This window comes from Chiloscyllium plagiosum, unplaced genomic scaffold (genome assembly GCF_037043375.1).
Source record: "Chiloscyllium plagiosum isolate Xiang-an unplaced genomic scaffold, Cpla_swu_hap1 HiC_scaffold_7, whole genome shotgun sequence".
In the NCBI taxonomy this organism is placed as follows: Eukaryota; Metazoa; Chordata; class Chondrichthyes; order Orectolobiformes; family Hemiscylliidae; genus Chiloscyllium; species Chiloscyllium plagiosum.
This window is the reverse complement of record NW_028270145.1, coordinates 18,814,869-19,103,226: the sequence shown is the minus strand read 5'-3', so window position 1 is coordinate 19,103,226 and position 288,358 is coordinate 18,814,869.

The following is a 288,358-nucleotide window of genomic DNA, read 5'->3' as shown; positions in this document are numbered from 1 at the left end:
AGTAATGAGAAAAAGAACAAAGTCAAGTCAAACGACATAACAGACAGATAGCCAATACGGGACAAGACTATTGCAATTGGGAAGTGAATCTGAGACAGATCACCCTTTAAGAAAAATGAAAAAACATGATGATAGAGTTCCAGCCTTGTACAGCAAGTTTAATCTATTTGGCGAAGGGAGATGCACATGAAGCTGCGAGGTGCATGGTTAGGTTGGCTGGCTATGGAGATGTAGTTGGTGGTGATTCCCTATCCGACGGCCCTGACAGCTGGAGAAGGTGATAGAGCCGATTCCTCAGCAGGCAGAATAATGTCTCCCTTGTGATATTCAAATACTAATGATCATTCCTCATTGATTATCAAGTAGATTGTTTAGGTCATCTTGCTCAAATTAGAAAGTAGGGTGCTCCTGTTTTATTAATGGCAGTAGATTCTTTGATCCCTCACATGCATGCTGTACCTGACCATGGGTCTGGTAGATTCATACATCTATCTCATTACACTAGTATTCAGGGGCCAGATGATGCTGCTATTAAAATATTATGAGCCAGGACTGAGAGGTAGCCATGGTTTCCCAACAATGTATGTGTGCAGGTCTAATGACAGGCTTCTAATACAATGGTTTAAAATGAAGTCATCATGATTTTCAACAGAAGTATGTATTTACTTGTATGCTCTTGTGCATATTGTCACAAGCTACCTTCACATTGGTAGAATAATAGACTACCTTGTTAATCAACATTCCACTACATGTATAGCAGCATGAATTCTTTTTGTACTTTTTAATATGTTTCAGGAATTTTAGCAGTGAAATCTTATACCATACACTGAATATTGGTTATAACACATCTTATGTGTCACCACTGGCTTTAAACCAGAATTCGATTTACCTAAGATAAATAAATAGTACACAGATTTAAGAATGAGATCTATTTCCCTACCTTATTATGTATACAGAATAACAGACTTTCTTTTCACTTTCTCTCCAAAATATAATCCTTAACCAGGCTTTTATTTACCATAACTTTCAGACTGGATTTGTTTAACTTGAACTACATAGTTTATCACTGGTGACTATGCGGTGCAAACTTGCTGCTCATGTGGATATTCTCTCTAAGAATTCTCACTTGTGGCTGTCAATCACAGTGAGCTGCAACTAACCAAAAATTTAGTCTTGGAGGATCTATCAATGAATGTCCCTGCCTCTGGGTTGACATTTAACCTGGAGACTATTCCAGGAGACAGCGTGACTTCCTGAATGACATCTTAAACAATTGGGTATCATCTGGGACAATGGATCCATTTTTAACCACCTCACAAGATGTTTAGGAGTGTAAATAATGGCCATCTGGGACGATTAATTAATTATTGCTTCACACCACTGTTGTGCAGATCAAAAATAAACCAACGCCTTGAGACAGATCTAGTGGATAAACAAGCCATTTCAAGTTGACAGTTTTCTGTTACAGGGAACATAGTGTACTGCCTTGGGAGTTAACACATTATATGCTGAATATAGATTATAAGAATAACATTTTAAAAATTCAGTGCAGACAAAATCCAATTAGCCACACTAGAAAGTGGTGCTGTACCAGTTGTACACGTTGTTACCATGTTATTATATGAAGTATATAGTCATCTTTAGATAGAACATTCCACTCTTGTCCTCAGTTCCACTGGACGCAAGTATTTAACAGAAAGAAGCCGCATCTTGCTATTAGATGTCACCACTTCTTTTTTTGGAGTCCCATTCCCATTGTTACTGTGACAGGGTAATGGTCAGCACCTCCTATGTGTTGCAAGAACAGTGCTTACTGCTGGAGGTTGTTCATTGCCAGCAAGCTAGAACCTAAGTAACTTTGACTCCCATCTTGCCAAACTTAATATACTCAAGAGATCGAAGTTACACTTAACAAAATCTTAAGACTTAAACAGACACAATAAACAGACCTACTTTCTGTGAAATATAAAGTATTTCTAAACATATGGGCACACTGACCTCTACACCGCTGAAGCCAAATGTCAACTCGAGGACACCTCTTCCTACCGCCTCCTCGACCATGACCCCCCCCCCCCCCACCCCCCCCATCACCAAACCATCATCTCCCAGACCATGCAGAACCTCATCACCTCAGGAGATCTCCCACCCACAGCTTCCAACCTCATAATCCGGGAACCCCGCACTGCCCGGTTCTACCTCCTTCCCAAGATCCACAAGCCTGACCACCCTGGCCGACCCATTGTCTCAGCATGCTCCTGCCCCACTGAACTCATCTCTACCTACCTCGACACTGTCCTATCACCCCTAGTCCAGGAACTCCCCACATACGTTGGAGACACCACTCACGCCCTCCACCTCCTCCAATACTTCCATTTCCCCGGCCCCCAACGCCTCATCTTCACCATGGATATCTAATCCCTCTACACCTCCATCCGCCATGAGCAGGGCCTCCAAGCCCTCCGTTTCTTCCTCTCCCGATATCCCCAACAGTACTCTTCCACCGACACTCTCATTCGCCTGGCCGAACTGGTCCTCACCCTTCAAAATTTCTCCTTCGAATCCTCCCACTTCCTCCAGACCAAGGGGTAGCCATGGGCACCCATATGGGCTCCAGCTATGCCTGTCTCTTTGTTGGCTACATAGAACAGTCCATCTTCCGTAATTACACCGGCACCACTCCCCACCTCTTCCTCCGCTACATTGATGACTGCATTGGCGCCACCTCGTGCTCCCGTGAGGAGGTTGAGCAATTCATCAACTTCACCAACACATTCCACCCTGACCTTAAATTTACCTGGACTATCTCTGAAACCTCCCTCCCCTTCCTGGACCTGTCCATCTCCATTAATGACAACCGACATTTTTTACAAACCCACCGACTCCCACAGCTACCTGGATTACACCTCTTCCCACCCTACCTCCTGCAAAAATGCCATCCCATATTCCCAATTCCTCCGCCTCCGCGGTATCTGCTCCCAGGAGGACCAGTTCCACCACAGAACACACCAGATGGCCTCCTTTAGAGACTGCAATTTCCCTTCCCACATGGTTAAAGATGCCCTCCAATGCATCTGGTCCACATCCCACACCTCCGCCCTCAGACCCCACCCCTCCAACCGTAACAAGGACAGAACGCCCCTGGTGCTCACCTTCCACCCTACCAACCTTCACATAAACCAAATCATCCGCCGACATTTCCGCCGCCTCCAAACGGACCCCACCACCAGGGATATATTTCCCTCCCCACCCCTTTCTGCCTTCCGCAAAGACCGTTCCCTCCGTGACTACCTGGTCAGGTCCACGCCCCCCCCAACAACCCACCCTCCTGTCCTGGCACCTTCCCCTGCCACCGCAGGAATTGCAAAACCTGCGCCCACACCTCCTCTCTCACCTCCAACCAGGGCCCGAAAGGAGCCTTCCACATCCATCAAAGTTTTACCTGCACATCCACCAATGTCATTTATTGTATCCATTGCTCCCGATGCGGTCTCCTCTACATTGGGAAGACTGGGCGCCTCCTAGCAGAGTGCTTTAGGGAACATCTCCAGGACACCCACACCAATCAACTACACCGGCCTGTGGCCCAACATTTCAACTCCCCCTCCCACTCTGCCGAGGACATGGAGGTCCTGGGCTTCCTTTTCCGCTGCTCCCTCACCACCAGACGCCTGGAGGAGGAATGCCTCATCTTCTGCCTCGGAACACTTCAACCCCAGGGCATCAATGTAGACTTCAACAGTTTCCTCATTTCCCCTTCCCCTACCTCACCCCAGTTCCAAACGTCCAGCTCAGCACTGTCCCCATGACTTGTCCTACCTGCCTATCTTCTTTTCCACATATCCACTCCACCCTCTCCCCGCCCCGACCTATCACCTTCATCCCCTCCCCCACTCACCTATTGTGCTCTATGCTACTTTCTCCCCACCCCCACCTTCCTCTCACATATCTCTCCACCCTTCAGGCACTCTGCCTGTATTCCTGATGAAGGGCTTTTGCCCGAAACGTCGATTTTACTGTTCCTCGGATGCTGCAAAAACTGCTGTGCTTTTCCAGCACCACTCTAATCTAGACACTAGATTAATTTCGGATATCTGGTAGGCATGAACGAGTTGTACTGAAGGGTCTATTTCCACGATGTACATCTCTATGACTCTATATGAGAATGCTGAAATTTCATTTGTGTGTTTCAATATGGTCCTATAGTCATTGAGCATATTCAAGGCAAGAGGGCTATAGATTTCTGCATATCAGGGGAATTTAGGAAAATGGAACCGAGGCGAGAAGGAGAGTTGATATTAACAATAAGTCACAATGTTGCAGAATGGCGAGGCTGTTGAAAAGTTCTTCTTCTGCTCCTGTTTCATGTGTTCCTCGATTATTACTTCCCAACAGAACATATGAACAGCGTTAGTCCTGACTTAAGGTCTCCTTTAAATGGTATGTCAGAGCTGTGAACCAGGTGTGGGAGGTTTGTGCACCTTGGGTTGTTGTTCCTGTCTACTGTCTGCTAAATTAGTTAAAAATACTTAAAGGTGTTGGCTTAGCAGAGAGATAAACCACAGAACATAAAACCATTGTGACAAATCCTGGGCAAAGTGCATTTCAACATAAACTCTCGCGTTCGTGTGAAAGTCACAGTCTCCAGGACTTTCATCAGCATACAACCTGTACTTTACCAGTCAGAGCTCACAGGAGCTAGACATGCATCCCCCCCCAGGCATCCTGAGACTTGTTCTAACATACCTATGGGATAATAGACACCCTTCCCTGAATTCCCTTCTACAGATTTGCTACTGCTTTCAATTGCTACTTAAACAGGAAACTGAAGTCACTCAACACCTGCATTCTGCAATACACGTCACCATGTTTAAAAAGATCTCATAATAAAGGAGAAGCTCCTACAGAGATGAAATAGTTTGGAGCTCTAAACCCAGTTTGTAAAAATGTAAACGCGAACAATCAGAGTAGGGTGTCTGTAACACACACTGTGAACCAGGCATATTGTCACAGGGAATGCTACCATTCTTCCACATGTTGTCTGAGTGCTATGACTGAGATTATAAAATATGGAAGGCATCTACTTGTACACCAGGCCAGATAGCAAGCTCTACAATCTTATCAAGATGGGGTGGCACAGTGATGTAGTGGTTAGCACTGCTGCCTCAGAGCACCAGGGACCCAGGTTTGATTCCAGCCTTGAGGAGAAAGTGAGGACTGCAGATGCTGGAGATCAGAGCTGAAAATGTGTTGCTGGAAAAGCGCAGCAGGTCAGGCAGCATCCAAGGTGCAGGAGAATCGAAGTTTCGGGCATGAGCCCTTCTTCAGGAATGAGGAAAGTGTGTCCAGATAAAAGGTAGGGAGGAGGGACTTGGGGGAAGGGCGTTGGAAATGCGATAGGTGGAAGGAGGTCAAGGTGAGGGTGATAGGCCGGAGTGGGGGTGGGGGCGGAGAGGTCAGGAAGAAGGTTGCAGGTTAGGAAGGCGGTGCTGAGTTTGAGTGTTGGGACTGAGACAAGGTGGGGGGGGAGGGGAAATGAGGAAACTGGAGAAATCTGAGTTCATCCCTTGTGGTTGGAGGGTTCCTAGGCAGAAGATGAAGTGCTCTTCCTCCAGCTGTCATGTTGCTATGGTCTGGCGATGGAGGAGTCCAAGGACCTGCATGTGCTTGGTGGAGTGAGAGGGGGAGTTGAAGTGTTGAGCCACGGGGTGGTTGGGTTGGTTGGTCCGGGTGTCCCAGAGGTGTTCTCTGAAACGTTCTGCAAGTAGCCTTGATTCCAGCTTGGGTGACTATCTGTGTGGAGTTTGCACATTCGCCCCATTTATGCGTGGGTTTCCTCCTACAATCCTAAGATGTGCAGGTTAGGTGAATTGACTGTGCTAAATTGCCCATAGTGTTTAGGGATGTGTAGTTTAGATGCATTAGTAAGAGGTAAATATAGAGTAATAAGGTAGGGGAATGGGTCTGGGTGAGTTAATCTTCAGAGGATCAGTGTGGACTGTTTCCACCCTGTAGGGATTCTATGAAAGACTGAAAGCAAAGATCATCATGCCCTGGTCAGAGAACACTTCCACACTGACAATGTTACATTTGTCACCCACATGCAAACACAACTACAAAGCCACATGGAATGTTTCTAGCATGCCTGCAACTTGTTCTCCCTGCTAAGTAAAGAAAACTGTGGTCATGGGTCAAGGTGTTGCATCTCTGTCCCTGACTACACTGAATAACACTAGTTTGGAGGAGATTTGAAAATTCTTTGGTCCACTGTGACAGACAGCCTTCCCCCGATGCAGAACTTGAAATACTCAAAGGGACTGCAGTTATTTTGAGTCATTAAACATGCACTGAATAGCATCAAGATAACCCTTAGGACCAAGCCAATGGTCTACAAGGCCTATGTTCTCAGCACCTTACAGATGTAAACAAGGCTGAATTACAGCTATTAAGAAAAGAAGCTCAACAATTTTCATCTTTGTTGTTAGCAGTGCATGATGGTTACATCCTACCAGGAGAAAATCATCAATATGGCAATTCTTACAGAGGCACAGCTTCAAGATTTGTTGATAATTATCAATCAGAGACAGCTTCACAATCTTGGGCCCCTTTGCAGGTGGAAGGCTTTCAACTGAGATCATCATTGACAAACCTTAGTCTGATCCCTCTCTGAACAACCTTCTCTCATGTTACAGGCTTCCTTTGGCAATGAAAACTGATTTCCAACTGCAAACTTGGATGCATGTTTCCAACAGAGGACAATTCCTGAGAAATCTGTGGCCATCTGTCTCTGAAATCATATGGGCCTCCTTCTGGTTAGCGGCGAGGATGCCCTCTGATGGTACTTTGACTAAACTGCAGCATGTGCTGCATGATGTAGTTCTGGGAGTTCCTGGGCCTGGTCTCAGCTGTGAGCTGACAGTGCAGACACTGCCATGAGGTTCAGTGACTCTAAGTAATGGAGAGAGGATATCAGCCACAGGTTCCATGCCTCCTGGACATCTACACTTGGAAGATGTGTACTTGCCGACATTGGGTTGAGAACAGGATCAGGTTGTGCAATAGTTTCTGCCCAGGCAAGAGACTCTTTAATCCAATTTCCTACCTATTGGCTATAGACCCAGTCCCATTACTGCCCAGGCTGACCCTTGAGCAAGGGCTGTTTGGGTGAAGACTCACAGTTGTGCTGACAGCACAGGGTCAGCATCTTCAGGAGATGGCAGCCTTGGTGACCAATTCGGCACAAAGGCTCACAGAATAACACAACATCCATTGCACTGGGGTGTACTGTTGCTGTGATGCAGCCTCGATGGAAATAACCACTCACTAGATACGGCAGTGGGACTTTACAGGTGGAGTTCCTGGCACATACAGAATGATGGAGAAGTATGTAAGAGGCTGAAAGCATCTACTTAACTATAATAACTACAGGATGATAGGAACAGCTTCCACAATGTAATTTGTATTCAGTGAGCTTGAGCTTGCCACGTAAAGTATCATCAGTCAAGGCATGCCCCATATCCCATTATTTTTGCACTGTGAATAATTGATGATGGTGCATACTTGATCCAACCAGATTGAATCAGCCTGGTGTTGCACTCCCTCTGCACTTAGTGGAATGTCATTCGAGTATTTTATTCGTGCTGTGTTGAAGTCTTGCAGCATTCCAGAACACGTATTTGTAGTTTCCTTTAGCTCTCATGTGCTCACAGTAATGTAAGCCAGAATTATTTCTTTCAGCTTTCTTAATAAGACATGATCTATCAAACATTAAAAAGGTGTTTGTGAAAAATGTAATGTTCGCACTCCTATGTAACCCCAGGGCTACATTTTTTTCACTGTACAACTTTGTCCCCATTATTTGTGCTGTGTTATAGTAACAAACAGAGCATTTACAATTTGGTTATCAAGCAATTGGGTATCACAATATCAGTAAGTATGGTCTATACATTAGCCACATGAAGGCCCTTGTATTCTAATAGATCAGGATTCTTAAAGCTTTATTCATCACTGAATGTTTATTTCTAAATGACATCCAATAGTGGAGCTGTATCGGCTGCATCAGCGCCACCTCGTGCTCCCAAGAGGAGGTTGAACAGTATAACAAATTCACGAATACCTTCCGCCCTGACCTCAAGTTCACCTGGACCATCTCAGGCACCTCCCTCCCTTTCTCCATCTCCATCTCCAGTTTCAGACTCAACATGGACATCTACTTCAAACCCACTGGCTCCCACAGCTACCTGGAGTACACCTCCTCCCAACCTGCCTCCTGTAAAAATGCTATTATCATTCCCAATTTCTCCGCCTCCACTGCATCTGCTCCCAGGAAGAGCAATTCCACTCCAGGACATCCCATATGGTCTCCTATTTCAAGGACCCCTATCACATGGTCGACGATGCCCTCCAGCACATCTCCTCCACTTCCCGCACCTCCGTCCTTGGTACCCCACCTCTCCAACTGAACCAAGAAAAGAACCCCCAAGTCCTCACCTCCCACCCCACTAATCTCCACATACAATGCATTATCCTCCTCCATTCCTCCATTTCCATCATCTACAATCAGATCCCACCACCAGAGATATATTTCCCTCTCCATCCTTACCTGCGTTCTGGAGAGACCATTCCCTCTGTGAATCCCTTGTTAGGACCAAACTCCCCACCAACTGGCCCTCCAATCCACTTCCCAGCAACCTTACCCCAGTCCCATCCCCACCCTACTATTTATCTCTCAGCCCCCTTTGCCCACCTCATTCCTGATGAAGGGCTTAAGCCTGAAACTTCAATTCTCCTGCTCCTCAGATGCTGCCTGACCAACTGTGCTTTTCCAATGCCACACCTTTCAGCAATAGTGGAGCTGCCTAATCTCCAGCTTCACAAGCTGTCCATCTTCATTCTTTTTGCTGAACACCCTAGCTAATGATATAGCAATTGCGTTTAATTGTATGCAAGTAGTCATCTTCAACTGGGGATCCACTTGTGCCCCGATATATAGAATGAAGCTGAAACAGTGGGGGACTAGGTTCGGTTAGGAGGTCCATGTTTAATATGTACCTCAGGAAGTAAAAGCTAATAAACGTGTAAGAATTGGCTTCAGTTCTATTCCTTCAGCTCTCGACTTTCTTGAATATAATACCCATTGTGTTCTTGCTCCTCCTTGTCTTGCCATTCAAGATTTCTGCACTAATCTAACTCTGGCCTTTTGTTCATCTCACATTTTTAATCGGTTCACCATTGTTGGCTAGGCCTTCAGCTGCCTGGGCTTTTCCTCAACAATGCTGGAATTAATTGAATTCAAATTCCATCATCTGCTGTGATGGGATTTTAGCCAAGGTCCCCCTTAACATTACATGCGTTCTGGAAGAATAGACTAGTGATCGCGTCACAAGGCTGTCACATCCCACCTTTAAGGGCAGTGGTGTCTAATTTTGCTTCGTAACGTTTACCTAATCATTTAGAGTTGTTTTATTACATTAAAGGTGCTGTACAAACATAGGTTGTTGTTGTGGAGTTAAGAATGTACTGAATGCACAACCCTTCTCTATTAAACTGTTTAAAAAGCAATTCTAAAAATCCTTTATTGACTGGATTAGATGATTTACAGTGTGGAAACAGGCCCTTTGGCCCAACAAGTCCACACCGATCCTCCGAAGAGCAACCCATCCCCCTACATTTATCCCTTCACCTAACACTACGGGCAGTTTAGCATGGCTAATTCACCTAACCTGCACATCTTTGGACTGTGGGAGGAAACCCACGCAGACACAGGGAGAATGTGCAAACTCCACACAGACAGTTGCCCGAGTCAGGAATTGAACATGGGTCTCTGATGCTGTGAGGCAGCAGTGTTGACCACTGTGCCACCATGCCACCCCAGTGTGCACAACATGTGTTATTTTCTTTTAAATTTCTTCCTTCCAATTTTCAACCTCCTTCCCAGAAGGCAATGAGATTCCACAGCTATCAATCTTTTGGCCAACTGTCCACTTCCAGGCTTAACCTGTGAGGCTCAAGTCTGTTAATGGACAACTCGAATAGAAGAATATGGTGGATTTTCGGGGGTTGGGGAAAGGAGGAGTGAAATCTAAATTTAATGATGTCTTCACAGACAGGCAATAATGCAGGAGTCACCGCAGAGGCCAGGAAAGGGAATCCCGGTGGTTTTTCTGCTCCTCAGCCTAAAGTTTCTTTGGGGTTTAGCAGTCTCCCCACTTCTGTTGATTGCCAGCTGATTGGAGTTATCTCTGCACAGGCTGCTTGCATCCAACTCAAGTTTAGTTATGTAAAAATAACTAAGGTCTTTTACCAACTTTATTTAATAAGAATTCCGCCACTCAAAGCTGTTTTGCTGAGTCTAAGGAAATTCTCAAGGCTAATATGAGTCGATTTTAATTGAGTAAGGTTACCAAGGGATATAGAACTGAGATATACATCAGTCATGATTTAATGCTGTCTGTTGGCCACAGTTTAAAAGCCCAATGCTCCTGAATCACAAGCTTCTGGGATGTAGAGTCTGTCGGGGCTGGAGCACAACAACAGACAGCACATAGACTGCCACGGTTCAAGAAGGTAGCTCAAAGGCAGCTAGAGATGGGCAATAAATGCTGGCCCAACCAGAGAAAACAACTATAAGCAGATGTCATTTCAGTGGTCCATTTGTGGAATGAACTTTCAGAGGAAGTTGTGGATGTGGTTACAGTTACAACATTTAAAAGACATTTGGATAAGTACATGATATGGGCCAAATGCAGGCAGGTGGGACTAGTTGAGTTTGAGACTATGGCCAGCATGGACTGGTTGGACTGAAGGGTCTGTTTCCGTGCTGTATATCATATCATATATCATCCCACAAGTGAGTTTAAAAAAAATCAAGAATGATACTCCAGTACAGTATTGCAGGACTGCTGCATTGGCAGAGGTGCTGCCTTCTAGATGAAGCCCCACCTACCTGCTCAGATAGAAGTACTGAACCATAAATTTGTTACAGTACAAAGGAGGCCATTTGGCCCAAAGTGCCTGTGCTGGGTCAAGTCCCCCAGTGCCACTCCCCTGTTTTTGCCCGTAGCCCTGCCATTCTGTCCCTTATCAGGTAATGGTGCAATTTTCTTTTGAACGCCTGAATTGAATCACCCTGTGAATACATTCAGGCAACAAATTTAGATCTCAAACTCTTGTCACGATAGAAAGTGTTACCTCATAGTGCCATTACCAAAGATCCTATGATGTTATTTTGAAGACCATCAAGGGAGATATCCTTGGTTTCTAGGCCAATACTTATCCCTCAGTTGACATTACAAAGGTCAGATGATCCGATCATTGTTACCTTGCTGACGCAGCAGCGTGCTGTGTGCAAATTGGCTGCTCAGTTTCCTACATAACAGCAGCGATTATACTTCAAAGTGTTCTTCATTGAATGCAAAGTGCCTTGAGATATCAGCTAGCCATGAAAACCTATATAAATGAAAGCATTTATTTTAATTGATGTGACATTCTAAATGACAGAATTGTGTCACCTCCAGAAAGCGTGGTGCAGTGGTGACATTACTGGGTTCAGGCTAATGTTGTGGAAGCATGGGTTCAAATAGCAGCTGGTGGAATTTATATTCAATCACTGATGTGTCTAGAAATAACAAAAAAATGCTAATCTTGGTACTTACAGTAAAACCCATCTGATTCAATCAGGGAAGACAATCTGTTGGCCCCTATGTGACTCCAGATCCATAGGAATGTGATTAAATCTTCACTGCCTTAAACATTAGGTTTGTGTGCCCCTCAGTTTGAGGTCAATTCGGGGCACAAATGCTGCTGTAGCCAGGGGTTCCCACATCCCACAAACACACAAAGTGAGTAAAAAGAGGAGCAATCCAGCTGAAAAGATGGATCTGTTGAAGATATCCAAAGGAAGAATCAATAAAATATGAATGTTTCTCAAATAGACGTTATCTCTGACTGAATGAACTAGGGAGGGAGATGACCCAAACACAGTATACATATGGGTTTAGGATGTGGAGGAGCCAGTGTTGGACTGGGGTGGACAAAGTTAAAAATCACTCGACACCAGGTTATAGTCCATCAGGTTTATTTGAAAGTGCAAGCTTTCAGAACGCTGCTCTAGCTACCTGACAAAGGATTAGCCTTTAGACCAGGTGGAATGTTTCTGTGCATTAAATTCAGTGTGATTTTCCCAGGCCACAGTTAAGCTGAGCAACAGACCTATACTGTGTTCTCAGACTGCAAATACCTTCAGTAATTACGATGGAAGGCTGCCAGAAAGGAAGTCACAGGCGTGGCCTTCAACCACCTTGATGTGTATGAGCTTGCCTGTTGCTCTCGTGTTGTGAAACTCCAACTCTGATGCAAGAAGTTTGCCGAGACCCTGAAGATATTTACAGGGAATCACAAACAGTTTCAGATGATCCTGAGAAGTTTAACACCGTGATAGTCTTGTGTTCCTTCTCCAAACAGACTGTCGGTTCCACAACAAAGCTATACGTATTGAAGTGAAAAATCACACAACACCAGGTTATACTCCGACAGGTTTATTTGGAAGCACTAGCTTTCGGAGCGCTGCTCCTTCATCAGGTGGTTGTGGAGTATAAGATTGTAAGACACAGAATTTATAGCAAAAGTTTACATTATGATGCAACTGAAATTATATTTGTTAAGTCTCTCAACTTTTAGAATGACCATGTTGGTTTCAGTTCTCTCATATGTAAATCCCAGAACATGTTTTAAAGTTACATTCTTTAACATTAGGTGCTATATCAGCTCAGATAATGCATTGAAGATGTGAGGTTAAAGTCTGTCAGTCTGTGTCCCAATGTTCAGACTGATTCTACTTTTAAAAAAGGAATATACAGAATCTTACATGGATTCATGCAGTTTTTGAGCAAAATAAAATGTAATTCTGCAAGTACAAATTCACCCCACAAACATATACATGTGTGTGTGCATGTGGGTGTGTGTGTGTCGGAGGGTGTGAGTGTCTGTGAGAGTGTGTGTATGTGTATGTCTGTGAGTGTAAAGGGGTTATGTCTGTGAGATGATGTGTGTGTGGGTATGAGTGTGGGGTGTGTGTATGTTTGAGCGTATGAGAGACAGCTTGTGTATAAGAGAGGGTCTGCGTGAGTGTATGGGTCAGTAGGAGTGTGTGTGTGAGTAACTGCTGTCCAGGACATTCAGCCTCGGACCTTCGGGTGACCATCCTTCAAGGCAGACTTTGGGACAAGCAACAGCACAAAGTGGCCGAGCAGAGGCTGATCGCCAAGTTCGGTACCCATGGGAATGGCCTCAACCGGGACCTTGGGTTCATGTCACACTACAGGTGACACCACTGCACCACACACAAACACACATCCCAGATTCACACCCACACACACATCCTCTCACAGACTTATATCTCTTTACACTTATACACACACTCTCACAGATGCTCACAACCATTTTTTTAAGATTAGAATCATTCTGAACATTGGGACACAGACAGACTTTAACTTCACACCTTCAATGCATTATCCGAGCTGACATGGCACCTGTTGTTAAAGTTCGCTTGGGAATGTATCTTCAAAAAACTGTTCTGTGATTTACATATGAAAAGACTGAAATCAACATGGTCATTCTAAAAGATGAGAGACTTAACAAACAATCCAGATCTTTTTCAATGTATAATTTCAGTTGCATCACACTGTAAACTTTTGCTATAAATTCTGTGTCATACGATCTTATACACCATAACCACCTGATGAAGGAGCAGCGCTTCGAAAACTAATGCTTCCAAATAAACCTGTTGGACTATAACCTGGTGTTGTGTGATTTTTAACTTTGTATACTCCAGTCAAACACTGGCATCTCCAAATCATACATATTGAAATTACATTACCAAGTCACATATCTCAGACATCACTCATCCCATGTGAATGTTTTAGAAAATATTGATTTCCAGGAATATCTTTGTTTTACCTCAATTGATCTATTCAAATGAATTTATAAACGCAAACATAATCCAACCTTAGAGTATGTTTGGCAAGTATGAACCATTTCAAGTTATTAGATATGAAAAGATGAAGTGATTTGTGTAGATATAATAGGCACAGTCTTCCCAGTCCTGAATGACGAGTACAATAGTGAGAAAATGGAAAGAATTGCGTAAGATCAGCATTGATGCATCACTGTATGGTATGGCAACTGCTTTCTCTAAGATCACAAGAAAATACCAAGAGTCGTGAACACAGCCCAGTCCATCACACAAACCAGCCTTCCATCCATTGACACTGTCTACATTTCCCGCTGCCTCGGAAAAGGAACCCACATCATCAAAGACCACTCCCACCTTGGTTATACTCTCTTCCACCCTCTTCCGTTGGGCAGAATATAAAAACATTTGAATACACGTAGGAACAAAATCAGGAATAGCTTCGTCCCTGCTGTGATCAGACTTTTGAATGGATCTCTTTAGTATTAATGTTGATCTCTCTCTGCTCCTTCCTGGCAGCTATAACACTAGATCCTGCACTGTGTTCTGTTACCCTGATGCACTTGTACAGTACGATCTGCTTGCAAAACATGTAAGATAACACTTTTCACAGTACCTCGGTACACGTGATAGCGATAAATCAAATCCAATCAAATCATCAGCATGTATTAACTTCTCATTATTATTTAATCTTGCCTTATTAAGATGTATTTTTCCATTTTCCTACTTGCTGGATAGAAACTAGATGGTGACAATTCCTAATGTGAATGTCAGAATAATCGGAAGGTTGATTGAACTGGACATCTTAACACTGCTTAGTCTCCACAGATACTAGCCATGATTTGGAAGTGCCAGTGTTGGACTGGGGTGGATAAAGTTAAAAATCACACAACACCAGGTAGCTGATGAAGGAGCAGCGCTCCAAAAGCTAGTGCTTCCAAATAAACCTGTTGGACTATAATCTGGTGTTGTGTGATTTTTAACTTTCTCCGTAGATACTGTTAGACCTGCTGAGTTTCTCCAGCACTTGCTGCTTTTGTCCCAGCTCACTGCTTGCTCCTCTGGCCCTCCATTAGTCACCAAAGTCTCAGCATACTACACAGGCAATAATAGTATGTACCCCCTTTCCCCTGTCCAGCAGGACCTCCAGGTCCCTGTTGGCAATGTGGGGTGCCAATTACCCCTGTCCAACATGCCCAAGAAAATGAAACAAATTATTCAAGGCAGTTGGTCATTGCCAGCCCTTGACTGGGTGAACAGCTGAGCTTAAAAGATGTTGCTGGCCCCAGGAGTCTCAGAAGGTTCTGAGTGGTGACCTGTTCTTCAGCCTATAGTGAGTGAGGGAATACAATGGGGGAGGGGGGGGGTGGAACATAGCAGTGTGGTACAGAGGTTATGAGGTGTGTTTGGGAAGAGAGCATGAGAAACCTCGTTTGAGCATGTGCGGTGTAACATTCCATGAAATGACGCTGAGCCAATTTCAGGTAAGATTCAATCCTATGCCTTTTTTAATGTATGAGTCATTTGAAAGCACCTCAGAAAAATACTTTATCAAATGTAGTCATTGACGTGGAAAGAGAACCATTCTCTGTTCCTGTTGCAACATTGTATGCTGAGATGAGTAGGATTCATTTGTTCACTATGTAGGGTAATAAACTCATACTTTTCTCCAACTGTTGTTCCTTGTCCCCACATCAGCTGATATTGTTAACATCTCTCTCTTATGTATTTGTCCTTCCCTCCTTTCATAGAATCATACAATAGAGAAGCAGACCACTCCACCCATCAAGTCCACACTGACCCTTCAAAGAGCATCCTACCCAGTCTCACCCTCTACCTTATCCCTGTAACCTTGCATTTCCCATGGTTTATCCACCTAGCCTCTAAATCCCTGGACACAATGGGCAATTTAGCAGGCTAATCCACCCACATTCCAAAGATGTGGAGTGTAGGTAGATTAGCCTTTTAAATTGCCCATTGCATCCAGGGATGTGGAGGCTAGGTAGATTAGCCCCTCCACATCTTTGGAGTGTGGGAGGAAACTCATGCAGGCACAGGGAGAATGTACAAACTCCACATAGATAGTCACCTGAGGCTGGAATTGAACCCAGGTCCCTGGTGCTATGAGGTAGCAGTGCTAACCACTGAGCCACCATGTTACTCATGTTTTGACCCTCTCAAGACACCCAAGTCTATTTGCACTCTACCATCTCATCTCCAGCTCCCCTTTGTCCTCCCAAGTCTTTGAAGATGTTGTCATCTCCCAATCTATTCCTTCCAATGATTCCATGTTTGAATCCCTCCAGTCAGGTTTCTGCCCCTATTGCAGTACGGGGCAGCTCTTATCAAAGTTATAAATGACTCCATATGTGACTGTGATAAAGGTAAGTTTTCCCTCCTCATCCTTCTTGAATTATCTGCAGTCTTTGACAGAGCTGGGCACACTATCCCTCTCCAATATCGCTCCACTGTTGTATTATTGCATTGATCCCAGAAAAGCAGTGTGGCGATCTAGTTTAAATCTCCGCGTTTAACCTTCAAAAGGACATAGTGCAATGGAAGAAGTGCAGTTAGCTTCATGTACTGTTATAGTCTGTATTTTGGCTGTAACATTAGTCAGCATAAACCCTAGACCATGTGTAAATCTGTGATCTTATAATAGTGTAAATAGTTGGAGTTGTTAATGAACTTCATGATATCTGTCTTGTTGAGAATCCAATCTTTGTGCTTTACATTACATGGGTTACATCGAGAAACACTCAACCCGCTTCATGCTGGCAATTTGTTTGACTCAAGAAATGCCATCAGTCCTAGAAGGTGGGAGTGCTGCTTCCTAGTTCCATTTTCAGCTCTCTGACAGTGGCCAGACTATCACTTGCAATGGCTCCTCTTCCTGCTTCCACATCATGACCTCTTGTGTCTGCCAAGCATCTGTCCTTCTGTTTCTCACTTGTGTGCTGCCCCTTACGCTGCAACATCGTCCAAGAACACAGCATTAGTTTTCACCTGTTCCTTGATAACAGCTAGCTCTGCCTTGCCATCACCTCTCTTGACTTCTCCACAGTTCCAAATGATCAGATTGCGCATCCGACATCCAAGTACTGGCTAAGCAAAAAATATCCTCCAACTGACTAGTTAGTTTTAGTGGGAAGCACTAGCTTTCGGAGCGCTGCTCCTTCATCAGGTAGCATTGTGTGATTTTTTAACTTTGTCTACCCTAGTCCAACTCTGGCATCTCCACATCAAGTTTTAGTAATCACTGATTGCCTAGATTTAAGTTCCATTCCTCTCCTTGGCAACAGTCTGAGATTAAACAAATGTGTTTGTAACCTTAAGGTTTCATTTGGCTTATTTGAGATGAACTCCTGACCTGATATTCGTGCCATCACTAAGGGTGACTTTTTCCAACTCTGTAATGTCAGCCAATTTTGCCCCACCTCAGCTCATCTGCTGTTGAAAACTCTTACTCATGCCTTTATTCCCTCTGGAATTGACAACTCCAATGCACTACTGGCTAATCTCCCACATTCTGTCCTCCATAAAATTAAACTCATCCAAAACTGCTGCCTGGATCTTGAATAACAGCAAAACTCAATAACTCTATCACTCTTTGTTTGCCATTGGTTCCTGGTCAAGCAACGTTTTGATTTTTAAGTTCGCATCCTTATTTTCAAATCCTTCCACAACCTCACACCAGTATTAGGAGAAAGTGAGCACTGCAGATGCTGGAGATCAGAGTCGAGAGTGTGGTGCTGCAAAAGCACAGCAGGTCAGGCAGCATCCAACGAGCAGGAGAATTGACGTTTCGGGCATATGAAGGGTTTATGCCCTAAACGCCGATTCTCCTTCTCCTCGGATGCTGCCTGACCTGCTGGGATTTTTCCAGCAACACACTCTTGACTCACATCACTATCATCTCCTTTGGCTCCATAACCCACCAAATTATCTGCACTCAGGTAATTGTACCTTTTTGCGTATTCTCAATTTGAACCACTCTAATGTTGGTGGCAATGCCTTCAGTATCCTGCCCCCCCAAACTCTGGAACTCCCTCCTTGCACCTCTTGGACTCTCTAACTCACTCTCCTTTTTTAAGAGACTCCTTAAAACTTGCCTCTTTGATCAGACTTTGAGTCATCTGAACTAATATCTCCGTCCGTGTCGCTGTGTCATATTTTCTTCCTAATGCTCCTGTGAAGCTCCATACATTAAAAGCATTAAACAAATTGAAATTGTGCTATTGCAGTAAAGCAGTGTGTACAGATTTGCTGGAAATACTGAGCAAAGGGGAAATCTGCAAGACAAATTGCTACTGCCTTCAAAAGGCCATTGTTGCTGCTGGCAGCAGCTTGGGAGAGATACAGGGACATTTACAGTTTGGAAGGAACCAGTCCTAAGGGCAGAGAAGGATTCTATGAGCTTCACGTCTCATAGAAAGGAACAGATGGCTGGACTGGCTTCCAAGCTGTAACACAATCAGTGGATTTTGAGCTGAGCTCGAGTGTTTAAGTGTTACTCTTTTGATTTATGATGACTTTGGAAGCCCCTCGAATGTGTTGTTTCCTTATTCCCATCTGTTTGGTTTTCCATACATTTCACTGAGAAATTTGCGTTTTTTTCACATTGTTAAAATCAGCACAGCAGACTTGCACATCAGTGCCAGCATGGGGAAGTAAAAACTTTGACTCTCTTTGCTTTGTCCGAATGACCATGAATGTAATCCCGTGGGGTTCACCGGACAACCACTCAGCAACACTCTTCCAAAGCCAGTAACTGATTGAAAACTCCAGCAGGGCCCCTGGATGATCTCTTTCTCTGTCTCTAGCCCACAGCACTGCAGCTGACTCTGTGTCAACTGGTGACTCAGTGGGTAGGGTTTTTACCACTGAGTCAACAGGTTCTGGTTTCACTCCCCGTCCAGAGGTTTGAGTTCAGAAATCTAGGCCAACATTCCATTGCAGTACTCAGGGAATGCTACACTGTCGGCTGGTCAAGAAGTTAAACCGAGACCCCCTCTCTTCTCTTGGGTGGAATTTGAAAGATGTGCCATTATCTCTGAGAAAATGTGAAGGATTTCTCACTGGTGTCTTGTTCAATGTTTATCCCTCAATCAACATTACACACACAAAAAAAGACACATAACCCAGTCGTTATCACATTGCTAGCTGTGGGAGGAAGGTCTGAACCAGAAGTTCTCAGTTCGATTTCCCTTCAGAGCTTGGAAGGCCAAGGACAGCGTGTTCATACAGCAGTCAGGTAGGTTGAGAATTGTACGGTAAAGCCTATTCCAAGATATGTCATTGTTGTCACAGAAAACTGAATCCTTCAAGGTGCTGGTTAGCTTAAAAAAAACCAAAAGAGAAAATGCTGGAAAATCTCAGCAGGTCTGGCAGCATCTGTAAGGAGAGAAAAGAGCTGACATTTCGAGTCTAACTGACTCTTTGTCAAAGCTGGTTGGCTTAGCTGGCTAGGTGCTGGTAAGGTTCAGACTATTTGGATTTAGGATCCAAGAAGAGGTTTAAGTGCCTCATGGGTTGCAAGATACTTTGAAAGGCACTGTAGAAATGCAAAGTCTTTCACTTTTGTTCATCCTCAATATTGATCCGTCTGAGGTTAGTTACCTTGGTCCAGGCCATGGATTGAGTGGACATGTTTGAGTGTGTGTGGCAGGCAAACTGGCAGACATGCTTCTCCAGGGTACAACAGGAGAAACCCAACAGATTGCATATTAATAACTGTAACACCATTTAGTTCTGAAAGACCAACATCATTCCGCAAGGGATGAAAACAAGAAGAGTTCGCCTGTTAATGCCGCTAACAGTTAAACACCAGTGTAAGTACATCCGATCCCACTTTTAGGATATGTCAAAGGTGAATAATGATATGGCCCATGTGAAATGTTTTCGACGGCTCACTGTCGCTTTTGACCACTTGATGTGAGGCTGTTTACAGATGTGGGAACTGGGTCAGGGTTAACGCAATTCATGAGGCTGTGCACAGCACATCGCAGCAAACCCATGGGAAGCGGATGAGTTGACAGGAGTGGAACAGGCTCAGTTGTCTCAGATTGCAAAGAAGCTTTTCAAATGCTTTCAATAGCACTGGCACGCAAAGCTGAGAAAAATGATACTCTGTCTTCATTTGCGTGTTCAATAGCTAAAATACCAAAGAATCCAGTTACAGGGATACTGTAATCTACAGCTTTAACTCTTGTGGAGAATTGACACTCTCTTGGCCATTACTAGATTTCACTTGTATTTATTTTAGTGTAGTTATAATGCTCCCCAACTCCCCGTCCAACAAAGTAAATATTAATCTTTATTCATCAATTAAGAAGAACAAAATTGGGTAGGAAAATGTACAGTGGGAGGTTTGTAACATCTGTTGAAATCATAGAAAAACAGAATCGTTGCAACATAAAGGAGGCCATCCAACCTGCCATGACTGTATTGGCTGTCTGCAAGGTTAGTATATTTAGTTCCATTATTCCATCTTTACTCCGTAGCACTGCACATTCTTTTCTATACTCATCCAATTCCCTCTTGAAAGCCTCCCTTGACCCTGCCTACACTTTGCTCTCAGGAAGTGCCTTCAAGAGACCTAACCATGCACAGGCCAAAAAAAGATTTGCCTCACATTGCCTTTGATCCATTTGCAAACCACCTCAATCAGTATGCCCTGGTTCTCAACTCTGCCACCAGTGTGCAAAGCATCTCTCTACTGGCTTGATGCAAAGCCCTTGTGACTTTGAAATCAAATCAATGAGATGCGTAAACATTGTCCGACCACTGGAATGCCGCTCCTGTACTTTAATAATAATTGAAATAGACCTTCCTGATCTTATGACTGTTGGTTTACTTTCCCTCAAATCAAAATGGACAGCACATCAAAATGGCGGCTCCATTCAGCAGGGTTGAAGAGCAGGGGCAGGAGAGCTTGTTGGAGGAGAAAATTTGAGCTGCCCAAATTTGTTTTGAAAAGAAAAGCGTCATTTCTTCACTTGATGTCTGGTGAACAGATTGAAGTGAACTGCCGATTTGGCAGTGAAATTAGCTGAACACTGAGTTCTCAATGCAAAGAAAGGAAAGCTGATTATGCCTGCAGAGGATAGACAGATCAGCCCAAGGTGGGGCTCACCAGCTAGAGAAAGGTATAAAGTAACACCATTGTATCATTGCTTTGAAGCTGAATTCCTACAGCTGCCTTATTCACTCAATGTATGGAAATGCAACTTATCAGCAATGGATCCCAAAAGTTCCTCCTTTTACCATGGTGATCATCTCACACCTGCTGAAGTTGTTGCCTCCTGACAGGATTTACAAACAAACATACAAATAACAGTAGGCCACTCAGCCCTCCAAGCTTACTCTGCCATTTAATAAATAGGGTCAGCACGGTGGCTCACAACACGGGGGATCCAGGTTCAATCCCAGCCTCGGGTGACTGTGTGGAGTTTGTACCTTCTCCCTGTGCCTGTGTGGGTTTTCTCCAGGTGCTCTGGTTTCCTCCCACAGTCCAAAGATGTGCAGGTCAGGTGAATTGGCTGTGCTAAATCGCCCATAGTGCATCATTCAGAGGGAAATGGGCCTGGATGGGTTCCTCTCTGGAGGGTCAGTGTGGACTTGTTGGGCCAAAGGGCCTGTTTCCAAACTGTAGGGAATCTAAAATCATAGCTGATCCAATTTTAGCCTCAACTCTACATTCCTGCAAACCCTCGATTGTCTTTCATCCTCTTGGTAATCAAAAATCTATTTACCTCTGCCTTAAAAATATATAAAGATTCTTACCCACTGTCTTTAGAGGAAAGGAATGCCAAAGACTCATGGCCCTCTGAGAGAAAGGAATATTTCCTCATCCCTGTCTTAAATGGATGATGCTTTATTTTTAAACTATGACCCAGAGTTGGAGATGCTGGAGGAAACAAGAAGAAAAATCCTTTTGACATTCATCTGGTCAAGTCCCATCAGGATCTTATATTTTTCAATTAAGTCACCTCTGACTCTTCTAAACTTGAGGTGATATAGGTCCAGCCTGTCTACTTCCAAAAGCCTCTTGCACCTTCTCCATTTTTTGAACGACACACCCAATAATGACTGTTGTCAGGTTATTTGATTGGAGTGGGCAGTGGGAAGTGGTGAGAGTCGTTTACAAATGATCACGATTCCATTCTGATCCTCTGGCCAAACACACATGCTCTTCTAACAGTTCATTGGATGGTAATCTTACAATCATAGAATCCCTACATATGAAAACAGGTCATTTGGCCCAACTAGCCCACACCGACTCTCCAAAGAGTAACCCACCCAGGCCCATTCTTACATTTCCCCTGAACACTATGGGCAATTTAGTAAGGCCAATTTTTTTTTTCCCAAAGTTCCAAAACAATGCAACAGGTCTCCTTCCTTATGGAAAGATGTTGTGAAACTTGAAAGGGTTCAGAAAAGATTTACAAGGATGTTGCCAGGGTTGGAGCATCTGAGCTACAGGGAGAGGCTGAACAGGCTAGAGCTGTTTTCCCTGGAGTGTCGGAGGCTGAGGGGTGACCTTATAGAGGTTTACAAAATTATGAGGGGCATAGATAGGATAAATAGACAAAGTCTTTTCCCTGAGGTCAGGGAGTCCAGAACTAGAGGGCATAGGTTTAGGGTGAGAGGGGAAAGATATAAAAGAGACCTCAGGGGCAACTTTTTCACGCAGAGGGTGGTACGTGTACGGAATGAGCTGCCAGAGGATGTGGTGGAGGCTGGTACAATTGCAACATTTTAGAGGCATTTGGATGGGTATATGAATAGGAAGGGTTTGGAGGGATATGGGCCGGGTGCTGGCAGGAGGGACTAGATTGGGTTGGGATATCTGGTCGGCATGGACGGGTTGGACTGAAGGGTCTGTTTCCATGCTGTACATCTCTATGACTCTAATTCACCTAACTTGTACATCTTTGGACAATGGGAGGGAACCTAAACAGACACAAGGAGAATGTGTAAACTCTACATAGACAGTCGTCCGAGGCTGGAATTGAACTCAAGTCACTGGCACTGTGAGGCAGTAGTGTTAACCACTGTGCCACCATGCCACCCCAAACCCGATGTGGAAATATTTGTCAGTCATCTCCTCCCTAGCCTAATGGGTTGAATCCACTTGTAGAGCCCTTCATCCATGATGTGTTTTACACCTCTTGTGTCATAGGGAATTTTCCACTCTTTCATAGACCATTTTTATACCTTGTTGAATATTAGCACACACTGTGGAGGTGGTGGCACTGGACTAATGATTCAGAGATCATGCTACCACTACAAGGACATGAATTCAAATCCCACAAGGCAGCTAATTGATCTTTCCAGCTCCACTTTCTCATTTCAATCTTCCACTTGCTGCTTCACTCAGTGCCCTGCTCCCAACCTGCCACCTTGCTTTTTACATCCTTGATAGCCCCACTCCTGATCCCTCACTCCCTCCTTCTGCTCACTGCCTTACTCCCAGCAACAGTGACGGTGAACAATTTGCCAACTGAAAAGGCTTTCACTCAAAAGTGTGAGCCGCCATCACCTTTTCATAGTAGAGGACTCCAGGTCTTTTCTCCATCTGAGGGCCTTGCACCATACGGGGGACACGGTGACTCAGTGGTTAGCACTGCTGCCTCACAGCACCATGGACCCTGGTTTGATCCCAGCCTCGGGTAACTGTCCATGTGGAGTTTGCACATTCTCCTCGAAAATGCATGGGATTCCTTTGGGTGCACTGGTTTCCTGTAGTGTTTAGGGGTGTGTAGGTGAGGGGTAAATGTAGAGTAATAGGGTGTGACAAAGGGTCTGGGTGGGTTACTCTTCGGAGTGTCGGTGTGGAACTTTTTGGGCCAAATGGCCTGTTTCCACACTGTAAGAATTCTATGATCTATGAAACAAGAGTTGCTGCTGGAAGACAAGGTCTACCCCTTTCAAACATGTTTCGTGACATTTTTATGCAATCCTCAGACTGATGCAGAATAAAGATACAACACTGTCTAGAGTCCTGCAGGCGCTATAGTTGAACAGACTTGATGATGAGGATCAGATCATTGATCAGGAGGCCCATTCAAGAGAGCATGAGTAAACATAGGAATATATGAACATAGTAACACAAGAACTTAGTAACAGAGGAACAGGAGTAATCCTTCAGCCCATTGAGCTTATTCCACTTTCCACATTCATTATTGATTGAAATCTTCAGAGAATTTTACCAAGCATACCCCATACCTCATATACCATTAAAAATCAAAATGTTGCAACCACTACTTTAAATATATTCAAAGACTGAGCTTCCGTAGCCTGCTGGATTAGACAATACCAAAGTTCACCAGCCTCTGAGTAAACATAGTTCTCCTTATCTCAGTCCTAAATGGCACCCCTGTTATTTTTAAATAGTGCCCCTTGATTCTAGATTAACCAACCAGGACAAACACCTTACCTGTATCTACTCTGTCTATCCTTTACGGTGCTTAAAAATGTGTTGCTGGAAAAGCGCAGCAGGTCAGGCAGCATCAAAGGAGAAGGAGAATCGACGTTTTGGGCATAAGCCCTTCTTCAGGAATGACTCACTGAGATCCTTGTAGAGGGAGGAGGAGAGCTTCTTCAAGGAAGGCATCCTTGCAAGAGAATTCGCAATAGGTTAAAATCAACTAGGAGAAAGTGAGGACTGCAGATGCTGTTTGTAATGTTCAATGAGATCATCATTGAACTCTGAATTTGAGACGTAAAGGCTAGTACTCAATGTTGGTCAATGAGCACAAAGTAAAATGGGGCTTGCAGGTCAGGATGGGCCATAAAACATGGCCATATCAATACCACCACCGTTACAAGACTATTTGTTCAACTATATGGCAAACATCAAAAATGGTGTGTAATCTTTGGCCTAGTTGAAAACATCCACCTGTCTAAGTCATAAAGTCAGGACTCACTCTAGGGGAGTGTGACACCAACAATCCAGACTGATCCTCCAGTGTAGCATTGAGGGAGTACAGCACTGCTTGAGATACTGGTCATCTGTTATAATGCATGTTTTGTCAACGCGAATTTGCTGTAACGCGATTGACGAATTGGGGACGCTGTTTCTACAGCGCAAACTTTTAAAACGTGTTGGCTGTATCGCGATTACAGCACCAACACTTTAAGAGCTGTTTCTAAGTGCCATTTTCCTATAATGCGGGGTTGCACAAGAACTCAACCATTGCATTATAGAAGAACTGACTGTACTGTCTTTTACCCTTAAGTGAGGCATGACCTGCTCCCTCAGGGATCTATAAAAGATTCCATGGCACAGTTTTGAAGAGTTAAGGAGTCTGTTTTGGCCAATATTAAGTTCTCAATTGACATACCAAAAAGAGTATCTGGTTGTTCGCACATTGACGTTTGTGAGAATTTGCTGCCAGCAATTACTACAATATTTTCCATTTGACTGCAGTGACAGCTCTTCAGAAGTATTCCACTGAGTGCATCATTTCAGGGCACCCTGTAATTCTGAGTGGTGCTATATAAATGCAAATTTTTTTCTAATGGAAATTTTTAAATGGAACTGTTTTAATGCATTGACCTCAGGTTTTAGAAAGCCCAAAACAAACCCATATCATCTTAATGCTCAGCCCTTAATTATTTACCTGAAATAACAAGAGTGCAGGGGCTATAATTAACCGGAACAGTCTGTAACCAAAAAAACTCCCTGCATTTTATGAGAAAAGCTAATAATATTTCTTTCCAATTCCAGTAACCCACACATCATTATTTTATTCTTTATACATTCAACCCTAATGCATTACCTAAGAACAGACCTCAATATTTCCACACTGCAAAAGCTCCACTAATCACCATCATCTCCCATAAACAACTTGCTTTCTCACCAGTACACTGTACTGCAATATCCCGTTAAATTATATTAAAATTATTCATAATTTACACTTTTTGGATGATTGCTTTCCATTTCTATTCATTGATTTCCAATTCTATTCATTGATTTTCTTGCAAATCATACAAGTAATTTTTTTGCCCTTTTCTCATTCCTGCTGAAGTTTATTTCCTCAAATGTTTACATTTCCTCATTTTGGCTTTGTGTGCTATCTGTCTCTCTTCCATACTTCACTGCAATGATATCTGCTCTGAATTTTACTCCAGTCATATCTCATTCTGTCCCATTGTTCTTCCACATTTTGTGGACATTGCTGGCTAGATCAGCATTTTTGCCTGTTTGTGAGAGCATTGCTCAGAGGGTATTGCTGTGGGTGTGGAGTAACATGTAGGTTCCTTGCCTGAAGGGAATCAGATGGATTTTTACAACAATGGCTACATGGTCACCAATAGACCATAGTTTTCTCCCTACGCCCCAATTCAAATTTCACCATAGGCCCTGATAGGATTCAAGCCAATGTCCCTAGAACATCAGCCTAGGGTTTTAGATTACTAGTCCAAGTGACATTACCACTACATCACCTTGACTGCTCTATACTCTACTCCAATTATATAAAAATTTTACTCTATTTTACTTCAGTGGTATCAACTTTGTATTTTGTCCAAGAGCTTTTGGCTTTCTACCCTGCATTTTCTGAACATGCTGAATCATGCTGCTTATTATTTTTTCTCACAGGATTCTCACAGTCTTGGTACTGCCCAAGTTCCCATCTGACATGTTGCTTCCAAAATGAACACAGGGAAATGCACTGTTTGACTTCCTCTGATGACCTTGACCATTTGTTTATTGACCACAACACCAGCTTGACTACTCTATACTCTACTCCAATCATATCAAATTTTCAACACTCCATTTTAGTTCCTGATGAAGAGCTTATTCTCAAATCATTGACTCTCCTGCTCCTCGGATGCTGCCTGACCTGCTGTGCTTTTCCAGTGCCACACTCCTCGACTCTGATCTCCAGCATCTGCAGTCCTCATTTTCTCCCATTTTTGTGTATTTATCTTGATTTGAATACATTATACTTCACATCAGAGGGTAGATTTCAGCTAAAGACATTCAAACTCACTTACAATATGCAGCACAACTGGGAATATGTAAGTCCACTAGTATAAGGACAATTTGAGCCGATCCAGGGGAGCTGTAGACATTTTCATGTCTTGATCTAAATCCCATTTATATACTCAAATTCATTCCTGGAACACTTATTAACTGGATATGTTTATGAATTTGGATTAGAGTCAAAGCCAATTCCAAAGTTAAGTGCAGGGTCAAATGCAGCACTTTCTGTGCTGTGGCCTTTCCTTCGATGCACCAGGTTGTCTTAGCTACATGTCAAGCAAGTGATGAGACGGTGACATAATGGCAACATCCAGAGGTGTGGCTAACGCTTCTGGGACATGGGTTCAAATCCCAGCATGGGAGCTCGTGAAATTCCCATACAGTGATTGTTGCAGAAACTCATTTGGTTTGCTTATGCTCTTTAGGGAAGGAGCTCTGCCATCTTACTTGGTCTGGGCTGTCATGAGACTCCAGACACATGGCAATGTGGTTAACCCCGAACTTCTGTCTGAAATGGCCTGTGAAGCCACTCAGTTCAAGAGCAGTTAGGGAATGGGCAACAAATGCTGGCCTTGCCATTGACAGACACATTCTACAAATAATAAAACAATTCTGGAATGGAATCCATTGGCTCTGAATACAGTGCTAAGCAGAGAGGCCGTACAGGGACAGGCACATTGCAGTTTATACACAGGGCAAAGTAAGGCTGTATTTTATGGCCCCACTGCCATTGGATGTCAAAATGGAGGTGACGGGAAGCTTGTAAAATTATGTGACAATTCCTTTTCACTGCCTTCCAGCACACCCACAACATATACCTAAGTCTAATTATAGGTCTCCTTCTGCCTCTGCTACTATTTTACATGTGGCTGGAGGCCCGGAAGGTAGTTCAGCAGTTTTCATTGCACGGATTGCTGCTGATCAGAAAGGGGTGCCTTCTTTTGTGGCCCACCAAAGAACCCTCAACCAAGATCACACCATCTTATAACCCCCACCCCAACCGCTCAAACCCTGATCCCTTCCCCTACTGTCACTGCACTCACTCCTCATTGGGGTCCACCAACCATCCAAAACTCCAGACTCACGTTCAAGTTTGGGCTCTACCAGATTTCTTCCTAAGTGACTGCCTGTAATTCCAGCAATGACCACCGGTCAATGCTAGCGCTACAGATTGACTGGTACCACTTTAGTGAGACTTTGAAACAATGAAGGCTGCTCCCAGTGAGGTATAGCTGCAGGGTGACTGAGTTTCACATGGATGGTCTGAGGACTGTCAAGGCAAATGGCAAATATGTGTCCCATAAGACCCAGCCTAAGGTTTGAATGTGCAAGGGAAGGGCAGTGTTCCACCAAACAGGGAACTAAAGAGTCACTGACAAAGAGTCACCATACCCCTTTCCTGTACCTTTGCAAAACTGGTCAGACACAGTAGCATTGGTGTGCCTGGAATATGAGATAATTTGAATGCAACATTGAACCTTTCAGAAACTAAATAAACAACGAATAAACTCAGTTCCTGTTGAAGCTATTTTGGAAAGAGAAGAAAGTAGGAACAGGATTCAGCCTCGCATGTCTGACACCACAACTGGATAATTTAGAGTATTAGAACAATGGAACCAGGCAAAGGCGACCATCCCAGTGAGCATGCCCACTGCAATCTTTAACTTTTCCACTTCCTCAGCAAAGCCAGACCACATAAATCCACAGATGGGCCCAGTTAACTGACAACTATTTGTAATAAAAATAGTCCTCGCCTGAGCCGGGGACATTTTGTTTAATCCATAAAATTAACAATGATATTTATCTCCAGTCCAAACATTACATTTCAAAGCTCTGCACTGAATCCCAAGGGTGTAACTGATGGACTTACAGGCAGATGTGTACATTTGGGTTATTTGATCTTCCTTGTTATAATTGTACTTTACAAATAGAGCATGTGAATCAGATTCCACTGCAGCAATGCAGTGATGTAGAGGCATTTGGAAATGTTTACAAAGTACCAATTAAGCCACTTATGCAAAAATGGACAAACACTTCTCAAAAATCTCCCCAGCAAACTGAGATTTCGACCACTGTCTATTTTAAGAGTTCAGCACTTGCAGTTATTCCTGCTTTGTGTTACCATGTCCCTCTTGATAGTACAGAGCTTAAAGTTTGCTGAAAAGTGATCTGGAGGTGAAGTTTTCCAATTTGCACTGATCAGGACTCAAACACAAGAAAACCGACCAAAAAAAAGCAACAATTTACACTGAGCAAAATGATGCTTGTGTTTAGTTGGTCAATGGTTGGTATAGAGATGTCGGATAAAGAAACAGTCTTGGATTCATGACAGGAATCATAATGCCCAATTGATTATGGCTATAGAGTCACAGACTCATAGAGATGTACAGCATGGAAACAGACCCTTCGGTCCAACCTATCCATGCTGACCAGATATCCCAACCCAATCTAGTCCCACCTGCTAGCGCCCGGCCCATATCCCTCCAAACCCTTCCTATTCATATACCCATCCAAATGCCTCTTAAATGTTGCAATTGTACCAACCTCCACCACATCCTCTGGCAGCGCATTCCATACATGTACCACCCTCTGCGTGAAAAAGTTGCCCCTGATGTCTCTTTTATATCTTTCCCCTCTCACCCTAAACCTATGCCCTCTAGTTCTGGACTCCCCCATCCCAGGGAAAAGACTTTGTCTATTTATCCTAACCATGCCCCTCATAATTTTGTAAACCTCTATAAGGTCACCCCTCAGCCTCCAACGCTCCAGGGAAAACAGCCCCAGTCTGTTCAGCCACTCCCTGTAGCTCAAATCCTCCAACCCTGGCAACATCCTTGTAAATCTTTTCTGAACCCTTTCAAGTTTCACAACGTCTTTCCGGTAGGAAGGAGACCAGAATTGCACGCAATATTCCAACAGTGGCCTAACCAATGACCTGTAGAACCGCAACATGACGTCCCAACTCCTGTACTCAATACTCTGACCAATAAAGGAAAGCATACCAAATGCCTTCTTCACTATCCTATCTACCTGCAACTCCACTTTCAAGGAGCTATGAACCTGCACTCCAAGGTCTGTTTGTTCAGCAACACTCCCTCGGACCTTACCATTAAGTGTATAAGTCCTGCTAAGATTTGCTTTCTCAAAATGCAGCTCCTCGCATTTATCTGAATTAAACTCTATCTGCCACTTCTCAGCCCTTTGGCCCATCTAGTCCAGATCCTGTTGTAATTTGCGGTAACCCTCTTCGCTGTCCACTACACCTTCAATTTTGGTGTCACCTCTTATGCTCACCTTCAAATCATTTATGTAAATGACAAAAAGTAGAGGGCCCAGCACCGATCCTTGTGGCACTCCACTGGTCACAGGCCTCCAGTCTGAAAAACAACCTCCACTCCCACCGTCTGTCTTCTACCTTTGAGCCTGTTCTGTATCTACCCTATTATTCTTACAAATAGCTGAGATCTCCTTTTCAGTTTGTTTCTCAATTTCCCTCTGACTATTGGGGGTCTATAATACAGTCCCAATAAGGTGATCATCCCTTTCTTATTTCTCTGTTCCACCCAAATAACTTGGCTAGATGTATTTCCGGGAATATCCTCCCTCAGCACAGCTGTAATGCTATCCCTTATCAAAAATGCCACTCCCCCTCCACTCTTGCCTCCCTTTCTATCCTTCCTGTAGCATTTGTATCCTGGAACATTAAGCTGCCAGTCCTGCCCATCCCTGAGCCATATTTCTGTCATTGCTATGATATCCCAGTTCCATGTTCCTAACCATGCCCTCAGTTCATCTGCCTTCCCTGTTAGGCCCCTTGCATTGAAATAAATGCAGTTTAATTTATTCGTCCTACCTTGTCCATATGTTAACCTTCTAAGTACAATGTGTTCTTTTTAAGATGAAGACATACAATCCAAAAGATGGTGAGAATGCAAAGACAATGCAAGACTCTCTAAAATCCCTGTATGGATGACAGTGATTCCTGAGAGGAATCAGGGAAGGTTGTACACGAAGAGTGCAAAGGAAACATCAGACAATACCACTTCAAGGGGAGAAATGCAATTTAAAAACTGAGGTGTGATCCCCTGTGGGTTCTGTCTCAGACTTCAGAAGTGATATGCATTGAAATAAAGGCAGTTCTGGCTATAAGACACATTGGTATGTTTTACCTTCCAGGAATATGCAAAAACCATTAAAAAACATGCAATTCTTGGTCTCTGTTTGCCAGCATGGTGGCTTGTGATTGAAATTTTACTCTGTGAAAATGTGCTGTGAAGGGGCACAGCTGAGACCTTCCTTTGTACACACCTGCATGTACAGGTTAAAAAAAAAATCTCTCTCCGACACTGAAACCAAGTCATAAGCAAAGCTATTGTTGAAGGAAACTGGGCAAACTCCTTTCAGCTAACTGCAAAATAAAGAATTTCTAAACATCGAACTCAAATGCCAATGTCAATGTTTGCAGAACCATCCACCTTAAAGGCCATGATCTTTCACAATCTATTCATCATCAGCAAGCCAAAGACTGATTCTTAGTATTTTTTCAGGAAACCTGGTTGAACTGGCTTTTTCCAAAATATAAATATATTAAAGCTGGAAAAAGGGATTTACCTTATTGCAACCATCTGTGGGAGTACTTGAATGAAGAAGAGGACTCGATTCATCCTTTCTTACGTGGAGCGAGGCGGGAGGAGTGTCTCATTTGGGATAGTAATGAATGGGAGATCCTCACTTGGTTGTGAAAATAGTTAACTGATTAAATTGCCTGGTTTGAATCAGTCCCTCACACGTCTCCATGCCAACTATAGTCCAACCAATCAGCAAACTACATAAATATTGTTTCCTTTTTCAGTCAGTTTTCTTTTGTTTCAATCCTGATGAGTGCAAGATGTAGACCTTTGATTTCAGGGTTTTTTGGCAATGATTTCTTCATCATATCGTGAAGGGAGAAAACACACTCCCAGTATTATTGGATAGATAATCCTCAGCCAGAAACTCAAGCAGGAACCAAGCATGAATATGTGACATCCAGCTGGACAAAGTCCTTTGGTCCTCAACTAAAAAAAAATTTGGATGAGTACTTCAAATACCATAACATCCAGGGATCTGGGACAAGTGCAGGAAATTGCGATTGGTGTGCTTTTAGTGGTAGTTATGTCCGTGAAGACACATTGGGCCAAAGGGCCATTTCTGCGCTATATGACTCTATGAATGTATGAAACTGGACAAGGTGATTCACTGCATGCTATTCAGTTTTTTAAAAACTTAATCCTTGGGAATTTGGAGTTTCTAGATAGGCCTGTATTTATTGGCCATCTGATAATAATACTTGGGAAGGTGGTGGTGAGCTACCTTTCCTCATAATCCTTATATCTGTGTTCCCTAGTCTTTGTCCCATCAGCCAAAAGGAACAACATTTCTTTGTCTATCTTGTTTCAACCTATCATGACCTTCGACACCTCTCTCTAAATCTCTGCTCGATCTCTTTTGCTCCAAAGAAAACTTAGTAACTGGGGTTGCAAGGATCTGAAAAGAGTTAATATTTGATTGTGTAATAATGTGATGATGCCATTAAGACTCAGAGTAAAGAACGGGATTATAGGAAACAGAACAGGCATTAGTATGGCCCTAACAATCTCTGTTGATGTAGGTCATTTTAGTATAATCTTTAAATAATTGCAATAATGCAATAGCCTCCATATTGTTTACCAAACAAGACTCTTATAGTTGGACCTAAAAGGTAGCTCTCTTCATCCATGCTCAACCACTTTGGGCTGATAGGAGCCCACATAAGACAATATTAATTGCAAGGAGAAAGTGAGGTCTGCAGATGCTGGAGATCAGAGCTGAAAATGTGTTGCTGGAAAAGCGCAGCAGGTCAGGCAGCATCCAGGGAACAGGAGAATCGATGTTTCGAGCATAAGCCTGAAGTCTCACACTGCATCCAGCAACACATTTTCAGCAATATTAATTGCAACTTGGCCAACCTCACCTTGAGGCTAAAATTCACCCCCCAATACCATTTTAATAACTCTCTCTGCACCCTTTCAATATGGTAACCAGAATGCTAGCAATACTTTATGTTTGGCTTATCCAGAGCTTTATAAATGTTTAACATCACTTCCATGTTTTCTATTAAATGTTCCTATTTATGAAGCTTAAGATGTGTTGTGCAGTCTTTAATTGTTTTGATTTTGGATCTGGAAACTGGTCTATGCTGTCTGTGTTTGACTTCTCTAGACTAGGTGTGGACTCAGAGCTTGAGTAAACAGAAAAGCTATTAGATGCTGAGTTTTAAGCATGACGGCAAACATATCTGTTTGTGAAAATATTTTAAAACTCTTGTAAATTAACTGGTTGCACACTTAGAAATGTGTCATCCCTGAATTGCTCCAAGATATATCAAATATACAGCACATTACTAATTGCGTTTAACATGTCTCTTATTAAATTCCATCTGCTACTTGTCTGCCAATTCTGCTGCATGTGGTTCTGTGTAAGACAAGAGTCTAAATGCGAGCTCCAGTTCAATTCTTGTATCTCTCTGAATTTAAAGAGAGACCAAAGGCATTCTTGTGAAACCCAAAGGAGTGCTCCTGGTTTTATGTTATGTTTCAGGATCAGTATGTCAGTTTAACTAAAAAAGACATGCTTATAATATTGTCACTGCATCATGTATTGTGACCTGTTGGATAAAGGTCTCACACTGCATCCTGTCTCAGTACCACTTGAAGCATGACAGGCTAATGCAAGCATGCTGCTCTCTTGTACCTTAGTTAGCCCCAGGCACTTAAGTGCTTGGTAAATGTAAAGTTTGTACATAATTGTTAACTCAAATAAATGTCTGCTAAACTATTCAATACTATGATATCCGTACCCAGCACTGATGCATTTTTTAAAACCCCCTTAGAACATAGAACATAGAACAATACAGCGCAGTACAGGCCCTTTGGCCCTCGATGTTGCGCCGATCCAAGCCCACCTAACCTATACTAACCCACTATCCTCCATATACCTATCCAATGCCCGCTTAAATGCCCATAAAGAGGGAGAGTCCACCACTGCTACTGGCAGGGCATTCCATGAACTTACAACTCGCTGAGTGAAGAACCTACCCCTAACTTCAGTCCTATATCTATCCCCCCTTAATTTAAAGCTATGCCCCCTTGTAATACCCGACTCCATACGCGGGAAAAGGTTCACACTGTCAACCCTATCTAACCCCCTAATCATCTTGTACACCTCAATCAAGTCACCCCAAACCTTCTTTTCTCTAATGAAAACAGCCCCAAGTGTCTCAGTCTTTCCTCATACGATCTTCCTTCCATACCAGGCAACATCCTGGTAAACCTCCTCTGCACCCGTTCCAGTGCCTCCACATCCTTCCTATAGTATGGCGACCAAAACTGCACACAATATTCCAGATGCGGCCGCACCAGAGTCTTATACAACTGCATCATGACCTCAGGACTCCGGAACTCAATTCCTCTACCAATAAAAGCCAGTACGCCATATGCCTTCCTCACCGCACTATTTACCTGGGTGGCAACTTTCAGAGGTCTGTGTACATGGACACCAAGATCCCTCTGCTCATCCACACTACCAAGTATCCGACCATTAGCCCAGTACCCCATCTTTTTGTTATTCTTCCCAAAGTGAATCACCTCACACTTAGCTACATTGAATTTCATTTGCCACCTTTCTGCCCAGCTCTGCAGCTTCTCTATATCCTGCTGTAACCTGCCACATCCTTCCTCACTGTCAACAACTCCTCCGACTTTCGTATCCTTCTGGAGGCAAAATAATATCATGGTATGAGGCTTGGCCACCTAAAAAGGACTTTGAGATCTTGAAATGATATACTTGGAAGACAAACTATAGATCAACCAAACAACATGTTCGGACAACAGACAATTTAGACAATCAATATAAGAAATTTCTCTGGAAGAAGACTGCTGCGTAGTGCTGTAGATAAGGCAAGGATGAGCAAGAAGACAGAGCTAATTTATTTTTGACTCTTTTCAAGATACAAGCAATTTTGAAGAATGCCTTACTGAAAAATAATAAAGCTGAAGGTACAAATACAACCAAAACTATAGGCTACTGACCTGAACTGAAGTACAATTAGTGCTTTATCTCTCTCTCTTAAAATAAAGCAAGAGGTTGATCATCCAATTTAAAAATCAGACAGCTTTAATTGTCCTGAAAGAACAGTTCCAAAGCGCTATAAAAATATGAGAAAATACAATGGTCATATTTGAGAAGATTACTTGTGTCCAGATGTTGGCTAATTAGCCAAATGCTTTCTTGGGATTGGCGCAAAAGTTAAAAAAATGCCTGTGTGATATTGTCATTCCATTTTTAATGCAAATACCACCTACAGACATATCTATTACTACAAATCTGCAATTTTAAACTACAAGCCTGCAATTCTTAAAAGAGCTGTTATAAAAGGACAAAGGCCAGTTGAGTAGCATGTTTAAATGGGCCAAGTTCAGTGATCTCTAAAGGGACAAAAAACAGTGGACAGCTGTATTACTCTATACTGACACAAAGGCAGAGATACACAATTTAAGATGAACTGTGTAAGATTTATTATGAATTATAGATTGCAGACATAACATTATGAATTTGGAATCCAGTGACACATAAAAGATCTGAAAAGTTCTTGAAGACCAGCTCAAGGATTAAATTTCAGAATAATAGTCTTCAGCTCATGTCATCCAGACAACAACTACAATTGCCCATTAACCAGTCTGTTGGAAGATGCTACAACAAAGGATAATAAGTGTGACCTTTCCAAAGAGGACCTATCACAGATGCTGTTGATGTTCATCATCACCTCTACACCAACTACAGCCTTTTGGAAGGACCTTTGTGGCAATAAAGAAGGCTGCACCCATTGAGGAAGGAATCATTTATAGTGGTGGTCAACAATAATTACATGCTTTAGGTGCAGCCAACATTATTTCTACAGCCAACAATGTGCATTAAACCATTAAATCTTTAACAGCTCCCATTTGTGCTCCTACCTGAAGCTTGTCTAGTTTTTCTTGTTATCTGGAAAGCCTGTGGAGGCATTAATGTACAAGAAATCTAGTTCCAAAGGCCAAGTCAGATCCTAGAGCAGGATGTAGATTGACCAGCAAAATAATATAATACCATAACACTAGCAACAAGAAAATAATATTATGAAGATTCATAAACACAAGCATATCAATGAAGTTCACTATCAACCAAATGTTGGGCAAATTTCAGAAGTGGACTAAGGTTTCCATGTTGTTAACCTTACACATCACGTCAAGTATATAAAGAGATCAGAAGCTTATACAACATTAATATCATGTGTCCTGAAAGATTGGATGACACAAACTAAAAGCTAAAATTGACAAAGGCGCTAGTGCTAAAATGTTGCCACTACGTATTCCGAGAAACATATACCTAAGAAAAGGGTATTCTCTAGTCGAGTCTATGAAAGGCCATCTCACAGATCACCAGTTCAGTGCCAATAATACAAGGTCATTTTGTTTCCTGAAATATTCTACCGAGTAGATATCAACAGTCCAGCAGTGTAAAGCACTACCTCAAAGACTACATATAATTTGTTTGGAAATATAAACTGGGGAAGTGGAAATTTGGATGCTATTGTGTTGCACAAAATGTTTTATAACAACTCGAAGGAAAGGTGGAACTGTGTAGTATTGACTTATTAGTTACACAAGTGTGAAAGTTATGACTTCATCACAACTTTTGCTGAAGCTGGATTTCATAGCTTTGCGAGACAAGTTAGCACCAGGTATCCTTGGGGTTAAGAAGCTCCTCAGGGGGGATCCAAGATGGCGGCGACCCAGCAAGACTGAGTCTATAGTGCTCCTCCCAAGACTTGGATACAGTGGGTCACCCACCCCCTACCACGCTCACCAAATCATTTATAATAGTTGTGTAATTTAATTAGTTGTGTAATATTACATTTAAACAATTTAATCCTAAGTAAAAATGACTAAAGGGAAGGGAGCCCGCAGCTCTCAGCAGGCAGGAACCCCTCTCCCACCCTCTCCAGCTGCAGCAGAGGCGTCCACAGCTGCCCCGGGGGACTTACTTACAGTGACAAGTCTTGCAGAAATGATTTCCAAGCTGGATTCGAAGATCGATGCCTTTATTGCAGAATCCAGAAATCGTTGGGACTCGCTCTCGGCCGCACTGCAGAAGCACGACCGAGAAATCCAAGAAATTGAACGCCGAGTCGGAGGGGCCGAGTTAAAGGCCGCGACCTCCGAAAATACCGCTCAATTGGCCGTGGATCAGGTCGTTGATAATCGAGGTCGTCGAAAAAATATTCGTTTGCTGGGCCTTCCCGAATGGGAAGAGGAAGGCCAGCTTACAGCATTCCTGGAGCAGTGGCTGCCACAGCTTTTAAATCTGGAGGCTGGATCAGGCCAGGTAAGGGTGGAATGGGCCTACCGGGTCACAATACGCGGGCCCGACTCGAACCAGCGCCCACGCCTGGTCCTGTTCTGGCTGCAGAGCTACAAGGAGAGGCAGATACTCCTAGAAGCCTCTAGAAATCTCGGAAAAGACCCCCAAGCTATGATCTATAAAGGATCCAAGATCATGCTATTTCAGGACTTTTCTCCGGCTCTGGTTCGAAAGAGGAAGGCATTTGACGAGGCGAAGAAGCGTTTAAGGGACTTAAATATTCAGTACTCCTTACGCTACCCAGCGACGTTATGCTTTAACCATGAAGGATCTGTATATAACTTTGGATCACCAGAAAAGGCTAAGGAATTTTTGGACTCTCTTAGATAAACTGTAAGACATAATGGATGTTGGTCTGCCTTTCCCCCCACTTTGGTTTATATCCCCCCCTTTTTTTTCTCTTACCTTACTGTTTAATATTATTAAGGGGGGTGGGGAGAGGGATTTGATTTTCTCCCCCTCTTGGGGTTGTTTTCTGTTATTATTTTATATATATATGAGGGATGTATGTATATGTGTGTATATATATATATATATAAAAGCTGGGGGATTTGGTTAATGTTGGTGGGGGGAGGTGGTTACCTTATTCAATTTTACCTCTGTCTCTAGGAGTAGGGTTGTTTTCCCCTTGTTATTTTGTATTATTATATTTAATTATTATTAGTTGAGGTGGTAATTTTATAGTTATATGTTTATGTATGGTATTAACATTACCAAATATACCCAGGTGTTGGTAGGGGTGGGGGTGGGGTGCTCACTGTTAACTCTAGCTTTGTATTATATCTGAATCTTCCTCATTTTATTGAGGAGTGCCTGGGTCAAGGGTGGGGCATTGGTTGGGAGAGGATATGATGGACTTTTGGAGAGGAAGTGACACCCCCTGGGAACAAGGGGGAAAGTCTCCACTTAGATACGTTTTATATTTTTTTTATTTAGAAATAGTTTTTTATTGTATTGTTGTGGGTGTATTAAAGAGGTTTTATTTTGTAAATTTTATATGTTCTACGCTCGGGATGTTCTGGATAGGGTTCCCCCTCCCGAGGGGTCTCGGATTGGCCCAGAGGATTATGGTGGATCAGTCGGTTAAGTGGTGCACCTGGAATGTCAAGGGGAGTAATTCGCCAGTCAAAAGGAAGAAAATATTATCAAATCTTAAGAAGGAAAGAGTTGATATAGCTCTCCTACAGGAGACACACCTGTCAGATAAAGAACACCTGAAATTACGACAGGGCGGATTTGATCAGGCCTTTTTTTCTTCTTTTAGCTCAAAAAGCAGGGGAGTTGTTATTCTTGTTCGGAAGAATTTCCCTTTCAAAATCCTAAAGCAGATAAAAGACGAATCTGGACGATATATCTTGATTAAAGCCCTCATAAATGGAGAAGAATATGGGATTTTAAATTTGTACTGCCCCCCAGCACACCCCTTTAAATTTATAACGGAAGCCTTTTCAAAATTGATGGCTTTTGATGCCTGTCATATAATTATAGGGGGAGACTTTAATTGTATTATGGATCCGGAAATAGATAGGATTCCCAAGAGTACTGCAGGAGTATCTCCCAGATCTAGACAATTGATGGATCTGAACAAAGAATTAGGATTAGTAGATGTATGGAGATGTCTTCATCCACAGGGCAGAGATTTTTCTTTCTACTCTAATCCACATAAATGTCATACCAGAATTGATACGTTTTTTGCCCCCTCGATTTTTTTAAATTCCATATCATCCTGTAAAATAGGTAGTATAGCAATTTCTGACCACGCTGCTGTATATATATAGAAACTAAGGCGAGGAACAATGGGACATCCCCTCGGCATTGGCGTATGGACCCCTTCCTAATGAAAGATAGTAAATTTGTAAAGTACTTCTCTCAAGAATTTAAAACTTTTTTAGAAATTAATTCAGGTACAGCTAGCAACCCATCAATGATGTGGGAGACCATCAAAGCTTACACGCGAGGCTTGATCATCTCCTACTCAGCGACCCAGAAGAAATTAAAGGGAGAACAACAGCGTCTGCTTGAAGCCCGCTTAAAAGCAGCTGAAACAGCATACACTGATAGACCTTCTATTATTAAATTGCAAAGGATTACAGCTCTTAGGACAGCTCTAAACACTACGCTTACTCAAACGGCTAAGAGGGAAATATTATTTGCAAACCAAAGGTTATATAATATGGCGACAAACCGGGTAGATACTTAGCATTTCTTGCAAAGAAAAAAAAGGCCCTTCAGACTATTACATCTATCAAGGAAAGTATGGGTATTTTGACTCATGATCACAAAAAGATTAATGCGATCTTTAGAGAATTTTATTCTGAGTTATATAAATCACAGGATTGTGAAGATAGGACGAAGAGGATGCAGTCATTTTTTAAAAATTTGACTTTTCCAGGCCTAACTCCGGAACAAGTATTGGTCCTAAATGCTCCTCTTGCACTCCAAGAAATACTTGATGCAATTAGGCAACTTCAGAATGGTAAGGCGCCGGGCCCAGATGGTTTTCAAGCTGAATTCTATAAAGAATTTACAGAAATACTGGCTGGTCTACTTATGGACATGTATAACTATGCATATAGTCAGGGCTGTCTCCCGCCTTCGCTGAAAGAGGCAAATATCTCTCTTATCCTTAAAAAAGGAAAGGATCCAGAAGATTGTACATCATACAGACCAATATCCTTGCTAAATGTAGATTTTAAAATCCTCTCTAAAACGTTAGCACTGAGACTAGAAAGGATACTGCCACATATTATAAAGGAGGATCAGATCGGGTTTATTAAGGGCCGTAGATCATCCAATAATGTTAGAAGGGCTCTGAATATGATTCAAGCTTGTCATCAGGGAAAGATACCAGGAGTAGTGGTTTCATTAGACGCGGAAAAGGCATTTGATAGGGTCGAATGGTCATATTTGTTTTACACATTGGAGAGGTTTGGCGTTGGACAGGTGTTTACCAAATGGGTCTCAACATTGTATAGTGATCCCAAAGCAGTTGTGGTTACCAATGGATTAGGTTCGGATAGCTTCAGTGTGGGTAGGGGCTGCCGTCAGGGATGTCCCCTCTCGCCATTGTTATTTACGCTAATAATTGAACCACTAGCAGAAGCTATACGAGCTGATCCTAATATAGTGGCCCCAAGGATTGGTACAGGTAAACATAAAATTACCCTTTATGCAGATGATGTTCTTCTATTCCTCAGTAACCCTCTGATGTCCATACCTCGCCTAATCCAAGTTATCAATACATTTAGTGCATTCTCAGGCTATAAAATTAATTTCTCAAAATCGGAGGCTATGCCAATGGGTGGCCTTGCTATGATACCCCGCTTAGCGGACGGATCCCTTTTTCCCTTTCGCTGGTCCCTGGAGGGCTTCTTATATTTAGGCATTTTTATTACTCCAGTATTTGGTCAGTTGTATAAGGCTAATTTTGTGTATTTATTGGAAAGGATAAGGCAGGACCTCCAGCGATGGGGAGACCTACCAGTTTCCTGGTTGGGTAGAATAGCACTAATCAAAATGAATGTCCTGCCCCGTCTCCTATACCCTATGAGAATGCTTCCGGTGATGCTGCCGAGGATGGCTTTATGTAAATTATATGGCTGGCTGGGTTCCTTTATCTGGAATCATAAGCGGCCCCTCATTAAGCTGAAGAAGCTACAGCTTCCACAGGCAAGGGGTGGATTGGACTTCCCAGACTTTAGGAAATATCAGTTAAGTTCCCTATTAAGTTACATAGCTGATTGGGTCTTGTCTGATCCACAATCAATCTGGTTGGACATCGAGGCCTCTCAAGTAAAATACCCACTTATTAACCTTTTAGTCTCAGACAAGAGGAAAATCACTACAGATCACTGTAAAAACCCTGTAATACTAAATACAATCAAGGCTTGGAATATAATGCGGCAAAATGAGGGCAGTTCACATAAAACATCCCCCTATGCACCGATAGTGGGAGCATGGGGATTCCAACCGGGGTTAACAGATGCCACTTTTAAACTCTGGAGATCCAGGGGTATCTCATGTCTAGGGGATCTATTTAAAGATGGGGTCCTGATGTCTTTCGAACAGCTGCGTCAGAAATTCGGATTACCCAATGGAGACCTCTTTCGATACTTCCAAATTCGAGATTATATACAGAAGAAGACTACGTTATTAGATAATCTTTATAAATCCGATAGAGAATGTAGTGTCCTATGACCAGTGGGGGTATCTTCCGTCAGTAATATTTATCATTTACTACATGATGAAGTATCGGGAGATATGGATAATCTGCTTAAAACATGGGATCAGGATTTGGGACTAGAAATCTCTACAGAAATGTGGAATGATATTTGGGAAAATGCTAGAAGAATTACTATTTGTAACAGAACCCAGGCTATCCAGCTGAAGATACTTCATAGGGCCCATATAGCATCTCCAATGTGTCCTAAATGCAAAATAGAGGTGGGCACTCTTGTACATTGTTTATGGACCTGTCATAAGATCCGTAGATATTGGACTAAAGTAGCAAGTACCCTGACAGAAATTTTAGGAACGGAAATTAAAGTGGACCCATTATCTTGGGCTTTTCGAACTTTCCCTCCCTGGACACGTACGGGAAGAGACTATTTTCTATTCTTTCTTTCTGTGCAAGGAAAAATATTTTGGTGAACTGGGCGGCTGAGGGCCCCCCTGGACTTTCAAATTGGCACAGACTAATTATGGAATGTATTCCCCTTTTATTCCTTACAAATTTGGTGCACCGAAAGACCGAATTATTTTATAAAATATGGCAGCCCATCTTGAATTACATAAATACAGATATTTCGGCTATCCTAACAAGGGCTTTTATTTAATTGAGATTACAAACCGGGCTGGTCCGGGGCCCCTCGGGGGAGGAATTCCACACGAATACGGGTTTTATTACATCTGATGTTAACACATTCTGAACATGTAAGAGACTTAAATATACACTCTGGTTAGTTGTAGGTTAGATTAGTAGATAGTTGAGTTTTGTTTGTTTTTTTTCTTTCTTTCGGTTTTTTTTGTTTTGTTTGTTTTTGTTAAATTTTAGCTATTGTATATTTGAGCTAATTGTATATCAATGTTTATATCTGAGAGTTTTGTTTATTTTTGTCCACTTGTAAAAATGTTAAATTTCTAATAAAAATATCTATATAAAAAAAAGAAGCTCCTCAGCTTTTATATTTTAGTTGCAGGTTAGAACAGAACCAAGAGAAGGGGCAGTGGCACTCAGAATTCCAAAAGGCCTGCAAGTCAAGATGCACCACTAACTCTCTCTCTCTCTCTCTCTCTCTGTCTCGCCCCCTCTGTAAGTGGGATGAAAAGCCAAAAGACTCTAGAATGTGGAAAATATAAGTCAAGACTTAGATCCATCTGACCTACTACTGAATTGTCTTGATCAACAACAATATGATATCATCACCAAACTCTAAATGAACTGTCAGAAAGTCACTTCATTCCACTCCTGTTGTGGTTTGGACTCTTCATCGACACAATTTACTCCTTTTAGCCGATATATTCTGCCCACAATATTTCTGCAGAACTGAAAGTAACAAATTCTGGAGATCACAGCGGGTCAGGCAGCGTCCACAGAGACAGAGAAAACTAACAGAGCTGAAGCTCTGATGAAGAGTCATCTCGATTCGAAACGTTGGCTTGCTCTCTCTCCACGGATGCTGCCTGACCCACTCTGATCTCCAGCATTTATTATTTCCAGTGGAGATTCCAGCCTCTGCAGTAATTTGTTCCTCCATTTCTGCCGAACTCTCTGTTCTTTCTTTTTGAATGGACGCGTGTGTGTTTGAATTTAAAGGGGTATCATTTAAATTTGCATTGCAGTAATTTTTCCACTTGTTTAATGATAACATTTGGTTATAATAAACAACTTTTCTTTTTTTTGTTTACTGACTAAGCCTGGTGTGAGTTTCTTTTGTCTTATATAGTGGTCGAAGTCAAGCCAATCAGCCAGCTGAATTAGTAATTTATACATTTGGGTTGGCTTGTGTAAAAATGGGTCTTGATTTCCAGTGCACTCTCCCCGGAAGGACTGTGACACCACCAGGTGTGCCACATATAGTCATGATTTGGGAGATTCCAACCACAACCACTATGGCACGTGTAACACAATCAACTTTAGCCAATGAACTGCAAAAATGTGACTTTAACATGAGAGACCAGGATGACTATGTCTGGCACTTACCTAACTCACAGCAAGACCAAGATGTTCCTCTTGATCTCTATGTTGATGCTGTAGTCCATAAGTTTGAAGATTTTCTCAAGATCGACCTGTTACACTTTGGCCAGAGCCAGTGGAAACAGCTACAGTCAGCAACTGCTGACAATGACCATCTGTAAAAGTTGCAAAAGACTGTTATCCAGGGATGACCTGATGGAGTACTCCAGAAGACCCGTTCTTTTTGGACCTACAGAGATGAGTGTAGGATATCACATCAAGTCATTTTCAATGGTAAACTACTTCTAATACCAAAAGTGTCACAAATAAGGGGCAGCACGGTGGCTCAGCAGTTAGCACTGCTGCCTCACAGCGCCAGGGATCAGGGTTCAATTCCCGCCTCAGGCAACTGTCTGTGTGGAGTTTGCACATTCTCCCTGTGTCTGAGTGGGTTTCCTCCAGGTGCTCCGGTTTCCTCCCACTAAAGTCTAAAGATGTGCAGGTCAGGTGAATTGGCGATGCTAAATTGCCGGTAGTGTTAGGTGGATTGGTGAGGGGTAAATGTAGTGGAATGGATCTGGATGGGTTGCTCTTCAGAGGGTCGGTGTGGACTTGTTTCCACACTATAGGGAATCTAATCTAATCTGAAAAAAAGGGTCATAGGGTATTTAACGCACAAGATGGCTAGTATGTGAATCTGTTTACTGGCCAGGCTTGAATCAGGATGTTCAATGATTCACGAATGCATGTAAGGCTTTCCAAAGCGATCATCCCAGCAATGGGGGGCAGCAGGCTGCTCTGTAAATTGATGGTTTAATGTTATCCCAGATGCTTATGTGGCTGAAGAATATAATCTTATTTGGGAGGCTTATGCTGGATGGGAGCCAATACTTCCCCATTCTACTTCACTGTTTTTTTGACTGAAGAGGAAAGTGGGATTGATGGGACTGACTCCATTAATTTTACTCTTCCACTCCATGAAGCCTTTTGAAACCAGGCCCAAGATATTGAAATATAAAGATGTTATGCCTAGCTTTTTGTGCCATATGTGAATGCGCTATCCTTAAATGACCAGAAAATCTTGACTGAAAATGTATGGATAGATTTAACAAAGGAATGCTTTGCAGTTCCCTTCAGATGCATCATTCACTAGGAGTTACTAGACAGTGATCGGAAACAGTGAATTCAGTAACTGTTCCGGTATCAGATTCAGGAGATGAGGGCACTTGCAAATTCCACAGAACTTGCCTCTGTTGACTCATAGCATCAGCATGAAGGAGGTTATTCAACTAGGGAGACTTGTTGAACACTAGAGATTAAAGACTCCAGGCATACACCTTTCTAGTCAGAATTTTAATTCCACTCACACTCCACAAAACTCCAATACAGTGATTACACATTCTGTATATTTATACATAGAAGATCTTGAGGGGTCCTGACAGAGTAGACAAGGAGAAGACAATTTCTCTTAAGTATCCTTTAATCACAGAATCTAGAAGTTGGGGTCAATGTTTGAAAATAAGGGGTCACACTTTAAAAACGGAGATGCAATTTTTTTTCTCTTGGGGGTCAAGACTCTTTGGAACTCTCTTCCAGATTAAAATGTTGGAGGCAGACTCCTTGAATTATTTTTAAGGCAAAGATGAATAGATTCTTTGGTCAGCAGGAATGCAGATTTGAGGTTACAATCAGTTCAGCCAAGATCGTTTTGAATGGCAGTGCAGGTTCGAGAGGCTGAATGGCCTACTTCTGCTTCTTGCTCATATGGTTGTGTATCTTCAGCGTCCGTGCCAGGCTCTACAGGATAATGACATGACTCAATCAGCCGCACTCCCCTGCCCTTTCCCCGCAACTCAGCAACATATCTTCTGATCAGTGTTAATCCAATTCCTTTTTGAAAGCCAGAATTGAATCTGCCTTCACCACACTCTGAGACGGGCATTCCAGATCCTAACCACTCACTGCATAGAACATCTTTCCTCATGTTGCTGTTGCTACCAAGTATCTTAAAGCCGTGTCCTCTACTATTTGAACCTTTGTCTAATGAGAACAATTTCTCCCTGTTGATTCTGTCCAGACTCCTTATGGTTTTAAACAGTCAAACAGTATTTCACAGAATATTTGGGTGAGTGAACATTCACAGAGCCAATGAGAGGTCATCGACCTGAAATGATATGCCTGTTTCTCCCTGTACAGAGTGTTTCTGGAATTTTCTGTTTTGATTTCAGACTTTGAGCATCTGCAAGTTTTGTTTCCATTAGTCCCATAGCGAGCAACGTCTCAGATTGCAAAGCCTTTGAAATTATGTGCAGCAAATGCAAATTTGCTTCAAAAAGAACATGTATTACCCAGTGACATTGCATTGAACATTCTTCCAACCTCGGGTGCCTTTATTTTTTTTTCAGCTCTGAGCCAGTCAGGTCTGACAGCATTGAACAAATATAACTGTAATTAACGTTAAATGGAACATTCATTGCCTCCAGCTAGTAATTACATTCGACTTTTGATACAAGATTTCATGTTTTGGGGAAGAAACCAGACAGGATTGTGAAAGACCAATCCTGAAATCTAATGCAAGTGACTCTGCTCTATCTCCAGTCAATTCAGCCTGTCAACCACTCCAGGATAGCCTGTCTGCAGCTCAGAGATGTTAAGCCATTGAATTCTGTGTCAGTGCTTTTGTTTCCCATTTTGCTGCAAATCATTTTCTGAATATTTGCAAAACACCCTCTACCAGCCTGGTTCTCAAACTGGAGGAAGTGCTATTCTTGATTGTAGCTGGCTGCCTGGATTTGCTTTGTATTGCTGTTGAGCTGTTAGCTCAGGGTGAAAGTGTTGACAATGACTAGTGCATCTGGCAGTGCCCAGGGAGACATCAAAGTTGCACCTGCCAGTTCAGGTTGCCACTGTCGATAACCGGATTGCCCTCTTTGACTTCGTAATGGCCAGATTCAGCACAGGAGAAAGTGAGGTCTGCAGATGCTGGAGATCAAAGTTGAAACTTTATTGCTGGAACAGCACAGCAGGTCAGAATCCTCTTCGTAGGGTATGTGGAACAATCCATCTTCCGCCCTCTTCGTAGGGTATGTGGAACAATCCATCTTCCGCAACTACACTGGCCCCACCCCCCATCTTTTCCTTCGCTACATTGATGACTGTATCGGCGCTACCTCGTGCTCCCACAAGGAGATTGAACAGTTCATCCACTACACTAACACCTTCCACCCCAACCTCAAATTCACCTGGACAGTCTCGGACTCCTCCCTCCCCTTCCTAGACCTTTCTGTTTCTATCTCAGGCGACCGAATCAACACGGACATCTACTACAAACCAACCGACTCCCACAGCTACCTGGACTACACCTCCTCCCATCCTGCCCCCTGTAAAAACGCCATCCCATTCTCCCAATTCGTTCGTCTCTGCCGCATCTGCTCCCAGGAGGACCAGTTCAAAATACGTACAACACAGATGGCCTCCTTCTTCAAGGACCGCAATTTCCCCCCCGACGTGGTCGACGGTGCCCTCCACCGCATCTCCTCCACTTCCCGCTCCTCCGCCCTTGAGCCCCGCCCCTCCAACCGCCACCAGGACAGAACCCCACTGGTCCTCACCTACCACCCCACCAATCTCCATGTACAGCGCATCATCCGCCGTCACTTCCGCCACCTCCAAACAGACCCCAGCACCAAGGATATATTTCCCTCCCCTCCCCTATCAGCTTTCCGTAGAGACCACTCCCTCCACGACTCCCTTGTCAGATCCACACCCCCCACCGACCCAACCTCCACTCCCGGCACCTTCCCTTGCAACCGCAGGAGGTGCAACACTTGCGCCCACACCTCCCCCCTCACTTCTCTCCAAGGCCCCAAAGGAAACTTCCATATCCGCCACAGATTCACCTGCACCTCCACCCACATCATCTACTGCATCCGCTGCAGCCGGTGTGGCCTCCTCTATATTGGGGAGACAGGCCGCCTACTTGCGGAGCGATTCAGAGAGCACCTCTGGGCCACCCGGACGAACCAACCCAACCACCCTGTAGCACAGCATTTCAACTCCCCCTCCCACTCCACCGAGGATATGCAGGTCATTGGACTCATCCACCGCCAAACCACAACAACCCGACGGTCGGAGGAGGAGCGTCTTATCTTCCGACTGGGAACCCTCCAACCGCAGGGGATGAACTTGGACTTCACCAGTTTCTTCATCCCCCCTCCCCCCACCTTGTCTCAGCCGGATCCCTCCAGCCCGGCACCGCCTTCCTGACCTGCAGTCTTCTTCTTGACCTCTCCGCCTCCATCCTACTCCGACCTATCACCCTCACCTTGACCTCTTTCCACCTATCACATTTCCAACGCCCCTCCTCCAAGTCCCTCCTCCCTACCTTTTATCTTCTCCTGCTGAACACTCTCTGCTCATTCCTGAAGTAGGGCCTGTGCCCGAAATGTCGAATCTCCTGTTCCCTGGATGCTGCCTGACCTGCTGTGCTGTTCCAGCAATAAAGTTTCAACCCAGATTCAGCACAGTGATGCCCGGGAGCAACTCACCCTCCTTGGACAAAGCAAGGGCTTTGTTTTTGTTTAATGGATAATGACAGTTACATTCAAACATATAAATTAGGTGAATTGGGAACAAATGCAGGCCATTCTGCCCCTCTAATCTGTTCCACAATTCAGTAAGATGGCTGATCTGATTGTGGTCTTGATTCCATATCCTCACCCATCCCTGACAACATAAGACTCCCTTGTTAGTTAACAATATGTCTACTCCTGCCTTGAAAGTATTCAATGAATTTTTCTTCATGGATGCTTCTTCAGTTTGGACAGTCTTGTGCAAGAGCTTTCCATAGTCAGTGAGGCTGTTGCATCTTTCCAGAGAAGCTTTGAATATGTCCTTTGATGTGTTTCCTCTACCCTCCTACTAACTGTTTGCCTTGACAGAGCTTGGAACAGAGAGCTTGCTTAGGAAGTCTTGAGTCAGGCATGTGGATTATGTGGCTAACCCAATGCAGCTAATTGTTCATGACCAGTGGCCTGAACAATGGAAATATTGAGCTGAGAGGCACCACTGATACTGAAGCACCATTCTGCATTAAATTTGCAGGTTTTTGCAGAAGCATCATTGGTGATATTTCTCCTTGCATTTGAGGTGTCCTCTGTACATTGCTTCTGACACTGTGGAAACAATGGTGTAGTGGACTAGCAATCCAGAGCCTCAAGCTAATATTCTTGGAACATGGGTTTGAATCCCACTACAGCAAATGGTGAAATTTAATAAAACCTGGAATTGTCTAATGGCAACTATGTAACAAGTATTGTAAAAAATCTTATCTGCTTCACTAATGTCCCTTAGGGAAGGAAATGTGCCATCCTTACCAGATCTATACAACATATGACTCCAGCCCCACAGCATTGTGGTTGACTTTCTACTGCTTTCTGAAATAGCCCAGAGAGTCAATCAATTCAAGGGGAATAAGGAATGGGCAACAAATGCCAGCCTTACCAGTAATGTCCACATCCCATGAAAGAGTACACTTTTTATAAACCACAGGGGCACATGAAACTGCTGCCCTGCAGACCATGAGCTTGCTGTCGCGTGTGATGTCTTTGCCATCAGATACCAACGGTCAAAGGCTGTACTAACATACGGGGCAACATTAAATTTCATTGTCAATGTCTGCCCGTGGTGACAGATGGCTCGCAGTTAAGAACTGATCCACATTGTCCAATGGGTCATCATGGAGCAGGCTGGACTGTGGTCTTCATTATTCGAAACATTTAACCTAAGTCTCATTTTCTCACATGCCTTTGTGAGTGCTTCAATAAAGATTTGAAGCTCAACCTCTAATTATGTGTATATGCTAGCATTGTCTAAATACTGCAGCTTGATGGCAGAAGTTGGATTGGCCTTGGTTCTGGACTGGAGGCAATGCTGGTTGAATAATTTCCCCCTCTTCCATAGATTATCACCACATCGAAAGGAACCATGATGGATATGGGGAGGAGTGTTGGTGTGATGACATGGCCTTGCATGCGGAATACCTCATCTGCAAGGGGAATGGCATACCAGTGGATTCTGAGATACCATAATTGTGGCCATCTTCAAGGAAGGGGATAAGATTGATTGCAGGGATCTCCCTAATGCCCACCACAAAAATTCTTCTCAATTCCCTCCATCCAGCAGCTAAAGAGCTCCTTCTGGAGTCACAATGTGGATTCATTCCATCAAAAGGTATTGAGGATATGACCTTCACAGAAAGGCAAGGACAAACAAGTGCAGTGAGTAGAAACCTTGATTCATGGTCTCTTCCCACCTCACAAAGACCTTTGGCTCTGTCAAATGGAAAGGACTATGGAGCACTGTCCACAAATCTAACAGTCCAAACCAAAGCTCATCACCATCTTCAGCGTGCTGCACAATGCCATGCCATGCCATGCAAACCATGATCCTCACCCACCAATCCACCACAGACACAATTAAATTACCCCCACTTCACCACTTTCTGAAGAAGTGAGTTCCAGAATCTCATGATCGTCAGAGAAAAGAATTCCTCCTCATTACCATTTTAATTTGGAGATCCATTTTTAAACTGTATCCCTAAATTCAAGTCTCTCCACACGAGGAAACATCCCTTCAATGTCCACCTAGTTAAGTCTCCTCAGGTGATTACATGTTTCGGTTACAGCACTTCTTATTCTTCTAATTTCCAATAGGTACAGGCCCAGACCGGCCACAATTTTCACATCATATCACACCCAACCATCTCTGATGTCAGTCAACTAAACCTTATCTGATCTACTTCAAATACACTTGCATCCTTTCTTATATAAGGAGACCAAAACTGTACAGAGTATTCCAAACGTGGCCTCACCAATACTCTATACAACCACAGCAAAACATCTATACTTTTATATTCCATTCCTTTGTAGGAAACAATGATCCATTTGCCCTCATAATTATTTGCCGTACCTGCATGCTTTTTTGTGATTCATGTTTGGCATACTTGCCTTCATTGCTCGGTCCTTTGAGTATAGGAGTTGGGATGTTATGTTGCGGTTGTACAGAGTTAAAAATCACACAACATCAGGTTATAGTCCAACAGATTTTTTTGAAAGAACAAGCTTTCGGAGCGCTGCTCCTTTGTCAGGACTATAACCTGATGTTGTATGATTTTTAACTTTGACCATCCGAGTCCAACACCGGCACCTCCACATAAATGAAGCCCCTTCTGGAATATCATGTCCAGTTCTGTTCGTCCAGTTTTAGGAAGGATATTATCCAGCTGGAGAGGGTTCAGAAGAGAGTTACCAGGATGTTGCTGTGTATGGAAGGTTTGAGTTGTAAAGAAAGGCTGGGTAAGCTGGGACTTTTCTCGCTGGAGCGTCGGAGGTTTAGAGGTGGCCTGATAGAAGTTTATAAAATAGTGAGAGGTATAGGTAGAGTTAATGGCAGTTGTCTTTTTCCTTGGATGGGGGATTTCAAGACTAAGTAGCACATTTTTAAAGTGAGTGGTGAGAGATTTAAAAAAGACATAAGAGGCAACCTTTTACACAGAGAATGGATTGCATGTGGAATGAACTTCCAGAGAAAGTGGTGGATACAAGTACAATTACAATGTTTAAAAGATATTTGGATAGATATATGAATAGGAAAAGTTTGGAGGGATATGGGTCAGGAGCAGGCAGATGGAAATGGTTTAGTTTGGGTCTATGCTCAGCATGGACTGGCTAGACCGAAGGGTCTGTTTCCGTGCTGTGTGACTCTATGACTCCATGTATCAGGACACCCAGATCCCTCTGTACCTCAGAGTTCTGTAAATCTCTCTCAGGAATGGTTTCTTTAAAAGAGGTCATTGAAAGGCTGCTGGGGACACTGTAATTTTTTTTAGCAAGGCTTTCCAGAAATCACATGGGCAGTGATAACCATTTATATTGTCATAGGGCCCATCTATGACCATGTGAACAGTCACTGGCTTGAACGGTTTCTGTTCTTTATCTAGTCTTCATTTGGGAACAAGAAACCCGTGAGAAAGAGCTGTCCAGCCAAACTTACCTTCTTCAGAAAAGAAAACTCATTCGTTGAATTCAGGGTGAAACCTATTTGTTCTTCTGGATGAATAACTGTAGGAACATCTCAATGTTGTATTTTGTAAGCAAATTATCCATGCAGAGATTCTGGGACAACCGTGCAGAGTTAATGACATGCCCACACAAACCAGAAAATCTGGAACATTCTACACTTTATTTCTTTTCCATCAAGAATAACCTGTTTTCCAAATTGTTTTATTTTATTTTCAGAAAGTCAATCGCGAATGAGAAATCTGTCTTTTCCCTGAAGTCATCCTATCCCTGTAACCCTGCATTTTCCATGGGTAATCCACCTAGCTTGCATATCCCTGAACACTATAGGCAATTAAGCAGGGACAACAGAAGTTGTTCCAGCCCAACTATTCCATGCATCGCAACATAGAATAAAATAGTTTTACTGGCTATAGACATGACTAATGAAATACCTTTTCAATATTAAATGCCACCATTGCATGTACCTTCCTAACTACTGACTCAACCTGCAAGTTTATCTTGAGAGGATCCTGGACGAGAACTCCCAAATCTTTTTGCACTTCAGACTTCTGAATTTTCTCCCCATTTAGAAAACAGTCTTTTTTTTATCTCTCCACCCTTGAGGCTCCCTATCTCAATTCCTGATGACGGGCTTTTGCCCGAAACGTCGATTTTCCTGCTCCTCGGATGCTGCCTCACCTGCTGTGCTTTTCCAGCACCACTCTAACCTCGACTCTGGTTTCCACCATCTGCAGTCCTCACTTTTGCCTATGCCTTTTTTCTTCCTATCAAAGTGCATGACCTCACACTTCCCCATGTTGTACTCCATTTGCCACTTCTTCGTCCCCTCTCCTAAATGGTCCAAATTCTTCTGTAGCCTCTGCACCTCCTCCATCCTACCTGTCCCTCAGTCTTTGTATTGTGTGGAAATTTAGCCAGAATGCCCTCGATTCCTTCATCTAGATCGTTAATGTATAAAGTGAAATATTGCGGTCCCAAAACTGACCCTTGCAGAACACCATTTGTCACTGGCTGGTCGGAGAAGGACCCTTTTATCCCCGCTCTTTGCTTCTATCCATGCTAGCACCTTGTCTCTAACATTATGGGCCCTTTTCATACTCAAAAGCCTTTTTGAAATCCAGGTAGATAACATTTATTGGCTCTCTTTGGTCTAACTTGCTTATTACTTCCTCAAGGAATTCTAACAGATTTATCAGGTATGGCCTCCCCTTGATGAAACCATGCTGACTTTGTCCTAGTTTACCATACACTTCCAAGTATTCACAAATCTCATTCTTCACAATGGATTCCAGGATCTTACTCACGATCAAGGTTAGGCTAATCGTGCTGTAATTTTCCAACTTCTGCCTTACTCCTTTTTTAAACATAGGTGTCACGTTAGTGATTTTCCAGCCCTCTAGGACCCTCCCTGATTCTAGTAATTCCTGAAAGATCATTAACACCCCCACTATCTCTTCAACTATCTCCTTCAGACCTCTGGGATGGAGTCCATCTGCTCCAGGTAATTTATCCACCTTTAGGCCATTCGGTTTTTCTAGAACCTTCTCCTTGGTGATGGTCACCATACTCAGCTCTGAACCCTCACTCCCTTGAATTTTTGGGATATTACTCATGTCTTTCACCATGAAGACCGACACAAAGTAATAATTCAGTTCCTCAGCTATTTCCTTGTTCCCCACTACTACCTCTCCAGCATCATTTTCCAGCGGCCCAAAGTCCACTTTTGCTTCTCTTTTGCCCTTTATATATCTAAAGAAGCTCTTACAGTCTTCCTTTATATTACTGGCTAGCTAACCCTCACATTTAATCTTCTCCCTCCTTATTTCATTTTTTGTTGTACTCTGTTGGTTTCCCACTGCCCTTTGCCACATTATATGCTTTTTCCTTTGCTTTTATGCTGTCCCTGACTTCCCTAGTCAGCCATAGTTACCTCATCCTCCTTGCTTGTACCATGCTTATTTTGTCTTGGGATGAATCTCGGCTGTGTCTCCTATATTTTTCTTCAATGACTCTGGGAGAGCAGTGAATACTTGACAATTAATCTCACTTGGTGCCTAAGTTAGAGGTCTCAGTATTACCACCTGCGCTTCGGTGGGTCGGTGTGTACTTGTTGGGCCGAAGGGCCTGTTTCCACACTGTAATGTAATCTAATCTAAAAAAAGGAGGGAGTGAAAGACACAAAAGTGACTGGCAGAGTTGTTAATGCTGGTACAGGTTGGGGGAAAGTTGGTGAATGAGTAGTCAGTGCTGTAGACTTGCAGAGTCACTCTCTAGAGCAGTGATTCTCAACTGTTTCTTGACCACGGTCCCCTCAGGAGCTCTTCTCAGGTTCCAGGGACCCCTTTCAAACAGGGATACAGCACAAACAGATAGACAGGAAATCATTTATTATTGAACACCAAGAAAACTTGACCATTCTGACATAATGGACAAAACTTAAAAAAAGACTGAATGAAATTTTAAAATCTATCAGGCCTAATGTTGGTGCTTTTCTGCAAGTTTCATGATATCGGGCTCCAAATTAGACAATGACTGTTGGAGGTCACCTCTTGTTGCAATTTCAGGTTTTTTTCCCTGGATTTTGTCATGGAAACCAGCTTGCAGAATCCACTCTCACCCAAATAAGTTGAGGAAAAGGCAATAAACCCATAAACCCTTGGTGCCCCCTTTGTCACAGTATTCAGTCTGTGGCCCCTTTCAAATGTGCCAGGGCTTCTAAAGGGGCCATATGGCTGTTGAAAATGGCTGCTCTAGAGGTTGGGATGGATGAGAGCAGTTGAGGGAAGGTACTGTTTGTAATTGTCAGAGTGGCAGGCCATGGGCTTTGGTGGGAGGTGGGTGCAATATGGAGTGTGAGGTCAGACAGAGAAAATGACGGTATTCGCTGTCGTGGAGCATAGAAGGTCATTAACCTTCTTCCTGCACTGTTGGGCATTTGCCCAGAACTGTGGATACAGCGATTTCAAAGCAGCCTGGCAGGGTTCTGGTAATGTGACAGTCCTGAGAAAAGAGGGCTCCCCCTCCTCCCCTATTCTACCATCCCACCTACCAGGACCTCGAGGTCCCTACCAATGCAGCTGGCTGCCAACCTGTTTCTGTTGCCCATCTCCGGCACAATTCTTCCTACACTGTAAATGTGAATGGCAGTTTCTGGCTTGCAGCAAACTGACCTGGTACACAACTAAGGTTTAAACATGGTGCCAGAGATAGCCGGAATGTTCGAAGGTCCTGGCGACAGTGGGTGTGTCTGTCGCTGGAGAATATGAGACTGGTAACATAGAGACGCGGTGTTGACATAATGAGGTGAGCAGTGGAGAATTGTGGGAGCTCATGGAGAGAACCCCTCCACAAAACCGCCCAAAACTGACGTCCAATGTGTTCATTCTGTTCAGGACTGAAAACAGGAGAGTTAAGTGAACATTACATTGATTCTTCAGTAGATGGAACACAAGAATACTTTGGGGGTAAGAACAATACTGGAGTGAAAGTAAACAAGCTCTTCATGTAAGGCCGAATCAAACAAAATATCCCTGGCTTGCAGCTGCTGAGTGTCAGATTACTGCTTGGTATATTTCTGGCTGGAAAGGACAGTGACAATATGGCCAGATTTAGTTTACTAAACAAGGCCTAAGTTACACAACTCTTGAGAGTTTCCTGCATGGGTTTCAGATGAGCTCCGGGGAGCAGAGATTGGCACTCAGTAGATGGAGGGCACATTTTGTCTCCTGTTTGTATAGGAGCCCTGGGCTAATTATTTCTGGTAGCATAGCATACCAAAATAACGTAGGACTGAGGGTAGGCAGGTAAAGGCTGCAAAATGCCAAACACCAGCAAATCCTTGACTAAAAAGCTGAGATTGTTCACACTTCTGCATATTCTCATTTTCCCAGAGGATACATGCGTTCCAATGAGCGTATTTTCTGTCCTCAGATTTCCCTTCAAGATACACCGAATAGATCTTCTGATGTGTCAGGTTAACTTGTTCCCAGGTCACCTTCTTGCTTTTTCTAGACAATTGGAAGAAATCCAAGTGGAAACTAACCCATTGGATAACATCTATCTGAATTTTCCTGTTCTTTTCCTCCAATAATCCCCCACATGCCCTGCCTTCTCCCCAAAGCCATTGTCATTCTTGCCGGAAGGATATGGTTTTGTCCTGGTGTTTTTCAAGAGTCTTTGTTCCTTATGCTTTATCTGAGGGTGAAGATTTGAAGTGATTCAGAGCTATAATCCTTTTAAAAACTCTGGTGTGTCATAGCCCTAAACAGTTCAAGACCAACTTGAGACCTTATCTTCATGTGGCTTAGAACAGACATTTTAAGAACGCCACTGCATCTATATTTACAAAGCATAAAATTATTTACAATGATGTGTTAGCTGTGCCACCTATGTGCCCTCAGTAGGTTTTTCCTTTCTCTCCCTCCCACTAAATCCAACTACAGTCTTGATGTCTGCACCTGGGGTATAGGGAGCATGCTCTGGAGTCAGCCATCTTGGCCTAGAAGGTGTAAACAGTTTTCTCTGGAGGCATTTGGGCCTAGAGGTACCAGGCCAATTGAGGAAGTCCTACTCAGATGAAGGCTTTCCTCGCACCCCCCCCCCCTTACTGGAACTTCTGCAGGCGTTGGGGAAGAGATGGACTGAGAGGTAGCACCTGGGGGTCCTGTATGTGGCTCCTCCTTCTTTTTAGTCCCTGCAAAAAGCACCCTCTCCTTGAGAGGAGGGGAGAGCAATCTGTTGAGTGGACAGATGCCTGCAGTCCTGAGAGTTGCAGTTCATGGGCCTTGATGAGAGGAATGTGCAGTGACAGGATCAGAGTGAGTGGTGGCCCTTTCTGTGTGAGGCAGCAGAGTGAAGATGGTGACACTTGTCCTTGTAGAGTCAGAGAGTTCACCCATCTTTTCATCTTGTACTGCTGAACATTGTGTTTCACCCCCAATGGCCTGCTTCAGCCTCTACGTCTCATGGACTTTGGCAGTCAGCAGGATTGAACATTACCCTCCACCAACCCCCAATCTCCCATCCTCCCATCTGTCAGCACCTTCAGTGTTTCCCTGTCAGTGAGGTGGAGAACCAACCTGCCTTTCTGGGCCATGTCCCTCACTATAATGAGGCAGCCCCAGAGAGTGAGAGTCACTTCCTGGCTTACAGAGTCTGGCTTTGGTGTCTCCAGCATGCCCCTGGGCTTTACTTATGGCTCAAGCGAAGTGAATGCTGGCTGGTCCCAGCAGCGGCAGGTACTTCTGCCTTGGCTGTCCCCCACAATTCCACAAGAAAGGCACTGAAGAGGTCAGTGTTGACGAACGAGTGCAGAGGGGAAGGTAATGTGATAAAAGTCACTCTGTGCCCCGATGGACCATGCACTATGACGATCACTCATACATCAGGAGGGGAAAATTCAGCCCTGGTCTCGGTCATCCAAACATACGTGTTAAGAGCACAAGCAAGTCATTTGGCCCCTCAATGTGTTGGCATGGCAGCTCAGTGGTTAGCACTTATGCCTCACAGTGCCAGCAACCTTGGTTCAACTCCCCCCTTTGCCGACTGTCTCCCCATATCTGCGTGGGTTTCCTCCAGGTGCTCCGGTTTCCCCCCACAGTCCAAAGATGTGCAGGTCAGATTAATTGGTCATACTAAATTGTCCCATAGTGTTAGGTGCATTAGTCAGGGGTGAATAAAGGGTAGGGGAATGGATCTGGGTGGGTTACTCTTTGGAGGATCGGTGTGGACTTGTTGGGCCGAAGGGCCTGTTTCCATGCTGTAGGGAATCTAATCTAATCAAGCCTGCTCTGCCATTTAAGGATATCATGTCTGATCTGATTGCCGCATCTATTCTACATTTTGATCCTACCACACATTCCATTCAAACACTTAGTTAACCTATCCCTCTCGGTACTTTAAAAATATTCAAAGAATATGGCAGAATTTTCTCATTTTGCCCTTTTCACAAATTGAATGTTCTTCTGCAACCTCCTCCATTGTTTTGACATGGCAAACAGCCCTGACAAATGGTTACAGGAACTATGTTGTCACATTTTTAAAAGTATGCGAGTCCCAGTTGAAGGGAACCACTTGCAGTTAACAACAGTGTACTGTTTGGAATTGGTCAGATGTCAAGCCAGAAATAGCACTGTGCTTAGAAATCCTGGAGTGTTCTCACATTCTGAATTTCACATGTAACGTATCTGTCAGTGAATCTTATCCTTCCGGATAGTTGAACCTGCTGTTTTCAAATACTTGCTTTGTAGGCCTAGAGAAACATAACCCTAATATGCAAAGGAATCTCAGTTTAGACACTCACTTCATGCCATTGCCATTTAAACAGGTTCAAAGCATCTGGCTTGCCCGACAGTCTGGAGACGTGTGACTGAGATCCTTTGCGAGGATTGTTGACAATTATTTTGGAGAGTCACTACTATTAGAAACGTATGTGCTCCAAGTGGGCTGTGTTGGGCAAGAAAGGGCAACTATTACCTCCTGGCCCTAACATCAATTTCAATGTGATCACTTGCAATGGACCGCGACATCGACTGCTACCTGGAGGACCGTCAACTCGGTGAAAGACGCTCTTTGGTCTGCCCAAGACTTGTAGGTCTTCCAGGGCAAGGAGTTGACCTTCACTGAGTGTTGCAGAGTTCCAGACTGCAAGGTCCAGGACTATGTGCTGAGGGGTGCACTAAAGGTCAGGGAAGCTGCTGCCAAAGCACAGGTTGGCCAAAGTTCAAAGGGGGTACATTCAGTTATCAGACGCTCCTCATGCTGCAAACGTATGTAAATATAATCTTGTATTAGTAAGAAATGCCTTGGGTTTGTTTGTTCTTCATATGTTAAGACTGTACAGAATCAAACTGATCTCACTATGTGTGGATATTACAATTTTTTATGAATAAAATACATCTTTGAAATAAAAACCAGTCACTTGCAATGGAGTGCAGGTTGTTTAACCAGGGAGCATTTGGCAGGGACAAGTCACTGCTGCTAAATTGAGCTAAACTAGAACAGAAGGATTTGCTGTTCTGTGATTGAGGGAGTGAATGAATTAATCTGTATGTAAGTGATTGAGCTTCATTCGCAGACCCCATTTGCAAGTGATGTTGAAGTGATTGGAAAGCAGATGTGAACTATGGAGATTCCAACCATTCTGACTTCAAAGTTTAATGGGAATGCTGTACATGGTGAGGCTATTTCCACTGCCAACACTTAAGACACTGCACAGTGAAAGTAATGGTGATTACTTAGAAGGAGATAGAGCGTCCAGCCTAGAGCAACCATTTGACCCACCAGCCTTCGGCGCATTGATGCTTCAATGGAGTTCCTCCTCCCATCCTCTTTGATTTAATTCTTTTAGCAAAAGCCTCAAAACGCTCCTCCCTCCTCCCCTTAAGTGCACTGCTAGTATTCACCTCAGGTCAACTATCTCCTGTGGCAGTGTGTTCCAATACTGATGCCGTTCTCTGGGCGAACATTTCTTCTGAGTTCCAAAGTGGGACTTGGTGACTTCCTCACTTTCGTGGCCTTTAGTTGAGCTCATCCCCACTACTGTGACCGGACTTTCCAAGGAATGATCATCAAATTCGGATTGCTACTCTGTTCCTTCATTTTTATGTCGTAACAGGCTTTGCATTTCTGTCAAAGGATGGTGGTCAGTGCTCTTTCAGAAATGCAGGGCCTGCTTTAAATTTGACAGGTCCCTTGTTGTGTAGCTTAATAACAGGAAGGTAAACCATTAACCTTTCTTCACATCAGTAGTTGTTTTATTCTGTGATCCAATGCCAGCATCACAGGCAGCCACATAAACTGCTCCTGTGAAAGAATAAGTACATTAAATAAGTGCAAGATTAGGGTGGGTAGTGTGTGCTGAGTGGATAGAGTGCTACATGGATAGTAGGAGGGTGTCCAAGTGCCAGGTACATTTGGTGCTAAGTAGGTAGGGACTAGGATGTCCAGGTGTCTAGTAAGTAGGGTGCCAGGTGGATAGGATGCCAGGGAAGTGATGCAGTGTTTAGATCAGGGTGGTTGGCATCAGGTTCTATTGGCATAGGGGGGGCATGTTGGGTCTGTTAGTGGAGAATGGATTGTGTCAGGTCTGTTGGCGAGGGAGGGGAGTTGAGCGTCAGGCAAACAGGTTTTCAGGTCCTGGGTGGGGGGAGAGGTGGAAGGTGTTGGGTCCTGGGTGGAAGGGAGTTGTCGGATCCCATGAGAGGTGGAGTTCCAGTCCTGAGGGTAGAGGGGTGTCCTGGGTCTCGGGGGGAATGTCAGAACAAAGGCGGAAGTGGGTACTACAGATGCTGGAGATCAGAGTCTAGATTAGAGTGGTGCTGGAAAAGCACAGCAAGTCAGGCAGCATCCAAGTAGCAGGAAAATCAATGTTTCGGGCAAAAGCCCTTCATCTGAATTCCTGATGAAGGGTTTTAGCCCGAAACGTCGATTTTCCTGCTACTTGGATGCTGCCTGACTTGCTGTGCTTTTCCAGCACCACTCTAATCTAGACTCTAAATGTCAGAACAAAGTCTGGGGGATGTATGTGGTCTGGGGAAGATGTAGTTGAGGGTTTGTGAGGTAAATATGGAGTAAGTTGAAAAACTTGGGAGTTAGATTGTCTAAACAGTCTAACTTGTCTTGAGTAATTATTTACTTATGTGCTGCAGAATGGTGTGAATTCTCTGATTTAAATGGAGACTTTTAGAAGGCTCCAGGTGTTGGGGAATTGCCCAGAGGACAGTTCCAATTCCAAGGCGATTCCTTTGGTGTCTGCTATGATGGGGATTCTGCTGGGTCCAATCGGCACTGCAGCAGTGATTATCCAACCCTTGAAAATCCCAGCCCTTCTCTTTCAGTCCTGTCTATTGATATTCTTCAAACTTCTTAGATATCTCCATCAGTTTCCCATTCTCCATTGTTCAAGAGAAACAAATCTCAGCCAGATTATCCTTTCTTGATTGAAGTAACTGCAAAAGGTCTGGTCTGATCTTTGTAAAAAACTTTTTCACATTTTTTATGATGTTCTTATAACACAAGGGTCTTGCTGTCCAAGGTTTGTTATAAGTTAAGCATAATGTCTTTACTTCACAAATCTACCCATTTAGAAATAACCCTTAGTGTTTCGTTTGATAAGCAGTGTCAGTAACTTTAGTGATTGGTATATTTGTTGGCCAGCCACTTCCTGGCCCCACAAATACTGGACCCAACTGCAATGTGTGAAGGGTGAATGTCACTACATACAGCGCCACTTCATATGGAAGAGACATGTAGAGACAACAGCGAGTCAGAAGTGAGAAGAAAATATGAACACCAACTTCTGCTTCCTGTGATATGAAAACATTTCAAATCCAATATGACCTTTCTTCAGAATTCAGTTCCAACTCAGTCATTGGACTCAAAATATTCACACGGTTTCTCGTTCCACAAATGCCAGAGCTGCAGAATTTCTCCAATATTTTCTGTTTGTATTCCTGATACCTGTGTCCCCGGTTGGCTTGAGGCTGTTGCAGACAGATTTTGAGACACGAGCACAGACTTCTAAGGTCAGTGTACGACGACTCAAATGACTGGATATTATGTCATTTGGTGCTGGACAGTGGACAGATCTAGTTGAAAACTGGATAAACCTGTACAAATCAGGACTTGATGTGTTTATGCTTGCAGGTACCTTGTGTATGGGAACCAATTGGTCACCCTCTTACTTCGCAGTTACAAGTCTCACTGCAGTACTTCTGCACAAAAGTCAAGCCTGGAGACATTTCAGTGCGGTACTGACAACGGAAAACTGAGGCCCCATATAACTTAGATATAAAAAATCCGATTGCACTGTTATGAAGGGCAGCAGGGTGGATCTTCCTAGTGTCTTTACCAATCAATAGAACAAGTGTGGACTGAGGATACTGGAGAGTCAAGAGTGTGGTGCTGGAAAAGCACAGCAGACTGGCAGCATCCAAAGAGCAGGAGAATCGATGTTTCGGGCATAAGCCTTTCATCAGGAAGGGCTTATGCCTTCATTCCTGATGAAGGGCTTATGCCTGAAATGTTGACTCTCCTGCTCTGCGGATGCTGCCTGACCTGCTGTGCTTTTCCAGCACCACACTCTCGACATCCTTACCAATCAGTCAAAAACACAGATTACCCGGTCAATGTCACATTGCTAATTGTGGGAGCTTGCTGTGTAAGTGTTATAAGAATGAAGACAGTTTAAAAATACTTCTTTGGCTATGAGGTTTTTAAGACATTCACTCATCATGAGATGCAAATGCAAATTGTTCTTTTTGCTCTTCTGCCCTGTCTAGATTCTTACCTTCAGTCTCATCTTCCTAATTTATATTCAGCATCTTCAAAGTAAGATTTTGTATTAAACCAAGCTGCTCAGATAAGTTATTACATACCCCTGGAGCAGTGGAACTTGAACAGAGGCCTCCTGGTTAAGAAGGAGGGACATTACCATTGGACTAAAATTCTTGTCATTAGACTAGACACAGCAAAGGTTAAATGTGCAATAATAACTCGTCGCAATGGGCTCCACTGTTCGATATTACCTCCAACATTCAGTGGAGTCCCTCCCTTCTGCACTGAAGGCAACCTTTCCACTCCACACCAGTTATGTTATTTTCGAGGTTGCCAATCTCCCACCTTGCACCACTGGATGGGAAGTGGCATTGTCACTAGCTTCACAGAGTACTGGGAGTAAGGCGGAACTGGATAGTGATTGGATGATCAGCCATGACGTGATGGATGGTGGAGCAGGCCTCAAGGCCCAAATGGCCCACTCCTGCTCCTTTTTCCTACGTTTCTATGACCTCAGCTTCTGAATACCTGGCCGCACCACCCACCTTGACATTAAGAGTGTGGGAGTTGCTGACACTGGGAGTGGTTGCAATGAATAGTAATGAGGCATCTGAAGGGAAGCGAGCTGAATATTTGACGGAGCGGATTATGAAATGGTTTAGATGAGAAAAGATGGGAGGAGGCTTGAGTGGAGCGCAGCCACAGTAAGGACTGATTGGGCCAAATGGCCTAATTCGGTGCCATATATTCTGGGAAATATTATGTAAAATGGCTCATATATTTCCAAAACAAACAAATTTGAAAATGCCACTTCATTTCCTTATGAATTGAAGCTTGATTATTGGTTCTTCATGTGAAATATTTTTATTGGTGGGGGGCGTGCTGATTGGTGTTTTTGTTTGAAGCAAACAGTGATGTGGAATGACACATTTGGGAATAAGTGATTGTCATAGGGATGCACAGCATGGAAGCAGGCCCAACTTGTCCATGCCGACCAGATATCCTAAACTAAGCTAGTCCCATTTGCCAGCACTTGGCCCATATCCCTCTAAACTCCTTCTATTAATGTACCCATCCAGATGCCTTTTAAATGTTGTAATTGTACCAGCCTCCACCACCTCCTCTGGCAGCTCATTCCCTACATGCACCACCATCTGTGTGAAAAAGTTGCCCTTTAGGTCCCTTGCTTTTCTGAACACTTTCAAGTTTCACAACATCCTTCCGATAGGAAGGAGACCAGAATTGCACGCATTATCCCAACAGTGATCTAACCAATGCCCTGTACAGCCGCAACATGACCTCCCAACTCCTGTACTCAATACTCTGACCGATAATGGAAAGCATACCAAACACCTTCTTCTCTATCCTATCTACCTGCGACTCTACTTTAAAGGAACTATGAACTTGCACTCCAAGGTCTAATTGTTCAGCAACACTCCACAGGACCTTACCATTAAGTGTATAAGTCCTGCCCTGATTTGCCTTTCCAAAATGCAGCACCTCACATTTATGTACATTAAACTCTATCTGCCACTCTTCGGCCCTTTGGCCCATCTGATCAAGATCCTGTTGCACTCTGAGGTAACCTTCTTCACTGTCCATTACACCTCCAATGTTGGTGTCATCTGCAAACTTAATAAGAATGACAATCTCTCTTTCTTTCTCATCGTCTCTTTCTCTCTCTCTCTCTCTCTAACCCTCTCATATTCCTGAATATTTCAATGGAACTCCCTTCAAACCCTCTCTGTCTCACTTTCTTCTTTTAAGGTGCTTCTTAAAAATCTACTTTTGACCAGACTTTTTGTCGTTAAGTTAGTATCTCTTCATAAGTTTCGGTGTCAAATTTGGCCTCCATTGAAGCACTTTAGGATGCTTTTCTTTGTGGACGGTGCTGTTTAAATGCAAAATGTGGTTGTTGAAGGTGCGAGAGGAAGGAGAAAAACTGGAACGACCTGTGGGTAGGTGAGGGGAGTAGTGATTTTATTAGCGCCAGTCCTCAGACCTTGATGTATGTACCTAGTACTTGCTTCAGTAGATCCAATCAGTCTCCTGTGGATGGGAAAGCAGTAAGCGCTGCAGTTTGCAGACGCTGTCTAGAAAAACAAGCTTCCCCGGTTTATTTTTAGACTGCCTGACCTTTTAAGTGAGTGTTTTTCATTACTGCATTCCTCCTGTCTGGGAGCAAGGCTCTCCTGTTACACTGGCTGTCAGCACTGATTCATACTGGAGGCCAACAGATGTGAATTGCTTTTTACAGCCTGTTCAGGAGGATGTTTATTGTGTGAAAAAAACCCCACCTAAATGGTCCAATCAGTTAAAGGGAAACAAGAGACTGTCTTTGAACGGGGGTCGGGGGGGGGGGGGGGGGGGGGGGGGGGCAGAAATAATATATAAAGAAAACAATCATTTACCTCAGGTCTACTGCGGAAGAGTTGCTTAATTTAGTTTAGTCTTGATGCTGCTGAAGCAGGTCAGAGGCTCAGTGTGCCAATACTCAGCGGCTGAATTTAAATTTTTGCGTGCCCAATTAAGAAAATGCAATAAAGGGACTGCCTCACACAGAGCGTTTGAACCCACCTCTCACCTCGGGGAAACTGAGTTCAGATCTAGTTGACTGTGAGAGTGAAATCTCTATCGTCTGTGAACTGTAAACATGCCCTTCATTTAGCATTCATCCCTGCACCCTGCGCTCAGTCCATTATTCCTGCTGGTCTCTGCTTCTCTGGTTTGATTAAATTCACCAACTCAGTGGGACACAATCCTGGAGGTCATCACAGAATAAGTTTACAAGAATAGTCCCGTGGATGGGGACGTCTGAGTTGGAGATGGATTTGAGACTGCTGGAGACTGTTTTCTATTGAATTGAATAATTTATTGTTACGTGCATTCAAACTAAAATACAATGAAAAGTATGTACTGTCGCCATGCATAGGCGCCATTCACATTAATTCAAAATAAAATTACAAAAAAGGAAGATAACTTAAAGAGAGTCTGACTTTTCCTTCTCTGCTGCTACAGTCCCACTCTGGCCTTCCCAACCCATGCCATGCCATCACCAGAGTCCCACTCCATGCGGAAAATGAGAGTCCTGCTCCAGGCTTCACAGGCCGACGGACCAACTCTGTAACCAAGCTGCCTCTGAAGATGCTGCCATTGCTCTGGAGCCCATCGATGCCACCCTCCTATCGAAGAGCTCTCTTTATCAGGTGAGTTTGAGCAAAAGCCAAATAAAACTGAGAAAAGAAGAAGGGGAGCAAAGGAAAAAGAAAAAGAAAGATGAGGATGAAGAGGACAAGCCCAGGAACAGGCTGCTAACACTGCTGCCCGCCATCTTGGCAGTGAAAATAAGTTTGAGAAGAGACTTGATAGAGGCACTTAGATTCATAATGTATCTGGACAGGACACATAAGGGAAAAAAGTGCAATAGGCACAGGGATATGCTGGAGAAACTCAGCAGGTCTGGCAGCATCTGTGGAGAGAAATTACACAGAGTTAATGTTTCGAGTCCGGAATGACTCTTCCTCAGAACTTAAAGACTGTATCCGCTGTGCAAAGACCAACAACCAGAGGCCACAGAATATCAATGTAAATGGCTAAGGAAGCAAGTATAACATGAGCAAAAAAACGTCATTGCTCAGTGAGTGGTTAGGATGTGCTGCTGGACAGTGATGGGAGGCAAGTATTCCAAATCTCAGGAAGGATGTACTCACCCTGGAGCATGTTCAGAGGAAGTTCACGAGAATATCCCAGGAATGAAAAGCTCAACATATGAGGAATTTTTGAGGACTCTGGGTCTGTACTCGATGGAGTTTAGAAGGATGAGGAGGGGGTCTAATTGAAACTTACAGAATACTGAATAGCCTGGACAGAGTGGATGTTGGAAGATGTTTCCATTGGTAGGAGAGACGAGGACCCAAGGGCACAGACTTAGAGTAAAGGGAAGACCTTTTAAGACAGAGATAAAGAGAAACATCTTCAGCCAGAGAGTGGTGAATCTGTGGAATTTGTTGCCATGAAGGCTGTGGAGGCCAGGTCATTGAGTATATTTAAGACAGAGATAGATAGGTTCTTGATTGTCAAGGGGATTAAGGGTGACAGGGAGAAAGCGGGAGAATGCAGTTGAAACTTATCAGAGAAACATATCAGCCATGATTGAATGGTGGAGCAGACTCGATGGGCTGAATAGCCTAATTTCTGCTCCTACATTCTCATGGTCTTAAGTTCAATTGAAGTATTCAGAATGGAATTGGATGATTATCTGAAAAGGAAGAATATGCGTAGTTATGCAGATAAAGTGCAGGAAAGATAACTTACATAAATTATATATGTTGATAAATAGATGTCTGGATAAATTTGTCCTTCAGAGACTGAACATACATTGGAATAGCACGGTGGTGCAGTGGGTAGCACTGCTACCTGACAGCGCCAGGGACTTGCGTCCGATTTCAGCCTCGGGCGACTGTCTGTGTGAGTTTCCTCTGAGTGCTCTGATTTTTTTCCCAAAGTCCAAAAATGTGCAAGTTAGATGGATTGGCCGTACTAAATTGCCCATAATGTCCAGGGATATGTAGATTAGGTGGATTTGCCATGGGAAATGCCATGTTATCGGGATAGGATAAGAGGGCGGGGGAGGGGGGGGAAGTGAGTCTGGGTCGAATGCTCTTCAGAGAGTCATTGTGGACTTGTTGGGCTGAGTGTCCTGTTTCTACACTGTAGGGATTTTACAATGAGCCTAATCACCCCCTTCAGTGTGGTAGCCATTCTGTGATGATACCAACAAATCTTATCTTCAGTCTCCCTGCCTTTGTATCCAGTCTTTATCCTTTGAGATCACTAACAAAATGTAGGTGGATCCACAGTGATTCAGCCCAAGAGTGTATTGCTAGGTCATAAACGCTGATGACTTCACCTCACTGGCCCCATAGGAGAAAGTGAGGACTGCTGATGCTGGAGAGTCAGTGTTGAAAAGTGGGGTGCTGGAAAAGCACAGCAGGTCGGGTGGTATCCAAGAAACAGGAAAGAGTTGACGTTGCGGGCATAAGCCCTTCAGTCAGATTCATAATGGGTCCAGACAGGGTACATAAATAAAAAAGGTGCAACAGGCACAGAGAAATGCTGGAGAAACTCAGCAGGTCTGGCAGCATCTGCAGAGAGAAATTACACAGAGTTTAGAGTTCAGCTTATGCCCGAAACGTCGACTCTCCTGCTCCTCGGATGCTGCCTGACCTGCTGTGTTTTTCCAGCGCCACACGTTTTGTCACTGGCCCCATGTCTGATTTGCTAGTAAGTTCCTGAGGTTGACACTCTTTCTGATAACTAGCTGAGGTCTGCCTTAAACACTGATCATAAGGCAGCAACATGGATGATTGATGACAGTCAGTGAGGAACGGTTATCACTGCATTATCAGTCTGATGTGCGTCTGTGTTCCTTCACCCGAGGCAGTTTCACCTGTGACAGTGTTTGACTTCACTCCACCATCTCCGCGGGGAAACAGTCTGGGATAAAGAAAACTGCAAAGTCTGGCCGCTCCATGGGAATCACCCATTGCCATCCGCAAAAACAACCTCAAACACTAAAAAAAAATCAAACAGCTCAGACTGATATAACTCCGGCAATCCAGCCTTCTGAAACTTCAAGGAGCCATTTGTTTATGATGAGTCAATAATTGGATTTAGGTTATGAAAACAATTTGCCAAACTATCCTTGCATCAATCACATGAATGGCCCACTCCTGACCCCTCTGTTTATAATCGGTATGCCACACTCCTGAGGTTCCCTGTGGTAGAAGGGTCAATAAATGTTATACGAATAGCTGGAGTGCATCGGTGATGTCAGGTGGTGTCAGATCACATGGTTCTGGGGTCTGAGGTAAGAGAATGTTAAGGAATCGCTATTGAACAATATCTCTATCCATAGTTAATGAGTATTCATTAGTTCGTGAAAGTGTAGTTTCCAATCCTTATCTGTTAACAGCATCCACAATCTGGTTATAATATTCATACATGGTGGCAGCAGTCTGTAAATCCTTCTCTTAAAATCCTGACTATCACTGATAAAGGTAGTGAAGTGAATGGTCAGAAGGACTCTCTTGCTCCTCAGACGCTGCATGACTGATGTGTGTTTTCCAACGCCGCACTTTATCAACTCTGACTTTTCCAGCATCTGCAGTCCTCACTATCTCCTAATTCCACAACTTTATTAAATTCTCACAGTAACAATCAGAGCAACTAATCATTACTGGCGTACAAGAATGCTGACTAGAATTTAATAGAGCTATGGCTCTCTCTGAGCCCCTCAACTTCATAGATTGATCTTGGTCAAACTGAGGACTGGAGAAACTGGCATCTCCAATTCATTCAATACCCATTACCATTGGACTTGCTCAGAAGCCAGCAAAGGTTCAAGTCCGTGTGCTCTACTACACCATTGACAGGTGTGCTGGTGATATTTTATGACGACAAAAGGTTGGTGAGGAAATACGAAATATGGGTAGATTACTGAAATGTTTGGTTTACACTTCAGCTTTCAATAGGAAGCTTTCATAGGCTGTGAAAAATTCAGACTGATCACCCAAGATACTTCAGCAAATTTGCATTCCTTTGGCAATTCTATCTATTTGGCCCTAGTTCAGTCTGGAGATAAAAGGGTCCGACAATGAAGCAGTGTTTGAAAGGAGAGGGCACAGTTGCTGCCCTTAATTGGTGCCTCCATTGTTACAGACGAACAGAACATCGTCAAACCTGTCCGGTCATTGATGCACACTGCCACCGAAGAGGATGTCTTCCAGCAGTATGCAGTAATAGGCAGCTTTGAACTCCAAACCAAAAACTAAGATGTATGTGGCGACCAACAACAGCTTCTGCCAATCCAAGGAAATCTTGTGAGTCCTAACCACTTCTTTTATGCAGGGTTTCAGAATCGAAATGTAATTTTGTACTGTTGATAAAATGGTGAATGGTCGCTTGACACATCATAGACACATTGGAGGCATCCGCATTCATTTAGTTGCCACAGCTTGATTGAAGCCTGACTTTCTCCAAACATCCTTCAACCTCTCCATCCAGGGGGCCCCCACTGAAGATACATAGCCAAATGATTGCCACTCTTCACTAGAAGGCGAGAGTATTCACTGAAATACTTTGTGTAAAACACAACAAGGAGTCATTCTAACTGAGTCATAGCACCTACACAGACTTGCAACCTATCTGCAATGTGGGTGAGCTAAACAAGATAGGCAGCCCCACTCAAGTTCAAGATGGAATTGGTGAAAGTAGTCACTGGACTGGGGAAGCTACAAATGACTTAGTATATCATGCTAACTGTTATGTATATTCACCACAAGAAGTGATCATGGCTGTCTCTTACACGCGGTGACCTACTCTTGGGAAATAAGGCAGGGCAGGTGACTGAGGTGTCAGTGGGGGAGCACTTTGGGGCCAGCAACCATAATTCTATTAGATTTAAAGTAGTGATGGAAAAGGATAGACCAGATCTAAAAGTTGAAGTTTTAAATTGGAGAAAGGCCAATTTCGACGGAATTAGGCAAGAACTTTCAAAAGCTGATTGAGGGCAAATGTTTGCAGGTAAAGGGATGGCTGGACAATGAGATAATGAGAATCCAGAGAAAGCGTATTCCTGTTAGGGTGAATGGAAAGGCTGGTAGGTACAGGGAATGCTGGATGACTAAGGAAATTGAGGGTTTGGTTAAGAAAAAGAAGGAAGTATATGTCAGGTATAGACAGGAGAGATCGAGTGAATCCTTAGAAGAGTATAAAGGCAGTAGGAATATACTTAAGAGGGAAATCAGGAAGGCAAGAAGGGCACATAAGATAGCATTGGCAAATAGAATTAAGGAGAATCCAAAGGGTATTTACAAATACATTAAGGACAATAGGGTAACTAGGGAGAGAATAGGGCCCCTCAAAGATCAACAAGGCGGCCTTTGTGTGAAACCGCAGAAAATGGGGGAGATACTAAATGAGTATTTTTGCATCAGTATTTACTGTGGAAAAGGACATGGAAAAATTAGCATGTAGGGAAATAGATGGTGACATCTTGAAAAATGTCTATATTACAGAGGAGGAAGTGCTGGATGTCTTGAAATGCATAAAGGTGGATAAATCCCCAGTACCTGATCAGGTGTATCCTAGAATGCTGTGGGAAGCTAGGGAAGTGATTGCTGGGCCTCTTGCTGAGATATTTGTATCATCAATAGTCACACATGAGGTGCCAGAAGACCGGAGGTTGGCTAACGTAGTGCCACTGTTTAAGAAGGGTGAAAAGGACAAGCCAGGGAACTATAGACCAGTGAGTCTGACGTCAGTGGTGGGCAAGTTGTTGGAGAGAATCCTGAGGGACTGGATGTACAGGTATTTAGAAAGGCAAGGACTGATTATGGATAGTCAACATGGCTTTGTGTGTGGGAAATCATGTCTCACAAACTTGATTGAGTTTTTTGAAGAAGTAACAAAGAGGATTGATGAAGGCAGAGCGGTAGATGTGATCTATATGGACTTCAGTAAGGTGTTCAACAAGGATTCCCATGGTAGACTGGTCAGCAAGGTTAGATCTCACAGAATACAGGGAGAACTAGCCATTTGGATACAGAACTGGCTCAAAGGTAGAAGACAGAGGGTGGTGGTGGATGGTTGTTTTTCAGACTGGAGGCCTGTGACCAGTGGAGTGCCACAAGGATCAGTGCTGGGTCCACTAGTTTTCATTATTTATATAAATGATTTGGATGTGAGCAGAAGAGGTATAGTTAGTAAGTTTGCAGATGACACCAAAATTGGAGGTGTAGAGGTCAGCCAAGAAGGTTACCTCAGATTACAACAGGATCTGGACCAGATGGGCCAATGGGCTGAGAAGTGGCAGATGGAGTTTAATTCAGATAAATGCGAGGTGCTGCATTTTGGGAAAGGAAATCTTAGCAAGACTTATTCACTTAATGGTAATGTCCTAGGTAGTGTTGCTGAACAAAGAGACCTTGGAGTGCAGGTTCATAGCTCCTTGAAAGTGGAGTCGCAGGTAGATAGGATAGTGAAGAAGGTGTTTGGTATGCTTTCCATTATCGGTCAGAGTATTGAGTACAGAAGTTGGGAGGTTATGTTGCGGCTGTACAGGACATTGGTTAGATCACTGTTGGGATAATGCATGCAATTCTGGTCTCCTTCCTATTGGAAAGATGTTGTGAAACTTGATAGGATTCAGAAAAAAATTTACAAGGATGCTGCCAGGTTTGGAGGATTTGAGCTACAGGGAGAGGCTGAACAGGCTAGGACTGTTTTTCCTGAAGTGTCGGAGGATGAGGGGTGACCTTATAGAGGTTTACAAAATTATGAGGTGCATGGATAGGAAAGTAGACAAATCTTTTCCTTGGTGTGGGGGAGTCCAGAACTAGAGGACATAGGTTTAGGGTGAGAGGGGAAAGATATAAAAGAGACCTAAGGGGCAACTTTTTCACGCAGAGGGTGGTGTGTGTATGGAATGAGCTGCCAAAAGAAGTACAATTGTAACATTTAAAAGGCATTTGGATGGGTATATGAATAGGAAGGGTTTGGAGGAATATGGGCCGGGTGCTGGCAGGTGGGACTAGATTGGGTTGGGATATCTGGTTGGCATAGATGGATTGGACTGAAGGGTCTGTTTCCGTGCTGTACATCTCTATGACTCTATGAGATCAGAAAAGAAACTGAAGACATAGAGCACCAGGAGATCACATCACCAGTCACCAGACACCAGCCAACTCCATGGCACTCCAATCTAGTGGTGTATCCAAACCTATTGGTTTGTTATACTTTATGTAGACCTCAAAGAGCTCAACGAGGCTGTGAAATGAAAATTCCACCCCACGACGAGAGCTTGGCAAAACTAACAGGGAGATTAGTGTGTACTCAATTGAATATAAACAGCACCTTTTGCCAGCTCCTGTCAGATGAAGAATTTAAACTATTAACAAGTTTTATTACTCCTTTTGGAATATACTACTTTATGTTTTCTTTCAACACAACATAACTGACATCCTAGATGGAGTCAACTCGAAGGAGTCAACATCCACATGGATAATCTTCTCATCTGTGACCTCTCCATGGTGGAACATGATACAAGAGTAAGGATACATGTTTACAGCATGCTGTTTACTGTCTGTAGGTCTCACACTCAAACAAAGTGAGTTCTTCAAGACTTCCATCGGTTTTCTAGATAACACAGTTGATGTATCTGGGATCAAGGTAGATACCCAAAAAGAAAATGGTGGCCATATAGTTTTTATTTCCTGCCCTGCACAGTAAATATGCTTTTTGGGCATGGTTAAACAGTTGGGCAAGTTTCTATTCAAGATCCTATATGACCTAGCACATATTATTAGACTGTTATGGCATCTCATGAAAGGCTTGGTACCAGTTGGGACATATAGCCAAACCCCGGCCCATTATGACATGAAATTCCCAGTCATTGAAGCATCCTCCATTGGCTTGGGAGCTGTTACATTTCAGATGAAATATGATCACTCATTCTGATAGGTCCACGTACCTCCAGGGCATTAAAGGAAATGGTGCTGAGATGCATGGTCATCAAGGAAGGTTTTTGGACTATTTTGAAAGCATCAAGTTCACAATCCAGGCAGAAAACAAATCCTAGGAGACCCCTTAACCCAAAAACATTAGTGATGATGCCTCCCTGAATGCAATGATTTTGATGACATCTTATGTCATTTGACACCAGTAGAATATGTCTAAGGCAAATTTCAGACCATAAATGATACTTTGTCCCACATCTTGTGGGGAAGCCAATACAGGATGATGTGCCCTTGGTTGAGGATGTGGAGTTCTATATTTTTCTAAAACCAAGTTTGCCTCATACACAACAACTTAGATATTGGAAGAAATTTGTACAGCCTACAAATTGATGTGGAATGCACAAGAATATGGCTGTACTGTGTCATGGGATGGCATCTCATGTCCCCACCAAGTGCAGCAATAGTCTGAGCAAAGTCATTGCCTTCACCTTCTGATTGGCCTCTTCATCTATAATCTGGTTGGCATGGACGAGTTGGAACAAAGGGTCTGTTTCTGTACTGTACATCTCTACGACTCTAAGTACATTCTTGTCAGGTTGGGCATTCTCCAACATCTTCATCAGGGTCATCTGGGCATTACAAAGTGCTGGCCTTGGGCCCACAACTCCATCTGATGACCTGGTACAATGAATGACCTTGAAAAGATGGTTTCCACATTTCCATGTTGTGCTGTCCTAGGGAAGAACATATGGAACAGGCCTCATCTTACCTGTCTTGCCCATGGGAGCATCTCAGGATCAATCTGTTGCCTTTCAAAGGTAAAACCTACCTTGTTATTGTTATCTCTTATTTCTGATTTACCACCTTAGCGGCAGATATCATGATGGTGAAAGAGATTTTGACTACACATAACATTCCTGAGATAATCACCTTAGAAAAAAGCCAGCGGCTGACTACATTTCGTTTGAAAGAGTGAATCTTATGATTTTGTACAAGTCACCAGCTCACCTTGATAGCTCCTAGTCAATGGTACGGTTGGACCACAGTCAATACCCTGTTAAAGTTAAGTGATGGCATTGACCTGGCCTTGTTTAGTTACTGATGCACATCTTTACACAACAACTTGGCTCTTTCACAATTCCTAATTGTTAGAAGATTACACGCTCCAACTCTGAGGTTCCTCTGTGATTGGGTAGCATAGAGGTTAACTTGGTTCAGATTAGGCAGAAGTAGGGCAACTATTGTACAAATCAGACTGTTACCTTCAACCACTGCTAGCACATTGAATGAGGTGTCTCTCTGTATCCGAGGTCGAAACCAACCTGGCCATGTTTTGAGGCCTTTGGTTCGCATTTAGGCAACGCATTGCTATGTGTCCTCAGATACAACATTGGTGTCCGTCAGCAGGACAGCTTGACTGCCCAGATGAGGAAGATGATTCTCCGACAGCCTCAGTGAACATTTCCCATCCTCCTCCACAGGATGCACATGTTCAAACCCCTAGTCCAAGAGAAACAATGACACAGTCAAGCAGAAATGGTCAACCTACTGCAGCATATTTCCATTCGATTCCAAGGGCGTGACAGTGACTTCAGGGTCATTGGGTATTGTGGAGGAAGAGTAAGTTAAGTGTCTCACAACCTGAATTGAGTTTTTTAAGTATGTAACCAAAAACATTGATGAGCACAGAGCAATAGGCATTGGCTACACAGACTTTAGTAAAGCCTTTGACAAGGTTCCTTCATGGTAGACTAATTAGTAAAGCTAGGTCACATGGGTTTCAGGGAGAGCTTGCTAATTGGATACAACATTGGCTTGACAGTAGGAGACAGAGAGTGGTGGTGGAGAGTTGTTTTTCAGACTGGAGGGCTGTGGCTAGCAGTGTTCCACAGAGATCGGTGCTGGGTCCACTGTTGTTTGCAACTTATATAAATGATTGGATGAGAATTTGGGAGACATGGTTAGTCACTTAGCAGGTGACAACAGAATTGGTGGTACAATTGACAGTGAAGAAAGTTATCTAAGATTACAAAAGGGATCTTCATCAATTGGGTCAATGGGCTGAGGAGTGGCAGATGGAGTTTAATTTGGATAAATGTGAAGTATTGCATTTTGGTAAAACAAACAAGGGCAGGACTAATACTGTTCATGGTAATGCCCTGGGTAGTGTTGTCGCACAAAGAGTCCTTGGGATTCAGGTATGTAGTTCTTTGAAAGTTGTATCATGGGTAGACAGGGTGGTTAAGAAGGTATTTAGCACACTCGTCTTCATTGCTCAGACCATTGAGTATAGGAGTTGGGATGTCATGTTGAAGTTGTACTGGATGTTGGTAAGGCCACATTTGGAGTACTGTGTACAGATCTGGTTGCCCTACTATCGGAAAGATGTTACTAAATTGGAGAGGGTTCAGAAAAGATTTACCAGGATAGTGACAGGACTGGAAGGTTTGAGTTATAAGGAGAGTCTGACTAGATTAGATTACTTACAGTGTGGAAACAGGCTCTTCGGCCCAACAAGTCCACACCGACCGTCTGAAGAGCAACCCACCTAAACCCATTCCCGTACACTTACACTACAGGCAACTGAGCATGGCCAATTCACCTAACCTGCAGGTTTTTGGACTGTGGGAGGAAACTGGAGCACCCAGAGGGAACCCACACAGACATGGAGAGAATGAGCAAACTCCACACAGACAGTCACCTGAGGCTGGAATCGAACTTGGGACCCTGGTGCTGTGAGGCAGCAGTGCTAACCACTCTGCCACTGTGCCGCCCTTTTTTTCCCCTGGAGCTGGGAGTTTCAGAGGTGACCTTATAGAAGTTTATAAAATCATGAGTGTGCATAGATAAGATGAATAGCAAAGGTCTTTTCCCTCGGGTGGGTGAGTTTAAAATTAGGGACATAATTTTAAGGTGAGAGAAGAAAGATTTAACAGGGACATGAGGGGCACAGAGAGTGTTTCATATGTGGAATGAACTACCAGTGGAAGTGGTGGATGCAGGTACAGTTACTACATTTTAAAAGACATTTGGATAGGTACATAAAAAGAAAGGGTTAGAGGGATATGAGTCAAAAACAGGCAGATGGGATTAGTTTAGTTTGGGAAACTTGGCCAGCATGGTTGAGTTGGACTGATTATACAGACTGCTGGGTCTGTTTCTGTACTGTATGATTCTGTGACTTTGATACAAGTGTAACCACAGTTTATGGGTAGAATGAAAGTCTGGGGTTGGGGGGATGGTGTTTGGAGGGGTGCAAGATACACGTAGCAAAAGGAATTAATAACTTGTCAATTGCAAGCATGCACTGTCAGTCATATTGGACCACATGGAAGAGGATTAGTCCTGCTCAGCCTTATCTCTCTGGATAAAGTATGTAGTTAATAAATGTTCACTCATTCGCACTAGTGTGGTTTCTAGTCATTCCTTGTCAAAGGCATCAAGGACCCAGTTGTGGGTTCATCCATATGTCTTAGTCAGCTGACAGTCATTTTTCTGGATTCCTATCATCTCTGGAAATTAAACATAAGAAATGTACCCAAAAGTGGGCAGTTAAGCCTCTTCAGACTCCTTCCTATTTAATATAATAGTCTTCAATCTCACAGCATTTATTGTCCAATCTCTATATCCCTTGATCTCCTTACAGCTCAAACTCTAGGACACAATGACATTTGCCCCTGTAAAAATGGTGGCTGGTAGGTGGGTAGATGGTGGCTTCAGGAGAACATTACATGGGTTTCCCACATGAATGTTCGACCTCACTCTCATGGCCTCCTTGTGAAGAGTTAGAGAATGCTAATATCTAGGCTGCCATTGCAAAAGTGTAAAGTATACTGATTAGTCATAAGCTGACCCTGATGCTTTTGATGTTCGTTGTTGCTTTTTCCATGGCAGTGCCTTGGCCGATTAGTTGTGACTTGCAGACATTGTCTCTCTCATGTTGTAAATCGTTGCGATCAATTGTCTTATTGCATTTGTTTTGATGACTGCAAGATGGAAAGCTAAAGCAGTTAATCTCTCCACTCAGTAATAGTCAAAGTCTGGCTTACCAAGCAACTGTTTACAGCAAAATGATTTATTCTGAAATGATGGTCTTTTTGGGGCATCATATGAAAGATGAGAGAAATGTTATCACTCGGAAGCTAACATTTTTACCTTTGTGTAAAATTTTCTGTGCAAAGTTAGGAATGTGGGCTCAAATAAAGTTCTGGATCAGTGGTGCTGGAAGAGCACAGAAGTTCAGGCAGCATCCAACGAGCAGCGAAATCGACGTTTCGGGCAAAAGCCCTTCATCAGGAATAAAGGCAGTGAGCCTGAAGCGTGGAGAGATAAGCTAGGGGAGGGTGGGGATGGGAAGAGAGTAGCATAGAGTACAATGGGTGAGTGGGGGAGGAGATGAAGGTGATAGGTCAGGGAAGTGAGGAGGCGCCCAGTCTCCCCAATGTAGAGGAGACCGCATCGGGAGCAACGGGTACAATAGATGATATTAGTGGATGTGCAGGTAAAACTTTGATGGATGTGGAAGGCTCCTTTAGGGCCTTGGATAGAGGTGAGGGAGGAGGTGTGGGCAGAGGTTTTACAGTTCCTGCGGTGGCAGGGGAAAGTGCCAGGATGGGAGGGTGGGTCGTAGGGGGGCGTGGACCTGACCAGGTAGTCACGGAGGGAATGGTCTTTGCGGAAGGTGGAAAGGGGTGGGGAGGGAAATATATCCCTGGTGGTGGGGTCTTTTTGGAGGTGGCGGAAATGTCGGCGGATGATTTGGTTTATGCGAAGGTTTGTAGGGTGGAAGGTGAGCACCAGGGGCGTTCTGTCCTTGTTACGGTTGGAGGGGTGGGGTCTGAGGGGGGAGGTGCGGGATGTGGACGAGATGTGTTGGAGGGCATCTTTAACCACGTGGGAAGGGAAATTGCGGTCTCTAAAGAAGGAGGCCATCTGGTGTGTTCTATGGTGGAACTGGTCCTCCTGGGAGCAGATACGGCGGAGGCTCAAATAAAGTGCCTTATGTGGTAAGTATAGACAATTGTGGCATGTGATCTTGCACCAAGTCAAATCACTTGCCCTAATAATCCTGCTTCATGTTCAATTGATTATATTGAACATATTCTAAGGAACGTTTCAATATGCTATGGGAAGATAATATTAGCTGTTGCAGCAAATCCATCAGATTCCACCATTGTTTTCCAGCAGGAGAAACTGAGGATGCCTTCTTTTTCTGTCACTTGTCTATTGAAGTGAAGAACTGTCTACATGGTACTGAATGGGGACTGGCCTCAGGTATATTAGAATTTTCCCTATTTTGACTGTATAATTGACTTAAAAAAATACTATTTCACAAACTCCAAATTGGCCTGCATGACTTTGCCATTCCAGAATTCCCGATTACCAACGGCTTAATTAATTGCTAGAAGCAAGATTAATCTCCCACAATTTGTCCTTCCAAAGTAAATATTACTAAATTTGCACGTGGTTTTGATCAGGATGGAAAAGGCGATGGCTGGAGCATTTGCCAGACACACATGCTTTTTCCAGTGAACACCTCACAGTTCCATAGCGACCTAACCAACCCAGAATTATGTTTAAAAAAGATTACATCTCTTGAAATGCAAGGCAGTTTGCTGATTGCTTTCTGAAGAAAAAGATATCTTCTGCTACTTAATTCTTTGACATTTTACATGGAATTACATTAAATAAATAGTACAAAACAAGGCCATTCAACCCAACTGGTCTATGCTGGTATTTATGCTTCACACATAATCTCTGCAACAATGTCGATCACATCAGTGCAACTTGTACCTAGTTGCTAATGTGCCATAAACCACACTGCCAGTTCTCACCCTATCTGAGCTCTGGGAGACAATAGTTTATAATCTTGAAGGAGAAGGACCTATCATCCAAGTCTGCATTATAATCCCTGCAACAATGTCTATCATATCAGTACAACTTGTATCTAGTTCCTAACATGCCATAAACTACATCTTGCTTCAGCCAACAGCCTCTTCCCATTAGATTCTCAGAACCTGATGAAACAGTAAAACAACATGAAAGGCCTTTTGCAGATTCCACCTAGTTTGAAAGAGCTAACAGAGGTGAATTGATCCAGAATATTTTTCTATATGAATGGTGTGGTCTATACTCATTTAAAAGATTTTTAAATAGGTCTGAACTCCTACATCGCCCAAAGAAGCAATGTGAGCTCACCACCGTCTGACATTGAATAACTTATTTAACGTGGGTACAAGGAGCCACCCTTCTTAGTTGGATCATTTAATTATTAGCCACTGAACATTGTAAGGTTATTTCTTGCCAGAGATTGTTATTTTCCAATTGACACTGGGCCATTGTGTAAGGTTATGATCAGGTTGAGAATAAGGATCTAAGAGGTGAATAATGGAATGGAGCTGGAATCCAGTAAAAGAATCAAGCAAAGGGTTCCTTATTACCACCAGCTGGCTGCTACAATCACCCAATCTATCAACAGCTAACCACAAACATCTCTAATTCACAAGGCAAAAAAACATCAACTCAGGCAATCACCTGCCAGATAATTGCATTCCTTTTGCATGAGTATAAACCACACCGTTCATATAGAAAGGTATTCCAGAACAATTCGACCCAGCTAGCTCTTTCAAAACTAGATGGAATATCCAAAGGCCTTTCATGTTGTTTTACTATTTCATCAGGTTCTGGGAACCTGCACCCAATGAGCCAGCTTTTGACCTTTATGCTATTAAATCTGTTGCATAAATTCCCAGTTTCCCAGAACTGGATCTACAAGTCTGCAAATCCATCAAATTCAGATTTAAGGGCACAAATGGAAACTGACTCCCAGAACTGGGCTTAAAAGAGCAATCAAGCTGGGAGTATTAAGTCTGAGTTACTTACTGGATAACAAAGGAAATATTTCAGAGTGCAGAATTGTACTGTTCTCTTTCTGAAATGGCTTTGAGCAGAATGCTAAACTGTCTTTTTTTAGGGTGGGACAATATTTTCAGATTACATCATTTATTGGAAAGAAATACAATCACTGTTTCAGCTGAAAGATAGCTAATACCACAGATAAGTTATCCACTCACCACTATCAGACAGTAACATGCAACCTATTACAAATAACCCTACTATATAACCTAATCTCTGTAAGCAATTGGCCCTAAAGTCCAATACAAACAAAATTCACCCGAGCATTAATACTATGTTTTTCTGGAGAATTCATTCTACTTTTATGGTTTATTCATGGCTATCTCATTCACTGAAGTTGTTCTTTGTGAATTGCAGTTGATGAATCATTTTCTGTCTCTGTCCATGAATTCAAGACTTCCCAGCTCTTTATTACCTCCCACATCTTCTTCCATCTTGAAGTCAATGAGCTTCTCCATTCAAGCTATTTCCATGCTTGCAGATAATTACTCTTTATTTTCATGAACTTCCTTCAGGCTGAACATACCATGCACATATAGTCTCTGGAAAGTATTCTGCATAACTTTATCTCTGTTCGCATCTTTTTAACAAAATAATTAGTTAATGTTTTTTGCACATTTTCAAATAACAGTTCATACTTACCATGTATGGCTGTACTCTGAATTCATCACTTAGAGTCACAGAGTCATAGAGATGTACAGCATGGAAACAGACCTTTCCGTTCAACTCGTCCATGCTGACCAGATATCCTAAACTAGTTGAGTCCCATTGGCCAGCACCTGGCCCATATCCCTCCAAACCCTTCCTATTCATATACCCATCCAGATGCCTTTTAAATGTTGTAATTGTATCCGCCTCCACCATTTCCTCTGGCAGCTCATTCCATACACGCACCACCATCTGTGTGAAAAAGTTACCCCTTAGGTCACTTTTAAATCTTTCCCCTCTCACTCTAAATGTTTTCCCTCTAGTTCTGGACTCCCCCACCAGAAGTATGTCTATTTATCCTATCCATGCTTGTCATAATTTTATAAACCTCTGGAAGGCACCCCTCACCCTCCGACGCTCCAGGGAAAACACCCTCAGCCTGTTCAGCCTCTCCTTGTAACTCAAATCCTCCAACCCTGGCAACATCCTTGTAAATCATTTCTGAACCCTTTCAAGTTTCAAAACATCCTTCCTTTAAGAGGAAGACGAGAATTGCATGCAATATTCCAACGTGGCCTAACCAATGTCCTGTACAGCCACAACATGACCTCCCAACTCCTATACTCAATACTCTGACCAATAAAGGAAAGCATACCAAACGCTTTCTTCAATATCCTATCTAACTGTGACTCTACTTTCAAGGAACTATGAAACTGCATTCCATTGTTCAGTAACGTTTCCTAGGACATTACCATTAAGTGTATAAGTCCTGCTCTGATTTGGTTTTCAAAAATGCAGCACCTCACATTTATCTAAATTAAACTCCATCTGCCACTCCTCAGCCCATTGGCCCATCTGATCAATGTCCCATTGTACTCTGAGGTAACCTTCTTTGCTGTCCACTACACTTCCAATTTTGGTGTCACTTGCAACTTACTAACTATACCTCCTACGTTCACATTCAAATAATTTATGTAAATGATGAAAAGCAGTGGACCCAGCACCAATCCTTGAGCCACTCCACTGGTCACAGGCTTCCAGTCTGAAAATCAACCCTCCACCACCACCCTCTGTCTTCTATCTTAGAGCCAGTTCTGTATCCAAATGGCTAGTTCTCCCTGTATTCCATGAGATCTAACCTTGCTAATCAGTCTCCCATGGGGAACCTTGTCGAACCCCTTACTGAAGTCCATATAGATCACACCCACCGCTGTGCCCTCATCAATCCTCTTTGTTACTTTTTTTAAAAAAGCCATGTTGACTATCCCTGATCAGTCCTTACCTTTCCAAATATGTTTAAACCCTGCCCCTCGGGATTCCGTCCAACAATTTGCCCACCATCGACATTAGACTCACTGGTCTATAGTTCTCTGGCTTGTCTTTACCATCTTTCTTAAATACTGGCACCACGTTAGCCAACCTCCAGTCTTCCTGCACCACACCTATGACTATTGATGATACAAATATCTCAGCAAGCGGCCCAACAATCACTTCCCTAGCTTCCCACAGAGTCCTAGGGTATACCTGATCCGGGCCTGGGGATGTATCCACTTCTATGCGTTTCAAGACATCTAGCACTTCCTCCTCTGTAATATGGACATTTTTCAAGATATTACCATCTATTTCCTTACATTCTATATCTTCCATGTCCTTCTCCACAGTAAACACTAATATAAAATCCTCATTTAGTATCTCCCCCATCTCCTACGGCTCCACACAAAGGCTGCCTTGCTGATCTTTGAGGGGCCCTGTTCTCTCCCTCGTTACCCTTTTGTCCTTAATGTATTTGTGAAAACCCTTTGGATTCTCCTTAACCCTATTTGCCAAAGCTATCTCATGTCCCCTTTTTGCCCTCCTGAGTTCCCTCTGAAGTATGCTCCTACTGTCTTTGTACTCTTCTAAGGATTCACTTGATCTGTCCTGTCTATACCTGACATATGCTTCCTTCTTTTTCTTAACCAAATCCTCAATTTCTCTGGTCATACAGCATTCCCTAAACCTACCAGCCTTTCCTTTCACCCTAACAGGAATATACTGTCTCTGGACCCTCATTACCTCATTTCTGAAGGCTTCCCATTTTCCAGCCGTCCCTTTACCTGTGAACATCTGCCTCCAATCAGCTTTCGAAAGTTCTTGCCTAATACCATCAAAATCAATTTAGATCTGTTCTATCCTTTTCCATCATTATTATAAAACTAATAGAATTACGGTCACTGGCCCCAAAGTGCTCCCCCACTGACACCTCAGTCACCTTCCCTGCCTTATTTCCTAAGTCTAGGTCAAGTTTTGCACCTTCTCTAGTCGGTATATCCACATACTGAATTAGATAATTTTCTTGTACACTTTTAACAAATTCCTCTCCATCTGAACCCTCAACATTATGATAGACCCAGTCTATGTTTTGAAAGTTAAAATCTCCCACCATAACCACCCTATTATTCTTACAGATAGCTGAAATCTCCTTACAAATTTGTTTCTCAATTTCCCTCTGACTATTAGGGGGTCTATAATACAATCCCAATAAGGTAATCATCCCTTTCTTATTTCTCAGTTCCACCCAAATAACTTCCCTGGATGTATTTCCAGGAATATCCTCCCTCAGCACAGCTGTAATGCTATCCCTTATCAAAAACACCACTCCCCCTCCTCTCTTGCCTCTCTTTCTATCCTTCCGATAGCATTTGTATCCTGGAACATTAAGCTGCTGGTCCTGTCCATCCCTAAGCCACTTTTCTGTAATTGCTATGATATTCCAGACTCATGTTCCGAACCATGCCCTGAGTTCATCTGCCTTCCCTGTTAGGCCTCTTGCATTGAAATAAATACAGTTTAATTTATCATCCTACCTAGTTCTCTGCTTTGTCCCTGCCTGCCCTGACTGCTTGACTTACTTCTTTTCTCAACTGTACCAGTCTCAGATTGATCTCTTACCTCACTATCTCCCTGGGTACCACCACCACCACCCCCCCACCTTAATAGTTTAAATCCTCCCGAGCAGCTCTAGCAAATCTCCCTGCCAGTATATTAGTCCCCTTTCAATTCAGGTGCAATCTGTCCTTTGTGTACAGATCACTTCTACCCCAGAAGAGATTCCAATGATCCAAAAATGTGAATCCTTCTGCCATACACTAGCTCCTCAGCCATGCATTCATCTGCTCTATCCTCCTATTCCTACCCTCACTAGCTCACAGCACTGGGAGTAATCCAGATATTACTAACCTCGGCGACCTCCTTTTTAAATTCCTGCCTAACTCTCTGTAATCTACATTCAGAATCTCATCCTTTTTCCTTCCAATGTCAGTGGCTCCAATGTGTACAATGACCTCCTGCTGAGCCCTCTCCCCTTTGAGAACATTCTGGACCTTCTCTGAGACATTCTTGATCCTGGCACCAGGGAAGCAACACACCATTCTGATTTTTTGCTGCTCGCCACAGAAACTTTTGTCTCTGCCTCTGATGAAAGAGTCTCCTAACACAATCGATCTCTTGGAACCTGACCTACCCCTCATTACATTAGAGCCTGTCTCAGTACCAGAAACTTGACTGTTCATGCGCCATTTTCCTGAGAATCCATTACCCCCTTTATTTTCCAAAACTGCATACTTGTTTGAAATGGGGATAGCACTGCCTGCCTACCTCTTTACCTTTCCTGGAATTAACCCATTTACGTGACTTTTCTGCAGCTTTTCTCCCTCCCTATAATTGCCATCCATCACATCCCCTTGCACTTGCAAATTCATCATTGTCTCTGACTGTTGCTCCAACCGATCCATTCGATCTGATAGGATTCACAACCAATGGCATTTAGACTACAGAACAAAGAGCATTACAACACAATACAGGCCCTTCAGCCCTCAATACTGCGCTGACATGTGAAACCAATCTGATGCCCATCTAACCTACATTATTCCATTTTCATCCATATGTCTATCCAATGACCATTTAAATGCCCTTAAAGTTGGTGAATCTACTACTGTTGCAGGCAGGCCATCCATGCCCCTACTACTCTGAGTAAAGAAACTACCTCTGACATCTGTCCTATATCTATCACCCCTCAATTTAAAGCTATGTCCCCTCGTGCTGGCCATTGCCATCTAAGGTTAGAGGCTCTCACTGTCCACCCTATCAAACCCTCTGATTATCTTATATGTCTCAATTAAGACACCTCTCAACCTTCTTCTCTTTAACGAAAACAGCCTCAAGTCCCTCAGCCTTTCTTTGTAAGACCTTCCCTCCATACCAGGCAACATCCTAGTCAATCTCCTCTGAATCCTATCCAAACCTTCCACATCCTTCCTATAATGCAGTGACCAGAATTGTATGCAACACTCCAAGTGCAGCTGCACCAGAGTTTTGTATAGCTGCAGCATGATCTCATGGTTCTGAAATTCAATCCCTCTACTAATAAAAGCTAACTCGCTGTCTGCCTTCTTAACAATCCTACCAACATAGGTGGCAACTTTCAGGGATCTATGTGCACTGAGATTTCTCTGTTCATCTACACTACCAAGGAACCTACCATTAGCCCAGTACTCTGCATTCCTGTTACTCCTTCCAATGTGAATTACCTCGCACTTTTCTCCGTTAAATTCCACTTCCTCTCAGCCCAACTCTGCAGCTTATCTATGTCCCTCTGTAACCTACAACAGTCTTCAGCACTATCCACAACTCTACAAACCTCAGTGTCATCTGCAAATTTACTAACCCACCCTTCTATGCCCTCATCAGATATAATCCTCAGTAACATTTAACTCTCCCTAAACTCCCACATCTGACACGAAGAGCATATCACTCTACTGAAGGCCATTTGTGCTTCTTCCAATCTACAGGTGCAGAAAATAGTAATGTCTTATTCCTCTACAAAACACTGCTCTCGGCTAACTTAATACTTAAGACTTTAAAGACATATCTCAATAAAAACATATAATCAAGAAAGAGAACGAGGGTAGGTCCGATCAAGGACAGTAGTGGGAGACTGTGTATTGAGTCGGAAGAGATAGGAGAGGTCTTGAATGAGTACTTTTCTTCAGTATTTACGAACAAGAGGGACCGTATTGTTGAAGAGGAGAGTGTGAAATGGACTGATAAGCTAGAGGAGATACTTGTTAGGAAGGAAGATGTGTTGGACATTTTGAACAACTTGAGGATAGACAAGTCCCCCGTGCCTGACGGGATATATCCTAGGATTATGTGGGAAGCAAGAGAGGAAATTGCAGTACCGTTGGCAATGATCTTTTCGTCTTCACTGTCAACGGGGGTGGTACCAGGGGACTGGAGAGTGGCGAATGTTGTGCCCCTATTCAAAAAAGGGAATAGGGATAACCCCGGGAATTACAGGACAGTTAGTCTTACTTCGGTGGTAGGCAAAGTAATGGAAAGGGTACTGAGGGATAGGATTTATGAGTATCTGGAAAGACACTGCTTGATTAGGGACAGCCAGCATGGATTTGTGAAGGGTAGGTCTTGCCTTACAAGTCTTATTGAATTCTTTGAGGAGGTGACTAAGTGTGTGGATGAGGGTAGAGCAGTGGATGTAGTATACATGGATTTTAGTAAGGCATTTGATAAGGTTCCCCATGGTAGGCTTATGCGGAAAGTCAGGAGGCGTGGGATAGAGGGAAATTTGGCCAATTGGATAGAAAACTGGCTAACCGGTCGAAGTCAGAGAGTGGTGGTAGATGGCAAATATTCAGCTGGAGCCCAGTTACAAGTGGAGTTCCGCAGGGATCAGTTCTGGGTCCTCTGCTGTTTGTAATTTTTATTAATGACTTGGATGAGGGAGTCGAAGGGTGGGTGAGTAAATTTGCAGATGATACGAAGATTGGTGGAGTTGTGGATTGTGAGGAGGGCTGTTGTCGGCTGCAAAGAGACTTAGATATGATGCAGAGCTGAGGAGTGGCAGATGGAGTTCAACCCTGCCAAGTGTGAGGTTGTCCATTTTGGAAAGACAAATAAGAATGCGGAATACAGAGTTAACGGTAGGGTTCTTAGTGAGGTGGAGGAACAGAGGGATCTTGGGGTTTATGTTCATAGATCTTTGAAAGTTGCCACTCAGGTGGATAGAGCTTGTAAGAAGGCCTATGGTGTATTAGCATTCATTAGCAGAGGAAATGAATTCAAGAGTCGTGAAGTGATGTTGCAACTGTACAGGACTTTGGTTAGGCCACATTTGGAGTACTGTGTGCAGTTCTGGTCGCCTCACTTTAGGAAAGATGTGGAAGCTTTGGAGAGGGTGCAGAGAAGAATAGGTCGTACGAGGATAGGTTGAGAGTGCTAGGCCTTTTCTCGTTGGAACGGCGAAGGATAAGGGGTGACTTGATAGAGGTTTATAAGATGATCAGAGGAATAGATAGAGTAGACAGTCAGAAACTTTTTCCCCGGGTGCAACAGAGTGTTACAAGGGGACATAAATTTAAGGTGAAGGGTGGAAGGTATAGGGGAGATGTCAGGGGTGGGTTCTTTACCCAGAGAGTGGTGGGGGCATGGAATGCGTTGCCTGTGGGAGTGGTAGAGTCAGAATCTTTGGTGACCTTTAAGCGGCAATTGGATAGGTACATGGATGGGTGCTTAAGCTAGGACAAATGTTCGGCACAACATCGTGGGCTGAAGGGCCTGTTCTGTGCTGTATTGTTCTATGTTCTATGTTCTATGTTCTACGTTCTAAAGAACCTACTGTACTCCCTGTTGTAGATTTACAGCAAGGCTATATACATAAAAATATTCACTTATCTGTTTCTGTGCTGTGACCTCTCCCAAACAGGTTGTGAATTTCGCTGTTTGTTAAGTTTTCCTAGAGTACTCCGATATTCAGTGATGCATGAATTCCAACAGCAAAGGCAGTAACTGCTGTGTCAGTTAGCAATGTGGGTTTCTTTCTTTCTCTCTCTCTCTCTCTCCTGCACTGACCTGACCATGTGCTCTGTGTAATTCCATGCTGACACTGTCTGATCTTGTCATTATCTTCCAAGTGCTCTACTACTACAGCTTTTATAATGGACGTTAGCATCTTTCTCACTACCAATTTCAAGCCAACCAATCTATAATTCACTGTTTCCTCCCTGCCTAGCATCTTAAATAGTGAAGTCACATTAACTACCCTCCAATCCATAGGAACTGGAAAGTGTCCATAGAATTTTGGAAGATGTCCACTAACACATCTGACATTTCTGGGACTTATTTGTTAAATACTCTGGGATGAAGTTTATCAAGCTCTGGAGATGTATCTGTCTTCAATTCTATTAGTTTCCCATCATCACTTGCCTACTAATATTAATTATTTTCAATTCCTCCTTCCCTTCTGTGCTTCCCCTTATGTTTGGTATGTTACTTGTGCCTTCCTTTGTGAAGACAGAACTAAAATATATATTTAATTGGTCTGCAGACTCTTTGTTCCCAATTATAAATTTCCCTGTTTTTGACTGTAGGGTATCTATATTCATCTTTACTAATCTTTTTGGATTCATATACCTATGTATGTACAGCTAAGCGGTGTGATGGACACTTGCCTGGCTGAGTGTCACTCCAATGGCATTTAAGAGACTTAACATCGTCCAGAAAAATGTAGTCTACTTGATTGGCACCATGCCTAATATCTTCAACATTCACTCCCTCCACCACTGATGCACTATGGTAACAAGATGTACTTAAAAAAACTCTGCAAGGCTCCCTAACAACATCTGCCAAACCTGTGGCCTCTGACACCAGGAAGGACAAGGATAGCAGATTGTTGGAAACCCCACCATCTGCACATAACTCTCCAAGCCACACACTGTCCTGACTTGAACCATATCATTACTCCTTCACTGGTGCTGGTTCAAAATTTTGGAACTCCCCCCTCCACCCTTCCCCCCCCCCCCCCCCCCCCCACTCCCACAACTGCACTGTAATTGTCCCTACACCCCAAGAAATGCAACAGAAGGCAGCTTGCCACCAGTTTCAACATGGATGACTAAAGATGGACAATAAATGCTAGCCTTGCCAGCGACATGCACAATAAAGTTTAGCTTGTTGTGCACAAATTACAATTCCAAGTGCCAAGTGGAAAAATCCCTTGGCATTACTTGACCATCAGTAGGAAAACAGTAGGTGTCAGTCGGTGTCTGAAGTGAGATTAGGTTTACAATCAGGTGAATGAACATTAAAAGTGGTGTTACTGAATGTAATAAGGGTTGTAAGAGAGGACAAACTCTAGTCGATCACATCTCAGTTCCATGTGATCTGGCATAATTGTTAATTAAATCTTTATAAGCCTGCGCAGAAACTATTCCTTTAGTAAATTTATACCGTTACTTTACAGTGTCCTGGAAACTTAAGAGAAAACTAATTAAAACAACTTCAAAGAAACGTATGGCTTCCTTAGAAAGTGAACTTTGAAAAACATTTATGCTTTCCTGCAATGTAGACATACCTGACAATGTGTTGCCTAGATCGAATTGCCTTTGAGAAGGTGCTGGTATATTGCCATCTTCAACCACTGCCATTCGAATGGGTGCAGGGATGCACAATATCACAGAATTGTGTTTTTTCTAAATTCTTACATAGGATGTAGACATGGTTGGCAAGGCCAACATTTGCTGTCCATCTCTAATTGTCCTTGAACTGATTTATCTGACCAGAGAGCCAGAATCCCACAGATTGCTATGGGTCTGGAGTAGCATGTAGGTCAGACCAGGAAAGAATGGCAGATTTCCTGTTTGAGGGACATTAGTGAACCACATTGGAATTAAGGTGCAGAAAGAGGTGTTTAGAATATCACATCTGCACTCGAAGGCACAGTACCAATACTTATTTAAAGACAAAGGTGTGTTGCTTTGCATTGGTAATTGATGGAAATTCAGTGAAATTGTTCTCTATTTAATAATAGTTGTTGCATTTTTGGGGTAAGGGTGGAGTGCCCTGTAGTACGAAGTTAGAGATTTCCCAACCGCTAGAGCCATTGCTCAGGAATAGCAGCATAGAATAAAGGATGCAATTATAAAGTGGGTGCCTAAACAGAAAGTTCTGAGGGTGTTCATGCTTCAATCATTGAAGTCTGCAACAGATTGGGAAAGTGAAACTAATCATGGGAGATCCTTTGCCTTATAAATAGCAGCAGAGAGTACAAAAACAAGAAAGCTATTGTGAACCTTTATCAATTTGTTTTTGATTTTTTTATCCAATTCTGCACAACGAAGTTTAGGAAGGATCTGAAGGCTTGGGGAGGGTGAAGAAAAGATTCATGAGGCGTCACAGCACCAGGGACCCAAGTTTGATTCCAGCCTCAGGTAACTGTCTATGTGGTGTTTGCACATTCTCCCCATGTCTGTGTGGATTTTCATCTGGGTTCTCCAGTTTCCTCCCAATGTCCAAAGATGTGCACGATAGGTGATGCTAAATTGCCCATAATGTCGAGGAATATGTAAGTTAGGTGGATTAGTCATGGGAAATGCATGGTTACAAGAATTGGGTAGGGAGGTGGGTCTGGTTGGGATACTTTTCGGAGAGTCAGTGTAGACTCTTTTGGCCAAGTGTTCTGTTTCCACACTGTAGGGACTCTAGGAATTGTTCTCGGGATAAAGGGGCTGCAGAGCAGTGAATTGTACATGCCAAGGATATCCTCGTTCAAGAAGAACAGGCTAAGGGCGATTTTATACAGTGAGGAAAACTATGTGGGGTCTTCACGGAGTGATGGAAAGAAACGTTTTTTGTTGGTGGAAGGGTCGAGAAACAGTGGACATAGAATTAAAGTGATTGGCAAAAAGAAATCTGACAATATCTTGAGGAAGGCTATTTTGTGCAATGAAAGCACTGTGTAAGAATGTGATAGCGGCAGATTCAATTATGGTTTTCAAAAGAAAACTGGACAAGTACTTAAACTGAACAATAGTTGCAGCGCTGGGATAAAGATATGGAGATGCGATTGGCTGAGCTGCTCTTCACGAGAACTAACACAGACATTTGATTTGATTTGATTTGATTTTGATTTGATTTATTGTGGTCACTTGTGCTTAAGTACAGTAAAAAGCTTTGTGTGCAAGCAGTACAGTACAAGCAGTACAAACAAAAGGTTTGTTTGCAACAGTAAATAGTAAGCAAGGATATACAATCATAAGGTGCTTAGACAGAGTGAGGCATACAGATTACGCTGTGCACGAAGCAAGATCAACCTTAACAAGTTCATCATTATTTGAAGTTAGAGAATCCATTCATCAGTCAAATAACTCATCGTTGTTTGATATCCATCCTACCACAGTGGTGTCATCTGCAAACTTTTAGATGGCGCTCGTTTGAAATAATAATCTGAGTGGCCTCCTTCTGTGTTGTAACCATTCTCCGATTCTAAATGTTGCTGATTTGGGATAGCTTCCACTGAAAAGAGGGTTATTGGGGAATGAAAGAGTACACAATGTAAGGATGTTATGGCAAACCTTTATGAAATATGGCTTAATCTTGGGAACCACAGTTTCAGAATGACGTCAAGGCTTTAAAGAGGTGTGGAGAAGTTTTACTAAGATGGCAGCATGGGTGAGAGTTTTATGCTACAGGTGGAGTCTGGGGAATCTGGGGTTGTTCTACTTTGAGCATGCCCTGCCCGAGAAAGTCAGAAGATGGAGGATAAATCTTGATATAAATGCATCAGATTTTATTGACAGGGATGCCTGTTATAAAGATGTATCATCAAATCCAACAATAATAGTTTCAGTCTGATGCTAACTATAGATAAGTTTAATCAACCTACTTAGATTTGCTACCATCGACCTCTAGAGCAAATGGAACTTGAATCTGTGCCTCCTGGCTCAGAGGTAAAGTCACTACCACTGTGCCAGCACAGCCCTAACCAGCATAAATAGCAGCAGTGGGATTCTCACCAAAGACAATGGAACTGGAATCAAGCACCTGCGATCGCTTGGCCACGCGACCACTGTTCCTAACTATAGGAGAGCAAGTGAGTCCCTTTTTTAATGCTCACTAACTGCATACAATGAAACACAATCAAGGTGCGATGGACAGATTCCCTTCTTTGATTTTAAGCAAAGTTAAAGTTTACAACAAATTAAGCCAAATGACTTTGTATTCTGCATAAAACATTATATCACATGAGTTCCTCCTCCTGGACCCCATGTAATCTTTTTGTTTAAGCATTTCTTCCTGCAAGGTTGTTGATGATTTGCATTTATCCATTTAATTTTGGACATATTCTTTCTTCCCAGCAAGGTTGATCCATAATTTGTTTCCACTCACAATTTTCATGGTACGTACATATCCCACAATGAATGATGAGCTAGCTCCATGCCCATTTCACTTTATGAGATTTTTTTTTTAAACAGAGATTATATACTACAAGTATGCAACTCCTCACTCAACAACGATATTTCATCTTGCTCCTATGGATTAAAACAAAAACCTCAACAATAAGCCTCAATATGTTACGACACACTCCAGGGTGGATGGGACTTTAACCAGAGTCCCTTGGCTTAAAGGTAGGTGCACTATCACTGTACCACAACAGCTCTCACTATTGCTTCTAAATATTCAATATGGACACAAGTGTATCGTGCCTGCATAGAATTGAACCACTAAATTAAAATACAATTTACAGAGGAGTGAAGTGCTAAAGTGTGTTATAAAATTATGAAAGATTTTAACGATAAAAGGAAACTTTACCTACAGGATAGGAAGAATAGGTCACTGGAGAACTCAGTTTTAAGATAATTGGCCAAAAAAAAACAAAGGGAAGATAAACAGAACTTCTTTACTTAACCAAGTTATTGTCACTGCCGGAAAGCTTGGAGGAAACAGATTCAATGGTAACTTGCAAATTGAACTATGGATTGACATGGATAATATGTGGGACTATTGGGAAAAGACCAAGGGTGGGACTAACGAGATTGTTCTTTCAAAAAGTGAACACAGGAATGATGAGTTGAATAGTCCTCCTTCTGCACAGGTGGCACGGTGGCACAGTGGTTAGCACTGCTGCCTCACAGCGCCAGAGACCCGGGTTCAATTCCCGACTCAGGCGACTGACTGTGTGGAGTTTGCACGTTCTCCCCGTGTCTGCGTGGGTTTCCTCCGGGTGCTCCGGTTTCCTCCCACAGTCACAAAGATGTGCAGGTCAGGTGAATTGGCCATGCTAAATTGCCCGTAGTGTTAGGTAAAGGGGTAAATGTAGGGGAATAGGTGGGTTGCACTTCGGCGGGTCGGTGTGGACTTGTTGGGCCGAAGGGCCTGTTTCCACACTGTAAGTAATCTAATCTAATCTAATCTGCACTGTAAAATGGTATGACCTTCCTATCTTCACCTGGAATTAGCTAAATATAGTACGCACTCACAAAGCTACTTACTTCTAACAAGTTTTTTCTCACTTTTTCGATACATGAATTATCCCTCTTAAGCCTCAATGACAAAATCAGTCTCGTCAGTTTGATGTGATTGCTTCCACAGCTTATACAGAAAGCTAACTAATGTCATGCTGTGAAGAATAAGTTCCTCTGTCAAAAAATCAACAGGAGATGTGCACCCGCTATTTAGAGTGGTTTAATGAGCTTGCTGCATCAGGGCTTCAAGCAATCTACTTTAAACAAACAATACTTTGCTCAGTTGTTGCAATCGTCTTGGAAATGCCATCCCAATTTGTGAAATAAATATAATCAGGAAACTGGCGAAGCACCAAGGTTACAGATTACAGTAGAAAGCAGATCTGCTGTTGAAATCACACTGTTTCTGTAGTTTCCAGACAGTGGTCAGGAAGATGTGGTACAAAATGCAAAGCTGCCTCTTCACAGCATCATTACAAGTCTAGAAATTGCTCGAAAAGCTCAGCAGTTCTGGCAGCATCTGTGGAGAGAAATCAGAGTTAATGTTTCGGGTCGAGTGTCCCTTCCTCAGAACTGTTCCACAGACGCTGCCAGACCTGCTGAGCTTTTCCAGCAACTTCCGGTTTTGTCTCTGATTTACAGCATCAGGAGTTCTTTTGATTTTTGTCATTACAAGTCTGTTCGACTGTCTGAAACTGGGCTTGAGGTCCTTGTTCAATCCTGCAAAACTGCAGGACTCTCGAAAACCAGGTAAGCTTTTGTTTCTTTAATGATCTTGCAGTGACCAAATTAACATAAGAAGTAGGAGCAGGAGTAGGCTGCTTGGTCCCTCAATTCAGCTCCACCAAGTGATAAGGTCAGGGTTGCTATGACGTCCTTATTTCTTCCTTGCCTCCCGCCTCCCATGACCACTGACCCCTTATCAATCAGAATTTTGCTTAACTCAGTCTTAAATAGATTCAATGATCCAGTATGCACTGCTTTCTGGGTTAGAGAATTCTAAACGTCGAATGATCCTCTAAGAGAGAAGAAATTCTTCTTGAATCCACTTTAAATGGGAGAGCCCTCATTTTGAAACTGTGCCTCTGCATTCTAGATACCCTCATGAAGGAGAACATCCTCTCAGCATCTGCCCTGTCAATGCCCCATGAATGTTATATGTTTCAACACCGTCACCCCTCATTCTTCTAAACCCCTATGGGTATGGGCCAAATCTGCTCAACCATTCCCCATAGGGCAGCCCCTTCATCTCAGTTTTTTGAACCTTCTCTGAACTCTTCCAATTCAGGTATATTCTTCATTCAGTCAAGCAGCCAAAACTGCACACCAGTCTCACCAATGCTGTTTACAGCTACAGCAAAATCTCCTGACTGCTATACTCCACGCCTTTGCACCAAAGTTTAACATTCCACATGACTGCAAGCACCCATCTCATTCTGTCCCTGTAAAGATCTTTCTACATGAGGGCAACTCAGTCAGCGCTCTGCCCTAATTTCCTAACTCCCTTGCCTGGCAGGTCAGTGGCCTCTCCCCTTCACTTTCCCCAGATTGGTCAGCTGTCCATCATTGCAAATTCTCCTCTGCAATAAATTCAATGAAAATCTGGAATTTTTAAAAAACTTAGACTCCCAACATCCATTGTCAATTAGAGTCATAGAGATGCACAGCATGGAAACAGATCCTTCAGTCCAACTCGTCCATGCTGACCAGATATCCAAACCTAATCTATACCATTTGCCAGCACTTGGCCCACATCCATCTAAACCATTCTTATTCATATACCCATCCAGATGCCTTTTAAATATTGTAATTGTACCAGACTCCACCACTTCCTCTGGCAGCTCATTCCATACATGCACCACTCTCTGCGGGAAAACATTGCCCTTAGGTCCCTTTTCCCCTCTCACCTTAAACCAATGCCCTCTAGTTCTGGATTCCCCCACCCCAGGGAAAAGACCTTGTCTATTTACCATATCTGTGCCCGACCATGATTTTATAAACCTCTACAAGGTCACCTCTCAGCCTCCAAATGCTCCAGGGAAAACAGCTCCAGCTTATTCAGCCTCTCCCAGTAGCTCAAATCCTCGGATCAAGGCAACATCCATATAAATCTTTCCGAATCCTTTCAAGTTTCACAACATCCTTCCTATAGGAGAGAGAGCAGAATTGCAGACAATATTCCAAAAGTGTCCTAACCAATGTCCTGTGCAACATGACCTTTCAACTCCTATACTCAATGCTTGTAAAAAAAAACTCATCTGTTTCAGTAATATTGTTTAGGGAATGCAAAATTCACCATCTTTACTCAGTCTGGTGTACATGTGACCCCAGACCCACCAGCAATGGGATTGAATCCTAATGGGCAATGAACGATGACCGAGCCAATGACCCCGCTATCCCATGAATGAATAATATAAAATGAAGTGGAGGGGCTGCACACCTACAATGCATTGTCTTACTGGAGATGCCACATCTTCTATAAAACCTTAAATTATCTTGGGGCAGTCACTTGAAAGAAATTCTGGGATTTGCAAATTAACCAATTGAAACCTGCACCTCCATTCTAAACTGATTAAAGTTTTGACAGCCATCTTAGGTTTGTTCAATACATTCACATCAGTTATATGAGCCTTTGATCTTTTACTTATAAATTCCATGTCTGACATCCCCTTTCTCACTAGCACCTGAAGGAGGAGTGGGGGCTCTGAAAACCAGTGTTTTCAAATAAACCTGTTGGACTATAACCTGATGTCGTGAGATTTTTGACAAAGGAAAATGAAGCACTTGAGCTGAGTTCTGTAGACACACTAAAGAGAAAGCTAGATAAATAGGCTAGAGAGAAACATTAACTATATCTTGTACTTATATATAGCAAGGTGTTTCACAGCAACAGTAACTGTTAAAATTCAACCATGTTTTGACACTGAGATTCATGAGGATTTGTTCAGGGAAGAATGGGTCTCAGAAGTAGTTTCCAGGGAATGCCTTTAAGGGGAGAGAGAGAGAGAGAGAGAGAGATTTAAGAGTGGAATTCCAGATTTTTGAGTCCTAACAGTTATTGAGATCAGGAAGTAACTGAAATCAGAGATAAAGCAGGAGTTAGAGTAATGCAGATACCCCAAGAGAGTTGAGGGGCTAGAGGAGTTCACAGAGGGATGAGAAAGGATTAACAGGATGTATGGGTGGAGTGGAATGAAATTGGGTGAGGGAAGGTTCGCACAGAGTTCCATTAGCAGCACAGTGCAGCTGGGTTCAGTGGACTGTTCCTGTGCTGTAAGATTGTAAGCAAAGTGAGGCCTGGCTATGACATCCTTCCTATAGGAGAGAGAGCAGAATTGCAGACAATATTCCAAAAGTGTCCTAACCAATGTCCTGTGCAACATGACCTCTCAACTCCTATACTCAATTCTTGTAAAAAAAAAAACTCATCTGTTTCGGTAATATCGTTTAGGGAATGCAATCCACCATTGGCGCTCTGTTTAATGTGCACCAAATCCAAAAACCAGCCCCTTTGCCCCAGGACTAGATCCAAGCCTGTGTCTCATCAAAATGTGTCCAGCAGGCAGCTTACACAGATGACTGATTCACCCATTGCATTTGCATACCAGTAACTAGGTAACACATGTGTCAACTACTATTGTGGGTCACCACTTCCCCTGTGACTGCTCTGAAGGACATGTTCCAACATGACAGCCTTTATCTACACATCTGGGACCCTTCAGTTTGGAAAAAGAAGGAATGAGCAAATGAACTGACAATTATCCATGGGGACAAAGGCACCTCATCGAGTTTGCCCCTGTACAGCCTTCAAAAGGAATAAAAAGCAGGGAAGAATGGGTTGCCTCAAATGCACATTTGCATCATTTATGCAATCTTGAGGCCATTAGAATAAGCAGGTTCTCAATAATACAACAGTATTCAGCAGCGAGCCGGGGTCTGTCAGGAAGGTAAATTTGAATATTATATACTTACCTCATGAATTAGCAGAGCGAAGGCTGAACAGGAGCTGAACAGGAGTGGAAGCAGACATGGGGACTGCTGGGTAAGTGAACTAATATTGAGTCCACAGGATTCTTAAGGGGGATGTTGAACAGCCAAAATTCATGGTACACATTGGTACTAATGACATAGCTAGGAAAAGGGATGAGGACCTGAAAAGACAACATAAAAAGTTAGATTGGAAGCGAAAAGGCAGGACGAGCAGACTACTAATCCCAGGATTGCTACCAGTGCCACAGGCAAGTGAGGCTAGGAACAGAGACTGAGTGCAGCTGAAAGCATGGCTGCAGAGCTGGTGTAGGACGGAGGACTTCAGATATGTGGATCATTGGGATACCTTCTGGGGAAGATGGGACCTGTACAAGGAGATGGATTGTACCTGAATTGGAGGGGTACTAATATCTTGGGCGAGAGGGTTGCTAGAGCTCTTTGGGAGGGTTTAAATTAGTTTAACAGGGGGATGGGAACCACAGCTATGGATCAGTGGATGGAATAGGTAGTGAACAGGCAGACACAGTGTGCAGAGTATCTGTGAGGAAGGAAAGACTGTTGATACGGCAAAGTTGCAGTCAGTGTGATGGGTTGAAGTATGTCTATTTTAATGCAAGGAATAAGGAGTAAGGTTGATGAACTTAGAGCATGGATCATACATGGAGCTACAATGTTGTGGCCATTATGGAGATTGGGAGCAGGAATGGTTGTTGGGTTTCCATGTTTCAAAAGGAATAGGGAGTGAGGTAGAAGAGGTGGGGGAGTGTCACTACTAATCAGGAATAGTATCACAGCTGCAGAAAGGGAGGTCACGAGGAGGGTTTTTCTACAGAGTCAGTATAGGTGGAAGTCAGAAACAGGGAAGGAGCAATAACTTTATTGAGAGTTTTCCCAATAACAACAGGGACCCAGAGGAGCAGATTGGGAGGCAGATTTTGGAAAGGTGTAGAAGTAACAGGGTTGTTGTCATGGGTGACTTCAACTTCCCTAATATCGATTGGAACCTCCTTAGTGCAAGTAGTTTGGATGGAGCAGACTTTATCAGGTGCGTCCAGGAAGGATTCTTGACTCAATATGTAGATAGGCCGATTAGAGTGGGGGGCGGGAGGTGGGAGTGATATTGGATTTGGCACTTGGCAACGACCCAGTTCAGGTACCAGACCTCTCAAGCGCAAGAGCATTTTGGTGATACTGATCTCAGCTACCTGACTTTTACTATAGTCATGGAGAAGGATAAGAGAAGATGGTATGGGAAAGTATTTACTTGGGGGAGGGGTATGACAAACCTATTATGCAGGAACTGTGGAGCATAAATTGGGAACAAATATTCACAGGGAAATGCATGACAGAAATGTGGAGGTTGTTTAGGGAGCACTTACTGTGAATGCTTGATAGGTTTATCCCACTGAGGCAAGGAAGGAGTGGTAGGGCGAAGGACCCTTGGGTGACAAGGGATGTTGAACATCTATTCAAAAGGAAGAAGGAAGTTTTACTTAAGGTTGAGGAAGCAAGGATCAGACAGGCTCTAGAGGGTTACAAGGTAGCCAGGAAGGAACACAGAAGAGCTAGAAGGGAGCATGAAAATGCCTTGGGTTGAATTAAGGAAAACCCAAAGGTGTTCTACACTTATGAGGAACAACATGATGGCCAGGATGAGGGTAGGGTCGATCAGGGATAGTGGAAGGAACTTGTGCCTGGAGTCAGAGGAGGTAGGGAGGTCCTTCATGAATACTTTTCTTCAGTATTTACTATTGAGCGGGACCTTGTTATTTGTGAGAACAGCATGAAACAGGCTGATACACTTGAACACCAAGGTTGATGTTAAGGAGGAGGATAGGCTGAAAAATTTGAAAACGTAAGGATAGATAAGTCCCATGGGCCAGACATGATATACTGAAGGTTACGATAGGAATTGAGGGAAGAGATCGCTGTGCCTTTGATGATGATCTTTATGTCCTCATTGTCCACTGAAGTAGTGCCAAATGATTGGAGGGTGGTAAACTTTATTCCCTTGTTCAAAAAAATGAATAGGGATAATCCTGGGAATTACAGACCAGTCAGTCTTACATCAGTGGTGGGGAAATTATTGAAGAGAATTCTGAGAGACAGGATTTGTGGTTATATGGAAAAGCACAACTTGATTAGAAATAGTCAGCATGGCTTTGTGAGGGGCAAGTCATGCCTCACAAGCGTTATTGAATTCTTTGAGAATGTGACAAAACACATTAATGAAAGTAGAGCAGTGGATGTGGTATACATGGATTTTAGCAAGGCATTTAATAAGGTTCCCCAGGGTAAGCTCATTCAGAAAATAAGGAGGCATGGGATACAGGGAAATTTGACCTGGATATAGAATTGGCTGGCCCATAGAAGGCAGAGGGTGGTACTTGATGGAAAAGTATTCAGCCTGGAGCTCGGTGACCAGTGGTGTTACACAGGGATCTGCTCTTTGTGATTTTTATAAATGACTTGGACGAGGAAGTGGAAGGGTGGGTTAGTAGGTTTGCTGATGACACAAAGGTTGATGGAGTTGTGGATAGTGTGGAGGGCTGTTGTATGTTGCAATGGGACATTAACAGAATGCAGAGCTGGGTTGAGAAGTGACAGATGGAGTCCAACCTGTAAAATGGGAAGTGATTCATTTTGGAAGGTTGAATTTGAATTCAGATTACAGGATTAAAGGCAAGATTCTTGGCAGTGTGGAGGAACAGAGGGATCTTGGGGTCCATGTCCATAGATCCCTCAAAGTTGTCACCGAATTTGATAGGGTTGTTAAGGAAGGCATACGGCGTGTTGGCTTTCATTAGCAGGAGAATTGAGTTTAAAAGCTGTGAGGTTATGCTGCAGCTGTATAGAGCCCTGGTTAGACCATACTTGGAATATTCAGTTCTGGTCACCTCATGATATAAAGAATGTGGAAGCTTTAGAGAGGGTGCAGAGGAGATTTACCAGGATGCTGCCTGGACTGGAGGACATATTTTATGAAGAAAAGTTGAAGGAGCTAGGCCTTTTTTAAATTGGAGCAAAGAAGGATGAGAGGTGACTTGATAGAGTTGTACTACCTCTATGATGGTGAGAGGCATAGATAGATTGGATATCCAGAGATCTTTTCACAGGGCAGAAATGGCTATCACGAGGGGGCATAATTTAAAGGTGATTGGAGGAAGGTTTAGCGGACGAGGAAGTGGAAGGCTCTTTACATGGAGAGTGGTGGGTGTGTGGAATGTACTGCCAGCAATGGGAGTAGAGTCAGATACATTAGGGACATTTAAGTGACACTTGGATCAGCACATGGATGACAGCAAAGTGAAGGGTATGTAAGTTAGTTTTATCTTAGAGTAGGATAAAAGGTCGGCACGACATTGGGGGCTGAAGGGCCTGTGCTGTTCTATGTTCTATTTTCTGTTGAGAAGAAGCAGCAATGTTCCATTATTGTTCTTAGAAAGCTACTCCTCAAAATTGTCATCTCCTTGCATCTCCACAAAACAAATCAGCAACGCTTGGAAACAGTATCCCAGGGTGATCAAGTTCCAGACATACGCTGATTGCTTTTTCAAAAGAAAAATTGACTGAATGAGAAGAAGGAAAATCCTTCAATCAGATCATTGAGAGTCACTGTGAGGCAGCTGAGACATGACGCAGGTCTAGGCCTGCTCACCTCTTGGCTCATACTGCAAATTGGCTACCCGCCAAAACGCTGATCTAATTATTTTTCCAAATAAATTATCGATGTTGCGCATAGGATTTAGAAAGACAAAGTTTTCCTAAACTTTATTCTAAGGTGTAGCATTTGGCAGCCAATTGTTGCTATGGAAACTGGACAGTATTAACTCGCTGGCCTCTGTGACCTCTAGAACAGGCTTGATTCACATGCCAGCGCTTCTGTCCTGACAGAGTACAGTTGGAGGTATCTGTTGGGCCTTGCTTTCTGCTGTAATTGCACCAAGCTTCCAGTGGAGATTTGTGCCTTCAGTACACCATTAAGGCCTTTACACATCGGCTGAGCTGCTGATGTCTGGGTTTGAAGCCAGTTAAGGACCGGATTTTCATTAATCGCCAGTTCCTCGCCCAGTCACCAGTGGAGCACAGATTATGAATTTAGGGCCTGCAGTATTAAAGATGGTGAAACAATCAGCAATCACTGGCATTATTGTTCCAAATTGACAGCAACCTCTGGAGACTGCACTATAGAAATGCAGAAGTTACTGCCAGTGGTTTCATGCTTCTCCAGAAGATGTGCTATTGAATTGCTCTCAGCATTCCACTCAAAATCACTGAATGGACATGAATTGGCACATTTATGTTATGTGTTTCCCTGTAGAAACCATTGAGATGTTTACACCTTGTTGATTGAGGTGTAACTTGGGTTTTAACTCCATTCTGAATTTGTAATTATTGCTAGAAGAATAAACCTTTCCGGGCTTAAAAAAAAAGCATACATTTGTGCAACTTCAGATTTCTCCATTGTGACCAAAAATTCCAAAATGGATCAGGCAGGAAGGGGAGGTCTCACTACCTTCATGATCGGCCATGTCCCTCCCCTGTCACCGAGCTTCAAACACCATCCCCCAGTTACACTCTGAAGAACAACTGAGGCCCCTTATTAAAGACCTCATCTTGCTTCCACTGGTATTGAGCCAGGGCAATGACAGAACTAAGTAGGCTGACCAACAAATCCTGTTGGGTTTTCTGCAGCTTTAATATCCTTCATAACCTCACAATCTCTGCTCAATTGAGAGATACAATACCGAGGCAGATAGGGAGCATTTATCATGGAAAACCACCCCACTAACTGGGCTTTAGACTCCTTCAATCCCTCTCTGGTGCCCCCATCCTATCCATGCTTGCCTTTCTCTAGTGTTCCAGTATGATCCCTGATGAAAGCCATACTGAAGTACCAGCAGTGGCCACCAGCTCATGGGGGCAGAATTTCGGTCTTAATTTTCCTTGTCACTCTCCAGGTAAGTACTTGATTGCCTTGGAATAGCATTAGGCTTCTGGAGAACAGTGACACTGCATTCCCAATGGTCTACTGGTCAGGGGAAGGGCCATCCCTCCCAAACATTTAGCTTGACAGGCTGCACCCTGTGGGACCCTCATTTGATTTGGGAGCTGAAGTTTAAAATCATGAGGGGTGTGGAGGTCTTTTCCCAGGGGTGGGGGAATCTAGATCTAGAGGGAACAGGTTTAGAGTGAGAGGGGAAAGATTTAAAAGAGGCCTAAGGGGCAACTTTTTCACACAGAGGATGGTGCATGAATGGAATGAGCTGCCAGAGGAGCTGCTACAATTACAACATTAAAAAGACATCTCCATGGGCAAAAGAAAAGGTTATCGGCCAAGTGTTGGCAAAGGGGACTAGATTGGATTGGGATATCTGGTCGGCATGGACGAGTTGGATTGAAGAGTCTATTTCCATGCTGTACATCTCTATGACTCTATGAAACTAAGTTCAGATGATGCAGTGACAGGGACAATCATGAGGAATCCATTGATAAGAGCTGGAACCAGAGAGAGACAGATTAATAACAAACCATCCTGTCTCCTTGTCGTTCATTTACATACTCACACACTCATGGGGAAAAGACTTGTGGGGCTCGGGCTGTCTCTGGGATTGTTATCCCTCTGGGCTGGGGGGAGACAAAATGACAAAAAGGTGACCATGAGTCTGCTGCACAATCTGATCCCACAGATTTCACTGCCCCACCCCAACTCTCTTCTCTGCTTCCAATTTTCAATTGCCTGTCTCTCCCCGGCTTTTTTGAAATCCCAATCTCTCAGATCCTTCACATCTCTAACCCTGTTCACTTATCCCCCTCAAGTGCTTCCTCTGACTCTCTCACCTCCTCATTGGGTTTTCAGGAACTGTATGATCATTCAGTCTTTCCGATCCTCAACCTTCCTGCTCACCTCTCTCCACATCTCTCTCTCTCTCTTTCTCTCAGCCCTCTGGGATCTTGCTGTTCCTGGCTGAGGATCATTCCATTTGCATCAGGCCATCACCTCCTCTTGCTCTCTCTCCATGTCTAGCTCTCAATTGTATTTGCATATCTGCTATTCTCTCTTTCTCTTCCGTTATTTCTCCCTGATTTTCTGTCTCTCCCTCTGGGTTTTCTGTCATTCCCTCTGGAGTCGACGCCTGTGACCAGTGGTGTACCACAAGGATCAGTGCTGAGTCTATTGCTTTTCGTCATTTATATAAATGGCTTGGTGTGAACATAGGAGGTAAAGTAAGTTTGCAGATGACACCAAAATTGGAGGTGTAGTGGACAGCGGAGAAGGTTTCCTCAGAGTACAATGGGATCTGAATCAGATGAGCCAATGGGCTGAGGAATGGCAGATGGAGTTTAATTTAGATAAATGTGAGGTGTTCCATTTTGGGATGGTGATTCAGGGCAGAACTTATACACTTAATGGTCAGGTCCTAGGGAGTGTTGCAGAACAAAGAGACCTTGGAGTGCAGGTTCATTGCTCCTTGAAAGTAGAGTCGCAGGTAGATAGGATAGTGAAGAAGGCATTTGGTATGCTTGCCTTTATTGGTCAGAGCATTGAGTACAGGAGTTGGAGGTCATGTTGTGGCTGTTCAGGACATTGGTTAGGCCACTGTTGGAATTCTGCATGCAGTTCTGGGTCTCCCTGCTAGTGGGCGGCACGGTGGTTAGCACTGCTGCCTCACAGCGCCAGAGACCCGGGTTCAATTCCTGCCTCAGGCGACTGTGTGGAGTTTGCACATTCTCCCCGTGTCTGCGTGGGTTTCCTCTGGGTGCTCCGGTTTCCTCCCACAGTCACAAAGATGTGCAGGGTCAGGTGAATTGGCCATACTAAATTGCCCGTAGTGTTAGGTAAGGGGTAAATGTAGGTGTATGGGTGGGTTTCGCTTCGGCGGGTCCATGTGGACTTGTTGGGCCGAAGGGCCTGTTTCCACACTGTAATCTAATCTAAAATCTAATCTGTAATATAATCTAAATCTAAAGGAAGGATGTTGTGAAATTTGAAACGGCTCAGGAAAGATTTACAAGTATGTTGCCAGGCTTGGAAGGTTTGAGCTTTTGGGAGAGGCTGAATAAACTATTCAGGGGCTATTCTCCCTGGTGCGTTGGAGGCTGGGAGATGACCTTATAGAAGTTTATAAAATCATGAGGGGCATGGATAAGGTAAATAGGTAAGATCTTTTCCTCTGGGTGTGGAAGTCCAAAACCAGAGGGCATAGGTTTAAAGGCAGAGGGGAAAGATTTAAAGGGACCTAAGCCACAACTTTTTCATGCATAGTGTGTGTATGAAGGGAGCTGCCAGAGGAAGTGGTGGAGGCTGGTACAATAACAAGATTTAAAAGGCATCCGGATAAATATATGAATAGGAAAGGTGTAGAGGGATATTGGCCAAATGCTGACAAATGGGACGAGATTTATTTAGAATATGTGGTCAGCGTAGATGAGTTGGACTGAAGGGTCTGTTTCCATACTGTACATCTCTATGACTTTATGACTGTATGACTCCACCCATTGTTTTATAAACTGTTTCGTGGTTTTTCACCTTCTGTTTTAACCTGGTGTGTATGCCTAAATCATTAATTGCATGCTCTGTAAAACATAATTGGAAGATAATCATTTACTTCTTAGTTTTCTGTCTATGGGAATGTTTCAATGCAATTAATCCATCTTGCTTGATGAGGTTTAGACTACTGGAGATTCCTTTGACTTGGTTCCAGATGTTGGGAAAGGGGAATCCCCAGGGATCACAAGCTCTTCTCAGCAATTTTCTTTGTGGTCATCAGTGACTACTGTCACTTTGTCACTGACTGTGATATTGGATCAATATATAATATGCTTCCCTTGTGGCACTGCTTAATGCAATCTGGACAATGCTCTACTCCATAAAATAAGGCTGAGTGAAATGTCAGACAGGAAGGAGAAGCAGTTTGACCATGGAAAGTCTGCACTACATAGAAACAGAGAACGTTTACTGTCCAGAAGGAAGCCATGTGACCCATTGCGTTTGAGCTGGTCAAAAAAGTGCAATCCAGCCTATCCCCTCTTTCAACTCATATACAAATGGCTTTTGATTCACTAGAAGCACACATTCCATAATAATATTCATAGATAACTGCAATGTACAATTTATTGAGATGATTGAGTGTGATTGAATAGGTCACGCTGACAGCAGAATTTTTGCACAAAATAATGATGACATTTAAATAAGTACAAGATTTTTTTAACCATATAACTGATTCAAAAGCAGGTGGACACCTCATAAGCATATTTAAGTTTTAACCTATTGACAGGTGGCTATTTTAACTGAAATGTAGATTGATGTTGGCTTTTGAGGATGGAGTGATACTAGGGATGTCACAAGCATGTCCGCTGATGGTAGCCTTTGTCATTTGCTGACGTTTGTTTGCAGCATATCTGTCAGGAGCTGAATTCCTCTGATGTAGTGAAGTGGTGACAGGTGATATGCAAATACAGCCCTTGTCCTTCTTTCTCGGCAAAGAAAGAGACTGTCACACTACCATTCCCATGAAGTGGAGAAGAATTCACCCGACATATCGATTTGAAATCTGCCACAACAAGGAAAGTTCTGTGTAACTGCTTTAAACTCACTCCGAAATTTAAACTGAAGCCTTTTGCTAAATGCCATAGTGCAGGTAAAGCATAGAGTGAAATGACATTACCAGCGTGCAGGCATCAATTATTTCAGCGAGACAAATATGTTCTCTTAAAGACCTTATAGCAAGAAAAAGCAATCCCCTGGATATCCAAATAACAATAAAAGAGATTCATTTCAAAATGATTGCCTCACCCATCGGGTCTAAATCATTGGTCCCAGTCCCTCCATTGCAGGTAATCTTGACACTAACGAGATCTATTTATCGCCTGTTCCTGCCTCTGTTGGAGAATTGGGCTCAGCTTTGACCCTCATGATTGGGCTGGGACCTTGCCTCACTGGTGAAACATGTACAACACATGGCACCAAGCTTCCAGGGAAAGGGACCCTGCAAACACTGACAGATGTCATTCATTTTGTCAGCTCCGAGGCTGTGTTTTCCTCAATTCCTACAGTAAAGCATCTGTTAAACTACTTACTGAAATATGTGTGTTTTGAGAATGTTGGAGAGTGGTAATTACTTGGTGTCGACATTCAGAGAATTTGCAGATTTCTGATGTTTGAAAACTGACGTTAATCATGAAATTAGAAGCGCGAGTTTGCAGAGTGGGCTGATTTCCAGAATTTGGGGCTCAGATGGATGCTCCAAAGTGTCACCTATGTTTGTGTCGCACAATTAGATGTTGACAATTACCTTTCATAGGGCATGACAGGAAGATTTCTGCTATTTTCTCACTTATCGTCAAATTGTATAAACATGTATTTTTAATGCATATTTATGATTTCACTGTCACGAATGCCTTCCCTCATTCTTTCTTAACCCACCGCAAAAGCAGTTAAAATAAAAAGGGAAAAAGGGAAAAATGTTGTGGCATTCCTTGTCTGGGAGCAGATATAAGTCAGCGGATCCCAAGAGGGGAGAGATTGACAAGACTAGGTGTGAGTTGGGCACAGGCAGCAGAGTTTTGGAGTTTGAGACTGTGTGCTGGAATAGCCAAGTTCAGAAGTAACAACAGCACCAAATGAGCAGAGGCTGTTTTGCAGTTGGAATAAAGTCAGAAGTGGAAATTGACAATCTTAGGGATGTGTGAGATTAGCAAACCCACAATCAGGAGATCCTGTGCAAATCTTGGCTCACTCCCAGGGCACTGTCTGGAAGTGCTGACATTCCCCTCGCCATAACCTCAAAAAGACATTGTCAGCCCACTTTAGAAGTAAAACATTTCCCGCTTCTCAGCAAAAGAAGGTAACTTGCTGGTGAGTGAACTGACACAGAAATCACTGAAATTCCCTTATGGGTCTGAAACAAACCACAGTACAATAAATTGAAACAGAAACAATGCAAATCCCTTTACGCAGTTGCAGTTTCAAAGAACAAGCACGCAAGCATTTTATGAAATGTGACATGATTTGTGTAATCAGAACTGGTAATTGTGCTGTCTTGTATTTCACCCTGAGCAGAATTGCTTGAGGGGACACTGTCTTACCCTTGTGTTTCAATTAATAATGATTCAACAACATGCAGTTAAGGAGATGGAAACTAAAATCAAACCCTAAACAGCAGCTATCGTTGCTCACCCTGGTGGATGATGCAGCTTTTTTTAGGCACACCCCCTGAGCTCTGAACCAGATCCACTTATATTACCTCATGTCCAAGGTGAGAATCAACTAATAGAACGAAGACCTCTTTCGGCATGCGGAGAGTAACATTCAGAAAAGTTCAACTTGGAGGACCAAGCTACGTCTCCCACATGGATGGTTCCAGAATTCCCCAGTAGATCTTCAAATGGGAACTGCCTCAGTGCAAACGTCATCAAGGTGATTGCTACAAACAATGCAAGGACATCCTAAAACAAAACCCTACAAACTGCTGACCATTTCACTTGGGAAAATACAGCAGCCAATCAGTCCATGTGTAGGCAAACATGGAAACTTGGCTCAGGGTGCTTCAAGGACCATTTGTACTGAAACTACCACATTCAGCATTCTCAGTGGAAGACGAGGGGTGGAACAGCAACAGAGGGTCCCCCAAGCACCTACAAGAGCAACATGGACTATCAGTTGTGTTGGCATCTATGTTGACCTCCCATCAGAACTGAGAGGACTTACAGAAGTGGAAGCAACTATTTAGCACTTAGAGATGCTCAAATAATGAGGTATTTAACACAAAACAGAGCGCTGAAATTCTAAAAGGTCCTCAGACATTTCGTAGGAGTGTAACAAGGTTAATCTTGACACTGAGTCGAAAAGGAAAATTGTAGGGTTTAACTTGGAAAACCCCTGAAAACAGACACAGGAATCATGATGCATATTTTGTCCATGCACTTACGCTGACTGCACATTTCCACAATTATTCCTTGTAACCAATACTCCTGGAATTGGCCAGTGCCTGCACCAAGGGCCCACCATCATTGAATGCTGAATGCTGCTAAAGTCACTCTTAAAGGGAAGGTGCACTGTCTCTGTTGGAGGTACTGAGATCATTGGATTTGGAAGTATCAACAATTATGACCCTGGAAGAGCTCAAGCATCAAGGTTCTTGGACACTGCACTGGAAGATGTGGAAAGGAGGAAGAAATTGCTTTCCCCGCACCCATTTCCCACAGTTGCTGATTATACATCAACATCTCAAAGCTTGAACAAACTCAAAAAATCAAAAACAGTACTCTGCCCACTCAGTGAAGAATTGGGAAGCATGAAGAAGAACAGACGTGATCACTTAGCTTCACAATCACACCTATAGTTCAGATACTGACAGGAAATAAATGTAGGAGGTAAGTTGGACATAATGAGATATTGGGTACAAATACATTGGCACCAATGCTAGCGCAAGCATAGTGCAGGTACCAGCTTGCAACAGGATACAGATACATGTCTTCATCCTCTTCCAGCAACTCCTCCTGTTTATGTGACCCATGCTGATCCTCCCAGTAATGGTCAATTCCAAGAGGAGGATCTAATCGCCCATCTATGCCTAATTCATGGCTAGTGTATAAACGTTTAAGTTGCTAAAAGAATACATCTGCAGCAGTCAGTCCACGTCAAGTAGACTATTAAAGATTGTTACAAATATGGAAAGTCATAACTGATACTTAGCAACGAGGAAATAATCCAGACCTGACAATAGTTAACAAACCTTTTGACAAGTGTTCTGGGTGGGGTTTGTCCATCGTGTTGTTTACCTTTGAGTTTGTGCAAGGTTAAGACAAGGTGTGGTTTATAGCATGGAACTCCAAAACAACAGAGCTAGCAGCAAGTTGGGCAAATAATTTGCTCTCTTTGCCTGCTGCTGACTGTTAATGTTTGCAAGCGCAAACCTCTTGACATAAGTGGTGCCTGGAGCACATTCCATCGGAACTGCTGTGTATCGTGGATGGTGTTTCTGTAAAGATCCTGTGATATTCTAAAAAGCTCAATTATTGTTGTTGGTGATGAAAAGCTTGGTCAGAGAGGAGGAGTTTCAGGAATTTTGCAAAGGAGGAAAGAGAAGCAGCCAGACAGAAAGGTTTAGAGCAGGAATACCTGAATTTAGATCCCCATGGCTGAAGGCTCAGTTGTCAATGGTGTCACTGAGCAACAAGGTGGATTTGGAGGAATGGAGACCTTTTAGGGTTGCACATAGGGCTGAGTGAGGGATCAGGTTCACATATTACTGCTGCATTTCAATATTAAATAATCACTTCTTGCTGCATGCACATAAGAGCCAGGAGGTATTGTGCAATGAAAGCAGGATGGGTCCCACCAATGTGGACAAAAAGACAGAGGTGTTATCCTTCCTCTGTTAAAGCCAATACGGCAAGTTTTCTCGTCTCCTGACTTTTGGTCTTTAAGATGTTTTACCATAAGGTGTTTCAGAAATTTGTATTTTCCTTTAATTTAGCTGATTGTCATCCAGAATTAAAATCAAGACTTCACAAAGAACTATCACTACTCCAATGGCATTTCTCCCCTTGTCTAAACTGTGCAGGAAGATAACTCAATTAAAGCATTTCCAAGATAATGTTATGTGACTGAGCTGATTAACATATGTAAGGTCAGTAGAGACTGACTCAGATACACAGAAAGACTAGCTGGGTACATAGTTATTGAGATGGATGATTAGGCAGAGATATGGCCAGTGAATAGATACTGTGACTGTCTCGGTGTGACTGTGCCAGGCTTGGTTTGTGACATAAAACCAGTTACAATCAGGGTTACAGATTAATATGATTAGTTATATTTTCAGGAAGACAATATTATTTCATAAATTAGAGAGAAAATATTAAAAAGTGCTTGTAATATAGGAAACTAAGCATCTCTCTCTGTAATAGAGAGAGATGCCAATGAGCTTTTGTTAGGCAGCCCTCCAGGATTGAGGGTAATTTGCTTCGATCAGCTCCTGTTTAATGAAGCTGGAGATGGGTGATAATCCCAGTGCATGATCTGCAGACCCTGCTGCATGTGGATCAGGTCACACCTGAAGCGTCGGATGGATGACCTCTTGGTGCACTTCGCCCAATGGTTCACCTCTGCGTATTATAGAGTCATAGAGATGTATAGTATGGAAACAGACCCTTCGGTCCAACCCGTCCATGCCGACCAGATATCCCAACCCAATCTAGTCCACCTGCCAGCAGCCGGCCCATATCCCTCCAAACTTTTCGTATTCAAATACCCATCCAAATGTCTCTTAAATGTTGCAATTGTACCAGCCTCTGCCACTTCCTCTAGCAGCTCATTCCATACACGTACCACTCCCTGTGTGAAAAAGCTGCCCCGTAGGTCTCTTTTATATCTTTTCCCTCTCACCCTAAACTTATGCCCTCTAGTTCGGGACTCAGCAACCCCAGGGAAAAGACTTTACCCTATCCATGCCCCTCATAATTTTGTAAACCTCTATAAGGTCACCCCTCAGCCTCTGACGCTCCAGGGAAAACAGCCCCAGCCTGTTCAGCCTCTCCCTATAGCTCAAATCCTCCAAACCTGGCAACATCCTTGTAAATCTTTTCTGAACACTTTCAAGTTTCACAACATCTTTCTGATAGGAAGGAGACCAGAATTGCACGCAATATTCCAACAGTGGTCTAACCAATGTCCTATACAGCCGCAACATGACCTCCTAACTCCAGTACTCAGTACTTTGACCAATAAAAGAAAGCATACCAAATGCCTTCTTCACTATCCTATCTACCTGCAATTCCACTTTCAAGGAGCTATGAACCTGCACTCTAAGATCTCTTTGTTCAGCAACACTCCCTAGGACCTTACCATTAAGTGTATAAGTCCTGCTAAGATTTGCTTTCCCAAAATGCAGCACCTTGCATTTATCTGAATTAAACTCCATCTGCCACTTCTCAGCCCATTGGCCCATCTGGTCAAGATCCTGTTGTAATCTGAGGTAACCCTCTTCGCTGTCCACTACACCTCCAATTTTGGTGTCATCTGCAAACTTACTAACTGTACCTCTTATGCTCACATCCAAATCATTTACGTAAATGACAAAACGTAGAGGACCCAGCACCGATCCTTGTGGCACTCCACTGGTCACAGGCCTCCAGTCTGAAAAACAACCCTCCATCACTACCCTCTGTCTTCTACTTTTGAGCCAGTTCTGTATCCAAATGGCTAGTTCTCCCTGTATTCCGTGAGATCTAACCTGACTAATCAGTCTCCCATGGGGAACCTTGTCGAACGCCTTACTGAAGTCCATATAGATCACATCTACCACTCTGCCCTCATCAATCCTCTTGGTTATTTCTTCAAAAATCTCAATCAAGTTTGTGAGACATGTTTTCCCACGCACAAAGCCATGTTGACTATCTCTAATCAGTCCTTGCCTTTCCAAATATATGTACATCCTGTCCCTCAGGATTCCCTCCAACAAGTTGCCCACCACCGACTTCAGGCTCATTAGTCTATAGTTCCCTGGCTTATCTTTACCGCCCTTCTTAAACTGTGGCACCACGTTATCATGAGGACCTTCACTAACGAGCCATAAGATCATAAGATGTAGAAGTGGAAGTAAGGCCATTTGGCCAATCAAGTCCACTCTGAGATTATTCATGGCTGATGGGCATTTCAGCTCCACTTACCCGCACCCTCCCCATAGCCCTTAATTCTGTTTGAGATCAAGAATGTACCAATCTCTGCCTTGAAGATATTTAACGTCCCGGCATCCACTGCACTCCGTGGCAATGAATTCCACAGGCCCACCACTCTCTGGCTGAAGAAATGTCTCCTCATTTCCATTCTAAATTGACGCCCTCTAATTCTGAGGCTATGCCCCACGGGTCCTAGTCTCCCTGCCTAACGGAAACAAATTCCCAGCGTCCACCCTTTCTAAGCCATGCATTATCTTGGACATTTCTATTAAATCTCCCCTCAACCTTCTAAACTCCAATGAATACTATCCCAGGATCCTCAGCCGTTCATTGTACGTTCGGCAATTCTCCAGGCGTTTGTTTACCACAAACCAGAGTGTCACATGAAGCAACAGGTACAATCTTTAGCGCCGGTTCAAGGACGTCTCTATTCTCGGGGTCTGTTCTGACCTCCTGGGAGCCTCATACCATGGTTTAGTCCTGAGTGAAACAGTTGGAGTTGGCTGTAAGGAATTTGAATAACGTGGGCCTGAAATGCAGCTAGCTCTGAGCAATTATTACATTCTTTGCAATCCTTTGTGGACTATGGTTATTAAAAAAAAACACCTATAACTCAAATTAAGAAGTTTAAACTGTAAAACTTTTAAAATTTGGTTGCACATACTTAGAAGTTGGCTCAAAGTCTGGAATGTGATGGACAAAGGAATCGTTAAGACATACTGTTTTCCAGAAACCAGTGCTGGCTTGAAATAAAGGCAGTTGTGATCAATTATTTAACTGCCTCTGAGGTTGATTTAGCCAGCAAGATTTTTTTCTTAAACACCTTCAAAAAAAAAAATTCTTAATTAGGATTCAGTAAGGACTGCAGGAAAAAAGTTAGAACCCCACAAGAGTCTGACTATCAACTACTGTCCTCATTGCACTCTCCACATCATGGCATCATTTAACTCGATGTGAGCAAGGAAAGCATTGGTTGAATCCTGAGTGCAAATCAAACCAGATTCAATCTCAATATCCCCAAATTCCTAAAACCATTGTCAACTTTAATTGGATAGACTGAATTAATTTGAACATCATTAATTGTTGCTGTATGTAAATCAAGCTTTCTTTCCACAAATAAGTACAATTTCTATTTTATCTATTTTAGTCCATGTAAATATACCATAGCTGTGTTCTAATGAAACAAAGTTAACTAGCTAAAGTCCAGAACTTTACTCATCAGTCCTTATTACAGTAGGCTTTTTCAGTAATTTGGAAATTAACTTGGCTTGAGCAGATTTTGTTTAAATTTCGTGACATGTTCTTAGTACATGTTCAGACTTGGTTTCACAAAGAGTGAACTTTCAGAGATACAAATACCATTCAGATTATTCATGATTCATGGTGAGATAGCAGGCAGGCCAGCCAGGAGAGACAACAGGCTGCTTGGTTTTGCAAATAATGAGTTGTCAGGCAATGAGACTTTTTAAAGGTTTGATCCTGTGTATCATTTTCCATGATGATACAACAGTTCTCACTCATTTTACAAGGTGGGAAGCTTATCTGAAACAGATAGGCTGGGGCCATAGATTGTACAGCAGGGAATAGGAGGATGCTTTTAACTTAAAGTGGTATCTGGTAAATCAATGAATTAATACTCAACAGCCAAAATTGAGGAATAGATAACATATAATGAACTAGTATGTTAGTTTATATTTGTACCTCATCCCTTTAGAAAGTGCTTAGTCTGCCTCTCCATTAAGGCAAAGAAGCAAAGAGGTTATGATTAACCTGTATATAAAAATGGTTCAACCTCTTATTTCATATACTTTTTGGTATCAGAGCATCACTTGGGGAGACAAAAAAACTGAAGGACTGAAGAATGATTACATCCAAAATATTGACCTCTCCACCTTCTGATACTGCCTGGCTTGCTGTGTTCTTCCACCTCCTGTTTGTCTATCTGAGCATCACTGGTAATGCCAGCATTTGTGGTTCATCCCCAAATGTTCTTGAACTGAGTGACTTTTAGTCCGGGGCAGTTAAGATTCACCAAATTGTTGTTAAGCATGGAGTCACATATAGGCCAGACCAGGTAAAGATGGCAGATTTTTCTCCCTCAAGGGAGCCAGATGCATTTTTATAATCATCATTGATGATAATTTCATGGGACAGTTGCTGATATTGGCTTTCAATCCCATATTTTAAAAATAATCTATTATTGAGTTTTGAGATGATTTGTAGCTCAGGTTGAGGTTCTGGATGTAGGTTTGCTCGCTGAGCTGGGAGGTTTGTTTTCAGACATTTCATCACCATACTAGGTAACATCATCAATGAGCCTCTAGTGAAGTGTTGGTGTTAATGACCCGCTTTCTATTTGTGTGTTTAGGTTTCCTTGGGTTGGTGAAGTCATTTCCTGTTATTTTTCTGAGAGAGTGGTAAATGAGGTCAAAATCAATGTGTTTGTTGATAGAGTTCTGGTTGGAATGCCTTGCTTCCAGGAATTCTCATGCTTGTCTCTGTTTGGTTTGTCCTAGAATGGATGTGTTGGCCTAGTCAAAGTGGTGTCTTTCCTTATCTGTATGTAAGGATACTAGTGAGAGAAGGTCATGTCGTTCTGTGGCTAGTTGAGGTCCATGTATCCTGGTGGCTAGTTTTCTGCCTGTTTGTCCAATGTGGTGTAACCACAAATGAAGCTGCATTAGAACATTATTTCAATGAGCCACCAAACATTACAGCACAGAGGAAACAGGAAAGGCGGAGGATAATCACCTATACAGCATATTCAAAAAGAACAGGCATCCAATGAACATAGTCTGCTGATTTCTCAGCATCAAACCCAATCAAGCAGACAAAACATAGCCACTCTCCCCTACATCAAAGACATCTCAGAAATGACTGCCAGACTAGTCATACCTCTTGGCATCATGGTAGTGCACAAACCCACCAACACACTAAAACAGCAGCTAATGAACTTGAAAGACCCTATACAGACAACAAACAAAATTAATGTCATTTACAAAATACCTTGCAAGACCTGTGACAAACACTACATTGGACAAACAGGCAGAAAACTAGCCACCAGGATACATGAACATCAACTAGCCACAAAAAGACATGAGTTGAAACTTTATTGCTGGAACAGCACAGCAGGTCAGGCAGCATCCAGGGAACAGGAGATTCGACGTTTCGGGCACAGGCCCTTCTTCAGGAATGAGCAGAGAGTGTTCAGCAGGAGAAGATAAAAGGTAGGGAGGAGGGACTTGGAGGAGGGGAGTTGGAAATGTGATAGGTGGAAAGAGGTCAAGGTGAGGGTGATAGGTCGGAGTAGGGTGGAGGCGGAGAGGTCAAGAAGAAGACTGCAGGTCAGGAAGGCGGTGCCGGGCTGGAAGGATCCGGCTGAGACAAGGTGGGGGGAGGGGGGATGAAGAAACTGGTGAAGTCCAAGTTCATCCCCTGCGGTTGGAGGGTTCCCAGTCGGAAGATAAGACGCTCCTCCTCCGACCGTCGCGTTGTTGTGGTTTGGCGGTGGATGAGTCCAATGACCTGCATATCCTCGGTGGAGTGGGAGGGGGAGTTGAAATGCTGTGCCACAGGTTGGTTGGGTTGGTTCGTCCGGGTGGCCCAGAGGTGCTCCCTGAATCGCTCCGCAAGTAGGCGGCCTGTCTCCCCAATATAGAGGAGGCCACACCGGCTGCAGCGGATGCAGTAGATGATGTGGGTGGAGGTGCAGGTGAATCTGTGGCGGATATGGAAGTTTCCCTTGGGGCCTTGGAGAGAAGTGAGGGGGGAGGTGTGGGCGCAAGTGTTGCACCTCCTGCGGTTGCAAGGGAAGGTGCCGGGAGTGGTGGTTGGGTCGGTGGGGGGTGTGGATCTGACAAGGGAGTCGCGGAGGGAGTGGTCTCTACGGAAAGCTGATAGGGGAGGGGAGGGAAATATATCCTTGGTGCTGGGGTCTGTTTGGAGGTGGCGGAAGTGACGGCGGATGATGCGCTGTACATGGAGGTTGGTGGGGTGGTAGGTGAGGACCAGTGGGGTTCTGTCCTGGTGGCGGTTGGAGGGGCGGGGCTCAAGGGCGGAGGAGCGGGAAGTGGAGGAGATGCGGTGGAGGGCACCGTCGACCACGTCGGGGGGGAAATTGCGGTCCTTGAAGAAGGAGGCCATCTGTGTTGTACGTATTTTGAACTGGTCCTCCTGGGAGCAGATGCGGCGGAGACGAAGGAATTGGGAGAATGGGATGGCGTTTTTACAGGGGGCAGGATGGGAGGAGGTGTAGTCCAGGTAGCTGTGGGAGTCGGTAGGTTTGTAGTAGATGTCCGTGTTGATTCGGTCGCCTGAGATAGAAACAGAAAGGTCTAGGAAGGGGAGGGAGGAGTCCGAGACTGTCCAGGTGAATTTGAGGTCGGGGTGGAAGGTGTTGGTGTAGTGGATGAACTGTTCAACCTCCTCGTGGGAGCACGAGGTAGCGCCGATACAGTCATCAATGTAGCGAAGAAAAAGATGGGGGGTGGGGCCAGTGTAGTTGCGGAAGATGGATTGTTCCACATACCCTACGAAGAGGCAGGCATAGCTGGGGCCCATGCGGGTGCCCATGGCTACTCCTTTTGTTTGGAGAAAGTGGGAGGATTGGAAAGAAAAGTTGTTCAGGGTGAGGACCAGTTCGGTCAGTCGAAGGAGGGTGTCGGTGGAAGGGTACTGGGTGGTACGGCGGGAAAGGAAGAAGCGGAGTGCTTTGAGTCCTTCGTGATGGGGGATGGAGGTGTACAGGGATTGGATGTCCATGGTGAAGATGAGGCGTTGGGGACCGGGGAAGCGGAAATCCTGGAGGAGGTGGAGGGCGTGGGTGGTGTCACGAACGTAGGTGGGGAGTTCTTGGACTAATGGGGACAGGACCGTGTCGAGGTATGCCGAGATGAGTTCGGTTGGGCAGGAGCAGGCTGAGACGATGGGTCGTCCGGGGCAGTCAGGTTTGTGGATTTTGGGCAGGAGGTAGAAACGGGCGGTTCGGGGTTGTGGGACTATGAGGTTGGAGGCGGTGGATGGGAGGTCCCCTGAGGTGATGAGGTTATGGACGGTCTGGGAGATGATGGTTTGGTGGTGGGGGGTGGGGTCATGGTCAAGGGGACGGTAGGAGGAGGTATCTGCGAGCTGGCGTTTGGCCTCAGCGGTGTAAAGGTCAGTGCGCCAAACTACTACTGCGCCTCCCTTGTCAGCTGGTTTGATGGTGAGGTTGGGGTTGGAACGGAGGGAGTGGAGGGCTGCGCGTTCCGAGGGTGAGAGGTTGGAGTGGGTGGGGGGAGTGTGGGAGTTCAGGTAGCGGTTAATATCGCGGCGGCAGTTTGCTATGAAGAGGTCGAGGGCAGGTAGGAGGCCAGCACGGGGTGTCCAGGTGGACGGGGTGTGTTGGAGGTGGGAGAAGGGGTCGTCAGAGGGTGGGCGAGAGTCTTGATTGAAGAAGAAGGCACGGAGGCGAAGGCGGCGGAAGAATTGTTCGGTCACATCCTCTCTGAGGATGAAAGATCAGTCCTCAGCAGAGGTCTCACCTTCGTTCCCACACGTTCTCGGGTCAATGAATTCAATACACGGAGTGACACCGAACAATTCTTCCGCCGCCTTCGCCTCCGTGCCTTCTTCTTCAATCAAGACTCTCGCCCATCCTCTGACGACCCCTTCTCCCACCTCCAACACACCCCGTCCACCTGGACACCCCGTGCTGGCCTCCTACCTGCCCTCGACCTCTTCATAGCAAACTGCCGCCGCGATATTAACCGCTACCTGAACTCCCACACTCCCCCCACCCACTCCAACCTCTCACCCTCGGAACGCGCAGCCCTCCACTCCCTCCGTTCCAACCCCAACCTCACCATCAAACCAGCTGACAAGGGAGGCGCAGTAGTAGTTTGGCGCACTGACCTTTACACCGCTGAGGCCAAACGCCAGCTCGCAGATACCTCCTCCTACCGTCCCCTTGACCATGACCCCACCCCCCACCACCAAACCATCATCTCCCAGACCGTCCATAACCTCATCACCTCAGGGGACCTCCCATCCACCGCCTCCAACCTCATAGTCCCACAACCCCGAACCGCCCGTTTCTACCTCCTGCCCAAAATCCACAAACCTGACTGCCCCGGACGACCCATCGTCTCAGCCTGCTCCTGCCCAACCGAACTCATCTCGGCATACCTCGACACGGTCCTGTCCCCATTAGTCCAAGAACTCCCCACCTACGTTCGTGACACCACCCACGCCCTCCACCTCCTCCAGGATTTCCGCTTCCCCGGTCCCCAACGCCTCATTTTCACCATGGACATCCAATCCCTGTACACCTCCATCCCCCATCACGAAGGACTCAAAGCACTCCGCTTCTTCCTTTCCCGCCGTACCACCCAGTACCCTTCCACCGACACCCTCCTTCGACTGACCGAACTGGTCCTCACCCTGAACAACTTTTCTTTCCAATCCTCCCACTTTCTCCAAACAAAAGGAGTAGCCATGGGCACCCGCATGGGCCCCAGCTATGCCTGCCTCTTCGTAGGGTATGTGGAACAATCCATCTTCCGCAACTACACTGGCCCCACCCCCCATCTTTTTCTTCGCTACATTGATGACTGTATCGGCGCTACCTCGTGCTCCCACGAGGAGGTTGAACAGTTCATCCACTACACCAACACCTTCCACCCCGACCTCAAATTCACCTGGACAGTCTCGGACTCCTCCCTCCCCTTCCTAGACCTTTCTGTTTCTATCTCAGGCGACCGAATCAACACGGACATCTACTACAAACCTACCGACTCCCACAGCTACCTGGACTACACCTCCTCCCATCCTGCCCCCTGTAAAAACGCCATCCCATTCTCCCAATTCCTTCGTCTCCGCCGCATCTGCTCCCAGGAGGACCAGTTCAAAATACGTACAACACAGATGGCCTCCTTCTTCAAGGACCGCAATTTCCCCCCCGACGTGGTCGACGGTGCCCTCCACCGCATCTCCTCCACTTCCCGCTCCTCCGCCCTTGAGCCCCGCCCCTCCAACCGCCACCAGGACAGAACCCCACTGGTCCTCACCTACCACCCCACCAACCTCCATGTACAGCGCATCATCCGCCGTCACTTCCGCCACCTCCAAACAGACCCCAGCACCAAGGATATATTTCCCTCCCCTCCCCTATCAGCTTTCCGTAGAGACCACTCCCTCCGCGACTCCCTTGTCAGATCCACACCCCCCACCGACCCAACCACCACTCCCGGCACCTTCCCTTGCAACCGCAGGAGGTGCAACACTTGCGCCCACACCTCCCCCCTCACTTCTCTCCAAGGCCCCAAGGGAAACTTCCATATCCGCCACAGATTCACCTGCACCTCCACCCACATCATCTACTGCATCCGCTGCAGCCGGTGTGGCCTCCTCTATATTGGGGAGACAGGCCGCCTACTTGCGGAGCGATTCAGGGAGCACCTCTGGGCCACCCGGACGAACCAACCCAACCAACCTGTGGCACAGCATTTCAACTCCCCCTCCCACTCCACCGAGGATATGCAGGTCATTGGACTCATCCACCGCCAAACCACAACAACCCGACGGTCGGAGGAGGAGCGTCTTATCTTCCGACTGGGAACCCTCCAACCGCAGGGGATGAACTTGGACTTCACCAGTTTCTTCATCCCCCCTCCCCCCACCTTGTCTCAGCCGGATCCTTCCAGCCCGGCACCGCCTTCCTGACCTGCAGTCTTCTTCTTGACCTCTCCGCCTCCACCCTACTCCGACCTATCACCCTCACCTTGACCTCTTTCCACCTATCACATTTCCAACTCCCCTCCTCCAAGTCCCTCCTCCCTACCTTTTATCTTCTCCTGCTGAACACTCTCTGCTCATTCCTGAAGAAGGGCCTGTGCCCGAAACGTCGAATCTCCTGTTCCCTGGATGCTGCCTGACCTGCTGTGCTGTTCCAGCAATAAAGTTTCAACTTTGATCTCCAGCATCTGCAGACCTCACTTTCTCCACAAAAAGACATGACCCACTCTCACTAGTATTCTTACATATAGATGAGGAAGGACACCACTTTGACTGAGACAATGCACCCATCCTAGGACAAGCCAAACAGAGACTTGAACTCTGAAAAAATGAACAGGAAATGACATCACCACAGGAAATGGCATCACCAACCCAAGGAAATCTAAACACATAAATAGAAAGCGGGTCATTAACACCAGTGCTTCACCGGAGGCTCACTGACGATGTTACCTAGTATAGTGGTGAAATGTCTGAAAATGGACCTTCCAGCACAGCGAGCAAACGTACATCCATAATCTATTATTTCAATATTAAATTCTACCCACCACCATGGTGAAATTTGAAACTGTGCGCCAGATGTTTTTTAGAACCTTTAAATGACTAATTGAGTGATAGTCACATTATGACACCATCTGCCAGTTGTGGGCGCCAGATTTTAGGCAGGATGGGTAAACTTTAGAGAGGGTTTAGAAAAGATTCACAAGAATGGTTTCAGGAATGAGGAACTTTAGTAACAAGTATAGAGTGATGCTGGGGCTATTTCCCTGGGAGAAAGGAAGATTAAGAAGAGCTGTTACAAATATGTTCAAAATCATGTGGAGGAGGAGATAGAGAGAAACTGTTCCCATTGGTGGAATGGTCAAGAACCAAAAGGCTCAGTTTTAAGGTAATTGACAATAGAACCAAAGAGGTTTATAAAATCACGAGGGGCAAGGTTTTGGGACAGGGACTCCAGAACTAGAGGGCATAGGTTTAGGGTGAGAGGGGAATGATATAAAAGGAACCTAAGGGGCAACTTTTTCACACAGAGGGTGGTGCGTATATGGAATGAGCTGCCAGAGGAAGTGGTGGAGGCTGGTACAATGACAGCATTTAAAAGGCTTCTGGATGGGTATATGAATAGGAAGGGTTTAGAGGGACATGGGTCAAGTGCTGACAAATGGGACTAGATTAGGTTAGGATATCTGGTTGGCATGGGTGAGTTGGACCGAAGGGTCAGGTTCCGTGCTGTACATCTCTATGACTACACAGAACAGAACTTTTTTTTAAACAGGCAGTAGATGGGAAAGGACAGGAGTAAGTTAATTGCTCTCACAGGATGTTTGCAATGGATATGATGGGCCAAAAGACATTTTTCTGTACTGAAACCATTCTATGATTCTAAGAAAAGGTACAAAGCATTTTAAGTGAAAACACAATACACTATACACATAATAAAAGTTCAATGTTACAGTCACTGCATCATGACACCATTTAATGAGATATATGAAAGTTACAATGCGTTCCCAATTATACAAGGACATGTACTCCACTTACAGTAGGAGTTGTGTATTTCGATGAACATTATTCTTAAGTATGTTAAATACAGTAAGGCGACATACAGAGCAAACCTAACAGTTAAAATTTCTCTAGATAAAGGAGTTTGAGATTAAATTGAAAATAAATCTTTTTAGGAAGAATAAGCTGTTTCTTTGGTGGCAATTAAACCAAAGAATGTTCGGCATTAATAAAATACCTGCAAAAAGCCCAGGAATGTGAAGATGTTTCATAAAGTTTGAAAGCTCCTTGAAGTCAGAAATTGAATGGTGATCCAAATAATGGCAGCAGATTTTCTGAGTTACAGAAAAAATAATTAGAGGAACCATTATCAACTCCATACTGATCCATAACTAAGTTAATTGGCAGAAAAGGAATGCTCATTATAATTTTTACATAAGTGCTCCAGAAATGTCGAACGGCTTCGGTGAACATGGAGATCCACAGGTTGCTGTTAGAATGTGCTAATTTTTAGTTACCTTTGCCAATGTAGCATTTCACTGTGTATCCCACCTATAAAATGCATTGGAAAGAGCTTGCAGTTTTTGTACAGTAGATTTGAACTGAATGCCTTAGAAAGTTAACTCATAGAGTCATAGAGATGTACAGCACGGAAACAGACCCTTCGGCTCAACCCGCCCATGCCAACCAGATGTCCCAACCCAATCTAGTCCCACCCATATCCCTCCAAACGCTTCCTATTCATATACCCATCCAAATGCCTTTTAAATGTTGCAATTGTACCAGCCTCCACCACTTCCCCTGGCAGCTCATTCCATACATGTACCACCCTGTGCGTAAAAAGTTGCCCCGTAGATAATTTCACTATTTGTTAATTTTCCCAGATGCACTCCAATGTCCAACGATACATGAATTCAAACAGCAAAGGCAGTAACTATGCAGGTTCTCTCTCTCTCCTGCAATGACCTCACCATGTACTTCCTTTGTCTGTTCTTCTCCCTTTTAAAACTGCTGTTGTTTTAACTTTTTTTTCCAAAGTTCCAAAACAATGCAACAGCATAGAAAACAGTAATTGTTGCTCCTGGAATTCGAGGAAATCACCTCCAGCACCGAAAATACCTCAAAAAAGGAACAGCTGTTACAGCCAGAAATTTTTCCCATCCTCCATCTCGGATTATCCAGAATCTCTTGATCATTCCAAACTATTTACAATATTAAAAATGTAATAGTTGTAAAATACTTTCAGTTGACCTCTCTGGCTCTGAACACTAATACATTACAAAGTGGAATCGAAGTCCTCCAGTTTTAATAGTTTAAAATTTTAAAAATATGTCTTTTTAAAACTTTCCCTTTCTCAGTTTCTTCTCTCTCTTCATTCAATATTACTTTACCTCTGTATTTGTAATAGATTTGACATTCATTAATCCACTCAAAGTTACAATGTCCATCTTTGTCTGTTATTACTCAAATTTTCAATGTTTTTGGTTAAGAAGGTGCTCAGTCGCCTGTCTTGTTCAATCAGATGTCCTGTTTCTTTTGATTCATGTTATCACATTGCACCTTCAGCAACTTGCCCTGCAAAAGATGTTTTAAGCCTATATGTTCAATGGCAGATGCTATAACACACCCTGCTATTGGGAAAATGTGGGCCAAAGTGATTTGAGAACAGAAGGATGGGATATGATTGTAACTTTGGTGGAGACTACACATGGTGGCTTGCTTAGAAGGTTGCTCTTGATCAGGTGTGAAAATATTTTTCTGTCCAGGCCTCTCCTTGATATTTCCTCGAGTGTAACCATTTGACATTTAGGTCAGTCATTTCATTTTCATGAAGTTTTCTTTCAGTCTCACAAACATGGTTGCAAACTTATCTCAAACGCAATCACAGTACCTCAAGTAATTCACAACATGCAAATTGCTAACACATAAATACAAATTTTACTTGTGAATTAACCCTGTTCAGTATGAAATAATCCAATTAACACAATGCAATGGCATCTACTACTTTTTTCCCCACAAGATAGGTCCTAAACTTATGCAGCATTAAAGCTGGAGAAACCACATTCATTTGCAAGAAATTCATGCCTCGGGGGATATCGAGTGTTCCTGACTCCTAGCTAGCTGTGTATTCTCTTTTTGCCAGGTTTAAAACTATATTTTCTCCCTTTACAGCCTTTCTCCCCATAGTAGCCTCTCTACCACTGTGACCTCCCCCTCTCTATCTTGCCACCCACCCCTGTCAGGCTGTTAGCTACCTGCAAAGCTGTAAACAAATGCTTTCATGAATGAGGAAACAAAAACATGTCACCCACAGCTTTGGAAAATGAAAATGGTTAGTACAAAATCTCCTCACTCCTACAGGGAAGAGGATGAAGCACATTACAGCAATATAATATTTGATACATGGTGCAGGATAAACATGTAATGCATATTTTTAATTATTGGAAATTTCACAGTTAGGGCCCATTCCTATTCTGTAACTCATTACTTGCCTGTAGATGACGTGTTGCCTTGGACCATGAGGCAGAAAGACAAATCAGTTTATTGGAATGAAGGATTAAGTTACATTTAAAAATGTGGTCATATACAAATGGCTGCTGTCACAGGAAATGATCTTCATGAAGGGTGATCTGCACTGCTCAATTGTTCTGTGTTTGATTATGCAGTTCTGATGATAGATCTATGCTCATTGTGCCTGATTGGTTAAGCCTGGGAGTTGATTCTGAGCAAAGCAAGTATACACCACAGAAGCTACTAGAAGCTGAATTGTAAACAGGTGATTGCCGAAACTTTAAAACTCTCTCACCTGTTGCAACTCTTTCAGCCTCTTATGCACGTAGGAACCCGTTAGCTCTAATTAATATAAAATATGCAATATTGTTTTATGTCTGAGTGGCACAGGATGTGTTGTTCTAATGGCAGTCCAAAGATACAACTCAGGTGTCATCCCAGGTAAAGTGAGAGAGAGGAATGAGGAAAGCGAGTCTCCCTTACCTGATGCTGTACACATCTCAAAGTCTGGCTCATGGTCAAAGGGTGTAGCGATGTCAGTGTTGTGGAGGGACCAGACAGGCCGAAATTGTTCTCCTTCAGGCAGAGGCAAAGAGGAAAATTGGCATCATGTTCAAAATGATGAAAGGTTTGATTGAGTAAATCAGTTTTCTCTGATGGGTGACTTGATAATTGGATGCCACAAATTTAAGACAATTGGCAAAAGAACCAGCGAGGAGGTGAGCTTTATGTAAATATACAGGGTTATTTAGCAACAGAAGCATATTCATTCGTAACCTTCCGAAGGGCATTGAATAAAAACTTGGAAGAGAAAATGTGTAAGGCTGGGGGGGAATGAGCCGCAAGATTGGAACTAATCAGACTACTCGCTCAATGAACTAAAACAACCATGACAGGTCAAATAGCCACATTCAATGCTATATGATTCCGTGCCAACATTCATTGCATTGAGCAACATAGATCAGAGCTAAATCCCATTTAAAAACAAGCAGTGAATTTTTGATGTTGATCATTCTGTGAGAGATAGGCACAGAAACACGAGGGATAATGATCTAACAGCAAACATCTTTTTTTGGAGGTATAACAGCTGGATGAGGAAAGGTTGACTTCACTTTGATCTTATAATGTGGCCTATCAACAAAGGAGGAGCGTGACCCTTGTTCAACAATATGACATTGTGATTTTGCACAGTGGCTAACCTTTCCAAGTGTGACTGATGCATTAATGCCAATTGTTGTTGACCTCGGTTCAGCTTACATTGCAGGCCCAGACGCAGTGTCAGAGACAGAATGAACTTGTTTAACGCAGGAGACCAACAGTCACGGAGAGTAAAAACAAGCAAAGTCTTTGATCTCTTCAGTCTGAGCTCAGTTGAAATCTAGGTCTGGAGATGACAGGGTCATTGATGATTCATGGCACCTCCCAGAGCCCGAACACTGCACAGAGCTGAATCATACCCACATTTCTTTTCCATGCTCCCTGTAGCAAAGGGTTATCTGTCAGATCTATCTAAAGGATGCATGGTTCCCAGGCAATACTTGGTCTCCTGACCATCTCCATTAGCACAGGACTCAGGAAAATGGCTAGGATATTTTTAGATAACACACAACAGTATTTTGACAGGTTGGATGAATTTTTATCATTCATCTTTTAATTCAAAGCTTCTTGTTTCAAATGAAGGTATAATTTCCAGTAGTTAAAGTGTCACATTGACCTTACCTCAGGAGCTGGATTTGAATGCAGCCCAGGTTGGCAGAGATGACCTGATTTGAACTGATTTTGAGCAGCTCTCAGTGGTCATGGTCTTACAGAGCTACATTCCACCTTCTTGGACAGTTCCTGGGGTTGACCTCCTTCCATTCCGGTTCATTGGGTTCTGAGACGCATTACAATCCCAGTTGATGGCAATCCTGGACAAGTCAGAACCCAGACTGAAACCTGGCTTAATAAATCATGTGGTTTATTTTGGATATTTGTTTCCTGTGTGGTCAGTCACTACAGATTCTGCCATGTGCCTGGCAGGTGGTGTTTTGGGGGTTGGGTGTGGGGGGTGGGGGGGAGGTTGGTTAGAAGTTGCATTTGGGGATTGTTGCAAACTCTCAGATGCACATTCATGACAACGTCTCCTGAAATATTCAATGCCTTCCCAGTTGAGCCTTCTTCATTTTGGTCGGTTACAGGTGAGTGTCACCCATGAGTTGGCAGGGCTGCTTGACTTCTTCGGAGCTGATTTGAACACATCCCTAAAGCATTTCTACTGTCCTCCTGGGAGTCTCCTGCTGTGACAAGTGGAACTGTTGCTTCAGGAGTCTGGTGTCTGGTAGTCAGACCACATGCCCTGCTCAGTGAAGTTGGTTCTGGATGACTGACACCTTGGCGTTGGGCACATTGACTTATGAGAGGACATTGTTGCTGGACAGCCCTTTTGGTCAGTGGATGCAGGACCTTTGAAAGCAACACAGGTGGTACTTCTCCAGAGCTTTGAGATACTTGCGGTGGGTTGTCCAAATTTTTGAAGCACACAGGAACACGAGATCACTATCCCCTCATTAACAATGCTGTTCAGATAGGATCAAGGCAAGTTAGAGCGGAAAATGGGAGAAAAAAAATAGAAGGGGGAAGGTTTGCTTTCCTGTAGGCTATGGGGTCAAACCTTACTTCAAATTTTAAGTGTATAATTCTGACTGGAACCCCAGAGAAATTTCAAACCAGACTCACATCTACTAATTCACCACTATGCTATTAAAAGGAATGGCAATTATTTAGTGCCTTCATATCCTACAACATCCCAAAGCACTAGGGGAGGAAACGGCCTAGTGGTATTATGGCTAGACTATTAATCGACAGCTGAAAGTGTGTTGCTGGAACAGCGCAGCAGGTCAGGCAGCATCCAGGGAACAGGAGAATCGACGTTTCGGGCATAAGCCCTTCTATTAATCGACAGACACAGGCAATGTTATGAGAACCCAAGTTCAAATCCAACCACGGCAGATGGTGGAATTTGAATTCAATTAAAAGAAAATCTGGAATTAACAAACAAATGATGATTATGAATTGATCGTCAGGAAAAACCCATCAGGTTCACTAATCCCCTTCAGGGAGGAAACTGCTATCCTTACTTGGTCTGCCTGACATGTGACTCCAGATCACAGCAATGTAATTGACTTGTAACTGCCCTCTGAGCACTTAGGGATGTGCAATAAATGCTGGCCTTGCCAGTGATACTCACATCCCATGAATGAATAAAAACAACTATAAACCAGTTTGATGCTTTGTTACAGGCAAAAATAGAAATTGCTGGAAAAGCTCAGCAGGTCTGGCAGCATCTGTGGAGAGAAATCAAAGTTAACGTTTTGAGTCCTCAGAGGCAAATTTAACTCTGTTTTCTCTCCACAGATGCTGCCGGACCCGATGAGCTTTTCCAGTAATTTCTATGTTTGTCTCTGCTTTACATTATCAACCATTCTTTTGGATTTTAATTGGTGCCTTGGTATGTGGTCCCTGCTTGAACACCAGAAATGCAGCAGCCCATTGTCATTGAACAATATTCCAAAAGCAACATTGAGATAAATGAGCAGGTTGTCTGCTTAATGGTGCTGGCTGAAGGATAAATATTGACCTCCCACGTCTGCCAAGAAACCACACCACCAACTGTGCAGTGCTCCTTCAGTGTTGCATTAGATTATCGTCCCCAGTTGTATGCATATCTCCTAAGCAGGGACTTGAACCCACAACCTTCTACCTTACAGGCAGAAGGACCACCTCCAATGCAATCGTGGGGCATCTGCCTGCCCTAAATGTTCAGGGAATTTCCTCGGGCAATGTTTACTTCTCAAGTATAACCCTCGACAACAATCAGATGAATTAAGCAGTCGTCTCTTAGTCAAAGTCAGGATCTTACTATGTCCCAATTGTTACTGCATGTTTTTGCATAATGCCTGTAACAGTAGTTCCAATTAGTGATGAGGTGCTGTATGTGTATACAGCAGTGTTTCATTTGAAACTGAATTGAAATAGCCGTTAGAGTTCTAACAGCAACTAAAAATAAAATACTTTCAAACCATCTGTTTGGAAAATCAGGCCACTGAGGTGAGAAGACAACTTCCAACTTGGTGTGTAAAGCATGTCTCGAAGTATACATTCCATTGCCAAAATTAATGCAAATTATTCAGTGTCTTGGTGTTCCAGCACACATCGGGATGCATTCATAACCATTGACAGACGCACGCCCTGGTGACATCAGATTCTGCTTTTAGCAACGCAGAAAACACAAGCAAACGAATCCTCCAATGATCACATCGTATAAATAATCATGAAATATCAAATCCGGCTCACAAAGGGGACAGTGAAAGTGATTTGTGTACTTGCCAATAGCATTCTGTCTTGATTTGCACCTCGGGGTTAACTATGTGTTAAACATCTGATATGGCTCAGGTGCCCCATGATGACATGGCAGACTCTGCCTCATTTGGATGATGACAATGAATTGGGAAGGTCCATGATTCACTGGTCTCTGTTTTCTCTGGACTGTCTTCTCAGACAGCTGAGCTTTTACTTGCTGTTGGCTTTTCCTAACACCCTTCCAGACAGTCAGCCTCCAGAGGCTGAGTAGGTTGTCTGTGTTGATGTTCACAATATCATTATCTTCTTTCCACGCGCCCTTGTATGGAGTGTATGAATATCCAGGAGGTCAAGGCCCAGTAGGCAATTCAGTGGATAGAAAATCTTTGCGGATAGAGAATGTGGGGAGCTTAGAAACTCAATGAAAGAGAGTATGAAGCAGTTTATTTAAAAAGTAAAACCTCAAATAATCTCTGGATTATTACCAGAACCACATACAAGTTGCCATAAGGAAGATGAATATGTGGATCAAAGACTGGGTCTTGGAGAAGTGGTACCGGTTTGTGGGCTCCCAGCATCTGGTAGTATGACCTTGTCCAGTCGACACTCAGGAAGAGGCCAACCCTCCTCTGTATCAATGTGTCCACCAGGACCTCCAGGTACCTCTCAGAGAATCGTGTCACCACCTACCCCCTCTCCGATATGTCGAGAATGACGGTGTATCACTAAACAGGGCAGCTTGGGAATGCCAGTGCTTATCCAGCTGCACAGCAGTGTTTTCAATAAGGCACAGACGGCAGGGCTAATGGTCTTTCAGCAAATATCCAGGGAGTGGTGAGTTGTTCTGGGTACAGCGAGTGGTAGGATGAGGCTAGAATCAGATAAGATGGTGCAGAGAAACCCTTCCTGAAACAATGAAACTGACATCATCACTAAAATCTAGAAGATTCAGCCCATGGAATAGTGCAGCACCGAAAGAGTGATTGGCTTTTCAAGTCAGCTCAACTCAGAATGCAACCTAAAATGGACCATTTCAGTTGGACCAATCGCAGCACACTTGATGATACGAAGCATTCCTCAGCTGTTGATGCGTTGTCACGGTACTTAGGGGCCATCATGACCAGCTATTAGCAGATACAGTTGTAAAGCACAAAACTCTCCAAAATGGGATATGCAAGTGGCAATTTCACTTTGTTGATCCATGAAGAATATAAGAAACTGAAGTCCTCTCTGTTCTCCCTTACAGTGTTCACCTCCAGCCATGCCAGTGTGCTGGCATCCTGCTCCTTTGCCTATGTTGTGCTAATCCAAATTTCAGGGGCTCTTTAAGCAATGGATAAAATCAATTGCCTTCCTCCCCTCACAATCCTGAACCCTCATGAAGTGTACTTGGCCCTGAATGTTTTACAACAGTTTTGTGGCTGAAATTGGGCACCCAGTATCTCTACAAGAGCTGGAATGCCACCTTCTTAGCAAGCAGCGATCTAATATGTTGTGAATCAAATTTAATTAATTTCAGTTTCTCAGAAAATTAATACATTAATAACATTTGAGGTGGCAAACCTGAAATCTGCTTTGGCAAGCAATGTGATTTATTTTACTTTGAATAGGAGTCAGTACGTTTATTTTGGCAAAGACCACTGTTGACTGTACATAGTCTGAAGCCCATGTGGTGTATTGCTTAATTAGAGCATTTTATAGTCACCAGTGAATGCATGATGTTACCTTACTTCCTCAATAAACCGGTGAAATCATTTCTGGAACTATATGATTTCATTCTGCTTTTACAGAATAAGAACATGGCCTTTGATAAATCCATTAAATGCACAAATCGTAAAAATGATTAGTAATTGCACCCAATGTAAATGAGGCAATTGGAAGCAACCCAGGAACTCCATTTAAAGAAGAAGAAACAGCATGCTGCTTAAGAATTGATGGCGTAACACATGTTTTGTTGGGTGGGGAAGATTTGTTTCTCACTGTGACCGGGGGCACTAATGAGAAAGAACTGAAACCACTGTAAATCCTCGGATTGTGCTGTGCTCCAAGGATTTCTAGTCTGTGACAACTGCTTGGAATTCAAACTGATGCAAATGGAAAAGGTCATTTGGTTTTCTTGGGGGGTATGTGAGTGTGAATGAGGCCAGTCCTATATTAATGTCACACACACAGAATTGAGCATTCCCAACGCAAACTAATTGCAGTATAAAACTCTCTCACCAATGCCCTGTTAAGTATGTGTGTGGCACAGCAGGGACTACTTGTGGATATAACTCTCTACACTGCCCCATAGAGGCCTGGCTGGGCTCAGCATGGGTTAGGTGGGAAATGGTTGCACTGTGTCTTTGCGACGGTACAACTGTGACATTTCCAGTTTCTAACGTAGTCACCTTGGAGTTTTGGTGTCAACCACAGATTATTGAATTAAGTATTAGTCCAAGCCTTGCATCTAGTGCAGTTCTGGAGGTGTGCTGCTCTGTTGTAGGCGTTGCCTTTCTGGCAAGATGTTTTGCACCCACCGCGCTGTTTAATTCCTCAACCAGCATCATAAGGAAACATTGTCTTGTCATTATCATATTGTCGTTTGTGGGAGATTTCTATATGCAAGATTAGCTGCTATGTTTTCAATGTTGATTTGATTTGATTTATTTCTGTCACATGTACCGAGGTACAGTGAAACGTTTTGTCCCACATGTTTTATATTGCAGCCTTGAGTGTAATTCTAATATGTATTTCACTGGCTATGAAGTGCTTTGGCACATCCTGAGGTCATGAAATGCGAGAATGAATGGAGGGGGAGATTATGGTGTCATGGTAACATTACTGCACTAATGTTCAAAGGCCACCATAGCAGCTTGTGGAATTTAAATTCGGTTAATAAATCCAGCATTGAAAGCCTGCTGTTCACCTTTGCAGAAGAATGAAGATAAAAACCATACCTCTTAAGCAGAGAATAACTGTGGGAATCTGAAGTGAAGAGGGATTTAGGTGTTTTAACACAAAAAATTGGTATCGTTTGCAGGTATAACACACTTTTCATCATTTATATAAATGATTTGGATGTTAGCGTAAGGGGTACAGTTAGTAAACTTGCAAATGACCTCAAAATTGGATGTGTAGTGGGCAGAGAAGAAGGTTACCTCGGACTACATCAGGATCTTGATCGGATGGGCCAATGGGCTGAGATGTGGCAGATGGAGTTTAATTTAGATAAATGTGAGATGCATTTTGGGAAAGCAAATCCTAGCAGGACTTATACACTTAAAGGAGTGGTGCTGAACTAAGAGACCTTGGAATGCAGGTTCATAGCTCCTTGAAAGTGGAGTCGCAGGTAGATAGGATAGTGAAGAAGGCGGTTGGTATGCTTTCCTTTATTGGTCAGAGTATCGAGTACAGGAGTTGGGAGGTCATGTTGCGGCTGTACAGGACATTGGTTAGGCCACTGTTGGAATATTGCGTGCAATTCTGGTCTCCTTCCTATCGGAAAGATGTTGTGAAACTCGAAAGGGTTCAGAAAAGATTTACAAGGATGTTGCCAGGGTTCGATGATTTGAGCTAGAGGGACAGGTTTAATAGGCTAGGGCTGTTTTCCCTGGAGCATTGGTGGCTGAGGGTCGACCTCATAGAGGTTTATAAAATCATGAGGGTCATGGATAGGGTAAATAGACAAAGTCTTTTCCCTGGGGTGGGGGAGTCCAGAACTGGAGGGCATAGGTTTAGGGTGAGAGGGGAAAGATATAAGAGACCTAAAAGGCAACTTTTTCACGCAGAGGGTGGAATGTGTATGGAATGAGCTGCCAGAGGAAGTGGTGGAGGCTGGTACAATTGCAACATTTAAAAGGCATCTGGATCAGCATATGAATAGGAAGGGTTTGGAGGTATATGGGCCAAGTGCTGGCAGGTGGGGCTAGATTGGGTTGGGATATCTGGTTGGCATGGACGAGTTGGAGCGAAGGGTCTGCTTCCGTGCTATACATCTCTGTGACTTTGTGACTCTAAGTAAGAAGGCTATTAGGATGATATTACTTGTAATGAGTAGAATTGAACATAAAAGTCAGAATGTTATGCTTCAGTTATAAGGGTCACTGGGGACACCACAAGGAATCATAGAATCCCTATAGTATAGAAGCAGGCCATTCAGCTTATCAAGCCCACACCGACCCTCTGAAAAGCATCCCACCCATACCCACCTCCTTATCCTATCCCTGTAACTCTGCATTTCCCATGGCTAATTCACCCAACCTGCACATCCTTGAACACAATGGGCAATTTAGCATGGCCAATCCACCTAACCTGTGTTATGGAGCAGACCAACCCCCCTCAAACGTTTTTAAGAAGATAGCCTAGACCCTAACTATTTCTTATTTCAAGTTAAGTGTAAGTGTCAAACTACTCGACTTTAAATAAAATACACTTTATTTTTGTACTACAGTTAAAATACAGACAAAATAAAAAGAAAAGAATTGGCTTGACTGTAACTCTACTGAAATGCGTAACAAAAAATATATATTAACAATTATCAATTAACTCTTCCAATACAGTAACACTCTACAAAACACACCTTTGGCAAAGGGAAATTTGATGAATGGATTGTCTCACATGCGATTCTAGCAGCAGGAAGAGCACCCCAGCTTTTAGCTGTAACAGAGAGAGGATTAAGAGCTTCCACATCCAGCTTCAAGACCCCAGCAACTGCTGAAAGCTAAAACCAAATATTCTGGTTCTGTGGGAGCTTGAGCCCACCCATTCAGGCTGCTTCTTTTGTTCCATCTTTTAAAAACAACCCAAGACCTCACAAGCTGCTTACTTTATTGGCTTTGAGTAGACTGCTCTTCACCTCTATCTCAACCTTTCTTAATTAAAAAAAAGGACAATATACATCTCTTACAACCGCATATCATCATACCTGCACACCTTTGGACTGTGGGAGGAAACCGGAGCATCTAGCGGAAGCCCACGCAGTCACGGGGAGAATGTGCAAACTCCACACAGACAATTCCCTGAGACTGGAACCAAACCCGGGTTCCTGGTGCTGTGAGGCAGCAGTACTAACCACTGAGCCACTGTGCTGCCACATCATGAATTCTGTGTATAGTTTAGGTCTTCATATTTAAGGAAGGATTGTAAATACATTGGAGGCAGGTTAGAGGTCATTGAAGGATTTGGGGACCCTGCAGCCTTCGAGACTCAATATTGAGTACAACAATTTTAGGATCTGAGCACTTTCCCCGATGTCCTTAGCCCAAACCCCACACATTAGGCCTTGTCATCTCATGGCCTGCTACCACATACAATCCATTGTCAGCCATTAATTAGCAGCTATTCATTTGCCCAGGCTGACCTTTACTCATTCCTTTGTGTGTTTCCCTCCCTCTCTGGGGTCCATCTCCACCCCACTCCTCCCCACTCTCTCTATCTTGGGCACATATAACAATCTTTTCCCAGCTAAAATCAGTTCTAAAGAATGGTCACTGGGCCCTAAACAGATACTGCCAGACCTGCAGAGTTTTTCTGTCAATTTCTGTTTTTGTTTCTGATTTCCAGCATCTCTAGTTCTTTGGGCTTTTTTTTTGTTTAGCATTTCACTCGCTTCATATCTCTTCCAGGCATGTCCAGTTTGAAGATGTTCTGCTCCTCTCTCTGATAGGAATTCCATTCTAATCTATTTTTTTGTTTGCTGTCATTGCTTTCACTGTCGTTCCTGGTGTCTGACAAGTTATTTGTCACAACTCAGTTCCACAGCCTAATCACATTCTGCAGCGATTGTCTCTGGTTCAGACTCACCCCACGTGGATTCCAGCTGAAGTTTCATCCTTCTTGTATTGAATCCACCCAGGACCACAGGGAGAATGTGCAAACTCCACACAGAGAGTCACCTGAGGCGGGAATTGAACCCGGGTCTCTGGCACTGTAAGGCAGCAGTGCTAGCCACTGTGCCACCGTACCGAGCTCATCCTCACTTTGAACAACTTCTCCTTTAACTACATCCAAAGGGTGGCCATGGTACCAGCATGGGCCCAGTTATGCCTGTCTCTTTGTAGATTACAGGGAGCATTCCTCTTTTTCTGGTCCTGTTCCAGCCCTGACCCACAACTCTTTCTCTGGTACATCAATGACATCATCGGTGCAGCTTTCCTCTCTCATCTGGAATTGGAAAAGTTTATCAATTTCATTTCCAATTTCCACCCCATTCTTACCTTCACCTGGTCCATTTCTGACTCCTCCTTTCGCTTCCTCAACGTCTTTGGAGATAGGCTGGCCACCAACATCCATTACAGTAGAAACCCACCGACTCCCACAGTTACCTTGACTATCCTGTTTTGTACTAGACCAAACCCCTTTCAAATATATTGAGAAGATAGCCTAAGTTTTTCTTATTTAAAGGCAATTGTGTTCCAGATATAATTTTATTGGTTACATTACTTGGCTTTAAGCGAAACACACTTTATTCTTACTTTATAGATAAAGAACAAAAGAATTGATTAGCTTTAACTCTACTGGAAAACTTAAAGTATAATGAATTATTTAACTACTGAACAGCAACAGGTCCAATATAGTAATGGGTCATAAACACATCGTGAGTAAAGTAGATTGTTTCACATGTGTTATGGATGAGGCTAGAGCCCTAACAAGAAAGTAGCCTGGATCCTAACTTTTCTAGCTGTTTTGAGCAGGAGTAATGTGGATATTCCAGGTGTGGTGCAGCTGGTCAAAACCCCTCGGTTTTAAACAAACCAGAATTTATTTACAGAGAATCGAATGAAACAGTAACAAAAGAGAACAGAATACAGAATAACAACCGATCTGAAAACCCAACAGACTATCCCGACTTAATGATGCTGATCCAAATTCCTGCAACAATCCCCAAGACCACCCCTTGGCCAAAAAGGTCAAGTCAAGCACGAGGTCTTATAGGATAGGGAGAGAGACAGCAGGGGATTCAGCATGGAATACCTTCTTCCATGGAGCTGTTTCTTTGGCCAGCAGCCTTAAAACTGACTGACTGCAAAAGACCAAACCAAACCAAGCTGAGCTGGGAGAACTGGTCACTCCTCTTTCATTGTACAAGTGTTTGTTTGAAAACTTAAAGCTTCTTCAAACAGATAAACTCAGACATTTCAGAATCAATGTGTTTATAGCCCCTCTTAAAAAAAAGGACAACCTAACCTTTGTTAAAGGAGCAGCATCATCACACACGCAATGTGTCGCTAGTCCAGGTTGTTTGTCGGACTGGAGGCCTAAGACCAACTGTGTTCCAAAGGGATCAGTAGTGGGTCCACTTTTGTTTGTCATTTATATAAATGATTTGGATGATTATACAGGAGGCATGATTAGCAATTTTGCAGAGACACCAAAATTGGTAGGATAGTGAACAGTGAAGAAGGTTGGCTAAGATTACAAAGAGATCATGATCAATTGGGTCAATGGGCTGAGGAGTGGCAGATGGAGTTTAATTTGGATAAATGTCAGGTTTTGCATTTTGGTAAAACAAACAAGGACAGGACTTATGCAATTAATGGTAGGGCCCTGGGTAGGGTTGTAAACACAGAGACCTAGGGTTTCAGTTACATAATTCTTTGAAATTTGTTGAGGAGATCATGTTGAGGTACAGGACGTTGGTGAGTCCTCTTCTGCAGTATTGTGTGCAGTTCTGGTCATTCTGTTACAGGAAGGATATTATTAAACTAGCGAGGATTTTAAAAAAGATGTTCCAGGATGTTGCCAGAAAGGGAGGGTTTGATATTTAAAATAGACTGGAAAAGTTGGTACGTTTTTCCTTGGAGCGTAGGAGGCTGAAGGATGACCTTATAGAGGTTTATAAAATCATAGGGGACACGGATAGGGTGAATGACAAGAGTTTTTTTTTTCCTTAGGTTGGGGGAGCTCATACCTAGGGGGTGTATCTTTAAGGTGAGAGAAGAAAGATTTCAAAAGGACACAAGGGGCAACTGTTTTACACAGAGAGTGGTTTGTGTGTGGAAGGAACTGACAGGGGAAGTGATGGGCACAGGTACAGTTGCAACGTTTGGAAGACCATTTGGACAAGTTCAAGAAGAGGAAAGGTTTAGAGAAATGGACCAAGCACAGGCAGGTGGGACTAGTTCAGTTTGGGAACACGGTTAGTATGGACGGGTTGAACCAAGAGGTCTGGTTCCATGCTGTATGACTCAATGACCGTATGAAAGAACATCAATAGAATTCATGGCAGAGAAAAAGAGAGAACTCAAGAGTTTTGCTGTAGCAGGGAGAGACGTCTAGCAGCTTCAAAACCCCAACAGCCACTGAAATCTAGATTAAGACTTTGGTTCTGTGAGAGCTTGAATCCAGCCATTCACTCTGCTTCTATTGTTCCAACTTTTTTAAAAAAACCAAAGCCTCACTAACTGTTAACTTTATTGACCTGGAACAGGCTGCTTGTTGCTACTTTCTCAAGCGAGCTTCAAATTAAAATGAGGACAAAATGCACCTTCTCCAAGCCATGGAGTCCAGTCATGAAGTTGCACATCCTCAATAGATGGTGATACTATTAAATGCCTAAGGGCCACAGTTAGATTCTTTCATTTTGGCGATGGCCACTACTTAGCATTTGTGTAGAAATAATTGTTACTTGCCACTTTTCAGCCCCATGCCTGAGTGTTATTCAGATCTTGCTGCATTGGGCCATGGACTGCTTCGATATCTGAGGATTTGCAGATGATACTGAATATTGTGCAATCATCAGCAAACACCCCCACTTCTGATCTCACATTGGAGGGAAGGTTATTGATGAAACAACTGAAGATTATTCAGCCTTAGGCACTACACTGAGGAACTCCTCCAGGGATGCCCTGGAACTGACATGATTCACCTCCAACAACCACAAGCATCTTCCTCCTGCTTGACATGGGTCCAGTCAGTGAAGAGCTTGCCCCTTCATTCCAAATGACTTTGGTTTTATGAGGGTTCCTTGATGTCATAATCAGACAAATACTATCTTGTTGTCAAAGGCAGACACTCACTATTCACCTCTGGAGTTGACTTCTATTGTTCACCTTTAGGGCAAAGCTGCAGTGAAATCAGGGCACATCAAGCTTGCAAAACCCCAAACAAAAATGACCACACATGAATGTGATTCTGTGATTAGGTAACACTTGCTGAACAATCTTAAATGTTGGACTGACAACTAATTTAAGACAATCAGTCGAGCCAATACCATGACCCATTTATACTTCCTATATGGGATATTCATTGATATGTAGGGATCCATTTTTCACAATCTATAGGAATATGCTCAACTTTTGTGCCTTTTTTTTATTCATCCTCTAGCTTGGGAAGCAAATTGCTTTGTTTCATGTAATGGCTCAGCCAATGTCAACTTACCAATCAGCATCTTTTCCTTATGTAATTTAAACTCTTGAGCTTGTTTGAAATTTGGCACTCACGTGTTTGTCCTGATGAATGCAAGACAGAAAGTCTTGTCAATACATTTCTCTTTTCAGCAAGATTCAATATTTTTCTTCCCAATAGATGCCAACTCTAGTTCCTCGCAGAAGTAATGTTGAGGGAATTCTTTAATTCCTCGAAACTCCAGAACAAGTTTAGAGAATCCAACCATGAAGTGACACATCCTCATTTTCAACCTACTGCAGAAGGCAAAGAGCAGTCTATAAATGTTACATCAATGTTGCAAATATACCACAGCAATCTTCAGCAAATTCTGGTTCAGCTGATGATAGTTAATAGTCCCGAGCACAAAACTAAAGTGAAACTTAAATAAAATATGTTAAATCCAGATGATTTAATTAACAATAGGGTGAGGTATGATTTTCACATAAACACATGATGTGCCAAAGTATCAGATACTTTTCAAAAATGTGTATGAATATTTCGTACACACACTGGGTCTTTGGAGAATTCATTGGGCTCGATTCCCAAGATGGAGTTCAGAACTCAATGCTCAAATAACTTCTGGTTCCCAAATATACCCTTGCAGCATCATCCACTCGTGTGACGCAACCTTGAAACATAAAATAGGGCTGGAGTCATGCGCAGCACCCTGTTAAGGCACCGAACTCTGCAAGAATGCAAACAATAAAGACAGATGGCAGCCATGCTGGGGTCTTGCAGAAGAGAGGAGGCAGACCCTCGGAGCAACAGCCTTATTGTGCATGAAACCACTCCCCCGCCAAAAAATGCCGACAGTGGCCAAATGAATCATACTATGCCAGCCCTTGCACAAGATGCCCCAGTTCCTAAGATTTTTCAACATTGAAACAAATCTTTATTTTCTGGCCACAATTACCTTGATAGGACTCTTTGGGTTCACTAATTTCATCTCAAAAGCTGAGTTTTTGGCCTCCACTGTCTGTTAACAAGCCCCTCCGGGAGATTGGTTAGTCATTATTTGGAGGTGTAATTGGAGGTTTCCCACTTCCTATTCCTGTCTTTCCCATTGGAATTGTATCATCATTTACAGACAAAATCCAGTCCCTAACCTCCCCCATATCCAGAACATCCTTTCTCAGATCAGAAGACCAAAACTATACACAAAACTCCAGGTCTGGTCACACCAACGCCCTATACGATGCGTCTGTGCAATGACCTTAAGTCCTTGAATTGCAATCACACACCTCTCTTACCACAGTGCAATACAGGTGGAACTTTACATTTACCCTGGCAATAGCTGCTAAGTGTGTGTGAAAGGAGTAACAGCATGGTCTTATCAGATCACACAGTACTGCAGCCTGAGTCTTTAGGTTCCAGAAGAAAACTTTTCATGCAATACCTTGTGTATAGTTATGTTTAATAAAACCCCTGTGTTCACTCATCTGATTTTACACCTAATCTTAACATATCCACCTTTAAGGCACTCCAATGAACCTACATGTTTGACCTAAGTATTTGGCAATTTGACTTAATAACTTTTTTATGTAGCTTTTTGTCAAATTTTGCTTTTTGACATTCTTGTGAAGCACTTTGAGACATTTTATCACAGAATCAGATTTGTTATAACTCTGAAAGAGGTCATTCAGTCCATTGTGTCTATGCTGGCTCTTCAAATGAGCGTCATTACCAGTGTCAATCTCCTGCATTTTTTTCCGTGGGCCTCTCCAAATAGTCGTCCAATGCCCTCTTGAATGCTTCAGTTGAACCTGCCTCCGCTGTTGTAGGCAGTGCGTTCAATTCCCTACAACTTACTAACTGAAAATATTTTCCTCTCATATCACATTTGTTTCTTTTGCAAATCACTTTAAATTTAATGATATTAAAGCCACAATATAAACACTGTTGCTGTTGTATAGAGACACCATTCCGTGATTAAACATATTCAAGTGTAATATTGAACATATTTTGCATCACCTGTTAATAACATTGACTTATGGTTCCTACAGATTTAGACACAAAGAACGCTCATAGCCATCAATGAAATGCTGGCTCAGGTTCTGCACTGTAAGGTCCATGGATCAATTATCCACTAATCACAATGAAAGCTGAACCAAAGGAGCAGTGAACAGCCAAGCGGGAAAGCTGGGGCACGGGGTTACTTGCTGAAGGTTAATGAATCCACACGCACCTCCAGCAGCTGCTAACAAAGCCGTGGGCTTCTGCCAGCATTTGTCAGACAGTCTTTTTTGTTATCAGTGAAGTGTGTATCATTACACTTAACTGTCAGGAAAATTGCAGCGCACAATTATTTTCATGTTCTGCTGTATAATTGCACCAAACTTGGCTCATCACTTCATAAATGATAAAAATGCCATGGCACAATCACTGAGATAAATAAATATGTTGCCTGCTAATTTGCAATGACACCAACAAGAATCTCTAGAAAACCAATCATTGATACCCTTACTCTCTTTTAATGTTAAATCTATTATAGCAAAGGATTTTACTGTAATACACATTTGTTAGTTCTTAGAAACCTATTTCTGTTGAAACAGTGAGTCTCACTGTCCTGGTGTTTCGAAATCCTCACCACCCACTTTGTTTTGACATAAGTAAGGAAGGTCATTGGTTACTGTGTCTCAATTACTTTCCGGAACTCTCTCCCTAAGCCTTTTATCTTCTCTTTCCAGCCCTATCTCTGACAAAATCTCATTGCCCCTTTCCTGCCTCTGTAACTCCTCGTTCATTGACCGACGCTGGCCCATGATCAAGCAACCCCTTGATTTTAAAATTCGCATCCCTGTTTCCAAATCCCTCCTAGGGCTGTCAAGGCTGCCTTGCTCTGTAATCTCCGGTTCTGAGATCCCCGCCTCTACAAACTTCATCGTTCATTTGGCAGCAGTCATGCATTTTGGTGCTGAGATCTCAAACTCCAGAACTCCCCTCCCAACACACCCACGAAACACCTCTGTCTCTCTACCTCTCTTTTCTCCTTAAAACCTCTTAGATCAAGCCTTGGACCCACTACTCTGACATCTGTATGTGTGACTTGGTGTCAAGCTTTGCCTGATATCGCTCCCGTGAAGCATCTTGGTATGTTTTGTTTGGTGCCATTGGCACAGGCATAGATTTTGCCTGCAGCTATTGGCATCACCCTGCTCTTCTTTGGATATCCCACTAGATATGTTATGGCTGCTTGAATGGGCAAACGTGGAATAAATATTTATGTTTTTCAGGAGGAACCTTGGAACTTGGAAGAAATAATGTACCAAACACATTAGAGGAGAGAGGTCACAAAGGAACTAATGATCACAAGGCAAGTGTTTGGAAGCTGAGAGGGGGAGAGGATTGCCTGGGGTTAAAACATGGAACATAGAACAGTATGGCACAGTACAGGCCCTTTGGCCCTTGATGTTGTGCTGGCCTTTTATCCTACTCTAAGATCAGACTAACCTACATAACCTTCATTGTACTAATTTCCATGGGCTTGTCCAAGAGTCGCTTAAATGTCCCTAATATCTGGCTCTACTACCATTGCTGGGGGAAAGTGAGAGATTGAAAATGTGTTGCCGGAAAAGCGCAGCAGGTGAGGCAGCATCCAAGGAGCAGGAGAATCGACGTTTCAGGCATGAGCCCTTCTTCAGGAAGGCCCTGAAGAAGGGCTCATGCCTGAAACGTCGATTCTCCTGTTCCCTGGATGCTGCCTGACCTGCTGCGCTTTTCCAGCAACACATTTTCAGCTCTGATCTCCAGCATCTGCAGTCCTCACTTTCTCCTAGAAAGTGAGAGATTGCATGGATTTTTGTTTTGTTTATTCCGTTAATCTTTCTACCTTCCTGTATTTCCCGCAGCGGGATTCTTTCTCCTGTTTTTTCTCTGTTCTTCCTCTGTTTTATCTTTGCACTTTGAATCCGTTTCAGCTATTTGCCCCTCAGATGTGAAGAGGTGACGATGTTGGAACAATCTAAAACAAGTCAGCCATCTGGCTTGACAGGTGCCACTGCTGCCTGACTGAAAGTGTTATTTAAAGCTGAAAGCCAGTCCATTCCCTTATTTATTCACCACACCCCCAGGCCACGGTGCTAAAGACTCCTGATATATCTCTGTGTTGTTAGTGTCCAGGTGAGGACTGACACCTTCATTCATCATCTGGTTAAGAGAAGGTGATCTGGCCAAATTTCAAGCTGGTTCATCCACATGGGGTGGAACTGATCCTCCATCTGCTTCGCACAGATGTCCTATTGGATTAGCTATGGCAGATGTTGAGAGGTCCAAATTCTCCCCCTGATTCCCTCTCAGAGAAAGGGGTCAATGGAGAGCAGTTCAATAAAATTTTTAAAGATGTACATTTTATGCAAGGCTCACTCATAAAGGTTATGCGGCGCCTCAGCTTAAATCCATTTGAGCTGTCTCAAATGAAGGGCACCTTTCACTTAACTGCAGTGCTTACGGTGTGTAAAAGGACTGCTTTCATTACCAATTAGCCTGACAATTGTTATAGGCCCTTAGATCTCACAAGTTGCCTCAGATGAAAGTGGAAATGGCATGTCGGTGCAACACAGCCTGTTTCAATGTAGCTGCACTGTCGGAGGGGGCTGTTTTTTAGATATGAAAGTGAAGACCCCTCTGACCTCCCTGAGCCTAAACTTTCTTGGATGTGCAGTGATTATCCTGCCCAGTACTAATCCCTCATTCAACAGTGCAAAAACAGATGGTCTGGTCGTTGTCACATTGCTGTGTGCGGGAGCTTGCTGTGCGTAAATTTGTTCCTTACATGACAACAGTGGCAACACAATATGTGATTGGTTGTATGTTGGTTAGCCCAGTGGCTGTGAAAAATGCCACTGCAATGAATATATTTCTCTTAGTATTTGAATATTTAACCTTGGGCTTAAGGAGTACTCGCCTGAGTATTTAAATCTGACATCACCTGAGCTTCCCTTAACTGGAGGAGTACTCAACACTGATCCTGGCTGTAAAATGTATTTCAGCATGGGGCAGCCTTCACTGTGGTGAGAAAAGACAAGCACTGTAGTTTATCCAAAAGAATTGCAGTCAGTCCATCTCTCATAAGGTTTGTTAGTATTTCCCCCTGGGTTTCTAATAAGTTGTTCTGTGTTGCTCTGGGTAAGGAAGGATTGTAATTCTATTTCCCTTGTGCAGGAGGCTTGGTGCTTATGTTTACATCTTTGGTGCTTCATAATGCAACTCCTTTGAGTCGTGGTGTTCATGCTTCTCTGATCTTCATACAGATGAAAATTCAACCTGTGGCCTCTCCAACAGGCAAATAAGTGTTGGGAGAGATGATTCAATATGTATAACTCCATATGTGGCAGTGTCCCCTGGCTTCAAACTATGCAAACACCCTCATATGTACTGAAGGACACAGTGCTGAAAGGCATTACCTACCTGATGAGAAGGGAATGAGAAAAAACAAAAATTTTAAAAATGCCTCAATTAGTAGTTGATTTTATGATTTTGAAATGAGGAGGTGAATCCTCTTCAGTTGATGTCAGCATTGACAAACATTAACATTTGACCGTTAGTGTCAGTGGCCAACGTGACATACCCAGGAGTTTGGCTCACCTATCTGTCTTGCCATTAAGAATTAGACAAAATGATGGGTCAGTGTGACATTTTCCATCGCCGTCACCCTATATTGCACTCAGTAGCCGTGCTGAACTGAACACTACTCATTTCATAACTTGCTGGAAAGTATAAATATACATTTTAAATGGTATCAATCGACGCGCAACAAAAAACAGAAAATTGGCCCCGGTATTGATTGCTCCTCAAGCATGGATCAGATGTTGACTAACCTTTTCTACTGAGAGACATCAGCAGGGGCTGATGTTACATGACGCAATTGCATGGGCGTAACACAATCTGCCTGTTAATGTTTTCACCGGCTAATGATGCCACTGAAAAATTGATTTGCTTCAGCTGCCATTGGAAGCTCTGATTATGTCCTCGACAGAGATCTGAGGTTGTGATTAGAACTGACTTTGACAGAGTCAAACAACAGCAGCAAGACATCTGATCCCGAGTGCAAGTGGGAGCTGCTTTTAGTCCAGAATTTAACCCATCCATTGGCTACTCTGGCCCTATGGACCTATATTTATATATTGCTGATATATTAAGATACCTGACTGGCTGCTGGTGATGTTACCGAGCATCAAAACAGTTTCTGCTTGCAAAGTCAATGTATGAGGTTGAAAATGTGTTGCTGGAAAAGCGCAGCAGGTCAGGCAGCATCCAAGGAACAGGAGAATCGACATTTCGGGCATAAGCCCTTGCCCGAAACGTCGATTCTCCTGTTCCTTGGATGCTGCCTGACCTGCTGCACTTTTCCAGCAACACATTTTCAGCTCTGATCTCCAGCATCTGCAGTCCTCACTTTCTCCCCAATGTATGAGGTTGTAAAACATTAATCATCGCTTATTAAAATCTCCCTGATTTTGTGCACTAAGAGATATCATAGCATCATAGTGACGCCCAGTTTGAGTTTCACCAGGGTCACTCAGCTCCTGATCTCATTACAGCCTTGGTCCAAACATGGACAATTGAGCTGAATTCCAGAGGTGAGGTGAGAGTGACAGCCCTTGACATCAAGGCAGCATTCGACCGAGTATGGCATCAAGGAGCCTTGGCAAAACTGGAATCAGTGGGTATCAGGGCAAACACTCTGTTGGTTAGAGTCATACCTGGCACAAAGGAAGATGGCTGTGGTTGTCATCTTAGCTCCAGGACATCTCTGCAGGAGTCCCTCATGGTAGTGTCCCAGGCCCAGCCATCTTCGGCTGCTTCATCAATGGCCTCTCTGTCATAAGTTCAAAAGTGGGGATGTCCGACAATGATGCACAGCGTTCAGCACCATTCGCGACTCCTCAGATACTGAAGCAGTCCATGCTCAATGCAACAAGATCTGGACAATATCCAGGCTTGGAACGACAAGTGGCAAGTAACATTTGTTCCACACAAATGCCAGACAATGACCCTCACCAATAAGAGACACTCTAACCACTGCCCCTTGACATTCAACTGTATTACCATCTCTGAATCCCCTACTGTCAACATCCTTGGGTTTACCATTGACTAGAAACTCAACTGAACTCACCACACTAACTCAGTGGCTACAGGACCAGGTCAGACAGGGATACTGTGGCAAGTAAGCCACCTCCTGACACCCCAAAGTTTATCCACCACCTATAAGGCACAAGTCAGGAGTGTGATGGAATACTCCTCAGTTGTCTGGATGGGTGCAGCTCCAACAACACTCAAGAAGCTTGACACCATCCAGGACAAAGCAACCCATTTGATTGGCACCACATCCACAGACATTCAATCCCTCTACCACTGGCGCTTAGTAGCAGCAGTGTGTACTATCTACTAGATGCACTGCAGAAATTGGCCAAAGATCTTTAGACAGCATCTTCCAAACTCATGACCACTTCTATCCAGAAGGACAAGGGCAGCAGGTACATGGGAACACCACCACCTGTAAGTTCCCCTCCAAGCCGCTCATCACCCTGACTTGGAAATATATCGCCGTTCCTTTACAGTTGTTGGGTCAAAATCCTGGAATTCCCTCCCTACCAGCATTGTGGGTCGACCCACAGCAAGAGTACTGCAGCCATTCAAGAAGACAGCTCACCACCACCTTCTCAAGGGCAAATAGGGATGGGCTATCAATGCTGGCCAGCCAGCGACGCCAAAGTCCCACAAATGAATTTTAAAAACCTTAGTTTAATTCTACTATGCTATTAAGTCGGCTATTTTCATTAGCTTCCTGCCTTGCATCTTGTTAAATGGGGAGTTTAGAATCATAGGATTGCAGCAGCACTGAATGAAAGGATTTGTCCCATCCTTTGCTGGTGCAATTTAGTTAGTCCCCCCTCCTTGCCCTTTCCCAGAAGCACTGCAATAATTTTCCCTTCAAATACCTATCTGATTCCCTTTTGAAGACGACAGATCTGACTTTGTAAGCATCATCGAGATTGACTGACTCCTTTGTTGTTGATGATGTCTACTTAGGACCATGAGTTCTGTGTAGTTGGTCTTCATGCAACTGAACATACAACCCGGTATTTGGCCCACAGATCTTTGGGCACATGGTCTAGGATGTCCAGGCAGCTCGTGCGATCCAGAGTGTAAGGTTTGCTTACTTTCCTTTCCTTCCCTCCTGCTGCTACTCTATTTCAATGACTTTGGGACTCAAAATGTCATGCAGCTAAATGGACAGGTGGTCGCCATTTTCAATAATTGGTAACAGGCTTCTGCCAGTCGTTAACATCAATTTTTCTTCACTTTAAGAGTGTTTCAGAATGTCTTTAAAGCATTTTCAGTACCCATCCCTGGAAGGTCAGATATTTGAGAGATGAGAAATCAGGACCTGTTGGGGGAGATGGGTTTGAGCCCAGTGTTCACACCACTGTGGTTGATATTGCAAATGTTTTGCCTGAATGCTTGGGAAGCATGAAGGACATTGGCGTTTGTTCTATAGACCTGTCCAACACCAACAGCACCTCCCCAGCCCACCACCACCACCACCACCACCACCACCACCACCACCACCACCAACACCATCACCACCACCACCACCACCATCACCTCCCCAGCCCACCACCATCACCACCACCACCACCACCATCACCTCCCCAGCCCACCACCACCACCACCACCACCACCACCACCACCAACACCATCACCACCACCACCACCACCATCACCTCCCCAGCCCACCACCATCACCACCACCACCACCACCATCACCTCCCCAGCCCACCACCACCACCACCACCACCACCACCACCACCAACACCATCACCACCACCACCACCACCATCACCTCCCCAGCCCACCACCATCACCACCACCACCACCACCACCACCACCACCAACACCATCACCACCACCACCACCACCATCACCTCCCCAGCCCACCACCATCACCACCACCACCACCACCATCACCTCCCCAGCCCACCACCACCACCACCACCACCACCACCACCACCAACACCATCACCACCACCACCACCACCATCACCTCCCCAGCCCACCACCATCACCACCACCACCACCACCATCACCTCCCCAGCCCACCACCACCACCACCACCACCACCACCAACACCATCACCACCACCACCACCACCATCACCTCCCCAGCCCACCACCATCACCACCACCACCATCACCTCCCCAGCCCACCACCACCACCACCACCACCACCACCACCACCACCAACACCATCACCACCACCACCACCACCATCACCTCCCCAGCCCACCACCACCACCACCACCACCACCACCACCACCAACACCATCACCACCACCACCACCATCACCTCCCCAGCCCACCACCATCACCACCACCACCACCACCATCACCTCCCCAGCCCACCACCACCACCACCACCACCACCACCACCACCACCACCAACACCATCACCACCACCACCACCACCATCACCTCCCCAGCCCACCACCATCACCACCACCAACACCACCATCACCTCCCCAGCCCACCACCATCACCACCACCACCACCACCATCACCTCCCCAGCCCACCACCATCACCACCACTACCACCACGACCACCTTCCCAGCCCACCACCACCACCACCACCAACACCACCAACACCACCAACACCACCACCATCACCTCCCCAGCCCACCACCATCACCACCACCACCACCACCACGACCACCTTCCCAGCCCACCACCACCAGCACCTTCCCAGACCACCAACACCATCAACACCACCACCACCACCATCACCTCCCCAGCCCACCACCATCACCACCACCACCACCACCATTACCTCCCCAGCCCATCACCATCACTACCACCACCACCACGACCACCTTCCCAGCCCACCACCACCACCACCTTCCCAGCCCACCACCACCACCACCAATACCACCACCACCACCACCTTCCCAGCCCACCACCACCACCACCAACACCAACACCACCACCTCCCCAGCCCACCACCACCACCAGCACCTTCCCAGCCCACCACCAACACCACCACCACCACCAACACCACCACCAACATCACTACCACCACCAATACCATCACCACCATCAACACCACCAACACCACCACCACCAACACCTAATAAATGAATCAGAAGATCTACCTCCATCAGACTCTCATTCTAGATCAGAAACAATCTTTACCCCAAGAGGCTAATCCCATTTTGTCTTCAATTCCTTTGCCAATCAGTCTAAATCTGTGTACTCTGGTCCTCAACCTTTTCAACAATGGAAATAGTTTCTCCCTATCCATTTTGTCAAGATCCTTTATGATTTTAAATACTTAGATAAGATTTCCTCTGAATCCTATTTCTCTGATGAGAACAGCCTCAGCTTTTCTGATCTCTTATGCCACCCAAGTACTTCATAAAAGGAACTATTCTTGGAAATCTTCTCTGCACCCTTTTTCGATCCCTCGTATTCTTTCTAATTTTTTTTAGATTAGATTAGATTAGATTACTTTTCAGTGTGGAAACAGGCCCTTCGGCCCAATAAGTCCACACCGACCCGCCGAAGCGTAACCCACCCAGACCCATTCCCCTACATTTACCCCTGCACCTAACACTACGGGCAATTTAGCATGGCCAATTCACCTGACCTGCACATTTTGGGACTGTGGGAGGAAACCGGAGCACCCGGAGGAAACTCACGCAGACATGGGGAGAATGTGCAAACTCCAGACAGTCAGTCACCTGAGGCGGGAATGGAACCCAGACCTCTGGCGCTGTGAGGCAGCAGTGCTAACCACTGTGCCACCATGCCGCCCACAAATGTACAGTACTCAGAATTAGGTGTAGTATGGTAATTGTGGATGATCCACATCATAGGTTTCTTACTTTTATTCTCTATGCCTGTATTTAACAAGCTGTTGCAAGATTTATTAACCACTCTCTCAACCTATCTTTCAATAATGTGTGCATAAATGCTCCAGAAACCCTCTGTTTCTACATACACTTTGGAATTTTACTCTTTACTTTGTATTGATATCACTTATCGGAAGGATATTGTGAAACTTGAAAGGGTTCAGAAAAGATGTGCAAGGATGTTGCCAGGGTTGGAGGATTTGAGCTACAGGGAGGGGTTGAATAGGCTGGGGCTGTTTTCCCTGGAGCGTCGGAGGCTGAGAGGTGACCTTATTGAGGTTTATAAAATCATGAGGGACATAGACAAGGATAAATAGACGAGGTCTTTTCCCTGGGGTGGGGGAGTCCAGAACTAGAGGGCATAGGTTTAGAGTGAGAGGGGAAAGATATAAAAGGGATCTAAGGGGCAACTTTTTCATGCAGAGGGTGGTACGTGTATGGAATGAGCTGCCAGAAGAAGTGGTGGAGGCTGGTACACTTGCAACATTTAAGAGGCAATTGGATGGGTTTATGAATAGGAAGGGTTTGGAGGAATATGGGCCGGGTGCTGGCAGGTGGGACTAGATTGGGTTGGGATATCTGGTCGGCATGGACGGGTTGGACCGAAGGGTCTGTTTCCGTGCTGTACATCTCTATGACTCTGTACTTCTGTTTAGTCCCTGTTGTAGTTGAGTCATTTTTTTGCCAGCTCCTAAGCTCCTTCATACATTGTCACCGCAGCTAAATATCTTCTGGCTTACTTTGTCTTTGCTCTATAGGCTGTAGCCCACTCTCTTTGAAAACAATTTGATCTTTATCTTAATAGAAACAGAAAGATCTATGGATGCTGTAAATCATAAACAAAAATAGAAATTGCTGGAAAAGCTCTGGCAGCATCTCGGGAGAGAAATCAGAGTTAACAGGTCAAGAAACCTTTACTCAGAACTGATGATAGCCAGGAAAATGTTGGTTTATAAGAAGAATATAGGGTAAAAGGGGAGTTAGGGAGTAAGTGATAGGTGGGGATAGAGCTCAAAGAGAGAGAAGAACGAAGGAGTCGATAATGATCTAGCTAGGAGAATGAATAGCAGTTAATGGAGACTGTTAGTGGCCAACAATGGATTGTGTGTAAAAGCAGACTATGTGATAACAAGGAGAAAGTGAGGACTGCAGATGCTGGAGATCAGAGCTGAAAAATGTGTTGCTGGAAAAGCGCAGCAGGTCAGGCAGCATCCAAAGAGCAGGAGAATCGACATTTCGGGCATAAGCCCTTCTTCAGGAATGAAGAACGTATGTGATAACAAGGCCTGGTGTGTGGGGTTGGGGTAAGGACATGGGAAAGCTCAAGCCCTGAAGTTATTGAACTCGATACTGAGTCTGGAAGGATGCAGGTTCCCCCAGTGTAAAATGAGGTGTTGTTCTTCCAGCTTGTGCTGAGCTTCACTGGAACACAACAGCAAGCTTGAGACAGAGATGTTGGCCAGGGAACAGGGTGGCGTGTTGAAGTAGCAGGCAACTGGAAGCTCAGGGTCTTTTTTGAGGGCAGAATGCAAATGTTCCGCAAAGCAGCCACCCAGTTTATGCTTCGTTTCCCCAATGTAGAGGAGACCACATTGCGAGCAGTGATCTTTATTTTGTTCAGTTGCATAACAATTCCAGGTAAATTCACACCACCAAATGCCATTGAAAAAGGGATGAAATAATAAAAACTACTGCTTTATATGCATGACCCCAAGTGATCATTTTCCAATTGGTCTTATTGAATGATAAGGACTCAACCATGAGAGAGTAGAGTTGTATTCAGGCAGTGTGAATTGATGGTTGACAGCTAATCTTCACATGAGGAAGCCAGCAGGACAGCTTCACGACATTGATCCTCTGTCTGCTGATTCATTGCTTCATGAATGAATCTTTCCCCGGAGAATTAGAAGGTATTCATGTCCAAGATAATAATAAAATAAGCTTGTCTGGTGAATGGCCAAGGCAAACAACACGGACTTTATTGAATCATAGAATTTTACAGTAAAGAAGAGGACCTTCGATCCCTTGAGCCTATACTGCCAAAACAACACTACTGCCTGCACTAGTCCCACTTTCCAACATTTGTCCCATAGCCTTGAATGTGATGGCACTTCTCAGCATTCATCCAAGTACCTTTTAAAGGTCGTGAGGTAACCCTCCCAGGCAGTGCATTCCAGACACCCATCATCCTCTGGGTGAAAAGATCTTTCCTCAAATACCTTCAAAACCTCCAGCTTTTCCCTTTCACCAGTGCCCCCTTGTTCCTGACCCTGAGGCTAAGGGGAACAGTTGCTTTCTATCCACCCTGTCCATGCTCCTCATAATCTTACACGCCCCTTACCAAGTCCTCCATCAACCTTCTGTGCTCTAAAGAAAACAATGAGAGCTTATCCAGCCTCTCTTCATCGCTGTGTTTCCAAACTCTTTGGTCTATAACATCAAAGGATAATGCATTGGGGAAACAGCACAGAATCCAACAGTTTCCATTGAACAATTACTGTAGGAAGTGGGAAAACCACAGTTCCGGCTGGCTGTTGTGAGCTAAGATCACTACATATTCTCCGAAAGTGCTAGAAGGAGGGTTCCTTTTTATTTGGTGTTGTTGTGCCTGACCTGCGAGTGTTTGAAAGTAAAATGATTTGATGTGCCAGCATTGATATTCCTTTTTGTTCTAAGCTTACCCTATTCTTACAGTAGCACTGACAGCAAAAAAAATAGAAAACGTGACATAAATTGAAAGGAAATGCCTTTTGGTGCAAAGCTTGAGGTTAAAAGTCTGGAAACTAAGTTATGGGAGAAGATTATCAGAATTATTAGTTTTGAAGTACCAGGAGAAAAACATTAAGTTGGAATGAGAGATGGTTGTATTAGTTTCGCTATCGATTGTAAGGACATTATAAAGGATGACATTTCTGAAGCTTGCTCAGCATCCCATCCACTACCTCAGACATTCACTCCCTCCAGCACTGGCCAACAGTGCTATAGTGTGTACCATATATAAGTTGCATCAAAACAACTTGCCAAGACCCCTTCAGCAGCACTTTCCAAACTCATGACATCTACCAGCTAGAAAACAGGCAATGAAGCTGCTTGGAAACACCAAAGCTGCAAGCTTCCCGGCAAACCACACACCATCCTGACTGGGATCAATATCATTGTGCTTTCACTGTCACTTAGTCAAAATAAATCAACTTCCGGTTAGATGTCTCATGCTTGGATGTGTGGTAAGGTAATACGTTATATAAAGTGGCATCTGTAGACTATTTGACTGCCTTTTTCTTGGCAGTGTATCATTTTGGAAGAGCTAGCTCCTTACTATGCAAAAGCCAGGTCTATTGGGTTACTAACACTGCATTCCTCTTCAAACCCTCAACACCACACACAAAACAACGGTTTCACAGTCACCTCATTATGTCTGGAATGAATCTACATGCACTGAATGTCTTGGATTGCAATCCAATTATGGATCACTGGAGCTGAGATAAAATCATTCGAAGACAATGACCTCAACATCAAAAGAAATAAGACCTTTGCATTACTGAACATGTATTGGACATGACATTTTGTAGCTTGGGTGATCTGCCATTATCTTTTTGACCCCCATATTGGTATAGAGTTCCGTTAGCTAGAAGTTATCCTTCTGGATCTCCCTTATACAAACACCCTCTGTGGGAGATTCAGTATTGGCAGTAGATGAATAATTTCTAGGCGTCTGCTAAAAGCATTCTCCAGCCAGAGCACTATGTGGGAGGCGTGCGAGAGAGAGAGAGAGAAGCCCAATTTGATGAGCCATCCTAACAGCTTAGTTTTGTAAATTTATAGCATGAACTTTATTTCCCATTAGGGAGGACCGATTGAGGAATGAATCTCAGTGGTTTATATAAATAGAACTGCACCAAGAAGGAATTTTTGTCCCTGAACACTCAAAGCACAAGACCACATTTACATTGTGGTTAGAGAGCTACAGTCTGGGGTTGAAACCAACACATGCAGGGTGCTCCGCAGTTGGATTCAGAGGCTGATCTGCCATCAACTTTGCCGATGTCCTAGCATCACATGAGGTGGGCATATCTGGTGAGGCCAGGCTTTATTGTCCATCCCCAGTTGGTCTGAGATTGACATAAGTGAATAGTTTACAAGGTCACCTTCAGAGGTTGGGTAAGAGATTACATTGTTACTGGACTGGTCTCACAGGTTGAATTCGAAAAATACAGCTTCTCGTAGGTTGAGGTTAAATGACAATCTGACACCTTCAATTGTCACTTTTCCTGATCCCAGATATCACTTCCATATTTCTAGCATTGACCTTCTTGAGATTTTACAATGAATGGAGTATCATCCAATGGAAGGATGGATTGGAGAAGCAAACATAAAGGTCACATCCCCAATTCCTCAGCTGCTTTGATTGCAACAACAACAACTTGTATAGTGCCTTTAATGTTATAAAACAACCTAAGGTGCTTCGCAGGAGCATTTTAAAACAAAGTATGAGACCAAGCCGAACAGGACATGTTACATAAGATAACTAAAAGCTCAGTCAAATAGGTAAGTTTTAAGAAGTGACTTAAAGCAGGAAGAGAGGGGGCAGAAAAATTTAGGGACAGAATTGCAGGCAACTGAAGGTACTGACACAAATTAGATTAGATTACTTACAGTGTGGAAACAGGCCCTTCGGCCCAACAAGTCCACACCGACCCATCAAAGCGCAACCCACCCATACCCATTCCCCAACATTTACCCCTTCACCTAACACTACTGTATGGCCAATTCACCTAACCTGCACATTTTTGGACTGTGGGAGGAAACCGGAGCACCCGGAGGAAACCCGCGCAGACACAGGGAGAATTCCTGAGGCGGGAATTGAACCTGGGTCTCTGGCACTGTGAGGCAGCAGTGCTAACCACTGTGCCACCATGCTGTCCACAAATACTAGCTATTAAAATTGGGGGTGCCCAGGAAGGTAGAATTTGAGGAGAACAGTTCCCTCAGAGGGCTGTGGAGTTGGAGGAGTTTAAATTGGTAGGGAGAGGCAAGGCCATTGAGGGCTTTATAAACAGGGGTGAGAATTTTAAAGTCAAGATGGTCCTTGACTGGAAGCCAATGTAGGTCAGCGAGCAAAGGGATCAGAGGAGATGGGACTTCAGTGAGTTAAGAGTTAAGATATATACAGTAGAGTTTTGGATGTCCTCCAGTTTATGGAAAGCAGAATGTAGGAGACCACCCTGGAGTGTGTTAGAACAGACAAAACTGGAGGTAACAAAGACATGAATAAATGTTTCAGCAGCAGATTAACCGAGTCGGGATAAAATTGGGCAATGTTACAGAAGTGGAAATAAACAGTCCTAATGATGGCATAAGTACGTGGTTGGAAGTTCACCTTAGGGTCAAACATGACAAAACTCTTGCGAACAGTCAGGTATACTCACAGACAGCTTCAGGGAGAGGGATGAAGTCAATAGTTGGGCAATGCATTTTGGAGCAGGGATCAAAAACAACTTGTCTTAAATTTCTGTCAAGCCAATTCTGGATGTTGAATAAGCAATGGAAGAGTTGAGAGGAGTGGGGATGTGATATCTGGGTATAGAGTCAGAGAGTCTCATGTGGCATAAAAGGAGGTCAATCAGCCCATTCAATGCATATCAGCCTCTATAGAGTAATCCTGATGAGTCGCACTGACCCACTTGAACACTTGATTGCTTCAAGTTTATTTCCTTTAAATGTCCATTCAAATTCCTTTTGAAACCATTTATTATTTCTGCTTTCATTAGCCTCACAGGCGGCAAGCTCTAGTTTAGTATCACTCATTGTTAAATGAAATTCTTCCTCACATTCCCCTGAAACTCCTGCCCAAAGTTTTACACTTATGTCCCTTAGTTCTTGTTCTATCAGGTAATAGGAACAGTTTCTCCTTACGTACCTTATTTTAAACCTGCCACAATGGTTTACATCTCTATCAAATCTCCCTGCAGTCTCCTTTGCTTCAAGGTAAACAGACTCAGTTTCTCCAACTTAACCTGGTAGCTAAAATCCTACTTCCCCCCGAATCATTCTGATAAGCCTCCTCTGTACCTCTTTAGTATCCTCATACCCTTCTTTTAAAGTGTGGTGACCAGATTTGGACACAGTGCCCTAGTTTGGAACTAACCAAAGATTTACGGACAGACAGCCTACCTTTCCTGCTTTTGTAATCTCTATTTACCAAGCCCGTCTGCCTTTCTCATCCTTCTCTCAATATATCCCACCATCTTCAAAGGTTGATGCACATGAACTCCCAAGTCCCTCTGCCCCTTTATACACTTTAAAACAATATAATTAAGTATTCTATACTGCCTCTCCCTATCCCTTCCTCAAAATGTACCATCTCACATTTCTCCATATTAAATTCCAACTGCCACTTGCCCACCCATTCTGTCTATATCCTGCTGCAGCCAATTCATTTTGTCTTTTACATTTTCCATTCCACAACAGTTTGGTATCATCAGCAAATTTTGACATAATACTCTATATTCTAGATATTTGTCCTTTATATATAACAAAATGAAACATGCACTTTGGGAAACACTACTACCTATTGACCTCCTACCTGAAGAATAATCATATACCATGACTTGCTGTAATCTGTTCTTAAACCAATTGGTTTTGTCCAATTGAGCACTGACCATCCCATTTAAAAACTTCAATTTTGTTAAACAATTTTTTAAAGTGGTACTTTCTTAAAATCCATATGGACACCATCCACTGCATTTCCTTCCAATGTCCACTGCTTTTTGTCATGTATATAAATGATTTGGATGTGAATATATGAGCTGAAAATGTGTTGCTGGAAAAGCGCAGCAGGTCAGGCAGCATCCAAGGAACAGGAGAATCGACGTTTCGGGCATAAGCCCTTCTTCAGGCTTATGCCCGAAACGTCGATTCTCCTGTTCCTTGGATGCTGCCTGATCTGCTGCGCTTTTCCAGCAACACATTTTCAGCTCTGATCTCCAGCATCTGCAGTCCTCACTTTCTCCTGTGAATATATGAAGTATGGTTCATAGTTTGCAGCGGACACCAAAATTGGAGGCGTAGTGGACAGCGAAGAAGGTTATCTCAGAGTACAACAGGACCTTGATCAGATGGGCTGAGGAGTGGCAGACGGAGTTTAATTTTAGATAAATGTGAGGTGCTACATTTTGATAAAGTAAATCAGGGCAGGACTTATACACTTAATGGCAAGGCCCTGGGGAGTGATGATGAACAAAGAGACCTTGGTGCGCAGGTTCATAGTTCCTTAAAAGTTGCATCGCAGGTAGTCAGGGCAGTGAAGAAGGTATTTGGTACGCATGCCTTTATTAGTCATTGCATTGAGTATAGGAGTTGGGAGATCATGTTGCGGCTGTATAGGACATTGGTTCGGCCACCTTTGTAAAATTGCATGCAATTCTGGTCTCCTTCCTATCGGAAAGATGTTGTGAAACTTGAAAGTGTACAGAAAAGATTTATAAGGATGTTGTCAGGGTTGGTGGATTTGAGCTATAGGGAGAGGCTGAACAGGCTGGGGCTGTTTTACTTGGCGAGTCAGAAGCTGAGGGATGACCTTATAGAGGTTTATAAAATCATGAGGGGCATGCAGAAGGTGAATAGTCAAGGTATTTTTCCCGGGGTAGGGGAGTCCAAAACTAGAGGGCATTGTTTTAAGGTGATTGGGAAAAGATTTAAAAGGGACTTAAGGTGCAACATCTCCACACGGAAGATGGTGCATGTATGGAATGAGCTGTCAGAGAAAGTGGTGGAGGCTGGTACAATTTTAGCATTTAAAAGGCATCTGGATGGGTATATGAATAGGAAGGGTTTGGGGGAATATGGGCCTAATGCTGGCTAATAGGACTAGACTGAATATCTAGTTGGCATGCCCGAATTGGACCGGTAGGTCTGTTTCCATGCTGTCCAACTTTCTGACTCAATGGCTCTATGGTACTTCATTGGCAAGTTTAATTGGAATATTCACACATGGCCAGCCTTGGAAACATCTGTGCTTGACTATCTTTAATTCACTCAAACCTCGCCAAGTACCTGCTTATTTTTAGCCTTATTATTGTTTCGAATATCTTACACATTATCAATGTTAAGCTAACTGGCCTTTTATTGTTATACTTACCTTTCCACAATTTCTTGAATAAGGGTGTCACATTAGTCACTCTCCTATCCTCTGGCAGCTCTCTCATATCTGGGAAAGCTTATGGCAAGCCCTTCCTCCAATTTCACCTTCACTTCCATCAGCAACCTAAAACCTTATTCGCCATCAATATAGCCAGCCTTTTCAGTAGCGCCTCCCTCACATCTTTAGCCTGATCCATTGCTTCTACTGTCTCTGTTTCTACTGTGTTTTTGTCAAGATCCCTCCTCCATAGTAAACACCGGTACAAAGTACTTATTAAGTAATGTAGCCTTGTCATGTATCCCTGAGCATATTTCATACTCTTTGTTTCTAATAGGACCTATTCTACCTCTTACTACCACTCCCTATTTACCTGCCAGTAGAAGATTTTTGAATTTCCTTTCATGTTGACTACTAACCTATTCTCATATTGTCTCTTGCCAGTCCTTATTTTTCTCTTCACCTTCTCTCTCAATGTTTTGTATTTGGCATGGTTCTGACTGGAAGAGTTCATCTGATGTGCAAAATATGACTGTTTTTGTTTCATCACAAAACTCTATCTCCCTCATCTTCCAAGAAGCCATGTTTTCGTTTCTCTACCTTTCATCTCTGTTACAATGACCCGAGCTTGTACCTGAAGTATCACTTCCTTAAAGGTCACCTAATGTTCCGTCAGAAATTTTCCTCTCAGTCTTTGGGACCATTTTATGTGGTAGATCTCCTCTCATCATCTTGAAAGTAGACCTCTTCCAGTCTAAGGAATGTGCACATGAATAATTCACCAAAAGGTAGGATGTGTTGCAAATTGGATCCACTGAACCTGCATTTCTGATTTTCAGAACTGCACTCCCATTCACATTCGGGGCAGAGGCTTGCAATAAATTACTTTCAAGAGAACAGCGTGTTAAGATGAGGGAATTGTCTCATAGAGTAGAATAGGCTAATATTCCCACAGAATTTAAAATGGCAGGTTGTCTTATGAGGAAGGGTTGGACAAATTAGGCTTGTATCTGTTGGAGTTTCAAAGAGTAGGGGGTGATTTGATTAAGAGAAAGTGAGGACTGCAAATGCTGGCGATCAGAGTCGAAACGTGTGGCGCTGGAAAAACACAGCAGGTCAGGCAACCTCTGAAGAACAGGAGAGTTGACGTTTCTGGGCAAACTGTTTCATGTCTGAAATGTCGACTTCCCTGCTCCTCAGATGTTGCCTGACCTGCTATGATTTTCCAGCGCCACACTTTTCCACAGTGATTTGATTGAACCTTATAAGGTCCACAGTGATCTTGACAGAGTATTCATGGAAAACATGTTTTCCCTCATTGGAGAGTCGGGAAGTAGGGATCAATGTTTATAAGAGAGATGTTGTCCATTTAGGATAGAGATGAGATGGATTTTTTTTTCTCAGTGAAGTCCTGGAACTGCTTTCCACAAAGGCAGTGGAAGCCAAAGTTTACATATTTTTAAGGAAGATGCAAATAGATTCTTCAGGATCACAGAGTTTTATGGCACAGGAAGGGGCCATTCAGCTCATTGCATCTACACCAGTTACTCAAATGAGCATCATTACCCTGTGCCAATTTCCAGCTATTCCGCCATACCCTTGTACATTATCTTTATCCACATGGTAATCAAATACCCTCTACAAGGTCTCAATTGGCCTTGCCTCCACCACACTTCCAGCAAGTACATTCCATAACCTGGCTACTCATTCTGTGAAAAAGATCTTTCTCAATTTACAAGGATGCTGTCAGGGTTGGAGGGGTTGAGCTGAAGGCAGAGGCTGAATAGGCTGGGTCTGTTTTCTCCGGAGCGTCGGAGGCTGAGAGGTGATCTTATAGAGGTTTATAAAACCATGAAGGGCGTGGATAGAGTATTTAGACAAGATCTTTTCCCTGGGTTGCGGGAGTCTAGAACTCGAGGGCATAGGTTTAGGGTGAGAGAGGAAACATTTAAAATGGACCTAAGGGGCAACGTCTTCACACAGAGGGTGGTGCGTGCATGGAATGAGCTGCCAGATGAAGTGGTGGAGGCTGGTACAACTACAACATTTAAAAGGCGTCGGATGGGGATATAAGGAGGAAAGAATCAGAGAGATATGGGCCAAGTGCTGGCAAATGGGATGAGATTAGCATGGGATACCTGGTTAGCATGGACGAGTTGGACTGAAGGATCTGTTTCTGTGCTGTACATCTCTATGACTCTATGACTTTAACTCTCATTCCTTTTGTATGTCACTTTAAACCTGTGCTGTCTTGCAGTTAATCCTTTATCAAGCAGGATCAATTTCACTCTATTTTTGCTATCCAGGCCACTCACGATTTTAAAAACCACAATCAAATCTGCTGTTAGCCTTATTTCTTCCAAGGAGAACGGTGCCAACTTCTATCTCGTCCCTGGAACATTCTTCCAGATCCCTTCTGCAGTTTCTCAATTGCATTCACATCTTCCCTACAATGTGGCACCCAGAATCGAACATATTATTCCAATTTGATGTCCAAGATGATGAAAGCTTGTTGGGGATAGATGGAAATGTAGAGGTAATGCATATAATAGCATCCTTACAGTGTGAAAACAGGCCATTCGGCCAAATAAGTCCACACCGACCCTCTAAACAGCACCCGACCCAGACCCAGACCCATCCCCTTACCCTACGTTACCCATGGTTACCGTACCTAACCTACACACCCTGGACATTGTGGATAATTTAGCATGGCCAATCCAAATAGCCTGCACAATTTGGACTGTGGGAGGAAGCTATAGCACTGGGCGGAAACCCATGCAAATGCAGGGAAAATGTACAACACTCCATACAGACAGTCGCCCAAGGGTAGAATCAAACCCAGGTCCCTGATGCTGTAAGGCAGCAGTGCTAACCACTGAGCCACTGCAATGTTATAATCAAATCAACCATAGCCTTATATGGTACAGCATGGTTTGGGGAAGAAGTTTTGCACATCCAGTGATATGCAGACTGGATGAATTGACCATGCTAAATTGCCCAGTAGTGTCCAGGGAAGTGCAAGACAAGTGGGTTAGCCAGAGGAAATACAGGGTCATGGACTGGCTCTGGGTGAGATGCTCAACAGTAAAAACCCAATGGGCTGAATGGCCACTTTCCACACTGTACAGTTTCAATGACTCTATGAAATGGCTTACTCCTGCGGTTTTTTAAAAATTAATTCATGGGACAAGGGCATCACTGGCTATTCCAACATTCATTGCCCATCCCTAATTGCCCAGAGGAGGTAGTTAAGAGTCAACCATATCACTATGGGTCTGAAGTTAAAGATGGGTCAGATTGGGTAAGGAAGACAGCTTCCTTCCTTAAAGGACATTAGTGAACCAAATGGGTTTTTCATGACGATCGAAAATGGATTGATGGTCATCATTAGACTCTTAATTCCAGATTTGTACTGAAGTCAATTTCTAACATCTGCTGTCAAGGGATTTGAACCCAGGTTTCCAGAACATTACCTGGTCTCTGGATTAATAATCCAGAGATAATACTGCTGGGCCATTGTTTCTTCTAATTCACATGTTTTATTCTAAGTGATCTCGTCGAAACACATAAAATGCTTCAGGGATTTGACATGGTAGATACTGGAAGGCTGTTTACCCTGGCAGGAGTATCTAGAACTGGGAGACACAGACTAAGCGTAAGGGGTCAAACATTTCAGTCTGAGATGAGAATAAATATCGTGATTCAAAGGCATGTGAATCTTTGGAAATTGCTCCCCAGAGAATTCTGGATGCACAGTCTTGGAGTACATTCAAGCTTGAGATAGATTTTTGGATATCAAGGGAATCAAGGGGAAATAGAAACAGCGCATGAAAGTAGGGTTGATGCTGATGATCAGCCAGGATTATATTGAATGAGGAAGCAGGCTTAATGGTGAAGTCAGCTGAATTCTTGTTCCCATTTCTTAAGGTAAAGCCATTATAAGAGTAATTCTATACAACTTTGTTATCTTTGAGCTGTTCCGATTGCTGAGGACTAAAACCAAGTGCTTCCCAGTGAAACTAAAAGGTTATTCACCATTTCAACTTCTGATGCTCCATCCTGGACTTGACCCCTGGTATTCAATTCCCATGATGTGAGATTGATATTACCTTTTGTATCCTTTATAGTTCTCTGCTGCATTGCAGGATTTTATGCTGTTCCTCCCTCAAAACTTTCTGGCTCAGGTACAGAATAAATTACGTCCAAACTTCAGCATCCAACATCAACATTGGCATCCAAACTGATCGCGCGGGCCAATTGCTGCTCTCCTTAGAAAACTGCTGCTTATACTTTGTGACCCTGTGGAGGTCCTGTGGGAGAATTCCCCAATCTCCTGCCTCAACCTTCAGCAGATCGCCTGGACAAACGGCACAATACTTAAATTGAAACATTGACACTGTTTCTATGGAGGCTTCCTGGTGAACCTGGGTAATAAACTAGGGAACTCCAACAGTTGCTCAGGTCCATTTGTTCCTGATGCACAGGGTCCCCTTGCATTCCACTGTCTTTATGGAATATTTGGATAGAGGGAAGAGATCAAGTCATACTTAGGAATAGAACATTTGTAAATCTGGTGGTTGCATAAAAGTTTCTCAAGGTGCAATGTTATCAAAACTGCCAGGGGCAATATACACATTAACCTCGACTGAAGAACTCTCTGTAAGTTGTGATGGTCTGCTCGAGACTAGCTGCTGAGCAGCATTTAACAATTAGAATAATTGATCTTGACTACCTCCAAGGACAAAGTGCAACTACACATTAGGCTGTTCTTAAGCTTTTCCAGCAATTTCTGTTTTTGCTTTTGAGGCTGTCATTTCTCTCAGCTGTCATGTTCTCTGGGAAATGATTGTTAAAAATTGCTTCGATAATTGCGATAGGTTTTTTTGCCATTTGGATTGTGGATTGGTGAATGCAGGAAACAATAAGTAGCAGGTCCGCACAAGCCAATAATGCTCTCGCATGTTCTAATGTGTTGTTCCAGCGGTGTTGCTAGGAATTGTAGCTGCAGTAATGGCAAATCTCACTTTTGATTAGAATAGCACAATACACAGACAGTGCTGACAGGGGGCATCAACTTTTAGTCTACACTCTGACATCAGCATCAATATTCTCTATGGCAACAGCAACAAAAATTTCCCTGAACAACTTCACTCAGGGGTGTACCGGACCATTAGTGAAGGCTCTGAAATATACTTGGACTGACTTCAGTGATTGCAACTAATTCACGACACACAATATTTTCTGTTTCCCATTCCCCCGCCCCATCCGCCACCCAAATTAGTGTATCATCTCTGATCCAAATGAGACACATGCCATAAGGAAGAGGATAAGAGTAAAGCAATGGGGGGAGTTGTTAGCTCAGTTGGTTAGAAGATTACTGAGTACTTCAGAACATCACTGGTTGAGGCAGACTGTCTACCTGCCCGTTCATAAGTAACAGCTTTGGGGTTCAACAACCTCAAATAATCACGGGACCACTTAAAGAATAAGTAGCAAGTGAACACCTCAGGCAAAATTTTGAGTAGGTCCCAGTTTAAGGTTTGGTTTGCTTGATTAGACTCAATGAAGGCAATGTTGGAGATTATTCCCTCGGAAGTCTACTGCTGATCAACCTCCTCACTCGATTCAATGATGCTGCAATTCTCATAACTTTTGAGTAACACCAAGTCTCCTTCCAGCCCCATCAGCATTACTATTTGAGAGGACAAGGACAGCAGATGCATGGGAGCACCCCTATCTGCAAGATCCCTTCAAGCCTGACCTGGGAAGATATTGCCACTCCTTCAATGTTGCTGGGTCAAAATCCTGGGAGAAAGTGAGGACTGCAGATGCTGGAGATCAAAGCTGAAAATGTGTTGCTGGAAAAGCGCAGCAGGTCAGGCAGCATCCAAGGAACAGGAGAATCGACGTTTTGGGCATGAGCCCTTCTTCAAAATCCTGGACCTCATTTCATGACAGCACTGTCGGTATACCCACTCCAAATGGACAGCAGCAATTCATGGAGGTAGATCACCACCATCTTCTCCATGGCCATTAAAGATGTACCACGAATGCTGGTCTAGCCGTACCCACATCCTGAGAATGAATTAATGAAAGGTTCAGTGGGCCTATAAAGGGTTAAGTATTCAGCAGCACTGGAAAAGTGGATCATGGCCCAATCACTATAGGCAGCACCATAGTAATTCAATTAATGAGAAGATTAATCAAAGACTATGGTCTGGGAATCAGCCTTGCTTGGCTTCAGTTCTTCCATTTTAAAGTTTCACAGCGTTCTTTATTGAGCGAGATATAGGTCACATCATGACCTGATCAGGTTACAGATGCAAGCCATCTGACTACATGCAAGATTTGGAACTGAATCTGTTGCAAAGCAGATCAAATCAATTCTGGTTTTCTTGGGAGTGCACTTGAAAATATTTTATGTTAACGTCTGTTGCAATGTCTGCAGAACAGACACAAGAGAGCAATATTAGGGTGTTGTAGAAGATTAAATTTACAAAGGAGTTAAGTGGCACTATAATGTGAGATAACATAAGACAAAATGTGGGTGGCACTGTTGCCTCGCAGCGCTGGAGACCTGGGTTCGAATCTAACCTCGGGTGACTGTGCACATTTCCTCCAGTGTCTGTGTGGATTTCCTCTGGGTGCTCTGGTTTCCTCCCACAGGCCAAAGATGTCCAGTTTAGGTGAATTGGCCAAGCTAAATTGCCCGTAGCATTCAGGAATGTATAGGTTAGGTTAGGTGCAATAGCCAGTGGAACTGTGGAGTATTAGGGTAGGGGATTGCGTCTGGGTGGGATACATTTTGGTAGGTTGGTGTAGACTTGCTGGGCCAAATGGCCTGTTTCTACACTGTAGGAACTCTATGATTGTTTTGTCAACTTATGATTCTTTTTCTTCAAAAGGCTGGTGAGTCACTATGGCACTAGCGAGCCACAATGTTGTATACGGAAGAGCTCTGTGATAGAAGCACCAAAATCATAGACTTGACCATTGTCCTGTTAGCTCAGTATTAAGAGTTATCTACTAGAGAGGAAATGCTCAAATTGATCTTGATGCCATGGATGACCCTTCCATCCATCAGAGGAATAAAATCCGCCATTGAGACAGTGTGATAACATGGTCCCAGGAACTGCCTTAACTAGTTGCTTCTCAGGCACACTAGTTACTGGGAAACTCGGGGGGACCTGCAGCTCCCTGGGATTCTATGTTGGAATGGGTGGGGTTGGAAGTTGGAAGTCCACTCCAACATTTAGGCCTCCCTAGAGTCCAGTTAGAGGAGATTTTCTGATGGAGATGAATCAGCTCTATGTCAGATGAAGAGTCCATTAGACTCTAGAGGCAGCCTTCATGATGAGGTTGGCATCTGGAAGCCAGCAGGCCCCAGTTAAAGGTGTCACTAAGGGAAATCGCGCTCATTGCTGCAGCGAAACCAGTTCCCTTCCACACCGATTAGCCCGAACTGCAGTCCCGTATTGCAGAAGGTATTAGAGAGCATGTCCATGTTGAATTGCTCTCAAAGTCTGCTACTTACCTCTGAAGTATCCAACAGGATTTCTGGAAGTATTTCCAGCAGTGTTACTCAGGATTTCCGACATGATTTAGACAATAGACAATAGACAATAGACAATAGGTGCAGGAGTAGGCCATTCAGCCCTTCGTGCCTGCACCGCCATTCAATATGATCATGGCTGATCATTCCTAATCAGTATTCTCTTCCTGCCTTATCTCCATAACCCTTGATTCCACTATCTTTGAGAGCTCTATCCAACTCTTTCTTAAATGAATCCAGAGACTGGGCCTCCACTGCCCTCTGGGGCAGAGCATTCCACACAGCCACCACTCTCTGGGTGAAGAAGTTTCTCCTCATCTCTGTCCTAAATGGTCTACCCCGTATTTTTAAGCTGTGTCCTCTGGTTCGGCACTCACCCATCAGTGGAAACATGTTTCCTGCTGCCAGAGTGTCCAATCCTTTAATAATCTTATATGTCTCAATCAGATCCCCTCTCAGTTTTCTAAACTCAAGGGTATACAAGCCCAGTCGCTTCAGTCTTTCAGTGTAAGGTAATCCCGCCATTCCAGGAATTGACCTCGTGAACCTACGCTGCACTCCCTCAATAGCCAGAATGTCTTTCCTCAAATTTGGAGACCAGAACTGCACACAGTACTCCAGGTGTGGTCTCACCAGGGCCCTGTATAGCTGCAGAAGCACCTCTTTGCTTCTATACTCAATTCCTCTTGTTATGAAGGCCAGCATGCTATTAGCCTTCTTCACTACCTGCTGTACCTGTATGCTTGCCTTCATTGACTGGTGTACAAGAACACCCAGATCTCTCTGTACAGCCCCTTTACATAAATTGATTCCATTGAGGTAGTAATCTGCCTTCCTGTTCTTGCCACCAAAGTGGATAACCATACATTTATCCACATTAAACTGCATCTGCCATGCATCTGCCCACTCACCTAACTTGTCCAGGTCACCCTGTAATCTCCTAACATCCTCCTCACATTTCACCCTGCTACCCAGCTTTGTATCATCAGCAAATTTGCTAATGTTATTGCTGATACCATCTTCTATATCATTAACATATATTGTAAAAAGCTGCGGTCCCAGCACGGATCCCTGCAGTACCCCACTGGTCACTGCCTGCCATTCCGAAATGGAGCCATTTATCACTACCCTTTGTTCCTACCAGCCAACCAATTTTCAATCCAATCTAGTACTTTGCCCCCTATTCCATGCGCCCTAATTTTACTCACTAACCTCCTGTGTGGGACTTTATCAAACAGGATTTCTAACAGGATTTCTGGCAGGGCCCAACTGGATTAATTGCACAACCATGAGAAACCAATGACAAAAGAAATCTTCATGAGAGCTTTGATTGGCTTACTCTGTGGTGATTACCTACTTAAGAACTTTAACATTTAGCAGGAAATCTGAGTTTGTTTTTAATAGGACAAATTTTATTGTATTTAAAAGGATTAAACACAGCAACCAGTGTAAACTTTGGTTTTTAACTATATACATTATGCACACACTTCTTGCTTCCCCTAAGAATGCTCCAATATGACTCCCAATTCACCTAATCTGCACATCTTTGGACTGTGGGAGGAAACCAGAGCACCCGGAGGAAACCCACGTAAACACATGGCATGTGCAGCAAGTGGGCAGTTATGTCTCAAACATTTCAGGGGAATTCATGGAGGCATCTGCCAGTCAAAGAGTCCTGGTGCAGCAAGACAGGGCAGCCTGTAATACCAGTCCAGGGGAGAGGCTACAGTCAGGTGGTCTGTACCTCTGCAGTCCAGAGAATGAGTCAGTATTTGTCCTAGGGCTCCACAGAGGCCGAACCAGGAGTAAGGTTAATGTGGTCAGGGAAATGTTCAAAACTTGTCAGGGGTCCAGCCATTTCTCATCCAGCGCTGCCCAGTTAGGTCACTAAATCTGATGATTCCATCCACAGAAACTAAGGGCAAAGTGTGGTGGGAATGCGGATGGGGAACTTCACGAGAAACGTTATCAGGAAGGGGATCACCAACAACTGGAGGTGGAGGCTGGAAGCCACTGAGTGAGGAATTCTCAGCATCATCTCCCACTGTGCGAGAAATCCAAAGTGCACAGTGTGGAAGAAAGTGGCAGTGACCACATCTGGGCAGGGTAAGTGACTGCACCAGTGAAAGAGGGGGCTGCAAGACCCATCAATGTGAGGCACTTTAAAGAGAAGCCATATCACACTTGGATCCATCAGTACACAGGACACAGAGCTGAAGGATATCTCATTCCTGGCCTTCACAAGTGTGTAACAGGTAGCTTACCAGAAGCTAGGATGCCAGTTGGTTTGGACGCCAAGTGGTTGGGGGGTGGGGGGGGGGGGTGTGGGGGAGTGGGTGGTGGTGTAACATGTCAGGGTACGAGCTGAGAAAGCAGCTAATTGTGTGCTTTGCCAGTAAGTTACGATGGCTGGGAGAAATTGGGTTAAGCGGAGATGGACAGAGGAAGAGGGTTCGGGTCAGAGGGAAAGAGGCAGTTTCGATCCCGGGGAGGTCGTGGAGACAGATGTTGGGTCCATAGTGGATGTGCAGGGGGCCCGTGAGTAAAGAGAAGGAATCAGGCCCAGAGTGGAAGGGGAGGAGGTGAAGGGAGGGTCCGACCTGAAGTGAAGGAAGAATGCCCTCTCCCAGGGGTCAAAGCAGGATTGAGTCCGGAGTGAATAAAAAGTGGTCAAATCGAAACTGAGTGAAGGGGGTTTGAGTACCAGGAGTGTCTAGTCAGGGTTTGGAGGGAGGTGTAGATGGGCTGTGTGAGGTAAATATAGGGTCGGGTTGATAACTCAGGTGTTAGATTAGATTCAATTCCCAACAGTATGGAAACAGACCCTTCAGCCCAACAAGTCCACACTGACCCTCCAAAGAGTAACCCACCCAGACCCATTTCCCTCTGACTAATGCACCTAACACTATGGGCAACTTAATACAGCCAACTCACCTAATCTGCACATCTTTGGAATGTGGGAGGAAACCGAAACACCCAGACATGAGGCGAATGTGCAAATTCCACACTGACAGTCACCCAAGGCTGGAATTGAACCTGGGCCCCTGGATCCATGATGCTGTGAAGCAGCAGTGCTAACAACTGAGCCACCATGCTGCCCTAAATTTATAGTTAGAATTTATATTTAATAGTCTAATTCCTTTCCCCCTCCCCGAGTAATTATTTACTTTATTTCATCAGAGCCCTCTAAAGTCCCCAGTTTAAATGGAAACCTTTGGTGGTCTCCATGGTTGGAGGAATCACTCAGCAAAAAGCTTTCCCAGGCAATTCCCTTGGAGTCTGCTACAATGAGAATTCTGCAGGATCCCCATAATAAGGAGCCCATGAGCTGGCATAACAACTCTTTGGCTATTGGAAAATCTAGATTTGTGTCCAGTTTTTTTCCGAAGTAAGTTCACCTGTTATTTCATGACCTCAACTTTCTAGCTCAACATGGCTCCAACTTTTTAGTGATAAAAGGTTCCAATCTCACTTTAATTACATTGATCTCATTTTCTATGATAGCACTTTAATTCCTAAAATGAAAAGCTATATACCAAAACACATGAGCTGGAAAGTCTTGATGGCGTCCATTCACTCACACCCCATGCTGCTTCATCTGGACCCTAGTACACGGTGAAGTAGAGTCACTCCATTTCAAACACCATGGGACCCAAATCCCTCATTAGGCTGGGACTCCGTCATTTCAGTTGGTCCAGCACTAAGAACGGGAACAAAGCTCAGCCGAATAATTCAGGCAAGGGTCAAGAAAATTGGAATGAGTGGGCAGAAACTATTCCAGAAGATACTTCAAAGAGTTGTATTCAGGAGTTAAGAAGGGACAGCAAATGAAGCCTAACTCTCAACAAATAGCAGAATTGGAGAGGAATTCGGTAAAATCCCTTTCACAAACAGGGTGTAAAGGCCTACTTTGAAAACAATAAAGGAAACTAGAACAAGCTGTATTTGTCAGCACCTTGGCAATGATATGATTCTTTCCTTTCTATTTAAGCTTGTCCAAATAGAAAATGCTTTATAATTAACAGACAGTGCAGCCAAACCAATTTGACAAATCACCATTTTTTTAAATGCCATTCATGCATTTGCTCACAGCATGTAATCAGTCAGCCATTTGAGACTTTTTTTTTGTTTTAAGAAAATTTAAGATCTTCCCACTCCAGCTGCTGGAACATGTTCTGTTTTGCTCTGGTTCTGGTCAATACATTTCAGCATCCCCTGGGCCAAAGTAAATCGTCCCTAAACCTGGACATTTGTTAGGTTTTTCAAAAAGTAAGCAAACAGAGAGATCGTTAAAGGTGTCTGTGGAAGCAGAGGGGTCACAGGCAATTGCATTTGCAGTATATTTGACGGGTATCAGGTTCCACGCTCAATACAGAAAGCCACTGTTTTATTTCCTGGCTTTGGAAGGGAGAGGCAGCTACATGCGAAGCTGAGATGGGGACAATATGAGGGGAGGGCAGCCTGATATCTGCACCTAGGTTCCTATTTCGAAGGAAACCTGAGCCAGCGTGATTTCATTAACTGAAGACCACTGCTTTTCTCGGCTAATTTGCCGCTCCCACCCGCCTCCCAGTAGATAGTATCAGCAACCTCTCAGCTTGCCCAACAGGCACACAAAGTAGCAAGAGATTGTGGTGACAGCACTAGACTAGTCATTTAGAGACCCAAGCTGATGATCTAGGCACATGAGTTCAAATCCCACCATAAAAGCTGGTGGAATTTACATTCAATTAACAGGAATTAAATCAATTATTAACAATCTAGAATTGAAGATTAGTCTTAGTAATGCAGCATGAAACTATCAGCGATTGTCACTTGAAAAAAAAACACACCTGAATCATAAATTTCCTTTAGAAAAGGAAATCTTCTTGCCTACACGTGACTCCAGACCCATAGCAATAGAGATGTCTCCTCACTGCCCTCTGAAGTGGCCAAGCAAGCCACTCAATTGTACTAATCTGCTCACCACCACCTCATCCAGGGCAGTTACAGATGGATAATAGACATGAACCAGCTCATTTGACTGTGGGGGTGGGTGGGTGGTGAGGTGTTACACTCTTTGTGGTGCTCACTTATTCAGCTGATTACATATGCCTGTTTACTATTGGTTCTCACTGTCCTTAATTAGTTAAGTCTGAGTGCGGACTTGGAAAAGGAAACAAGCTATAGCATTTCCAAGAAGCAAAAAGCTGTAAGCATGGAGCTGATATGAAAGGAAAACTTGTAAATAAAATTCATGCACCCATAGAAACTGGTGTGTCACCTCTCTATACCTCTGATATACAGTACACTGGTGGAGTTCCACTGGCATTTGTGGTACTGTGCCTCATCCAAGTCCTCTTTTAGATAAAATGCCAATCATTAAATGTGTTAGTTGTGGGGAAGGGGATATCATTGCGGAGTCACTCCAGAACAGGACTGGATAGCATTCCCTGTTCTCACTTATACTGAATAAAAGTTTGAACTTTGCTTTGCCTTCATTATCACTGGGGGTGATTGGGTTGAGTAGATCATACATTGAAAGGAAAACTGGACAAACACATTGAGGAGAAAGGAATAGAAGGATATGCTGATGGGGTAAGAAGAGGAAGCTGGGAGGAGGCTCATGCTGAGCCTAAACATTGACATAGACCAGCTGCTGTGGATAGTCTGTTTCTGCACTGCGGGTTCGATGGAATATAATTCCATATAAAAATCAGATAACTTAAGACAAACTACTGACCAAGCCCAAAACCTTCTAGTTCCATGCTGTGTAACTGCCAAAAATCCACTCGAGCCAATAAATCAGCATCTCCAACAGTTATTTCTGCTGGAGCTGGTTGAAGGTTCACCAACGAATGGGACATGTGTCAATGGCTCAGCAGTCAGAGCACTGTTTCAGCTAAGGACATGGGTTTGGAACTGAACCAACAGCTTCGAAGCTTATACAAAGGATAAAGGGAAAACAGGGCAAGTAAAAGTGAAATTATTTAAAGAGAAAGATTGGTTGATTGCCCAAATCGAGGGTGTGTGCTGATTGTCTACATAGACATTTCCCCTGGGCCTGTTGGCACTCAAAGGAGTAATGCTGGCTTATTATTATCACTTCTCAGTGTAGAAATCTCACACCTGCCCAGTCCTGGCATACAGTGCCCAATATTTGTGGTTACAACACGCTGTTCTGTTGATGTGCACATTATTCTCTTGATGCTCAATGACCTCGTCATCATTTTTGGCAACATCTTTGCCAGGTTTCAGCGAGTGATCCTTCGATGAATTATTGAGCAAAAATGTCCAGTTATGACTGTAATGTACGTGAGGATGGAAGGTGACACTCACTGAGCCTGTCAAAATCATCTCCACTCCATTCCGAAGCTGCATGCCAATCTGAGGAAGGTGGCTTGTTGGATTTATGACGCTTGAGCTTAGGCTGCTTTAGCACAAACAATCTATCACACTTAGAATTAAAACCTCACTTATCAGATATTTGCTTAAGTCACCCCTCCCAAGCCTCTTAAAGCTGCGATCGCCCACAGAGACACATTCTGCTTCATAACCTTTGGAACTCGAGTAATTGTTTCTCTGGCATCTCACCAAAAACATCAAGATAGAAATTGAGAAAATGTGAACAGGCTGCTTAATGTTACATTTTATACATCTTTTGATTAGAATTGTGAAGATGCCAGGCGTTCTGCAGCACTGATAACAAAATAATACAAATTTCTGTCTAGCAAAAACTCTTGCCAAGTTTAAAAATTACAGGATGAATTGACTGAGTCTGTTAGACAATGAGAGGGGTTCCACTAGTGTCCATTTTCTGAGTGACAGTCCCATCCACTTCTGACTGGGAAAGGAGCTCTGACGAATGTGCCCTTAAAAGCACATTATATATTTTTAAGTGTTAGTTCGGTCACATAAAAAAGACTGGATCAATTCTACTGAAAAAATGTCAGTTGATAGCAGTGAACAGTTATTAGCCATGATGCAGAGAGCAAATTGGGGTGGTCAAAATGTTCTTTCCATTCATTTGAGGTTCAAGATCTGATGGTATAGTTCTCAGCTTGCATTTTGTAAGATGATAGTTTTCAAGTTAAGTAACTCTGGGTGTGGCGAGGGTGTTGTGGCTGAAACTGGAGCCTGATAATCCATTCTCAACCCAGGTAACTGATAGGGGTGCAACATGTTTCCTCCATTTCTTTTTGCCGAGATGGTATCAGGTTGGAGGCTGCTTTCTCTTGGTGATGAGGTTGTGAGGATGCATTGCACCATTCTAGTGGCTGAGGCAGTGAACCCGTTCCTTCAGCAGGCTGATTTCCTGCTCCACTCTGTTTTGTGTGGCCCCCTGCAAACCCACTGTAAGGCCTGATCTGCTTGAGTGGTAGAGAGAGTGGTAGTGTGAGGGGTGGTCTCAGTCGGCACTTGCAGAAGGGGCAGTTTTTTGTCCTCAAGCAGCCAGCCTTTGGTTCCTCTGGAGTGCTAAAGACAGTGGGTAGTTCCAATTGGAATAAATACATTGCAGCTGCTGCCAGGTTAACAGCCAGTCACCAAAATGATAATCTTGGCCGGATCACATACCGGCTACTGAGAAGATGATAAACTCCTCCGCATCTGGAGGAGTCAGCTCAATGTTTGATAGGTGGAATACTGGGAAATGTTATCTGGGTCTCCTGTTCCCACCTTAAAGGACATAGACGTGTAAAGATGGAGGGTAATGGTACCTTTGTAGCCACTAACAAGGCTGCCCTTGCCCTGCTGCATGGTGCCAGGTCGGGTTAAAGGAGATTTCATGGTGACCACCACCTTTTTGAACTTGAGTCACTCAGGCAATGTTCCTGGCTCAGGTATAGGTATGAGAATTACTGTTGAAGAGTTCTTAGTGAGTCTATATCAAGCACCCCCTTCCTCCTTCTTCTTTGTAGAACCTTCCTTCTTTCCATCCTTTGCTCCATGTCCTAGTTATGGTACAGACCAACGACCTAAAGACCTCCCCTTACCTCTGTTCATCCTGAGGGAAAATGCCAATTGTCAATAACCACCTTCCAAACACAGCACAGCATTGCCACAAACTCAAACCAGAGAAAGCTAAGTAAAGATCAACTTTACTTGCAGCTTGTTGGTTGGTTAGTGAAGAGCCCACCTTGAAGCTGAATGCTTGATTGCTGTTAAATGATGTGTGAATTCGCACATTAGACTGTGTGGCTTAAGTATGGAAAAATGGGTGTCAAATCTGTGTGATGCTGTGATTGTATCCGTTCAGATGTTTCTGGTATTTGCAGTGGACAGTCAGACACTTCTCAGGTTGGTATAACATGTGGACTACACCAGAAGAAGCAGTCGTACAAAACATCAACCTCCCCCCACCACACCCCACCCCCCCTCCTCAATAACCCCCCACCGTGAGACCCAAAAAGGAGGACAATTCATCTTTGCAGTGCCATCTCCAATAATAGCACAAGTTCGGATTCCAAACCTTCTTCAGTGAAGTGAAAGCCTCAGATAGAAGCAGAGAATGGAGTCAGAATGAATAGAACTTCAGAGGCCACTGAGTGGCTGCTGCAATCTCTGACCAAATTGCTTCTTGAATTATTTACATTTATTATATCCTTGGCCCCTCTAGCTTCACCATTATCAGTGCATCTGATATCAAAATCCCAAATCCAAAATCCCAAGCATGCTCTAAATTCGAAGCAGGTTATTCCATTCAGTAACAAATGAGAAGAGGAATATTCCAGTCTTACTAATGTGGATAAATCAAGGAATCATAGAATTCATAGCCGAAAAGAGGCCATTAAGAGAGTCATGACCGTGTTGACTCTTTGAAAGTCATGTTTTACTCAAATTCCTACTTGTTGCCTGTAATCCCCATAAGTTCCTCACCTTTAGCTACCTGTGCAATTCTATTTGAAAATTCTTAATGGAATTAATTACAGGCTGAGAGTTACTCACCCTGATAATTTTCTCTGAGTGAATGTAATTCTCTTTATCTCCTCCCTGGAACTTCTGCCCATGATTTTCATTGCATAACCTTTGGTTATCGAGCAGCTCACCAGAGGGAATTGTTTTTTCAATTATCAAATCTATCAAAACTTCTGAACATCTGGAAAATCTTTCATTATCTCGCATCTTAACCTGCTCTTCAAGGAGAACAGTCACAATTTTTCCCAATCAGTTGCCAATAATGAAAATACCAAACTGCAAATTATCACAATTTGTTGAGGCAGCATCAAGGACACATTAACCCTCACCTGAATTGATGTTGAACTAAGCCATTCAGTGCACTTTGATCCCTCCAATGTGATAAACAAGCTAGATCTGACTTTAGAGCATCCGTATGTGCCTCTTCCACTCCACTCTTCCTTATCCAGGCAGCATGGCGACTCAGTGGTTTGCACTACTGCCTCACAGTGCCAGGGTCCTGAATTTGATTTCAGCCTTGGGTGGCTGTCTGTGTGGAGTTTGCACATTCTCCATGTGTCTGTGTGGGTTTCTTCCCAAAGATGGGCAGGTTAGGTGAATTGACATGCTAAGTTTCCAATGGTATCCAGGAATGCGCAGGCTACATGGTTTAGCTATGAGAACTGCAGGGTTACAGGAATAGGACAGCAGATGGATCTGGGCAGATTGCTCTTTGGAGGGTTAGTGTGGAAGAATGGGCCAAATTTAAGACTAGATTACTTACAGTGTGGAAACAGGCCCTTCAGCCCAACAAGTCCACACCAACCCTCTGAAGAGCAACCCACCCAGACCCATTCCCCTACATTTACACCTTCAACTAACACTACTGGCAATTTAGCATGGCCAATTCACCTAACCTGCACATTTTTGGACTGTGGGAGGAAACCCACAGGACACGGGAAGAATTTGCAAACTCCACACAGCAGCTGCCTGAGGCGGGAATTGAACCCAGGTCTCTGGCGCTGCGAGGCAGCAGTGCTAACCACTGTGCCACTGTTCCACCATACCACCCCATTAGATTAGATTACTTTTTTAGATTAGATTACTTACAATGTGGAAACAGGCCCTTCGGCCCAACAAGTCCACATCGACCCTCCGAAGAGCAACCCACCCAGACCCATTCCCCTACATTTATCCCTTCACCTAACACTACGGGCCAATTTAGCATGGCCAATTCACCTAACCTGCACATTTTTGGACTGTGGGAGGAAACTGGAGCACCCGGAGGAAACCCACGCAGACACGGGGAGAATATGCAAACTCCACACAGACAGTTGCCTGAGGTGGGAATTGAACCCGGGTCTCTGGCGCTGTGAGGCAGCAGTGCTAACCACTTATGAAGATGAACTAGATAGTAATGTAAACGAAGAATTCAAGAATGGTTTTTAGATACAGAGAAGGTAAGAGAGTGTGGAAACAGGCCTTTCGGCCCAACAAGTCCACACCGACCCTCCGAAGTGTAACCCACCTCCTACTTCCACTTTGTAGGGATTCTATGATTGTCACTGTGCACATTATGTCATTACAAAAACAAAGGCAACACAAAGAGAAACACATGTAGGCTGCTTTTGTTATGTCCTTCTGTTTTTTTTAATTGGTTATCCATGGAGAAAACATTGTTAACATCAAGCCAGTGTGCCACTGAGGTTAGATTATTAGGTTTAGTTAAGTTTGAGAGGCAGGAAGTATGTTCACAAATTCAAATCATTTTGGAACTTTTACCTGTGACTCATCACCATGAGAGATTCGTACTGACACGTGTAAACAGTGAACTTAATGTGCTGGAAGAATAAACTTATGCTTTTCCTTGGGATAGCTACAAACAAGACAGCAGATGTTGCCATATCGGGAGTTTGGGACAATTGTGTTCACCAAGTGCCGACGCTAATCCTTGAATATCCAGGTTAAAATGATCCAGTCAGTGGCACAAGATGGGCATTCTTTGGATCAGGGTTTGGGAGCCATGGAAAGTCACTAACAATTTCCTTGTGACCAGCCCAATCTGAACAGTGGCCAAGGCAGTGGGCTGAATTTTGAAGAGTATTTGGCATATACGAGTCAAAGAAAGCTGGGAAAAGAGGGTGCGACAGAAATTATAAAGGTAAGAATTCACTTATGGGGGTAGCTTTAGAGCTCCCTGTTAATAGTTACATGGTTGGACAGAGCATAATAAATGGAGCCTGTAAGATCTGTACCACAATAATCATGGGTGACTTTAATCCAGATGTATATTAGGAGAATCAGATGAGTAAAGGTAGCCTGAAAAATGAGTTTATAGGGTATCTTTGGGACAATTTCTAATTCTAAACGTGGCAATGTGCACTGAAGCAGGATTAATCTTTAACTTCAAGGTTAAGGAGCCATTAGGTGACAGTGATTGCAACAGAACAGAATGTCAGTTTGAAAGTGTGGTTCCATGACTAATGTTTTAAACCCAAATAAAGATAACCAAGAGCGTATGAAGGCTAATGTGAACTAGGAAACTAAGTCAAAAGGCAGAAGAGCAGAGTTGCAGCCACAAATCTTTAAGGAGATCTATAATAACCCACTGCAAGGAAAGAAAGACAATTTGAGAGGATATCTCACTTTTGGCCAAATAAGCAAGTTAAGAATATTATTAAATCAAAGAAACACTCTCCGAATCTACAAAGATTAGTAGTATATCAGAAGATCAGGCAGGTTTTAAGAATTATTTGGGACTTCCATAAGGCACTGGATAAAGTGCCACAACAAAGTTTGCTACACATGTTGAGAGAAATGTTTGGAAGGGATAACATATTATCATGGATAAGGAGTTGGTTTGCTAACAGGATGCACAGAAAAGGGATATTTGAGTTATTTTTATGTAACTAATGATGTTTCCAAGGAACCAAGGCTGGGACCTCTAATATCTCCAAACTGTACCAATGGCTTGAATGAGGGTACTGAGCGCAGGGGAGCTAGGTTTGCAAATGATGCCAAGGTAGGTAGGTATGTAACTTGTCAACTCTGAAGAGGTAAAGAATCTGCAACAAACTATAGAAGGTTATGTAAATGAGTAACAGTTGAGATTGGAGATGGAGAATAACATGGATAAATGTGAACTTGTCCATTTTGATAGAGAATAGAAAAGCAAGATACTAAAGGTAGTTCTCCTATAATGCTGTGGTTGTGTTCCAGCGAAACATCGTTAAATAGAAAATTGCTTAACAGAAATAATGGGGCCTATGGGAAAAATGGGGTTGGGGTAGATCGCTCAAAAATCACCCAAACGTCTAACACAGAGTATAGCGCAGCCTGAATGAAGATATAAATCATATTTATCAGTCAAACGAAAGTAAATTTAACACAGTACATTTAAAAAATATTGTTAATGCAGGGACAGAGGGTCATCATGGTGCTTAAGGTAGACTCCCTCATTCCTGTTAAGTGAGCCGTATCACATATTCTCTCCTTACACTCAAAGCACTTTATAATATTTAATTCTCTTCCAGTGTTGTATAGCCTTGCTTTTACGTTCACTATCTACAGCTTTATCACCTGGACACTTCTCACGAACATTCTTGTCACTGTGTTCCTCCATTTTTTTCAAAAATGGGAATAATCTAGATTGCCCAGGAAGCCGCTCAATGTTTCTCTCTCAGAAAGCTGCTCTGTCAGCAGCTGACATTGGCACATGTGCAGAGCGAAATGATCACTGCTGGAATCACGCTATTGCATTCTCAAAAATACCATTCCCTACTTCTTCAGCATTATAAACAAATTGGCTGCTGGAACTCACATTATTTGAGAACTACTTGTACTTAAAAGGAGAAATACTGCAGGACTCAGGGGCACAGGGGGACTGGGTATCCTGGTATATGATTGCATAATGTCAGTATGCAGGTACAGCAAGTAGGTCAGAAGGAAGATGGAAGGTTGCCATTTTTGCAAAGGGAATGGAATATAAAAATGGAATATACTGCAGCTGTATAGTTTTACTGAGACAACATCTGGAATACCATGTACATTTATGGTTTCCTGATTTGAAAGACATATATAATTGCTTTAGAAACAGTTCAGAGAAAGTTCACTTAACTCATTCATGCGATGAAGGACTTCTGTTATGAAGGAAGTTTGGACAGGTTAGGCCTACTTCCAGTAGAGTTTAAAAGAGTGAGAGGAAATCATATTGAGCCCCTGAGGGGACTAAGAGGATGAATGCACAGAAGATGTTTCCTCTTATAGAGAAACTAAAACCAAGAAACATAGCTCAAGAATTCGAGGTGTCCCTTTTAAGACAAAGATGAGGAAGGTCATTACAGAGTGGAATACCTGTTCCCAGAAGGTAGTGGAGGCTGGGTCATTAAATGCATTAAAGGCTGAGTTTATAGGTTTCTGATAGAAATGAAACAGTAGAGTTTGAACTACCCACTCTGAGACTGATCTGTGCTCAATAAGTTCAGCACAAGCCAGGGTATCTGCACAGCCAACCTCCTGAGGCTTCCCAGTTCCAACCCCTTATGCATTTGTAGATACACAAAATGTGCTGTATATTACTGAGGTGTGCACCCTGTATAGACTAAATGGTGAACAAATTACCTTAAACTCAACAAATGAGGCTTTGGGGTGTTTAGCTCTGGTGATTTGCATCTAATAAATAAAAGGGCAGGGAAGCATCTATGGTAAACCAATTGCCTAAAACCTGTGGAATAACAGTTTGAGCTTATTAAAGCTCATTTAACTCTGGTTCAGGAGTGTCTCACCCAAGGTGGCAGCAGTGAATTAAAGCATTGAGTCTTTGCTCAGCCTTTTCTGAGTTTAACTGCATTGTGGAACCAACATTTTACAAAATTCTTCATTTGGTCATCATTTATTGCTTTAATTGGAAGTCCATTCAACAAGGCGTCTACACAGTAAGAGTAGAAAATATGTGAGGGTTAAGGGAAGCTTGTGTAAATACTAATTGTGGACGTATTAAGCTAAGTGACCTACTCTTATATTTATAATTATAATACATTATAATTACAATCTGTTGATATAAAACCTAGGCCCATCTCATGCAATGTATGCTTGGAGGACAATCCTAATAAGAATAAAGTTTGTTGAAATTATACCAAACCTGATAACAATTATGGTTCCCTGTACCATATAAGAAATATCATCGCAGCCGGAGAAAGTGGAGAAATTCTTAAGACATTTTCAGTCCATATATAGAGATCATCTTTGAAGAACAACATCACTCAAGGATAACCTTGATCAAAATACTCACGCTGTCCATTGATGATCATATAAATCTGCAGGTATCAAATATAGATCTGTCCTGTTCAGGAATAGTCTATGTACCCTCTCAGAATTATAGCTTCCCCAACCACCAAATACTCTGTTCCTCTTTCTCCTTGCAATACATGTTGGTTAGATGATATGACACGTATTCATAAAATTCAGCATCTAACTAAGATTTAGATTTTAGATTGAGATTTTAGATTTCATGGTCATGTATACTCACATACAGAACTACAGTGATACAGTGTAGAATGTCGCCATACCAAAGTACAGTACCTAGGTACAAAAAAAAGATTCGGTACAAAGTAGTAAGAGAAACAAGAGTTTAAAAATTAAGCATTACTTCATAGAATAGTGGAAGAATAAAGAAGTAGATAATAGTTTATATTAAAGTCTTTCATAGTTAAACTAGAAAAATAAGGGAATAATTTAAAAGTTCAATAGTCTTTGATAAGTCCTCCACTTATCTTGCTCTGCTGTCTGTTCTTGATGCTGCTGCTGCTGAAACTGCTGCCTCAGTACAGAAGAAGGTCATGCAGCCCGTGGTTTCTGCACTAGCACTTTGCAAGAACAATTTACCTGGTCTCACTGCTCCCCTGTTCTGCATGGCCATGTTTAGTTTTGTGTTAGCAATTCTTTCATTCTTGCCAACGTGTAGGTCAAAACTCGATATTCCCTATTGACCTGATGCTTTCAATGCAAAAATTGCTTTTTGTTTTTGCTAACCTGTCTGCACAAAATGAGATGCATCCTAAAAAACAAAGGTGTCAGCCCCTGCTCCTTTGTGCTTATTTAGTTTCCTCTTAACTGCATCTCCTCTACTCAGCTGAACAACTCACTGTGGGAGAGTTTCACATTGCAACCACAAGATTACTTACATTAAATTCTTGAGCTCCATTTCCAATACACAATCTCAGCTCCAGTTTCCATCTGCCAGCTATTATTTTCAATTCTAGATAGCCTTCAGCACAAGGGCAGATGTGTACATTTAGAGGTTCCAGTTAAATAAAAATTAAATCCTGTAAACAGACAACACTGAAAATGATAACGTACTGGACTGACAATCCAGAGGTCAAATTTCATCATGGGGAATTCAAATTCGGTCAGTGAAGTAAATAAAGAATAAAGAGACTGTGCCAGTAATAGACTCATAGATTCATATAGTGCAGAAAAGGCCCTTCGAGTCTGTGCCTCCCACTAAAAGGTGAGGCTCAACAAAAATTTTAACTTGGATTTTTGAATCTATGAGGAGGGCATGCCTTCAATCTGTTGAGATCCTCTGTTCACGAGGCACAACCACCGAATCTCTCCCTTGTGCGTAGAGTACCGCAGATCCAAAAGGTCATCCTATATAATGCCAAGCATGTGGCAGACCTGGTTCAGGGAGCCCTCGCCATTTGCTTTCGGATCCATCTCCACTTCCATCACCACTGAGTCAGGCCTGGTCATGTAGCACAGCATGGCGGTGGCGGGCTCCCGGGGATCCAGATCACTGGCTATCACTCATCAGGGTCCGAAATGTTAGCTTGCTCTCTCTCCATGGATGCTGCCTGACCTATCGTGATCTCCAGCATTTTATGTTTTCGAAACAAAATACAGCATCTGCGGTAATTTACTCCTCCCCTGCAACAGTGCAATAAGTTGCCAGGCAGCTCATTACAAGCTTGTCAAGGGCATTTCAGAATGGTCATAAATGCTGGCCTTGTCACATCATGTGACTGAATAGGAAAAGGCAACACCCTGACTGAGTATGAGAGATATGGAGACAGCGGGATTTTTGTTGCCAGGAAACACCACAAAACATATTGCTTTCAGCCCAATACTGGAAAACAGCAAACCTATTACAGAGGTTTAAGCCTGAAATATTCTCCAAAAGGGACTAATTATTTCAGGGCTCATACGCACTTTTTCCAGAATTGTGTAGCTGAAGCCAATTATATAATCCTGGTGGGAGAAATAAAGATTGAGAAAAAATAAACCTCTCGTCAATATGGAGATAAGTTCCTTAAATGACAGAATAATTGCAGACGTATAGAGGTTGCAGATGCCAGTCGTTTAGCCCACTGTATCTACACCACCTATCCGATGTGCATTATGACTTAGTAGCGTTCTCCCTGCTTTGCCCAGCACCTTTCGACATTGTTTGTACTCAAATAATTACCCAGTGCCCTCTTGAATGTCTTAAGTAATCCTGCCTGCACCATACCTCCAGGCAGTGCATTCCAGATCATTGTCCCCCCTTTATGTGGGAAGGCTGTACCCAGCAAATCTAGTTAATCTAGAATTAGCAGAAGTTGGAAAGAACTACACTTTTCCTATCCAACAAACTACAAATTAACATTCCAGTGAAATATTCCAGCAACACTTTTTCCCTTCTTTCAGAAAGAGCAGCTTGGCGTTTGCTGGAAGATCCCTGGGAAAGGTAATTGAAGTTAAATAGCATTATGTGAATTATGATAGTGAAAGCTAATTTAGTGCTTCTGAATTAATGAATAGGTTTTGTTCTCAAAATGGTAGCCAGTGTTACTGGAATCGGCCATTGGTGAAAGAATGAAGCACAAGGTGCTGTATCAAAAGCAGAAATAATAACAAATTTCAACTATTTTATTAAAGTTGACTTTGTATCTATAGTTCAGTTAGATTAAGGCTTTATCTAATAACTGACAGGTTGCAACCTTCGCTCTTTTCTTGTTTACTGTCAATAGAAAGTCGCGTGCTATCTAATTTTGCTTCAACTTTTAAACTCAACTACAAATTAAAACTTCAGTGGGAAAAAAGCGCAGTCAAAGGAATCCAATCAGTTTCACTCAAACTCAGCATGCCTTGTGACTGAGGAAGACTTGCAGTGCCTCCAGGCAGCTGTGTTACTGAAGGAATAATCCCTCTTGAGTGTGAAACAGTACTAATGGCCTAATTAGAACAACTAACATTTAATTAGCAAATAAAGATTGTTAAAAGTGCACTGGAGAAAAAGCATGAGTGTATGTGAGGGTTGTGCTGATAACAACGGATATGCAGGCAGACAGTATTAGGGAATGAAGCACCTGCAACTGAGTCTTTCACGTGTTGCTAGTACACATACCAGCATAACATTCTTAAAGGGTTTGATGGGTAGATGCTGAAAGGATGTTTTCCCCTATCGAAAGAAGCTGGAAGTAAGGGTCAGCCACTTAGGACTGACATGAGGTGAGATTATGCCCATAGCAGCACATGTTCAATGTACTTATTAACTGAAATAAAAACAGATAATGCTGGAGAACACTTAGCAGGTCAGGTGGCAACTGTAGAGAGTGAAATGTTTCAGGTCGTTGACTTTTCATCAGAATCCACTCACTCTCTCAAACAGCTTCTGTTCCACAAAGTGTGGCTGAAAAGAGATAGACTGCAGCCACCAGGAGGGTGGAGAAAGTTGTGCTACAAGACCAAACAGTGCATTTGTGAAAAGACCAAGGTACGTGTGGGAACAAAGACCCACAAATTGAAACCAACAAGTCTTTGTCACAGCATTTGTTCCATATGCGTGCTCAGCCAATTGGGTGTGACTAGGACTCAAAATTGAGTTTCGACCTTTAAAAGCCTTTGCATACAGTCTGAATTCAGGCTCCAGGTACTTCTGCTGTCAGAGACCTTAGGCAAGTCCTGTTGATCCAGAAGAGGACTCAAATCACAAGTGCTTTATAACATGAGGTTCTAGAATATAAAACACAACAGAACTTCAGGCACCTCCTGCATTGCTCAATTTGCAGGTTGATCAAAATATTCTGAAAGCACCCTGATTACTTCTATTCTGGCCAGATCACCCCGAGTTCTAAATTCACTTTAGGTCAAGACAAGTTTAAAATTCCAACGCTGAAGTGAGTCTAGAGAATAGTTAAGTGGCTGATCCCTATTGTTAGAGATTATCTTATATAGGCATATATAATAGTAAAAGGTAAAGAAATGGTTTCTTAGGGACCCTTCCCTCCAGGACATCCTGGACCACTCCCAACACCTTCCCATGCCCCCCAAGACATCTTCCCATGAAATCGCAGGAGATGCAACATTTGCCTGTTTATGTCCTCCCCCTTACCCGATGCCCAGACACACTTTCCAGGTGAAACAATGATTTACCTGCACTCCATTCAATCTAGTCTGCCACAGTCACTGTTCACAATGCAGTCTCCTCCAAAATGGGGAGACAAAACACTGACTGGGTGACTACTTTGCAGAACACCTATGTTCTGTCTGTAAAAATGACCCCGGGTTTCCAGTTGCCTGCCACTTCAAGTACACCACCGTGTTCCCTGGCAAATATTTCTGTCTCAGGCCTGCTACAGTGCTCTAGTAAGGTGCAGTGTAAGCTGAAAGAACAACACTGCATCCTTTGCTTGAGGACCTTACAGCACTCAGGACTTAATATCAAGTTCAATAACCTTTCAGCATGAAGACCTCCTTCCATGTCTATTATCTACCCCACATCCCAGGTCCTGCCATGAAATGGGTTGCTTTCAGCACATCCAACTCATTTTCACCTACTCGTAGACCCCATTATCACTTATGCAGCTTCTCTACTTCCCTGGCTTACTACCAACAATTCTTTTGTCTGCCTACCTATGTTCTCTCTCTCTCTCTTTGGGCTATATTTCCATCTTTTACTCACACCCCGTCATCAGCATAAATATCACTTCCCTCCAGGCAGCTATCTGTTCTGAAGAAGGGTCACTGGATTCAAAACATTAACTCTGTTTTCTTTTCACAGATGCCACCCAACCTGCTGAGTTTCTCCAGCAAACTCTGCTTTTGTTTGTTAAAGAAATGGATAGTAGATTAGACTTAGACTCCCTACAGTGAGGAAACAGGCCCTTAGGCCCAACAAGTCCACACCGACCCACTTCCCTCTGACTAATGCACCTAACACTATGGGAAATTTAGCATGGCCAATTCACATGGCCTGCACATCTTTGTGACTGTGGGAGGAAACCGGAGCACCCAGAGGAAACCCACGCAGACACGGGGAGAATGTGCAAACTCCACACAGCCAGTCACCCGAGGCTAGAATCGAACCTGGGACCCTGGTGCTGTGAGGCAAAAGTGCTAACCACTGAGCCACTGGTCCACCCATTGTCTGTAATATGATTTTAAATTAGAGTGTGCTGATAAAATGATTAAGTTTCAAACAAAGATAAGGCAAATTGAGGAGATTCTTCTTCACAATACAAACAATGAAGAAATGGACCAAACTCATAGATAGAATTTTAGAACTGAAAACTTACAATAATTTAAGGAATAATTGAAATCATTGCAATCAAATAAGGGTAAATGCAATGTGCTTCTGGAGAGATAAGACAGAATAAATTGAATTAACTTGCTCATGTTTATTTATTGCTTAGTTAAAATTACTCAATCCACCAAAATCCCAGATCTACATATTGCACCAGTATTGTGTTATCTCAATGGAAACCAGACGCCTTGGGAAATTGAAGGAATGCATGGAAATATGGTAATGTAAAGTAGATATTAAATTTGGACTTAATAAAATGTGCAAGGCAAGTTTTTCACACAAATGGTGGTGAGTGCCTGGAACGCGCTGCCAGAGGGAGTGGAGGAAGCAGACGCAATAGCAGCATTCAGAAGGCACCTGGATGCATACATGAATAGGAAGGGAATAGAGCGATACAGATCCTATAAGTGAAGACAGTTTTAATATGAAAGGACAAAACATGGCGGTGCAGGTTTGGAGGGCCGAAGGACCTGTTCCTGTGCTGTTTTGTTCTTTGTTCTTCTAAATAACACTTTCAAAGAAGCCTACACTCAAAAGACAGAACAGCTTCACCAAGGCAGTAGCCACCAATCTAACTAGGTTGGAGGGAAAGGTTGAAAGAGCTTGGATATTATTCCTGAGAATAAAATATTTGCTTTGAAATTTCACCTCCTTCATAAGCAGGAGCCAAAATCCTGCTTTATTCTTGACACATAGGAACATAGAGTACAGAAGGGGGCCTTTGGCCCACTCAGTCTGCGTTGACAAAATTTCTCTAAATCTACATTCATTCCACTTTCTCACACTCGGCCCATAGCCTTGAACATCCAGACATGACAAATGCTCATCTGAAAGATTGCAGGATTTCCCATCTCAACTACTATCCTAGGCAGGGAATTTCAGATTCCCAACACCCACTGGATGAAAACATTCCTCCTCAAATTCCTGTCTAAATCTTCTGCCTTTCTCCTTAAAGTTATTCCCCCCCCCCCCCTTGTTGTTGACCTTTCAACTAAGAGGAACAGCTGCTTTCCATCCACTCTGTCCATGCCCCTCATAACCTTATACCCCTTAACCATATCTCAGCCTTTTCTGCTCTAAAGAGAACAGCCTGAGCTTATCCACCTTCTCTTCATAGCTAAACTGCCCCATCCCAGACATCTTCCTGGTGAATCTCCTTTGCATTCCCTCCAGTGCAATTTTACCCTTCCTATACTGTGGAGATTCAAACTGCACACAGTACCCAGCTGTGGCCTAACCAAAATGTGGTTCAGCTCCAACATAACCTCCCTGCTCTAATAACCTATGCCATGACTGATAAAGGCAAGTGTCTCGTATGCCTTCTTACTAGTAATGTCGCCTTTAGAGATCTGTGGACAAGTACCCTAAGATCCCTCTGCTCCTCTGAGCGTCCTCATGTCCTACCCTTCATTGATTACACCCTTGTCTTGTTACTTTTTTCAAAGTGCATCACCTCATACTTTTCTGGGTTAAATTCCACCTGCCTTTAATCATCTTTAATTAAATCACCTATCTGACATTATCTTAAAATGACAGGGTGTATGTGTGATTTACTAACTTTAGCAGCTCATTCCGAAACCTCATAAGTCACTGTGAAGAAAAGTATTTTCCTGTACTACATTAAGCCTGTTGCATTTTACTTTCCATCGATCTCCCTTTCTTTTCAAACTTTCTATTAGTGGAAGCAATCTGTTTCCATTCACTCAGTCGCATCCCTTCATAATTTTCAACGTTTGCCCAGTTGAAAACAGCTTCAGTTTATGGAGCTCGTCTTTATATATATAATTCCTAATTTCAGAGTGACTCTTGCTCTATATTCACTTTGCTGACTCAATATGTGGACCTGCTCCAACAGTGGCCTTATTAGGATTTAATATAAATTAATCATTACATCGTGACATTTATATGCTGTACCTTTTGGTGTGAAATGCATAATTCAATCAACGTTTTCTTTTCCAGCTTTCTTCACTTGAGATAGCATTGTGACTGTCTTATGAACCTATTCCCAGTGTATGAAGCTTAACATATTTGAATTAAATTTGGCAGTCAATCAACCTTCCCCAGAAAGTATTTTTCGAGAGCCCCTGCGCAAAAATATAAATGGAGTAAACTGTCCAGTGTCAATATTTTATATTTGCACTTTGTCTGCACACATAAATATTATACTGGAGATTTCCATCTTCACCTTCAGTTCTACAGAAAGATCTCCTTGAATTCTCTGCCCAAAGGTTGGTTGAGCCACTTCTTCCTAAGACTGCCTCTGTTAGTTCAATACTCAAGGCCCAAGTGGATATGAAATGATAGTTTTATTGGACTGGATCTTGGGATCTTTTTGGTGAAGTGTCAGTTTTGTCGCGTTCCATGACCAGTTTCACGAGTTTCCCTCTGTGAAGCCCAGTGACACCTTTCACTGTATCTTACCACTGTATCTTTCACCTGCACCTCCACCCACATCATCTACTGCATCCGCTGTAGCCGGTGTGGCCTCCTCTATATTGGGGAGACAGGCCGCCTACTTGCGGAGCGATTCAGAGAGCACCTCTGGGCCACCCGGACGAACCAACCCAACCACCCTGTAGCACAGCATTTCAACTCCCCCCCCACTCCACCGAGGATATGCAGGTCATTGGACTCATCCACCGCCAAACCACAACAACGCGACGGTCGGAGGAGGAGCGTCTTATCTTCCGACTGGGAACCCTCCAACCACAGGGGATGAACTTGGACTTCACCAGTTTCTTCATCCCCCCTCCCCCCACCTTGTCTCAGCCGAATCCCTCCAGCCCGGCACCGCCTTCCTGACCTGCAGTCTTCTTCTTGACCTCTCTGCCTCCATCCTACTCCGACCTATCACCCTCACCTTGACCTCTTTCCACCTATCACATTTCCAACGCCCCTCCTCCAAGTCCCTCCTCCCTACCTTTTATCTTCTCCTGCTGAACACTCTCTGCTCATTCCTGAAGAAGGGCCTGTGCCCGAAACGTCGAATCTCCTGTTCCCTGGATGCTGCCTGACCTGCTGTGCTGTTCCAGCAATAAAGTTTCAACTTACCAAACTTGTGTCATTAATTACTTACCCTGCATCAATGGCACCCTTGTCTGATTCTTGCCTAATCACCACCCCCACCCTGGCCTGGTTACCAGGATACCTCGCCACTCTCTTGCTACCTGCCGAAAAGCTGGGTGATAAGGGAGAAGGGGGAGGGGCGGAGGTGCTAAGGGGTGGGGGGGAGGTTGCTGGGAGCATCCAAATGACCTTTGCTCACATGGAGACAGGGCAGTGCCAGGAGGCAGCCAGCTGGAGCCGGGACCATTCGGATGTCCCTGAGAAATCTCTTTCCAGGCCACTCCCAGACCCAGCTGAACCCTGCACCCCTCCGTGGCTGCCCACCTCCGTCCATTGGAAGTTCAAGCTGAGGAGTGTCGACCTGTCTCGGGTTCAACAGAAACCTTTTACTTTCGATAGGAAAAGTCAATAGAAAATTCGAAGTAACTCAATTTGTGACTGTGAACATGGTGCTTGGAGCAAATGTGGCCATTTAACCTTAATCCCTGACTGAACACCTTAAAAAGCAAAGTCCTTGCCCAGTCATGATCTAGAATGGCAGAGCAGGGCCCAACAGCAACCTGTTCCTGCTCTGATGTTCCTTACAGTTGGATGGAAATGATTTATTAGCTGTTTATTTTTTGAAAATGTGATTCATTACTTTTCCCGCGTATTGAGTCGGGTATTACAAGGGGGCATAGCTTTAAATTAAGGGGGGGTAGATATAGGACTGATGTTAGGGGTAGGTTCTTCACTCAGCGAGTCGTTAGTTCATGGAATGCCCTGCCAGTAACAGTGGTGGACTCTCCCTCTTTATGGGCATTTAAGAGGGCATTGGATAGGTATATGGAGGATAGTGGGTTAGTGTAGTTTAGGTGGGCTTGGATCGGCGCAACATCGAGGGCCCAAGGGCCTGTACTGCGCTGTATTCTTCTATGTTCTATGTTCTATGTTCTAGAAACTTTTCAGGATGTATAACCTATGCTGGTGTGTATGCTTCCCCCCTAATTCATTCGTCCTTTTTAGCATATCCTCCTATTACTTCCTCGTCTGCTTATCTAGTGTTCCCTTAATACATCATAGGATCCCTACAGTAGGGAGCAGGCTGTTCAGCCCATCGAGCCTGCACCAACCCTCCGAACAGCATCCCATCCAGACCCATCCTCTCCTACCGTATCCCTGTAACCCTGCATTTCCCTTGGCCAATCCACCTAACTAGCACAACTTTGCAGTGTGGAAGGAAACTGGAGCCCCCAGAGGAAACCGACTCAGACACGGGGATAATGAGCAAACTCTACACACTCCTCCAAGGCTGGAATCAAGCCTGGGTTTCTGGCATTGTGAGGCAGCTGTGCTAATCACTGAGCCACAGTGCTGCTCCATCTATGTTACCCTTTCAACTATACATCGTAATTTCAAATTCCTCCTTTTTAAGGAGAGATGGACTTTCTTCTGAATTCTCCATTGGGTTTATTCATGGCTGCCTTGTTCTTAAGGCTCCAAACTCTGGCCTCACCAGCAAGTGGAAATATCAACCTTGTGTCTATCAAACACGCTTACAATCTTAAATACTTCTACATGGAGGACCCGAATCAGGTCACTTTGAGAACATATTCTGGCAATAAAAACAACAGGTGCTTGTCCCGTAAACAATGTGCTCCCAGAAAGGAGATACAAGCCTTTTTAAACTGTAGAGGAGCTCAAAAAGGGAGTTTCAAAATGACCGGGTACCTGCTGTCTAATTGCAGATTTCTCCCAGAAAAAGCCTCAGTAAAACGGCAGCTAGAAAGGGTGTGAGCACCTAGATGTCAGATGAGGACAGGATTGGGTACAACAGATTTGCCCTGCACCCTCAGTTGGCTAGTGATGCTGAATCCAGGCTTGGTGTTTTGTCTGACATGGTGTGTGTGGAAAGAGGAGACTGAGAGCTGTCTCAATCACAAACCATGGTCACGTATCCTTTCCTGAGGTCACACGAGCAGATTTCAGTGAAATTATTAATGATCATAAGCAGCTGTAAACAGATAAGGCCAGTTTCAAGAAAGACACACATTTTCATAGCACCTTTCTCAATCCCAAAGACATCCCAAAGAGCTTCCCAAACAACAGAGCATTTTAGTAGCCACTCTTGTAATGTGGAAAATGTAGTACAACATACTTCACAAAAACAACAATCTGTCTACATGATATTGATTGAGAGATAAATATTGGCCAGGACACCAAGGAGAAACATAGGAAGAGGATCAAGTAGGCCATTCAGCCCCTCAAGCCTGGTCATGGCTGATCATCCAAATCAGTATCCTGTTCCTGATTTCTCCCCATATCTTTTTAATCTCTTTAGCCCAAAGAACTATATTAACTCATTTTTGAAAACATTCAAAATGTTCACAGCCCTGTTCTGCTTCAATACAGTGCCATGGAATCTTTTAGATCCACCTTAGAGGACAGTATTGGGCTTGGTTTAAAGGCTCATACTCGAATGATGACACCTCCCACACTGCAGTGCTCCATCGACATGACACCAAGGTGTCAAGCCAGGTTGTAGTCTGGAGACCCTGCAGCAAGGCTTGGCTTAGCAGCGTCTCATATGGCGCTCAGACTGCGGTCCACCTACTCTCCACGTGTGGCCCTCACCAGACGTGCTGCTTCATGTGTCTTTGGGCCTCAATCCACAGCCCACCATGCTCGAGGGCATTGCTGCTGCCAGAATAAACACATATGTATGAGAGGGAAACAGATATCGGGATTGTGGCTCTTTACAAAAACCCTAGTGAGTACCTCAGCTCCATGTCATAATTAAAATCACTGAAATTCCAGTTACCATGTGCTGTCACGGCCTGAACAATTGGTACTATTTATGTATCTCAAACTTACAGGATTTCTTCTAAAGCGTTGATTTGTTTTGGCTTAATCTTTCATGGCTTTGCCAGGACTGCTGTTCTGGCCTCCATGCAGCTGATGCATCCCGTAATGCATTTGGTGTGAATGCTAGCAACTTCAGTGTTTGGATTTGATGTCAGTCTGTACCTGCTCAGACTTTGGCTGCTGACAAATGCAAACAGCAAATGTCCTCTCGGGCTGCAGTTTATTTCTCATGGTCATGCAGTGTGGGCAATAGAAAGACCTGTGGCTTGTGTTCCACCGCTCACCCCTGGCACCTTTTCTCACTGGAAATGATAGTTAACAGGATGCAAAAGGGTGGCTGGTAAAGATCAATTTTAACCCCTGAGCTCTTTAAATCTGAGAGCTACCTCGTCAGCTTGGAGAACATATCAAGTCCTAAAATCACACCACATTAATATATAGCTCTCAAATTTGGAACATGTAAATAAGATGGTAGGGTCTTGGGCAGTATTGTAGAACAGAAGGACCTAGGAGTTCAGGTACATGATTCTTTGTAGTTTGCATTACATTTAGACAGGGTGGTTAAAAAGGTGCTTAGCATGCTTGTCTTCATTGCTCAGCCTTTTGAGATGGGAAGCCATGTTGAGGTTGTACAGGACATTGGTGAGGCCTCTTCTGGAATACAGTGTCACCCAGTTATTGGAAGGATACTATTAAGCTGGAAAGGGTTTAGAAGATACTCACCAGGATGTTGCCGTGTATGGAAGGTTTGAGATATAAAGAAAGGCCAGATAGTCTGGGACTTTTTCACTGGAGAGCAGAGTGTTGAAAGGTGACTTTACAGAGGTTTATAAAATCATGAGGGGTATAGATAGGGTTAATAGTAGTTGCCTTTTCCTTAGGATGGTGGATTTCAAGACAAGGAGACACATTTTTAAGGTGAGAGGAGAGAGATTTTAAAAAGGCATTCAGGACAAATTTTTTACATAAGCGGTGGTTCATGTGTCGAATGAACTTCCTGAGGAAGTGGTGAATGTGGGTACAATTACAATGTTTAAAAGACACTTCGATAAGTACATGAGTAGGAAAGGTTTGGAGGATATGGGGCCAGGAGCAGGTGGGTGGACTAGTTTAGCTTGGGAACATGGTTGACATGGACTGGTTGGACTAAAGGGTCTGTTTCCATGCTCTGTGATTGTATAACTCTATGATTCTATGCCTCTATGAGACTATTCAAAGCTTTATGCTTGACCTGCATCATGGATGATTTGTGACTTAACTCCACAGATCTCCCTTTGCCCAATATCACTTAATGCCCTTGCTTAGGGAAAATCTATTGTTCTCAGGTTTAAAAATGACATCAGTTATTGGACAAACCTATGAATTAGGAGATGGAGTAGCCATGTGGTTCCCCCAAGTCTGCTCTACCATTTGATACATTCATGGCTGATCCAATTTTGGACTCAATTCTATTTTCCTGCCTATCCACGATATTCATAGACTCACTGTTAGTTAAGAATCTATCTCGCAACAACTCAACATGTCCCTTGACCCTGCCTGCCCACACTCTAGAAATGAGAATTCCACAAACTCATCAGCCCTTGTGAAAATAAATTCTCTTTGTTGTTGTCTTAGGTAGGAGATTTCTCATTTTTAACCTGTGTCCCCTAGTACTAGTCTCTCCTACAAGATCAAGCATTGTTTCAGTATCAATCCTGTTGAGTCCCCACACAATCTTCTTTGTTCATTTTAATAAGATCACCTTGCATTTTTCTAAACATGTCATTTGCAGAAAAGCATTCTAAACTTCTGGCTCTCTTTGTTTCCACTTTTTGAGGATTTAGATGAGCTCAAAAATAATCCAAATCACATCTCCGTGTACATCGCTCAGAAAAGCTAACTCATTGAAACAAATATGTGACTGAAAAGTAGCCTTGAATAAATGTCTATGAATAAATGCATTGTTTCATGGGGAATGGATTTTTTTTTATTATCATATTGGATGTCAAGATTTCTTTTGGTGTTATGTGATCACATTCTATATTTCAGTGTATGTTATTTTCTAGTTAAACTGAAACCTGATGGTCCCCTCCTCATATAACATGCCAAGAGAAGTAGTTACAATAGGGAGTGCAATATGCTCATGACCTATGCTGTACATATATCCAAATCCATCAATTATACTATTGGTAAACAGAAGTGTGATTTTTGCAGAGGTGGATTTTGATAATTTGTTTTAGATGCATCTGAGATACAATATACATATCCTTTAGAGAAATTAAGAGTTTACCCCGAATGATTTTGAAAAGAATTTTAATCTGATGCATTTCAACTCTTCTAACCTTTCTTGCCTAACATCTATCAATATATTCCTCCATTCATTCCAATGAAACTCTCCAGCTCTCTCCCTCCAGGATTTATTATTGTTCAGTTACTGCAATGGGTAAGTGCCACACACTGTGAGGTCTCAGGAGCAGCAAGAAGAAGAAATATGTTCTTTTATCTTCTCTTTGTTCATAGCATGTGGATGCCAGCATTGTTTTCCCAATCCTCATTACCTTTGAACTGAGTGGCTTGCTTCTTATTTGACAAGATACTTACAAGTCAACCACGTTGTTGTGGGTGTGGAGTCAGGTGTAGGCCAGACCATGTGGAAGATCTCCTTTCCAAAAGGACATTAGTCAGCTAGGGGTGATAATTGAGAGAAGTTACCCTGTCCTTCTTTCATTAAATCTTTCATGTCCGCCTGAACAGACAGCAGGGGCTTCAGAGTCTAGATTAGAGTGGTGCTGGAAAAGCACAGCAGGTCAGGCAGCTTCCGAGGTTAGAGGCTTTAGTCTAACATCTTACCCAAATACCATGTCAATCCATGCAAAACTAGCCTGGTTTCTGTCCAAAATGGAACTTGACCCCTTTGATTCACAGATGAGGACTCTATCACGGGTCTAATATTGGAATAAGGACTTTTGTTAATAAATTGAAGCAATTCCTTCTTTTTTCAGTCAAAACAAATATAATTGCCAGAGCCAGAGAGTTAAGTGGAACAGCTTTCAAGTGAGGCCCAGGTCCATTGACTCCTGGAGAATTCAGCCAGTTCCAAAATCAACTGATTTTTGAGCTGACTGGTGGGTGCCAGCTGTTACACATTCACTCCTAACTCTGGCAGACCTAAAAAACTGAAAGTTAATGCGCCAGGTCGGCTGCTTTCCAGCTTGCCCTGTAACCCACTGCGTTATGTTTGCAGCCCAGATCCTGTGCTGAAATGCTGCCCGGACTGTATCACAGTCTCAGTCAATAAAGTAATCAACATTGTGGTGACACAACACAACAGTGGCAAAAAGATAGTTCAAACCCACGTGGCTTTGGTTAGTTGGGTCCTGAAATATACTGACCTCCTTCAGACCAGCACATATGGGGTCACTCAGCACCTGCACATTACAGTCAAAGGGAAGGACAAGATATACAAAGTGTGCTGGAAGAGTGTGGAGACAGTCTGATCAAGTTAAGTGTTCACCCTGACCACAGATTGACCTCCTCCAAAATCTTGGCATGCTCCATTATTGAGCTTGGAACTGCAGAACATTACCCCAATGGTTATACATGCCCTCCCATTTATCTTCCCACTCTGCGTCTGACTCCTGAACTGGTGTCATGTGTGATAGCATGTACCAAGCTGTGTTTGATTGCCAGGTGATTAAAAAGCAGCCCTGTGGACAGTAAGATGTAAAGTAACACAGAATAATCCTGGACGCGGACTAATAAATAAAACTAAGTAATGAAATCAAAGGTCTCATGTTAAGAACAAGTACCAAGCACTATGGAATAATTAGTAAATGTCCCTGCTTCAGACTTACTGTCAGGTCAATGGTGGAACAGCTGAAGATAGTTGGGCTCAGATACTTCCTCCAAGGAACTCCTGAAGTGATGTCTTAAGGTTAAGATGATCAGCCTCCAACAATTACAACTGGCTTTCCTTGTAGCTAAACAAATGCCTCAAAAATGTGGATTCACCATGTAGGGTGGAAACAGATGACTCTGTGGCTAACTCTCCAATCCACCTTTGCTTGCCTTGTCTTAGCACAATTCAAAGTGACTCCGAGGATCACCAGCCGACAACAATTGGGCTTGCTCCATTTTGTCACTGTTATGGAGCAGGCCTGATCTCCTCAAAGCATGTCAAGAAGGTAGCCCAAACCCTGCTTTGGGTGGCCAACTTTTCTAGTTGTTTTAAGCAAGTGTAAAGTGAATATTCCGGGGGCGACACAGCTGGTCAAACCACTCAGTGTTAAACAAAACAGAATTTATTTACACGTGAACAAAAGAAAACCAAATTTAGAATAAAACTTAATGATTTGAAAACCCAACCGACACTAAAACAAACAGCTATTCTGATTTCCTGCAACATCCCCGAACACACCCCTTGGCGAAAAGGTAAATTCAAACACAGGTTCTTACATGAGAGAGCGAGAGAGAGAGAGGGTCAATATAGAGCTGTTTCTTTGGGTCCAGCAGCTTCTCTGGGTTCCCGGCTAAAAATAAACCAAACCAAACCAAATAAAAACCCTGAGCTAGGAGAACTGGCCACTCACTATTTATTGTGTAAGTATTTTTTAAAAAGCTTAACAGCCTTTTCAAGTAGACATTTACAGACATATTGGAACCTCTGCCTCTACAACACCTTTCGACAAAAAACAAGGACAACATAACCTTGTTTAACGGGCAGCATCATTACCCGCTTCATAAACAACCGTGAACATGATGGATGAAGATTAAGAGAGATGACCAATCAGGTGGCCAAAGAAAGAGGCTCTAAGCAGTTTTTGGAGGTGACAGATTTAAGAGGGTGTAGGAAGAGTGTTGGATCAAAGAGACTGAAGTTGTAAGGAGTATCACTGAAAAACACTATAATCAGTAGACACATCATGGAAACAATTTAAAAAGATAATAAAATGGTATTTTTTAGCATCAAATGGGCTAGAATACAAAGGGGTGCAAGTTATGTTGTAGTGATATAAAAGCTCTGGTTAGGTAGCATCTGGAGTAATTGCATTCAGATGTTGACTCAATATTGCAAAAAGGATATTTTGGGCTTAGAGAGGAGTGGTATGAGTCAGCACATCTTCACCTGAATCAGAACAGAGCTGATTCAGATTGTGTAAATTACACTTATATACCCTTGAGACTAGGAGAGAGGTGGGTTGTTGGGACAGCAGGAGAAGCAATGGCGGGGCCCTCTTGGAACAAAAGGGACAAAACCTTAAAATTAGAGCCAAGGGGTGATGTCAGGAACATGTCTACTCACAAAGAGGAGTGGAACTCTGTGCTGCTCTCCCCCAAATAAATTGTTGAGCCAGGGTGTTAATTGCAAATTTCAAAACTGAGATTTTTTTTAGGATATTAAAGGACTTTAAATCAATTTGGGTGGATTGAGTGGAGGTGAAGAACAGCCAGGATCCATTGGATTTGTGGAACAGGCTCAAGGAGATAAGTGGCCTCTTAGAGTTGTGAACAATGATGCAACGTTTACATATGATGGGACTCCCATCTAATCCCATGGTGTTATGCATAGGGCTCTGAAACTAGCTCAGTAATTAACTAACTAGATTTATAGCGTTATGATCCTCATACAAGGGCAGCTGTTTACTTCGTTATGAACTTTTCCCCTGTGTCATTAGACAAACTGAGTGATTGAACGATAATGGGTATGGCAGGGTAGTGGCCAAGTCTGTAAGCACATTGGATTGGCTTGTGTCTGGAGACACACAGTATAATTAGATTATAAACTTGCTGCCCCAGTGTAAAGATGGAATGGCAGATTTAAACCACTGGAAGGAAATTTGGATGATTTCTATAATGGGTGGCCAATCCACATTACCAACCAAATGCCCTTGTGTCAAGTTTATAATGAATGAGACTAGTATCTGAGGTAAGCATTGGATAAGTCCAAGTCCTGTCAGCAGGTAGCTCCCCTTCCCTTTGCAACACTAAACACCTGTGTCAAAGCGTCATCTGTACATCTCCAGGGAATGTTTTATTGGAAAATGGAAGCTATCACTTCCACGATATTGCTACAAAGACAGAGTAACCATTGTAAATCTTGAAAACCACAACTTTGCCAGGGTTGAAAATATGACAAGCAGTAAATGAACCAAAATGTCAAGCATGGGGAATAGTAATGAGCTACTCAAAGCCGCATTGCATCACAGGCCTCCTGCTGACTTTATAATCAATGATTGCTCATATGCCAAGCTGCCTCAACATCTGAAGGCTCCAAACATGAAACAGATGCATTTCATGAGTAAAGTTCACCTCACAGTGTAACCTTCAGCTTCCAAAAAAAACATTCCATCCTCAAGAAGCTATTGCGGGGGCTAAACTGCTTGATTTTTTGGAAATTCATCTGAATTCTTCTGAATACTGTACTCTATTTATGAGGCTTATTTTAATGCCAACAAGGAGATAGGTAGCCTGATGTGATCTCCACTGCCTTGAGACAGCAGCTCCTAATGTCTGAGGAAAGGAACTGTAATGGTGTAGCAAGCATTGCACTGTCCGGGATACGTCGCACTCTCTCCTCTGCCCTCCTTCACTTCTGACGATGACAGGTACAACTTTTAACTTCAGTAGTCTTTGGACGTTTGTAGGAATAACTGTGTTGACTGCCCAACGTTTGCCAAGAGAGAAGTGTAAGCTATTTTAATGATCAGGATTTAGATGGAGAGGAATTTGTTAAGTGTGTACAAGAAAATTTTCTGATTCAATATGTGGAATTGCCTACTAGAGAAGGTACAAAACTTGCCCTACTCTTGTGGAAATAAGGCAGGGCAGGTGACTGAGGTGTCAGTGGGGGAGCACTCTGGGGCCAGCAAACATAATTCTATTAGGTTTAAAACAGTGATGGAAAAGAATAGACCAGATCTAAAAGTTGAAGACTAATTTTGACGGCATGAGGCAAGAACTTTCAAAAGCTGATTGGAAGCAGATGTTTGCAGGTAAAGGGACGGCTGGAAAATGGGTAGCTTTCAGAAATGAGATAACGGGAGTCCAGAGACGCTATATATTCCTGTTAGGTATTTACTGTGGATAAAGACATGGAAGATATAGAATGTAGGGTAATAGATGGTGACATCTTAAAAAATGTCCATCTTACAGAGGAGGAAGTGCTGAATGTGTTGAAACACATAAAAGTGAATAAATCCCCAGGACCTGATCAGGTGTAACCCAGAACTCTGTGGGAAGCTCGGGAAGTGACTGTTGGGTCCCTTGCTGAGATATTTGTATCATTGTCACAGGTGAGGTACCGAAAGACTGGAGGTTGGCTAACGTGGTGCCACTGTTTACGAAAGATGGTAAGGACAAGCCAGCGAACTATAGACTAGTGAGCCTGACGTCAGTGGTGGGCAAGTTGTTGAAGGGAATCCTGAGGGACAGGATGTACATGTATTTGGAAAGGCAAGGACTGATTAGGAATAGTCAATATTGCTTTGTGTGTGGGAAATCATGTCTCACAAACTTGATTGAGTTTTTTGAAGAAGTAACAAAGAGGATTGATGAGGGCAGAGCAGGAGACATGATTTACATGGACTTCAGTAAGACATTTGACAAGGTTCCCCATGGGAGACTGGTTGGCAAGATTAGATCTCATGGAATACAGGGAGAACTAGTCATTTGGATACAGAACTGGCTCAAAGGTAGAAGACAGAGGGTGGTGGTGGAGGGTTGTTTTTCAGGATGGAGGTCTATGACCAGTGGAGTGCCACAAGGATCGGTGCTGGGTCCACTACTTTTTGTCATTTATATAAATGATTTGGATGTGAGCATAAGAGGTACAGTTAGTAAGTTTGCAAATGGTACCGAAATTGGAGGTGTAGTGGACAACCAAGAAGGTCACCTCAGATTACAACGGGATCTGGACCAGATGGGCCAATGGGCTGAGAAGTGGCAGATGGAGTTTAATTTAGATAAATGGGAGGTGCTGCATTTTGGGAAAGCCAATCTTAGCAGGACCTATACACTTAATGGTAAGGTCCTAGGGAGTGTTGCTGAACAAAGAGACCTTGGAGTGTAGGTTCATAGCTCCTTGAAAGTGGAGTCGCAAGTAGATAGGATAGTGAAGAAGGCGTTTGGTATGCTTTCCTTTATTGGTCAGAGTATTGGTCAGGGTGAGAGGCGAAAGATATAAAAGAGATCTAAGGGACAACTTTTTCACACAGAGGATGGAACGTTTATGGAATGAGCAGCCAGAGGAAATGGTGGAGGCTGGTACAATTGCAACATTTAAAAGGCATCAGGATGGGTATATGAATATGAAGAGTTTGGAGGGATATGGGCCAGGTGCTGGCAGGTGGGACTAGATTGGGTTGGGATATCTGGACGCATGGACAAGTTGGATCGAATGGTCTGTCTTTGTGCTGTACATCTCTATGATTCTATGACTCTATCAGGCTTCATTAGCATGGAATTGATGATATGCCAGCACCATTCAGATCTAAACTGCAAGTCAGAGGTTGGAGTGAAAGGAGGCAAGGAGTAGTGAGTTGTAGGAGGGAAGATGTTTCAGTGGCCAAGGGGAATGCAATATTTTACACACTTGTTTACTTTATCATGGCAAACCTCCTCTACAAATATGGGAAAGAAAATCATCTTTGACAGACCAATTACAACAACGCATGCCCAAGTTGTTTCAGCAGCCACTCGAGCATCTCTAACTTGAGTTCACACCAGACAGTGTAGTCAGTCCACCTCCTACATTTAACACTGAAATTCCTTTCTCGTTCTCCCTTCTTAAATATCGCAGTGAAAACCTTCTCCTTCTCCAATCTAACTCGTATCTCCCCACTTGCCTCTCCAGATCAATTCCTTCACCTTTTTCCCAAGTCAGTATGCTGACAATACAAAGTTAGGTGAGAAAGTAAGGCACGAGGAGGACATAAACAGACTGAAAAGCAAGTGAATAAGATATTGGAAGATGGAACCTGATGTGGGAAGATATGAAACTACTTACCTTCAGTAGGAAGTCTAGAAAAGCAAGATTTGTTTTAAAAGATGAAAGGCCAGTGGTTGTTGACATACAGAGGCATTTGAACACTAACTGCGGGAAGGTAACGGACAGGCACTACAAACAATTAGGAAGGCAAATGGTATCTTGGGTCTTATTGCAAGGAGCTATGCTAACAACGTAAGGATGTATGGACTACAATTCTGGCATTTTCCCCAAAGGTGATAGAACAAGTATTCACTAGGTTAAACTAAAGCACTGTGGATGCTGGAGATCTAAAATAAAAGCAGGAAGTGATGAAGAAACACTGCAGATCTGATAGGATCGGTGGAGAGATAAATGTCGAGTTAATGTTTTGAGTCAAGTATAATCTTCTGCAGCTTTAAAGAAACCATTCCTGCTGAGTTTCTACAGCACTTACAGTTTTTCTTTGCATTAGGTTGATTCCTGGGCAATTCTATGAGGCAAGATTGAGAGGATTGAACCCACATACTCTGGAGGTTAGAAAAATGAAAGGTGATCTCATTGAAATACTTAAAATTGTTAGAGGAATTAAAAAATGGTAAATGCTTGTGTTAACTCACAGCTGAAGAGTTCTGAGTCAGAGTCTCAGAATAAGACTGAGATGAGGAGAACATTCCTAATTGTGAATCTTGGGAGTATCTTATCCCATAAGGTTTTTCAGTGGTTGAGTGCATTCAAGTCTGGGATCAATTAATTTTTGGGCACCAAGGGGATCAAGGGATAATGGAATAGAGCAAAAAATGCAACTGAGGTGGAAGGTTAAGCATGGTCCTATTGAATGGGGGTGGGATAGATTTGAGTGACTGAATTTCCTCCTTCCTTTTAATCCTTTTAATTATTGTGCATTCCCCACCATCGCTATCTATCGTTTTTGTTCATTTCCTTTTACACTTTGATTTAATCTTACCCTTGAGTTCCTCTCTATTATGCTTTGTTCTCTTTTCCTTTCCCTGAAGACTGCACCTAACTCACAGCTACTGCAGATGAATTGAACTGGGGGCACTGCCTTCCCACAGTGCCACCACTGCTCTGGTGCCAGTTATCAGGTACGTCAAACTGAGGCAGGCATTTCTCACATTGACAACATAAATCGAGGAGTGGCAATGGGGGAGACTGGTAGCTGCAGGTAGTACCAAAACAGCAGACTGAACCAAATGCAGCCATTATTAGGAGGCGTAAAGGTAGCTCTCTCTTGACATTAAATGCAAGAGATGGAGTGAGCTGAGAAATCCTCCTGTCTATACTCTTCATCCTCAACTATAAAAGAACAGTCCAAAAAAACTGGATCACAGAGATGAGTTTGTTTTTTAATGGAAACAATGTGATTAAGAGATCATTGGGCAGACTATATAATTGTCGAGTCACATGGATGATATAACTGTATATAGGCTTTTTAAAATTGGATTAACATGAGCATCGAATCAGAGGATTTGAGAAAAGAATTATGATGCAAAATGGAAGGTTTATAAAAGTCTAATTATTTGAAGTTGAATGGAGTTTGTTTGCTTGAATTGGTGACGTTTGAACTTTTCTTCATTATTTCCACAAACTTGGATGCAGCATTAGGGGTGGCACGGTGGCTCAGTGGTTAGCACTGCTGCCTCACAGCACCAGGTTCGATTCCAGCCTCGGGTGACTGCATGTGTGGAGTTTGCACATTCTCCCCATGTCTGTGTGGGTTTCCTCCCACAGTCCAAGGATGTGCAGTTCAAGTGAATTCGCCGTGTTAAATTGCCCATAGGGCTAGGTGTGTTAGTCAGAGGGAAATGGGTCTAGGTGAGTTACTCTTTGGAGGGCCAGTGTGGACTTGTTGGGCTGAAGGGCCTGTTTCCATACTGTAGGGAATTTAATCTAATCCTTCACCAGATCTACTAAATGGAGTAGATTCAATGTGTGGCTCAAATTTTATGGCCAGTGATAAAGGCGCAACACTTCCCAATCTTGAAGCTATCACCTGCCCACAGATGATTGGTTAGTTTTGGAGCAGTTACAGATGGCCATCAGAAGTTTAATAGACATCACGGGTTTTCAGAATAGAGGGACATTGATAGTGGGGTTTTCCCAGGGGAATTTCCTCCTATTCCTACTGACTTACATCTTGACATGCCAGGCACAATTACAGAATTTGCACATCATGGAAAACATGGAAGCCTTGTGATCTATGAGGAAGACAGTGTTAAACTTTAAAAATTTACTTAACTGTAGACAGGTTGGTTGAATAGGTGGACAAATGGCATATTAAATTTAGTGCAGAGGAATGTCAAGTGATTCATTTTGGTGGGAAGAGCAAGGAGAGGCAATATCAAATAAAGGATGCCTCAAGTATGAATGTACTTTGATTTCGCTCTGTAAAGGCATCCTATTGTTCAATTTTGTCTGTCAATTTATGATTTCAGTTTATCTGGGTCAGATCTGTTCTCAACTCAATGAAATTCATTTTCCCTCAACTAATTATTCCTCGTCGGATTGTTCCTTATCCTGTGACAGGTTACCTGACTGCTTATTGGCAAATAAAAGACAGTCTGTTTAATAAAGACAAACATTTAACAGACATTAATAGCAAACCACATAATGAATTGGCAACCATCTTTATTTTTGATTGACTGTCCCATAAATACTTCACTAACTGCTCTTCAGGCAATGCTGCAGTTTGTATTGTTATCATAACTTTTCTTTCTACAAATCACTACGCAATCTATATATATTAATCAATGGTCCTTGAACCACAGTGAGAGGCTGCAAGAAGAGCCTGACCTGTGACTGGTCTGAACTGCAGAGAGAACGAGAGAGAGAGAGAGAGAGACAGAGGGACCTTGTGCTGTCTGATCAATCTGTACTGAATCACAGTCAGAAGCTATAGGAACTGTCTGACCAGTGACTATACTAAGTTGCAAAGAGAGATTACTTGGACTGACTGTGTCCCTGATTGAAAAGACTGCTGACACTTGCTGTCAAGTTTCATCAGTGAGGAACAGTGACTTGGGCGGTTTGCCAGATGAAACCAAACCTCAGCAAAATCCAGCATCTTTAGGCGACACAGTTACTGACAGATGCTCTGAGTCAAGTAGGAAGGGATCCTGTCCTTGCTCATATAGCAACTAGTGGATTATTTCTCTTCTGATAGGAAGCAGACATATATTGTCAAAAGATCACAAATGGAAAACCACTCATCTACAGATTGAGGTGCTCGTGATAAGAATTTTACAGTTGGAAAATCTCCCTTGCCCTCAAGATGTATCAACTGCATTCATATTTAGCTATGACTGTTGATTAAATCTAATGCCTTGATTGCAAGGGGTTGAGATATGCCCTGAAGTATAATAAGGCTTCTTTTTTTAAAAAATGAAATTTCTTTTCTGAGCCTAGTGTGTGATTGGTGAATTGCAGGGTCCGTTGCCCCCTACCGAGGATTGTTACCAACTGCCATGTTAAATCAGTAAGAGCTTCGTGAGCTTTTATTCCAGAAACATACTTTATTCATATAAAACATCCTTATATACCTAATTAGTCACTAAAGCAGCTTGGTTCTGTACAGTATCCTATGAAGGAACAAACAAACATTAGAGTTTGACTCTATCCAACAAAACAAACCAAAGGCATTTCTTGCTTGTGCAAGATTATATTTACATATACTTGAGGCTCCAGGAGGGTCTGACAACTGAATAGACTTCCATTTAACTTCAGGAGAAAGACCTGAGATGGTGGTCTTTCCCCATTGCATCTTGCAGACAGCTGCTCCAAGCTTTAGTGCATCCCTGAGCACATAGTCCTGGACCTTGGAATGTGCCAGTCTGCAACACTCAGTCAAGGTCAACTCCTTGCTCTGGAAGATTAACAAGTTTTGGGCAGACCAGAGCAAGTAAATGCTTTATGAGTGAGACAGCCCAACTGTTATTCCACAATTCAGCCCTATTTATTTATTTTTCTTCCTCTCTGCCCTTAACGCTCCAAGTATTACTTACTGTTGGATTGCTTACCCCGAATCATGGACGAATCAGAACTTTCACTGACAAGATTGATGCTATCCTAGAATCATAGAACTATTTATGCCACCAAAAGAAGCCCATTCAGCCAATTGAGTCAATGCCAGACCTCTGTGGAATAATCCAATTAGTCCTACTCCCTCACTCTCTCCTTGTAACCCTACAAGTTTATTTATCTCAAAGGGCCATTCAATTTCCTTTTAAAATCATTGACCATCTTTACTTCCATCACCCTCATGGATAGTGAATTTCGGATCAGTACCACTTACAGCTTGAGTGCGTTCTTCTTTACATAACCAGGCATCTCTTGCCCAAAATCCCTGTCAGCTATTAAGAATTGTTTTTATTTTGTCGACCCTATTTTAACCTGATATAATCTTCTGCATCGCAATCAAATTTCCCTCAATCTCATTTGCTCCTTGGAAAACAGCCCCTGCTTCTCCATCCTAATCTTATAACTAAAATGTCTCATCCTGGAAACTGTTCTGGCAAATCTCCTCTGCAATCTTGCAAGGACTTTCAGATCCTTCCCAAAGCGTGGTGGCCAGAACTGGACACAATCAAAAAGTGTGATGCTGGAAATGCACAGCCAGTCAGGCAGCCTCCGGGAGCAGGAGAGTCGACGTTTCAAGCATAAGCTCTTCATTCCTGATGAAGGATTTATGCTCGAAACGTCGACTCTCCTGCTCCTCGGATGCTGCCGGGCCAGCTGTGCTTTTCCAGCACCACACTTTTTGACTCTGATCTCCAGCATCTGCAGTCCTCATTTTCTCCTAGAACTGGACCCAATACTCTATAGAAATGAGGAAAGTGTGTCCAGCAGGCTAAGATAAAAGGTAGGGAGGAGGTACTTGGGGGAGGGGCGTTGGAAATGCGATAGGTGGAAGGAGGTCAAGGTGAGGGTGATAGGCCGGAGTGGGGGTGGGGGCGGAGAGGTCAGGAAGAAGATTGCAGGTTAGGAAGACGGTGCTGAGTTCGAGGGTCCATGAGTAATGGCATCCAGAGGGCAGAATTTGACTCCTTTTCCTTCCTTCTCTGTCACTGCTCTGCCTCAATGTTAAGATGTTGTGAATCAAACATGGTGTGGGTTGAACAAGTTGTCACGACCTCAAACCATTAGTTGACCCTTCCCAATCATTAATGTCAGTGCTATCACACCTCAGCAGAACTTCTGAGTAGCATTGAGGCAATTTCATAAACTTCCACTGGAATACTGGCCATTTGAGAGTTCAGAGAACAGGGATGTGGTTTGTGCAGTGGTTTCTGGATAGTGTCTGAATGTTTGTAGAGCTAGTTTCATGGACACTAGTGTATTTTTTGACAGTCATCCTATTGAATCCAGAGGATACAGCAGAGGATAACGGATTTTCTGCAGTGCTCTTATCTGTCCAGGTCTCACTTGCAGCAATCTTTGTTGTCTCACAGTCACTGCCAAAAACTGAGCTGATGCAGCTGATCCAGTATTTGATCTCACTATCGATGATGACATTTTGAGAGAGGTGGTTGCCAAGGTTTAGGAAGTGCTTAACACATTCCAGAGTCTCTCCTTTGACATGCATGGGAGGCTGAATATTTGGCTGACCAGGTCTAGATTGATATATGATCTTGGTTTTAGCAACATTCAAGGACAGACAGAGTTTCTTGTATGTGGCAGTTAAGGTTGGCTTAGAAATCTGGGGTGATGACACTGCAGTCAACCATAAATTGTAGATCATGCCTGTGTATGGTGGTGAGTTTAGTTTTGGAACAGAAGTGACTGAGGTTATAGAGTTTCCATCTAGGTGTTACTTAATACTGACATCAAAGGACAGTCAATTTATGGTGAGGTGAATAGCCACTATCAGGTAGATTGCATGTAATGTGGGGGCTATCATGGGGACTTGCTTGATTCTGGTTCAGAGTTTGGAGAGGTTGGTTTCAGATTTCCACTGAAATCAGTTACAGTCAAATCACCATGAAGCAATTTCACAGGTGGGATAAAGTTTCCTGGATATTGAAATCCTTGAAGTACAAATCACAGATCCTCGCGATTTACTGAGTCAATTGCTTTGGTCAGGTCAATGAATGTAATGAGAGCACCTGGTGCTGTTCTCAACATTTTCATGTGCATGGGAATCTTGATCTGAGGAAAATCCCATCAGCTTTAAAGACCTCAGCTGGAATACTATGGGGTCACAGATCTTGTTTCTAATCCATTTGTTTGTTGAACTTCTCCCATTTATAGTGATTTAACCATGGATTCTACCACAGAGTACAGCGGCACAGCTTGAACAGTACTACTATCACTGTAGACTCATGGTTGAGGTGTTGCTAAAAATGATCTTTCCAATATTGATGGATGTCAATTGCTAACCTTAAGAAGAAAAACACTATCCCATAAGCGAAGAGGATTCTGTCCACTTGACTATGCTCGCTAGATGGACCTTTGCTGTATAGTTGTCATGGCAACCAGCATACTATTAAATATCTTGGGCTCTCTCTTCCCACAATGTGTCCTTTAACATCTGGATTTATCTTTGGGAGTGTGGTTGTCTTGACTTGTGAACTTGGTTTGTTTACTGATTCCTGAAGAAGGGCTTATGCCCGAAACGTCGATTCTCCTGTTCCCTGGATGCTGCCTGACCTGCTGCGCTTTTCCAGCAACACATTTTCAGCTCTGATCTCCAGCATCTGCAGTCCTCACTTTCTCCTTGTTTACTGCCAGGCAATGAAGGCTGCTGAATTTTATTCCAGGAGGTTTCATATTTTGGCATAATTTTTATTGAACCTAAAGGACTAGGCACAGGCATCTAGTGCGGCTGCCTTTACTTGACCCCACTGCTTGACAATGGAGTTGGATGTCAGAAGATTTTCCAGATTAATTAGGGACCACATTTGGGTTTCTTCTCTTTGGTTGGGTAGCTTCACAGCTGGAAATTTGAACGTCTTCCTCTTGGACCCTTGAGTTTTGCAATGCCTTGGTAAAAGGTGAAAGTTTTCCTCGAATCAAACAACTCTACAATCTGTCCAAGAGGCAACAGTCCCCCAAGGCGGTGGAGTGACACAGCCATCATTTAGAACGTTGATCTGAACAATGACATATACCAGGGCTTAGGCTGCCTCCATGTGGTTTTGTATTTAACAGGAGGAGATTATTGCTATAATAAGGGCACTTTATGAGCAGGAGGATACCATTTGAATTGTTCCTTCCCACCTTGTTTTTCCCAGTAGTTCTGCTATAGATGTTGGTGTCACTGCCAACCCCAGTGTTAAGTCCACAGAAAGATGATATTTTCTTTATTTAGATGACAGTAGAGACTTCTTTAAGGTCAGAACAAAATTTTCCTTAATATCATCATCAGAGTCAAGGGTTGGGGGCATAAGCGAAAGGCGAAAGTTTGGGGAAGTTCTAGCAGTGTCTCTGACATCCTATTCTGCATGGTGGAACAAATAGTATCGATACTAGGGTCATTGTCAGCCTATTGTTACTAGCAGAAGGTGTATCCTCCTGCTTGATTAGTCATCAGATTTCAATGGTATGTCAAGCCATGATGACTGGGGCCTCCTTGTTGATGTAGCCTTCTTTCACCTTCGCAGCCAGCAAGATGAATGTTCTTCCTTTGTCTTTTTTGCAGTTGATGACATTTTGGACCACACTTTGCTGTCATCACAGCTGGACTTTGCTACAGTGTGTGGCCCTACCAGCACCAAGGAATTGTACAAGCCTTTCCTCCATGTTAAAGTGACAACCCATGGAGGGAGTTAGGCATTAGTCTGTTTTAATGATGAGTGTGGTAGGTATTTCATATAATTCTTCAGTAATAGTAAATAAGTCTGGGCCACCTGAATTTTTGACCTGTCCTACCATCAATCTGTCATGTCTGCCAATTCACAGTTTAGATCAGAGTGGTGCTGGAAAAGCACAGAAGGTCAGTCAGCATCCGAGGAGCAGGAAAATCGGGCAAAAGATCTTCATCAGGAATGTTGTCAAATTGTTCTCCTTGCCTAGACCCGTACCATCCAACCCTTCACAACCCTCGCTGGGATCTAACACATCAAAACCTTTGTGAAAGCTCATTTCTTATTTGCCACTTACTCTGATTTTTGTTTTCTGTCACACTTAGCCACTGGAGAAATAAAACCCCATTTAATTCTTTATCCTGGGGCTCCGGTAAGTCCAGTGTATCTGCAAACTCATTGTGAAACAATGAACCACATTCAATGAGTCTTGGCAGACTCTGAGAGTGCATGCTTCTGCAATGTGATCCTTCAGTCTATTTTTAGAATTCGTGGCATTTGTTTCTGTCCCTGTTTAAAACATTCTTTTATAATTCATTGGGGCACCATTTAGTTTTAAACTTGCTTTATTGAAATGAAGTTGAGGCTGTTTTTTCTCGAACCTGTTTTAATAGTGCGGTGTCACTGCTGATGAAGTGTGTTTTACTGTATAAACTCCTGCAGAGCTCATATCTACCTTAACAAGCCTATTATTTTTATAGCTGTAGAGCTACAAAAGGCAAACTGTGCACTGATTAGATTCAAGATACAAGGGATGTTGCACTTACTGCGGTACTAAAATATTTGTCTCCATGGCCAAGGCTTATGCATTAAAGTCTTCCCGACATGCTCTGAATGTGCAGGATTTCACATGAGCCATGAGTTGCTATCAATCAAAAAGGCTGTGGTCCTTACTACAGGGTGAGACTCATGAGCTCAGTTGGCAATCCACTGAGGGTTGTGAAACAGATCCCGAATTACCTTCCATTCATGCTTGCCTGCCAAATACCCTCTGCAACCCAGGCAAATACCCAGTGCTACCCAGGCAAATACCCACCCCAAACCAAGCAAATACCCAATGCTACCCAGGCAAATATCCACCCCAAACCAGGCAAATACCCACTGCTACCCAAGCAAATACCCACCCCAAACCAGGCAAATACTCACCTCAACCTGGGCAAATAGACAATAGACAATAGGTGCAGGAATAGGCCATTTTGCCCTTCGAGCCTGCACCACCATTCAATATGATCATGGCTGATCATCCTTAATCAGTATCCTGTTCCTGCCTTATCTCCATAACCCTTGATTTCACAATCCTTGAGAGCTCTATCCAACTCTTTCTTAAATGAATCCAGAGACTTGGCCTCCACTGCCCTCTGGGGCAGAGCATTCCACACAGCCACCACTCTCTGGGTGAAGAAGTTTCTCCTCATCTCTGTCCTAAATGGTCTATCCCATATTTTTAAGCTGTGTCCTCTGGTTTGGCACTCACCCATCAGCGGAAACATGTTTCCTGCCTCCAGATTGTCCAATCCTTTAATAATCTTATATGTCTCAATCAGATCCCCTCTCAGTCTTCTAAACTCAAGGGTATACAAGCCCAGTCGCTGCAGTCTTTCAGTGTAAGGTAATCCCGCCATTCCAGGAATTGACCTCGTGAACCTACGCTGCACTCCCTCAATAGCCAGAATGTCTTTCCTCAAATTTGGAGACCAGAACTGCACACAGTACTCCAGGTGTGGTCTCACCAGGGCCCTGTACAGCTGCAGAAGAACCTCTTTGCTTCAATACTCAATCCCTCTTGTTATGAAGGCCAGCATGCTATTAGCCTTCTTCACTACCTGCTGTATCTGCATGCTTACCTTCATTGACTGGTGTACAAGAACACCCAGATCTCTCTGTACTGCCCCTTTACCTAAATTGATTCCATTTAGGTAGTAATCTGCCTTCCTGTTCTTGCCACCAAAGTGGATAACCATACATTTATCCACATTAAACTGCATCTGCCATGCATCTGACCACTCACCTAACTTGTCCATGTCACCCTGTAATCTCCTAACATCCTCATCACATTTCACCCTGCCACCCAGCTTAGTATCATCAGCAAATTTGCTAATGTTATTGCTAATACCATCTTCTATATCATTAACATATATTGTAAAAAGCTGCGGTCCCAGTACTGATCCCTGCAGTACCCTACTGGTCACTGCCTGCCATTCTGAAATGGAGCCGTTTATCACTACTCTTTGTTTCCTATCAGCCAACCAACTTTCAATCCAAGTTATTACTTTGCCCCCAATACCATGCACCCTAATTTTGCTCACCAACCTCCTATGTGGGACTTTATCAAAAACTTTCTGAAAATCCAGGTACACTACATCTACTGGATCTCCCTCGTCCATCGTCAGAGTTACATCCTCAAAAAATTCAAGAAGATTAGTCAAGTATGATTTCCCCTTCATAAATCCATGCTGACTCTGACCTATCCTGTTACTACTATCCAGATGTGTTGTAAGTTCATCCTTTATAATAGACTCCAGCATCGTTCCCACCACTGAGGTCAGACTAACTGATCTATAATTTCCTATTTTCTCTCTCCCACCTTTCTTAAAGAGTGGTACAACATTAGCCACCCTCCAATCCGCAGGAACTGATCCCGAATCTATCGAACTCTGGAAAATAATCACCAACGCATCCACGATTTCTCGAGCCACCTCCTTCAGTACCTTGGGATGTAGACCATCAGGCCCTGGGGACTTATCAACCTTCAGACCTAACAGTCTCTCCAACACCAAATCCTGGCAAATATAAATTCCCTTAAGTTCAGGTCCTTCAGGCACTGTTACCTCAGGGAGATTACTTGCGTCTTCCCCAGTGAACACAGATCAGAAGTACCAATTCAATTCTTCTGCCATTTCTTTGTTCCCTGTAATATATTCCCCTGTTTCTGTCTTCAAGGGCCCAATTTTAGTCTTAACCATTTTTTTGCCTTTCACATACCTAAAAAAAACTTTTACTATCCTCCTTTATATTATTGGCCAGTTTACCTTCGTATCTCATTTTTTCTCTGCGTATTTCCTTCTTAGTAATCCTCTGTTGCTCTTTAAAAGCTTCCCAGCACTCCATTTTCCCACTTATCTTTGCTATGTTATACTTTTTCTCTTTAACTTTATCTGTTTCTTAACTTCCCTCGTCAGCCACAGCCACCCATGCCTCCTCCGAGGATCTTTCTTCCTTTTTGGAATGAACTGATCCTGCAACTTCTGCATTATACACCGAAATATCCACCATTATTCCTCCACTGTCATCCCTGCTAAGGTATTGCACCATTGAACTTTGGCCAGCTCCTCCCTCATAGCTCCATAGTTCCCTTTATTCAACAGAAATATTGTCACTTCCGATTGTACCCTCTCCCTCTCAAATTGCAAATTGAAGCTTATTGTATTATGGTCACTACTTCCCAATGGCTCCTTCACTTCGAGGTCCCTGACCAATTCTGGTTCGTTGCACAATACCAGATCCAGAATTGCCTTCTCCCTGCTAGGGTCCAGCACCAGCTGTACTAAGAATCCATCTCGGAGGCACTCCACAAAGTCTGTTTATTGAGGTCCAATACCATCCTGATTCTCCCAGTCTACCTGCATGTTGAAATCCCCATAACAACTATAGTAACATCTTTGCGACAGGGCAATTTTAGCTCCTGATTTAACTTACATCCGACATCCAGACTACTGTTTGGGGGCCTGTAGATAACTCCCAAGAGGGTCTTTTTACCCTTAGTATTTCTCAGCTCTATCCACACTGACTCTACATCCCCTGATTCTAGGTTCCCCCGTGCAAGGGACTGAATATCATCCCTTACCAACATGGCCATCCCACCCCCTCTGCCTGTCAGTCTGTCCTTACGAAAGCACATGTAGCCTTGAATATTCATTTCCCAGGCCCTGTCCACTTGAAGCCACGTCTCAGTTATCCCCACAATATCGTATCTGCCAATTTCCAAAAGAACCTCAAGCTCATCCATCTTATTTCTAATGCTTCGTGCATTCATGTTTTTGTAATTTGTTACTGCCCTCACCCTTCCCATCAACTCCTATTTCACTCAACCTTACAGCATGATCCCTTTGCTACCCAGGCAAATACCCATTGCTACCCAGGCAAATACCCACCTCAACCCAGGCAAAAGCCCACCTCAACCCATGCAAATACCTACCTCAACCCAGGCAAATATCCACCCCAACCCAGGCAAATACCCACCTTAACCTAGGCAAATAATCACCTTAACCTAGGCAAATATCCACCCCAACCCAGGCAAATATCCACCCCAACCCAGGCAAATATCCTTCCCCAACCCAGGCAAATACCCACCCCAAACCAGGCAAAAACCCACCCCAACCCAGGCAAATACTCACCCCAACCTGGGCAAATATCCACCCCAACCCAAGCAAATACCCACCCCAACCCACGCAAATACCCACTGCTTTCAGTCAAATACCCACCCCAGCTAGCCAATCTCATGCAACCAAGATAGAATGTTTGCAACCCAGAAGGGTTCCCTGTCCCTAAACCCCACACTGGCCCCCAGGAAGACTAATATTAGTTAATGCCACTGATTTGCTTTTCCCCTGTAGTTCTTCAGGTTTTTTTTCTCTCCTCAGAGAAGGTGTTTAGCTAATTCCTTTTTGAAAGCCATGAATGAATCTACCTCTGCACTCCCTCTGGCAGTGCATTTCAGATTCCAGTCACCACCCCTGTTACAAAAACGCCTTCCTTCCTATTACCTTTCTTTTTATCAGTCACCTTCAATCTGTGAACTCTGATTCTTGACTCTTCCATCAATGGGAATAATGTCTTCCTATGAACTCTGTCTAGACCCTCATGATTGATAACATTGCAAATCAACACTCAATCTCTAAGAATTGCCTCTGTTATTTCAACCGAACCAATAACTGATGTCCCTGGAATTATCCCTGGAATTATTCTTGTGAATCTTCGCTTTACAATCTCCAACTTTCTTCCTAAAGTATGAAAAAGTTCAGACCTAGACACGATACTCCAGTTGAAGTCAAAGCAGTGTTTTATGAAAGTTTACCATAATTTCCTCGCTTTATGCTCTCTGCTTCTCTCTTACTTTGTAGGGGAGAGGGCAAATATAAATTAAGTTTGATTGACATCCTGTAGGCAACATGCATGGATCAGGTGAGAGGCAGCAACAGACTCAGTCATAATGCTCTCTCTCTCTCTCTCTCTCTCTTTATAAGTAAGACTTGCCATCTAAACTTGAACACCATATATGGGACCTTCAGCTGGTTTAAAAGCCAGTCAGGCATGCTCAGCAACCTTGAGGAGGAGAGAAAACTATGTTAAATACAAAATAATTGTATAATATATAATTTCATAGAATCATTCCAACCAAGATGTGAACCCATTTCTTATTTTCAGCCACTGACTGATCTGCTGTCTCTTTCCAGCATTTTACGTTGGTTCAATTTCAGATTCCTGGTCTTCTGATGCCTCTATTTGCCAAGCCTGGGTGATCTACATGCAATAAACAGTACCTATTAAGGTTAGCTGATCAAGGATCAACTCTGAAACCCTATTAAACTTTATTCCCTCAGCACCACTCAAGAACTTGACCCACTAAGCTCTTACTAAAGCTATCAGTGCAAGGCATTCCTGGGTAGATTTTGGACTGGGCTATTTGTAACTCTGTTCATTGTGCTCCTCAAGTGAAAGGGATTTTAAGATAAGGAATGGCTCATTCTGCCCCATTATCCATCAGTCACCATCACAAAGACAGATTATCAGGTCATTGCTGTTTTGGGACAGTTTGCAAATTGGCTACAGTGTTTCTTACACTACAACAATGAGACTTCCTTGCCTATAAAGCACTTTATTCCATTCTGAGGTGGTGAAAGGTTCTATGTAAATGCACATTTTCCTTTCTTGAATGCAGCTTTTATAAGAATCTAACAAAAGCATACTTGATACTAACTGCATACTTGCATTGGGGATAATTTTTCTTGTTGTAGTGCCTTTATTTTCCCCTCTATGGTTCTACAACAAGTTCACTTTGGTTGTCATAAAGGCCTGCAGAGATAAACATTGGTAGTTGTTGTATTAATTGGTTGCTTCCAATCCTTAAGCACTCAATCAGATCTGTTACAAAGATATAAATAACAATTCCCATGAGCCAACAGCCAGCAGAACGGATGTCATATACAAAATACCCTGCAAGGACTGCAACAAACATTACATTGGACAGACGGGCAGGAAACTAGCCACCAGGATACATGAGCACCAGCTCGCCACCAAAAGATATGACCAACCATCAATACTATCCATACACACAGATGAACAGGGGCACAGTTAGACTTGGACAGTACATCTATCCTGGGACTGGCTAAACAAAAACATGCATGGGAATTCTGGGAGTCCTGGCATTCAAACTGGAACTCCATTAACAAAAGATTTGGACAGACCGGTGTTGGACTGGGGTGTACAAAGTTAAAAATCACACAACACCAGGTTATAGTCCAACAGGTTTAGTTGAAAGGTAAAAATAATGACTGCAGATGCTGGAAACCAGATTCTGGATTAGTGGTGCTGGAAGAGCACAGCAGTTCAGGCAGCATCTGAGGAGCAGTAAAATCGACGTTTCGGGCAAAAGCCCTTCATCATTCCTGATGAAGGGCTTTTGCCCGAAATGTAGGTTTAATTGGAAGCATTAGCTTCCACCTAATGAAGGAGCAGTGCTCCGAAAGCTAGTGCTTCCAAATAAACTTGTTGGACTGTAACTTGGTGTTATGTGATTTTTAACTCCATTAACAAACACGTCGATTTGGACCCCATTTACCAGCTCTCAGAATCAGAACTGGAAGTGATATCACCCACCACAACAGACACATAAATAGAAAGTGGGACAGAACACGAGTGCTTCATCGGAGGCTCACTGATTATGTTACCAAGAATGGTGACGAAATGTCCAAGAACAAATCTACCAGCTCAGCAAGCAAACGTACAACCTGATTCTCATGAAAAGCTGCCAGTGTGATTATCAAACAAAATATTTGTTCATAAATATTCACACAGCCAGTCCTCAGTCTGCCACCTTTCCACTTCCCAGTGGGATGCCTCACTCTGTGATATGGCTGTGTAAATGCTGAAAGTTTGCTGATCTTGCACAACAAAACACTTATCTAATCTGCCTGGTTACAAATGGTAAAAAAGTAGGATTTGGCAACCCCACCATAAGTGGTGGGCAACCTTGTCCTCATGATCCCTGACATTGCAGGTACATTATTTCTGACACTTCCCACTCCAGCAACATTTGAAAGGAGCAAGGCACCACTGTGATGTTGTCTGAGTCAAAGGTGGCATCTGGCAGGGATGAGGGGGAGTAGGGAAAGTGACACAGATGTCCAATGTTGGTAGTGAAAGAATGGTAGAGGAGTGGCAACATCTTTGGGCACAGATGGCCATTGACTCCATACGCGGGAAAAGGTTCACACTGTCAACCCTATCTAAACCCCTAATCATCTTGTACACCTCAATCAAGTCACCCCTAAACCTTCTTTTCTCTAATGAAAACAGCCCCAAGTGTCTCAGTCTTTCCTCATACGATCTTCCTTCCATACCAGGCAACATCCTGGTAAACCTCCTCTGCACCCGTTCCAGTGCCTCCACATCCTTCCTATAGTATGGCGACCAAAACTGCACACAATATTCCAGATGCGGCCGCACCAGAGTCTTATACAACTGCATCATGACCTCAGGACTCCGGAACTCAATTCCTCTACCAATAAAAGCCAATACGCCATATGCCTTCCTCACCGCACTATTTACCTGGGTGGCAACTTTCAGAGATCTGTGTACATGGACACCAAGATCCCTCTGCTCATCCACACTACCAAGTATCCGACCATTAGCCCAGTACCCCATCTTTTTGTTATTCTTCCCAAAGTGAATCACCTCACACTTAGCTACATTGAATTCCATTTGCCACCTTTCTGCCCAGCTCTGCAGCTTCTCTATATCCTGCTGTAACCTGCCACATCCTTCTTCCATAAATGACCCCTCTTCCAGGTCATTTATAAAAATGACAAACAGCAATGGTCCCAAAACAGATCCTTGCGGAACACCGCTAGTGACGGCACTCCATGAAGAAACTTTGCCATCAACTACTACCCTCTGTCTTCTTCCATCCAGCCAATTCCTAATCCAAACCTCCAACTCACCCTCAATGCCATATCTCCGTATTTTCTGCAGTAGCCTACCATGGGGAACCTTATCAAACGCCTTACTAAAATCCATATATACCACATCTACCGCTTTCCCCTCATCAACCTCCTTCGTCACCTTTTCAAAGAATTCAATAAGGTTTGTGAGGCACGACCTGCCCTTCACAAAACCATGCTGACTATCCTTGATCACATTATTCCTATCCAGATGTGCATAAATCCTATCCCTTACAATTCTCTCTAAGACTTTGCCCACAACAGAAGTGAGACTCACCGGCCTATAGTTACTAGGGTTATCCCTACTCCCCTTTTTGAACAAGGGAACCACATTTGCTATCCTCCAGTCTTCTGGCACTACTCCTGTAGACAAAGAGGACATAAAAATCAAGGCCAATGGCTCTGCAATCTCCTCCCTTGCTTCCCAGAGAATCCTAGGATAAATGCCATCAGGCCCAGGGGACTTATCTATTTTCACCTTTTCCAGGATTTCCAACACCTCTTCTCTACATACCTCAAAGCCATCCATTCTACTTATTTGTGACTCAGTATTCACATCGACGACAATGCCCTGTTCCTGAGTAAATACTGAAGAAAAGTATTCATTCAGTGTCTCCCCAATCTCTTCCGCCTCCACACGCAACTTCCCACTACTATCCTTGACTGGACCTATTCCTACCCTAGTCATTCTTTTATTCCTAACATACCTATAGAAAGCCTTAGGGTTTTCCCTAATCCTACCGACTAAGGACCTTTCATGTCCCCTCCTTGCTGCTCTTAGCTCTCTCTTCAGGTCTTTCCTGGCTACCCTATAACTCTCAGTCGCCCCAATTGAACCTTCACGTCTCATCTTGAGATAGGCCGCCCTCTTCCATTTAACAAGGGATTCCAATTCCTTATTAAACCACGGCTCCCTCGCACGACCCTTTCCTCCCTGCCTGACAGGTACATAATTATCAAGGACACTCAATAGTTGCTCCTTGAACAAGCTCCACATATCATTTACACTCTTGCCTTGGAGTCTACTTTTCCAAGCCACACATCCTAAGTCATGCCTCACCACATCATAATTTCCCTGACCCCAGCTATAACTCTTGCCCTGTAGTACACACTTATCCCTCTCCATCACGAGAGTAAAAATCACCGAATTATGGTCACTATCCCCAAAGTGCTCACCTACCTCTAATTCTAACACCTGGCCTGGTTCGTTACCCAGAACCAAATCCAGTATGGCCTCACCTCTTGTTGGCCTGTCTACATATTGTGTCAGGAAACTCTCCTGCACACATTGAACAAACACTGACCCATCTAACGAACTTGAGCTATAGCTTTCCCAATCAATATCAGGAAAGTTAAAGTCCCCCATAACAACCACCCTATTACTGTCACTCATCTCCTGAATCACCTTCCCTATCCTTTCTTCAATGATTCTAGGACTATTCGGAGGCCTGTAAAAGACTCCTAACAGGGTGACCTCACCTTTCCTATTCCTAACCTCAGCCCAAACTACCTCAGATGGCAAGTCCTCATCCATCGTCCTTTCCACCACTGTAATACTATCTTTGACAAGCAATGCCACACCTCCCCCTCTTTTACCCCCACCTCTGACCCTACTAAAACATTTAAATCCTGGAACCTGCAACAGCCAATCCTGTCCCTGTTCTAGCCATGTCTCCGTAATAGCCACAACATCGAAGTCCCAGGTACCAACCCACGCTGCAAGTTCACCTACCTTATTTCGTATACTTCTTGCATTGAAGTATACACACTTCAAGCCACGTTCCTGTTTACAGACACCCTCCTTGGAAATTGATGCCATGTTCCTAACCTCCCTACACTCCAGGCCCTGCACCCTGAAGCTACAATCTGGGTTCCCATGCCCCTGCAGAGTTAGTTTAAACCCCCCCCAAGAGCACTAGCAAACCTCCCCCCAAGGATACTGGTGCCCCTCAGGTTCAGGTGTAGACCATCCTGTTTATAGAGGTCCCACCGTCCCCAGAAAGAACCCCAGTTATCCAAAAACCGGAATCCCTCCCTCCTGCACCATCCCTGTAGCCACGCATTTAAGTGTTCTCTTTCCCTATTCCTCGAATCTCTATCACGTGGCACGGGTAACAAACCAGAGACAACAACTCTGTTCGTTCTAACTCTGAGCTTCCAACCTAGCTCCCTGAAAGCCTGTCTAACATCCTCGGCACTCCTCCTACCTATGTCGTTGGTGCCAATATGGACCACGACTTCGGGCTGCTCCCCCTCCCCCTCCAGGACCCGGAAAACACGATCAGAGACATCACGTACCCTTGCACCTGGGAGGCAACATACCAAACGTGAGTCTCTCTCGTTCCCACAAAACCGCCTATCTGTGCCCCTAACTATCGAGTCCCCAATTACTACTGCTCTGCTCTTCTTCACCCTTCCCTTCTGAGTAACGGAGACAGGCTCCGTGCCAGAGACCTGAGCCCCGTTACTTACCCCTGGTAAGTCATCCCCCCACAAGTATCCAAAACGGTATACTTGTTCTTGAGGGGAACGGCCGCAGGGGGTCCCTGCACTGGCTGCTTCCTCCCAGTCCCCCTCACTGTCACCCATCTATCTGCCATCTTTGGAGTTACTACTTCCCTATAACTCTGATCTATGACCCCCTCTGCCTCCCGAATGATCCAAAGTTCATCCAACTCCAGCTCCAGTTCCCTAACACGGTCTTGGAGGAGCTGGAGATGGGTGCACTTCCTGCAAGTGTAATCGGCAGGGACGTCGATGGCATCCCTCACCTCATACATGTTGCAGGAGGAAAATTGCACTGCCTTCACTGCCATCCCTCTAAAGCTAACTTTTATTTTAAAAAACTGGGTCTAAAGAATACAACAAGCAAAATTCAGCACTTACCTACTTACCACAACAGATGTTATTATTAGGTTAGAGGAGGAGGGCGGGTGGGAGGCACTACCCGTGTAGTGCCTCGGGTTCCTCTCCTTCGCGCTTTTAAAGGGGGAAAAAAACCTACCCAGGTAAGCTTACACTAACTGCTTCCGGGTCTCGGCTGCCCCTCTGGTCGTCGTCACTTCCCCCTGGTGCTCCCGCTCTTTCTGTGAAGAGAGAGTGAAAGAGAAAAAAAAAACACCGCTGCCCACTACCGGTAAGCACTTTTAAAACCAAACGGTCTTACCTTCGCTGCTGCTCGCACTGGAAATGCTGCTCGCACTGGATAGGTTGGGACATTTTTCCCTGGAGCATAGGAGACTGAGGAGTGACCTTATGGAGATCTATAAAATCATGATAGGCACACAAACTTGAATAGCCAACAGTTTTCCCCACGGTAGGGGAGTCCAGAACTAGAGGGCATAGGTTTAAGGTGAGATAAGACACATACAAAAGAGTCCAGAGGGGCAATTTGTTCACCCAGAGGATGGCGAGTGTCTGGAATAGGCTGCCCAGAGGCAGTGGTGGAAGCGGGTACAATGTTGTCATTTAAGAAACATTTAGACAGGTACATGGATGGGATAGGTATGGAGGGATATAATCAAACGCAGGCACATGGAACTAGTTTAATCATGAAAACTGGGGGGCATAGGCAAGTTGGGCCAAAGGGCCTGTTTCCATGCTGTAGACCTCTACAACTCTATGACTACAAATGCATAGTTTGGTGCTGAAACCCACCATTACCTTATTACAGCCTGCTTGGAAACACCAACTCTTACTGTATGTTATTAATGATCCAGGACAGCTCTGTAGTGTTTTATTCCTTCGCCAGTACAGGAAGACACGTAACACGAGAGACACACCAAAGACTGTCAGAGAAAGAGAGAGAAAGGAAACCAGAGAAACTGGTAATCCCTCAGGAACCTTCGGAGGAAGAAGCTCTTCAAACCAATGAAACAGAATTTGAGGACCTGTAAGACAAAAGCAATACACTGCAAAAACAACAAGAGAAATTGCTGGAAAAACTCAGAAGGTTTGGTCGCATCTGCGGAGAGAAATCAGAGTTAAGATTTCGGGTCCAGTGACCCTTCTTCAGAGACTGGGGCTGCTGAAAATTCAGAAGTAAAAAGTGCTGGAGGAACTCAGCAACCAATTTGCGCACAGCAAGATTCCAAAATCACCCGCAGGCAAAATGCGTCTGCGCCATTTTGTTTTTCTGTTCAGACTTGATGTCGATCGAGAGATAAATGCTGTCCAGGAAACCTGGGAAAGCTCTGCCGCTCTGGTTCCGACTAATGGCCACAGGATCTTTCCCATCCGCCTGAGACAGGGCCTCAATATATCAATGCAGCTGAAAGACCGTAGTTTCAGCAATTGGCCTTTGCCTCAGTGCTGCGCTGGAGGTGGAGGCCGGGGATTGTGAGCTGGGAATTCAGCTCAAAAAGCTATGGGCCTTCTTAGATGAGTGTTCAGCCAACCCCAGTCGTGCTGCCAATTAAACCATCAAGTCTCCAGGAGCCCGCTGTGAGGGTTTCAGGAAAGGAAATGTAAAGACAGCGGGGTGTGATTGCAGTTGGGTTTTTTTTTTGTTTTGTTTAATCTGGAATTTCTCAGGCAGAAATCAAAACCATTTAACGTGAGGGGGAAAATAAGCTTTTCAAGGAAAACCACAAAATAACGTTGCTGACTGTTCCGTTTATTGCTTACACATTTTGAAAAAAGGCTGACACACGCAAGCTGTAATTTAAACAGAGTTGAATATATTATTTAGGGAAGCACAGCACAGGGTCAATGAACAAATACAAGTGGATTGAGTCAGTCCCGCTGAGCTGATGCCAGGCTGAGCATTTCTGGTAAATGTTTGCCTTGGCCAACTGCAATGGGATAGAATGAAAGAAGGGATTATCTCCTGGGGCACTGCGGAAGTGAGCTAAATAATTTATGTCAGGTGTCAGGGAGAGAGCATTCATCCTGGGGCTGATATCTTAACTGGTGTCCTTAAAGCAAAAGCACAGCTATGCAGAGTCATATTCAATGACTGTCTCAGCCCCGTCTCTGGCTAAACATAACGTTGGATAGCAAATCCATAGACAGGCATGCAGATCTTTGCTTTTGTTCTGGCATTTTCTTATTTTGACGATATGGATTCCATTGAACATCACTGGGACCTTTGCAACAACTTGTAGAATTTACAATCGAGTCAAGAGGAAGGAGGTTGGTGCCTCCCCCCCCTAGGGTTTTCAGAGGGAGCCCATAGGCCGAGTAAGCGTGAGTGAAGGAGAGTGGGACAGAGACAGAAGACAATAAAAGGCAGAAAGAGGTGTAGCAAGACCGGGAGCTGGGCCAGTCAAGAGTGCCATAAAAACTGAATGTGCTGGAAATATTCGGCAGCTTCTGTGGAGAGAAAAACACACAGAGATAATGGGTGGAATTTGTTTATGCAACCCCCCCCAACCCCCAACCCCAACAGTGAGGTTAGACGTGAAGAACCAGGCATTTAACTAGGTGGAAGATGCCAGATGTGCACCCCTTTCCACCCCCACCCAATCAAGTCCGGGGCAAGAAGGCTCAGGGATGGTGTGGCAGTGACCTCTTAAAGTAAAATAGATACTGAGATCATTGAACTCAGTACCCTGTTCCCGCTTTCTCCTTAAACTCTTTGACTGTTTTAGTCCTAAGAACTATATCCAATTCCTTCCTGAAAACATTCAACGTTTTGGCCTCAACCGCTCTCTGTGGCAGAGAATTCCATAGACTCACCACTCTCTCCATGGAGAGGGAAAAACACAGAGATAATGGGTGAAATTTGTTCACATGACCCCCCAATTCCAACAGCTCTCTGCAAGTGGAAATCTCTCCTCATCTCAGTTTGAAAGGAGTCCTAAGGGAGGCAATGGCCTAGTGGCATTATCACTGGACTGTTAATGTAAAAGCCCAGATGATGATCTGGGGACATGGTGGAATTTGAATTCAATTTTTAAAAATCTGGAATTGCGAGTCTAATTATGACCTTGAATCCATTGCTGATTGCTGGAAAAACCCATCTGATTCACTCATGTCCTTTAGGGAAGGAAGCTGCCATCCTGACCTGGCCTGGCCTACATGTGACAACAAATCCACAGTAATGTTGTTGACTCTTAATTGGGCCATAAATACTGGCCCAGGCCAACAATGCACTCATTCTATGAATGAAAAACGAAATGGCCTCCCCCATATCCTTAGACTGCGACTGAACTCCCTGGTCATTTGGCAACATCTTTCCTGCACTTACCCTGTCTGGTCAAGTTAGAATTTTGCAGGTTTCTGTGAAATCCACCCTCATCCTTTAAAGCTCCAATGAATATAGTCCTAACTAAACTAGATCATAAAATATAGGAGCAGAATTAAGTAAGTTGTCCCATCGCCTCTGTTCTGCCATTCAATCATGGCTGATACATTTCTCAACACCACTAATCTGCATTCTCCCCATAACCTTTGATCCTCTTAAAATCAAGAACCTATTGATCTCTGCCTTAAATACACTCATGATTTGGCCTCCATAGCCCTCTGCAGCGATAAGTTCCACAGTTTAACCACCCTCTGGTTGAAGAAATTCCTGAATATCTCTCCTCACACATCAGTCCTGCTTATCCCAGGAATCAATCTGGTAAACCTTTGTTGCACTCCCCAACCAGGGGAAACATCTTCACTCATCTATTCTGTCTACTGCTTTAAGTCTTCTGTAAGTTTCCACTGTGATCACCACTTATTCTTCAATATGCTAGAGAATACAGGCCCAGTTTGTCCAATCTCTTTTCATAGACAGTGCCCCCATCCTGGGCGCTCTACAGCAATAATACCTTTCCTGAAGTAAGGAGTGCAAAACTGCACAGAGTATTCCAAGCATGGTCTAACCAAACTCCTTTACAACTGAAGCAAGGCTTCATGACTCCTGCACTCAAACCATCTTGCAATGAAGGCTAACATTCCATTAGTTTTCCTAATAGCTTGCTGCACCAGCAGGTTAACCTTCAGTGATGCATTGGCAAGGACACCTAAGTCCCTTTCTACGCTTACACTTCCCATTTGAAAAATACTCTGCACATCTGTTCCTTACCAAAGTAGATAACTTTACATTTCATCACATTATATTCCATTTTGCTTAACCATTAAGCCTTGCCAAATCCTCCTGAAAATGTTTTATGCCTTTCTCACAACTCACATTCTTGTTTAGCTTTGCATCATCCACAAATTTGGAATGATTAATTTTGGCCCTTCTGTGTTCAATCCCCTCTTAGTGCTGTGTTCAGAATAAAGCCACTCTCCACTTTCTGTGCTTGATTTAAACTTGCTAGCTCCTCTCCCAGTGCTATGTTCAGAATGAACAGCTTCTCAGTATTTACTTTGTCTTGGCTCCTCCTGGTTCTAAAACTTCCTATAAAATCGCCTCTCAGCCGTTTGTCCAAAAAAATTCATTCCTAACTTTACTTATTTTTTCTTCATGACTGAAGAATAAAACATCCAAGAACTTGCTTTCCCCATCAAGTCTTCAGCAGTATGACAATCCTAAACCAATGGAGACTGCAGAAAGCAATCAGCTGCTCAGCGAGAACACGAGAGCATTTATTGATGTCTTGAAAAAGCTGCCCACTTGTTACAACCTTGAAGAATTTTAAGAGGGAACATTGTGGGATAGAGTTGTCTATGATTTGAAAGTGACATCATTCACAAAGAGTTGATGTCTTTGGCTTTCAATGTAACTTGTAAACAGCAATGCCCAAGGATACAGTGGAATGGCACTCAAGAGAAATCAGCCTACTGAAGCTGTCTTTTGAAGTCAGTAGCCTGCAGATGAGTAGACAGAGAGCCCCAAAGACATCATCTGATTGTAGTCGTGGTGCAACACTGAGCACAGAATTGTCAATTTGTGCAAGTAAAATGCTACAGCTGCAAGAAGGATCACCCTGTCAATTTCATAGAATCATAGAGTCATATAGTCACACAGCACAGAAGCAGGCCCTTCAACCCAACGTGTTCATGCTGACCAGCTTTCCTACATTGAACTCGTTCCATTTGCCTGTTTTTGGCCCATATTCCTCTAAACTTTTCCTGTCCATCTACCTATCCAAATGTCTTTAATATTATAATCGTTCCTGCCTCTACCACTTCCTTTGACAGCTTGTTCCACATACAGAGAGCCGCGATTATCTGCAAGACATGGGCAGGGGGTATTTCAGTGGGTCAATAAAATTCCAGACAATTGAATGTCGGACAACATAGTTTAACTGAGCAACGGGACCTTGCGATCTATTTTTTTAGATTCCCTACAGTGTGGAAACAGGCCCTTCGGCCCAACCAGTCCACATCGACCCTCTGAAGAGTAACCCACCCAGAGCCATCTCCCTCTGACTAATGTACCTAACACTATGAGCAATTTAGCATGGCCAATTCACCTGTCCTGCATATCTTTGGACTAACCACTGAGCCATCATGCTGCCACCTTGCCGGATAATCCGATATTCGGATAATCAAATGCCGGGTAATCAAGGTTCCTCTGTACTCACCACCTGCTATGTGAAAATGTTGCCCCTCATGTCTCTTTTAAATCTTTCCCCTCTCACCTGAAGCCTATGTGTTCTAGTTTTGAACTCCCCTACCCTGGAGAGAAGACCTTGACTATTCACTTTATCCATGCCCCTCATGATTTTACAAACCTCTAAAAGGTTACCCCTCAGCCTCCTATGCACCAGGGAAAAATGTCTCAGCCTATCCAGCCTCTCTTTATAACTCAAACCTTCCAGTCTCAGTAACATCTTTGTAAGTCTTCATTTGCACCTTTTCTAGTTGAATAACATCCTTCCTGTAGCAGAGTGAACAGAATTGTATACAGTACTCCAAATGTGGCCTTACCCATGTTTCATACAGCCGGAACATGATGTCCCAATTCCCCTGTACTCATTGCTCTGACGGTTGACGGCAAACATGCCAAATGTCTTCTTCACCACCCCTGTCTACCTGTGATGCCATTTTCAAGGAACAATGTACCTCCACCTCTAATTTGTCAGAAAAAAGATCAATGAAGAAAGTGCTGACTAGAAGAAATGACAGTTGCTGCAAGCTGCTGATGAACAGCTCCAAGGTCAGTTGAAATCCTTATGATCAGAAGCACAGGATGTCCCACTGAAGTTTACAGGGAGTAGCAGTCAAGGTAGCATCATGGAGCATTATCTCCAGTATACATGGAGGTCAAAACTGGTATGTGATTCCTTAGTCATTTGTATTCTGAGTCAACATCAGGAGGAAAAATCATGAGTAGAGTTACGGAGTTACGGAGTAGAGAAGATTCCCATGGTTGGAAGCGTGTTAGTTTCAGCCGCATTTAATGAGAGATCCGCAAAACCGCTCATTATCGTGGCAGAAAGTGAAAATAAGATTTGTAAGGAAGAAACTGGCAGCACCAATCAAATGAAGTTGGAATAAGCTTTTCTTATGTCAAAGCAAAATTTGCATTGCAAGACAACATGATCAATAGGCACTCTCTGGCATTTAGTCAAACTAACAAAACCATTTAAGAATACAAGGCTAATGTACCTGTGCAGGTACACTTGGAAGATTCAAGGCCAGTTTATTGTAGGCCAAATGGAGAGTCCCTTGTACAAAAGAGAGAAGGAAGAGCAAAAACAGAAAAGCTCTGAGGTTAAGACTATTAACTCAAATGTGGAGCAGAGTGATTGGTCTTCTCCGATAATTGTAGTATTGAAGTCAGATTGTACAGTAAGGGTATGTGGTAATTACAACATAACAGTACACCAGCTACTATGGTCCAATCAACTTGGCACTTGGCAAAATGTCTAGGATCTGTTCACAATGTAACCAGGAAAATAAATTTCTGCAAAGTTTGACCTAATAAATGCATAGCTGCAATTTCAGTTAGATGATGAGGCTAAGTTAAAATATACACGAATTTTAGTACAATAAGCTGTCAACTTATGGCTTTTCAGTCGCCAAAATTTTCCAAAGGGCCATGAACCAAATTCTGTGAGGAATTGAGAGAGTAGTGTGCTGTATGGATGACATACTCTATCCAGCTCCAAACAGGCAAGTCAATGATGACAGGTTTTAATATTCGAGAAGTGTGAGGAGGCCAAGTGAAGGCATACCAAAATGAAATGTTTTCAAAAGCTGTAGAGTAGTTTGGTCGCAGGTTACACAAAGATGGGTTACAACTATGCCAAGTAAGGTTCAAGCAGGAAGAAATGCATCACACTTTCAGAACATTTCTGAGCTCAGATCGGGTTTTGGTCAAGTAAAGTACTACCTACAATTCATACTGAATCGGGCAATATTATTGCATTCATTGAATCAGGCTAACTATATGCACGTCTAGGTTGATTGGCAGGAAAGTTTTCTGCAGCCGTATGTGTCCAGTCCAACAAGAAGGGAGGCATTGCTCAACCTAGTCGTTAGAATGGGAGGGGCCACGTAGATCAAGTGTCAGCAGGTGAACAATTAGGGAACGTTGTATCATAAGGTTCAGAATGATGGTGAAAATGGGCAATGAACAATTCAGAGTAAGAAAATTGACTGGGGAGAGTTGACTTCAATGGAACAAGATTGGAACTGGGCCATATAGAGTGACAGAGCTGAAAATGTGTTGCTGGAAAAGTGCAGCAGGTTAGGCAGCATTCAAGGAAAAGGAGAAACGTCGATTCTCCTGTTCCTTGGATGCTGCCTGACCTGCTGCGCTTTTCCAGCAACACATTTTCAGCTCTGATCTCCAGCATCCGCAGTCCTCACTTTCTCCATATAGAGTGACACTAAAGGTTGGTGAAACTAAGATGTCAGCTAAACAATGGACTTCCGTCAAAGAAAAGCTGATTCAGGAACAGTGGATTCATGTTCCCTCGAAAGGAAAACATACAACAAACAAATCCAGAGCTTGATGGATGAAAAAGGAGATAAAAGTTGACATAAAGAACAGAAAGAGTGCTGAGAGGTGTCAGGTAGAAATTTGGGGATCAAGCTGAATATAGATACTTTGGAAAGGAGGTGAGAAAAGAAATAAGAGGCTCAAAAGGGATTACCACAAGTGACTTATAGCTATCATAAATAGGAATCCCAAAGTGTTCTAAAGGCATATAAATAGTAAGTGTGGTCAAAGGAGGACCAGGCCTGACTAGGGACTTAAAAAAGGAATTTACAAATAGAGGCAAGTGTCATGGCTGAGGTTTGACGTGAATATGTTACATCTGTCTTTACCAAGAAAACCGATGCTACCCAGGTCATGGGAAATTCAGTCACTGGAAGGGATCTTATAACAGATATTACAGATAGGTACTTCAACTTCAGTTCTGGGAAATCCTCTGAAAGCAATAATTTGCAATGGAGCTAAGAATCACATGGAAAAATGTGAATTAATTAAGCAAAGCCAGCATAAATTTCTCAAGGAAACATTATGCCTAACTAACATGCTGGAACTTTTTTTGAAGAGGCAACAGAGGGTTGATGAGGGCAATGCTGTTGATGTAGTGCAAATGGACTTTCAAAAGACATTTGATACAGTGCCACATAACAGACTTATTACCAAGTTTAGAAACAAAAGGATGGTAGCAACATGAATACAAAATTGGCTGAGTGACAGGAAACAGAGCGTAATTATTAATTGATAGTTTTTCAGGCTGAAGTAAGTTTGCAATAGTGTTAAACAGGGGTCAATATTGGGACCCTTGCTTTTCCTATTGTATACATTAATGACCTGTACCTTGGTGTTCAGGGGACAATTTCAAATTTCTCAAATGATACAAAACTTGGAAGCATTGTAAACTGTGAGACAGTGGAACTGCAGAGGGATGCTGACAAGTTGTTGCTAGATGAAATTCAATGCAAAGAGTTGTGAGATAATACATTTTGTTAGAAAGAATGTGGAGAGACATTAATAAATAAAGGGTGCAGCTCTAAACTATGCATGGGAGAGCCTTGGATGTATAGGCAATAGCTGAACATGTGTTGCTGGAAAAGCGCAGCAGGTCAGGCAGCATCCAAGGAGCAGGAGAATCAACGTTTCGGGCATGAGCCCTTCTTCAGGAATGAGGAGAGAGTGCCAAGCAGGCTAAGATAAAAGGTAGGGAGGAGGGACTTGGGGGAGGAGCATTGGAAATGCGATAGATGGAAGGAGGTTAAGGTGAGGGTGATAGGCTGGGGTGGGGGTGGGGGCGGAGAGGTTAGAAAGAAGATTGCAAGTTAGGAAGGTGGTGCTGAGTTCGAGGGTTGGGACTGAGACAAGGTGGGGGGAGGGGAAATGAGGAAACTGGAGAAATCTGAGTTCATCCCTTGTGGTTGGAGGGTTCCCAGGCGGAAGATGAGGCGCTCTTCCTCCAACCGTCATGTTGCTATGGTCTGGCGATGAAGGAGTCCAAGGACCTGCATGTCCTTGGTGGAGTGGGAGGGGGAGTTGAAGTGTTGGTCCGGGTGTCCCAGAGGTGTTCTCTGAAACGTTCCGCAAGTCGGCGGCCTGTCTCCCCAATATAGAGGAGGCCACATCGGGTGCAGCGGATGCAATAGATGATGTGTGTGGAGGTGCAGGTGAATTTGTGGCGGATATGGAAGGATCCCTTGGGGCCTTGGATAGAAGTAAGGGGGGAGGTGTGGGCGCAAGTTTTGCACTTCTTGCGGTTGCAGGGGAAGGTGCCGGGAGTGGAGGTTGGGTTGGTGGGAGGTGTGGACCTGACGAGGGAGTCACGGAGGGAGTGGTCTTTTCGGAACGCTGATAGGGGAGGGGAGGGAAATATATCCCTGGTGGTGGGGTCCGTTTGGAGGTGGCGGAAATGACGGCGGATGATACGCTGTATATGGAGGTTGGTGGGGTGGTAGGTGAGGACCTGTGGGGTTCTGTCCTGGTGGCGGTTGGAGGGGCGGGGCTCAAGGGCAGAGGAGCGGGAAGTGGAGGAGATGCGGTGGAGGGCATCTTCGATCACGTTTGGGGGGAAATTGCGGTCTTTGAAGAAGGAGGCCATCTGGGTTGTATGGTATTGGAACTGGTCCTCCTGGGAGTAGATGCGGCGGAGACGAAGGAATTGGGAATATGAGATGGCGTTTTTACAGGGGGCAGGGTGGGAGTAGGTGTAGTCTAGGTAGCTGTGGGAGTTGGTCGGTTTATAGTAAATGTCTGTGTTGATTCGGTCGCCCGAGATAGAAATGGAAAGGTCTAGGAAGGGGAGGGAGGAGTCTGAGATGGTCCAGGTGAATTTGAGGTCAGGGTGGAAGGTATTGGTAAAGTGGATGAACTGTTCAAACTCCTCGTGGGAGCACAAGGCAGCGCCGATACAGTCATCGATGTAGCGGAGGAAAAGGTGGGGGGTGGTGCCAGTGTAGCTGCGGAAGATGGACTGTTCCACATATCCTACGAAGAGGCAGGCATAGCTGGGGCCCATGCGGGTACCCATGGCTACTCCTTTGGTTCAGAGGAAGTGGGAGGATTGGAAAGGGAAGTTGTTCAGGGTGAGGACCAGTTCAGTCAGTCGAAGGAGGGTGTTAGTGGAAGGGTACTGGTTGGTACGGCGGGCAAGGAAGAAGTGGAAGGCTTTGAGTCCTTCGTGATGGGGGATGGAGGTGTACAGGGACTGGATGCAATAAGTCATTAAAGATGAAAAGTGGAGAAAGCAGTTAATAAAGTACACAGTATTCTCGGTTTTATTTATCAATGCAGAGAGTAAAGTGTAAGGAAAAGTTATGCTGAACTTGTATAAGACACTAGTTAGAGTTCAACTGGAATATTGCGTAGAGTTCTGAGTATGACACTTCAAGAAAAATGTAAACTCATTGGAAATAGTGCAAAAGATGTTTATAAGAATGGTTCCAAGGATGAGAAACTTCAGTTAAGAGAGGCAGGACTTTCATCCTGGGAGAGGAGAAGTTGGAGAGGAGATTTGCTAAGTGTTTTTCATATTATGAAGGGTCAGTACAGAGGAGATGGTGAGATAATGATCCCGATTATAAAAGGGCTATGAGCGGGAGGGCACAGATTTAATGGGTGTCTGAAAAGAAGCAAATGTGACACGCATAAAACATATTAACAATGAACAGTTAGAGTGGAGGCTGGCTAAATTGAGGCATTCAAGAGGGCGATGGTTGGTTATTTAAATACAATCTGTGTAGGATTGGGAAAGAGAAAAAAGCAGGAGAGTGCCACCAAGAACAAAGCTCATTTGAAGAGCCAGTGCAGACAAACGGGGCCATATTGACCTGTTCAGCACTACAACAATACTGTGTCTCTCTGTCAAAACAGAAGATAGATCAATTCAACTTGGAATCAAGGTTTAAATCCTGCTTTTTGGCATTTGACAAATACAGTTTGTGAAGATTGACGCTGATGCAAATTGTGCTGTCTCCAGGATCCAGAACATCACTGGTATTGATTGAGGGATGCCATTAGTGCTTAGTCTGGCATCAGTAGAGTTATGATTGATGATGGAGTGATTATTGGAATTTGTTATTCAATAGTCAATTAGAACTTTATTTGGTCAGTATTTTAGATAAATGGAGATTATATTCATCCCAGGAGAATTATTGTGTGTATTTTGCTCAATATACCTCCTTGGTAAATGCTTAGTAAACATTGCATTTACCTTTAACCACTGTGTTTAAAAAGAATCTTAGAATGAACTTCCTGAGAAAGCAGTGGATGCGGATACAATTACAATGTTTAAAAGACATTTAGATAAGTGCACAAATAGGAAAGGTTTGGATCAATATATGGGCCAGAAACAGGCAGGTGGGACTAGTCTAGTTGGGGATTAGGTTTGGCATGGACTGATTGGACTGAAGGGTTTGTTTCTGTGCTCTATGACTCTATGAACATCTGGGCTCAAGGTTCAGCTGACAATGAAAGTAGTTCAGAAAGGTCAAGATGTAAATAATCAGTAAAATTGAGGATTTAAGCAGAATTATCTTCTTTTCTTCTTCCATTTGTTGGACACCAAATCATCTCAGTCCCAGGATATCACTGTAGGACCAATCTCATCTGTTTCAAAAATTCCATTCCAGCCCCAGAATGGAGCTGCTTATTTAGAATCCCAGTGATCATACGAACTGACATTTTCTCCAATAATGAGGCAGCTCATGTCAGCCTTCAGCAACTACAAGAACATTTAGCAGTAAGCTGTTCGGTAGTACAGAACTTGCTTGCTAAAAAGCAACCATTTTGTTGAGGCTTTTCACCTAGCACTCATAAGGACAATTCACAAGAAATATTAACTCAAGGGGAAAGCTAACATTTATACTATGTGAGAGGAGAGTGCTGATTGATTAGCAAGTGGACTGTGATTGGTAGAGAGGTTGCCATGATGAGTGCACGCATTAACACTGACTGACAGTTAAAAAACAGTCTTTGTTCAAATTTAAACCAACCAGTTAAGTCAGGGCAGGGCTGTGTACAAAGGATAGGCCCCTGTGTATGAATACATGCACTGTTCTGTATACACAGGTATGCCGCTGACTGATTCCCCCAAATTGACTGTCAGTGTAATTCTTCACACACTCAGGATTATCCAGCAAAAGTTGTCCAGTTACAGAATCACTTCTGATTTTAGACATTGGGGTGCATGTTTTCCAAGAGCAGTATGGTTGGGCATAGTTAGTACTTTTCGTGTAATGAATAACTAAAGTGATAGGCTTTCTGAAAGTCAAGATGTAAATAATCAGTAAAATTGAGGATTTAAGCAGAATTATCTTCTTTTCTTCTTCCATTTGTTGGACACCAAATCATCTCAGTCCCAGGATATTAATTTGCAGTTAATTCGTTAACATACAGGAAATCAGATGCTCAGCCCTCAATTATTTACCATCTAAATGAACCACTTGGAGGAGGCAGCAGAATGCGGGTGTATTTACATTTTCTGACAATGCAAAAATAGGTGTGAGGGTATGTTACGATGAGGACGTAAGGAATGCGAAAGGGGTTATAGATAGGATGGGCATGGGCAAAAACTTGGCAGATGGAGTTTAATGTAGGAAAGTGCCAAGCAGTATGAAAAACCAAAAGGCAGACTATTATTTAAATACAACCATTAGACATATAGGAGCAGAAGTAGGCTATTCAGCCCATCAAGCCTGTTCCATCATTCAATGAGATCCTGACTCATCTGATAATCTTCAGTTCCACTACAGGGGAACCTTTATTATCCGAATACCAATTATCCGAATATTGGATTATCCAAAGGAGATCTTGAGGTCCCGATAAAAACATTATATCAAAGATGTGTTTCCAACAGTGATGGTGTCTTTCGTTTACAGTGATTAAACAGGCACCGTCTCCAAATGACTAACCTCCTGCCCTCTCTCTCTCCCCACACTTCCCCTGGAGTTCTCCAGAGGGGTGTACCCTAAACCCCCTTTCCCCAGATAATCTTCCCAAAATTGTCCTGTACAAGGCAAAGGTAGAACCTGTCAAAACGTTGCAGTAAAAAGGTGTGTGTGAGTGTGTGTGTGTACTATTTGGAGACTCACCCCTAAAAGGCAGCAACAGCAGCAGTCCAGCTGTTGATGTCTAATCCGGCTGCCCCGGACAGGGGGTGGGGGCAGACAGGAGACGTTGCAGGGGGGCAGGTGGGGTGGCAGTGTTGGACAGGGTTTGGGATGGGCGGTGGGTGGTGTTGATTGGGGGCAGGGAGTGGGGTTGGACAGGGCAGGCAGTGGGTAGTGTTGGATGGGGTTTGGAGGAAGTGTTAGACGGGGCGGGTGGGGGTAGTATTGGATGGGGTTTGGGTGGTGGGGTTGGAGGGGGTGGGTGGGGGGGCAGTGTTGGATGAGGGGAGGGGACGGGTGGGGGGTGGCATTGGACAGGGGCAGGGGGCAGGCGGAGGGTGATGTTGGACGGGGCAGGGGGTGGGGTTGGACGGGGTGGGCAGGGGCCGGGCAGGGAGCAGGGTTGGATGGGGGGGGGGTAACGGGATCTCATGCACTGTGTGTTGCTGCCTCGACTCCTGAATGGCGAGCAGACTTAAAAAACTCCAAGCCCCAGAGGAACGGCATTGAATCAATTAACCGAATAATCGATTATCTGAACGGAATGGTGCCCGCCCATCTCATTGGGATAATCGAGGTTCCTCTGTATATTGTCACTTTCCCATAATCGTTGATTCCCTTACTGATTAAAAATCTATCTCAGCATTGAACATGCTTAATGACTCAAACTCAACAATCTTCTGCAGCAAAGAATTCCATAGATTCACTCATCTCTGAGGGGAAAAAAAATCCTCCTCATTTCTGTCTGAAATGTGAGACCTGTTATTCTGCGTTGATGCCATCTGGGCCAAGACTCTCTCACAAGGGGAAACGACCACTCTGCATCGGTCAAGTCCTCTAAGAACCTTGAGTGTTTCAAAAAGGTTGTCTCTCATTCTTCTATACTAAAATGAGTACAGGGTCAACCTACTCGATTTCTCCTCATAAGACAATCCCTTCGTACCTAGTGACACTTCTCTGAGCTGCTTCCAGTGCCAATATACTTTCCAAAGATAATGAGGCCCTGAACTGTTCGCAATAGTTCAGGCATGGTCTGACTGGTGCCTTGTTTAGGTTTAGCAAAATATCCTTACTTTTATGCTCTATTCCCTGTAAAATAAAGGCCAACATTCCATTTGCCATTCCTATTACCTCCTGAGATTGGATCCTAGCTTTTTTGTGATTCATGGACAAGGACTCCCAAATCCCTCATTTCTGTGGCTTTCTGCAGTCTTTCTCCATTTAAATGATATTCAGCTCCTCTAGTCTTCCTGACAAAGTTCATAAACATGGAAGAGAAGTTGAGTCCTTTAGTAGCTTAACCATGATGCTATCCAATGCTGAGGCAGGCTTGTGAGGGCCAAATGTTCTATTCCTGTTTCTATTTCTTATGTTCTCATGTCCATCTTTGGGACATTAACCCTACATACCTGGCCTCACACCAGTACTGAAATTCAATTACCACACTCCTCATTTCTGTGATAGGCAGAAAACCTTTATTGGCTTCATCAATGCATAGTGGTAAGCACCATGCCTGTCGCTACTGAATTGCAACAGTGTCACATTTAATAGGGTAGCTACTGTCAGGGTAGTCATTAACCTGCAGGATGGCTTCGATATACCAGATTGCAGCTAAAGATTTACACAGTGAACAAATGGCTCAGGCCCTATTTAGGAGATTGCTGGTTGAGTCAGTTTTATAGCACTTGGAACTGATAGAATCCCAATGTGTATATTGACCGTGAAGATGGGTTTATCATAGACAATAATAATGAGACCCTGGCCAATTGTTCAACCAGGACACCAAGTAAAGGGACCTCATTTCAAATGTAAATATGAGCACAGGATGGATCCCATGATGACATATAAGGAAATTCTTATAAGCAGCTGCAGATTTAAATAACTGCAAGGAGTAGGAGGAGATGTCAGCCCAGCAAAGGCACGCTTATCATGGAACCCAACAAAGATATTTGCAAGAGCTGGACGTGGTGGGGATCCCACGGCAACAACAACTATTTGTGCATACATGGTTTCATTGAAACTGAACTCAAGTGCGCACGTTGCTGCGCAATGGAGGCATGTCTAGATATGGTCAGAGCAAATTACTGAAGATGCTGGAATCTGTACTGAAAACAATAAACGCTGGAAATTATAGCGGGTCAGGCAGCATCCATGGATAGACAACAAGCTAATGTTTCAAGACTAGATGACTCTTCATCAGAGCTGTAGTTTATGGCTTCCTTGAGTGGTATGTTGGTGAAGTACCAGCAATATCAAATGACCACATGGATATTGCATTCTTATCGATATGGATATCCTGTATAGTCTTCACAATTGTAAAGGATTCATTCTGTATGTGTCTGGAAATCCCACATCAAAGGGCAGTCACTGCAGAAGAGTTTGCATGAATCATCCCCTTACTCACTCACAAACATTCAGACAGCTTGCATATTCAAGTGGGTGGAAAACAAGCCATTTGAGAAAAAAGACACTTTGGACAATGGGATCCTGGTTGAAGAAGGAACTCATCAGCCAGGATCTAATCATGTGAAGCATGGACCTGGAATCTACTTCCAAAACCATATTAGGAAAACTAGTCAGGTTGTGAGAGGGGATCATGTAATCTGCCAACTCACCCTCTTTTGTGTTTAAGATGCTTTCTTTTTAACTCCACACCACAGAAATGCTGAGAGGACAGGACCATCAGGTGGGGCACATTAGCTCTCTCTCCACTGAACCTGCAGTTCTGAGCCCTGTTTGCCATCCAAAATATCTGCACACCACAGGCAGTGTTTTCAGAATAAACCCAGCAGCTGCCATCTCAGAAAGGACAGATAAATAATCTATCAAAATGTTTAGACAGACTTAACATCAAATACTGAGAGACCATCGAGCTCAGAGTAAAACCATCCAAGTCATCAATCTACATGAACTGTACACCACGAACATTGATTGGAATTTTTTTTTAAAAAACTGGCTATTCTATCTTTTATTTGGGTGTGCAAGTGTCTTCATGTGGTAGAATCAGGCACAATAACTGCTATTATCTTTTTATCTCACCCGCCTCTGTGTATCTTCACAGTCACATCATGTAGTTAATCACTCACTGAATTGACAAACATATCTTTTTCATTAAAATGTCTGTTGTGGTCAAACAAGGAGTGAGGAACAAGGGGAGCCAACTGCTCCTCCTCATTTGACCATGACACCTGAATCTATGAAAGAAAAGCAGAACACTTTGTAAAAATGCAGCAGATATGGAATCACAATCAGCTCCAGATAAAACTTCCGCTGTCAGCGGAATTGGAAGAAATTCATTGAATTTGGGATGGCTACATTTGAAGCCAGGTTATACAGTCATAGAGTCATAGAGATGTACAGCACGGAAACAGACCCATCTGTTCAACTCGTCCATGCTGACCAGATATCCCAACTCAATCTAGTCCCACCTGCCAGTACTTGGCCCATATCCCTCCAAACCCTTCCTATTCATATACCCATCCAGATGCCTTTTAAATGTTGCAATTGTACCAGCCTCCACCATTTCCTCTGGCAGCTCATTCCATACACGTACCACCCTCTGCTTGAAAAAGCTGTCCCTTAGGTTTCTTTTATATCTTTCCCCTCTCACTATAAACCTCTGCCCTCTAGTTCTGGACTCCCCCACCCCAGGGAAAATACTTTGTCTATTTACCCTATCCATGCCCCTCATGATTTTATAAACCTCTATAAGGTCAGTCCTCAGCCTCCGACACTCCAGGGAAAACAGCCCCAGCCTGTTCAACCTCTCCCTATAGATCAAATCCTCCAACCCTGACAACATCCTTGTAAATCTTTTCTGAACCCTTTCAAGTTTCACAACATCTTTCCGATAGGAAGGAGACAAGAATTGCATGCAATATTCCAACGGTGGCCTAACCAATGTCCTGTACAGCCGCAACATGACCTCCCAACTCCTGTACTCAATACTCTGACCAATAAAAGAAAGCATAGCAAGCACCTTCTTCATGATCCTAATCACCTGCGACTCCACTTTCAAGCAGCTATGAACCTGCACTCCGAGGTCTCTTTGTTCAGCAACATTCCCTAGGACCTTACCATTAAGTGTCCTAGACATAAAAATCTAACATGCCCACTCAGCAGCTTTGTAGGCTAATCTTTGACACTCCTGTCCAGACAATGCCCCAACACTTATTTGTTGCTGTTTGAAGCAGGAAGCAGCTTTTACATAGAAGATAGGAGCAGGAGTAGCCCATTCAACCCCTCAAGCTTCCTCCACCATTCAACAGATCATAGCAGATCATTGAACTCTATCCCCTAATCCTGCTCCCATGGCCCCTCAATATCCCTTGATCCCTTTAGATTGGGAAAGCTTTAAAGTTCAATAGAAAGCCACAAAAAAGCTATAAAGAAAAGTTAGATGAAACGTGAAAATAAACTAGCACAGAATATAAAGGCAGTATTTTCTATAAATATATTTTCTATAAATATATAAAATGAAAAACTGTGGCTAAACATTGGTCCTTTAGAGGATGAAAAGGGGCATTTAGTTATGGGATATGATGAAATGGCCGAGGCATTGAATAGATATTTTGTGTCGGTCTTCACAGTTGAAGACACAAATAACATGCCAGTAATTGACAAGGAGACGAAGGAGAAATATTATTTACCCCTCAAAAATTAAAACTCTCCCTGATGCTCATTCATCCTAAGACCATAAGACCAAAGGGGCTGAAATGAGGCCATTTGGCCCATTGAGTCTGCTCTGCCATTCGATTATGGCTGTTAGGTTTCTCAATCCCATTTTCCTGCTTTCTTCCCTTAACCTTTGACCCCCTTGGCAATCAAGAACCTATCTCTCTCAGTCTTAAATATACTCAATGACCTGGCCTCCACCGTCTTCTGTGGCAGTGAATTCCATAGATTCACCACTCTCTGGCTGAAGAGGTTTCTCATTATCTAAGTTCTAAAGGGTTTTCCTTTTAATGTAAGGTTGTGCCCTCAGGTCCTCATCTCTCCTGCCAATGGAAACATCTTCCCAAAGTTCACTCTGTTCAGTATTCTGTATATTTCAATCAGATCCCCTCTCATCCTTCTAAACTCCATTGAGTATAGTCCCAGAGTCCTCAAATGTTCCTCATATGTTAAGCTTTTCATTCCTGGGACCATTCTCATGAACCTCCTCTGGATCTGCGCCAGGGCCAGTACATCCTTCCTGAGGTATTCTGTTACAATTACCACCAGCACACAGTAGCCACATGGTAATATCTCACTATCTTTGGTAAAGCTGGCCTTCTCCACCTTTCAACAAGTGCCCGACGCATCTTTTAACTCAACCTCAGCTTCCAACACTGTCCCTGCATCCCCTAATTCCCTTAATATTCAAAACTATGTTTCTCTCTGTCAATGATGTCTGAGCATCCACAGGCCTCTGGGATAGAAAATTTCAAAGATTCACAAACGTCTGAGCGAAGGGATCTGTCCTATTCTCAGCTCTGGTACTCAGACTTTGATCGCACGTTCGAGATACTCCAGCCAGGTGAAATATTTTCTCAGCATCTGCCCTTGCCAGGTCCGCTCAGAATTTTATGTTCCAAGAGATAATCTCATACCCTTCAAAGATCCAGGCCCATTCTACTTAATCTCTCCCTCACAGGAAAATCTCCTCATTCCAAAAATCAGTCAAGTGAAGCTTTCTTGCACGTCCCCTGGGGAAAGTAAGTTCTTGTTTAGACAAGGGAAGCTCAGAACTGCAAGTACGGCCTCACCCAGTGGAAAAAAAGATAAATAACTAGGCAGTGGATGTACCAGTCATGCGGATCCTCTGTTTGAAAGCATACAAGATGAACTGAACCAGTACGTCCCATTTGCAAGTCTTTCTTGTGTGTGCAGCAATACCATAAAAAGTTGGAGCAAGACTGATCCAGTCTTATGCCTCACTGTCTTTGTAACAAAAACAGTTGTCTTTTTAGTTGCTTCCTGCACCTACAAGCTTTGACTGTGAAATATGACCATGAATTGCAGGCTCTTCCTTCTTTTATCCACGTCCCTTTTTCAAAATATATTTGGAAATTAGAATCAAAACCTGCCCAGAATAAACTGGTTAGCATCATGTATAGGTTTCACAGATTCTGTGATGCTGTGAAATATTGAATAAAAATATCCTGTGGGATGTTTGAACAAAGGACCACTGGAAAGCCGAGTTGCTGTTGTTTTGTGGCCCACAAGAACATATGAAATAGGAGAATGTGGAAACCAATCGGCCAGTCATGCAGTTTCACTATTCAATATGATTTTGACTGATCTAGGGCTATAACTCCATCTTCCTGCTCACTCACTAAATCTTTTGATTCCCTGACAGACCAAATCTATCTCATTCAACGATGGGGAAGTCATAACTGGGTGAGAGCATTCCAAAGATTCACAACTCTTCCAGTGAAGGCGCTCTCTCCATTTTAATCTGAAATGACCGGCCCCTCATCCCAAAACTATATCTTCATTCCCCCACCATCTGAGATGTCACCAATTTTAAAATAAAACTTTAAGTTATCTCGGGATTTACATATTAATGAACCGAAACCTGCAACCCATTCTAAAAGATGAAAGCCTTAACAACAACCTAGGTTTGCACAATATATCATTTCAGTTGCGTGACCCTGTAATCTTTTGCTATAAACTCTGTGTCTTATGATCCTGCTTCACAAGCACCCGATGAAGGAGCGGTGCTCCGAAAGCTAGTGCTTCCAAGTAAACCTGTTGGACTATAACTTGGTGTTGTGTGATTTTTTAACTTTGTCCACCCCAGTTCAACACCGGCACCTCCACATTGTCCCCCACTATCGGAAGTCTACCCCATGAAGCCCCTTCAGAATCGTTCATGTCTCTGTGAGATTGTCTCTCATACTTAAGACCTGAGAATATAGACCTATTTTATTCAGCCCCTCATCATAGGACAGTTCCCTTGTTACATCGACCAATTGAGAACATTTGCTGTTTGGCTTCCCCCTTCCATGTGCAAGTATATCCTTTAGTAAATGTGGAGACCAAATCCGCACACAGTATTCATAGACGTAAATCCTGTACGACTGGAATAAGGTTGTGTGCTTCAACAAATACCTGAATTAACTGCAACTATTGGAGAGGCTGAGTTCAGCCTCAATGTCAGGCAGGATACTCTATTTGATTTATGGTACTTTAAAAGCTGCCAGTGCCCTCTTGTGGTGGTCAGCTCACTACAGCAGTCAATAACACCTATTGCCACTTACAGCAAAGTTCTGCCATTCCAGCCTTTAACAAATTCACTTATCTTGCAATGCTTACTTTACAACTCTTTTTGTCAACGGTGAATCCAATCTTTGTTTATCTATTCTTTCAAAGAAAGGAAACATCTTGTTTCCAGGAGTAAAAGTAAATGCACTGAGCATGCACTGCGTTCTGCACAAAGGAAGCGTGCTCTGTCCATTCTTTATGAAGTTCACTGACTGCAGTGTTCTCTGGGCATGCATTTCGTGCAAACAACACGTTATTGCATATGATGCAGTTAAGAAACGCCTCGAACTGCACGCACCAGTGTGGTCAGTCAAAAATATATGCCAAACAAAAGGAGATTTTAAAGTGGGGGAGGGGAGGGGGAATCCAAAAGCTTGGTTAAAAAGGTGGATTTTAAAGAGGGGTTTGGGAAGGGAGTTTCAGAGCCTGGGGATCTAGGTGGCATAAATGATGGCAGGATGTCCAAGAGGTTAGAGTTGAATGGAGAGGGAGCTCTGAGAATTTGTAAGGTTGGAGGGAAGTGATTTAAACCTGAGGATGAGCATTTTATCTCAGAGCTGTTGTGAAACAGTAGCCAGCCTATGTAAGCGAGGACAGGGTGATGGGTAAGCAGAATAGGATGCAGGCAGAAGAGTTTCAGATTAGCTGAAGTCTCTGGTTTGTGGAGGATGGAGGGCCTGCCTGGAGACCATTGGGGATTGGAAGTTCTTCAGGCAGAGAAGGAGTAAAAACTCAGGAAGCCCAGCTGGAAAGGAACATCCTTTATTGCTGGACACTGAAACAGAGCCACTACGTGTGGTGTACTTAGGCTAGCCCCCGTCTGGGACAGACAGTGCTGCGGACCCATCCCTGGGTCTGCTTTATTTATGTTTGTTTAAAATAACCACTGTTGAGGTTACAATTACTATGATGTTCAGATTCAGTAATCAGACTTAAAGTCAACCTTCTGTTTCCATGGGGCTTGAACCCACCGATCCCAATACATTAGCAGGGGCTTACTACATTATTCATCATCATTACACCAGCACCCTTCCATTGGGTCTGCTTTATACTTTTTTATTAATTAACCTGTTCAGACACGTTATGACACATGTCCGAAGCGGGTCTTCTGAATCATTGCACCACAAGAGCTCCTTCGGGTCTGCTTTATAGATACATTTTTTTAAATCAACCTGTTCAGAGATGTTATTTCACAGCTCAGAGGTAGGGTCACAACCACTGCACCACAAGAGTGCCCCTGGGTTGGCTTTATTATTCCTTTTACTGTTCCCAGAAGTGTTATCACTCATAACTGGATGGCTTTCCCACCATCAAATATCCATGACATTTTTTTTGTTTTTTTTTAATTATTAATCATTGCCCAGCACCGAGGGCATTGATGGACACTGCGTGCTGTCTGTCCAAGGACGTCCGAGCGTGAACATAACCATGGAAGAGGGATTGGGTTGGCTTTTTTCTATCTTATTCCCAGAATTCATATCACACACAACTGAGCAACTTTACCATTACCAAAATCACTGTAACTCTTTTCTTTTTGTTTTCCTTTCTAAACACTAATCCCCAGGAGTAAAACACCATGTAGCCATTGGGATGGGTAGGAAGAGAGGGAAGGAGCTGAATCAAGATGGAGTTGGAGGGAGAAATTAAACACTGTATCACATGGTTACCCACCTCTCTCTAAAGGCAATGAGAGCATTGATGGATACAGTGTATTTCCTCCCCAAGGACACACAGGCATAAATAAATGGCAGAAGAGTTTTTGATGAAGAGAAAGGTGATAGCTTTGATCTTCCCACGTTTAATTAAATGAAATGACACTCCGACCAATTATTTGTATCGAAAATAGAATTCGACAACAAAAAACTCTGTAGATCGAGATAAAGTTAGTGGAGAGCTGTTATTGCAATGCTATGTTGCCAGGAGGCAGAACATAAATGAGATGAAAGAGGGAGCCAAGGTGATGTTTGATTCAAAGATACAAGAGCACGAAAAGGCATTGTGAATTTGGTCTGTTAGCACTGGTAATGGATAAGTGGTGGATAAATAATAAAGGAACCAAGTGAGGGCAGTTCCATTAAACTAGAAAGCAGAAGAGATTTCTAGGAGGAAGTGATATGTCGTGTAATACACTGTTGAGGAACCAAGGAAATCTAATGCATAATAGACCTGGAGGATAGAATTTTTAACTTTTATTTGCGTTATCCTTACACCTCTCCACCTTGCCTCCTTGCATTCCTTCTTTAAGCTGCTTCTTAAAACCTACCACTTTAGCCAAGCTGTGGGTTATATGCCTCATATCTCTTTCTCTGACTCAATGTGTTTCATTGTGTTTCTGTGAAGCACCTGGAGATGTTTCATTATGTTAAAGGTGCTATATAAATAAAAGTCAATGTTGATGCTGTTGGTGAGCTGTTCCAATGGTATGACAGCAACAAACGTCTCATTGGAATATCGGAGCAGGAAGAGACCATTTGGCCTATCATGTCAGATCTGCCATCCAATATGAACATGACTGATATGGCCTTCAACTCTACTTTCCCACTCATTCCCCTTATCACATGATTCAAAATTTGTCAATGCCAGCCTAAAGCACATTCAACATTAATGACTCTCTGGGGCACAGAATTTCAAAGATTCACAACTCTTTGAGGGAAGGTTTCTCCTCATTTTAGTCTTAATTCCTTAACACAATGCTTTGCCCCCATATTCGATATCCCCTAGCCAGGGAGGAAAATAATCCCTCAGTGTCTACATGTCAAATCCTTCAAAATCTTGCATGTTTCAATGAATTGACTTCCTATCTTTCTAAACAGCAGAAAAGATAGGCCCAGTGTAGACATCTTCTCAATATAAGACAACCCTCTCATCCCAGGTACACTCTAGTGACCCTTTGCTGTGTTGGCTCCAAGGTAATTATATCCTAGCTTAAATCAGCAGACCAAAACTGTATATTGTGTTCTATGTGTAATCTCACAAAAGTCCTGTACAATTGTAGCAAGACGTCCTTGTCTCTTACTCCAATTCCCCTTGCAATAAACATTTAATTTGACTTCCTAATTATTTGCTGTACCTGCATGTTAATGTTTTGTGTCACTCATTTGAGTACACCCAAGTCCTTCTGAAAATCAATATTTATAAATTGCCCACGTTTTTTTAAAAAAAGTTTTCCTGTACTTAAATAACCTCATATTTCCAAATTACATCCAATCTGCCACTTTCTTTTCCATTAACTTAACCTGATTATGTCTTTCTGTAGCTTTGTGTCATCCTCAAAGCCTATATTCCCAACTCGCTACTTATATGAGTAAACTTAGATACATTGCTCTATCTCTTCATATTGATTATTAATATAGATAGTAAAAAACTGAAGCCCCAGCACTGACTGTTGCAGCAATCCCAACCTGTCAACATTTATGTCTACTCTTCACTGATAACCAGTTCTCTATTCATGTGAAGCAGTTATTCAAACTCCATTAGCCCTTATGTTGTGTTAACCTTGTATATGTCAACTAATTCAATGCCTTTTGGTAATCCTGGTATACCATATTTACTGTCCCCATTTAATAACCCTAATAGTTGCATCCCCAAAAATCTCCAACACATTGTCAAACATTATTTCCCTTTTTGAGAAACCAAGCTAACATTGACTCAAGTCATTGGATTACTATTCTAGTAACATAAAAGCTATACTCTCCTGCCCTTATAGATAGCATTTTATCTACACCACACCTTGACAGGTAATAAGTATTGAGTAAATCTCAAAGTATGCATAACAGTGAATGTGTTTCTCACAATATACAAGTTGGAATGTATGACATGCAAGGTATTTTATGGGTAGGGCAAGGTTGCTACACGCAGGGTGTAATGCAATTAGGTGCAATTCTCAGCAGCCCAGAGTAAAACCAACATCCGTTCCTTGAAAAACTAGTCCCACCCACTTTATACAACTATGCATGTGTACAGACCAAAAGCATTAGTGAGGACCGATATAACTATATTCTGTTTCTATAATGGTGATGGTTGTCTTGGTACGCTAGCATGCAACAACTGTACCCTTATTCCACTCTTATGACTAGAAGCACAGTGACATGCAGTAATATTTCCTTGCACGGTATAGGAGGACAGCAAGTTCCAAAGCGGTAATGCATCCTATGAGTCAGACTGCAAATGCACTGCAAGAGTAGGGCTGTAACTGGATGGCCCTTGTCGGCCTCTTACCTGCAGGTGGAGGTCTGGGACTCACTTCAACATCAGAGAGAAATATTAACGGTAAGTCAAGTACTATAAGGGACAGTGATACCCAATTTCACAACAGCGACCTGTTAATGGTCATTGTAAACTGCACTGTAAACCGGACTAAAGTTTCCTGGCAACTTGTAGCAGTTGTAGGGTCACTTGACCAGCGCATAAACTGTCTGTGTGGAATTTGCACATTCTCCCTGTGTCTGCATGAGTTCCTCTGGGTGCTCCGGTTTCCTCTCACAATCCAAAGATGCGCAGGTCAGGTGAACTGGCCATGCTAAATTGCTCATAGTGTTCAGGGACTTGTAGGCTAGGTGTATTAGTCAGAGGAAGTGAGAGTAATAAGTGTAGGGGAATGTGTCTGGTTGGGATACTCTTTGGAGGGTTAGTGTGGACTTGTTGGGCCAAATGGCCTTTTTCCATATTGTAGGAATTCTAATTCATATTCAAATAAAAATGAAGATAGTAAATTCCACACACTGTTCATTGCACCACATTTGTGCAGTTTTTCCACTGCTCCACTGAGAAGTACATTGTCATAACCTCCCCTCCATTAAATCAAGAGCATTAGTGGCTTTGTTCCATTTACATTTGTTTTCATGGCCCTATCATTTACAAATAAAGGCAAAAGTCCGTGCAGAAACATGATTTATTGCTCTAAGTTTAAATCTCCCAGATGTTAAAATGTTATTACTAGCACAAAGATTAGCCAACTAGAATCTTTGAATATCCATTTCCTGCACCTGGCATTTATAATTTTAGCACTGCCAATCTTCATGACTGGTGTCAATCCCATTAATGAGTGTTTTCAGAATTTAAATGCCCTTTCTGTTTTCCCCACAGGGCTAAACCTCACTCAAGTCATTAGGACAACATGCAATAACTCTATTTTGGTCATTAATCACTCATGGGTTAATCAGTTATGAACAAGTTGCTATACATATAACATAGGAACATATGTCCTGCCACAAATATTAAAGTAATTATCAGAACCTTCCAATACGTAATTTTCAATGGGTATAATGGCACAGAGGAGGCTCGTTTTCCATGGGGGAAATCAATCAAGAGGTTGAGCCAATATTAATATTTAGACTTATTTTGTGAGTTGCCAGTATGTAATTACAGCAAGCACAACTGATTGAAATGATCATGATTAATAAGCATACGACAGGCAATAGAACAGATAGATTTGTCATGTTAGTGGCTTTAGAGAGGTTAATCACTCTGGGGATAACAGGGAGAGAGGTCATTTAAATTTTGAAAGGCAAAATTAGCTTGCATAAATCTTGTATTCTACGAAACTTAAGGTCAATTAATCATTTTATTCATGAATTAGGATGAATTTATAACAGAATGACTTGGAATGGCCTGAATTCATTGGTCATCTGTTCGTATGAAGTTAGTTAAAATCTCCAATTCAAAAAAGAGGCACAGCAGACTTTGGTTAACAGTCTATTTTAAAAGGCTGCATAGTTCAGGCAGTAGAGCACAAGACTTGTAATCTGAGGGTTCAGAGTTCAAATCCCTGTTCAGATGCTACTTTGAGGGCCCTGTCACGGCACAGTGGTAGTGTCCCTACCCCTGAACTGAGAGATCTGGGTTTAATCCCACCTGCTTGGAGGTGTGCAGTAATATCGCTGAACTGAATGATTAGGAAAATAGGTTAAATATGTTAAAAAGAGCTCCATTTGACAGCCTCTTGTGGTTCAACGGCAGTTTCCTCACTCCTGGAATGTGAGGATCAGGTTCAAGTCAGAGTTGCCCTAGAGCAGGGGTGGGCAATTAATTCTTCCAAGGTGCCACATAAGAAACCTGAGTTGTGTTGGAGGGCCGAACCAACAATAAGTTGAACATAATTCTGCTCAGTATTAATTTTCTCCCATTGTAAAAAGTACTACATTATATAGTTTTGCACTGAAACTTATAATCAAAAGAATAAAGGTGTTCTGTTACAATAAAGATATGAAATTGTGGAATAGGTCAAATATAGAAGAAATAAACAGTAAAAACAATAATTTCAATATTTCATTTTATTTTTAACATGTTAATCTCACAAACCAATAATGAAAAGTTGTTTCATTATTGTTCAGTATTACAAACAACAAACTCTATACAAAAAGCAATAAGTGCTTTTGATGTTTTTTCAGTTGATTTTACTTGTTCAGTGAGGAAAACCCAGTCTGTTTTGAGCTTGAACAAGTGCACTGAAGTCTGGTTGAATGTCTGAGGTGGATTTGCGAAGGACAGCTGAGAGGTGATCATCAGTGATAGAGGATCTGTATTTGGATTTGTTGAACTTCATCACTGAGAATGTCTGTTCGCATATATAGGTAGATGCAAAGACGACTAGAATCTTCCGAGCATGCCTCCTCATGTGTGGAAAGTTGTCCTCTTTGAGGGAAGAGTAAAAATCAAGCAGTGAGACTAACCTAAAGTACTCTGCCAGAAGTGTGTCAGACTGCAGCTCAATGAGTTCAAGCTGAACATCACTAGGTGCATTCTCCACATTGCATGTAAATGGGGAAAAAATCATGTGCATTTCATTCTCAACTGTTTTAAAGTCTTGAAATCGCCTTGAAAATTCACCATGCAGGGCTTCTAACATAGATGAGTACCTGTGGAGGTGATCAGCTGAAGGTGTGGCTTCCTTCAGTGTTGGCAAGTGGGTGAGAATGTTGTCCTCCATTTGGCTTGAGAGAAGCTGCAACTTTCTCATAAAAGCCTTCAACAAGTTGTACATTTCATGCACAAAAAGGCCCTTGCACTGCAGTTTCACATTTAGTTCATGCATAAGTGCAGTCACATCAACAGCAAAACCAAGGTCTGCAATCCAGTCTGCACCTGAAAGCTGTGGAATGCCATTCCCTTTCATTGACTGTATGGCTGCCAGCTCCTCCGTGATTTTAAAGTCCGTAGTTATCCCACGTATGAAGATGAGTAGCTGGGTTGTGTCATGTGCGTTGCAGATCTCATCCAAAGCCAAGGAAATAATTGAAAGCTGACCGCTCTGTGCTGCAGCTGAAGCTCCAGATTTCTCGCGACGTTCCCAATTCTTCTCGTTACAGTGCGTCGGAAGAGGGGCACATTCTCAAATGCCTCCTTTTTCTCCGGGCATATTAGTTCTGCAGATTCCAACAAGCACTTCTTAATAAACTCTCCATTAGAAAATGGTTTACTGTTTCTGGCAATTTTGTGGGATATTCCCGCCTCAGGTAACTGACTGTGTGGAGTTTGCACGTTCTCCCCGTGTCTGCGTGGGTTTCCTCCGGGTGCTCTGGTTTCCTCCCACAGTCCAAAGATGTGCAGGTCAGGTGAATTGGCCATGCTAAACTGCCCATAGTGTTAGGTAAGGGGTATATGTAGGGGTATGGGTTGGTTACACTTTGGCGGGTCGGTGTGGACTTGTTGGGCTGAAGGGCCTGTTTCCACACTGTAATGTAATGTAATCTAATCTAATCTAATAACTTGACTTGGCGTGAGCTGACATTTTGAGAGCTAGCCAGCAAGCAGCACTTTTAGCTGTTCATGCACGCACACATACACACACATGTGCATCCATATGTAAATAAAAAAAGCATCCTTTTCAAAACAAAAGCAACACAGTTGTATTGCGTGCATGGGGTAAATACTTTTTCATTTATGTTCCAATTTAAGATTGACCTCATGCGGGCCGGACAGGAACGATGAAAGGGCCGGATATGGCCCGCGGGCCATAAAATGCCCAGGTCTGCCCTAGAGGTAGAATCATAGTGGAAACAGGCCCTTCGGCCCATCAAGTCCAAAGCAACCCTCCAAAGAGTATTCCATCTAGACCCATTCCCCTACCATATTACTCTACATTTCCCCTGACTAATGTACCTCACCTAATGTGCCATCCCTAAACACAATGGGCAATTTAGTACGGCCAATTCACCAAATCTGCACATCTTTGGACTGTGGGAGGAAACTGGAGCACCCAGTCGAAATCCATGCAGACACAGAGAGAATGTGTAAACTCCACACAGACAGTTGCCCGAGGCTGGAATCGAACCTGGGTTTCTGGTGCTGTGAGGCAGCAGTGCTAACCACTGAGCCACCGTGCTGTCCAGTGTGTAATAAATTCCTGACAAAGGTGATTAGGAAAAATAAGGTAATAAAAAAGAAAAGGAGCTGCCTTTAACCTAACCTTTTGTTTCCATGAATTGCCCTTGAAGGGCTTTGCATATAAATTGGTTATTAACTGGAAAGGCAAGTGATTTCGTGGTGGTGGATTAAGATGTGAAGTAACACTGGTGGTGTTGGTTTAAAAAAAACCCATTCACGAAAATCCTTCTGGATATGAGAAAAGATGAAAAAAATGCGGCATCACTGATTCCCGCAAATGACCCATGGATTTACGGTGATGGAAGTGCCTACCACATCAGCTCTTCCTGATTCCCAGTTTTAATTGCTGCTAGTCTAACCCAAGCACCCAGGTCTAATGTGGAACTGCTGAGCAGTGTGAGATCGCTAGGCAAGATGGCAAGATACATACATTGTCAATCATACCTTCACAGGACAATCTGGCAAAAGTGAGGACTGCAGATGCTGGAAACCAGACTCCAGATTAGATTGGTGCTGGAAAAGCACAGCTGGTCAGGCAGCATCCGAGGAATGGGCTGATGAAAGGCTTTTGCCCAAAACATCAATTTTCCTGCTCCTCGAATGCTGCCTGACCTGCTGTGCTTTTCCAGCATCAATCTAATCTAGAATCTGGCCTATTGTAGTTTAAGTTCTGATTTTGTTTATTTTGGATAGACTTATGTCAATAACCATGGTAAGACTAGATTTGACCAGCTAGAATGTGACCTATCTTTGGACAGGCACAATTTATATGCCAAAATATGAAACCCTGTCACTGCAAGTATATCAAGAAATAGCATTGTAGCCATTTCTCTGGGAGAGTCCATAGCCAGCAAACACTTTAAAATCAGTGTCAACTAACAAACCTGTTCAACATTCTCTTCAAAACTTCACGCAGTTCAATTTATCAGATAAAAGATTCAAACATGCTGCCATCTACACAATTTTAAAAATTGACAACCGCTACTTTACATCTCAACACAAATTGCTCAGTAACATCTGAAGGTATCATTTTAGGAAGCGGTGGTTCATGAAACAGTGGGCAAGGGATGAATGATGACACCTTTTCTTTTTCACTCCAGCAGAAAGGTCACAGAATGTTTGAGTGAATAATTGAAGGAGAGGGTTCACATAATTTGAAAACACACTGACGAGCGATTGTTATACATTTCAAGGATGTGGTCTGTGCTCTATTTATAACAGGTTGAAAGCTGAAAGGTTACTATTAGTGTTACAGGGGATGGGTATCCATTTGAATTAAATTCTTATCTTAAAAAGGCAAGGACCAGTATTGTCTCAGTATATCTGAATGAAATCTCCTTGTTAGGTGAGATATGTTGGGGCATAGTTGGAGGTACCTCTCACTAATCAACAATTGATGTAGCCACGAGTCAACATCAAGGGTTCCCAAGTCAAGTACGAAGTGCGAAAAGTGTCAAGATGCATTATATTCTCTCTGATTATTGTGCCATCATTTTAATAACCTGCTACACCGCCATGTCCCACAATGTGATTCTCTGGGTCAGTCTGGAGCCTATTTGTGCTGAAACTAGTGCAGTTTTATGTCCACGTGTCTACTTGACTTAACCAATTCCATGTAGAGCACACTATTAATCAGGTGGTTTCCATTACAATGCTTTGAACTGGATTTGAACACCAATGTAAATCAGATGACTGAGTCCTCCCAGTCTTTAGTTCAAACATTTCCTACATTATCAGTTGGTGAGGAAGGCAGGGAGCATTATGCATTCAGAACCCTCTGTGAGGGGCATGGCTGCCATTATTAATGAGCTCAGACTTTACAAATGCTGTGTTCTATCTTCCAAACTCTCACACAAAGCACATTATTTCACAACAATAGCTTTCCTTCATTTTAGACCATAAGACATAGGAGCAGAAATTAGGTCATTAGGTCTGCTCCATCATTCAATCATGGCTGATAAGTTTCTCAGTCCCATTCTCCCGCTTTCTCTCTGTAAACCTTGATCTTCTTGATACTCAAGAGTCTACCAATTTCAGTCTTACATGTACTCAACGACTTGGCCTCCAGAGCCATCTGTGACAATGAATTCCATAGATTCACCACTCTTTGCCTGAAGATGTTTCTACTTAACTCTGTTCTAAAAGGTCTTGCCTTTATTCTAGGACTATGCCCTCGAGTCGTAGTCTCTCATACCAAAGGAAACATCTTCCCAACATCCTCTCTGTCCAGGCTATTCAGTATTCTGTATGTTTCAATTAGATCCCCCTTCATCCTTCTCAACTCCATCGAATATAAACCCAGAGTCCTCAAATGTTGCTCTTATGTTAAGCTTTCCATTCTGGGACCATTCCTGTGAACATCCTCTGAACAGACTCCAGGACCAATACATCTTTCCTGAGATATGGGGCCCAAAACTGCACACAATACTCCAAATGTGGTCTGACCAGAGCCTTATAGATTCTCAGAAGTACGTCCCTGCTTTTATATTCAAGTCCTCGCAATCTAAATGCCATCATTGCATTTACCTTCCTAACAACTAACTCAACCTGCAAGTTTAATTTGAGGGGATCCTGGGATTAGAACGACAAGTCTCTTTGCATTTCTGACTTCTGAATTTTTTCCCCATGTAGAAAATAGTCCATGCCTCTAACACACCAAAGTGCAGACCTCATACCTTCCCATGTTGTATTCCATCTGCTAATTCTTTGCCCACTCTCCCAACCTGTCCATATCCTTCTGCAGCCTCCTGGCCTCCTCAATGCTCACTGTCCCTCTACCTTTGTTAAATAAATATGCTGCATTGTTCTAAGGAAAGGAACTTTGGCTTCTTTCTACTTAACAGTGAATTGAGGTCAATGCAATGACAACCAATCAGAGTTCAACAGAGTGATCCCACTTGATTTGCCTCATTTCTCTGCTGTCTTTGTGAGCAGGGCCTATACCATTCGACTGGGTGAGACTCACCCTGAGATTCATCCCAAGTTGGATAAATGGTGGAACTTGAATACTCAAAGTGACAGTCCACATTCTGCAGTAAATCGGATTACTATACATCTGGCACTCTAGCCCAGAGACATTGCCCTTTTCAATAGCATTGGTTGGAAGGATAGGGTTGGGGGGTGGAGCTGTGTTGTGTTAATGATGACATTGAGTGGGCTTTGTACACAGTCTAGGCAAAAGTGAGGACTGCAGATGCTGGAAACCAGACTCTAGATTAGAGTGGTGCTGGAAAAGCAAACCTGGTCAGGCAGCATCCGAGGAGCAGGAAGATCGACATTTCTGGCAAAAGCCCTTCGTCAGTCTGTCAGCTCTACTGGTGCTGGAAAATAGAGGACTGGATTCACATCATACTGTTTAAACAATGGGATAGAATACAGAACGTTATCACCTGTTAGGGTGAAAGGAAAGGCTGGTAGGTATAGGGAATGCTGGATGACTAAAGAAATTGAAGGTTTGGTTAAGAAAAAGAAAGAAGCATATGTCAGGTATAGACAGGATAGATCGAGTGAATCCTTAGAAGAGTATAAAGGCAGGAGGAGTATATTTAAGAGGGAAATCAGGAGGGCAGAAAGGGGACAAGAGATAGCTTTGGCAAATAGAATTCAGGAGAATCCAAAGGCTTTTTACAAATATATTAAGGACAAGAGGGTAACTAGGGAGAAAATAGGGCCCCTCAAAGATCAGCAAGGCAGCCTTTGTGTGGAGCTGCAGAAAATGGGGGAAATACTAAATGAGTCTGTTGTATCATTATTTACTCTGGTAAAGGATATGGAAGATATAGACTGTAGGGAAATAGATGGTGACACTTTGCAAAATGTCCAAATTACAGAGGAGGAAGTGCTGGATCAGGTATACCCTACAACTCTTGTGGGAAGCTAGAGAAGTGATTGCTGGGCTTCTTGCTGAGATATTTATATCATTGATAGTCACAGTGAAGTGCCGGAAGACTGGAGGTTGGCTAACGTGGTGCCACTGTTTAAGAAGGGTGGTAAGGACAAGCCAGGGAACTATAGACCAGTGAGCCTGACGTTGGTGGTGGGCATGTTGTTGGTGGGAATCCTGAGGGATGGGATGTACATGTATTTGGAAAGGCAAGGACTGATTAGGGATAGTCAACATGGCTTTGTGCGTGGGAAATCATGTCTCACAGACTTGATTGAGTTTTTTGAGAAGGTAACAAAGAGGATTGATGAGGGCAGAGCAATAGATGTGATCTATATGGACTTCAGTAAGGCGTTCGACAAGGTTCCCCGTGGGAGACTGATTAGCAAGGTTAGGTCTCACGGAATACAGGGAGAACTAGCCATTTGGATACAGAACTGGCTGAAAGGTAGAAGACAGAGGGTGGTGGTGGAGGGTTGTTTTTCAGACTAGAGGCCTGTGACCAGTGGAGTGCCACAAGGATCGGTGCTGGGCCCTCTACTTTTCGCCATTTACATAAATGCTTTGGATGCAAGCATAAAAGGTACAGTTAGTAAGTTTGCAGATGACACCAAGATTAGAGATGTAGTGGACAGCGAAGAGAGTTACCTCAAATTACAACAGGATCTTGACCAGATGGGCCAATGGGCTAAGAAGTGGCAGATGGAGTTTAATTCAGATAAATGTGAGGTGCTGCATTTTGGGAAAGCAAATCTTAGCAGGACTTATACACTTAATGGTAAGGTCCTAGGAAGTGTTGCTGAACAAAGAGACCTTGGAGTGCAGGTTCATAACTCCTTGAAAGTGGAGTTGCAGGTAGATAGGATAGTGAAGACGGCATTTGGTATGCTTTCCTTTATTGGTCAGAGTGTTGTGTACAAGAGTTGGGAGGTCGTGTTGCGGCTGTGCAGGACATTGGTTAGGCCAATGTTGGAATATTGTGTGCAATTCTGGTCTTCATCCTATCGGAAAGATGTTGCGAAACTTGAAAGGATTCAGGAAAGATTTACAAGGATGTTGCCAGGGTTGGAGGATTTGAGCTATAGGGAGAGGCTGAACAGGCTGGGGCTGTTTTCTCTGGAGCATTGGAGGCTGAGAGGTTTATAAAATGAGGGACATGGATAGGGTAAATAGACAAAGTTTTTTCCCTGTGGCTGGGGAGTTCAGAAATAGAGGGCATAGGTTTAGGGTGAGAGGGGAAAGATATAAAAGAGACCTAAGGGGCAACTTTTTCACACAGAGGGTGGTACGCGTATGGAATGAGCTCCCAGAGGAAGTGGTGGAGGCTGGTACAATTGCAACATTTAAAAGGCATTTGGATGGGTATATGAATTGGAAGGGTTTGGAGGGATATGGGCCAAGTGCTGGCAGGTGGGATTAGATTGAGTTGGGATATCTGGTCAGCATGGACAGGTTGGACCAAAGGGTCTGTTTCCATGGTATACATCTCAATGACTCTATGACCTGAAGACAATTGTACTTAAACAGAATCTAAGTCCACACTTTACATCAGTTATCTGCACTCCGAAAATACACATCCCGCTTACACAGAATTGAATGTTCTTTTTAAAAATCACCAAATCACCACAGCACCTGTGGAATTGTTTCACCTATTAATCACTCCCTGATTAATAGCTCGCCATATTTATGCGAACAATTCTCCCCCTATTCAGTCTCAATTTACATATTAGTTATCTGTTCCTTTATTAGTTTAAATCTCATGCATTCCTTCAGATCATATTAGGTGGTAAAACATGACAGCAATATCAGCGTGAATCTATGTAATTCAAGTTCTGATTTCACACTAAAACCGGAGAATAATTGGTTGAAAATAGTTCAGGTAAAAACGCATGTAATCTACATTTATTTTAAACTTGTTTCACTTTATATTTCAGGATGGCCTATTCTGACCTCCCTATTTAACCATTGCAACAATTTTCATCCAATTTAGTTTTCTTTTAAACATTCTCCATAAATACTGCAAACTAAGCCCCAAAGGTTTCCTGTCGATCTCTCTTAATTGATTTGATTTGATTTGTTATTGCCACATGTACTGAGATACAGTGAAAAGTATTGTACTGCGTGCTATCCAGACAAATCATCCTTTGCATATACACATCAGGGTAATAGAACAGATTGCAGAATAAAGTGTTATAGCTACAGAGAAGGTTGCAGAAAAAGTTCAACTCTAATATATGAGAGATCTTAGTGACCTTAACTATGACAGGAAATTGGCAGGAACACCACAGGCTAAAGGCACAGTGGCCAATCAAGAGTCACCCTGAGTAAATTCTTGGCATCACAGTAAAGACATTCCCAAGATGCAACTGGAGTTTAACAAAGCCCATCACACTCTAGAATCAAATTGACACTGAACAATGCTTCCCTCAATATGTGTTTCCAGATTTTCCACTGGCCTGACAGCCATTATTCCAATGTAGGTAGAAGTTAAGTGTGGAGGTTTCATGTACTCCCCATCATAGCAGACTCAAAAGGATCTGTCTGGGAAATTGAAGATTCCACTGGGCAATTGCTCTATGTTTGAAACCATCCAACTATCTCAATTTAAGTCAATGAAATTAGGTAAAATGGTTACTCAGAAAAAGTTAGTCTATTAAATCCATAAAACTGATCATACTTGAGCCATCCCTGCCAATGGAACGAGCCCAGTTTCCCAAACCCCACCCCCATCACTAGACCAGACCAGACCTGAACTCCCAGACTGGACTGGGCCAGATCCAAACTTCCCTGTGGGAGAGGGTGGTGTACAGTTATTGGGATTGAAAGAAATGCCTTGACATTAACAAAGATTCTAGGTTAGGCTGAGTGGAAGTTAGCTCTACTCAGTTGCAAAGCAAGACCATTAAATAATGGCACTTGTCAACAGAACTGTTAATTGGGAGAGCGCGGGGTAGTTAAAAACAGATAAAGTAGGTTTAGAGCATAACCTTAGGCTTAACAGAATCCCTCAAGATATTGTCTATGCTTCAGGCAAGGCATAAGTAACCACAGATACACTCTTAAGGACAGCAGTGGATCAAACAGAAAAAAAAGAGAACTCACTCTTGTAGAAGTATTGCATTTTTCTTCATTTATAAACTATACTTCACCAGAAACTGAGGACAGATTTTCAAAGGTCAATGTTTAGAATTCTGGAAGGGAAGGGGAACAAATTTGTAAAGCTCAAAAATCTGAGTGCACTAAAGTGAGACAACGTTTTCTGCAAGGGTAGCCTGAGTACAGTTCACCAGGACATGAGCTGAAAAAGTACCATGATCAGAAAACATACAATTGACATTATTGGAAGATTTATTGATGCACGACCATAGAATGGTTATGCCAAAGCCAATGTGAAGAGAAATCCTACAGACACTCTCACAAAATGCAGGGCAACAGCATTCGGTCAGTGGTCAGGCATTTCAGAGAACAGACAGGATTTCACTATGCCAAATGGGCACTATACACAGCCAATTACCTACAGTATAGGGCTATTGATCTCATCAGGATTTCTGGAAAGACCATGGGGAAAGGCTAGCAATAGATCTGTTTGATTTTAGAGGGAGTTCGTGTTGAATCTTATTAAAGATGAATTGAGGTGGCGAGATTAGATTACTTGCAGTGTGGAAACAGGCTCTTCGGCCCAACAAGTCCACATCGACCCTCCAAAGAGCAACCCACCCAGACCCATTCCCCTACATTTACCCCTTCACCTAACACTACAGGCAATTTAGCATGGCCAATTCACCTAACCTGCACATTTTGGACTGTGGGAGGAAACCGGAGCACCCAGAGGAAACCCACACAGACACGGGGAGAATGTGCAAACCCCACGCAAACACTTGCCTGAGGCAGGAATTGAACCGGGGTCTCTGGCGCTGTGAGGCAGCAGTGCTAACCACTGTCCACCGTGCCGCCCGTCATTCAACAAAAGCAGACTCAGTGATCAGTGTGTTGCAAAGGATCTTTGTAGTACGTTATTTCCCAAAAGAGTGAGTATTTCAGCAACTTCACTTTGGAGGCAGCATCAACCACGCGGAGAGGCTGAAAGAGTAGCCAATTCTGTAAAGTCGGTGATAGCTAAGCATCCAGACCGGGAATTAACTCAACCCAACTACAGAGCAAAAGCATCGAATAATTGGGTATTTGGCAGCAGAATTGTTGATGGGAAGGAGGTTAAAAGCAGATGTCATATCTTAAAAACAGAACCGTAAGATAAACTTAAACTCTCAAGACCATGAGAAGGTAAAACAACTAGAGAAGAGTCTCAGAATAAAACAGCTGAGATCTAGATAGAGGACAAGAACTCTGTCAACCTTAAAGCCAAGACAGAAAAGTCTGGTTAAGGCACAAAAGTGTTAAAGGTCACGGTCACCACAGAAACAGATACACCAAGATCTTATGTTGCCAGAATACCTGAAGAGACTTTCAGAAGGTACAGAAAGTATTGCTGTGACTGAAGCCAAGAAGTAAGACTGGTTTTAATCACTATAGGATGGGGGAACAGATATTCCCATGAGATAGTGTACAAAGTGGTGCAACTATTCCAGACATGGCACAACAGCGTCATGTCAGTGTTGGACAGGAGTGAACTGGACTGAAATGTCTAGTGAGAGATTTTGTGGGAGCTGTGGCTGTTCCTCCTGACATGGTGAAGACAGTGATAACGGTAATAACAAAGTTAATAATGATGTTAATGATTACATAAGGCACATAAATAAATAGAAATATTCCAATACTGGAATAATAGAAACTAAGTAGAGGGAAACTGGGCTTTGGATGTGACGTGGTGAGATTCATGTAAACATGATAATGGAACTGAGGACATGACTGTAATGTCAGTGAGAGAAGATACCAATTTTGTATGAGTAGTCTTTGGCACCACATAGCAGAGTTATATTTAATAGCTATTATGTGCAGATGTCTGTAAAGGATAGTTAAGTACAGAAGGGGTTGAAGTGTTTTACTTAATGTAAGGAGTAAGCAGCCTCAGTATGCAGGTAGCAGTATTTGATTTAAACAAGACTAGGGAAAGTAGCAATTACAGAGCTTTAAACACCACACCTTCTCAATACCAGGCAAGGCCACAATGTGAGCAGACTTGTTCACAACCTCTTCATCAAACCCATTTTGTTTTGCATTTTCAAACAAGCTTTAAGAATCCTTTAAATAGACACTGGGTGCACACACCCATAGGATCTTTATTACATTGGTTGCACCACCTTTCAGAGCTATCCGCTCCAATCCCAATCTTGTTTCATTTTGCTCTTGTGAAGCTCGCTGCAATGTTTTACAACACCAATGGTTGTAGATAGATGTATGTTGTTGTTGTTCTGCAATTCTCCACTTTGTCTTTCATCTCTCATGGTCAGTGATCAGTGATCCTGAGCTAGTATTCCACTGGCCTGGAATAATAATCCAGAAATGTGAGATCAAATACCAACATTTGGGACTTTAAGTCCAGTTAATTAAATAAATCAGCAATAAAGAAAATTATTATCAGAAATAGCTGCCGCACAACTACTGCACATCTCAGAATGCCATCTTGTTCACTCACACTCTCCCTTTATACAAAGTAGTCCTTACCTGTTCTGAGGAGAAAGTGAGGACTGCAGATGCTGGAGATCAGAGCTGAAAATGTGTTGCTGGAAAAGCGCAGCAGGTCAGGCAGCATCCAAGGAACAGGAGAATCGACGATTCCTGAAGAAGGGCTTATGCCCGAAACGTCGATTCTCCTGTTCCTTGGATGCTGCCTTACCTGTTCTGAGCTAAATGTAACTGTAGAAGTACAGCAACGTGGTTCACTCTTAACAAGGCCCTGAGACCTGGCAAGTTACTCAGCTACACAGAGATAGACAATAAGTGAATAAAGTGGAATGAGGGTGTGGGAGGAAAGACCACGTGCTGAGCTATGTGAAATACCTGAATAATTTCAGAGCACCGTACAATTTCAGTATGAAGAAAGCACCCAGGCTGGATAGAACCATGAACCAATGTTTCTAAAGTAGTTAGAAACAGGGAAAAGTAATTATGTTATCAGTTTCTGTTGAACAGATGGAAGTTTACTTAATTGGACTTAGGATTTTATGAAATCCAAATCCACTTCTAGCTGAAAGTAGTAGACTGAAATACTTAATGGGATCTATCATGAATATGATGCTTGTGTGAGTGCTGTTGAACCTACTGTTAATAAGTGATTATCACCAAAATACATTGCAATGTGCAAATCGCTCTTCATAACATTTGTAATGACCTGCTTAATGCTCTTCTGTGTCTCTGATGGACGATTCCTGCCTTTGTGCTCTGATTGTTATCATTCATTGGGATTGTTTGGTTTGATTTGATTATGATGTTTCCCCACAGGCTAAGCTAACAGTTATTTTCACAGCAAAAGCTGTGAGAGAGAGTGGGTGGGAGCAATACAAAGTTAATCATCCTGCGATCTTCACACAATGTCACCTAAAACACAAGATAAAATATCCTTGTACATCATCACTACCCACTCTATTTTACTTCAATTTTTTTAACAGACATCCTCCACTGGCTAATTTGTCTCCCCCATTAGATTTCCGCACCTCATTTGAGAATTGACATCGGGTACAGAGATTCACAGATATTAAGGGGCATTAAAATAAATGCAATATTAAATGGTATGGATCAAATGAAGCAAGAACATTACTTCAATTTATTAAGTTGGGTGAGTGCTATGGATGGGTGAAATTAATTTATTGAAAACAAAACTCAAAAAGGTTCATTGGAAACAATATTTTCACACAAAACATTAATAAGTATTTGAAACAACCTACCAAAGGTGTTATAGAGTAAAATAAAATTCAAGGTATAAGTTCAAAGTACGCCTGGATAACTGGCAGTACTGAAGGATGAATCTTCGATAAACAGCTCTTTGTAAAGGAAAGAAACTTGCCTTTTATCTACAATGTGATTCTAAGGCTGCTGCTTGCCTCTTCTGTAGCTGGAGCAGAAGAGTAGCCAGGAGCAACCTGTATGACTCTGTTCAGAGGAAAGGTCACTGGACCCAAAATATTAACCCTGATCTCTCTCCACAGATGCCACCAGACCCTTTTGGCTTTTCCGGCAATTTCTTGTTTCTCTTACACATTTCCAGCATCTGCGGTCCTTTCGGTTTTTGTTTTGCATAACTCGGTTCCCTGATCCTGCCTTCCCTTAGCCTGGAAATTCCAAGAGTTCCCTTTGAGGACTTTGTCTCTCAAAATCCTCACAAATGGTTTCCCTCCTTTAATCTGTAGTCTTCCAATACCATTTTTATTTGCTCTATACTGCAATTGCTTAAACTTTAAGTGCATGTGACTTTCATGCTCAATTTTGTTGCTACCTGATCTGGCAGTAACTGGTTTGGTGGACGGTTAGCATTGGTGCTTACTTCCTGCAATTCCCCAGACAGCCATTAAGCAGTGGTTCTCTAATCTTCTGTTTTAGACAGGTACCAAAGAAGGCAGCAAGATCAGATTTTAAATTTGCAGATCATGTAACTCTTCCAAGGCAATGAGCCACGCTGGAAGAATGTTGATAAGAGGTCAGAAACAGTGACTTAATATCGTCCCGGGTGAGATTCAGGACGTATCCTTCAGGCTTCACAATGGATCGTAGTGCTTCATCTGTTGTAGGCTTCCTCCTCCACACCAACCACCCTCCAACTGTAACACCCACTCGATGAGCCTCTCCTTCCCTCCACATATCCAATTGACTGTCAAGAGTTATTCCTTCAGAGCCTTCCCTTCACCCGAAATAACTTACCTGGGCTGGCACGGCAGCTCAGGGGTTAACACTGCTGCCTCACAGTGCCAGGGACCCAGGTTCGATTCCACTTTCAAGCGACTGTCTGTGTGGAGTTTGCACATTCTCCCTGTGTCTATGTGGGTTTCCTCCGGGTGCTCCAGTTTCCTCCCACAGTCCAAAGATGTGCAGGTCAGGTGGATTGGCCATGCTAAATTGCCTATAGTATCCAGGGATGTGCAGGTTAGGTGGATTAACAATGGGGATATGAAGCCTTGTAGAGATAGGGTAGACGAGTGGGTCTGGCTGAGATAATCTTCAGCGGGTCAGTGTGGACTCTGGGCAAAATGGCCTGCTTCCACACTTTAGGGATTCTATGATTCTATAGGATAAGTGCAGCTCCAGCGATACTCAAGAGACATGGCACCAGACAGGACAAAGTAGTCTGCTTGATTGGCACTGCATCCACCACATTAAACAATCACTCCTCTCTCCCAGCTCACATACACCGGAACCAATGTGCACTCCAGTAACTCTTCGAGGCTTCTTTGACAACAACCTCTAAACTTGTGGCCTTTGATATCCAGAAGGACAAGGGCAGCAGGTACATGGGAATACCACCACCAGCACATTGTCATTCAAGCTGCTCACCATCCTGACTTGAAAATATATCGCTCTTCCTTCACTGCCACTTGGTCAAATTCATGGAATTTGCTCCCTAATAGGACTGTGGCTGTGCACCCAAATTAAATGGATCACAGCAACTCACTGTCACCTTCTTAAAGGCAACTAGGGACGGGGAAAATGCCGGTCTAGCCAATGACACTGAGACCCCATGAAAGAATGAAAAGAAAAATCAGCTCCTACCCTCTGGATAACCTTACTATTCCTGCTGGAAATTGTCCTTCAGCATGCAGTTGAGGGAGTAATGGCCTCTGGGCTTCACACTTTGAGTGGTAGAGGAGGGCATTGTGAGGATTTGTCACCTGACTTGACCAAGCCACCATCCCTTCCCCAATCGACTGCCTATTTACACTATCCATGCCCCTCATAATTTTGTAAACTTTTATAAGGTCACCCCTCAGCCTCCGACGCTCCAGGGAAAACAGCCCCAGCCTGTTCAGCCTCTCCCTGTAGCTCAGATCCTCCAACTCTGGCAACATTCTTGTAAATCTTTTCTGAACACTTTCAAGTTTCACAACATCTTTCCAATAGGAAGGAGACCAGAATTGCACGCAATATTCCAACAATGGCCTATCCAATGTCCTGTACAGCCGCAACATGACCTCCCAACTCCTGTACTCAATACTCCGACCAATAAAGGAAAGCATACCAAACGCCTTCTTCACTATCCTATCTACCTGCGACTCCACTTTCAAGGAGCTATGGACCTGCTCTCCAAGGTCTCTTTGTTCAGCAACACTCCCTAGGACCTTACCAATAAGTGTATAAGTCCTGCTAAGATTTGCTTTCCCAAAACGCAGCACCTCACATTTATCTAAATTAAACTCCATCTGCCACTTCTCAGCCCATTGGCCCATCTGGTCCAGATCCTGTTGTAATCTGAGGTAACCCTCTTCGCTGTCCACTACACCTCCAATTTTGATGTCATCTGCAAACTTACTAACTGTACCTCTGATGCTCGAATCGAAAGCATTTATGTAAATGACAAAAAGTAGAGGGCCCAGCACCGATCCTTGTGGCACTCCACTGGTCACAGGCCTCCAGTCTGAAAAACAACCCACCATCACCACCCTCTGTCTTCTACCTTTGAGCCAATTCTGTATCCAAATGGCTAGTTCTCCCTGTATTCCATGAGATCTAACTTTGCTAATCAGTCTTCCATGGGGAACCTTGTCGAACGCCTTACTGAAGTCCATATAGATCACATCTATTGCTCTGCCCTCATCAATCTTCTTTGTAACTTCTTCAAAAAACTCAATCAAGTTGGTGAGACATGATTTCCCATGCACAAAGCCATGTTGACTATCCCAAATCAGTTCTTGCCTTTCTAAATACATGTACATCCTGTCCCTCAGGATTCCCTCCAACAACTTGCCAACCACTGAGGTCAGGCTCACCGGTCTATATGTCCCTGGCTTCTCTTTACTGCCCTTCTTAAACAGTGGCACCACATTTGCCAACCTTCAGTCTTCCTGCACCTCACCTGTGACTATCGATGATACAAATATCTCAGCAAGAAGCCCAGCAATCACTTCTCTAGCTTCCCACAGAGTTCTCGGGTTCACCTGATCAGGTCCTGGGGATTTATCCACCTTTAACCCTCCTGATTTCCCTCAAGTATACTCTTACTTTCTTTATACTCTTCTAAGGATTCACTCGATCTATCCTGTCTATACCTGACATATGCTTCCTTCTTTTTCTTAACCAAACCCTCAATTTCTTTAGTCATCCAGCATTCCCTATCCCTACAAGCCTTCCCTTTCACCCTGACAGGAATATACTTCCTCTGGATTCTTGTTATCTCATTTCTGAAGGTTTCCCATTTTCCAGCTGTCCCTTTACCTGCGAACATCTGCTTCCAATCAGCTTTTGAAAGTTCTTGCTTAATACCATCAAAATTGGCCTTTCTCCAATTTCGAACTTCAACTTTTAGACCTGGGTCTATCCTTTTCCATCACTATTTAAAACAAATAGAATTATGGTCGCTGGCCCCAAAGTGCTCTCCCACTGACACCTCAGTCACCTGCCCAAGAGTTACCATGCAGAGTCCAATTCCTAGCTCTGCCATTCTGTATGATCAGAATCAGGGATGAAGGGCTTATGCCCGAAACATCGATTCTCCTGCTCCTCGGATGTTGAACTTTTTCAGTGCCACACTTTTTGATATATAATCAGAGCAGTCTCTCTGTTTGGAGGAGGCAAGGGTTGGTGTGATTGGAACACCAGCCATTTTGAGAATGATACACAATTCTGCTTGGGTTTTCAATTAAAACAAAACCTTGGCTGGAAATAGATGAAAGTTTCATTGGACTGTCAAATTCTTCCCGTATCTGTGTGGGTTTCCTTCAGGCGCTCCGGCTTCCTCCCACAATCCAAAGATGTGCAGGTTAGGTGAATTGAAATGCTAAATTGCCCACAGTGTTCAGGGGTGAGTAGTCAGGGGTAAAATGTAGGGGAATGGGTCTTGGTGGGATACTCTTCGGAGGGTCAGCGTGGGCATGTTGGGCCAAATGACCTGTTTCCACACTATGATGATTCAATTCCCCCAAGTGTTGCTAAGTGGAAAGAAACTTGAAGGGAAAGCCATCAATTTCAGGTACCATTGTAATATTTTTCTGTTTTCTTTCATCGACAAGGCTGAACGGAGATTGCAGGGAGATTTTTGACTCACCCAGTCTTGGAAGTAACTTAATTTAATAGGTGTCCCAGCCTTAAACTATTGTTCAAGCCTGAAAGGGAAACGCGAGACCAGGGCTGCACACAGCAGCTGTGAATCATACACATCGCCCATATGGTCACGTGATATGTCTAAATATTTTGTTCTGCAACAGTGATAACAAAATGAGACCATAAGGCCATAACGTGTAGCAGCAGAAGTAGGCCATTTAGCCATCGAGTCTACCACACCATATTCAGCAAGAACATGGCTGATCTGATAATCCTCAACTCCACGTTGCTCCTTTCTCCCCATTACCTGTGATTTGCTTCCAGATTTTAAACTCTGTCTATCTCAACCTTGAAAATACTTAACGACCCAGTCTCAACAGCCCTCTCTGATTAAAAAATGGGACCTAGCTTTAAATTGAGGGGTGATAGATTTCAGACAGACATTAGGATTTGTTTCTTCATTCAGAGAGTAGTAGGGGCGTGGAACAGCCTGCCTGCCACAGTAGTAGACTCGCCGACGTTAAGGGCATTTAAATGGGCATTGGACATACATACTGATTATAATTGAACAGTGTAGGTTAGATGGGCATTAGATTATTTTCACAGGTTTGCACAACTTTGAGGGTCGAAGGGCATGGACTGTGCTGTAACGTTCTCTGTTCTATGTTCTCTGAATTCCACAGATAATGTGAGAGAGGAAATTCCTCCTTATAAAAACCAAAAGGTGCTATAAATCAGAAACAAAAGCAGAAGTTGCTGGAAAAGCTCAACAGGTCTGGCAGCGTCTGTGAAGAGAAATCAAAATTAACATTTCAGGAGCAGTGACCCTTCCTCCTTAGCTCTGTTTTAAAAGGGTCACTCCCTACTCTCAGATTAAGTCTTCTGGTCCTACACTCCCCACACAAAAAAATAACCTCTCCATGTCTGCCCTCAAGTCCTCTACGAGAGGTATTCAAATAGTGCACGGTCCATGGAAACACTGCTCATCATCCCTCCATGGTCGTGACATGGAGCTGGCGTGTACTGATATAGTGTGATGTAAGCAAAGGTGAATCAACTTAGATAAACCCAGGAAGAGCACAATCTGATATCTTGGCAGATCAAAGAGGAGCCCACAGAACAGCCAGATGCATCATTGCTGTTTCCAGCATTCATGATAACAGTAACAAGAATCAACATGGAGCATCCAAAAGATCAAGATGGGCACAATTCAACCAAGATAGAGCTGACAAAGCGATAAAGTTAACCAGCTAGACATGCTCTTCAGCAAACTCTCGCTGAAGAGACGGTCTCATTTATCTCATATCAGTGCTGCAAACCTTGTTGTCATAACCCCAATAAAAGTATCATCAAAAGTACAAAACACATCATTCTGTAGTCTAGTGTTAAAGCAGATACTTTCTTCATTCAGCATCGACTATTTTTAGTTCCTACACAATGAGATGGAAATGAGGACAAGACCCACATATACCGAGGGCCTGTTGATTCTTCTGTTCCTGGCAAAAATGTCATTGAGGCAACAATGGTTGGGAAAGCAATACTGTGCATTCTTCATTTGAAGATAAGATTATATACAGACAATACAAACATATCGATAATCATGACAGTAAGACCACTGCTTTATTTTATCTACAATGTCAAGGAATGAGGCATTTCTTCCTGTTGTATGGTGGATTGTGAGGGACAGCAGTTTAAGATACACCCCCATAATGATACAAATACATCACAGCACAACAGTCTCCAGCTCCTCAATGTAGCATCATAGGCTTTTCATTGAATTCTTGAATGGACATATGAGGCATGCATCACACTGACTGTATAAGCAGCTGAATGGTATATTAATTTACTGTGTGTTTTGATATTCATTCACACAGTGTGTACATCATAGAGTCATAGAGATGTTCAGCACGGAAACAGACCCTTCAGACCAATTTGTCCATGTCGACCAGGTATCTTAATCTAATCTAGTCCCTTTTGCAAGCACTTGGCCCATATCCCTCTAAACCTTCCTATTCATGTACACATGTAGATGCCTTTTAAATGCTATAATTGTACTCGGCTCCTCCACTTCCTCTGGCAGCTCATTCCATATACACACCACCCTCTGTGAAAACATTACTCCTTAGGTCCCTCTTATATCTTTCCCCTCTCACCCTAAACCTATGCCCACTAGTTCTAGACTCCCCCTACTCCAGGAAAAGGAGCTTGTCCTATCAAGCGCCTCATGATTTTATAAACCTCGATAAGGTCACCCCTCAGCCTCTGACGCTCCAGAGAAAACAGCCCCAGCCTATTCAACATCTCCCTATAGCTCAATTCCTCCAACCCTGGCAACATCCTTGTAAATCTTTTCTGAACCCTCTCATGTTTCACAACATCTTTCCAATAGGAAGGAGACCACAATTGCATGCTATATACCAACAGTGGCCTAACCAATGTCCTGGACAGCCGCAATATGACCTCCCAACTCCTATACTCAATGCTCTGACCAATAAAGGAAAGCATACCAAACGCTGCCTTCACTATTATATCTACCTGGGACTCCACTTTCAAGGAGCAATGAACCTGCACTCCAAGGTCTCTTTGTTCAGCAACACTCCCTAGGTCCTTGCCATTAAGTGTATAAGTCCTGCTCTGATTTGCTTTTCCAAAACATAGCACCTGCATTTATCTGAATTAAACTCCATCTGCCATTCCTCAGCCCATTGGCCATCTGATCAAGATCCCCTTGTAATCTGAGGTAACCTTCTTTGCTGTCTGCTACACCTCCAATTTTGGTATTATTTGCAAACTTACTAACTATATCTCTTATGTTCACATCCAAATCATTTATTTGCATGTTCAGAAGCAGTGGACCCAGCACTGATCCTTGCGGCACTCCATTGGTCACAGGCCTCCAGTCTGAAAAACAACCCTTCACCACCACCCTCTGTGTTCTACCTTCAAGCCTGTTCTGTATCCAAATGGTTAGTTCTCCCTCTATTCCATGAGATCTAACCTTGCTGACCAGTCACCCATGGGGAACCTTGTTGAATGTCTGACTGAAGTCCATATAGAGGAGAAAGTGAGGTCTGCAGATGCTGGAGATCAGAGCTGAAAATGTGTTGCTGGAAAAGCGCAGCAGGTCAGGCAGCATCCAGGGAACAGGAGAATCGACGTTTCGGGCATAAGCCTAAAGAAGGGCTTATGCCCGAAACGTCGATTCTCCTGTTCCCTGGATGCTGCCTGACCTGCTGTGCTTTTCCAGCAACACATTTTCAGCTCTGAAGTCCATATAGATCACATCCACCACTCTGCCCTCATCAATCCTCTTCACTACTTCTTCAAAAAACTCAATCAAGTTTCTGAGTCATGGTTTCCCATGCACAAACTGATGTTGACTATCCTTTATCAGTCCTTGCCTTTCCAAATAAATGTACATCCTATCCCTCTGGATTCCCTCCAACAACTTGCCCACCACTGATGTCAGGCTCACTGGTCTACAGTTCCCTGGCTTGTCCTTACCACCTTTCCACCACGTTAGCCAACCTCCAATCTTTGAACACCTTAACTGTGACAATCAATGATACAAATATCTCAGCAAGAGGCCCAGCAATCACTTCCCTAGCTTCCCACAGAGTTCTAGGGTACACCTGATCAGGTCCTGGGGATTTATCCACTTTTATACATTTCAAGACATCCAGCACCTCCTCCTCTGTCATTGGCAGAGTCAGATTTTATTCCCCATCCCCCAATATATTGCAATACCAATGTTGCTTGTTAGACTATTTCAAAAGGTTTTGGAACATGAGAGAACCAGAGTGTTTTGTTTTTGAACAAAAATCTGATAGTTTCTTGGTCACTATGGAGTTTGTTTATCTAACTTCCATATTTATTTAATGAACTAAATCCAAATTACCCCAGGTGGTCGTGGGATTTGAATTCTTGTCTTGGCTCAAGAGTGTAGCCTCTGAATTGCTAGTTGAGGAGCAAAACACTCTCCCATCACATCACCTGCCCAACCACTGAGATGCCCTCTGTAAAGCCAGCAATGGGACAGAAGCTCCAACTATATCATTGACTGCTGTGGTTGCATGTTCATCATGTTACAGACAGGAGTGTGTAACATGACCCAGTGAAAGTGAATTGTTTCTCCTTGTGCTTTGGAAGTGGGGCTAGTAGCTCACCTCCACTTGCTCACATTCCTATGATACCTCCTGGGAATGGGTGCTTCCAGTGGTGGGATAAGCAGAGTCTGAGGCGACACCTTCCATACTGGATCTCACGTCCACATCTCATTCTGTGTGAGAGTAGAGTCATAGAGATGTATAGCACGGAAACAGACCCTTCGGTGCCGACCAGATATCCCAACCCCATACTAGTCCCACCTGCAAGCACCCGGCCGATAACCCTCCAAACCCTTCCTATTCGTATACCCATCCAGATGCCTTTTAAATGCTGCAATTGTACCAGTCTGCACCATTTCCTCTGGCAGCTCTTTCCATACAAATACCACCCTCTGCATGGAAAAGTTGCCCCTTAGGTCCCTTTTATATCTTTCCCCTCTCACCCTAAACCTATGCCCTCTAGTTCTGGACTCCCCCACCCCGAGAAAAAACTTTGTCTATTTATCCTATCCATGCTCCTCATAATTTTGTAAACCTCTATAAGGTCACCCCTCAGCCTCCGACGCTCCAGGGAAAACAGCAGATCTGGAGAGTTGCACCATACTGAAAAATGGTGGCTTTGTCAAGATAGGAGCTGTTTCTGAGACCGGTGGATCCCATTCTAAAGGAAGACAAGACCTCCTGAAGGGGTGAGCAGAAAGATAAACTGCTGTGCATATGGTATTTGACTTGTCATCCCAAAAGCAATGCTGAACCACAAAATCTGAAAAGCAAAAATAGGAAGATTTATTTTTTCTGGCTGGATTTACAAAGCTTGGAGCAATGCCAAGAGCAAAATTAAATAGCTTTTATTTGCTCTGTAGACTGTGATGAAAAAAACAATTATTCTAATGTGCAAAAAGCATTGTAAAATGCTTGAAAACTGGAACGACTGTTGCTCATATATGTTACAATGCATACACGTAAAACCAATTTCCTCTGAGCGATCCCCATCTTAATTTGTTAAATTAAGGCTTAGTTTCAAAAGCCAGATACAATTTTCAGCTTTTAATTGGACACCAAGCAATTGGAAAAAATATGTTAAGGTACATAAATGACCTCCAGAGGAAGAATGTTGTTATTGCATCCACTCTATGCAATACATTGAAAAGTGGATCTGTTTCACCATCATAAATCAATTTTCTTTTCCATTCATGGGATGTGGGTGTCTCTGACTAGGTCAGCATTTACTGCCTGCCCACAGTTGGCCTTGAGCAAGTGGTACTGAGCCACCTTTTGAGGAGCTGCAGTCCACGTGCTGTAGGTAGAGCCACAATGCTGCTAGGGAGATCATGGTCTTGGGTTTGGAAGGGGCTGTCTAAGGACCTTTGGTAAATTGCTGTCGTGCATCCTGCAAATGCTACACACTGCTGCTATTGAACACCGGTAGCACATGAATGTTTGAGGATATGCAGCCAAGCTAGAGAGCTGTTTTGTCCAGTGTGGTGCTGGAAAAGCGCAGCAGGTCAGGCAGCATCCAAGGAGCAGGAGAATCGATGTTTCGGACATGAGCCGATTCTCCTGTTCCTTGGATGCTGCCTGACCTGCTGCGCTTTTCCAGCAACACATTTTCAGCTCTGATCTCCAGCATCTGCTGTCCTCACTTTATCCAGTGTGGTGTCAGGCTTCTTGAGTGTTGTGGGAGACGCACTCACCCTGACGAGTGGAGAGAATTCCATCGCATTCCTGACTTGTGCCTTGTAGGTGGTGGACAGGTTTTGGGGAGTCAGGAGCTGAGTTACTCACTGCAGTATTCCTAGCCTCTGACTTGCTCTTGTAGTCATTGTGTTTATATGACGAATCCAGTTCTGTTTCTGGACAATGGTAATTGTCTTCTTGTGTTCAATAAGAATAAATACCAACAAGCACAACACCAACATGAATGTATTATGTAGTGTCTTTAATGAAGTAAAACATACCAAAGTACTTCACAGCAACACGATTAAATATAAGTTGACACAGATTCACATGAGCAGCTATTAAGAGCTCAGTGAAAGAAATCAGTTTTTGAGAATGTCTTACAGGAAGGGAGAGAGGGGGAGCGGTGTGGGAACAGAATTCCAGAGCTTGGAACAAGACAGCTGATAGAGTCCCCACAATGTGGAAGCAGGCCATTTGGCCCATTGAGCTCCAAAAAGCACTGCATCCAGATCCAGCCCCTATCCTATCCCTGTAATCCTGCATTTCCAATGGCTAATGCATATCTCTGGACACTTATGGATTGTGGCCAATCCATCTAACCTGTACATCTTTGGACTGTGGGTGGAAACCGGAACACCTGGAGGAAACACACACAGACACGGAGAGAACATGCAAACTCCACAAGACAACCACCCAAGGGTGGAATCAAACCCAGGTCCCTGGCGCTGTGAGATAGCAGTGCTAACCACCGAGTCACCGTGCTACCCTAATAATAGACAGCATGGTCTCCAGTGGGGATGCACAGGAGACCACCATTAGAGGGGGACAGATACCTCAGAGGGTTGTGGGCTTGAAGAAGATTACAGACATAGAAAACATGTGAGGCCATGAGGGACATAAAAAGAAGTAGAACTTTAAAAGCAAGTTGTTGCTTAGCCAGGAGCCAGTGTAGATGTGTAAGCACAGGGATGATGTACGAATAGAACTTGCTGTATGCTAGAAGTGGGCACCGGTGTATTGGTCTAATCTTCAATGCTGTTGACTACATAGGTAATCATCAATGTTCTCCTTCCATAGCCTTGCAAGTTCTACACTTGCTACCCTCAAAAATAAGCAAAAGTTGAGCAACAGCTTCACAAAAGTTAACCAGTCCTCAGGTAGGGTCATCCACATTTCAAGATGGACCTCAGAGAATCCAGAAGTCAACAAATAACCGCTGGATCACGATTGCAACCAACCAGGTGGAAAACATCTAATTTATTTCATTTACTAGCTGCTGGAGAGGGTGGTGGGTAGCTGTTTGACCATCTGGCAAATGGGGTGGTCATATGTTCGAATATCCAGGAATACTTCCAACTGGAGTTGGGAATGCTAACCCCAGAAGTTCTGGCATTGCAAAAAAATAACTTTGACAACCTGGAGAAGAGATTTAGTGCCAAGAGTACAGGGGTACATGGATGGGTGCTAACTGCAGGTATATCCAAACTTTTGACTAGTTTTTATTGATGGAGGAGAACCGTAAAGAACATTAATGTGCAGTTATAGAGTCAAAAAGTTGTACAGCATGGAAATGGACCTTTTGTCCAACTTGTCCATGCTGACTAGATATCCTAAATTAATCTAGTCCCATTTTCCAGCATTTGGCTCATATCCCAATAAAACCTTTGCTATTCGTACGCCTTTTAAATGCTGCAATTGCATCCCAGTCTCCATCACTTCCTCTAGCAGCTCATTCCATACATTCCAAATTTGCTCTTTAAATCTTTCCCCTCTCACCTTAAACCAATGCCCTCCAGTTTTGGACACTGTTACCCTGGAGAAAAGACCTTGGCTATCCATGCCAAAATCCATGATTATAAAATCCATGATTTTAGAAACCTCTATAAGGTCACCCCTCAGCCTCCAATGTAATAATGAAGTGAAACAACTCCACAGAGGCCAGGATCCTGTCACCAAGTCACCCTTTATTAATATCTGCGTAGTACTTGACACTGGTATGGCTTCCTCGGAGCTAGCTGTCAGAGTGAATAGAACCTCTGACCATCCTGCTTGTTAGAATTGCTACAGTGTGGAAACAGGCCCTTCACCCCAACAAGTCCATACCAACCCTCCGAAAAGTATCCCATCCGGAGCCATTACCCTATCTATTACTCTACATTCCCCCTGACTAATGTACCTAACCTACACATCTCTGAACACTATTTAGATTAGATTAGATTACTTACAGTGTGGAAACAGGCCCTTCGGCCCAACAAGTTCACACCGACCCACTGAAGCGCAACCCACCCATAACAATTCCCCTTCACTTACCCCATCACCTAACACTACGGGCAATTTAGCATGGCCAATTCACCTAACCTGCACATTTTTGGATTGTGGGAGGAAACCGGAGCACCCAGAGGAAACCCACACAGACACAGGGAGAATGTGCAAACTCCACATAGACAGTCACCCGAGGTTGGGATCAAATGACTGTCTGTGTGGATTTTGCACATTCTCCCCGTGTAAACCTCTGACGGTACTGTTTCTAACTGTCAGCCAAGGCTCCCTCATGGAGCAGATTAACAGCCCCAATCAGGGAACTTATATTCTATGAGGCCCACCTGGCTGACCTTGTTCCACTCACTACAGTAGGACTGATGAAATGTTCAAGGCATAGGATTGAGTATCTAAGGAAATGTAGATGCTGCCCTTTCAAAAAGCTTTCACTTTTGACATTTTATTTTCTGTGTTTTTACTGCTTCCTGCAATTGTTTACTTTCAACTCAAGAGTATTTGAAGTAGGGAAATAATAACATGTGGGAAGACCTCAGTAAGTCAAATGAAATGTGGTAACACCACCTCATAAAAAAGATGTTTGGAGGAACGTCAAAACAAATCAGCTAAAGTGTTCTTTCAATATTATCACCAACAGTAATGCTTAAAGAAAATAAATACTCGCCTTTATAAAACATCTTTCACAAGCACAGGATGTTCCAAAGAATTTTACAGCCAGTGGAGTACTTTTGAATGTAGCACTGTTGTAAGGCTCCCACAAATGTTGTGACATTGACCTAATAAGCTGTTGCAAAGATGCCGATTTAAGGCTAAATATTACTAAAGATATCAGGTGAACTTTCTCATGCTGCTTCGATGTGATACCATGGGATCTTCTACATCCACCTGAGAGCCACATCTCACTCAAAGGATGGTACCTCCAACAGTGCAGCACATGGAAAGCCCAAAGGTCACGAAGCATGGATTTTTTATTCCACTGGCATTCGGTCATGAGGAACCTGAAGGAAAATTAAAGTTAAACCAGAAAACCATTGTTTGCATTTAGAAATAAGTCTACCTCCTCCTTCCCTCAGGACACCCTTTCCGCCAGAGTGTTTTACTGCCTTAGCTGCATGACTAGTGCCCTCCCTCAACATTGCCACCTGCTGCTGGAGGTGCTACTAAAACCACTCCAGCTGCACTCCTTCACCATTACCACATGTTGTTGGAGTTTCCATTACATACTTCCCTGCTTGAGACTTGCCACCTGCTTAACATGTCTCATGCACGTGGACTTAAATATCACACATAGAGACTGTTTGTTATCAGTTGCATGATAATTAGGCTCAGTTGTGCCATGATGGCTAAAACATTTAGGTCCACAATAGTCCTACATCACCAATCTGGGCAAATAGCAAAGGTTGGGGTGATATCCAGCATTTGCCTGACAAGACCTTCTCAACCTTTTATCCATGCTGGTGGCTGTCTGAAGATCCAGGCTCTGTGGTTAATCACCCATGCTGGGGCCTAGATCAGAGGAACATAAGTAGGCCATTCAGCCTCTCAAGCCTGTTCCACCACTCATTAAGATCATGGCTGCTCTATGGTCTAACTCCATATACCTACCTTTGGTCCATATCCCTTAATATCTTCACTGAACTAAAGTTATCTATCTCAGATTTAAGAATTATAACTGATCCAAACTTAACTGATACCCTTCCACTGCCTGGCTGAACTGAACTGATCCTCATCTTCAACAATTTCTTCTTTGAATCTACCCACTACCTCCAGACCATGGGCAACACATGGGCCCCAGCTATTCCTGCCTCTTTGTTGGGTACGTGGAACAGTCCAGCTTCCTCAGTTACACCAGTACCGTTCCCCACCTTTTCCTCCGCTATATCGATGACTGTATCGGCGCCACCTCGTACAGTTCATCAACTTCACTAACACCTTCCACCCTGACCTCAAGTTCATCAGGACCATCTCAAATACCTCCTTCCCCTTCCTGGATGTTTCCATCTCCATTTCCAGCGACCAATTCAACATGGACATCTACTACAAACCCACCGACTCCCACAGCTACCTGGACTCCACCTTGTCTCACCCTGCCTCCTGTAAACATGGTGTCCCTTATTCCCAATTCCTCCGCTTCCACTGCATCTGCTCCCAGGCAGACCAATTCCAACATAAAACATCCCAGACAGCCTCCTTCTTCAAGGACAGCAATTTCCCCTCCCACATGGTTGCCGATGCCCTTGAGTGCATCTCCTCCACTTCCCAGACCTCCACCCTTGAATTCCACCCCACCAATTGCAATAAGGACAGACCTCCCACCAGTCCTCTCCTTCTACCTCACCAACCTCCGGTTACAACGCATCATTCTCCACCATTTCAGCACCTACAAATAGACCCCACCATCAGGGATATATTTCCCTCCTCACCCCTATCTGCATTTCACAGAAACCATTCCCTCTGTGACTCCCTTGTTAGGTCCATGCCGCCCACCAACCCACCCTCCCCTCCCGGCACCTTCCTCTGCCACCACAGGAAGTGCAAAACCTGCACCCACACCTCCCCCCTCACCTCCATTCAAGGCCCCAAAGGATCCTTCCACATCCGACAGGGATTTACCTGTACATCCACACACGTCATCTACTGTGTCCATTGCTCTCGACGTGGTCTCCTCTACACTGGGAAGAAAGGACGCCAACTCGTGGAACATTTCAGAGAACATCTCTCGGACACACACACTAAACAACCCCACTACTCTGTGGCCTAACACTTTAACTCTGCCGATCACTCCACCAAGCACATGAAAGTGCTGGGCCTCCTCCACCGCCAAACTCCAGTCACCCAACACCTGGAGGAAGAGCACCTTGGGACCCACCAACCACACAGGATCAATGTTGATTTCACCAGTTTCCTCAGCTCCCCTCCCCCCACCTTATGCCAGATCCAACCTTCCAACTTGGCACCACCCTCTTGAACTGTCCTACCTGTTCACCTTCCTTCCCACCTATCCGCTCTACCCTCTTCTCTGACCTATCATGATCACCCCCACCTCCATCTAACTATCGCATTCCCAGCTGCCTTCCACCAGCAACTCCCACCCCCTGCCCCACCTCCCCGCTCGAAACATCAACTCTCCTCCTCCTCGGTTGCTGCATCTCCAGCTGTGCCTTTTCTAGCACCACACTTTTTGACTCTCCAGCATCTGCAGTCCTCAGTTTCTCCTGATTTTGGTGGAATACAGTTCCAAGCCTCTACCTCTGTTTGTATACAAAAGTGCTCCCTAACATCTCTCCAGATTGGGTTGACGATAAATTTTATGTCTAGAATCTCCAACCAGTGGAAATGGTTTATCTCTATCTACCCTTACCTTTTCCTGTTAATATCTTGAAGATTTTAATCAGATCACCTCTTAACCTTCTAAATATTTGAGAAAACAGGTCTAATTTGTCTAATCTTTCTTCATAACTTAATCCCTGAAGTCCAGGTATCATTCTTGTAAACCTATGTTGTACTGTCTTCAAGGCCAATATATTCTTCCTCGGTTGTAGTTCCCAGATCTGCTACCATATTCCAAATGGGGTCTAACCAGGGTTTCACACAACTGCAGCATAATTTCTGCATTCTTGTACTCCCATCCTCGAGATAGAAAATGCTGACATTCCATGAGTCTTCTTGATTATTTTGAGCATCTATTCATGACATTTTAAAGACCTATGCACTAACTCCCCCCCCCCACACACACACACACACACAACAAATGTTATTGGAATCATATGATCTGCAGCACTTGTTACTTCAATTTCCGTCTCCTGGCAGATCCTCCTTGTGGAGTTTTCCTTGGCGAGAGCAGGGTTCCTCCCAACAGTTGCACCCCTTGGATCGTTCCAGGATTCCTCATCACTCTATCACTCCACCTCATTTGCGCCATCACGCACTAACACCTCAAGTTCTGCAATGCTGTAGACTGAATTATTTGCTTGCTCATCATCCATCAGACTTCTGGCCTCAAGCAACTGCCCCTCCATGAACATTTATTTGAGGTTGTTCCAGCTACCCAGAGTGAGACACCTGAGTCTAGTCACTTGGACACTCCCCAACATCATGTATCATCTTATTCTGACCAGGATTTTCTAGTTCCAGAGGATTGGAAGATTAGTCCTGTCAGTCTTGTGATTGCACAATGTTCTTTCTCCAGCACTTCCTCAGATCTCTTGGATGCCATCTCGAACCTGGCTAAGCCTTGTGAGATGCTTGACCATCCATTCATTGGACATTTAGAGTCATAATGTCATAGAGATGTTCAGCATGGACACAGACCCTTCAGTCCAACCGGTCCATGCTGACCGGATATCTCAACCCAATCTAGTCCCACCTGCCAGCACCCGACCCATATCCCTCCAAACCCTTCCTATTCATATACCCATCCAATGCCTTTTAAATGTTGTAGTTGTACCAGCCTCCATCACTTCCTCTGGCAGCTCATTCCATACAAGTACCACCCGCTGTGTGAAAACGTTACCCTTTAGGTCTCTTTTATATCTTTCCCCTCTCACCCTAAACCTATGTCCTCTAGTTCTGGACTCCCTGACCCCAGGGAAAAGACTTTGTCTATTTATTCTAACCATGCTCCTCATGATTTTATAAACCTCTATAAGGTCACCCCTCAGCCTCCGACGCTCCAGGGAAAACAGCCCCAGCCTGTTCAGCCTCTCCCTATAGCTCAAATCCTCCAACCCTGGCAACATTCTTGTAAATCTTTTCTGAACCCTTTCAAGTTTCACAACATCTTTCCGATAGGAAGGAGACCAGAATTGCACGCAATATTCCAACAGTGGCCTAACCAATGTCCTGTACAGCTGCAACATGACCTCCCAACTTCTGTACTCAATACTATGACCAATAAAGGAAACTATACCAAACACCTTCTTCTCTAACCTATCTACCTATGATTCCACTTTCAAGAAGCTATGAAACTGCACTCCAAGGTCCCTTTGTTCAGTAACACTCCCTAGGACATTGCCATTAAGTGTATATGTCCTGCTAAGATCTGCTTTCCCGAAATGCAGCACCTCGCATTTATCTGAATTAACTCCATCTGCCACTTCTCAGCATCTGGCCCATCTGGTCCAGATCCTGTTGTAATCTGAGGTAACCTTCTTCGCTGTCCACTACACCTCCGATTTTGGAATCATTTGCAAACTTACTAACTATACCTGTTATGCTCTCATCCAAATCATTTATGTAAATGACAAAAAGAAATGGACCCTGCACCGATCCTTGTGGCACTCCGCTGGTCACAGGCCTCCAGTCTGAAAAACAACCCTCCACCACCACCCTCTGTCATCTACCTTTGAGCCAGTTCTGTACATAAATGGCTCGTTCTCCCTGTATTCCATGAGATCTAACCTTGCTAACCAGTCTCCCATGGGGAACCTTGTCGAACGCCTTACTGAAGTCCATACAGATCACATCTACTGCTCTGCCCTCATCAATCTTTTTATTACTTCTTCAAAAAACTCAATCAAGTTTGTGAGACATGATTTCCTATGCACAAAGTCATGTTGACTATCCCAAATCAGTCCTTGCCTTTCCAAATACATGTACATCCTACCCCTCAGGATTCCCTCCAACAACTTCTCCCTATGTTGCATGTGAGCTAAACTTGTTAACCACGGACATCAGGCTCATAGAGATGTACAGCACAGAAACTGACCCTTTGGCCCAATTCATCCATTAATTTAGATATTCTAAATTAATCTAGTCCCATTTGCCAGCACTTGACCCATATCCCTCTAAACCCTTCCTATTCATGTACCCATCCAGATGCCTTTTAAATGCTGTAATTGTATCAGCGTCCACCACTTCCTCTGGCAGCTCATGCCATACATACAGCACCTTCTGCGTGAAAAAGTTGTCCATTAGGTCCTTTTTAAATCTTTCCCCTCCTATCCTAAACATATGCCCTCTAGTTCTGGACTCACCCACCCCAGGGAAAAGACTTGTCTATTTATCCTATCCATTCCCTTCATGATTTTATAAACTTGTATAAAGGTCACCTCTTGGCCTCCAACACTCCATGGCAAACAGCTCCAGCCTATTCAGCCTCTCCCTATAGCTCAAATCCTCCAACCCTGGCAACATCTTAGTAAATTTTTTCTGAACCCTTTCAAGTTTCACAAGATCCTTCCAATAGGAGGGAGACCAGAATTGCACACAATATTCCAAAGTAGCCTAACCAAAGTCTTGTACAGCTGCAATATGCCTTCCCAACTCCTATGTTCAATTCTCTGACCAATAAAGGAAAGTCTTTAAAATGCCTTCTTCACTATCCTATCTACCTGAGAATCCACATGCAAGGAACTATGAACCTGCACTCCAAGATCTCTTTGTTCAGCAACATTCTCTAGGACCTTACCATTAAGTGTATAAGTCCTGTCCTGATTTGCCATTCCAAAATGCAGCCCTCACATTTAGTTAAATTAAACTCCATCTGCCACTCCTCAGCCTGTTGGCCCATCTGATCATGATCCCCTTGTACTTGAAGGTAACCTTCTTCGCTGTCCACTAACCTTCAGCACCGATCCTTGTGGCACTCCACTGGTCACAGGCCTCCAGTCTAAAAAGCAACCTCCACCATCACCGTCTGTCTTCTACCTTTGTGCCAGTTGTGTATCCAGATGGCTTGTTCTCCCTGTATTGCATGTAAGCTAACTTTGTTAAACGGTCTACCATGAGGAACCTTGTCGAATGCCTTACTTATGTCCATATAGATCACGTCCACCACTCTGCCCTCATCAATTCTCTTTGTTACTTCTTCAAAAACTCAATCAAGATAGTGAGACATGATTATCCCACGCACAAAGCCATGATGACTATCTCTAATCTGTCCTTGCCCTTCCAAATACTTGTAATCTTGTTCCTCAGGATTCCCTACAACAACTTGCCCACCAGCAATGTCAGGCTCACTTGACTTTTCCTTATCACCTTTCTTAAATAATGGCATCACGTTAGCCAACCTCCAGTCTTCCGACACCTCGCCTATGACTAGCGATGATCCAAATATCTCAGCAAGGGGCCCAGCAATCACTTCCCTAACTTCCCACAGAGTTCTAGAGTACACCTGATCAGGTCCTGGGGATTTACCCAGCTTTATACATTTCAAGACATCTAGTACTACCTCCTCTGTAATATGGATATTTTTCAATATGTCACCATCTATTTCCCCACATTCTATATCTTCCATGTCCTTCTCCACAGTAAACGGTTATGCAATATACTTGTTTAGTATCTCTCCCATCTTCTGCATTTCCACGCAAGATCCTTGTTGATCTTTCAGGGGTCCTATTCTCTTTTTAGTTACCCTTTTGTCCTTAATGCATTTATAAAATCCCTTTGTATGCTCTTTAACCCGATTTGCCAAAACTGTCTCCAATTTTTACCCTCCTGATTTCCCTCTTAAGTACACACGTACTGCCTTTATACTCTTCAAAGGATTCACTCGATCTCAGCTATCTATACCTCTAGTCATCCAGCATTCCTTACACCTACCAGCCTTTCCTTTCACCCTGACAGGAATATACTGTCTCTGGACTCTCATTAGCGCATTTCTGAAAGCTTCCCATTTTCCAGCTGTCCCTTTACCTGCGAATATCTGCAGCCAATCAGCTTCTGAAAATTTTTCTAGGAGAAAGTGAGGACTGCAGATGCTGGAGATCAGAGCTGAAAATGTGTTGCTGGAAAAGCGCAGCAGGTCAGGCAGCATCCAAGGAGCAGGAGAATCGACATTTTGGGCATGAGTCCGTCTGAAAATTCTTGCCTAATACCATCAAAATTAGTCTTCCTCTAATTTAGAACTTTGACATTTAGATCTGTTCTATCCTTTTTCCATCATTATTTTAAAACTAATAGAATTATGGTCACTGGCCCCAAAGTGCTCCTCCACTGACACCTCAAGTCACCTGTCCTGCCTTTTTTCCCATGAGTAGGTCAGGTTTTGCACCTTCTCTAGTAGGTACATCCACATACTGAATTAGAAAATTTTCCTGCACATACTTAACAAAATTCCTCTCCATTTAAACCCTTAAAACTATGGCAGTTCCAGTCTATGTTTGGAAAGATAAAATTCCATACCATAACCAACCTATTATTTTTACAGATAGCTGAGATCTCCTTACAAATTCGTTTCTCAATTTCCCGCTGACTATCAGAGGGTCTATAATACAATCCCAATAAGGTGATCATCCCTTTCTTATGTCTCAGTTCCACACAAATAACTTCCCTGGATATATTCCCAGGAATATCCACCCTAAGTACAGCCGTAATGCTATTCTTTATCAAAAACATCTCTCCCCCTCTTCTCCTGCCCCCCCTTTCTATACCTCCACCTGACACCATTTGTGACCTGGAAAATCAAGCTGCCAGTCCTGTCCATCTCTGAGCTACATCTCTGTAATTGCTATGATATTCCAGTCCCATGTTCTTAACTATGCCCTGAGTTCAGCTGCATTCCCTGTTAGGCCTCTTGCATTGAAATAAATGCAATTTAATTTATCAGTCCTACCTTGTTCTTGGGTTTGTCCCTGCCTGTCCTGACTGCTTGACTCGCTTCTTTTCTCAACTGTACCAGTCTAAGATTGATCTCTTTCCTCACTATCTCTCTGGGTCCCACCCCCCACCCCTTTACTATTTTAAATCCCCCTGAGCAGCTCCAGCAAATCTCCCTTCCAGTATATTAGACCCCTTCCAATTCAGGTGTAATCCATCCTTCTTGTACAGATCACTTCTACCCCAGGAGAGAATCCAATGATCCAAAAATGAATCCTTCTCCCATACACCAGCTCCTCAGCCACGCATTCATCTGCTCTATCCTCCTATTCCTACCCTTACCATTTCGTAGCACCGGGAGTAATCCAGATAATACTATGCTCAAGGACCTCCTTTTTAAATTCCTGCCTACCTTCCTATATTCTGCCTTCAGAATTTCTTCCCTTTTTCCTTCCTACATCACCAGTTTCAATATTTACAAATACCTCCTGCTGATCCCACTCCCTTTTGAGAATATTCTGAGATATCCTTGATCCTGGCACCACAGAGGCAATACACCATTTGATTTCTCACTGTCAGCCACAGAAACATCTGTCTGTGCCCCTGACTAGAGGGAACCCTATCACAATCGATCACTCGGACCCTGATGTACCCCTCACTACATTAGAGGCTGTCTCGGTACCACAAACTTGACCATTTGTGCTACATTCCCCTGGGAGTCCATCACCCCTTACATTTTCCAAAACAGCATACCTTTTTGAGATGGAAATGTCCACAGGAGACTCATGCACTATCTGCCTCCCTCTCTTACGTTTCCTAGAGTTAACCCATCTATGAAACTGCATCTGCGGCTTTTCTCCCTTCCTTTAACTGTCATCCATCACACACCCCAGCTCCTGTAAATTACTCGTTCTCTCTAACTGCCACTGCAACCAATCCATGCGATCTGATAGGATTTGCAACCAAACACACTTACTGTAGACATAATCATCAGTAACATGGAAACTCTCCCTAATCTCCCACATCCAACAGGAAGCGCACAGCATTCTACTAAAGGCCATCTTTGTACCTTAACAATCTACAGACCCAGAAAATAGCACGGTCTTACTGCTCTAAAAAACACTGCTCAGGCCAATTTAGTACCCATTTTAAATCATTTTTGAATTTTAATCTGGCGACAGACCTCAACAAAACATATAACAAAAAAGAACCCACTCTACTCACTATCAAAAAAAGGCAGCAAGGTTATACTTTAAAACCATACGCCTAGCTTCTCCCATGCTGTGAACTTTCCAACACAAGTTCCCCCAAGATCAATTTTTCTTAGATGCACTCTGATGTCCAGATATACTTGAATTCAAACAGCAAAGGCAGTAACTCTGTAGATTCACTGCTGTGGCAGTGTAGGTCTCTCTCTCTCTCACACACACACACACACATTTAAAGTGCCATTGCTTTGATTGTTTTCTCCCCAAAGTTCCAAAACAATGCAGCAGCTTATAAAACAGTAATTACTGCTTCTGGAATTTGAGGAATTCAGCTCCAACACCTAAAATACCTCAAAAAAGGAGCAGCTCTTACAGCCACAATGTTTTCCCATCTTCCATCTTGGATTACCCAACAGAAGGTGTGGTAAGCTCAAGGAGGCTGTCTTTCCACAGGAAAGACTGGGTCTCATCCAACAAAGAGCTAGTGTGGAGAATAACCTGTGGTTGAGCATGGGGTGCTGCATAAACCAACACCAGAAGATACTCCGGCCACTTCGACTTACTCTCAAGAGGGAAGATGCACAGACAGCTAACAAGGTGTATTGTTGAAACGTTCACACAGTCCTTTACTCTCTGGGTGCCGGGGGATGGTGCCCCCTTGGGAATGCTTACAAAGCTCCTTTCGGATGTTGCTCTCAAGGTTTCTCTCAATGTTGCTCCCCGTGAATCTGACATCCAACAGCAAACCAGACAAACAAATCACACCCTAGTGCTCTAGATGTATTTGAGATTTGAGGATTCCTTTCAACAGTTTGTGATCTCTTTCTCAGGACGTGTTCCTTCCCACTATTTGTGGTTGCATTGCAATCTGTTGTGTTCCACATTTGTACTCCATCCTCCCAAACTCCTACCCACTCGTCCAGCATCCATATTGTCTAGTAGTTGTTAAAAATGATCACATTTCTTCATTGACTAGCCCCTTTTGTTGAACACTTGGCACTGCTTTTGGCAGTTGTTCATTGGGACCAATGATATTATACAGATCATCAGAACTGAACTGTCCATCATCTGGCAAACTGTCAACTGCAGCAGTTTGAACCTAATGGCTGTACAACATTTGAGCATGAGAGGTAAAACATAGAACATTACAGCGCAATACAGGCCCTTCGGCCCTCGATGTTGCGCTGACCTGTCATACCAATGTATAGCCCATCTAACCTACACTATTCCATGTACATCCATATGCTTGTCCAATGACGACTTAAATGTACTTAAAGTTGGCGAATCTACTACCGTTGCAGGCAAAGCTTTCCATACCCTTACTACTCTCTGAATAAAGAAACTACCTCTGACATCTGTCCTATATCTATCACCCCTCAATTTAAAGCTATGCCCCCTCGTGCTCACCGTCACCATATTTGGAAAAAGGCTCTCCCTGTCCACCTATCTAACCCTCTGATTATCTTGTATGTCTCTTGGCTCCTTGTTACTTCCCATAACTTCTTCAGAATCTGCAGATTTGTAATCCACACCAAACAACCTTGAATGGAATTCTCATGCTATCCAATTTTTTTTCCCCTTTTTACCGGTGACCTTCCTCATGCTTCTCCATTTTTTAAACCTTTCTCTCTTTTAATAAACTCCATTCCCATGATTGAAACTGGTTTCTGATGGCATACCTTATACCATAAGGCCTGTCGAATTATTTCAGAAACGTCAGTTTTACTGAATGTCTTTCTGACTGCATGCAGTGCATTCAAATATTCCAAAAAAGTGGAACTAATTGTAGATCCTTCCCAAGCTGGGGGGTTGAATACTTATTACTGATGAAACTTTAATATTACTACCAAAATTGAACTGGATATTGATTATATCCTGCAATGATACACACCCCACGCTGATGCAGATAATAATTTACTGTTTGACTGATCTGCCAAACTGTTATGAATCATTTTGCCCAGTACTTCATGGTTCCTTTCACAAATCTAATTGCTAAAAGGGTTTTCTGCTTCTGTACTCATATTTATTATTAGGTTTATATATGTATCCTTATCTCTAAATTCAACAGAAGCAAATTTGTCTAATCCCCATCCCCCATTAACAGTGAGAAAGCTTGCCAGTGGTCCAAGTTCAGTCCCTATTTATTATCCATTTTCCTTTACTTTATCGACATTTATTTTCTTATCTTTGCCAAATATTATTATTGACTGACAAAACTTGCTTCCCAAATCTACAAAATATAAATTGAAACTGCTTGCTTTCTTCATCCCATGTCTTTAAACCCACAGCCTTGACCTCATTGAATCCCTTGCTGAGGGCAGAGTTACTATAGACAATGTTAGTGTCCTTTGGCCTTTCGAACAAACCTGGGTCAAAAAGAGTGGTGCTAGAAGAGCATAGCCGGTCAGGTAGCATCCGAGGAGCAGGCGAGTCGACGCTTTGTGCCCAAAGGGGTCAAAGAGAGAGGCACAAGGGGACTAAGAGATAAATGGGAGGTAGTGGGGCTGGGGGGGGGGGGGGAAGGTAGTGGGAATGGCATAGGTGGATGAAGGTGAGGTGATGGTGATAGGTCAGAGTGGAAAGTGGAGTGAATAGGTGGGAAGGAAGTTGACAGGTAGGACAACTCCCGAGGCCGTTGCCGGGTTGGAGGGTTGGATCTGGGATAAGGTGAGGGGAGGGGAGATGAGGAAACTGGTGAAATCGACTTTGATCTCATGTGGTTGGAGGGTCCCAAGGTGGAAGATGAGGCGTTCTTCCTCCAGATGTTGGGTGACTAGAATTTGGTGGTGGAGGAGGCCCAGGACTTGCATGTTCTTGGCGGAGTGGGAGGGGGAGTTAAAATGTTCGGCCACAGGGTGATGGGGTTGTTTATTGCGTGTGCCCCAGAGATGTTCTCTGAAACATTCCACAAGTTGGTGTCCTGTCTCTCCAGTGTAGAAGTGACCACATTTGGAGGAGCGTACACAGTAGATGATGTATCTGGAGGTGCAGGAAAATTTCTGCTGGGTGTGGATGGATCCTTTGGGCCTTAGATGGAGGTGAGGGGGGGAGGTGTGCACGCAGGTTTTACACCTCTTGCGGTGGCAGGGGAAGATGACGGGAGAGGTGGGTGGGTTGGTGGGAGGTGTGGACCTAACAAGGGAGTCACAGAGGGAATGGACAAGGGTGGAGGTGTGGAAAATGGAGGAGATATGCTGGAGGGCATTGTTGACCACGAGGGAGGGGAAATTGTGGTCCTTGAAGAAGGAGGCCATCTGGGGGATGTTCTGGAGTGGAATTGGTTCTGGGATGTTCAATGGTGCAATACCTTCTCATATGGTCAACAATGGCCTCCAGCGCATCTCCTCCAAGTCCCGCAGCACTGCACTTGAACCCCACTCCTCCAACCACAACAAGGACAGAACCCCACCAATGTCCAAATACAACGCATTGTCCTCCACTATTACCACAACCTACAGACAGACGCTACCACCAGAGATATATTTCCCTCCCAACCCTACCAACATTCCGTAGAGATCATTCCCTGCGCGACATCCTCGTTAGGTTCCTTGCCCCCACCAACCCATCCTCCATTCCTGGCACCTTCCTTTGCCACCACAAGAGATGTAAAACCTGAGCCCACACCTCCCCCCTCACCTCCATACAAGGCCCTAAAGGATCCTTCCACATCCAGCATAGATTTTCCTGCACCTCCAAACACTTCATCTACTGTGTCTGTTGCTCTTGATGCGGTCTTCTCTACACTGGAGAGACAGGATGCCAACTTGCGGAATGTTTCAGAGAACATCTGTGGGACACACACATTAAACAACCCCACCACCCTTTGGCCGAACGCTTCAACTCCCTCTCCCACTCTGTCAAGGACATGCAAGTCCTGGGCATCCTCCACCGCTAAACTCTAGCCACTCGATGCCTGGAGGAAGAACATCTCATCTTCCACCTTGGGATCAATGTTGATTTCACCAGTTTCCTCATTTCCCTCCTCCCACCTTATCCCAGAACCAACCCTCCAACTCGGCACCACCCTCTTGATCTGCCATGCCTGTCAATCTTCCTTCCCACCTATCCGTTCCACCTTCCACTCCAACCTATCACCATCACCCCCCACCTTCATCTACCTATCGCATTCCCAACTACCATTCCCCAGCCCCACCCCCTTCCCATTTATCTCTCAGCCTCCTTGGGCCTCCTCCCACCTTCCTGATGAAGAGCTTTTGCTTGAAACATTGACTCTCCTGCTCCTTGAATGCTGCCTGACCAGCTGTGCTTTTCCAGCGCCACACTTTTTGACTCTGATCTCCAGCATCTGCAGTCCTCACTTTCTCCTCTTTTCTGACATACCTCCCATCTAGCATAAATGTTTCTATGAGCTTACCATACTACTTATTTGTTGTTGGGTTGACATCTCTCTTACTTTTAAATTGCTCCCTCCAGTTCTAAACAACCAAGCGCAGGGAAATATCTCACCAGCGTCGACACTGTCTATCCCTTTAAGTATTTTGTAATTTTCAATGAGATCACCTCTCATTCTTCAAAATTCTGAAGAACACAAGCACAAGTTGCCTGATCTCCTGCCATCCTGTGAACTAATCTGCTGAATTTTCATTGCATTTCCTCAATTGCAACAATACCTTTGCTGCGATAAGGAGACTAAAACTGCACACAGTACACCAGGTACAGTTTAACCAAGCTCCTGTACAATTCAAACAAGATCTCACTACTCCTGTACTCAAATCCTCTTACAATAAAGGCTAATATCCCAATAGCCCTAATTAACCTGCTGTGCCTGCATCACTGGCAGTGACTAATTGGTAAGGATGCCTAGCTGCATTTGTACATCTATATTTTCAAACTTCTTAGTGTTTAAGAAATACTTTATGTACACATTTCCTCATCCAAAGTGGATAACCTCTCCTTTTCCCATATTATATTCCACCTGCCATGTTCTTGCCCATTCACTAAGCCTCTCCAATTCCTTCTGAAGCCACTCGACATGTTCCTTACAATACACATTTGCATTTTGCTATGTATCATCTGAAAATTGGAAATACTACATTTGGTCCCTATCTCCAATTATTGATATATGTTGTGAACAGCTGGGGTCCAAATACTGATTGTTGCAGTGTCCCGCTAGTCTCCCCACCAATGTGGGAATGACCCATTTTTTTCCTAATTCCTGTCTTCTGTCTATAAGACAATTGTTAATCCATGCCAGTACATTACTTCCTATCCTCCATGCTTTATTATTTCTAACCAGTCTCCTGTGGGGAGCTTTATCAACAACCTTCAGAAAATCTAATATCCATCAGCTCTCCTATATCAATATTGTTTGCAATATTTTCAAAGAATTCCAGCAAGTTAATCAAATACAATTGCCCATTCATAAATCCATACTGACTATGCTCAAACAGATCACTAACACCTCGGTGTTAATTTAGCTCATCCTTTATGAAAAATTCTAGCATTTCCCTATTACTATTGTTAGACTAACAGTTCTGTAGTTCCCTATTTTCTCTCACACTCCTTTCTCAAATAGTAAGATGACATCTGCTATCTTCCAATCCAGAATCTATAGAATTTTGGAAGATAAATACCAAAGTATTGAACAAGTATTTTGCATCTGTCTTCACTATGGTCCTACCTTCAGTCTGATAAATCTTATGGTCCTGATTGACTTCATCCTTGGGGCCCAAAATAAATGGCTCTTGAGACGGGCTTTTAATGTTTCAAAATTGCTTAGATTTGGGGAAGGTTCCCTGAGATTGGAAAATAGCTAATGTAATACCTTTCTTCAACAAGGAAGAGAGACCAAATGCAGGAAATTACATCTGTATTAGGGAAGGTATTAGAAGCTGTGAAGTTCAAAGTAATCAGGGAAGAATACGTGGCTTTGAGAAAAAAATAGTGAATGCATCATAGTTAGATTTCCAGAAGGGATTTGATAAGGTGCTACATCAAAGGTTATTGTGGAAAATGAAAGGTGAGGCTATAACGCGTGCTTTCTCAACTCGAATTCGCTGTAATGCGATTGACGAGTTAGGGACGCTATTTGTAAAGCACCAATTTTTAAAATGTGTGTTGGCTGTAATGCGATTATATCACCAACACTTTAAACGCTGTTTCTAAAGCGTAATTTTTCTGTACGTCGCGTTGCACAAGAATGCAACCACCATGTTATAGACAAACTGACGACATTTGGTAATATTTTAGCAAGGAAATAGAGAGCAGACATTAATGGATCAGTTTCTGGTTGGTAAGATGTAACAAGTGGTGTGCCACAGGGAACATTACTGGACCCTCAGCTTCTTAAAATTAATAGAAATGACTTGGATGAAGGAAGCAAAGTGTTGTGTGCTAATTACCACAAGCTACCTTTAATTCAGCTACTTATTAAGAAATCTCTCAGACAGTCATATCCTGTAAGCAAGTTAAACCTCACAACCCAACTTGGCTATTATACATTAAAGGTGGAATTTAGCCACAATTCCAACCAACAGTGACTGACTTTGGGTGTGTCCAGGGTTCGATCCTTATGCAGTGTTGTTTTCTGAAGCTCTGCTACTGAAGAATCCTGGAGTTGAATTCTTATAGTATTTTCTGTCCTTCAGTTTTATGGTGTGACATTATTCATGACACTGCAAAAGTCATTGAGGTTGTAGCTTATTTTTCTATTGGGAGTAATTTCTCTGAACCTTGCTACATTCAGTGTTAGCTATCCATTTGAAACACAGCTTCTCCTGCCATTAACTCTTTAAATTCTTCTGCAGGGCAATCCTTCCTCCTTGTGGCACAAGGCAGCCAGTTATCAAATAGATGTTATAACAGTTTTGTTTATGTAGCTTTGACTCCTTCTTTTCCCGGGCATGGTGAAATACTTTCAATTCCCGTAATAACAGTTTGTCCTTGTCCCTTAACAGTTTACTTTCGATAGAGCTCCTGGATTAAAAATTCTTTCAAACCATGAACAGTTATTAAAATTCTGAAGTTTACACTATCACAAAGGTATAATTGTTAAATTTGATGATGACATAAAGATAGACTAGAAAATAAGTTGCAAAGAGGATACAAAGGAGAATAGACAGGGAGAGTAAGTGGGCAAATATTTGGCAAATGGAGGATAATGTGGAAAAATGTGAAATGTCCATTTTAGCAGGAAGATTGAAAGAGTAGCATTTTATCTAAGTGGTGAAAGATTACAGAACGCTGAGGTACAGATGGATCTGGTATTCCAGTGCAAGGATTGCAAAAGGTTAATATGCAGGTACAGCAAGTAATTATTAAAGCTACAGAATATTATAATTCCTTGCAAGGAGGATTGAATCCAAAGTAGTGAGGTTATTCTTCAGTTACTCCATTTCTAGTTAATTTATAAGATGTGGGTGCCCTTGCTGAACCTACATTTATGGCAAATCTCTATTTGCCCTTGAGAAGGTGGTGGTGAGCTGCCTTCTTGAACTACTGCAGTCCATTTGATATATGTACAACAACACTGCTGTTAGGAAGCAAGTTTCTTGATTTTGGTTGAGCAACACTGGGGGAATGGTAATATATTTCCAAATAGGAATGGTTGAACAGTCTAGGCTTGTGTTCACTGATGTTAAAAGTACAAGAGGTGACCTTATTGAAATATATAACCATCCTGAGATGTCTTGACAAGGTCGATGTGGAATGGAATCCAGAACTAAGGTAGATTCAAAGTAAAGTGTCATCCACTTAAGACAGAGGTGAGAAGACTTTGTTTCCCCCACAAAGGGTTGTGAGTGTTTAGAACTCTCTTACTTAAAACGTAGCGGAAGCAGACTATTGACTAAGCAAGGGGCAAAAGGTTATCAGGGGTTGCTGGGAATACGGAGTAATTGGATCAATCATGATTATATTGAATGATGGAGCAAGTTTGAGGAGGCAAATGGCCTATTCTGCTTCTAAATCATATATTTCTATGCATTTATCACAGCAGTAAACTGTAGTAAAATCCACTACTTGAGAATCTTAGTGTACGTTATTTAACTGCACTGTCAACCCCCTCTGTGAATGTTGGTGGTTCCATCAATGAAGTGAGAAACAAGCTAAATTAAGCCAGTTAATCAATTCATAAAACAGAACATCCACTTTATGTCAAAAACCAGTTGCAACCATACTGGGAAGTATTATGTTTGTGTACCTAAGCATTCATATTAGACAACAGTTACAAAAAGTTCCTCAAGGAAAAATTTAAAGTTTTTTGGGAGGCAGAGACTTTGCAGCTGAGACTGTTGGAAACCATCTTTTTCTTCAAATCATCTCACATTTGTTCACGAGAAGCAATGGAAGGGAAATATTATTTTATAAAGCTTGAAGTTCCCCTTCCAGAGGAACAGATTGGTTCTGACAGTCTCCAGCTGCAGATTCCAGAGATTCTGGCTGACTCATTTTGACAACCTCAAATCCCTGTGAAAAAGTTGCTTTTCTCCTCTGAGTTCCTGACACGCCAACATGAATTGAAAAGCTGGGAGTGTTGGCTGAGAAACCTCCTGGCAACAGCAGTGGAGTGCTATTTGCAGGGCTGAGGAAAACAAGTGCACCATGCCATCGGGATGCTGCTTTGAAATCTCCCATGGCAGTCTAATCCCTTAGGCATCTCTCAGATGCCAGTCCAGTTCCTGGCTGCATAAAGCTGTGCAGTCAAAATGGCAGGCATGCACAGAATTCAATAACTGATACATGTCTTCCAATTACATAGATAATTCAGGTTCAAGAAACTGTTGACAGTGTTAATCTCAGGTTTGATGAGGTTTCTTGAAGGATAAATAAATTCCTCTAGTAGCTACCAAAGAATTGCCCATAGTACCCTATGATATGCATTTATGGTTAAAATTACCTTTATGGCATTATTATGTGCTGAACTCTCGATGGCCAGCTGTATTTTTGCTGTCCAGGATGGATCTGTAGCCAGGACAGCAAACTTTTTCTGCTTTAGCTTGCATTCAATTTAAGTAGGACAAAGTGAGGACTGCAGATGCTGGAGATCAGAGTGTGGTGCTGGAAAAGCACAGCAAGTCAGACAGCATCCGAAGAGCAGGAGAATCGACGTTTCGGGCAAAAGCCGTTCATCAGGAAGGGATCGAATCTCCTGCTCCTCGGATGCTGCCTGACTTGCTGTGCTTTTCCAGCACCACACTCTTGACTGCATTCAATTTAAGTCTGAGCATTGAAGATCCGAGAATAATATTCGATCTCAACACGTTGCTCAATTACTTAGCAGAAATATTTTTGAGAAGAGACAAATCTCGACATTGACCTCTCAAAAGACATGTTGACTTTCTTCCTAAAGATGAAGCAAAGAAAATTGTAAAAGTGGAGGGATGATTGGAGGAGCAATGACACATGAAGAAACCATAAGAAGCTGTAATAGATTTTGATTTCTATATAGAATTCCTTGAGTGTGGAAACAGGCCATGTGGCCCATCGAGTCCTCACCGACCCTGCAAAGAGCATCTCACCCAGCCACCTGTATTTCCCATGGCTTACCCATCTGGCCTGCACATCCCTGGACACTATGGGCAATTTAGCGTGGACAATCCATGTAACCCTGCATGTCTTTGGACTGTGGGAGTGCCTGGAGGAAACTCATGCTGACATGGGGAGAATGTGCAAATGCCACATGGACATTTGCCCGAGACAGGAATCAAACCCGGGCCCCTGGCGCTGAGAGGCAGCAGGGCTAACCACTGAGCCACTCATTGCGTTGAGAAATGGTGACCGAATAGGAGATAGGTTTAATTAGGAGTTCCAACGTGTCAGAATTCATCAGAAGAATGGAGAAAGAGGCAAAACACTGGATTAAACAAAATGATCATCTTGCCTCTGCTTCATGTGGGCGCAGTTTGTTTGGACTATTACATGTGACAGCCTGGTTCTGCTTCTACATTTACAAATGAATTAAAGCCTGAACACTCTGGCCTTTGGCTTCTGGAGCAATTCAGCTTCAAACGTTCTGAAGACAAGACATGCCATGACAAAGCCAATCCACTTGCATCTACTTGTACACTAATTTCCCATATTGGCTCTACTCTTCTGACCAATTCAGTCCCTCGTAAACCAAGCTTGGTCATTACACGTCGGT